The following is a 265,197-nucleotide window of genomic DNA, read 5'->3' as shown; positions in this document are numbered from 1 at the left end:
AAGGTGGGAAGGGATCTTTGCAGGTCAGAAGAATAGGGGAGGCACCGTGGGGTATTTCTTCTGGGTGGGTCCTCCACCTTCCAAGGCCCCTCCGGGCCATTGGTCCTAGAAGTACAGGAGGGAAGTGGTGGGGGGAAAAGAAGAGAGGTGGAAGGGGGGGAGGGACCCCCTGGGATCAGAGGATGGGAGAGGAGCAAAAGACATTTCCGCTGCCCACTGCCCCAGGGAAGCCTGCTGGGCTCCCAGGCCTGGTCTCCAACTCTCCAGGGTTCCCTCCCAGACATGTTGGTCCTGGGGACGTTGGAGCGTGGCAGGGGAAGAGGAAGACAGGCAGACCAGTGGTGGGACATTCCAGGAGCAGAGGACCCAGGGAGGTGCAGAGGACCTTTCCCCTGCCCACTTGGGCCCGGCAGGCCTGCTGGGCTCCCGAGTCTGGTCCCTCGGTCTCTCCGGAGGAGTGGGTCATACAGGAGTGGGAGGGAGGGAGGAGAGGAGAAGAGGAAGAGAGGCAGACTGGTGGGGGGACCTTGTAGGACCGGAGGATAAGGGGGGATGCTGCAGGAAATCTCCCTACCCACTTGGCACCGGGAGGCCTGTTGCGCCCCCAGGCCTGGTCTCCGGTCCTCCAGGGGCCCCTCTGGGTCTCACTGGTCCTGGGGTGTAGAAGAAAAGCAGGGGAGAATAGGAGAGGCAGGCAGGGGAAGGGGCCTTCTGGGATTGGAAGATCAAGGGAGGTGGGGAAGTTATTTCCCTTGCCCACTAACACTGGGAAGCCTGCTAGGCTCACGGACCTGATCTTTCACACTCCAGGGCCCCCTCCAGCTGCTTGGGACCTAGGAGAGTGGGGGGGTTGAGGGAGAGGAGGAGAGGCAAACAGGGACCCTACGAGACTGGGAGATCTGGGGAAGTGCCACAGGCATTACCCTAGCCCAGTTGGCCCTGGGAAGCCTGTTGGGCGTCAGAGTCTGGTCTCCTGTCTTCCAGTGCCCCCTCCAGCTGTGAGGGTCCCAGGGCAATAAGAGGGACGGAGTGAGGAAGAAGAGAACCCAAGAGGGAGTGACCCTCTGAGACTGGAGGACTAGGGGAGGTACTTAGCATTTCTCCCACCAACTTGGGCCAGGGGAGCCTGCTGGGTACTTCAACCTGGTCCTTTGCGCCCAGGACCAGAGGCATCCCTGGGCCTCTCTGCCTCATTAGGCCTAAGTCCCAGTCCCCACCACACCCAGGGCCTTTTCTAAGTGTAGGCCCTGCCCATTGTCTAACCCCAGCTCCCTTATCTAAGTCCCACCCCCACAGCCAATGCCTTTTCTAGCTTTTTTTCTTTTTCTTTTCTTTTTTTCCTCCCACCTCCTCACTTCGGATATTGCAGTTGTTTTACCTTCCAGTTGTTGCTCCATCTTTTTTTGTTTTTAATTTTTTCATTTTCCTGCTCCACACGGCTTCTGGGATCTTGATTCACGAGTCCAGAGTCAGGCCCAAGCTCCTGAGGTGGGAGCTCTGAGTCCAAAACATTGGACTAACAGGGAAACCCAGATCCCAGGGAATATTCATCAGAGTGAGGTCTCCCAGAGGTTCTCACCTCAACACCAAGACTCTGCTATACTCAACAACTTACAAACTCCAGTGCTTGAAACCTCAGGCCAAACACCCAGTGGGACAGGAACACAATCCCACCCATCCAAAGTCAGGAGAAAATGAGATACCTAAAAATATGTCTCAGATGAAGGATCAAGGTAAAAATACACAAGACCAAATAAATGAAGAGGAAATACGAAAATTGACTGAAAAAGAATTCAGAGTGACCAGAATAAAGATGACGGAGTAGGAGGAAATGTGCTCACTCCCTCTTGCAAGAGCACCGGAATTACAACTAACTGCTGAACAACTATCGACAGAAAGACGCTGGAACTCACCAAAAAACACCACCCCACATCCAGAGACAAAGGAGAAGCCTCAATGAGATGGTAGGAGGGGGGCAATCGCGTTAAAATCGAATGCCATAAATGCTGGGTGGGTGACCCACAAGCTGGAGAACAGTTATACCGCAGAAGTCCTGAGGGTTCTGAGCCCCACGTCAGGCTTCCTAACCTGGGGGTCCAGCAACGGGAGGAGGAATCCCCAGAGAATCAGACTTTGAAAGCCAGTGGGATTTGATTGCAGGACCTCCACAGGACTGGGGGAAATGGAGACTCCACTTTTAGAGGACACACACAAAAGTGTGCTCACCAGGACCCAGGGGGAAGGAGCAGTGACCCCATAGGAGACTGAACCAGACCTACCTGCTGGTGTTGGAGGGTTGCCTGCAGAGGTGGGGGGCAGCTGTGGCTCACCAAGGAGATGGGCACTGGCAGCAGGGGTTCTGAGAAGTGCTCATTGGCATAAGCCCTCCCAGAGTCCACCATTAGCTCCACCAAAGAGCCTGTAAGCTCCAGTGCTGGGTCGCCTCAGGCCAAATGACCAGCAGGGTGGGAACACAGCCCCACCCATTGGCAGACAAGCAGATTAAAGTGTCACTGAGCTCCGCCCACCAAATCGGATTAAAGTTTTACTGAGCTCCACCCACCCAGCCCAACCCACCATCAGTCCCTTCCATCAGGAAGCACCCACCAGCCCCCTAGACAGCTTCCTCCACAAGAGGGCAGACAGCAGAATCAAGCAGTATCAGCAGTATTTCATCTTGTGGAACTGAAAACCACAGCCACGGAAAGACAGAGAAAATGAAAAGGCAAAAGACTTTGTACCAGATGAAGGGACAAGGGAAAACCCCAGAAAAACAACTAAATGAAGAGGAGATAGGCACTCTTCCGGAGAAAGAATTCAGAATAATGATGGTGAAGATGATCCAGGACTTTGAAAAAAGATTGGATACAAAGATCAAAAAGTTGCAAGAAAAGTTTACCAAAGACCTGGAAGAATTAAAGAGCAACACAATAAGTGAAATGAAAAATACACTGGAAGGAACCAAGAGCAGATTAACTGAGGCAGAAGGACGAATAAGTGACCTGGGAGACAGAATGGCGATAATCACTGATGCAGAAAAGAATAAAGAGAAAAGAATGAAAAGAACTTTAGACAGCCTAAGAGACCTCTGGACAACGTTAAATGCACCAACATTCACATTATAGGGGTCCCAGAAGGAGAAGAGAGAGAGAAAGGACCTGAGAAAATACTGGAGGAGATTATAGTTGAAAACTTCCCTAACATGAGAAAGGAAATAGCTACCCCAGTCCAGGAAGCGCAAAGAGTCCCAGGCAGGATAAACCCAAGGAGAAACACGCCAAGACATATAGTAGTCAAACTGACAAAAATTAAAGACAGAGAAAAGTTATTAAAAGCAACAAGGGAGAAATGACATATAACATACAAGGGAACCCCCATCAGGTTAACAGCTGATTTCTCAGCAGAAACTCTGCAAGCCAGAAGGGAGTGGCACGATAAATTTTAAGTGATGACAGGGAAGAAGCTACAACCAAGAATACTCTACCCAGCAAGGATCTCATTCAGATTTGATGGAGAAATCAAAAGCTTTCCAGACAAGCAACAGCTAAGAGAATTCAGCACCACCAAACCAACCCTACAACAAATGCTAAAGGACCTTCTCTAAGCGGGAAACATAAGAGAAGAAAGGGACCTACAGAAACAAAAACAAAACAATTCAGAAAATGGTACTAGGAACATACATATGGATAATTACCTTGAATGTAAATGGACTAAATGCTCCAACCAAAAGACACAGACTGGCTGAATGGATACAAAAACAAGACCCATATGTATGCTGTCTACAAGAGACCCACTTCAGACCTAGGGACACATACAGACGGAAAGTGAGGGGATGGAAAGAGATATTCCATGCAAATGGAAATCGAAAGAAAGCTGGAGTAGTGATACTCATATCAGATAAAATGGACTTTAAAATAAAAAATGTTACCAGAGACAAGAAAGGACACTACATAAAGATCAAGGGATCAATCCAAGAAGAAGAGATAACAATGATAAATATATATGCACCCAATATAGGAGCACCTCAATACCTAAGGCAAATGCTAACAGCTATGAAAGAGGAAATCGACAGTAACACAGTCATAGTGGGGGACTTTAACACCCCACTTACACCAATGGACAGATCATCCAGACAGAAAATTAATAAGGAAACACAAGCTTTAAATGACACATTAGACCATCTCGACTTAGTTGATATTTATAGGACATTCCATCCAAATTACAGAATACACTTTCTTCTCAAGTGCACATGGAACATTCTCCAGGATAGATCAAATCCTGGGTCACAAATCTAGCCTCAGTAAATTCAAGAAAATTGAAATCATATCAAGCATCTTCTCAGACCACAATGCCATGAGACTAAATATCAATTACAGGGAAAAAACTGTAAAAAATACAAACACATGGAGACTAAACAATACACTATTAAACAACCAAGAAATCACTGAAGAAATCAAAGAGGAAATCAAAAAATATCTAGAAACAAATGACAATGAAAACACAACGACCCAAAACCTATGGTATACAGCAAAAGCAGTTCTAAGAGGGAAGTTTATAGCAATACAGTCCTACCTCAAGAAACAAGAAAAATATCAAACAACCTAAGCTTACACCTAAAACAATTAGAGAAAGAAGAAGAAAGAAACACCAAAATGAGCAGAAGAAAAGAGATCATAAAGATCAGATCAGAAATAAATGAAAAAGAAATGAAGGAAACAATAGCAAAGATCAATGAAACTAAAAGCTGGTTTTTTGAGAAGATAAACAAAATTGATAAACCATTAGCCAGACTCATCAGGAAAAAAAAGGGAGAAGATGCAAAACAACAGAATTAGAAATGAGAAAGGAGAAGTAACAACGGACACCTCAGAAATACAAAAGATCATGAGAGACTACTACAAGCAAACTATATGCCAATAAATTGGATAACCTGGAAAAAATGGATAAATTCTTAGAAAAATACAAACTTCCAAGACAGAACCAGGAAGAAATAGAAACTATGAACAGACCAATCACAAGTACGGAAATTCAGACTGTGATTAAAAATATCCCAATAAACAAAAGCCCAGGGCCAGATGCCTTCACAGGCAAATTCTATCAAACATTTCGAGAAGAGCTAACACCTATCCTTCTCAAACTCTTCCAAAATATAGCAGAAGGAGTAACACTCCCAAACTCATTCTACAAGGCCACCATCACCCTGATACCAAAACCAGGCAAAGATGTCACAAAAAAAGAAAATTACAGGCCAATATCACTGATGACTATAGATGCAAAAATCCTCAACAAGATACTAGCCAACAGAATCCAACAGCACATTAAAAAAATCATACACCATGATCAAGTGGGGTTTATCCCTGGGATGCAAGGATTCTTCAATATATGCAAATCAATAAATGTGATACATCATATCCACAAATTGAAGGATAAAAACCATATGATCATCTCAATAGATGCAGAAAAAGCTTTTGACAAAATTCAACATCCATTTATGATAAAAACTCTCCAGAAAATGGGCATAGAAGGAAATTACCTCAACATAATAAAAGCCATATATGAAAAACCAAAAGCCAACATTGTTCTCAATGGGGAAAAACTGAAAGAATTCCCTCTAAGAACAGGAATAAGACAAGGGTGCCCACTCTCACCATTATTTTTCAACATAGTTTTGGGAGTTTTAGCCACAGCAATCAGAGAAGAAAATGAAATAAAAGAAATCCAGATTGGAAAAGAAGAGGTAAAACGGTCACTGTTTGCAGATGACATGATATTATACATAGAAAACCCTAAAGACTCTACCAGAAAACTGCTAGCACTAATTGATGCACTTAGTAAAGTATCAGGATATAAAATTAATGTGCAGAAATCTCTTGCATTCCCATACACTAACAACGAAAGAGCAGAAAGAGAAATTAAGGAAACTCTCCCATTTACCATTGCAACAAAAAGAATCAAATACCTAGGAATAAACCTGCCTAAGGAGGCAAAAGACCTGTACTCAGAAAACTATAAGACACTGATGAAAGAAGTCAGAGACAATAAAAACAGATGAAGGGACATACCATGTTCTTGGATTGGAAGAAGCAATAGTGTGAAAATGACTATCTTACCCAAAGCAATTTACAGATTCAATGCAATCCCGATCAAATTACCAATGGCATTTTTCAAAGAACTAGAACAAGAAATTTTACGGTTTGTATGGAAATGCAAAAGACCCTGAATAGCCAAAGCAATCTAGAGAAGGAAAGACAGAGTTGGTGGAATTAGGCTTCCTGACTTCAAACTATACTACAAGGCTACGGTGATCAAGACAGTATGGTACTGGCACAAAAATAGAAAGGAAGATCAATGGAACAGAATAGAGAACTCAGAGGTAAACCCACACACATATGGGCACCTTATCTTTGACAAAGGAGGCAAGAATATGCAATGGAAAAAAGACAGCCTCTTCAATAAGTGGTGCTGGGAAAATTGGACAGCAACATGTAAAAGAATGAAATTAGAACTCTTCTTAACACCATACACAAAAATAAACTCAAAATGGATAAAAGACCTAACTGTAAGGCCAGACAGTATAAAATTCCTAGAGGAAAACATAGGCAGAACACTCTATGACATATATCAAAGCAAGATCCTTTTTTGACCCACCTCCTAGAATAATGCAAATAAAATCAAGAATAAACAAATGGAACCTAATGACACTTAAAAGCTTTTGCACAGTGAAAGAAACCATAAACAAGACAAGAAGACAACCCTCAGAATGGGAGAAAATACTTGCCAACGAAGCAATGGACAAAGGATTGATCTCCAAAATATACAAGCAGCTCATGCAGCTTAATACCAAAAAAAGCAAATAACCCAATCCACAAATGGGTGGAAGACCTAAATAGACATTTCTCCAAGAAGACATGCAGATGGCTAACAAACACATGAAAAGATGCTCAACATCACTAATCATCAGAGAAATGCAAGTCAAAGCCACAATGATGTATCACCTCACACAGGTCAGAATAGCCATCATCAAAAAATCTAGGAACAATAAATGTTGGAGAGGGTGTGGAGAAAAGGGAACCCTCCTGCACTGTTGGTGGGAATGTAAACTGGTACAGCCACTATGGAAAACAATTTGGATGTTCCTTAAAACACTAAAAATGGAACTACCACATGACCCAGCAGTCCCACTACTGGGCATATACCCAGAGAAAACCATAATCCAAAAAGAAACATGTACCATAATGTGCATTGCAGCACTGTTTACAATAGCCAGGATATGGAAGCATCCTAAATGCCCATCAATAGATGAATGGATGAAGAAGATGTGGCATGTATATACAATGGAATATTACTCAGCCATAAAAAGGAACAAAATTGAACTATATGTAATGAGGTGGAGAGACCTAGAGACTGTCATACAGAGTGAAGTAAGCCAGAAAGAGAAAAACAAATACTGTATGCCAACATACATATGGAATCTGAAGCAATGGCACTGATGAACCCAGTGAAAGGGCAAGAGTGGAGATGCAGATGTAGAGAATGGACTTGAGGACACAGGGCTGGGGTGGGGGGTGGGGGGCAAAGGGGAAGCTGGGAGGAAGTGAGAGAGTAGCATAGACATAGATACACTACCAAATGTAAAATAGCTAGTGGGAAATTGCTGTATAACAAGGGAAGATCAGCTCCTCGATGGGTGATGCTTTCGAGGGCCAGGACAGGGAGGGTGGGAGGGAGTTGCGGGAGGGAGGGGATATGGGTATATGTGTATAAATATAGCTGATTGACTTTGGTGTACCTCAAAAACTGGTACAAGAGTGTAAAGCAGTTATATCCCAATAAAGAGCTTAAAAAAAAAAAAAAAAACAGGGTGTCCTGGGAAGTTCAGACTGGGCTGCCCCTCTAGGCACCACCACATCCCAGTACCTCTCAAAAAATAATTTCTAATCCCAGTTGCAGGAACTTTTTATATTTGCAACTAAAATTTGATTCTAGCTGTTTTAAGAAAGTAACTAATTGAGATAATTGTTTAGGTGAGTGAAGGTTAAACGAAGGAGAGAAAGCGAAGTTAGTAAACTTATTCCAATTTTCTTAAATTATTTTAGAAAATTGTTTTTTCAACTTCCTATAGGCATCATCAAAAGTTTCCTCTAAAATAATTGGTAAATTGGGAGGGGGTGTTCCTATTTTTTAGTTTTATTTTGTCTCATAATTCTTAAACATTACTTTTCTAATTACAAACATGTAATTATGCATGCCCTTAAATTCAAACAATTGAGGAGTGTGTGAGATAAAAAATATGTCCTTCTCTACTCTAATGTTACCCACAAACCCCTGTTAAGTTTTTCCATGCTTCTGTCAATGTGTCTATCTGTATGTGTATAGTTTTTTTAAAAACAAAGGGAATCAGGACTTCCTAGGTGGTGCAGTGGTTAAGAATCTGCCTGCCAATGCAGGGGACACAGGTTCGAGCCCTGCTCTGGGAAGATTCCACATACCATGGAGCAACTAAGCCCATGCACCACAATAATTGAGCCTGTGTTCTAGAGCCCATGAGCCACAACTATTGAGCCCGTGTGCCGCAACTATTGAAGCACTATTGAAGCCCTCGCGCCTAGAGCCTGTGCTCTACAACAAGAGTATCCACTACAATGAGGAGCCTGCGGATCACAATGAAGGGTAGCCCCCACTCGCAGCAACTCGGGAAAGCCCATGTGCAGCAAAGACCCAACGCAGCCAATAAATAAATAAATAAAATCAATTAATTAATTAATTTTAAAAAACAAAGGGAATCGTTCTGCACAATCTGTTCTTTTATTTCTTATTTAACAAGTCTTTTTAAATTTAATTTTTAGTTTAGCAAAGCTATGCATATACAGTTTTTTTTTTACAGTCTTTTTTTTTTTTTTTTTTTTTTATTTTTTATTTTTTTGGGGGGTACACCAAGTTCAATCATATGTTTTTATACACATATCCCCGTATAGTTTTTTATAAGTAGTATAAAAGTCAAATTCAACTAGTAAAAATTGTTTCTAATCATTATGTAAGACATTCACATGGTTTAAAATTCAAAAAGTACAATGCTATATACACTGAAAAATCTCCATTCCAACCTCTGTCCCTGAGACACCCAAATCTTCTCATGGGCAACAAATGACATTAATTTTTATGCATCCCTCATGCATATACAAATAAACACACACAAATGCACACAGACACACCTTGAAGATCTTTTTATATATAAATTGCTTCCTCAGTTTTTTTATATAGCTATATGGTATTACATTGTACAGACATGGCTTCATTTAATCAGTCACCTGATTTGTTTCGTCAGACCCTTAGACTTTCTAATTCTTGCTCTAAAAATAATCTGCTATGAATAACCTTGAATATACATCATTTTGCTGATATGTGGGTAATCTATGGAATAAATTCCTGAAAGCGGAGCTGTGGGTCAAATTTTTCACAGGTTAGGTTTCCTGGGAAGCAGATTCAGGACAGAAATTTAGAGTTCAGGGTGTTTGTTTATTAGGGAGTGCCCTTGGATTCAACATCTGCCGAAGGGAGAAGGAGAAAGTGGAACCGAGGAGAAGGAGAAGTTGAACTATAAAGGTGCCCTATGCAGCCTCAGCCAAACCCACAGGGAAGCGGTGGAGCTGAAATGACCTTTCACAAGTGGCCCACATTGGGTGGAAAAGGCCTTTATACCCCCTCCTCCATTGATCATTGGATGTGGGCTGCCCCAAGAAGGCATTAACTTTGGATGGGGCAACTCTTTGCGGCTGAGGCAAAACTTGTAGGGGCTAACAGTTGAAGACTGTCTGCTGACAGATCTTCCAGCAGCTGGGACAAAAAAACCTTCCTTGAAAGGGAATATCTGGGAGGTCCATCTCCATGTCCAACCCAAAAGGGTATGTGACTTTGGCAATTTGCTAAATTGCCATACCAATTTATATTCCCATCAGCAACATATGAGAATGCCTGTTTACACATATCCTCCCCAAGAGAGAATTTTATCAAACTTCTGGAAGTTTGCCAATCTGATTAGGTGAAATGTGATACCTTGTAGTTTTAGTTTTCTTTGCTTTTATTTTGAGGGAAGTTGGACTTCTTTTTGCCCCCCCCCCTTTTTTTTTTTCTTTAACTGTCTTGTTTATCTCCTTTGCACATTTTCCTACTGGGCTAATTTTTTTGAAGTAATTTGTAGGAACTCATAGTGTTAAAGAAATTGGTGGTACTCTCACCACATACCCTCCAAATATAACTATATATTGATAATATTTGGTTAAATTATTTTGTGTTTCCATCATTATGACCCTTCCTTTCTTATAGCATTTCTTTTTTTCCTATAGTTAATATTTGACTCATTTCTTAACTTTGCTTAGTTTTCTATGTGTTTATCACTAATTCCTCTTTCAACCATTTAACAGGTGTACCACTGTTTTCTGTGCTACCAACATCTCTTGCCTGAGTTACTGGGATAATTGCTTCTTTATTAGGCAATTACTAGGCAACCCAATTGCCTCCTTATGATAGTAAGTCCCCTACATACAAGCCTTCAAGGTATGAACTTTCAAAGATGTAAATGTGCGAACGTCACTGGATCGTTTTTTCAAGAGGTTGAATAGAATTGAATCCAGCAAGGAACCAGAACCTATACCATCGACGTACGTTGTGAGTGGAATTGCAGCTTGCCCTCTGTCTCCTATGGCTGAGGAGCCTTCAGCTCTACCATCTCCCACCTCCTCTCCCTCCTCCAGTCAATAACTCTTCTTGCCTGTTCACTCAATGCCAGCCCCTTTATGCCAGCTGGTGTACTGTTCTACTGTACTCTTCAAAGTACTGTACTGTAAGATTAAAAATGTTTATTTTTTGTTTTTTTATGTATTATTTGTGTGAAAAGTATCATAAATCTATTACAGTACAGTACTATATAGCTGACTGTGTTAGTTGGGTATCTAGGTGAACTTTGTTGGACTTATGAACAAATTGGACTTGTGATTGAGCTCTTGGAACGGAACTCATTCGTATGTAGGGTACTTATTGTATCTCCCTGTTTCCACCCTTAGCTGCCTATAGTCTATTCTCCCATAGCAGCCAGAGTGATCCTTTTAAAATGTAAGCCAAGCATTTCACTTCTGCAATGGCTCTCCATTTCCCTCAGAGAAAAGCCACTTATTACAGTGATCTGCAAGGCCATGCATGACACATCCCCTACCATGTACCTCTCTGACCTCATTTCCTACTGCTGCTCTGGCATCTCTCCCTCTCATGCTTCTCCACCCCCACTGGCAGTTCCCTCTACCTGGAAAGTTCTTCTGCCAGATAGCCACATGACTAATTCCCTAATTCCAATCCTTTCCAGTCCAATTCCCAGGTCTTACCTGAAGTGTCACTTTACAGTGAGGTTTATCCTCACCATCCTCTTTTAAATTGTCCTATACATCCTACCCTGTCCCCACCTAGAACAATTTTAATCTTCCTTACCCTGCTTTACTTTTCATTTTTAATAACATTTACTGCCTTCTAATATAGAATTTATTTCTTTATTATGTTTATTATCTTACTACCTGTGCTAGAATGAAAACTCCATGAGGATAGTGTTTGTGGGTCAAGGTGAATATTCAATAAATCTTTATTGTGAATTAATATCTTTTTTCTTTATATGTTCCAAGTCATCAGAACAGCTAGTTTTCTACCTCTTGGAATCCCCATCTCTACCTTTTGTTTTGTTGGCCTCCTGTACACCTGTTATTCATGAACTTGCCTTCATTATCAATTTGAGAATCCCCTTCACCTCTCTCCTATAGTAGATCTACTAGTACCAAGACCCTTGTCTTCTTTCTTGCTTTTCTCTCTCTTTTTCATGAGCATTTCCTTTTTCTTAGTTTATTCTTTCTTTTTGGTGTAGCTTTCTAAGAAAGAATGCAAAGTTTCTGAGATTTTATATGTCAGGAATTGTCTTTATCTGGCTGTATGCTGAATTGATAGTATGACTAGGTATAGAACTTTAGATTAGAAACAATTGTCCTTGAAGATTTTTAAGACATTATACCACTCTCTTCTAGCTTCCAGTGTTGGTCTCAAGAAATGAGATGAAATTTTAGTTCTTGATCTTTTATGTGTTTTTTTTTTCTCTCTGAAAGTTCTCAGGTCTTCTCTTTTTTTACCCCAGTGCATGATGTGCCATGTTGTGTTTTCTTATTTAATCTGCTGGCTTCTCAGTAGATCCTTTATCAGGCAACTTGTGTTCAAATAAAACTTGATTTGTTTCTTTGATAATTTCCTCCTGTCTGTTTTCTCTGTTCTTGCTAAAATTTCTTCAGACGTGGTATCTCTTTTCAAAAAACACTCAGCGGATTGGTGTCTAGATTGCCATTAATTAGACATAATTTGCACAATCGTACAGAAAGAAAACTGAAAGAAACAACATAATCCAGGATTTAATTACACATGAAATCCTCATGAAGAGACAAAATCGGTAGGCTATCACTTTTTAAGAACAGCTAAGCTAAAGATGTCTCTTGGGCCAAACAGGGAGACATCTCCACTTTTAAGGCTCTCCAGATATCCTAAAACCTCAAACAGTAGCTACCACATTGTGGGAAAATGGTAAATATTAATTGAATGAATAGATGTCCTTCACAAGTATTTGCACAAGTACGTTCATTAGATAATAGAAAATAAACACTGCACACACACCCCAAGCAGCATTATCTGTGGAGAGTCCCTAATTTTTATCTCTTGTAACATTTAAAATAATGGAGATATAATATTTACGTGTTTTGTCACATTTACTTCTCTATCAACCTGGAGTCACAATTCACATTCACTCTGGAGTAAAGAGAGTTATTTTGCTACGGTACAAAAGTATCATTTTTGATGTTTCAAAATTTCAATATCATTTTGATGTTTGACATTGATTGTCAACAATTTAGTATAAAGTTTTTTTTATTAAGTGCTGGATATTTTCCAAGGTGAGGAGCTTTAAAGTAAGCCAAGAAAGTATGATACTGTTCCTTTTCTCCCAAATCAAACTCCCTTTTTCTTAAGATATCTTTATTCTTTGCAGTATGTTCTGTTCTTTTGTTGTTCTACTTGAAAACTGAGATCAGATAAAGAAATACATGTAATAGGTGAAAGGGTAAATGAGAGTTCAGCCATTTTCATAAATTCTTTTTAAAAATTTGGTTTTTTATTTTACAAAAAACACTAGCACAGAAAATGAGACAGTTAAGACAGATTTCATGAGCAAACAATCACTTATTCAGCAGATACCCTAAGAGCATCTAGATATGCTGTGTTGTTGTTTTTTTTTAATTCTGAGGACTTTTCATGGATAGTCTACTTGACATTCTCAAGAATGCTGAAAACAGAGAATGATTTTCTTTTAATATATTGTTGATGGTTTCCTCTCTTAGATTTTTTCCCCTAGTTTCTTATAAACTGGTACAAATCTAAGAGTTTTTATTTGTAATAAAAATTTTAAACATCTGTGAGATAATAGAAAACATATATTGGTCTTTGCCCTCAGTTCCTAACACAGAGCCCCTGAAACCTTTATAATTTCCTGGGTGATGAATGTCTTTATGCTAGGGAGGTGACTCTGGGTGGACTCCTGGATGAGGGCTGGTCACCAGAAAGACAAAGCCATGATTAGAAGCTTGGAGTTTTCAGCCTGCCTCCCATTCTCTTGAGCAGGGAGAAGGGCTGAAAGGGAATTAGTGATCGATCATGCCTACATGATGAAGCCTCCATAAAATCCCCAAACTATGGGGTTCAGAGAGCTTCCAGGTTGGTGAGCACAGGGAGTTGCTGGGAGAGTGGCATGGAAGCCACTGGAAAGGGCATGGGAGCGCCACACCCTTTTCCACATACGTTGTCCTACACATCTCTTCCATCTGACTGTTCCTGAATTACATCCTTTTACAATAAACTTGATCTAGTAAGTAAAATGGTTCTCTGAGCCAGAGTGGTTCTGTGAGCCACTCTAGCAAATTAAGCAAACTTAAGGAGGGAGTCATTGGAACGCCCAGTCTGTAGCTGGTTGGTCAGAAGAGCAAGGGGTAACCTGTGTGCTTGCGACTGGCATCTCAAGTAGGGCAGGTGGCAGTCTCGTGAGACTGAGCCCTTAACATATGTTATCTGATGCTTGCTCCAGGTAGACAGGGTCAGAATTGAGTTGAATTCCTGCCAGTGTCTGGCAAATGCTTGGTGCTGTGGGGGAAACCTCCACACATTCCTTTCATTTTTCTTGATGGCTATCGTGATTTTGTCCAAAGCCAAGTGACTATAACTTTATTTTTTCTTTTAGGAAATCAAGACAAATACACTCAAGGTATTCACAGTTTTCCCAGCGTGGTATAGAATGGTATTTGAGATACACGGTAGGTGAATTAGATCCAGTATCAATTGGCTTTGAGGATGCCTGGGGTTTGCTGTTTCCATTTTTGCTTGCTTTGCACTATAAAAAAGCACACCAAAGCTATAGTATTACTGCTGGTAGGAGGAAAAAGATATGAATAAACCATGAACTATGATGGACCTCTTCCTTCTTTTACTTTCTCCTTTTACTTCTGCTGAGATGCCTTACTTAACTACTCATAGAAACACAGGTCCTTAGTATCTCATAGCCACCTTTAAGAGCTAAGAACAAGTGAGAGAGTAGAATTTGAATTCTGAGTTGAGGATAATTCTGCTGTATGTAATTACATCATCCCAAAACTAGAGAATAGTGCTTAAGTAGTGGATAGATACACCTTCTAAGATCCAAGCCAGGAGATATTCTGATTGCTAATTAAGACCTTAAAACCATTAAAGAATTTACATGTAAATTTGCATTAACATTATTTTTAAGTTAAAGTATGTATTCTAATCTTAAGCCATCTATTGATCTATATAGTTTTCCAAGAAATTGTTTATATTTGCTATAAACCATTGTAAGTTTAGCCCAGGGGGCTAAACTCTTATGTAAGTGTGTCAGTTTGAATCCTCAGAGAAGCAGACACCAAAATGAGATCTGCTGTATAAGAAATTCATTGGAGAGAATGCTTATGAAAGACAAAGGGGAAAGGAGAAGGGGCATACAGGGAGAGTGAGGCAGGTTTAACACCTGTGACAGGAGAGAGGGAAGGAAGTATTGTGTGGGAAGAGCCTCAGTCCATAGAACAATTCTGAGAAAATCTCACCCAGGTCAATGGGAAGTCCCTGAGCTGAAGCTGACAGTTTAAGGAATCCTGCTTTGTGTAGGAATGGACTGGTTCTTACATCCTGCTGGGCTCATTGGCTGGGAGTAGCCTAGGGGAAGCATGGCCTGACCCAAAAGCATTAGAGCCAAAAGTGTATCAACTGTCAATCAGCTATGCCCACTGCAGCAGAATCTCTTAAAGGGAGATTGAGTGGGGCACCTCCATGTCTACCACAGTCCACCTCTTTTTCTGCACAAATACATTTCTTCATGTATGTTTGGGAATTAGATTTGTCATGGTTCCTGTGGGCTTCTTTTCCTAAGGGGAAACTTAGAAGAGGAAGATTAGTGGGACAAGCTACAGTATCCCATAACTGCAGTTAATCTCAGGCCACAACTAGTATTCATCATTTCCCTCCTTCACTATTCATTCTGAGTTTCTCTTGCCCTCAGCTATTACATCCACAGGTCATTAGCATGAGTCAGGTAAGTGTAGTGCATTCAACTGAGTATATGCCCCAACTTTAGGAACGTATATTCTGGTAATATGTTCATGAGATGGACAATGTGAAAAGTTCCTTTAAGAACTAGCCAAGGAGGCGGCGGCACCGCGCGGGCCAGGAGCCGCGCGCCTCGGCCTAGCATGTCGGAAGCGGGTGAGGAGCAGCCCATGGAGACGACGGGCGCCACCGAGAACGGACACGAGGCCGCCCCCGAAGGCGAGCCGCCGGCCGGGACGGGGGCTGGCACCGGGAGTCGCGGCAGGCGCCGGAGGCGGGAGCGCGGCGCCCCAGACCGGCAGCCAGAACGGCGCCGAGGGCGACCAGATCAACGCCAGCAAGAACGAGGAGGACGCGGGAAAAATGTTCGTTGGTGGCCTGAGCTGGGATACCAGCAAAAAGGACCTAAAGGATTATTTTACCAAATTTGGAGAGGTCGTTGACTGTACAATAAAAATGGATCCCAATACTGGCCGGTCAAGAGGGTTTGGGTTTATCCTCTTCAAAGATGCAGCCAGTGTGGAGAAGGTTCTAGACCAGAAGGAGCACAGGCCGGATGGCCGTGTCATTGACCCCAAAAAAGCCATGGCCATGAAGAAAGACCCAGTAAAGAAAATTTTTGTCGGGGGTCTGAATCCTGAAGCCACTGAGGAGAAGATCAGGGAGTACTTCAGCGACTTTGAGGAGATTGAAGCCATTGAGCTGCCAGTGGATCCAAAGTCAAACAAAAGACGCGGCTTTGTTTTCATCACCTTTAAAGAAGAAGAACCTGTGAAGAAAGTTCTGGAGAAAAAGTTCCACACCATCAGTGGAAGTAAGTGTGAAATCAAGGTGGCTCAGCCCAAAGAGGTTTATCAACAGCAGCAGTATGGCTCTGGGAGCCGTGGGAATCGCAACCGAGGGAACCGAGGCAGCGGTGGTGGTGGCGGAAGTGGAGGAGGTCAGGGTAGTACAAATTACGGGAAGAGCCAGCGACGTGGTGGCCATCAGAATAGCTACAAGCCATACTGAGGCTTCGGCAGGAGTGCCCGACTGACCGTACACGCTTTGTTTGGATACTGAGTGAACACAATTATGTACCAAATTTAACTTGGCAAACTTTCTATGGCCTGTCCCATGTGCATCTTATTTAAAAATTTCCCCCTGGAAATCACTCTCCTGTTTAATATTTCCAGAGCTCTAGTTGTTTTAGGCAGTGTGTGGTGTCTCAAGAGGCCAGAGCGGCATTATGGGCTCATTTTTATTACCGGGTTACCCAGAACCAGGTTGGAGGGTCTGCTTCCTGCTGCCACTCTGCAGCCTGGACCTGTGGACCCTGGTTGTAAAGAGTAAATTGTATCTTAGGAAACCAGTGTCACCTTTTTTTCACCTTTTAATTTTATATTATTTGTGTCATACATTTCCTATAATGGAAGTGTTAATTTTACTGTACTTTTTGGTACCTTTCGGGAATCTAATGTATTGTAAGGTATTTTACACGTGTCCTGATTTTGCCACGACCTGGATATTGAAGCTATCCAAGCTTTTGAAATAAAAATTTAAAACCCCCCCCCAAAAAAAAAAAAAAAAAAAAAAGAACTAGCCAAGGGACTTCCTAGGTGGCGTAGTGGTTAAGAATCTGCCTGCCAATGCAGGAGACCCGAGTTTGAGCCCTGCTCCGGGAAGATTCCACATGCTTTGGAGCAACTAAGGCCATGCACCACAACTATTGGCCTGTGCTTTAGAGCCTGTGAGCCACAACTATTGAGCCCATGTGCTGCAACTACTGAAGCCCACGTGCCTAGAGCCCGTGCTCCACAGCAAGAGAAGCCACCGCAATGAGGAGCCCATGCACCACAATGAAGAGTAGCCCCCTCTTGCCACAACTAGAGAAAGCCCGTGTGCAGCAACCAAGACACAACACAGCCAATAAACAAATAAAATAAATTAATTAATTAATTTAAAAAAAACTAGCCAAGGATCCCATCTTACATGTATGTTTAAAAATTTGAATACTGCCCTCTTAATTTCCGAACAATTGTGGTACTGATCATCGTGAGCAAAACAGATGGGAAATCATGGGGAATGTGAAGAGGCCACTGCGGGTTTTTTTCTTGTTGTTGTTTTTTATTTTTTATTTTTTGTTTTTTTACTTAACACATGCCTATATATATATACTTTTCATTTTATTAATTTTTATTGGAGTGTGATTGCTTTACAATGCTGTGTTAGCCTCCACTGCACAACAAAATGAATCAGCCATACACGTACAGATATCCCCTCCCTTTTGGACTTCCCTCCCATTTAGGTTACCACAGTGCATTAGCTAGAGTTCCCTGTGCTACACTGTATGTTCCCATCACTTGTCTATTTTATACCGAGGTCACCGTGTTTTATTGGAAACACTTTTTGACTGACTACTAGGCATTTATTCTTTTTCAGTGATTCTAATATTATGTAATATATTTTACTATTAGAAGATTAAGTTTGCTCTATACAGGTAGATCGTATATATTTGGTAGAAGGGAAACAAATGACATGCCATACCTTTGTAGAAGGGTTATATTCTTTTGTATTTTTATTACTAACTCTGTTTAATAGGGCTGTGTATTTAAATTACTGAATTCCCTTACGCCACTTTCTTTAATTCTCTGGGTCTCAGTTCCTCACCCATAATCTATTATGGTATTTGTCACTACATCGTGCAAATTAATTAGGAATAGTATTTATTATAACTAAGTTTTAAAACATCTGTGAGGTCTAATTATTAATACCACTTAAGTGCCTGGAATTTGGGGGGCTCAAAACAAATATACTATAATCGTTTTCTTTTTAAGCAACTTAGCATTAGCCTTGCAACATGTTTTTGGGCAGCCTTCATAAATGGCAGAAGTTACTTAGAGGAAGATGAAAGCCACAGATTTTGACTAGCAAAATGCTAGTATAAAACATTTTCTTTGTACTATTGTGCAAATAATTTAAAAGTTAACAGTAATTGGAATTTGAGACTTCCCTGCTGGTCCAGTCGGGGAGACTCTGCGCTCCCAGTGCAGGGAGTCAGCCTGGGTTCGATTCCTGCTCGGAGAACTAGATCCCACGTGCATGCTGCAACTGAGAAGCCCACAAGCCACAACTAAACACGCCACAGCGAAGATCCTGCATGCCTCAACTAAGACCCGGTGCAGCCTAAACAAATAAGTAAATAAATATTTTTTAAAAAGTAATTGGAATTTCTCACACATATCACATGGGTATATTAGAATCATTAACACTTGCAACTGTTAAAAGCTATGCAAGATAAATTGTTCAGTATTTCAAAAGTAACCAAATACCTGAGAAGGGAATGTTCTTCTTTAGAGGAGAATTCTAGCTAATACTTGTAGAAGAAATCATAGAATTTTAAATTATGCAGCTCCTAATGAAATAATGGACCTAGGCAATGATTACCAATTGATGCTAAAACCATTAAAAGGAAGGTTGAGTGGAGAACTTTATGATGGATCCATCTACCTGAAAACACTTGAATCTACTGGTCAAAATTAACATCATTAAAAGTAAAACAGCCTTGGTAACCTGGTTGGCATCCTGGAACAGAAAAAGGGCATTCAGTAAAAAACTTAGGAAATCTCCATATTACTGAACCGAACTTGGATCTGCTGGCCCACCATGCAGCAAAGCCAATCTACTGACATCAGGTTGTGGTGAAGGAAAGTACAGTGTTATTTGCAGGGTGCCAAGCAAGGAGAAGGGGCACTTGATGTTCAAAAGACCCAAACCCTCCAATGACTTTCAGAGAAGAGTTTTTAAAGGCAACAATTGAGATGAGGATTGCAGCTCATGGACTTTCTTCTGATTGGTTGGTGGTGAGGTAAAAGGGTGATGTTTTGAGAATCTTAATCATCATCTTTCAGTTTCCAACCAGTCTGGGGTCTATGTGCTTGTACTCAGCATGTGGTCACCACTTTCCAGCTGAGTGGAGGTCTTAGTTTCTGCAGAACAACTGAAAGATAAGCATACATTGTCATGTACATCTCTTGAGGAAGAACTAGGACTCTATTTTATTGCTGAACTATTGCTCAAGCCATCTTGCTTAACTGCTTTTCCTTTATCACTTGCCTAATTAGTAACTGCTTAAGTGTGCTCTTTGAAATAACAGGAAGGCCTAGGAGACTAAAACCTTTTTCTACAAACAAGAAACAGGGACGTGGAGAGGCTTTTGTACCCTGGAAGTACTATAAACTTTAGTTAATAATAAGGTATTGGGACTCCCCTGGTAGTCCGGTGGTTAAGACTCTGTGCTCCCAATGGGGGGGGTCTGGGTTCAACCCTTGGTCGGGGAACTAGAACCCACATGCATGCAGCAACTAACAGTTCGCATGCCGCAACTAACAGTTCGCATGCTGCAACGAAGATCCTGCAGGTTGCAACGAAGATCCCATGTACTACAACTAAGACCTTGCACAGCCGAATAAATAAATATATAAATAAATTTAAAAAAATAAAGTATCAATATTAGTTCATTAATTGTAACAAATGTACCATACTAATGCAAGATGTTAATAATAGGTAAACTGTGGGAATGGAGGTGAGGTAAATACAGCAACTTTACTACCTGCTCAGTTTTTCTGTAGTTCTAAAGTTGTTCTTAAAAATAAAGTATAGTAACTTAAGCAATTAGAAACAACCAGATATTATGTTCCTCCTGTTGTAATGATATAGCAAGTACATAGAACCACCTACGAAGTATTCCTGACAAAAGGATTGGACCTGGAATCTAATCAGGCATCTAGATCAGATTACTAGCTTATAGGCAATGTGGTGGATAGATGACTACATTAAACAATACCACAAGGGTGCAATCAATCAAATTCCCGCTCACAACTACAGGAAGCCCATTTGCAGCAATGAAGACCCAATGCAGCTAAAAAAATACATAAATTTAAAAAAAAATACTATAAAAATACTTTATAAAAAAATTATTTTTAATTTTTTAGGTGTGATAATGACATGGTGGTTTTTTAAAAGTTTTTATCTGAGAGATACATATCTGAAGTATTTCAATTTAATGTGAAAAAATGGAAAATTGCATATTTTTTCCATACGGAAAAGGATAAAGTTAGATCCCTACCTCACAGTACAGTATACACAAAATAAATCCCAATTAGATTAAAGACCTAAAGGTAAAAACTTGCATCTTGCAAAAGTTATTGTAAACCACATGAAAAGACAAGCCATTTCTATGCACATACCCTATAAAAAACTGAGCACATATGTATTGCAGCATTTTTTATAATAGCAAAAATTGGAAACAACTATTCACTAATAGAAGAATGCAATCAGTGTGATTTATTCATTCTATAGAAATCTATACAGCATAAATATAACAACATAGATAAATTTCTAAAATATGATGTCAAAAAAGTAAATTGCAAAAGCTAATATAAAATATTATGCCAGTTATTTAGAGTTTAAAAACACACAAAATACTATGTGTTAATGGATACACATAAGGCAGAAGTATAAAAACAAACACGGATACTGTATGCTAACTCATACATATGGAATCTTAAAAAAAAATGGTACTGATGAACCCAGTGACAGGGCAAGAATAAAGAGGCAGATGTAGAGAACAGACTTGAGGACACAGGGTGGTGGGTGGAGGGGCAAAGGGGAAGCTGGGACGAAGTGAGAGAGTAGCATAGACATATATACACCACCAAATGTAAAATAGTTAGCTCGTGGGAAGTTGCTGCATAACGCAGGGAGATCAACTCGATGATGGGTGATGACTTAGAGAGCCAGGATAGGGAGGGTGGGAGGGAGTTGCAGGAGGGAGGGGATATGGAGATATATGTATAAATACAGCTGATTCACTTTGGTATACCTCAAAAACTGGCACAACAGTGTAAAGCAACTATATTCCAATAAAGAGCTTTAAACAAACAAACAAACAAACAAACATGGAAAGAACACTTAGCACCTTGAAGATAGTCATTATCATGAGAAGAAAGAAAAAGAGAAAGATGAAAAGGCAAGGTTTTAACTTATCAAGAGCTTTTCTTTTCTTTTCTTTCTTTCTTTCTTTCTTTCTTTCTTTCTTTCTTTCTTTTTCTTTCTTTTGGATTAAAAACATTTATTTGGTCATAATTCTGCAACTTGAGCAAGGCTGAGCAGTGATAGCTCCTCTTAGTTCCATGTAATTTTGACAATGGCAGCTTAACTGGGGCCTAATCACATGATTCCAACTGGGGTGGTTAGAAGGGCTTGGGTTGACCATCCATCTCTTTCTCTGTTTGGAATCTCTCTTCTTCTATTGCCTTTTTCTGTCCATGTGGCTTCTTTCTCTCATAGTGTATTTGACTTTTTTACGTCGTAGCTGATATCCAAGAAGGTAAAAATGGATACTGCAAAACTTCTTAAGACCTATGTCCATGAGTCACATAAAATAATTTCTGCCACATTTGGCTGATCAAAGCAAGTCAAAGAGCCAGCCTAACTGAAGGGGAGGAAAAAGAGACTCCCCTTTTACTGGGATGGGAGTAATCACTGATAGCCAACTTTGGAAACAATCGACCATAGAGCTTTTCGATTATTAAAAAAAAACCCAAAACTGAAGCAAATAAAGTAAAATCTTCACGGTAAATATATAGGTGTTAATTATACTATTTTTTGTATGTCTGATATATTCATAATGTAAAAAAATAAGAAGAAATGGCTAAAGTAAAAATGAAAGAACACATAGTCAACTATTTGCCATAAATCTGATTGACATCCTTAGCCAGATGACCCTGAAAAGTGATCCAGAATCATACAGTGTCTAGAATTCTTATGGAATGGGGTTCCCCACCTATCTTTTTTTCCAGCATGGCTTCTCAATTCAAATGATTCATGGGGATGGGCCTGGTATTACTATCATTATATATTATTATGCATTCCTCTCGATTCAGTAAAAAATTACTAAATGCTCACTAGATCCAAAATACTGTGCTAAGTTTCTAGCCTCTTCAAAACCTAATTTTTTTCTAAACTAGATAATAGTAACCAGTATCGACTGTAGGTGGTGAGCTAAATGGGTGTGAATCTCATGCAACAAACTGGGATGAACAAGATAAGATATAACACATTAGTTTTTGTTTTTTGTTTTTTAAATTTATTTATTTATTTTATTGGCTGTGTTGGGTCTTTTTTGCTGTGCATGGGCTTTCTTTTTAGTTGCGGTGAGTGGAGGCTAGCCTTCGTTGTGGTGCACGGGCTCCTCATTGCTGTGGCTTCTCTTGTTGCAGAGCACGGGCTCTGAGCACGTGGGCTTCAGTAGTTGCAGCACATGGGCTCAATAGTTGTGGCTCATGGGCTCAATAGTTGTGGCTCATGGGCTCTGAAGCGCAGGCTCAATAGTTGTGGCACATGGGCTTAGTTGCTCCGGAGCATGTGGGATCTTCCTGGAGCAGGGATCGAACCCATGTCCCCTGCATTGGCAGGCGGATTCTCAACCACTGCGCCACCGAGGAAGCCCCCTAGTTTTTAAAAATTAAAGATATAGCCCCAATTGAAAGCTGGTAGGAAATTTAGTCTTATTTTCTTTTTGGTGCCTCTTTTGTATTACCTTAGTAGCTAGCTTAGTAATTCACCCCTTACTGACTGCCTTCCTTTTCCTGTCTTACTTCCCCATTCCTTTACCCTTTTAAATAAACTACTTGCATTCGAATCTTCTTGTGTGTGCTCATAAGGGAACCCAAACAAAGGCAATTAAGCATTTGGGACATCCTCACCTCAACTCAATCTCTTTGTTTGTAAGAGTTATTTAATAATAATGGACTCAACTAACATATTTTTTAGCGTAGTAAACTTAACTTCCTTCCATAGAGTTGTTTACTCTAAGATGAGAATGATTTAACTTCCTTTACCAGCAATTAATTTAATTGTACTGAAATTTTAATGACACGTTTTCAACAATGCACATAGTATAAATATATATCATAACGTACACCAACAAGATGTTACAGTACTGACTCATGGGAACAATGATACATTTTATGGGTGTATCATACTTCACTAGGCTTGAGCTTCTATCTAAATGCTGGGGAAATCTATTTACTGGACAGCCGGAATGCTGGTCAGAATATATCAGAAGGAAGTTTCATAAAAATAAAAGAAATAACAAACATTAGGAACTCTGGGCACCTTACATGTTAGAAGGTTCTCTTCCCAATCCACCAAGTGGAGTGGTTCCCTTCCACCAGCTTTTTTTTTTTTTTTCCAGGTTGGCGTCTCAATTCAAATGACTTTGGATTCATGGGGATGTGCCCAGTATTAGTATATTATATTTCATTATACATTCCTCTCTTAATTCAATAGAAAATTACTAATGCTTACTATGTGCAAACTACTGTGTTAGGATTCCAGCCTCTTCAAAACGTAATTTCTGGGACTTCCCTGGTGGCACAGCAGTTAAGAATCCGATTGCCAATGCAGGGGACATGGGTTTAAGCCCTGGTCCAGGAAGATTCCACATGCCGCAGAGCAACTAAGCCCGTGAGCCACAACTACTGAGCCAGCATGCTGCAACTACTGAAGCCTGTGCTCCCTAGAGCCCATGCCCACAACAAGAGAAGCCACTACAATGACAAGTCCACACACCGCAACAAAGAGTAGCCCTGGCTCGCCACAACTAGAGAAAGCCCATGTGCAGCAATGAAGACCCAACACAGCCAATAAATAAAGTAAATTAATTAATTAATTATTTAAAAAAAGGACTGATTAAAATTTTTTTTTCACAGAAGGAAAAAATCAGTTTATTGAAATGTGACAATTCAGGGTTTCATCAATGGAGAAAGAACACAAGGTAACTGAGAATGTGAGCTTATTAGTCACAAAATTAGAAAAGTAACAGCAAGAAATGCATTATCTCTAATGAAATTTAAGGGATACAGTGGGTTATATAAAATCACAGAAATGTAAACATACATTGGCCAGATTGGTCAGAGTACTTCAGGATCGTGTATTTACACTTTTATGAAACTTGTGTACTAGTTCATGGTAAATAAAACTGCATTGCAAATATATTATTAAGATAATGTAAACATTATCCTTATCAAGGTCAGTAAGGGCTGCAGTTTTGGAGTATATATGATGTTAATATGTTGTGGGTTATAATTAATAGGAATTTCTTTGGAGGTTTTGCTCAGTTTGTGTATAAATTTTGCTTTCAGTCTTAAGGACTGAATTCAAGAAGAAAATGGACTCCTGTGAAAATATATGTGGACATATTTAGGAAAGTGCAAATGTTACATAAATGAACAAATTCCTGAAATAATTCACAACTTTTACCCTTTTGTAAGTATCCCAATAAGCCTCATTTTCTCAAATAAGTCTAGAATTCTCTTAAGATGACTGTTAGTAAGGAGCTTTATAATCGCCAATAAGACTGTTACAGACTTTGCAAAGACTCCAAATATGGCTCCATCAATGACTAAAGTAAAGTGCCTTTGTCTGCACAGCCAACACTATAATTTACACATGTAGCTGGATGAATACATTCAGGTACTTTAATGAGTAGTATCCAAGGTACAAGAATTTCTGAAGGTGCTGTTGGCTCTGTATATTTGCCCACAAATTTCTTTTTTTTACACTTTTGAAAGGATGGAATCAGGTACAAATAGCAGTTAGAAGAAGCAACAACTTAATTTCTTTCTAAGCTAAAGCATTTAGTCAGCAATAGTAGCTATATACAGGTTGTGAACCCAACCCTTGCTTATCCTATGTCTCCACAAGCACATTAAATATTTCTCTGCCAAGGAACTACTTCTTGACCAGGGGCTAGCAAATCGCCTCCTTTCCCCCCGCGGCTTACCATCACTGTGCCCCGCATAGGAAGAATCCAGGTTAGTTTCTCAGTGAGGAGTAGTGAACACATCTCCACAGCCTAGATACGGCTTTATTCTGAGGAGCAATTAAAGTACAGCCACATCCCTTGGGAAGCTGCCTTCCTGTCTCCTGAATTAGTTTAGGGATGGGAAATTGGAACTCAAAATTTTGCTCTAGCTAAGTCACATTAAAAAACTACTATTTTGCTGTGTTTTAATTTTTTAATTGTAAAAGTATATATAATCACGTAATGTATGCATGTGACTAAAAATTTTTAAACAGTACTGTAAGGTACAAAATAAAAATACAGATATTTCCACTTCTTGATTTATCAACTTTCAACAATATATATTGATTGTTAATTATGAGAGATACAAAATTTGGCACTCAAATTACGTCTCACTTTTCCTTATTTTCTCTTCCTTCAGTTTTAGTTGTTTTTTTCTAGTAGTTGCTGTCATAACATTAAATTAGGTCTTTCTTAATCTCTCAGTTTTAGTTTGAAAATTTTTTAATTTCACTAGGCTAATGCATTGTGGGATTGCTATCAACATCTAGAACAAGAGAGGTGCATTATCTAGTGTGTTTAAAATACAGCCAATAATTCTATGGAGTTGAAAACTATTAGCATTCTTTAACTAATGGAGCATTTAGTATCAAACTAATAAAGAATTAGCAATAGATTTATAGAATTTCTAGATTTTGAGAAAAAAATGTTTTACAACTTGTTATAAACTCAGACTCTATGAAATGTGAAATCTCATTTATATGAAAATGAATTTTAAAAATTTACCCAAGTCTTTATCACCATTTATAAGTCTCCTCAAGAACTCACTTTTATTAGAGAAGGAGCTAGAATTATTGTAATTCAGCTAGATTAAGTCCCTCTTTATAAACACATAGTTCTAATTAAATTTTCAAAATAAGAACTTACAGTAATAATATCAACAGCTTTAATTATGAATAGTACACAGTACTGCTTATCCCATATCAGGGTGCATTTGCTAAGCTCTTTGTCATGTGATAACCATAAAAAGTACCAATTTAGATCCTATGAGATAACATCTAAATTAAGATGAAGCAACAGAAATACAAGTGATTATTTAAGAAGGATCCTCAACTGCTTCTTGTTTTATCTACAGAGGAAAAAAAATTCTCTTGCAAGAGAGAGTTAGGGGAAGATTAGCCCAAAAGAAAATGAAAACCCTGAACTTTCTACACAGATAAAGGTGCAAAATAGATGTACTATATGCTATCAATTATTACACCTTTGCAATATGTCAAAAGACTATTCTAAGTAGGATTAGATAAAAAGAGAAAAAAAAAGTGGGAAATGATCCTCAGACAATGTTTATATATTGGTTAAATCAGAAACAATATTCTAGGAAGAAATTTCTTTTAACTGGCATGGAGTACTTTATAGTATAAATTCTTATTTTGTCAGAATTGTGTTTAGGATGAAGGAGAATAATAGTTATATCTATCTTGAATTTTGCAAATTGTTACTGTCCTAATACCATATCCTGAAAATTTCAGATCTCCTTTGTTTCCCTGTAAAAGCATATTTTTCAGTGCAAGCATCAAAATGCCACCGTTAGTTTTCTAAAAATAAAGTTCAGTCTTTTATCCTCCAAGGATTTTATATATTAGTATTAACTGGAGATTAAAGTAGCCACCTGAATTCTGTCAAGAATGTTGGTAGGCAGTATGCCAAGGGGAAAGGCACTCTGAGTTGGCGTTTCAAGCATAGCTAGGTTATTATTTCAGCTAGTTTTTTTTTTAAATTTTTTATTTTTTAACAATAAACTGCATATATTTAGAGTGTACAATTTGGTATCCCAATCTCCCAATTCATCCCCCCCAACCCCCTCCACTTTCCCCACTTGGTGTCCATATGTTTGTTCTCTACATCTGTGTCTCTATTTCTGCCTTGCAAACCGGTTGATTTGTACCATTTTTCTATACTCCACATATATGTGTTAATATACGATATTTGTTTTTCTGACTCACTTCACTCTGTATGACAGTCTCTAGGTCCATCCATGTCTCTACAAATGTCCCAGTTTCATTGCTTTTTACAGCTGAGTAATATTCCACTGTATGTATGCACCACATCTTCTTTATCCATTCATCTGTTGATGAACATTTAGGTTGCTTCCATATCCTGGCTATTGTAAATAGTGCTGCAATGAACATTGGAGTTCATGTGTCTTTTTGAATTATGGTGTTCTCTAGGTATATGCCCAGCAGTGGGATTGCTGGGTCATATGGTAGTTCTATTTTTAGTTTTGCAAGGAACCTCCATACTGTTCTCCATAGTGGCTGTATCAATTTACATTTCCACCAACAGTGCAGGAGAGTTCCCCTTTCTCCACACCCTCTCCAGCATTTACTGTTTGTAGATTTTCTGATGATGCCCATTCTAACCGGTGTGAGGTGATACCTCATTGTCATTTTGATTTGCATTTCTCTAATAATTAGTGATGTTGAGCAGCTTTTCATGTGCCTCTTGGCCATCCGTATGTTTTCTTTGGAGAAGTGCCTATTTAGGTCTTCTGCCCATTTTTTGATTGGGTTGTTTGTTTTTTTGATATTGAGCTGGATGAACTGTTTATATATTTTGGAGATTAATCCTTTGTTGATTCGTTGGCAAGTGTTTTCTCCCATTCTGAGGGTTGTCTATTCGTCTTGCTTATAGTTTCCTTTGCTGTGCAGAAGCTTTGAAGTTTCATTAGGTCCCACTTATTTATTTTTGTTTTTATTTCCATTATTCTAGGGGATGGATATCAGCTAGTTTTTAACCTCTCTGAGCCTTAGTTTCCTCCTCTGATAGTGAGGATATAATATTATTTGCCATCCTACTTCCCTGGGGAATTTTGAGGATCGGAATGAGATAATGTATCTGAAAATGCATTATCATCTATAAAACACTGTATAAGTACTTATTATTACCTCAATAGATATTCATGGAGAACCTAATAGAAGAATAACATATTAAGTAATACGAAAGCAGAGGAAAAGAAATGGATCTTGTCCTCCAGAAGAGACACCCTGCAACAATAACAAACAGCTAGGAGGAGGGAGAAGGGAAGAGGAGGAGAAAGGGAGGGGGAAGAGGAGGTGGAGGACAAAGGAGAAAGAGACATTGACCAACATATTTTATTGTTTTGCTCAGAGCCAGATTTGATAATGTCTTTTAGTCTTCAATACAGGCGTCCTAGAAAAGTAAAAAGGCATTGTGCCCTAACTTCTCAATGTTTTTCCCTCTGCTTTCATGGTGATTAAAGTTAATATTTCAAAGAAAGGTTAAATGTATAAATTATTTTATTTAACCTCACAAAACCCCACAAGGCAGATATTATTAATCTTCTTTTACAAATGAGGGACTCAAAATTCAAAAAGTTTAAAGTTATTGCTCCAAAGACTCACACCCAATAAATAACTGGCCCAGATCTTATAACTCCAAGTCCAATGCTTTGAATTTCCATTTACTGAAGCAATTTCTTCTAACATCTCTGGGTCTTCCAGAAAAATATTACTCCTAATCCTGCCTGAAAATTGACAGCTGTGTAATAGCCAAAACTGGAAACAAGCCAGTTGTTCACCACTGCACGAATGGACAAGCACAAAAGATGCTGAAAAGCCAAAGCCATATTGAGAGAGAAAAACAAAGCTGGAGGCATCACACTTTCTAACTTCAAACAATATTACAAAGCTATAGTAATCAAAACAGCATGATATTGGCATTAAAAACAGATACAAAGATCAATGGAACAGAGAGCCCAGAAATAGACTAGAAATAAACACATATATGGTCAATTAATTTTTGACAGAGGAGCCAAGAATATACAATGGGGAAAGGACTGTCTCTTCAATAAATGGTGCTGGGAATTAATTAAGATATTTCATATTATATTTTATACTTAGTGATGTTGTATAATTACTAGGCTAAAAATAATCTTTAGATTCACTAAAAATTAGTCAATCATTGCCGAGACCAGCTCGGGGACTCGAGGTGAGTGACGGGTGCCGCAAGCTTGAAGAAAACACAGACACAGACTGAAGAGAAAAGTGGGACCGGGGGGCTGAAGACCTCTCGGATCAAGAGCTCTGCTGACTCATCCCATGTTGCTTTTATTGAGTTCTTCGGCTAACATTCTCAGGTTACACCCATAAACAATCAAAGGCCTCACATGACTGCGGCAATTATCTTTGTTTGCCTCCTGGGTCCGAGTTGAGCATGTGTGGATTTGAGCTGGGCGTGGAGAGCAAAACAGCCCTGGGGGCAGGAGACCTCTCTCAGATATTAGGGGTCTGTGCCCCACCCCTGTTGGCCCCTCTGTGACTGTGCCTGTCTTTGGTTGTTCCTCCTCTGAGGAATCTTACCCGTCTCTGGCTAACCAGTCATCCTCCAGGGCCAAACAGGGTGATATAAGGAAGGCTCTATGCACCACCCCTGTTGGCCCCTCTGCGGCTGTGCCTGTCTTAGGTTGTTCCTCCTCTGAGGAATCTTACCCGTCTTTGGCTAACCAGCCATCCTTCAGGGCCAAACAGGGTGATATTAGTCTCCACGCCCCACACCCTCAGCTCCTCCACTGCTCAAGCAGGACATTCTGAATCCCATTGCTCGGCCCACATACTTTAACATTTTCAAGGTTTCAGAAAGGCTCCTAAATGTGTTCCCACAAATCATATACACACTGTGTTTATCAAGTGACTTTTTCTTTTTAGAATTAATTTTTCTAAAATAATGTAAGTACTGTAAAAAATAAAAATAAAAAATAAAAAAAAATAAATGGTGCTGGGAATACTGGACAGCCACACACAAAGAATAAAACTGGACCACTAGCTTATATCACAAAAATTAATTCAAAATGGATTAGAGACTTGAATGTAAGACCTGAAACCATAAAAATCCTAGAAGAAAACAGGCAATAGCACCTTGATATTAGTCTAGGTGATGGTTTTTATGGATTTGACATGAAAAGCAAAGGTAACAAAAGTAAAATAAGTGAGACTACATCAAACTGAAAAATTCCTGCACAGCAAAGGAAACCATCAACAAAATGAAAAGGCAACCTACTGAACGGGAGAAAATATTTGCAAATCATTTATCTAAGGGGTTAATATCCAAAATATATAAAGAACTCATGCAACTCAATAGCAAAAAAAAAAAAAAATCTAATTTAAAAAATGGGTAGAAGATCTGAACAGACTTTTTTCCAAAGAAGACATACAAATGGCCAATAGACACATGAAAAGATGCTCAACATCACTAATCATTATGGAAATTCAAATCAAAACCACAGTGAGCTATCACCTCATACCTGTTAGAACGGTGTTCTTAAAAAGATGAATAACAATAGCAGGGATATGGAGAAAAGAGGAGCCTGATTACAACTGTTAGTGGTAATGTAAATTGGTGAAACCACTGTGAAAAACAGTATGGAGTTTCCTGAAAAAATTAAAAATAGAACTACCATACAATCCAGCAATTCCACTTCTGGGTATTCATTAAGAAAGCAAAAGCACTAATTTGAAAAGGTATTTGCAAACCCATGTTCATTGCAGCATTATTTACAGTAGCTAAGATATGGAAACAACAGTGTTCATCGATGGATAAATGTATAAAGAAAATGTGGCAAATATGTTATTCAGCCATAGAAAAGTGAAATCTTGCCATTTGCAACAACATGGATAGACCTTGAGGGCATTATGCTAAATGAAATAAGTCAGAGAAAGACAAATACCATATGATCTCACGGATACAGAGAACAGTTGGAGGATGACAGAGACAGCAGGTGGGGGGATGAAATGGGTGGAAGGAGTCAAAAGGTACAAACCTCCAGTTATAAAATAAGTCATGGGGATGCAATGTACAGCATTGTGACTATAGTTAATAATACTATATTATATATTTAAAAGTTGCTGAGAGAGTAAATCCTAATAGCCCTCATCACAAGAAAAAAAGTTCTGTAACTATGTATGGTGATGCATGTTAACTAAACTTATTGTGGTGACAATTTCACAACATGTACAAATATCAAATTATTATGTTGTACACCTAAAACCAATATAATGTTGTATGTCAATTATACCTCAATTTAAAAAAATACACAAATGGACAAATTGAGATATAGCCATACAAGGAAAACTGTGTAGCAATAAAAAAGAAAGAACCATTGATATGCACAACATAGTTGTATCTCAGAATAATTATGCAGAGTGAAAAAAGCAGGCAAAAAAGAATATGTATGGTTTGATCCATTTACATAAAATTCTAGAAAATGCAAACTAATCTATAGTGATAGAAAGTAGATTCATGATTGCTTGGGGATGTGAGTAGAGGGAGGGCAGGATTACAAAGAGGTACAAAGAAATTTTGGGAGTGGACAGAAATGTTATTTTAACTGTGGTGATGAATACATGTATCTAAACTAATCAAATTGTACACTTTAAATATTAGCAGTTTAGTATATCAATAAATCAATAAAGCTGGGGATGGGGAGACAAGTAAAGAAAAATTTATTGTTTTAATTTCCTATAGAATGATCTGTGATTCTTTCAAAGAGCAGCCTATGTTTTCCATAATTTAAGAGTTCATTTAATTAGGTCAGTTTAATAATTTCTCAATTTTGACTGGTAAGTGGTTGTTACAACACTAACACCTTTATTTTAAAATCTTGACAATTTACAAAAAGCTGAGGAGAGTGTTATGATTCTTTCTCAGTAGGTGGCCTACCTGTCTCCAATATTTTTGTTTGCAGAATTTCTAAGAGGAATAAACTTTTCTCATTGTACCCAGCATTTATTAAGCTTTGGAGTTGCAAGAAATGGAGAATTACTCATAGACTATTTTAAAGAAAGAAAGTCTATTGTAAAGCTACACTTAGACTAAAATTGGAACTGGATTGCAAACTGGAACGTCATCAGGATCTGAGGCAACTCTAGGAATTAGCTGTCCTTTCGGTCTTTCTTGTGGGCAGCATGATCTTTTTTTTTTTTCTTTCTCTTTTATAGCACCTTTTTCTCTCTGCATGTCTACTCTATTCTCTTGCCTCTACCCAGTGTTTTATTCTGTCTTTTTATCTTGCTGTACCTAAAATATCTTCCATTTGCCCCTCCCGATCCACTCTTCAGCCTTATCCACAGTTCTCTCTTTCCCAGAAGCCTGGCCCGTACAGATTATATCAACAGAATGAGGTCAGTGCATTTATTCTCCTGGCTCCCTCTCTGCAAGGTCACTTTAGGCAGACTCTATCCCTCAACCACAGATCACCGCTCCTCTCACGATGACTCCGTCTACACAACTCTCCCCTTCCAACAGCTGCTTTCCTTTGCCCCTTCAGGTCTAGAGCCGGTAATAGCTCCCTTGCTACTTAGATTGGGTTCCTCCACTATCACTGTGGTTCCCCTACACCCTGACCACACATTTGTCATTAGTTCTTTTGTAGATAAAATCTTCTCAATTTATCCTCATTTGCACATGTCAACAGTATTTTGTTAGGACCCTGAGTTACATACTTGTTTCTCTGTTTTTTCCTTTTTTATCTCACGGCTTCTGCTTCAGTTCACCATGTTCTACCATGGCTCTAGTTCTGCCATTACCTCACATTCTCTGTATTTGCCAATTCTGATATTTGAGTGAGAAAACCTGAGACAATTGACTCAATTTGGACTTAGGGAGGTTGTTTTGTTTTGTTTTGTTTTGTTTTCATGCCAGGCTGTGTGGGAGGACAGCAGGCTAGTGTAAGGACTGGCAGCTCTTAGGGCAGATGCTTTTCTCTGGGCCACACACCTGGGGAGGGGAGGTAGGAAAGAGAAAAGTAACAAAGTTACAGATTGCTCTGTCATCAGGAACTATGGGTGAGATGATTTCTCATAGAAAGTACTTTGAGTATGGCAAGTACAATAGTTGACATGAAAAAAATTAAAGGTGAATAAAATATTCTTGTTATTCTTAACCGTGCTAATATTTGGTAATGTACTAATATCCATTTTCCTATGGCCTTATCACATTATGCTTGCTTGTTCTCATCATTTATGATGACCTTGGGGAATACAAGACGTGAGGTTGATTAAAATCACAGTCTCAACAAGATAGCATAGGTAGCTCAGAAGTATTAGAAATAATACAGGCTTTAAATCCAAATAAGCTTGGATCAAACCCCTAGAGCTGCTACTTATTTGCTTTATTACTCTAAACTCCCATTTCCTCATCTGTAAATTAAGTATACGTGTATCTACCTTACAGAGTTTTTATGCAGATTAATGAAAACATATCTAAAGCATAAAACATAGTACTAGATACTCAGTAAATGGTAGTTATTATGATCTTATATGCTTGTTTTAATTATTCACAGCAAAACTTTTGGCTTAATTTAGAAAAAAATTTTAAAGGGAGGGGAGAAGAAAAAAAGAAAGCAGTTTATTACTCCTTTCCCTATCTTGCCCTACTTAGCTGCAGGTACCTAAAATCTTCTAACTTCGTGAGTTCAGTCACACCGAATTTCAGTCAATCCACATCATGCCAAATAGCATATTGGAAATACCATTTCTGCCAGCAGATGAGTCTTAAACAAATCTTGCTTTGAAAACATATCCTATATACCTACTCTATGCTTTTTCCTCAATTCTCATTGTTTTGACAGTCTGTAGAATTTTTATTTTGATCGCTGATTTGAATTTTTCCCTTAGGATCAGTATCCTAACTTGAACCCTGGCCTGGCTGTCTGGGGATTAGAAAAAAAAATTAAAAAATCTGCTTAGTCTAGTGCTTGGCAGTCCCTTCTCCCTGGAGCTGACCCAACCTCTGTATCCCTAGCTGATGGCTAGGGACGTTCTACAAACTGGAAAGATCCTACTAACCCTACTTCTATCCTTATTTGACCAGAGCTAATGCGGCAAATAGGTTTCATACCAGGCAACAGAAATTTGCCGGTAGTCACTGCCTGGAGCACTGTGTTGAGCAGTAGAGGGCTCTTTCTGGTGGGAGAGAGAACCGTAACTGACAAAAAGAGTCTGCCTTGGGGGCTGTGTTGGGGAACACAGAAGAGTGAGGTTGGTGGTACCACACATCAGTCAGCCTTGGCTCAGAGATTCTTGCTGCTTGAGCCCCATACTAGGTTAGAGTCCTTATGCATTAATGCCCATCCATTAAGCCTCAGTTTTTCCACATGCTTTTGAACACTGTGATTTGGACTGAGGTTACCCTCATGGCTGTGGCCATTCCAGCTATTACGTGGCTGTGACTGACAATCATTGTTCTTCTCAAGGCAGAGTAGCCCACTCTATATAACCTCTCCTTTTAGACTTAGAGTGGCTGTAAGGCCTCTCACTGTTAGAAACCCTGGGTTACTTCACTATCATATGTGGTTCCCCTGCATTCCAGCTATCCCTTTACAAATGGTCTCTCCTCAAGTTATCCTATTTTGAGTGTGCCATCTGTTTCCTCTTGGTATCCTACTTAACACGAGTACTTACTATGTACTAGGCACTGAAAATACAACAGTAAACAAAGAGATTAAAATTCCCACTTTCTGGGAATTACATTCTAGCCAGTTTCAAGATGCCTTATAGTCAGGCCCGCATAAGTTCCAGCCTTGCCTGTCTGAAAGTTATATGCCTGTCTTGCCATTAGCCACGATTAAGGAAGTATACACCCATGCCTGCAAGTATATTTTTGTGTAAAACCCTATAATTAAGACCTCAGGAAACCCTAAGGCTAGGAACTCTCAGACTTCCTCAGATCTCTTGTGTGTTGCCTTCATTATTAAACAAATATTTATTAAGAGCTCAAGTGCTCAATACATGTAAGTTGCCTGTTACTGTGTTCTAGGCATGCTACAAGCTGAGAGGTGGGTGGTGGATAGGGAAAAGGAGGGTACAAAGATGAGTAGGATAGGTTGTGTGAGAAATAGACGCATAAACAATCACTGCACAATGTAAAAAGACTATAATAGAGGTTCGTGAGAAGTGCCGTGAGAGCATAGAGGAGAGAATGACAATTCATTTGGGAAATTGGGAAAGTCTTCTTGGAGGTACTGTTTGATTTGAGCTTGGATGGATAAGTAATACTCTGCCAGAAAGAGGAAAAGGGAAGGGTGTTTAGGGAGAGGAAAAGAGTTTTGAAAGGCATTGAAGGTGTGTCAGAAAATGACTAATAGTTTGCTTTGCAACACAGACTACCACATTGGGGATGGTGGCAAGGAATGACACTGGAATGAGACGTGAAAAGAGGATTAAGTGAGTTTCCCAAATCCTGAGATTGCCCCTTCCCATTCAACTTCTGGAATGTTAGTACCCAGTCAGAGAGACCCCATCAGAAACCTCTGACCAACCTCTCCACCTGTGGAAGTGCCCACTAGGCAACACGCCTCACTCATACACAGTAAACTTACCGTCAGATCTTTCAGTCCCTCACTCTTAAATATGGATGGACACTCAAGAATCACCAGAAAAGTGAAGAAACTCTATTAACAAGAAAGCCAGAGATAGACGCAGAGAAAATTGTCCTGGAGTACACAGAGAAAGCATAGAGAGCTGAAGAAAATATTTTTAAAAATTAGTTTCCTGAGATAAGATATTTCATTCATGAAAGCATTTAAAGAACAATAAATAACTGGTAAATTATGATATAATTAAAGATTTGAAGGAATTTCCTGGAAGAAATACAAGAAGTCAGAGATGAAGAATGGGAGAGAAGAGATAAGAAAATGGGAAAATCAATCCAGAGACTGTGAGAGAACAGAGAAAGTGGAGTGGAAGAAAGGATCAAATAAATAACAAAGTCACCAAAGCTATCCATCAAGTGTAACAATAATGACATTTCAGACTACAAGGACTTGAAAAAATTTATCTCCTTTATACTCTTTCTCAGGAGGCTACTGGAAGATACCCAAATGCAAAACTAACCCTCCCCCCCACCAAAAAAAAAAAAAAGAAGAAAAGAGATCTAGGAAACATTAATTCAATATAGAATGAAAGTGTAAAGAATCCAAAGGAAAACTGTGAAGGTGAATCTCAGGATGTCAGTTAGTAGGCCTAGAGATAACACCACACCCAAATTAGAGCAGGGCAGAGGGTTCTAGAAGAAATTACTCCAGGAGGGGAAAACAACAACAGATACAACAACAATGACCAGATATAGCGAGCATATTGAAAGGATGAAAATGTCAGCTTACCATTTTGGTCTTTCTCCCAGAAACATAAAACCCCGGCCTAACCATGAGAAGACTATCAGACAAATCCCAATTCGAAGACATTCTACAAGATCCTGGACCAGCACTCCTCAAAACTGTCAAGGTCATCAAAAACAGGGAAGTCTGAAAAACTGTCAGATGTAGGTCCAAAAGGAACCTAAGGAAACATGACTGCAAAGCAGAATGGCATCCTGGAACAGAAAAAGGAGAGTAGGTAAAAACTAAGGAAATCTGAATAAGTTATGAACTTTAGTTAACCTATCAACATTGGTTCATAAATTGTAACAATAATTAATTAATTGTAACAATAGTGTACCATACTAATGTAAGATGTTAATAATAAGAGAAACTGGATATAGTTTACGAGACCCCCTGTACTATCTTTGCACTTTTTTAATAAATCTAATACTGTTCTAAGCTTGTTTTTTTAAAGAGCTAATTGGGAGAAGTGAGAGGCTATCATTAACTTCAGGAAAGCCAAAAAATTGTATAAGGAAATGCTCTCATAGCATATCTCATGGCTCAGCAATTAATAATATTTATTTAATCCTGACAATGTAAACACTAGTTATTGACTTCATGAAATATAATTAAATTGAGTTTAGAAAGAGGAGAAGCAAATGTGTGGGTGTAGGTATGAGATTTCCAAATCATCTTCCATAGAAAGAAGTTAGTAAGTAATGTCTAAACTAGAAAACTCAAGAAATAATAGCATAAATATATTATTTAGGAACACGGATGAAGGCAAGTGCCAGTAGAAACAGTTTTTAAAAGTTGAAAATGGCTGCCTCTGGGTAGCCAGTTGCAGGGAAAATATTGCAAGAGGAGGGGCAGTGTCCTATCATTTTTTGCTACAATCATTTGAGCGTTACTGACCTTTAAATCTATGTTATGTATGATAATAATTTCATAAAAATAAAATTTTTTTAAAGAATGGAAAATATTTAGACTAAAATGGGGAGAGAATGATATTTCCTTGATGCTAATAGTCTAATAGTTAAACCTACGGTAGTTAATAAAAGGGAGCAAATGAGATGTCTTTCAAAAAAAAAAATGGATATTAACTTACCCTCTGAGAGACCACAGAAATAATACGTAGATAGATAGATATCTAAAAGATACAGAACACTTGATGTACTGACTAAGTGTACTAATATGGTTAAAAAAATTCAGTTAGAGTGTGGATAAGTCAGCTGCAGGAGTCTAGAAAATAGATGCTCTCAGAGACAGACAGTGGTGGTGCCCGTCTAAAGCCTGGCCAAATGAAAAGGTGCCCTGTAGCAAGTGCTCTATTTTGGAGATGATGTATAAACATTTGAAATATAACAAACTTCTTTTTCTGTGATTCCATGCTCACCCAGCAACCTTGTAATTATAATTTGGGTCCCTTATAAACTCCTAAATGAAGAGAAAGGATTACAAGGGTTAGTTTTCTTGACAATTATACTTTTCCTTGTGAGGTAAATAATCCAGTGTTCTTATTGTATATGCCAGTTTCTATGAACTAGGTTAATATCAGACAGCCCTCTGAGCGTCTTGACACTATTTTGTGGCTAACATATGAGGCCTCTGAGCCTTCAAAGCTGAAGGCCAGATCCTAGCCTGTGAATTCACTCAGGTGGTGCCCACATGTAGTGGTCAGTCAACCAGCTTTGTCTTGTCAATACCCTGACTTCTCTATGTACCACCATCTCCTTTGAACGTCCTCACTTATGTAAGAAGGGGTATTTTAATAATGTGACATAGGGCACACATATCATTGTTCTAGAACTAAATGATCCTAGTCTTTTATTTTTCCAATTCTGACATTAAGTCAGATGACGAAAGACAAAAATCTGTTGGATTCTCATGGGTGCACTAATTTGACGTGATATTTTGAGAACCAGTGCCTACATACACCCACACAGACTGAGAATTTGAACCCCTTTGCTACTGGCAGTGATATTAAGGACAACTCCCTGTCCACTGCATCTGGGTGGGATAATACCACGAGTCTCACTGCAATTTCTTCTAAAGCTCACTATCATAAAGAGAGGTAGGTTCATGACAGGGAGAGGCATCAAGTTTGCTGTTACCTTCTTGCACTCATTATAGCTCAGGCCTCACCCTTAGAAGGGTAACATATGAAGCAGCAGCCTTAGCAACACTTGGAAGCTTGTTAGAAATGCAGACTCTCAAGCCCATCCCAGTCTTACTGAATTAGAATTTTCCTTATAACAAGATCTCTAGGTGATTCAAATGTATTGTAAAGTTTGAGAAGCGCTGATCTGGGATGTGTTTTTCAAGCTGCAGTTGCAGCCCATTAGTGGGTCATGAAATCAAATTAGTGGTTCTGCCGCCAGCAATTTTTAAATAAGATAGAAAATAAGAGTAACTATTATTTTGTGAAAATCTTTTTTCAGTTTTTTAAAAATTTATTGAAATATAGTTGATTTACAATGTTGTGTTGGTTTATTTTGTGAGTCTTGTTTTAGTTATAAATATGAATCCTGATGTAATATGTGGGTCCCAGTCAAAAAAGTTTGAAAGCCTCTGGTTTAGGGCACTGTTTCTCAAAATGTTGTCTACGTGGGAATTCCCAAAAGTATTTTAAGATTTTAGGCCCACATTGAGGAAGGAACAGGAATTTGTATTTTAAACAAATATTCCAGGTAATTCTAATTGTGATGCACACTAAGTTTGAGAACCACTAGTCTGGCAGTGATTCTCAGTCTTTAGCATGCATTAGAATCACCTGGAGGGCTTATTAAAACACAGGTTGCTGGGCCTTATTTCCAGAACTTCTAATTGAGTAAATCTGCGGTGTGACCCAAGGATTTCAATTCTAACAAATTCCCATGCTGCTGCTGCTGCTGGTCTAACCACAGGTCCGGAAACATCAGACTACAACTGAGAAGGGCTTAGAATCAGGATATTTGCTTTAAGCTGAATTATTTCTCTAATTTATGGCTAAACCCATCAACGCAACAGATACTCCCATTAGTTTCTTTTTTTAAACATTAATTTATTTATTGGCTGTGTTGGTCTTCGTTGCTGCACATGGGCTTTTTCTAGTTGCGGCGAGCCGGGGCTACTCTTCGTTGTGTTACGCGGGCTCCTTATTGCAGTGGCTTCTCTTGTTGCGGAGCACTGCCTCTAGGCACGTGGGTTTCAGTAGTTGTGGTACATGGGCTCAATAGGTGTGGCTCACAGGCTCTAGAGCACAGGCTCAATAGTTGTGGCATACAAGCTTAGTTGCTCCATGGCATGTGGGACCTTCCTGGAGCAGGGATGGAACCCTTGACCCCTGCATTGGCAGGCAGATTCTTAACCTTGTGGCACATGAACTTAGTTGCTCCGCGGCATGTGGGACCTTCCTGGAGCAGGGATGGAACCCTTGACCCCTGCATTGGCAGGCAGATTCTTAACCACTGCACCACCTAGGAAGTCCCCCATTAGTTTCTTTGTACATCATCCCAGTATCATCATATAGCAAAAGGCCTTTACTTTATTGTTTCAAGAAGGACCCCTATTGAATACTTACAGCTTTTTACTATTCTAAGAATCATGGTTCTATCCAGCCAAGAAATATACAGCTTTTGCCAATTTCTCCTTTCTCTGGAGTGTACCTTCTACAGCCATCAGATATGCACTCAGACAGGAATGTGTTTCAAGTTCTGAATTTGTGAACTTTTTTATTCACAGATTCCTTTAAATCAGTAGTACTCAATGCTTGGTCCTTGAATAGGCATCTCCCCTCTCTCCTAAATACTCATCAGAAATGCAAATTTTTCCATACCACCCCATACCTACTGAATCAGAATCTCTGGGGCGGGGAGTAATAATCTGCTTTAAGAAGCTCTCCAGGCTGTTCTTATGCACCGTAAAGTGGGAGAAGCACTGCGCTAGGTCTCTCACAGTTGCTAGAGGCCACTATTAAACTGTAATATGTCTGTATCACCATACTTAGATACAGCTGCAGCACTGGGACACCCAGTAGCAATACCAACTCTGAGGGTGTTACCCTGGATTTTCTGACACCATAGCCAACACAGGGTATACAGCCTGTAACTATTAGTCAAAAGTTTCCTATATTTATTGGAAATGTTCATGTGTATAAACTTCAAAAGGTTACCAAATCAAGTTACACATTTATATCTCCTGAAGCTTATTATTAGAAATTCTTTTCCTCCTTTCCTGATACAGTGATTTTTTTTAACCTTCCAATATATACATGGAAGTTAGGTATCATGAAAATATGTTAAACTAAAAGGTTATGGGTGGTGGATTTTAAAATAGAAGAAAAGTTTTAAAATTCAGAGGTTGAATAGAAACCTACATTGGATGTATGTAGGCTGTTCAAGCATATGGAAATGTAAATCGTGGGCCAAAACCTGTCCTTAGCAACCCACGATCAACTCCTGATGAAGTCAGCTCATTCCATTTTGTGCAATATAATAGAGTTGGTGTTGCCAGAGAAGCTTCATTTTTAAAAAATTCCCTGAAAACTGATTACTTCCCTGTCACATTACTAATATAATTTCCCCAATAGAGGCTGAAGCTGCTACTTTAGCACAACATACTTAATATCCCCACTAAGCTAACAATGGCCAAGACAATCTGAAGATTGTGTGTGTGTGTGTGTGTGTGTGTGTGTGTGTGTGTGTGTGTGTGTATTTACTACTTTTCAATACAAAGTGAGAACAGATTTTTTAAAACTGTAATTTTTGGCTCCTTTTTTTTATTTTAAAGACGAGCAATTAGTCTTAGCAATATTCTTTCTAGTAATTAGTTACCAAAATATATATTGATGGGTTTTGCTTTCTGTTTCACATATGTACCCAATTTGTTGCAACCCCTAACTTTGTGCAGTGCACACTCAGCAGCTGCAAATTGCTTCCATTTGCAACTACCTGCCAGGGTACTGTATCACCATTACAGATTTGTCTATTACTGGTGACAGGTACATTGCAAAAGGCCCAGAGTATTTACGAAAAGTATAGAAGTCTTAAAAGTACTATAAGCCCCTCTGAGCCAGATGGCTTAGCTATGTAATCTCTAGTTGTAAATTAGGACAGTGAATCGTGTAATAGTTAAGAGCATGGGTTTTGGAGTCAGACAGGTCTAGGTTTCAATTCAAAGATTGTGAATTTACAAGCTGTGTTGCCTTAAGCAAGTTACATAAATTCTCAGAGCTTCATTGTTCTCATCTGGAAAATAGGAATAATAGTCAACAATGTTGTGAGGATTAAATAAGGTAATGCATGTCAAGCACTAACAGTGCCTGGCATAAAATAAGTGCTCAGTAATTGTTAGCTGTTATTACTATGATTAGTAACTGTTATTATTTCTTAGGCCACAATGATTGATTCATCATGAGTACCAAATGGTTATATACCTCAAAAATATAAATCTGTCTGCCTCTAGATACAGAATTACTTTATTCTCTTCATGTTGATTCTCCTTTTCTCCTTTGATTGTATTTTTCTTCTTGGGAGCAAACTCATGCTTCACAATAGCGATGTAATTATGTGGTAGTACCTATATCAAATATCAGGTTGCAGGGAACCTCATGTTATGATTGAGGCTTGAAATCTTGGAACCCATTAGCTTTGAATCTGTTCTTGGCAGGAAGAGTGTTCTCTCTTTATATCCTGTGCTGTTTTCCTACTGATGTTGATTTTAATTCAAAATATTTCTCTTTTGTCTTTGGGAGTTGGGTGGGTACACTATTGCATCAGACATGGTTGTGGTGCTTCTGTGGGTGAGGTGAGCCTGCATTTGTTCTTAGTTTTAAATATGTGTCAGCAACTACTTCAATAGTATGATAACATCCAACTTCCTAGGAGGGATCTGGCAGTCCTAGTCTGGAAGTTGGCCATGGCAGTGAGTTTTTGACCAGCTGCCTATGCTGCAACTTGGAGCTTAAAAATGGAGGAAATGGTATGAACAGTCCGGAGGGAAAGTGTCTGCTTACCTTTAAGTATTCAGGGGTCCACTTTCATCTACAAAGTAACTTGATTTTGGAATTGGTTAGGAGCCGAAGATCAAGCTATATGGTTGGATTCCAGGTGCAATTTGGTATATTAGCAGTAACAGAACTTCACAAAATATCCCCAAAACATATGAGTAGTCTTAAATTAGAATAATTCCTAATTAACGTTGATAGTATCTCTAAATCTTTTCTTACGGGAATTCTCTGGTGGTCTACTGGTTAGGACTCAATGTTTTCACTGTGGGGGCCTGGGTTTAATCCCTGGTCAAGGAACTAAGATCCCACAGTCCTCAGTGCTCAGCCAAATAAAATAAAATAAATCTTTTCTTCTGTAGAGCCTAATGAATTATAGGCATTTACATCCTTTCATTCAATATATGAAAGATTGAAAAATTACACTGTGACAGATGGAGAGCTTACTATGACTCATCAAAAGCCCAATAGGTCAGGAATATTTATATTTGCCTAATACAACAACTCAAGCTTCAACAAAAGCTTTTGCAAAGTAAATCAAGCAGGGGAAAGATTGGTGTATGTATTTTTTGCAACATTTTTAAAAAAATTGAACTTTAGTTGAGAATCTCAGGATGACTAATTTATATGTGCTACCTTATTAATGAAACTACTACTTGAACAAAAGCATGAATTTAATGTCTGTATCCTTAGTACCTAGCACAATACTTATCCTATTAAATGCTGGCTTGATGAATTGTTGATTGAATAAGTGAATGAGAAAGAGAAAAGGAGAAGAAGAATGAAAGGAAGATGGATGGATGAATGGATGTGGGATCATTTATCCCTCTCTTGTGAATAAGTGATGAATTAAAGTGTTTCACTGATGACAGTCAGACTGGCAATAAAATGAACATACCCAAGTGTTCCAGACTAAAAATATTCACCTTTCCCTTCCTCTAGTGAGTATGTCTTATTCTTTAGGTAGTCCTCAAGCCTAGCTATTATATTATATATTATATTAAAATCACCTAAGGTACTTTTTAAAAGACATCAGCGCCCAATCCCCACCCTCCACCCCCATCCCAGTATTTTTGTTTTTACTTATTTATTTTATTGCCTGCATTGGGTCTTTGTTGCTGCGCAAGGGCTTTTCTCTAGCTACGTCGAGCAGGGGCTTCTCTTCATTTTGGTGCACGGACTTCTCATTGCAGTGGCTTCTCTTGCTGTGGAGCACGGGCTCTAGGCGCGTGGGCTTCAATAGTTGTGGCACATGGGCTCATTAGTTGTGGCTCGTGGGCTCTAGAGCACAGGCTCAGTAGTTGTGGCCACCAGCTTAATCGCTTCGCGGCATGTGGGATCTTCCGGGAGCAGGGATCGAACCCTTGTCCCCTGCATTGGCAGGCAGATTCTTAACCACTGTGCCACCAAGGACGGTCCATCTGGTATTTTTAAAAGGTGATTCTCATACATAGTCAAAGCTGAAGATCATTGTATTAGGAAATTATAATTGTTATGTTCTTCAAGGTTTAAAAAAATAAAAAGGAGAAGTGAAAAGATATATTTGCCAAAACTTGTTTTTGTTTTCCTTCTGCTTTTAAAATTCAGTGTTGGGTGTTTACAATAACAAAAATAAAGCCTAAGTCTGTTTGGTCTACTATAACGGAATACCATATACTGGGTGGTTTAAACAACAATACTTTATTTCTCACAGTTTTGGTGGCTGGGAAGTCCAAGATCAAAGTTCCAGCAGAATAGGTGTCTGGTGAGAGCCACTTCCTGGTTCATCAGTAGCCATCTTTTTGCTGTGTCCTCACATGGCAGAAGGGGCAAGGGAGCTCTCTGGGGTCTCTTTTAATAAAGACACTAATCCCCTTCATGAGGGCTCCACCCTCAACACCTAATCACCTCCTAAAGGTCTCATATTAGGTCTTTGGGAAATACCTTTAAATACCATCGTATTGGTGCAGAAAAAGCTTTTGACAAAATTTAACATCCATTTATGATAAAAACTCTCCAGAAAATGGGCATAGAAGGAAATTACCTCAACATAATAAAAGCCATATATGAAAAACCAAAAGCCAACATTGTTCTAAATGGTGAAAAACTGAAAGAATTCCCTCTAAGAACAGGAATAAGACAAGGGTGTCCACTCTCACCATTATTTTTCAACATAGTTTTGGAAGTTTTAGCCACAGCGATCAGAGAAGAAAATGAAATAAAAGGAATCCAAACTGGAAAAGAAGAAGTAAAATTCTCACTCTTTGCAGATGACATGATATTATACATAGAAAACCCTAAAGACTCTACCAGAAAACTGCTAGCACTAATTGATGAATTTAGTAAAGTAGCAGGATATAAAATTAATGTGCAGAAATATCTTGCATTCCCATACACTAACAACGAAAGAGCAGAAAGAGAAATTAAGGAAACTCTCCCATTTACCATTGCAACAAAAAGAATCAAATACCTAGGAATAAACCTGCCTAAGGAGGCAAAAGACCTGTACTCAGAAAACTATAAGACACTGATGAAAGAAATCAAAGATGACACAAACAGATGGAGGGACATACCATGTTCCTGGATTGGAAGAATCAACATCGTGAAAATGACTGTATTACCCAAAGCAATTTACAGATTCAATGCAATCCCGATCAAATTACCAATGGCATTTTTCACAGAACTAGAGCAAGAAATCTTACGATTTGTATGGAAATGCAAAAGACCCGAATAGCCAAAGCAATCTTGAGAAGGAAAAATGGAGTTGGTGGAATCAGGCTTCCTGACTTCAAACTATACTACAAGCCCATAGTGATCAAGACAGTATGGTACTGGCACAAAAATAGAAAGGAAGATCAATGGAACAGAATAGAGAACTCAGAGGTAAATCCACACACATATGGGCACCTTATCTTTGACAAAGGAGGCACGAGTATACAATGGAAAAAAGACAGCCTCTTCAATAAGTGGTGCTGGGAAAATTGGACAGCAACATGTAAAAGAATGAAATTAGAACACTTCCTAACACCATACACAAAAAGAAACTCCAAATGGATGAAAGACCTACTTGTAAGGCCAGACACTATCAAACTCCTAGAGGAAAACATAGGCAGAACACTCTATGACATCCATCAAAGCAAGATCCTTTTGGACCCACCTCCTAGAATCATGGAAATAAAATCAAGAATAAACAAATGGGACCTAATGAAACTTAGAAGCTTTTGCACAGCGAAAGAAACCATAAACAAGACAAGAAGGCAACCTTCGGAATGGGAGAAAATACTTGCCAATGAAGCAACGGACAAAGGATTGATCTCCAAAATATACAAGCAGCTCATGCAGCTTAATACCGAAAAAGCAAATAACCCAATCCACAAATGGGCAGAAGACCTAAATAGACATTTCTGCAAAGAAGACATACAGAAGACCAACAAACACATGAAAAGATGCTCAACATCACTCATCATCAGAGAAATGCAAGTCAAAGCCACAATGAGGTATCACCTCACACCAATCAGAATGGCCATCATCAAAAAACCTAGAAACAACAGATGTTGGAGAGGGTGTGGAGAAAAGGGAACTCTCCTGCACTGTTGGTGGGAATGTAAGTTGGTACAGCCACTATGGAAAACAGTTTGGAGGTTCCTTAAAAAACTACAAATAGAACTACCATATGATCCAGTAATCCCACTACTGGGCATATACCCAGAGAAAACCATAATCCAAAAAGAAACATGTACCATAATGTTTATTGCAGCACTATTTGCAATAGCCAGGACATGGAAGCAACCGAAATGCCCATCCACAAATGAATGGATAAAGAAGATGTGGCACATATATACAATGGAATATTACTCAGCTATGAAAAGGAATGAAATGGAGCTATATGTAATGAGGTGGATAGACCTAGTCTGTCATACAGAGTGAAGTGAGTCAGAAAGAGAAAAACAAATATTGTATGGTAACTCATATATACGGAATTAAAAAAAAAAAAAAAGAAAAAAATGGTACTGATAAACCCAGTGACAAGAGAAAAATAAGGATGCAGATGCAGAGAATGGACTGGAGGACACGAGGTTGGCGGGGTGGGTGGAGAAGGGGAATCTGGGACGAAGTGAGAGAATAGCATAGACATATTTACACTATCAACTGTAAAATATATAGCTAGTGGGAAGTTGCGGTATAACAAAGGGAGATCAACTCAATGATGGGTGATGCCTTAGAGGGCCGGGACAGGGAGGGTCGAGGGGAGTCGCAAGAGGGAGAGAATATGGGGATATGTGTATAAATACAGCTGATTGACCTTGGTGTACCTCAAAAGCTGGTACAAGAGTGTAAAGCAATTATATTCCAATAAAGAGCTTAAAATAAATAAATAAATAAATGCCATCATATTGGGGATTAGGTTTCAACATATGAGTTTGAGGGGGAGGTAGGGACAGAAACATTGTCTGTAGCAGAGAAACACTAACAAGACACAAAACAGAACAAGATATTCTTGTTCTGACCATGCACCTTAACCTATTAACTTGCAAAAGGAAGTTTGCTCACTGCTAGTGTAGTCAACTGTAAAAAGATTTTTTGCTTGAAATTAAATATGCACTACAAGATTGGTTTGCCCAGTGTCATTGTAAGGGCAGGTTAGGTAACCCAGAAGTTAAAGCTCAAGGGTGCTACAGAACAACCTGGGGTGTGTCTAGATAATGCAATATTCTGTTAATACCAAGGCACAAAAGCCCATACTCTTTTAAGTTGCTTGTAAATCTCATGACTCTGCAATTATATTCCAATAAAGAGCTTAAAAAAAAAATCTCATGACTCATCTCAGCTTGGTTTCTTTTAAGAATAGGATCTTACTATGGTATTCACAGACAAGTAAAAGAAAATAATTATATGAAAGCCAAATTGCATTTTCTTTCATCTCAACTACTGCAATAACATTTCCAGCCAGAGGCCAATTTCAGACTCATGTTTTAGCATTGTTAATGATGTCTGAAAATATAAGATCCATGAGGGCAGGAATATTTTGTTTGTTTTTGTTTGCTGCTCATCCCAGTAAGATAGAGTACTATGCACATAATAGATACTTGATGAATATTTTGTTGAATGAATAGGTATTGTAGTTTAGGTGTTGAATGTTGATTTCTAATTCCCAAACACTGAAGAACTCTGGGAACTCCTTTAAGAAATTCGTTATTGTCAGTGTTTTTTTTATGAGAGTCTACAATGAATGTTATAATGGGTATCTGTTATTTTAGTCCTTTCAGCATCACTTCCTCCTCCCTTCTTCAGATGGTAAAACTCCTTTTTCCCATTGGGAACCAACTCAGTGTAGACTCTCTCTCGTCACAGGCCATAGGCGGTGTACAGTGACCAAGACCTGTCCCATCAGAAAATGATTACATCTCTTACTTGCTCGCACTCACTCCCCTCCACATTTTGGTTCCTAATCCAAGTTAGGACACTCAGCCTTCCCTGACTTTCTGCTGGAGATAACAGGGAAGAATGTCTCTATCTGCTGGAGGTGACTGTAGATACTGTTTTGGAGTCTGGAGCCAGCTACAGCCATCTTTCCCACTTTGGGACTAGAACCTGTATATCGTAGTGAACCTGTATGTAGTAGTAAGCCAATTAGAGGCAAGCAGAGTTGAAAGATGGAGAGAGTGAGAGAACTTGTTTTTTCATTACCAAAACCTCATAATACTATTTTTAAAGTAGAAATATCCTTCTTGTTTTTTCTGATTATGAAGGTAATAAATGCTTGTTGCAAACAAATCAGAAAATACAGAAAATATGAAGAAAATTAAAGTTATATCGAGTTCAACATACACAAACTATCTTTTGTATATTCTTCCCATGTATACATACAAGTACTATTTTTTCCTTATTTTAAACAAAAGTGAGATCCTGTTTTTTATAAGGTCCTTTCATCAATTTACATATCATAAATATCTCTCCATGTCATCTCCATGTCAATAAAGATATATTTAATCATTGTTATTAAAAACTATATAATATTCCATTGTGTGAATTAATTATAATTTACTTAACCACCCCTGTTGTTGCAGATAGCTCTTAAAAGCTTTTGGTCATTTTTTGTGAAAAAGCACTAAATCTTACATTGACTGATTCATCATCGCTCTCCTCTTATTCTAAATTTTCCTCGTGTAATTCAGACAGTTGCAGGTTATGGTTGGGGTAGGTGGGGTGGAAGGAGATCTTTTGAGCTGTAGAAAGCATAGAAAGTAGTACTTTTGTAACCATAAGATCCTTCTTACCAAATTTTAATCTTACTAATTTCATAGAAATGAAGAGTAAGCACAATACAGCAGAATCCTGTGGTGCCTTCTAGGGACAGGCCCCTTCCCCAGAACACCTTCAGCTTTAGCTCCTCTGTTTTACCTCTGCTCTGAAGTGGCTCCTCCCTGCTTTAGCTCCTCTCTGAGGTGCTTAGATAATAGTAGCTGATGCATGTTTCCTGAGTTGTTTTACAGATGCTAAAACCCCCACCAAATGGAAGAAATTAACGACTTGATGAGCATGTGGCCTAGGGATTGATAATGTTAACTCCTGTGACAAGGCCCTGTTACCTCACTATCAAACATTCAGAGAATTGTGGATGAGCTGATCACATATCCTGGGATGCCCCTCCCTCACTTTGCCTTTAAAAAGGCTTTCCTGAAACCTATCTGGGAGTTGGGATATTTTGAGCACTAGCTGACCTGGATTCCTTGCTTGGCACCCTGCTATAAACATCATACTTACCTTCACCTGTGTCTGTAGGTTGGCTTTACTGCATTTGGGCATGAGGACCCAAGTTTGGTTTGGTAACATAAGCATCATGTCCCTAGTGTTTAGTGCATCTCTTGGCTAGTTTCCAGATTCATTAAAAAAATATTGTTTATATAATGCTTGTGGTGTAATATTTTGGTGTTGACTATACCACTCTCTGATGACTACCAAATCACTAATTATAAGGGTGTGGTTATTCAACAGCATGAGTAAACCCAATTCCACAGCAGACACCATTTATGCCTTATTAAGATAACAAAGCAAAGCTTAGCAACCGGAAATCAAGTAATTACATAGATCTAGAAAAATGTAACATGTTCAGTGTAAAGAAACTTGATAAATCAAAAGCAAAAGATATATGTTTCATAAGCAAGAGCTTATGAAAATAAGATGAGAAAATGAAATCATATCCCAAAGACTTAAAATGACAAAAGGGAACATATAAATCAGTAAGTCTTGGACACTCTTGACATTCTTTTCCAATGTGGCCAGCTTCTTTTGAAATGGGAGCCAATTATAACAGAAACCAATAACGTAATGAAATATCTTTGGTAGAATCATTTTGAAAAAGAGATGTAGGGCACATGAAGCTGCTTTTTGTAAGTGCCCACTCATGCCTTATGCTTTCCTTTTACAAAAAACAGCTACGTTTTTTGGGCAGGTCCAGTTTCCTGGTTATTTTTGGAGAACTAATGCATTTGTCACATAATTAAGAAACTTAGACATTGTTAGGAACAACTGTGGACAAGACTAAAGCATTACCATAGACTCCTAGGAAAATACTTCAAACTGAATTTTTCTATTACCTTTTATCTGAGTTATATATTAAAGAAAAGAGGACATAGAGCTCTGTAGAGACCCATCCAAAGGCATGAAAGCTTAGTAAGTAGTTCATATCAGGACAATGGAATTTAATTTTCACTTCCCCCACCTAGCTTTACAGACATATAACTGACAATTTAAAAATTGCGCATATTGGGGACTTCCCTGGTGGTGCAGTGGTTAGGAATCTACCTGCCAATGCAGGGGACACAAGTACAATCCCTGCTCCAGGAAGCTTCCCACATGCTGCAGAACAACTAAGCCAGTGGTATCTTCTTTATCCATTCATCATCAATGGGTGCTTACATTGTTTCCATATCTTGACTATTGTGAGTATTACTGAAATGAACGTGGGAGTACAATTTTCACTTTTTTAAGTACCAAGAAATATGTACCATAATTAGAGTCTCATAGAAGTTCTTAACATCTCTCAATTTCTATATGGTACCTAAGAATTTTATTATTTTAGAAAAAAAATAAAACTGAGAAAGAAAATCTTTCTTTTATTAACTTCTAGGGGGCTCTAAGTGATTCATAGGCAAATTAACTTATGTGGAAATAACTTGAATTAGGACAATGAGTACAAGTAGCTCTATTGTTACATTTTCACAAATGCTTAGGCTTAAGTTTCAGGAGTATTGTGAGAGGTTTATGGCAAGATATATAATATACTCAAAGACATGTAAATTTAAACTTTCAATCACTTTGGGTTTCATATTTTTTTATTTATTTGCTTCAAAGAGAAATATTTCTTCTTGCCTATCATAAAATAGCTTCCCAGGGAGAACTTTGCATAGATGTTTTTGTCACTTTTAAGTCCTAAAAAACTTCTTTCCATCAAACTTCTGGGATGTAAAGTGTTTAAGACAATACTGTAGAATTCAATAGCATGACTTAACTTTGTATAATTCTTTCCTTGGGATTAACCTAATTAGTAATTGTTAATATAATTAGTAATATTGGAGAAATAATATTGTTCTACCAAAGAAAAAAAGACTGTTGTTACTATCAAAGTCTTTGCAATAGGTACAATGATTCTAAAACTTGATCTGGGAGAAGAAGAATGCAAATAATAGAAGAGAAAAAAAATTTTAATTATGAAAAGAACTAAGCCAATTGCATATACTAATATACCCTAACTGCTATATTAAAACAGGGACGTACAGGTTAAAAAAATAGCCTAGTGCAAAAATAGTCCCATTATGTATAGGAACTTACTGCGTGATTCAGAAGATTTCATACATCAGTAGAGAAGGGAAGGATCGTTTTGGAATGGTTATCAATATAGAAAAAAATAGTTTAGATCATCCTCTAATACTATACATCCAAATAAATTCCAGATGAATTAAAGAGTAGGTATAAAATGTTAAACAATGGAAAACCAGAAGAAAATAGAATGGAATATGTAACAGCCTCTGGAAGGTGATTACTTTTTATACTTAGCAATTTTTTAAAAATCAAAGGAAAATATGAACAGATTTTCAGATTTTCTTTAACCAAAATGAATATGCAACAAAAAATGGGAAAATATCTGCAAAAACTACAAATCTAAAGGGCTATTACCTTTCTTACATAAATAGCCCATATAAATTGATAAAAGTACACTAGGCCTCAAAGAAATGGATAGCAAAAGATATAATATTAGTGATCAAACATGTAGAAAAAAGTATTCATTTTCACTAGTAATCAAAGAAATGCAAATTAAAACAATAATAAGGTATCTATTTTCACTTAGGAACTTAATAAATATTTTAAACAATCATAGCAAATAAGCAAAGGTACAATGAACAGGTCCTTTCAGCTTCTATTTTTTTTTTAATATTTATTTATTTTTTAATTTATTTAGCTGCGCCGGGTCTTAATTGCTGCACGCAGGATCTTCATTGCCACATGTGGGATCTTCGTTGCGGCATGTGGGATCCTTAGTTTTGCCATGCAGGGTCTAGTTCCCTGACCAGGGATCAAACCTGGGCCCCCTGCATTGGGAGCGCGGAATCTCAGCCACTGGACCACCAGGGAAGTCCCTGGAAATGTATTTTCATATATCACTAAAGTTTGATAACCCATAAGCCATAAAAATGTTCCTATCCTTTGACCCAGTAATTCCACATCCCCTTATCCATAAATGTCTGGAGAAACAAGACTAATGCTCAAATCAAGTGACTCTGCTTAAATATGATGTTTTATCTAGCTATGGAAAACAACTTATGAAAACATTTTCAGTGAAAAGATTAAAGCTTTGAACAAAAAGCCAGTAGGGGAGAATGGGAAATGGAGAATGAATATATTTAAGGAAAGGGAAAAAAGAACATTTCTGGAAACATTTAGAATTGGTGAAGTGGAAAGACGTGGGGAAAATTGGGGATCAAAGATGTATCTTTTCATAGTCTCCTTTGTTATTTTCAAGTTTTTGTTGTTTTAATTGTCATGTTTGTAATTTATATAGATATTTTTATTCCTGCTTCTCTTGAAAAATGAATCATTAAATGCTGTGCTTTTTCATTGTTGTCCATATATAATCTGTGCATATATATACACACACACACATATATATATAGTAAAGCTAAACTGTATTCTTTTGTAGCTGCCTCACAGGAATAATCAGACAGTGTCTTTAGTATCCTTGATGATTCTTTTTTATAAAGCCTGACAACATAAGATTCTTGATATGGAAAAGTCTCACAATTATGCAGTCACTACACATGGCATTGACTCCTCCCCATTTTCTATTCATCCCTTACAATATCAGATATACAAATAAGCAGTCCAAAGCTGTTAATCTCTCCTGTTAACGGTTTGTAATTTGTTCTGGGTTTACTTCTATTAAGGCATTGACTGAATATAGAATCAGTCTATATCTCTTTTAGCAACTCTTCATTTAATCAATAATTAAGGCTTTTCTTTCCCTATGTGGAATTCCTTGTGTGTCTGTCTCCTACCACAATTTCCTCAGTCCTCAACCCTCTCTCACCCCAACAGGGAAAATGTTCTGTAAAACCATACTATAATACTCCATGTGCAGTATGGAGTATATATTGAGTATATTTACAAAATATATGTTTGTTCATTCCCTATCATTGCCTTCAGAGCGGGCATCGCTAAATTCTCTTAAGCAGCTCTGGGGGCGGGAAAGGAGTGGGGACCCCTCATTTGTAGCGTTTGCCAATTTCTATATTGTAAATACACAATGGCCATTTTAAAGCTATTGACATAACATTACTGAACACAGACTTGGGAAGAGATGTACAGTAGCACACCATCATACAGTATTTCTATCATATAGACACAGCAAATGTAAATAACTTCAAGAGCACAGATAATAGTAAAATGTAGTAAAATAATCAGGAAGTAATGAGTTTCAGTATTTTTACCTTACTTTTTAATATAATTTTCTAACTATAAGTGTATATATCTTAAGTTTAAAATATGTCTGTGTTTAATACCTGGCTTGCAATAATATCGTAAAAATAGCAGTTGGCTCTTGCTAGCTAGTACAACATAGCTCTAACATATCAATGGTTTTAACCTTGCCCCAGATTCTGGAACCAAGCCCTAGTTTAGTAACTCAATGAGTCAGTCTTCTATCTAGAGCAACTCATCTCAAATACGCGGAAACTAGATTCAGCTTAGATTACTGGTGTGCACTGAACATTCGCATGTGTTTCCCATTGTGCTAGACTGTGAGGATGCAAAGCAGGTTAAGACCCCTCCCACAGTCTTCCCTGTGCCAATAAACAGTGACTCCATTTTTTCAAGTTTTTGACACCAAAGGTTTTAGTGTCATCTTTGACTCCTCTCTTTCTCTTCCATCTTATTTCAAGTCCATTAGCACATCCTGATGGCTCTACCTTCAGAATATAACCATATTCCAATCACTTCTCACCTCTCTACTACACCAGCCTCTCTGAGCTACCACTTTTTTTTACCTGGATTATTGGAATAACATCCTAGATGGTCTTGCTTCCATCTTGCCCCCTTATGATCTAGTCTCAAAACAATAGTCAGACTGATCCTTTTAAACTGGTAAGTCATGTTGTGCCTTTCCTCTGCTCAGTAATCCCCTATAGTCCCTCATCTCACACAAAGTAAAAGCCAGAGTCCTCACAATGATCTTCAGGGCCCAAAATAATTGATGTGTCTCTCTCTTTACTTCTCTAATATCATTTCCTATTCTTCCCCTTTCCTTGCTCTATTCCAACTGTAATGGCCTTCTTACTTTTCCTCAGATGTGCTGGGCAGGATCCTGCTTCAAGGTCTTTGCATTTGCTGTATTCTCTGCCTAGAACACTCTTCCTTTGCTTCATGACTCTTTCCTTCCCTCTTGTCTTGTCCAAGTCTTTGCTTACAGGCCATCTTCTCAGTGAGGTCTTATATACTATCTTATTTAAATATTCATTTATTTATTTGGTTGCACCAGGTCTAAGTTGTGGCACTTGGGCTCCTTAGTTGTGGCATTGGAACTCAGTTGCAGCATGCATGTGGAATCTAGTTCCCTGACCAGGGATCGAACCCAGGTCCCCTGCATTGGGAGTGTGGAGTCTTAACCACTGCACCACCAAGGAAGTCCCTCTACCACCCTATTTAAAATTGCGACCCCACTTCCCACTCCCAGAATTTTCCACTTAAATTTTCTCCATAGACTCATTTCTCTTTACATACCATATATTTTACTTGTTTGTTTATTTTCTGCTCCTCCCCTCCCCCCCCCCCCCGGTAACTAAAATATAAGCTGCACAAGGTCGGTGAACTTTGTTTTGTTCAGTGCTGATTCCCCAGTGTCTAAAATAGTGTCTGGCGTATACTGGTACTTAATACATATTCATTGAATGAATGAATGAAGACCTGTGTTGGAGGAATTTTACAGGTTTTCTATGTGTATTTTTTGTAACCAAAATGACTGGATTTCCTACTTTTGGACTCCAGTTTCCTAGTGATTAATCCTTAGTACTTGTTATCAGGAATCTACAGTTCTGACCTGCCTGCAAGGATCTCTGTCAGTTACCAGGCCAATTCTAAATCTTGGGTTTTCCTTGGCTGATTTTTTTTTTTTTTGGTACTTATTTTCCTCTATTCCTTTTACTGATAAATTTATCCTTTGGTTTCAGACCTGTCTTTGAATTAGTATGATTTTCTGACTCAGTCTGAGAATTTTTTCCTTCACTGTCTGAGTTTTGGATCCAATAGTACTCTAATATGACAAAGAGACTGTATAACAAAATACATTATCATCACAATCTTTAAAAATTAAGATGGGTATTGTAAGGAAAATACTTCTTTTAGCAATTAGGTAGGATATTAACTGTTATCTATCAACCCTCCTATTATCTACATGAGATAGGTGAATATCCCTATAAAATTCTTAGGTTTGACACACACAAAACTAAATAGAGTAGAAGCTGTCAACGATGGTTAGATTTTTAAGATCCCTCACTACCTACACACTTTTTTCAGGCACTTTACAAAAATCTTGGAATAACTAGGATCAACTGAGTAGTATCCTCATTTGTTAGCTGGTATTTACTAGCTAGACAAGATGGCTATAGACAACTCTGAATTAGTAAGCAGTCTCTGTCAAGTTAAGATGATAGGGCTGATAATGTGAATCAGAATTTTTAACTGCCAACAATCACAAATTTTGTGGAATAATTTTGTTTTCTTAAAGCATATTCTCCATAGCCTATTTTATTTCTGCAAAGGTTCTGCAAAGAATGGCAGTATAAATAGTAATCTTTTCTAAGTAGAATTGATATGGCTCAAACTCAGGGAGCACTAAGTACCTAAAAATACCTGTAGAAATAATAAAAAGGACGTTTCTTTTTATGTAGCAACAGTCTAGAGAGACCAAAAATCTTTTATAACATTGATACCATTTCCATCACTGTTTTTCTGTGAGGAAACTGGGGGAAAAGAGGAGCAAATAATTTATCATGCTCTTACAGATAAAGAAACTGAGGTACCAAGTTAGACAATTTCTTGCCTGAGACCACAATGGTACATCAGTTGTAGGAATAGGACTGCTGTATCCTCGTAGCTGTTAGCTTACGGGGTGGTTTTTCCAGATCACTCTGCACTGCTGATATGATTGAGATTTTGAGTAATAATAGAAGATGGTCAGGGCAAAGTAATGGTAATGAGCCAGAGCTAGAAATGAAAATAGAGTCCAAGTCTCCTAACTCCCTGCCCACTGATCCTGCTGTTAAGCTGCAGGACTAAATTACTGGACTTCATCAAAAAGTGGCAGCCTAACGCTGTTAGAGAATAACCAGTGTCAGTTCAGTTAACTTTTCTTTATAGGTGGACAGAATAATTCATATTTTGACAATCTCTAAGGGAAAACTATCTCAAATTGGAATTCTTTTTGGACATTGTCATTTTTCTTCTGTTATTTCAGTGTTTACTTGTGTGATATAAAAAGGATTTTGTTTGATTGAAGCTCACCAGGTATCAGAAAAAAAGACATTATAAGTTAAAAATAATTATCTCTTTACTTAAAGAAGGTGTGACTCAGCAAGATAGAGAGCTCAGGTTTTCAGTGGGTTGACTAGTCCATTGTGTCAGTCTGAGGCGTAATGTGATCCATTCCAACCTCTGAGAATAAGCCAGAGGAGGAGAAGAAAATATAGAACAAAGGAGGGGGGGGGGTCCATCTTTTGTCCTATATTTAAGAAATCTATTGCTTAATTTGGTAGATTCAGATGACTGACACAAGCCATAATTCTGAAATCAGGAAACTTTCCACCAGACCCCCAAAAACCAAAGCAATCTTGAGAAAGAAGAACAGAGCTGGAGGTATCACACTCCCTAATTTCAGACTGTACTATAATGCTACAGTAATCAAAACAGTATGGTACTGGCATAAAAACAGACACATAAATCAAAGGAACAGAATAGAGAGCCCAGAATAAACCCAGGCACTTATGGTCAATTAATCTCTGACAAAGAAGGCAAGAATATATAATGGGGAAAGAAACAGTCTCTTCACTAAGTGGTGCTGGGAAAACTGTACAGCTACATGAAAGAATGAAATTAGAACATTTTCTCATACCATACACAAAAATAAGCTCAAAATAGATTAAAGACCTAAATGTAAAACCAGAAACCATAAGACTCCTAGAGGAAAACATAGGTAGAATACTCTTTGACATAAATCATAGCAATATTTTTTGGATCTGTCTCTTAAGGCAAAAGCAAAAATAAACAAATGGGACCTAATTAAACTTAAAAGCTTTTGCACAGCAAAGGCAACCACTGAAAAAACCTACAGAATGTGAGAAAATATTTGCAAATGATGTGATTGAAAAGGGATTAATATTCAAAATATGTAAACAGCTCATAAAACTCTATACCAAAAAAACAAACAACCTATTTTAAAAAATGGACAGAAGACTTGAAAAGACATTTTTCCAAAGAAGACATACAGATGGCCAACAGACACATGAAAAGATGCTCAACATTGCTAATTATTAGAGAAATGCAAATCAAAACCACAAAAAGGTATCATCTCATACCTGTCAAAATGGCTGTCATGAAAAAGACCACAAATAACAAAGGTTGGTGAGGATGTGGAGAAAGGGGAACCTTTGTATACTGTTAGTGAGAATGTAAATTGGTGGAAAATAGGATGGTGATTCCTCAAAAAACTAAAACAGAACTACCATATGATTCAGCAATTCCACTCCTGGTTATATATCCAAAGAAAACAAAAACACTAATTCGAAAAGATACATGCACCCCAATGTTCATAGCAGCATTATTTACAATAGCCAAGACATGGTGGTGACTTAAGTGTCCAACAACAGAAGACTGGATAAAGAAGACGTGAAATATACATACGATGGAATACTACTCAGCCATAAAAATAAGGAAATTTTGCCATTTGCAACATGGATGGACCTAGAGGTTATTACGTTCAGTGAAATAAGTCAGAGAAAGACAAATACTGTATGTTATTGCTTATATATGAAATCTAAAAAATAAAACAAATGAATGAATAAAAAAAACAGAAACAGACACAGATACAGAGAACAAACTAACAGTTGCCAGTAAGGAGAGGGAAGGGGAAGGGGAAAGATAGGGGTAGGGGATTATGAAGTACAAACTACCATGGATAAAATAAATAAGCTACAAGGATATATTGTATAGAACAGGGAATATAGCCAATATTTTATAGTAACTTTAAATGGAGTAGAATGTCATATACATGAAACATATTGTAAATCAACTACACCTCAAAAACGAAACAAAACAACACACTTCACCAAATGAAAAAGGTTCTAAGAAATGCACTATAGTGAGATGAGCTCTCATTATATAAGCACACATGTGGTACTCTTCTGATGGATTTTCAAGGGCATGGGCATTTTGCCCTGCTGGAAGAGATATAAACCTCACGTAGACTTCCTCAGTGGTGAAAATCCTCATACAAATCAGAAATACAGAAAGGTAGGGGTCAAATGGACAAAGATTTTGCTATCTTCATAATTCTTTTCCTAGTTTTTTACAACAAATTAGTAGACACACAAACACCTCTGGGCTTACTTAGTTTCGCTGGGTATCTCTCATATATACAGGACATATACATGTTATTAAATTTGTGTCGGTTTTCCTCCTGTATTAAAAAAAAGAAGAAAAAAAGGAAACATCTTTAACATAATATTTCTGGTTTTGATTAAACTGAGATTTTTCAAGGTGCCACATAGCTTTATGTACATTATTATTATTTTTAACCTTTACAACAATCCAGAGAGGAGAATGTTGTTTTACAGATGAGGAAGCAGATGTTCAGTATTTTGCTCAGGTCGCACAGATGGCATAGTAGTTAGACCTGGGTTTAGAATCTAGATCTCCATAAATCACTAATACCCTTTCTACTATGTTACAGAAGGCTATGAAAATACTTTAATTTTTACCTTTAAGGCAATTTCTAGATAAACTTTAGGCTACCTGATGACTTTTTGAGAAATAGATTCAAGAATATTTGTTTTACATCCCTATTTTTCTTGTTGTATATTTCTTCAGCAAAGTATAGACATTAGATACCAGATTGTCGGTCTTTTTGTTGCAATAAGGTAGAAATACATTTCCTCAAAAGTGCTGGGCACTACATCCTGTTTGCTTTTGGGTTCACCAACGGTACTGTAAGTCAAACTTGATGGTTGCAGGCAGAGTCCTGAAGTGAGAACTGTGAGTTGACTTGCTATAAATAAAGGATTTTCTATACTTGCTAGAACAAGCAAGAGGACCCTGGTGGATAAACTGAGCTACAAACTTTTGATATTACTGCAGCCCCACATGTGATATTAGAGAGCCTTTAAATTTTAGAGGAAAAAGCAAACAAGTATTATTTTCAACTTACTTTACTCCCTAGAAAGATTATAATTATTGAGCATTTGCTGACTACCACCAGTTGACAAGTTGTTACACTAAACAGAGATTCTAACTCAACCCCTACCCAGTGAAATATGTCTCAGTGATTTGGTGGTAAAATCATCAAAATCATTAATGGGATTACTATGGGATTACATCTAGAGAACTTGAGGTAATGCCTCTGCCTTTTCTAACCAATCATTAAACCAAATAAATATTTGAACGTTCTCCATTATACACGAAGCTCAGTGTTAGGCACTGTAGTGCCTTCTCCATAGTAAAAGCTCAATATGATTCAATAACGATTAAATGAGTGAAGGAAACAGAAAAAATCAAAGACATGGCATTTGCCCCGAAGGTGCTATCTAGTACACTAAAACATACCAAAGAAATTAATGTAGTAAGGAAATTAGTTTAAAAACATCAAATCTCTTTTTTATTTCTATTTTTATCATGATGCTACTCTCTGTGGACTCAGAGTGATTACTTTTGAGCTAATAGTCTAAGTTTCTATAGGATTTACTCTGAGACCATGTCCTGAACTATTCCATACCAGGAGAGGTAGTATAGAGGAATAAGTTAAGTCTGTGGACTCTGGTGTCAGATATCCTAGATTCATATCTTGGCCCTGCTCCTTACCAGTCAGAGGACCTTTAGCAAGTTACTTCTTAATGTCACAATTTTCTCGTCTGAAAAATGGGGACTAGTACAGTTTTTTCCTCATAGGGATATTGTGAGGTTTAAATAAGAAGTTGTAAGGTTTATGTAGAGCACAGCCTAACACCTTGCTAATAGCTAGTACTCAGTATTACCACTAACAATATTTCTTTCTTTCAGATTAAAAGATACTTTAAAATCTAGACTTAATTAACCTTCTTATGACCTTGCCAAAGGGTCTGCTTCCATATGCTGCCTGCCAGATGATCCACTTACAAATGAGAAACCTATGTGCTCACCTATGATAAATAAGATCACTGAAGTTCAGTGCTTTGTGGTAAAGAATAGGGTTGGCATAACTGAAAATGTCCAATTACACAAATTCTAGGAAAGCAGTATTTGTGTAGGGGTATGGTCTAGCGAGACAAAGGTAAACATGAGTCAGACCTCAATTTGATTCAGCTCTGCACTTAGCCTCTTTGAATGATTTCTTAGTTATGTGCCTTTGGGAAATTAAACTCTTTGGGCTATTATTTTTCTCATCTGTAATGTTGGGAAAATAATATCTAATTCGCTGAGCTTTTCGTGAAGACAGTGACCACACAAAGTAGGGGCTCAGTAAATTGATTGAGGGCTGTGGCCAGCACTGTGAAAGTTAGTTCTCATCTCTTTTTCTGCAGCTGTCTTGGGAAAAGAGTAGCAACAGCAGGGGTGGCAGGCAGGGCAGCCCCTCAGCAACATGACGGTGGATGTGATTCATACAAGTCTGTCATAAACGGTCAGTCAGTATACAAGGGGCCCAGTGAGGCTAGAAATCTAGTCTGGACTCCATTCTCCAGGATGTGCAAGGGGCTTCTTTTTCTAATTTGTACAGAGGTGCTCTATCCTCCACCCCTTTTCTAAACCACTTCCTGACTTTCATTTCCTTCCCACCTTCCCCAGGGGCTCAGTGGCCTCATAGGGTCATGATCCGTCACTGCTGTTCCCACTATAACACACCTCACACCTCTCAGGTCATCCTATACTATTGGATCCTGCCATAAAAATCCTAGTCTTTCCAGAGTCCCACTCCTCCAGTACTCTTCTGAGAGACGAGTACTAATTATGTAAATGAATTCCAGGTAAGGAAGACTTTCCTTTAGTTATACTCCCATTGGTATTTTAATAAAGTATTTTTCCAGTGTTTCTACCCAAAGGAGCAAACGATGTGAGGGTTTGAGATATCAACGTAAAGCGAATGTAGAGAAGCAGTTTGAAAACAGAGGGGACTTTTCAGCACAGTACATAGTAGCTATCCATCTGGACATGGACCAGGAAGTAGCAACTGTGTATTTAATGAACAACCCTGAATGTCCCATATCAGCCAGTCCATTTAAAGAGTCCAAAAGAACTCTGGACTCTATACCAATACCAACCTATGAAAGAAGAGAATGTATGGGGGGGGGGGAAGACTTTGTGGTATAGTGAAAAGAGAACTGCCTTGAAAGTTAGGAAACTTGGCTCACAGTTCTGCCTTCACCACCAAACAGCTTTTGACTTTGGGAAAGTCAGTTGCATGCTTAGACTTTGATGGCTTCACTGTGGGCTAAGAGACTGAATTAGAGAACCATTTTTCAGGTCCAACCTTCTATGTTGCTTTTTTTCCCATTACAAACTGATTAGCCTGGTGGTGGGTGGGTGGGGGAAGCAATGCTGAATTGTAGCTTAAAGAGTATTATATTGAACTTCAAATCAATATAATATAATGCTGGCTTCCAGAGAGGCAGATTACATTAATGGTTAAGAGTGTAGGGGCTGGAGTCCTTCATTCCTGGGTTTGGGTACTGAACTTGGACAAATTACTTAACCTCAATTTCTTCATCTGTAAAAGAGAAATACTAATACCTATGTCATAATGTTAGTGAGAGATTTAAATAAGCTAACATATATAAAAGCACTCAGCACATTGACTGATACTTAGTAAGTCCTCAGTACTTGGTACGGCATGTTTCATCCTACCTCTGCTACTAAATTAATTCTTGATTGGCTAAGTCTTGCACTTCTCTGAGTCTCCTTAAATTTTTTTTCCTTTTTTTTTTTTTTTTTGGTCCAATTGGAGTATAGGACTGATTTATTTCTAAGGTGTTTTCTATTTCCATCTTTCAATCTCTATCTTTTTATGTTTGTAATAGAAAATTTTGTGTTAGAAATTTGGCCAGTTTTGAATTTATTAGCTCAATTATCCATCCCATGTGCACAGAATAGTTTCCCAGAAATATCACTAAGTCTGAACTACTCCCATTGTGTGTGAGAGGATCATCGCTGGCTACCAGGATATGAGTTGTACAGTTTTAATCCTAAAACCATTGCTGCTGTATCTCCACTCCCAATAACATGAGAACCTACATCTTTAGATGTCTGGGTCACAGGCCACATGACAGTCCTAGGAGTCATCATTATTGCCACATTGCTAAAGTGCAGCAGCCACTTGGGGCCCCCAAGACATTTGTCTCAGTAGGCAAATAATCACATTCACTCATAGGTGATAACTTAATTGTGTGAATGTATTGCATGTCACTGATAACTAGCATCATGGTTTTTTTTTTGGCAAGGAGCTCAGCACTGCAGTCAAGCCCAATGACTTGATCTGAACAATCCTTAAATCTCACATTTGAGGGTCTATTTCCTGGGTCACTCCTGGTACCAATTCTGTATCAATCAGGAGAAAAAAACCATACCAGTTACATGAACAGAGATAATTTAGTGTAAATAATTAACTAGATATAAAGATGTTAACAAGGGTAAAAAGAAAACTTGAATAAATCACTAGGTAGAGACTGCAGGAAGCAGCTATAATCCCTAGGGCTGCGAAAACAAAGGAAAATGGTTAGAATTATTAAAACTTAGAGAAGAGGCTCTTATTAACAATGCTTTATATTAAATTGTCTCTTTTCAAGTAATTGGGTGGCTTCTGTCTCCTGAAAGTGTGTACTATGATACAGTGGTTATACCAATTTATAACTCTCACCAGCAACATGTGGAGGTTGAGGTTGTGCCATAGTCTTACCAGAACTTGGTATTTTTCATCTTTTTCATTTTAACTATTCTGGTGGGCTTCAAGTACTATTGTGTTGTGGTTTTTAATTTGCATTTCCTTCACGGGGAATGAAATTGAGCATCTTTTCCCTTGTTTCCTGACTATTTTGATCTCTTCTTCTGTGAACTATCTGTTCAACCCTTTTGCCCATTTTTCTGTTGAGTTGCTGCCCTTTTCTTATTGATTTGTGAGAGCTCTTTATATATTTTGGACATGAGTTCTTTGTTGGACATATCACCCCAGCTCTCTCTCAATATGTCCAGGTAGGCTTACTAGTTCAGATGTGCTTCTTTTGATTAAATAATCCTAGGGACTGAATTACTATGTCCTTCTTATTGTACTACTTCAACAAACTTAAGAGTAGTGGAGTGGAAGTACTATAACTTTCTCTACTGTGAGAAGATAGGAATATGTATTTTCTTCATGTGTTTATTCATTCATTCCACAAATCTCTTTGAATACATGTTTATTGAGCATGAATTATGTTCAGGGAACTATTCCAAGTAGGTAAGTTTGCTTCTTTCTGAAGTATTAGAACTCAGCTCAGGAGCTTTACACATATTGTCATTGTAATAAAATAAGAATCTTACATTAGATTTTAAAAATTCTTCAGGAGCCCGGAACATTTTTGAAAAGCAAACAACTCAGCTACCATCTGAGGCCAGTGAATATCAGTTACCTGAAAAAGTCCTGGGCAAATATTAAAAATGTTCTCTAGATTTTATTGACAAATTTTTATTCATTCACTCATTTATTCAAATCAAATATTTATTAAGCACATTAGGTGGAAGCACATTAAAGGGAGACTAATTTCTTAGGTCTTCTTTTCTTCTGCATATTCATCCTGGGTAGTGTCATCTGGCTTCAATTACCAACTATCTATATGCTGATGACCCCCACATCTATTTCTATAGCATAGGTGTCCTTCGCGAGTCTTAGACTCAAAAGACCAAATGTCTGATGAATACTGTTGCTGGGATGTTTCAAGGCACCTGACATACAACATTTTCAAAACAGAACTCATCGTCTTCCCCCAACAAATCTTTTCTTTGTGTTTCCTCTTTCAGTGTGTGGCATCAGCATCTACCCAGCTGCCCAAGTGAGACACCTAGAAGTCTCCCTTGACACCTGACTCTCCTTCCTTCCCACCCACTAATATCCTACTAATTACCAACACCTTTTGCTTCAACTTCTTACACATAGTCTCTCTCAAAGTAATCTGCTTTACTCTATGGTCAATACTATAAACCATTCCATTGGCATTTCTTGTTTAGATCTCCTAATTTGTCCCCTTGCCTTTATTCTTTCTAGTCTCCAGCTATTCTCTAATGTCTCCCATTTCTAAAATCCTTCAAGACTTATCTGTGCTCTTTGGGTAAAATCAAAATTGCTTAATAGGGTTTATAATAGCCTATGTAACCTGCCCCTGTTACCTCTCTGGCATTTACTCCTACTAATCTTTCAGGTCTCACCAAACATTACTCCCCCTGAAATGCCTTCCTAGATCCTCAAAAATGGGTTAGAGTCCCTCCTACAATTCTTTCTTGCTTCCCTTATCTCTTATCATTAAACAATAAGCTTTGTGAGACTAGAGCCTTTGTTTTGTTAACTGTGGGAACTCAACCAACAAATCACTTTTTATTTCTTCATTTTTAAATATTTTAGAAAACACTCAACTCATCTTTTAAAAAAAAAAAATTATTTATTTATTTATTGGCTGTGTTGGGTCCTCCTTGCTGCATGAGGGCTTTCTCTAGTTGCAGAGAGCAGGGGGGTGCTACTCTTCATTGCAGTGCACAGTTTGCTCGTTGCATTGGCTTCTCTTGTTGTGGAGCATGGGCTCTAGGCGTGTGGGCTTCAGTAGTTATGGCACATGGGCTCAATAGTTATGGCTCGCAGGCTCTAGAGTGCAGGCTCAGTAGTTGTGGCACATAGCCTTAGTTGCTCCACAGCATGGGGGATCTTCCGGACCAGGGCTCGAACCTGTGTCCCCTGCATTGGCAGGCGGATTCTTACCCACTGTGCCACCTAGGAAGTCCTAAACTCTTCTTATATTTAAGAAATATTTCAGATCCTTTAACACAAGGAGACATCTGGGCACAGTGTAGTTACAACTAACATACTTGGAATCTGTATAAGCCAAAGTTTGTCTTATTTATTCATGTGCTTTTAGTGAGCTATTATTTGTGATGTGCATGTGTGAAAAATTTATCTGCCAATATGGAAAAAAGATTGAGAATTACCATCCTAAAACATGCATTCCAGAAATGACTAACTAGGGTTCTACTTTTCAAAATTGGCCTATATATAAAATTTAATTTAATAAAGTTCATTCATTTCCCAGGATTATTTCTGAGAGAAGGCCCCATATTGGCAAACAGGAAGTTATTTGTCTATGTTTATATTTTTTCACTTTCTAAAATACAAAATTGATAAGAAAGCAGAAAAGTCCATTTAAAAATAATCATCAAATCTTTACAATCTTTCTCAAATCCTCTTAAGTGGGTTCTACATCATGGGAATTAATAAGAATGGCATTTCCCAATTAACTTTGGATTCTGAGTTAGGATTCTTTCACATGCTCTCCTGGGTTTATAATCTAGAGGTATTTGTGAAAATTTTCCCTTCTTGATAATAATTATGTTTTTGATTGAATAGGTAATAGGTCTAATTGCTTCAGGGCCTTAAACTAGTAGCATCTATAGATGCTATAAACTTTGCTTAAATTTTAACAAGTCTATTAAATGAGTTATTCCCTCTGATGCTGGATAAGCCAAAGGACCCTGTTTCAACCTAATATATATGTATTAGCAAAGCAAGGCATGAAGATAGGAATGCAATGTCTTCTTATAATGCTCTGAGACTAAATTTTGTTTATACTCTAGGCAATAAAACAGAAACTATTTAAGTAGAATTGAACCCTACTACACATTGATAGCAAAAATTTTCTTCATATGTCTTCCTAGTGATGTTGTTGGGTGGGGTAGTTATTGCATTAATAGTATGTTTCAAATTCATGTTATATTGATGCTCCGAGATAACTCAAGGGATCTTTCAGGAATTCTGAGTGATATATAAATGTTATGGGAAGAATTGATCCCATTTCAAGGTTAGGATGGATAAATGAGCATTTTAGAAAAAGGAATACATGATGCATAAAATGTGAATTTTGGAAAATTTCTTCTAGTGTATATTGCCTGGCATATAATAAGCATTCAATATATTTTTCTTGATTGATTGAATAAATGAATAAATAGATTATAACTCATTCAGATCTTGTCCCTTACTCTTATCCCAACTCTCAATTAACAGTAATTATTTTCTGAGTCTCCACCCAAATTTTAGATAATTTGGCTCCCAAGTTTTGGGAGCTGGAATGACTTTTTTTTCTTTTTTTTAATAAATTTATTTATTTATTTTATTTATTGGCTGCGTTGGGTCTTCGTTGCTGCACACGGGCTTTCTCTAGTTGCTGCGAGCGGGGGCCACTCTTCATTGTGGTGCGCAGGCTCCTCATTGTAGTGGCCTCTCCCATTGTGGAGCACAGGCCCTAGGCACGTGGGCTTCAATAGTTGAGGCACATGGGCTCAGTAGTTGTGGCTCACGGGCTCTAGAGCACAGGCTCAATAGTTGTGGCAAACGGGCCTAGTTGCTCCGTGGCATGTGGAATCCTCCCAGGGCAGGGCTCGAACCCGTGTCCCCCACATTGGCAGGCGGATTCCTTACCACTGCACCACCTAGGAAGTCCTGGAATGACTTTTAAAGTGCCTAATTAAGAACAATTTGTTAATGATTATCTCTTCCCCTTTTCACTCTAAGCTGTCTTTACACTTTCCAAGTCCCATGCTGCTTTTTATTTCTTAGGCTAGGTTTTTTTTTTTTTAATAAATTTTATTTACTTATTTATTTATTGGCTGCATTGGGTCTTCGTTGCTGCACACGGGCTTTCTCTAGTTGCTGAGAGCTGGGGCTACTCTTCATTGTGGTGCATGGGCTCCTCATTGTAGTGGCTTCTCTTGTTGTGGAGCACAGGCTCTAGGCGTGTGGGCTTCAATAGTTGTGGTACGTGGGTTTCAACAATTGTGGTGTGTGGGCTTCAATAGTTGCGGCACATGGGCTCAATAGTTGTGGCTTACAGGCTCTAGAGCACAGGCTCAATTGTTGTGGTGCATAGGCTTAGTTGCTCCATGGCATGTGGAATCTTCCCAGAGCAGGGCTCGAACCCGTGTTTCCTGCATTGGCAGGCGGATTTTTAACCACTGTGCCACCTAGGAAGTCCCTCTTAGGCTACTTTTTATTAAATAAAAGAGAACAAGACTGTTTCTCTCTGTCTCTTAATAAACGTAACCCTTTCTGTCATCCTTTCCTTGAACCTTTCCAAATCAGCAGTGGTTGCCGTAAGTGATGGCTGAGAGACAAGATGCCAAGTGCAATGGCTAAATTTAAAGAGTAGCATTCGCACCTGTTGTTAACTGGCAATGACCAGTCTCATGCCCACAGTTTCCTCCACCCTTTGCCTCCCACCAAGTGCAACCCACAGCCCAGACTTTATGTGTTCACGTATAAAAGTACTGAAGAAGATTACATACATTATATAGAAATGGAGAATGAATACAGCATTTGACACTAAATTAGTTCAGTTTCAGAGGAGCTGAAATTTGAACAGTACCCAGCATAACATAAAGACCTTGAAATAGGCAGACGGAAGTGACTAGGTATTTTATGAATTTTTGAAGACTATTAATGGACTATCTTACCTGAAAATAATTTTCTTAGACCTGCCATACTTTGTGAAATTATTTTGCCTGTTAGCATTGGAGGGTGCTCTAAATGTAAATGTTGTATAAAAGAGGCGATCCAAGAAGCAGGTGTTATCCTCTAAAGAGTCAGCTGAAATTAATTTGCCAGATTGGCAACTCTAACCTGGAAGAGCTGTGTAGGACAAATATAGTAACATAAATAATTCTGATACAAAATACACATAAAAAGTGAGAGAAGAGGGGGGCTGTGGCCCAGCCAGGCAGATTAGTCTAGTCAAACAGGTTAGATATTTGAGGGTGTGGGAGACCTCATTGTCAGACCAGCTCACATCAAGTACCAAAGTACTATGATAGAAAGCCGAACAACAGATTCTAAGAGTTTAATTTTACCTGGGTATTTCTGCTCGGAGGAAGCAAAGCTGGTTTTCAAAAGAGTAGAACAGGTGACTTATGGGTATAGTAGGTACAGAGAGTTGGAGGTTGGAAGATCAGGGCATGTTCAGGGTATGGGTAGTAAATACCTGGAGAGTGCTGAGAGACGCGAGCCCTTCACCAATTTGGAATTTTGTTATAATTCAGCCTTGTCAGAAAATGTTTTTAGGATTTGGGGTGGGGGTGGGTGGGGTGGGGCACTTTTGAATAGTCTGGAATGGATAGTGTTGGCTTCCATAAAAATGTGTGCTGAATTCCTATGTAGTTAGGAAGTGTGGTTTATTTGAGTGCAGAATTAGTGTCTTGCCCCTTTGAACCACTTAAGATAGAGCCAAAAGATTTCCTGACTCCAAAGGTCTACTAAATAGCAAAGGCTATAGGAGGCCACAGGCCAGTCCAACACAAAAACGATAGCATGAAAGTTAGCTGCCAACCTCTCAGATCCTGAGAAACATGAACAAAGACAGTCCTATTTGAACAAGCCCTGCCCTTCTTCCTCCTGGTGTTGTGTGCTTGACAGAAACAAACAAACAAACAAAAAACCCTTGCAGACTGGATATTTCTGACCGAAAAGAATGTTAGATTAAGGTCACTAAGTTATAAAATGAATATGGAGTCAGTCCTTTGGACTACGTGCCACACAAAAATTTTAAGAGGAGGTATATAAATATATTTATGTAAATTATGTATATAAAGCATGTAAATGATCCAGTGTGAAGTTCCAGTCTCTATTGGAGTAAGGCCGAAGAAAAGGAGAAAAACAAATACAGGGAAGGAAAAAAAATGTGCGTATATTTGATGAAGTAAGACCAGATATAGATATAGACAGGAAAAGCTATGTGGTGGAGTTTGAGTATTTGAGCCCTTATGCAGATGGGTAGGTGTAAAAAATAGGAATAATGACATCTGGAAAGATAGTTAAGCCAAATTGCCAGAAAACAGATCTAAATTGTGGTTTATGATATGTATTTAAAGGCTAAAAACCCTTTCCTCTCCCTCTCCTTCATATACTTTCTTCTGATCTTTAAGAATTGCTAATCTCACTTGAATAATAACTCACATTATCAGTAAACCATAAAACAGAGCCCCCAGATCTTTAAGCAGATCCCTTTAATGTTTTCTTACGTCAATAAACTGTGTATGTACATCACCTACCCTGGCTATGCTGGAATGCTTAGGCAAATACTCCATTGAGTTGAGTCATATTTTGGAGCTGACTTTAGTGTACATTTTAGTAGGGAACCTAGTTAGAGTTTCACACTCCAGGAAATCTGTTCCGATTAGTTTTAGCTAAAAGAAAAGATCAACCTGTTTTAAGAATTGGCACAGAAACAATTCCGTAGCCATGTAGGTTTCAGTGACCATATTTTTGTAATTATAAAAATAACATGCAGATGGGAAAAAGTTAAGCCATTCAAAAGGATAGCTACCCCTTAAAATTTCCCATAGGTAGCTTTTTTTTTTTTTTTTTTGGTTTATTCTTCCAGAAATCACTCTCTGTCTAGAGGATGACTTTCTAATGAGCTATCTATACTTTCTTATTTGGCCTAGCCAACCAGCTGGTGTGAGATATGTCTTTTGCAGCTGTGGAAATGTTTTCTCTGTGAAGAGATAATTGACATTTGTTTAATTAATTTCTAGCCCTGGATTATTAGAACTCAGTTTAGTCAGTGGACCCTCAAAATATGCAGCCTAACTGTGGTTCATCAATGGTATCATCCTGGTAGATAAAAGATGACACATTTTGATAAATAGATAAAGAGAAAGCTTTTGATAATCCCTCCAGTTTCAGGTTTATGCACCTGAAAAACACACACAGAAACAAAACTATTTATCGTTGTTCTTTTGCAAATCCACAGAACTAAATCTCAGTAATGCAAGATGCATGTCTCATTTTCATAGTTTGAAAAATAGGGGAAAGGCAATTTCAGTAGAACTTTTCAAATATAAGATGGAGTGGAGGGCACAATACTGATTCATAGCCAGATTTGCGAAGACACAGAAAATAAAAACAAAACTAAAATCTGTGATAATCCTGGTAAGAAGGTGTGAAGGGACAAGAGAGAAGGGGAAATGGCAGAGCATGGGTAAATACATAAAATGCAGATGGGATAAATATAGATGGGTGGAAAATGATTGTAAGTGAAGTTGCTCCAGGAATGTCACAGATTTCCAACTAGGGGGATTAGTGTATGCAGCTGTTGAATGGGGGGGCTTATCTCATTCCTGAGCGCTCATGTTCCACTGTTGAGCAATAAATGCCTTTTGTGTGAGTGGATGTGTGTCTCACCTGGAGAAGCCAATCATCTTACAGTGCTGGGGTGGGTGGGAGGATTAAACAGACTAAAAGCTCCACTTCATTATTTAGCTATTCTTGGCCAAAAAAGTACCATTTCAGTCAAACTTTAAAGAATATTATTAGAATAAGTGGCACAATAAAATTGTGCATGTGTTGTTTTGTTTTAAATTTATCACTTTTGGCTACACTACAAAGATACTTTCTAAAATTTAGGATAATACTTTTATTTGCTTACCAAACTGTTTTCCTGCTCCAGATTTTAAAAGGAGGTGTGAGAATTAACCAGCTCATAACAGCAAGGAAATCCTCTTCTGAGAAAATTCAGGAACCTCAAATCTCCTTTCTTTCACAGGCTTAAATGAACTATCATTATGAGCTTGTTTCTGTGGAAAGAAGTATTTTTCAAGAGAAAGAGTTATTCCAAAGTGTATTCTAGTGGCTAGTTTAGCTAAATTATGAAAATTCATTAAGGTAAACTTTATGTGATTTTTATTACATTATCATCATGTTCTGTTTCTATAGTTTAATAAGTGCACATAAGGTCAAAAGTGGTAAGAAAATGGAGAGTGTTGCTTATGGAGAGTGTAAGAATATTAGTATAAAGGTGCTGTAAAAGTGAATTGAGTATTTGAAATGTACACAGGTCTGTTAATTCACTGATAACATGTAGTCATTCGAGGACTTTGGTATCATAATCATTCTACCCCTCCTGTACTATGCTACATATGACAGTCATTAGATCACTCCATAATGTGGGGATAATTTCAGCATATCCAAATACCATCAGTTATGAATGATAACTCTGGGCGTGTCGTTGGGAGTTCCGGCATACCTAGCTAATGATTACCAATCTGGTGTTTATTTTGCCAACTTAAAACACGAAGTACAGAGCTTTGCACAAATATCCATTTCCCCAGTTACCCTTATCATAGCTGTATCCTTGGTGAAGATTAGCCGAATCGAATATGCCATCTCTATTGCTGCTGTTCTGAGGGATTCGAGTGCCAATTACCGGTTCCCTAGAATTTGCCCGTAATTGACTATGTCCCACAATAGGTAACTCTGGAAGTGACAGGCAGTCTCTAGTGTGGTTCTCCCGCCTGTCGATTGGGCCGTGCAAGAAGCCCCGCCTCATCAACTCAGTCAAGGGCGGCAGTTGGGCCGGCGCCGGTGAGTGGCGGGTCTTAGCTCCGCCCCGGCCGTCCGCTGCGCGGCCTCGGTCGGCGCTGTTTCCAGTTGAGAGATGGCGGCCGCCGCAGGTAGATCGCTCCTGCTGCTCCTCTCCTCCCGGGGCGGCGGCGGCGGGGGCGCCGGCAGCTGCGGAGCGCTGACTGCGGGCTGCTTCCCCGCGCTGAGCGCCAGCTGCCACCGGCAGCAGCAGCACCATCGGACGGTGAGCGAGCGCGCCCGGCGGCTCCGGGGAGGGCGGGGCGGCGCTGGCGTGTGGGAGACGCTGGCGGGCAGGCCGCCGGGGCAGCGGGCGAGTTACCTCAACTCGCGGCCGCTCCCGAGGTTGCCAGGCACCGAGGAGCCGCCGTGCCCTTCAGGCGCCTGCGGCGGCAACCAGGAAAAAAAGGGAGGGCGGAGGAAGCCGAGAGAAGGAGGAGGAGGGGCGACGGCAGGGATGTTCCCGCAGGACCGGGAACACCAGGGCGGGGAAGGGACGGGACTTGAACCTCTCCCTGACCCGCCCCCGATCGCGGTCCCTCCCTCCTTTTTACTTAACATCTCTGCCCTATTTCTCCAGAACTGAGCCACGTTCAAGTAGTCCCTTTACCCTCCTCCTCTGGGCGGGTTGGGGTGTCCTGAGTTGCCGCGGCTGCCTTGTGTATGTGTCAGGAGAGTGGCAGTGCCATGCTGCTGGGGACTGTCCCCCGGAGGGCAACCCAGGACCCCAGGGGGCCGCTCCCTCCTCCTTTTCCCCGCCCTCTGGGAACGGGCAAGACGGAAAATCAAACTTTATTCCCCCTCCGTGACTTCCTGCGTGTGGGCACGGGGGAAAGCACCCTTGGGATGGATGCTGCATTGCTTCAGGAGGCAAGCTCCATCCTCTCAGGTCCTTCGGTGTCCTCGGTGGTCCTTTTGGAGGGCTGGTTTATAAGCTTATTCACGCGTGCCTGAAGAAGGAAGGATGGGCACTAGGCAGAGGGGAAGCGAATATGACAAGTTGTTCACAGCGGCAGGGATTTGGTGGTTGTATTAACCAGTTGTTGCTGGCTTTCATTGGCTGGCAACGCCACGGGAGTTTCTATTTGAACAGCCGTGTGTGTATGTGTGTGTGTGTGTGTGTGTGTGTGTGTGTGTATTTCTTTTTCAGTTGCAAGGGATCAACTTGGCATGGAGTTCTTGACCTAACAAGTCAGCAGGTTCTCTTCCCTTGGACTTTCTAGACCCATACTGTTGGTCTCTGGCCAACTCCAAGAGGGAGAGTGTAGGTTTTATTTCCTAGGGCTAAGTTGTATAGTGTGGTTATAAGAGAATCATTGCAGACAGCCTGAGAGCAGAAACTAGTACCTTCAGCTCTCAACAAATACACCCACCTGTCTTGTTCTGATCACATAGCTCTTGAGAGGAAACTGAACTGGAGCTTTTCAGAGGGTACCCCAAGACTGATGACAGCATAAAATTAGGTGTCTAAAAGAGTGGTGAAAAGAACGAATACTCTTTAAATGCAAGATGGTATTGTTATTATTAGTCATAGGTATGGACCCTATCCTCGTTCTTGTGACAAAATTGTACTTCTTCATTTTGGCATGCTGACATATTGCTTTGCTGAAGCTTTTGGGTGAGAGCCGAGCTTTCCACAGTTCAATTTAGATTTGCATGTTTCATAGCCTCCAGTTATGTGTTTTGTTCTCTTAAAAACATAAGGCCATCCAAAAACCTGATTGCATTCCCCTCCCCCTCAAACTATTTCAAGACTTCCCAAGTTGTCTTTGTTTCTGTATTTTGATAATACATCTTCTGACTTTGCAGTTTGTTTTTAAGACTGTTTGGGTGTGGTATTCATTTAGCATTTTGTGCCTTGTATATTTTCCACTATGTGAATCTGTCAGGCTGTGAGTGCCTCCCTTGTGCGGGTACTTCATGAAAGTGTTTTTCTGTGCTATTCTGGGGTGGATAAAAGTGATGTGCTGAATTTGAGCTGAAAGCACAACTAAAATGAAGTGTTATTTTTGAAGGGCAGAAGTGTTATAAGAATGGTGACTTGCAAATGAACTTAGAATTGTAAAATTTTGAAAAAAGTTGTGTCTGATTATTTAAAATATGTAAACAGTTTTTTTCATTTTCTACAATTGCTCCGAAGCTATCACATATACAGCTGTCTCCATCTGTTATTCTGTGATTCCTCACAAGACTCAATTTGAAAGGTATCTCTTAGAGACTTGTTTAACCCTTGACATTTTATGCCTGAAATTATGACCCAGAAAGGGGAGAGCCTTCGCCAGGATTACACTACGAATATACAACAGTTTTAGGACCCCCACCCACTCCAGATGTTCTGACGCCCTTATAAAGTGCTTTTGCTCCTTCACATCTTTCTCCTCCCTTATAAAACTATTGTTCGTTATGAAAGTACTGGTATTTCAAAACCCCATAAATGAGAATTCTCCTTTGTTGGTTTGAGGCACATGTATTAGGCAGTATAGGAACAAACAGACACTAAGGTTGAATCTTGCATAGGTGACATCCTGTGTATGTGCAGCAGATGGCACTCTGCGTTGGACTAGATCACAAGTCCTGCTTGTGCCACTTTTGTTCTGCTGTAGTAGGTATAGTAAACTAGAGCCAGGGGGACATAACCAATTATGGTACTGGTTAATTTTTTGCTTGAGAGGCATGTTTTTTGAAATCCATCTTTTCCAAGTTTGAAGAATGAGTCCAGAGCAATGCAGTTCAGCTAATATAGGTAAATGTGATTGTGAAGTTATAAAACATAGCTTGCACCCCCCTGCCCCTCCCCCCATTAAAACATTGTTCAACTGAGTAAATAGGAGAAAAGGTGCAGGGGCTTATTCAGTATTTGTAGCACCATCTAGTGTAATTTTTCCTTTCCTGTGTGAAGAGCCTATTATTGCTTCCCAGCTTGTGACTGTAACTAAGACTGATGTAAAATATTTGTTGCATGCCTTTCTGTGTGCTTAGTGAAGGTGGTTATTTTCAAGGATGATTCTTTGAAGGGAACTGCCTTTCATTGTGAGCTGTGTCATTTCTTTGCTAAATCAAACTGTCTCATCTCTGGTTATGACAGACTGTTCGCATTTCCTAGTGGTCAACGGCTATGCTGAATTACTAAATCTCTTACTTAAATCTGACATACTGTTATAGATTGTGGCTGTCCCTTTTTACTTTACACATTGTTCTTTGGCACTGATATCATTTCAGTTTAACCTGAAAAGTTTTGTTTGTTTGTTTGTTTTCTTTTAACCTGAAAGTTTAAACAGAGGTTACATTGCCTGACACAGAGGCAAGTCCCAGTTCTTTAGTTGGGCTCCTCATGATCTGGCTAAGTCTTACTTTGCCAGATCCACCCAGCACAAATACTCCACTGTACTTAAGCCAGTGTCCCATATATCCATATTAAATGTTTACGCAGTTTTTGTAGCAGAATTTCAGTCTTAATCACTCCTCTAACCTCTAAGGTCCATTTTATGACCTAACTTCTTCACTTTACAGATGAGAAAACAGACCTAATGGGAACTGAGGGAAGTGACTTTTCTGTTATGTTTGTGGTTAATGACATCTGGGATAAAAATTCTTTTAAATGGAGGTGGATTCAAGGAGAAATCCTAGACTGAATCTTAACTTATTTGTTTCCAACTCTTAATCCCTTTCCGTTGTTCTATTCTGTCTTCTCTGAATGCTGATAGGATTTATTAATTTCAGGACACAGACTGACACTGGCTTGTTCTGTAAAGGTTTCATTTGTGGGTGTCTTATCTTGGGGCAAAGATTGTGTCTCTTGTTACCTTTTTGTGTCTCATAGACTCCAGAGCAGTGCTAGGTATACAGATAACACTCAGACAAGCATTAATTGAATACGCACCCTTTTATCTACTTGCCAGTAAACAGGTGTGCTCTGTCCCCACACCCCCACCCTTGCAGCCACCGTTTGACTTGTTTAATGACCTGTTGCTTAGCAGTGGGGGTAATTACTTTAAGTTTGGTATTGCCATTGCTGTCTTTGGTTGTATATTACACTTCTTTATGATGGACAAATGCAGAGTGTTGGTAACATTGGATTAGCTCTACAGCGGTACAAACTTTCTACCCAAAGCAGCAAAAGTATGATAATTGTCCAGGTTATTAGGAATCTATGTTTAAATCAGAGTCGAGATTTATTGTTGTTTTAGTTGACTATAATATTAAGGTTTTGAGGGTTCTGGATAAATATGCTTAGAACAGACTTAATAAGGAAACTTCATCTTAAAATCTTGCTAATTTTGAACCCCATAAAATAGTTGAATAAGTAAATTTGGATTCTGTTAACAAATTCTGATTATTTGAACTTTTCTAAGTCTCAAGGAGCTCTATTTTATGCTTTATGGAACTCTACTCCAAGAGGGAATCTAAATAGAAATGCAGCATCAAGAATGGTGTGTCTCAAAGACAACAGATTGAATGCGAATCCTTTTTGGTTTTGGGGTGCCTACTGTTTGAAAGCAAAATCAAGGAGTGGTCATGGTCTTCTGTAATAGCACTTCATTGATACCATTGTCTGAATAACTACTGAGATGTTGCTTTTATTTCTTTTTATATTCTAGCTTTGTGCCCTGTGGGTTTTCTTAAAAAATTACAGTTCATTTTCCTGTGATTAAAGACAAGATTACCTTTTAAGATCTCAAGATAACCACTCAGTATATGGGAATCCTCTATTCTTTGACTGATTAATACAATACTGGAACAACATGTTATTAGGAAAACTAAGGTATTCCCATGGAAGACATGTACTTAAAAGAGTCCTAGAAGTTAGAGCTCAGCAGGACTGTAGGTTAAGGAAATAAAAGTTCAGGGACAGTAAAGTGGCTTTTTCCTTGGTAGCCCAGCAAGTTACTACAGAGCTGAAAGTGGCTCACACATCTGCTGGTTTTCCCATTCAGTTCTTTTCCTACGAAATTACAAAATTAAGAATGATTAAGCTGAGACTGGTTTTTAAAAGTGAATTGGGGTCAGATTCTTCCAGTAAGACCATAAAGTCAAACTGAGTCTTGAATAATTATTACTCCCTGATTTAGACCAAGCTTGATGACATCTGATAAAAAACTTGTCCTCTGCAGCTGAATACAAAAGGGAAACAATCCATTTATTTCACTGCACTTTGTTAAATGCTTGCAGTGAGATAGCCTGTGTAAAACTGAAAGTTGACTTCAAGCAAAGAAATTTTAATAAGTTTATAGTGAATTTTTGACACAAACTGTGTACAGGCTTGAATTTTTTTTATTGGTAAAAGTATAACTTGGTAAATTACATCACCAACTGGGTCTAATAGCATAGTAAAACTGAAGTTTTTCTAATGCAGTTGTGGAATGATTGGATAATATGACATTGCATTTCGACATCTCTCTTAAAAATAAGAGCCTTTTCCAAAAGTTCTTTAATGACATTAATAATATTTATTAATCTAAAAGAGTGAGGTATTTACCTTTTATGCTTCATTACTAAATTTTCAATTTTTACTTTTTTTTTTTTTTTTACTATTTATTGTCCACTTTATTTTGGGGAGAGCACTTGTAATAATCACTAGAAAATTGCTGAGCGGAGCCCATTGGGTGTATGATGCTATCCAGAGGACAGTCTCAAATGTACAGTCCTGAGCTGTTCTACCTTATGCATTGCAAGATTTTTTAAATTCTTTTTTTTTCCTTTTAAGATAGGCCCATTTACCTGTAGTAAATGGTGTTACAGGATGTTTTAAAGTATTAATGTCTGCTTTAAATTTTAGAGAAAGTTAATGCAACTGATAGTTTATAAAATAACAGGACAAATAGGTCAGCTAACCTATTTACCTGACCTCTAAAGATAGAAGAGTGGATACAGAAGAAAGCATGTAAGAACTGAGGATGTTGTATTTCCATGTTTAATTCTCACCATAACCCTATGAGAGGTATTATTGTGCTAGTTTTATAGATGAGGAAATTGAGGACAGGGTAGGTTCATTTCTTCTTACGTGTCATAAACTGTTTTAATTATGTCCAAAGATGGACAGATGTTTTGGAGCTGGGATTTAAGCCTACGTCTAGCTAGAATTAAAGCTGTACCATGCTGGTTGTCACTGTGGGTCTTCTTCCTTTTCAGTGTCTGCTCCTTCAGTTTTGTTCATTTCTCAAGCATCTACTGCAGTTTCTTCCAAGAGATCTCACTATCCCTCACACTGACTACATTTCTTAAATCTCTTTCTCCACCCTCCCCCCCAGGTATTAGCTGATAAGGGTCTAAGATATTGCCCCACTGTGGGGGTGCTTCGTCCCTGAAATTTAGTCTGATTCTAAAAAGTCCCACCGAGTAAACCTGGTAATTACTGAGCATTGTGTGGTGTACTCCACAACAGCCCTTCAGGCAAAACACTATCCCCATTGTACAGATGAGAAAATAAAGACCTACAAAGGTTAATAACCTAGAGTCATTCAGAAAATATCTGTGGAACTCCTACTCTGTGAGACACTCCTGCTAAAGAGATGTTTCTGTGTGGTTCTAAGAGTTCACAGTTCGGCCAGGAGACATTCATAAACAAGACTGTAACTGCCTGTGCTTTTTTTTCCCCCTGTGGAGGCTCAGTGTTAGTACTTAGACCTACCTGAGGATGTTGGGGAAGGCTTCACTGGTATGGCCTTGCTTGAGCTGAAATATGAGGAAATATAATGTGTGGGGGACTGAAAATGTTGGTTCATATTCCAGGCAGCACTAGTATCTAACATGACAGTATGAGGGAGTACAGTGTATTTGAGAAACAGTCTGTAATTTGTTACTTCTGGAGTATGGGCAAGAATAGCTGGAGATTAGGCTGGACAGTAGTAGTGATACCAATAATAATATTTATCAAGTGTACCATGTACCAAGCACTGTACATAGTCTCAATTCTTGTGACAGCGTATGAGTAGGTACTGTTATTTATCCTCGTTTTACAGACAGTGAAACTGAGTTGCATCAGATTGGTTAAGTGATTTGCCCAGAATCAATCAGTGACACACAGCTAGTAAATGACTTGCCTAGGATAACGGCATACCCTGCGTATAAACCCAAATAGTCTGGCTCCAGAGCCTGTGTCTTAACTACTTGCTGTGGTGAGGAATCAGATTGTGAAAGGACTTGTGAAGGAGCTGAAATTTTATTAAGTAGGTCAGTGGTTTTTTAAGAAACTCAACCCACAGTAGAAATACCTTTTATATTATGGTTGAACACATGCATGTGTATGTAAAACTAGGAAAAGTCTCTTGAAACAATATTTTTGCTATGTTTGAGGCATGCATAGTTTCTTTTCTCTTAAGGAAATTCTGGTTGGGACCCATTTAAATTGATTCTACAACTTAAGCCACAGTTTGGAAAAATACTACTTGTCAATAGGTGAGCATTGGAAGAATGTCAAGTAGGGGAATCACGTGGCTAGGTTTGTGCTTTTAGGTAGGGCACACTGGCAGCAGTGTGAAGACTTCATTGGAGAGGATGGGACTGGAAAGATAGACACTAGTAAGGAACATCTTAATGGACCAGGCAAAAGATGCCTGAACTAGGACAGTAGCATTGAGGATAGAGAAAAGAGAAAAGAGAGGGGGAATTTTAGGAAAGTAGAGTTGGTAGAACTTGATGATTGGTTGTGGGCTATCACTCGGCTGCTAAGTACTAGGTAGAAAGGCAGTTAAATTCAAGGCCTGTCTGACTGTATAACTCAGGCACTGAAATTTTATTTCTTGACCTTTTTTGTGTGTGTTTTTTAAAATTAATTAATTAATTAGTTAGTTAGGCTGAGTTGGGTCTTAGTTGCGTCAGGCGGGATCTTTGTTGCCGCGCTTGGACTCCAGAACGTGCGGGCTCAGTAGTTGCTTTGCACGGGTCTAATTGCCCCGCGGTATCTTAGTTCCCCGATCAGGGATCAAACCGGCATTCCCTGCATTCGAAGAAGGATTCTTAACCACTAGACCACCAGGGAATTCCTGTGTGTTCCTTTTTATCATCGTGTTAAATATGCTTCTTTGTTGTCTTTTCTACAGCTCTGATTTTGTATTAAAAAAAACAAAAACAAAAACAAAACTGGTTTATTTTTAAATGATTTTAAAATTTGCATGTAAAATCAGACACCCACCTTATCCCCTTATTTCTGCCTCCCCACACCTACCACATACTATCAGAATCTGGAAGATTTGCATAGCAGTATGAAAAGTTCACCTAGCATGGTAAGCACTCAGCAAATCTTTGTTGAAAGAATGTGTTCTGTGTGTGATACTCTCCCAAGGCAGAAACTCTTAACACTATATTCAATAACCAGAGGAATACTTTTAAGTAGTTTTCTTGGACTTTGTTCTCCTTAACTTTCCATTTTTGTAATATTTGATTTCCTTTAGGGAATATTAAGCATTGTATGTATGATGATCCTATCTTTTAAAAAACAAACTAGCCATTCCTAAGCATGAAATCTTAGTAAAATTTTAGCAGTCTTCCTTCACATATTTTAAATGTAGATATAGAAGATTCTTACTGCTTCTGCTACTCCAGTTTCTCAAGAGCAGTATTATGTAAAATTGAGTACAAGTTATTTAGAGTGATTCTCTAATATTTTGATTGACTGGACCTTACTGGATTGCTTTATTTAGAGAGCATGTATTCTTTGGTCTTCTAGGTATTATAATAGGAAGGTAAGTATTTACTTGATAATTATGACAAGTTTTAGAGACATTATGGTATCTGCTCTACCAGAAAGAGATTGTATTTGCAGTGTAGTCAATGAACCTTTTGAAATTTTATGGGAGCAAAGAATAGCTGTACCATCACAAAATATTAGTTTTCTGAGACAGTTAAATAAATGAAAAGATGCAAGTGATAAGAGAGAGACAGTGTGTATGTGTGTTTCCCAGTCACCAAAATAAAAAGTAATTGGAAAAAAAAAAGTAAGTAATTGAAGAGAATTAGGTGCCATGTGGTATAATAGAGTTAGGAGTCTGGGTTCTCCTTTCTCTTCCATTAGCTTGTTATTTGACCTTGAGCAAGTGACGTAACCTTTTTGATCCTATTATTTTTGTTGATTAAATAAGGATGCTTGATTAGGTGAGCTTAAAGGGCTTTTTAAATTATGTGTCATGTTTATATAACGCTTGACAGGTAATTTTTGTTATTTCATTGATTAGCTTGTATAAAATCATAAACCAATAGACATATATTTATTCTCACAAGGTCCAAGGGCTTGAAATGAAGAAAAAGAGCCTAGCAATTCCTTTTCAGGACAGTTTGCATAATTACTTCTGACATCTTGATGAACAGTTTACCCTGCATTCCTCTTAATTCGTTAAGCCTTCATTCCCATCTTTCTCTTTTTTCTTCTTTTTATTTCTTTCCTTTTTTTAAGGAGATGGTGCCCTTTGAGAGAACATTATCTTTTTTTTTTTTTAAGATTGATTTATTTATTGGCTGCATTGGGTCTTCATTGCTGCGCATGGGCTTTCTCTAGTTGTGGAGAGTGGAGGCTACTCTTCGTTGCAGTGTTGCGGGCTTCTCACTGTGGTGGCTTCTCTTGTTGTGGAGCATGGGTGCTAGGCGCTTGGGCTTTTGTAGTTGTGGCTCACAGGCTATAGAGCACAGGCTCAGTAGTTGTGGCACACGGGCTTAGTTGCTCCGTGGCATGTGGGATCTTCCCGGAGCAAGGATCAAACCCACGTCCCTTGCATTGGCAGGTGGATTCTTAACCACTGCGCCACCAGGGAAGTCCCTTTTTTCTTCTTTTTCCAACTCAAGCTGCTGAGGGAGTTGGGGAAGAGGTGAAGATGTGGTATGGAATTCAGAGTTGGAGAGAGGGGAGGAGGAAAAAAGCAGTTAATGCTGGAGTGTTGAGAGGAGAGGGGACTGTTCTAATAATTTGTTAATTCTGAGTTGTAGCCTGCCAGCCTGAAGCAGAAAATGTTTCTTTGTATTTACAGTACAGGAATCCCCAGTGCGAAAGTTTTAACAAGTGATTAGTTGCCGGTAGCAGTCTTTTCTCCCAAACTCTGTGAACTCAGTCTAATACAGTGTCATTTATGTAGACATTCAGCCAGCGTTGTACAAATGAGAATCAGTGAGTTAAAAAGTCCTAGGGACCATTTTCAAAATCCTTCAACCTGGTGAATAATGCAGCCGTATATCATATTGTTCTCTGTGCCTAGATTCTACAGTGATGGGAATCCTAGAACTATCAAGAAGGAATTACTTTTTTTTGATTCAGGCAAGCAGCTTAAAAGAGTTCACAGATTGTGCCGAAACAAGCATGGCTATATAAAACACTAAGTAAAAATAGTAATGGAAAAAGATTGTAGTGCTGTTACACTGTAGGTAATTTAAGAAATTGACACAATGACATCTACCTGGCAGGTATTTTGAGTAAGTGAGAGAGAAGAGAGAAGAGTGAAGGGCTGGGCACTGCAGAATAGAGAAAGGAACTATTTGAACAAGGTGCTGCCAACCCTAGATTCCCTACCGATATATATTTCCAAAGATGACAGATTTTTGGAGGTGTTTATTTTGGAACTAATCATCTGTTTTTCCATTCTACCCCCACTATATCCTGTATCTTGTACTGCCAGAATTCTGCTAGCTGCCATGAAGCAGGGCTATGGCAAGTGGCCAAGTGTGATAAAAACCTATTTTTCATTTTAAAACAGAGTATAGATGTAAGAATACTTTAAAGAAGTATTTGAAGATAGATTCAGTGGAGTGGAAGAAGTAGTAAAAATCTGAAGAGAAAATTGAAAGTTTTTGATTTGGTTTTGATGGAATTACATTTCTTTTTTTAAACAGAATACCAGCTTATATCTATCTGTCAGTTTCTCTTTCTTACCTCTCTTTCCTTCATCTTTGAGTGCTGAGGATAGAAGCTGCTGAATAGACAGGAAAAATGAATTTTCTGATCACAAAGAGGTAGTAGTGATTTTATTTGTTTCTGAGGGGATCCCAAGGGTATACTTGGTGTGTATGTCTCATCTATATGCATGTTAATAATCGAGTTTTGTTTCCTTATTTTGTTCTTGCTTTAACCCCAAAGAAAATGAATTTTATTTTTTCCATTTCTAGCTCTGACTTTAGCTTCAAAACAAAATGTTGTTCATGCACAGTTGAGATGGTAGAAAAGAATTGTAGTATACCATATTACAGAATTTTGGAATATTCATTTATTAAATGGAGAATTGAACTCCAATCAGCACTTTAATTTTAATATATCATCCTGCATTAGTAGTTGATTGAGAATGACATAGAGTTCATAGCTTGGCCAAGTGCCACAAAGTCAGGTGAGCTTTAGATACATCATGGCTCTGTTTTTAATGATTGCTAGAACTTTTAGCAGTAAAAGGGAGCTATGTGTAATAGATTTCTTGTCTAAAATGAGTGTTCTTGGTAAGATTAAAAGTAGAGACAAGCTGAGGCTCTGAGTTATGAATCTGAGGGTCGTATCACAGCCAGCATCAGAAAGTAGTAGCACTAGTAGAAGAAAAGACAGAAGGTAACTACTGAGGAGCAGGCTCTCAAAGAAGCTCACTTGGAAAGACCATACCAGTGCCAGAGGGTTGTTGGTTTTTGGGGGTCGGGGTGGGAGGTGGATGTCCTTCGTAAGGAATTTATGTTGTATTCAGTCAAACACATAAGGGGAAAAGTCTTTTCTTTTTAAATTATGAAGTATGCTATGTGTATAAAAACAGGTAGAATAATGTTTTTCCTTTAGCTTGGCAACTTAAACAATACAACTATAATTGCTACCCCAGGTTTCCTTCCTCAATCCTGTTTCCTCTCCTCTTTCCCAAAAGTAACATTCTCTCCAGTTTGGTGTTCCCTGTGTGTGTGTTTGTGCCCTATATATCTCACACAATATTGTAAGCATGTTTTAAACCTTATTTAGAAGATATTACACTGTATATATCCTTATGCAATTTATTCTTTTTTGCTTAATACTTAAAAAAAATGTAGTTGATACCTGTGGTTCTGACTCATTCATTTTTAACTACGTGGTGTTTCCTTCTCTACTGCACATATTTAACTATTCTGTTGACTGAAAGCCTTTTTAGCTGAATATTTTAGGGGGACAGGAAAGAGAAATATGTTATGTCATTTTAAAAGTTAGATTAGGAATGTTGTTTTGACTTTCAAAAAAGCCAGTTTCCTCTTTTGGTATGGAATGTCCTCATTCATCATTTTCCTGGGAAAACCCTTTATACTTCCCGAGAGAAGGTGGAGAAGAGTAATATTTCATTACATAGATGAACATGTCTTGTACAAAATGCAGAACAGCATCTGCTGTATTACAGCGAGCTCATGAGGGACTGAACTGCAGCAAAAGCTTGGTTAAGTCTATTAAAATCCTCAGATTTTTCAAGTGCAGACAAGCTGTGGATGAAAACTTATTGATATTTATTCATTAGTTCTTTTCTGTTTGTTTGGAATAATTTGCAATTTGGAACTACCTGCTTTATTTTGTAAAATGATATGTCCCTTATGTGGTAAAAACAAAACAAAACTGTTCTTGTGTTGTGTCATGGTTTTGATGGAGTAAAGGAAAAACAAGATGTGGGACTGAGGGGAGGTACTTCTTTTTGAGGAAGGTAGTTGGTGTGAAATAAGTCTTTGTTTTAGCAATAAATCATATATATATGTATATATCAGTGTATATTCTTTCTTTGTAGTCACTGATTTAAAAAGCCAATCTCCGATAAATATTTTTTCTTTCCAATTTCATGCTTTCTTTCATTTGCAATATCTTTGATATGGTTTGAAAAATTTTGCAGAATACACGGTACAGAACTTCATTGAGGTTGTCCCTCCAAATGATTTGCTATAATGCATTAACCAGAAATGCTGACGCAGTGAGGGAAACACTAATAAATGGGATGCTTTCCAGGGACTGTAGCTAAGGCGAAGCAAACACAAGCCAAAATTAAGAAGAAAACATTAGTTAGGACCCCAAGATGTAGTCTGGCCAAATATGCTATTAACAGTGAATATCCCATTCTAATTAAATTAATTGAGGCCTGGGCAATTTGAATCACCAGACTATCTATTAAAAAAGTGACCTAACTTTGAGTATATTAGAATTAAGGGCTAGTGCAAGAATTGTCTTTTGGCTACAATTTATTTAGGATGAAAACTTAAAATTATTTGCTCTTTCTTATTGGATGGATTCTGATGCCTCAAGAATGATTAAACTCAACTGCCTGTTTGTTTTTTCCATTGTGGTTCTGGTGGAAAGGGTGCTGAATGGACCTGCAAGTAAAAGAAGAGTGTTTTTTGTTTGTTTTGTTTTGGTAGGAATGATTAGATGGAAAGAGGAGAGAGGGTATTGCTAATTAAGAATGATTTTGTTTTTTCACTATTAGTATTTTTCTTGCAAATCATACTATTTTTTTTCCACAAAGTATTTCACCCATAAATAGTGTAGATAAGGAGAGAGGAGATAGGCATGTAAACAAACTTTTAAAAATTGCTATTCTTGTTTTTGAATGATCTCTGATTAATTGGCCAAGAGCCAAGCATTTTAAAACAGAACTCCTAAACCAGAGAGTTGTACGGCTAGGCAAATGAATTGGATTTTTTTTTTTTTTAACTGTACCAAGATTTCTAAGTTTTGTAAACTGGTTTCTGAAACTAGTGAAAGTTGCTGAACAAACCTGGATAGCCTGAGACTTCTATTGCCAGGGACCCCTTAAGTTTTTAAAAATATTTCTTATTTCTTCATAGTTTATCAGGGTTCTATCTGTTATTCAAATACTAGAAGGGTAGAAGTGGGGTTAAAAAAAAATTTCCCCTTAATACTATTTCTAAAATATTGATTTTATGAGTTGTTTCAGATTTTGTTTTTATTTCTCTATGCACCTACTATGTGATTATCTAAGATTTAATACTTTCTGAAAATAAAAAAAAGTATATTTCAGAGTTTCTCATAACCAGTCTGGATTTATTCTAGGTTATAACTCATATTCTTTTAAAAGTGCCCTCTTGTCCTAAGGGTCACTTGTAAGAATGACTTAAACAAGAGCTTTTCAGACTTTCTTTTCTTTTTTGACATTATGTGCCGAGGTCCCCATGTCAGCAGGCTCAGGAAGGCCTTTACCTTTGACATTGACTTTACTTTTTTCTATTCTTTTAGGTCTTTCACTACCATTCCTACAGTGGTTGGCAAGATATCGTTTCTACCTCACTCTCCATGTACCATGCCAGTGACATCTTAGCTGCTAGAGTGTGGAGCTGGCCTGTGGGAGTCAAGTAAGTGCCTTTTTTACTATTTGGCATGGTTTTTGCTTACTTTGCAAAGCCATGGAGAGGAATTCCTTAAGATTAGTTTTTAAAAAGGCACTTGCTTGATCCTTGTGGGCCAGCCCTTTGCTCCAGCCTGCTGTTGAATACCTGGTAGCTAACATGAGGTTGCATTTAGCAAGATGACTATCACAGAATGGAACATTTTTACTAAGGTAGACCCTAAGGGATGATAGATCTGATCTTGGCTTAATTAGGCCATTTATATTGATGAGCAACCCCTGTCCCATCCCAGGATGAATCAGAACTTCTGAGTTAGCTCAAACAGTTAGTTACTCTGGCCTCCTGGAAATTTAACAGGTATGGATGACCAAGGGTCTGTTGGTCTAAACCACCTGAGTTACATGGAAACAGAACAGCTCTCCCAGGAAAGGCAATGACCTTGGCAGTTTTCTGAATTTATTTAGCTTACTATAAGGAAGAAGTGATTGTTGATGTTAATGAGGTTTGGATTTCTATATTTATTGCTAAAGTTGCTAAAACCTGGTATTTTACTTTTGCAGGTCACCTTGTAAAATTTGCCTATGTAAATTAACACACCCCCCCTGTTATGTCATAACAACCATGTAAGGGAGAGTGTTTTCCTGCTCTGTCTTAGGTATTGGTGATGTGACCTGTTCATGCAGGGGAAACTTGAACATCCTCAGGTATGTGAAGATCCTGATTCATAAGCATTTTCTCCCTGCAAACAAAACACAGTTTACTTCAGTGTGAACTCATGTAGTTTTACAGAATCAATCTTGCCAGTTGATTTCCTGCCCCTGATATTATATAATAGAGATTGGCAAACTACAGCTGAGACCACTGCTTGTTTTTGTAAATAAAGTTTTATTGGATCATAGTTACATTTGCCACTTACATGTTGCCTATGACTGCCTTTGCACTACAACAGCAGAGTTGAGTTGTGATAGAGCTCATGTGACCCACAAAGCCTAAAATACCTGGCTCTTAAAAAAAAGGTTTGCTGATTTCTGCTTTAAAAGAACCAAGCTTCAAATTGTATTTAGAAATAAACTTGGTAGAATCATAGTTGAATTCATTAGGTAGCAGATTAGCGATAGAACTGAATCTAGAAACTAGGTCTCCTGCGTCCTTGCCCAGGGTTCCTTCTCCTAAACCTTATACCATGTTAGGGCTACTTGTTTTCCCTAATAGCTGTAAGGCACAGTCTTTCTCCTTTATTTTCCAGGAAGTAAAAGCAAAGACTCAATGGTTTAAACCACAAAGATAGGCTATACTGGAGGATTGACCTTACTTGGAGTTTGGATACTTTTGTCGTTTGAAGATAACTGGGGAATTGTTTCTTAATGAATCACTAAGTGCTCATAGTGTATACTCAAGAAAGTTTAGGTTAGTTGGAATAAAAAGAAATCTGAGCCTTGATAATAATTTTATAGCTAGGAGAAAAACCAAAATTGGCACAGGTAGAATGCTTCCTTCATGTATCTATGTGTCTAAATTCATAGACAGCAGGATTGTGTTATGTATGTGTGTATGTATGTATGTATGTGTGTATGGGTGTCTTACAGCTCTCAAAGTGCACTTGGATTGCATTCTGAGAAGAGTTTAGCAGGTGTATTACAATCTGCAGATTATGTTACAGAGTTTTAAATGGAGTTTTAAAAATACATTTTATTTTAAAACAGTTTTGGATTTACAGGAAAATGGCTAAGATTGTACACAGAATTCCCATATATACCCCTTCCTCATTTCCCCTATTATTAACATCTTACATTAGTATGGTACATTTGTTATAATTAATGAACATATATATGTATATACTTGTAATGAACCAATATTGATACATTATTATTAACTAAAGTCCATGCTTTATTCAGATTCCCTTAGTCTTTGCATAACATTCTTTTTCTGTTCTGGGATTAAATGAAATTTTATTAGCATGTTCATTGATGTAGAAGGCATTTATATGACCACCTGAGGGTTAAACTAGTTCTGAAGTCTCCAGGAGTGTGATTAAATGAGTACAGGCTTAACTACTGCAGAATTCTGACTTGTAACATTTATATTCTGTAACTTGTCAAGAAAGTGGTTACTTTTCCTTACTGATAATAATGGTTCTTCAGTTGTTGATCCTAAATTTTTAGCTTCAGAAAGTACAAAACAGACCTGGTTATTTCTGTTATTGTCATATGCAGAATTGCTGGTGAAAATATTCTAAAGTAAATTGCTTTCTTTGGAAGCAGTGTGGGTCAGCTGTCCTACTTCAATATGTTTACCCTCCTGAAAGTAGTTTTTGAAGTCAGCACCTTCTGATGAATCCTTAATCATTCAAATTTCCTTGTAAAGACAAACTATTTTCTTCCTCAAGTTTATTATTTACCAAAGTTAAACACATGGATGCTTTGTGACTCAGCAGTTTCACTCCTAGATTTATACACAACAGAATTGTGTGCATATAGTCACCAGCAGACATGGACAAAAATGTTCATAGTGGGAGTAATTGCAGTAGTCCAAACTGGAGTTTTCCTAATGCCTGTCAGCAGTAGAATGGGCAGATAAGTTTCTGGCATAATCACACAATGAATGGTAAACATTGATCACAGTGAGCGAACAACAGCTATATGTAACAGTGTGTGGATCCCACAAATATTGGGGAAAAGAAGCCAGACACTAAAGAGTGTCCATTTACATAAATTTCAAAAGCAGGTAAAACTACCTGTGGTGTCAGGAGATTGATTACCCTGTGGGGGATGGGGAAAGTGTTTGGACTGGGGGTGTGAAGGGGCTTCCTGAGGTGCTAGTAATGTACTGTTTCGTGTTTCGAGTACTGGTTACATGGGTGTGTTCACTTTGAAAATGCACCAAGCTTATGTGTTTTTCTGTATTTATGTTATTTTTCAAAGAAGAAAGTGTACAAAAGTATTAGCAACTCTGTGGGGGGGGGAGTCGAGGGAGGGAGTACGGGGGTATGTGTATAAAAACAGATGATTGAACTTGGTGTACCCCCCAAAAAGTAATAAATAAACAAACAAACAAAAAGTATTAGCAACTCTGAAAAGCACACAAAGAAAATTCACTACTAACATTTGAGGGTTATATGGAGAACAAACTGAACAAATTAACGTTATATCTTAGAATATGTGATGTCTGAATTATAGAATTGTCAAAGTGCCATTGTGTTGCTGGAGCTGTTATAATCCTCTTTGTATAATGATATGAATAAAGTAGGTATTAATGGCTGCTCTTTATTGTAACCAGGTTTAGGGAATGCCTCAGAAAACACATCTTTTCTTTTTAGTCTGTATTAGAGAAACCAAGTCACAGTGTCCATCCTTTCTATATTATGGAAAAGACTTAAAAGCCAAGTAGTTGTGACTTGGGTGTATTGGTGTGTTTATACATGCTGGAATTTCTCCTTCCCTCTGACTGTCGTTAGATCAGTGAGTGAGCTTTCAAACCTAACCAGAATGTAGAGAGCTTTTCCCAAATGGCACTAAAAGTTAGGGCTAGGGTAAGGTGACTTTACTGTTTTTTTTTCTTATAGGTACCTTTGGTTCTTCCAGGTACTTGAATTAAAGTTATTTTTTGGCTCTTCGCTTTTCCTTTGCAACCCTTTCTTACTCTTAAAAAAATTGTGATGGAAATACACATAACATAAAATTTACCTTCTTAACTCTTTCTTAAGTGTGCAGTTCGGTACAGACACATCTTGTTTTATTGTAGTTTGCTTTATTGTGCTTCACAGATATTGCATTTTTTACAAATTGAAAGTATGTGGCAACCCTGCATTGAGCAAGTCTACGAGCATCATTTTCCTGAGAGCATTTGCTCACTTCATGTCTCTGTGTGATATTTGGGTAATTCTTGCAATATTTCAAGCTTTCTTATTATTATATGTTATGGTGATCTGTGATCAGTGATCTTTGATGTTACTACTATGACTAGCTGAAGGCTCAGATGATACCATTTTTTAACAATAAAGTATTTTTAAAGTAAGGTGTGTACATTTTTTTTTGGCATAAAATTATTACACACTTAACACTACAGTAAAAAGAACTTTCAGATGCACGGGGAAACCAGAAAATTCACGTGACACACTTTATTGCAATATTTGCTTTATTATGGCGATCCGGAACTAAACCTGTAATATCTACAAAGTATACCTGTATCCTACCCTTTTATTTAGTAACTAAATCCTAGTTGGACTCTACCTTTCTCATGTCACTTAACTTGTACTTTGTGTTCCCATTATCACCATCCTAACTTGTTTTTAAACAAGTATGTTTGGACTTTTGTCTAAATAGCATCTCAACTTTCAGTGTTTCCTCTGCAATCAATTCATTCTGTATCTTCCTGCCAGATTTATCTTTTAAAAATCTCACTTACCAAAGCATTTCCTCCCACAAAACTTTTGGTTCTCACCACCTTTATGATTTTTAATTAATTAATTAATTGGCTGCTTTGGGTCTTTGTTGCTGTGCACGGGCTTTTCTCTAGTTGGGGTGAGCGGGGGCTACTCTTCATTGCAATGCACGGGCTTCTCATTGCTGTGGCTTCTCATGTTGCGGAGCATGGGCTCTAGGCGCGTGGACTTCAGTAGTTGCGGCATGCAGGCTCAGTAGTTGTGGCACATGGGCTTAGTTGCTCCACAGCATGTGGGATCTTCCTGGACCAGGGATCGAATCCATGTCCTCTGCATTGGCAGGCGAATTCTTAACCACTGCGCCACTAGGGATGTCTCCACCTTTATGATTTAATACAAATTGCTTAGCCTGATATTCAGGGCCTTATAAAATTGAGTTCCAGCCTATCTTTCCACCTATGTTGTTTTGATAACCAGTGATTGCTTATTAACTTCTATGTATGGTGTGTGAAGCACCATACATGCATGGTTTTGTTTAATTTATTCCTATAAAGTAGGTACTGTAATTACCACTGTTGAGGAAATAGAGGCTGGAGGGTTCTAAATAACATGCTCAGTACAAGTTATAGCTGTAACTTCTGTCTCCTGAATGCCTTGAGTAGACTATAACCATCAAGTGCATTTCCATCTTTATCCTAACTTTTTCACTTTGCAGATCCACAGCCTGGAGAGCCCTTGGTTGTTACTTTCTTCCCTCTCTCAGTCTCATTCTGTTCATCCTTCAAGGCCTAGCTCAAGTTCCATCTTTTCAGTGATTTTCCCCCCTCCCTCCCTCCTGGTAGTTTACAGAATACTCACTAGCCTGACCACATATTTTTTTACTTTTATTGCCTTGAATCTGTATTTTTTAATATATGGATGATTTGGTTTAGTCTTTAGGTTTTTAACCTCCTTGAGGTTGAGGGCTTGGATTATAGGGGTTTTTATATCCCATGCAGTGCCTTATAAATAAAACAATAAGTGTGTGTGTTGATAGCAGTTCTGTGTTGTATATGTGTTGATAGTGTATGTGTTAATAGCTGAAGATATATAATGTACACCTAAGACTCTTTCTTAGTTCTTTGTGCTTCTTAACTCAGAACCAGGAATGACATATTTAGCTTAGAGCTAGATATCATTGATTTACAAGCAGGAAGCTTGATAACTATTGCCACATACTGATTCACATCAGAACAGCTCTTCCTATCACGAGTTTGACTTTTTTTTTTAATTGAAGTATAGTTGACTTATAATGTTACATTAATTTCAGGTGTACAACATAGTGATTCAATATTTTTATGTATTATACTACATATGAAGTAATTATAAAACATGGGCTATATTCCCTGTCCTGTACCTTACATCCTTATATCTTATTTATTTTATACCTTATTTATTTTATACTTAGTAATTTGTACCTCTTAACCCCCACCTCTATCTTGCCCCTCCCCACAACCCTCTCCCCACTGGTAACCACAGGTTTGTTCTCTGTATCTGTTAGTCTGTTTCTGTTTTGTTATAATTGTTCATTTGTTTTATTTTTTAGATTCCACATATAAGTGAAAACATATGGTATTTGTCTTTCTCTGTCTGTCTTATTTCACTAAGCATAATAGCCTCTAGGTCTATCCATGTTGTTGCAAATGGCAAAATTTCATTTTTTTTTTATGGCTGAGTAATATTCCATTGTATGTATATGCCATATCTTCTTCATTCATTTGTTGATGAACACTTAGGTTGATTTCTTCTCATTGTCTCACCACTGGCACTTTGTTTTAGACCACCAACATATCTCACCTAGATTATAACAACAGCCTCCAAATTAGCCTCCCTGCTTTTGCCTTTTGTTTTCTGTGGTTAGAACTCAGGCAGTGGAAGTGATGATGTCAGGCAGTGGAAGTGATGATGTCAGGCAGAAGACAACCATTCCAACAGCTTCAGATCTCACTCAGTGAAAGACAAAGTATGTTAAGTGGCCTCCAGGCAGCAATGTGCTGATAAAATGGTTCTCTGGGGAAGGAAAAGCTTCTCATTTGTCACATATGCCTATTTCTGTTCATTGTTCCTGCTGTGGGATTCAAAGTTTTAGAATGTATAACAGTCTGCTCTTCAGCTGGTTCCAGCAAGCTCCATCTTACCACTGCTGGACATTTGGCTCCCTGTCTGACCCCCAGCTGCTGCTACTTTCCCCCTTGCCCACTCCATTTTTGTGATACTGCCCACCTTGCTGTTCCTCAAACATACCAGACATGCACCCACATCACAGGATCTTTTCATTTGTAGTTTTCTGTAGTTAGAATGCGCTTCTTCTAAATAGATACAGGTTTGGTTATTTCTTATCTCTCTCAAGTGTGCTCAAATATCTTCTGTGATCTCCCTATTATAAATTTGTAGTCTTTCCACTACATTTACTCACCGCTCTCTTTCTCCATTACTTTGCTTTTTTTTTCTTAGCACTACCAACATATAATATGTTTATGTATTACTTGCTTTCTCTTCCTATACCTTTCATTAGAGCAGGCACATTTTTTTCACTAGAGAATCCTTAGCACCCAAAAGAATATCTAACACATAGACACTCAAAAAGTTGTTGAATGAATTAATGTGTACTTCTTTTAAAGATAGAAATTGAGTGTGTATATTTTCCCATTTGGGAACATCCTTTGTATGGAAGGAACTTTAAATTTTTATTTTACTGGTTGTCCTGAGATGATTTCCAAAATACATTGCAGTGTTTCTATACCTCTCTGATGCCATACTGTGGTGATGCATTACTGCTATTTCTAGGTGATGTTTTCTGTAGGTGGGGATAATGGTTATATTTGCTGTTGAGACTGAAAAAAAAAATATGTGAAATACATATAAACAAATTAGTTTGGGCCTGTCACTGGTAATTGCAACTTGAAATTACTGTTTACTTAAGCTCCTTATGAGGAACTCAACAATATTTATGGTAAAGTATATATTTGGTAGTGTGTTAATCTCCTAATAACATCATTGTGAGTTTGAATATCTGTGATAAGTAATGAGAAAATGGATTTTGTACACTTTATTTGAAGATTAAAATGGGTCTATGGGGATATTTTTGTGTATAAATATTGATTTATAGACCAGTTTAGCATACTGGTTTATTATAATTTAAAAGGTGTATGACTTCTCATGAAATGGATGCTGCCTTTTCCTCTTCATCTCAGTTGCTGCCTCTTTTTTCCCCTGAAGGGGAATTCAACCCTCCACTTGACTTAGTCTAGGCATAGACAAACATTACACTGAGGTGACAAGACTGAACTGTAGTTACTAACCAGAGCTTTCTTTCTTTCTTTTACACTTAAGTATTTTTACGAGTAAAATTCCAGCGCAGTAAGAATTGAGAACATAATAGAGTTACTTTTTTCGAATTAATCTTTTGCATGTAAGCATATTAACCCATTTTTATTTTGGGGTTTGATTCACAGAGGTCAGAGAAGAGAATAACGAACTAAAAGCTGTAGCTTCTTCTTGGCAGACAATTAAGAAATGGAGAAAAAGTCTGGTTTTCTTTATGAGTGTAGTGTTACTTTCTTGGGTGACACTAACTAAAATTTGCAGTATTTTTTCCTACAGACTTTTGAACATTGGAGAAAAAACCCCCTTTCTTTTATGAAAGCTCAACTTACTTTGTTCTGTCGCTTTTGTCTTCAGAAAATATTTATCTTCTGGAGTTTCTTTTTTTTTTTTTTAATAGTATGTTTTTTAGAGCAGTTTAAGATTCATAGCACAGTTGAGAGGAAGGTACAGAGATACAGGTTTTTTTATAATGACATTTTTAATAACTACCAAATTTGTCAGAGAGAAAAGAGATAAACTTAGTTTTCTGTTCATGTGTCTGATACTGTGATTCTTATTTTTTCTAACACAGTCAGAATTATTATCCACTTTAAAAGCTTGTGTCTATTATAAAGGTACTAAATATTTATCATAGAAAAATTGAGATATACGGAAAAATGGGAGGAAGAAGAAAATACTACTGAGAGATAACCACTTAACATTTTTATGTATTTCCTTCCAGACATTTTTTTATGGAGTTCATCTTGCCTCTGATAAAAGAATCACTGATCTTTATATACAGCATAAAAGTATGTACCTATATTTTGCTTCCTTTGCTTAGCGTTTTACCAGATATTTAACAAACCTGTCATGAACATTTAATAACAGCATAATACTCCAAAGATGGCTGTATTATTGCTTGTGGTTATAATGCATTTTTCAAAATAGATTTTGTTGGTTGCGCATTTGAGAATTTTTAAGAATAAACATTCTTTCCCCTTGGAACAAGTTTCAGGAAAATTGCAAGCAACAACAAAAAAACCCAGGTGATGATCCTTCTGTCGTATGTTACTATAAGAACAGGATTGGTTACTGCCCTGACCACCTTCTTATACACTCAAAAGTAACAGCCACAAATTACAATAAAGTTATTTAAAGCATCTTTAAAAGTCCATCTGTTTGAGATGCTGTCTTATAGAAACCTTTTGCTATTTTAATGAAGACTGTCAGGTGCCTCTATGGCTGTGGGAAAGCTCATCCTTCTGTCTGTAGATCTGGTAATCAAGAATGTTAAAAAATAAAGTGGCTATAAAAAGAATATATCTCAACATAATAAAGGCCATTTATGACAAACCCACAGCAAGCGTCATACTCAATGGTGAACAACTGAAAGCCTTCCCGCTAAATTCAGAAACAAGACAAGGATGCCCACTCTCACCAAATCTATTTAACATAGTATTGGAAGCCCTAGCCACAACAGTCAGACAAAAAAAAAGACATAAAAGGTATCCAAATTGAGAGGAAGAGGTAAAACTGTCACTATTTGCAGATGACATGAAACTCAATATAGAGAACCATAAAATCTCCACACAAAAACTATTAGAACTAATTGCACTTCCCTGGTGGCACAGTGGTTAAGAATCTGCCTGCCAATTCAGGGGACATGGGTTCAATTCCTGTTCTGAGAAGATCCCACATGCCTCGGAGCAACTAAGCCCGTGTGCCACAACTACTGAGCCTGTGCTCTAGAGCCTGCAGGCCACAACTACTGAAGCCTATGAGCCTAGAGCCCGTGCTCTGCAACAAGAGAAGCCACGGCAATGAGGAGCCCTCACACCACAACGAAGAGTAGCACCTGCTCACTGCAACTAGAGAAAGCCCGTGCGCAGCAACAAAGACCCAACACAGCCAACAAATAAATAAATAAATTTATATAAAAAAAATACTTAGGAATAAACTTAACCAAGGAGGTGAAAGACCTATATGCTGAAAACTATCAAACATTGATAAAGGAAATTGAAGATGATTCAAAGAAATGGAAAGATATCCAGTGCTCTTGCATTGGAAGAATCAACATTGTTAAAATGTCCATACTATCCAAAGCAATCTACAGATTTAATGCAGCCTCTATCACATTTCCCATGACATTTTTCACAGAACTAGAACAGATAATCCTAAAATTTATATGGAACCACAAAAGACCCAGAATTGCTAAAGCATTTCTGAGAAAAAAGAACAAACCTGGAGGTATAACCCTTTCAGACTTCAGAGTATACTACAGTGCTACAGTAATCAAAACAATGTGGTATTGACACAAAAACAGGCACAAAGATCAATGGAACAGAATAGAGATCCCAGAAATACCCATGGTCAATTAATCCATGACAAAGGGGGCAAGAGTATATGGTGGAGAAGAGACCGTCTCTTCAACAGTTGGTGTTGGGGAAGCTGGAGAGCTACATGTTAAACATTGAAATTAGAGCATTCCCTCACAACAAATATAAAAATACACTCAAAGTGGTTTAAAGACCTAAATGTAAGACACGATACCATAAAACTGCTAGAAGTGAAGATAGGCAAAACATTTTTTGATGTAAATCATAGCAATATTTTTTTAGATCAGGCTCCAAGGCAAAAGAAATAAAAGCAAAAATAAACAAATGGGACCTAATTAAACTTAAAAGTTTTTGCACAGCAAAGAAGACAATCAATAAAAGGAAAAAACCTATGGAATGGGAGAAAATGTTTGTGAATGATGTGACTAACAAGGGGTTAATGTCCAAAACATACAAAAAGCTCATACAACTCAATATCAAGAGACAGACAACCCAATAAAAAATGGACAGAAGGGACTTCCCTGTTGGTCCAGTAGCTAAGACTCCATGCTCCCAATGCAGGGGGCCCAGGTTTGATCCCTGGTCAGGGAGCTAGAATCTCACATGTCGCAACTAAGAGATTGTATGTTGCAACTAAAAGATCCCACATACTGCCACTAAAGACCCTGCATGCCACAACTAAAGATCCCACACGCAGCAACAAAGATTACACATGCCACAACTAAGACCCAGTGCAGCCAAATAAATAAATACCAAAAAAAAAATGTGGATAGAAGACCTGAACAGACATTTTCCAAATACATAAAGATGGCCAACAGCACATGAAAAGATGCTCAACATTGCTAATTAGAGAAATGCAAATCAAAATCACACACACACCAGTCAGTATGGCTATCATCAAAAAGTCTACAAATAATAAATGCTGGAGAAAATGTGGAGAAAAGGAACCCTTGTACACTGTTGGTGGGATGTAAATTGGTGCAGCCACTGTGGAAAACAGTGTGGAGGCTCTTTAAAAAACAATGGAACTACCATATAATCCAGCAATCCCACTCCTGGGCATATAAATGGAAAAAATGAAAACTCTTCAAAAAGATATATGCACCTCAGTATTCATAGCAGCACTGTTTACAGTAGCCAAGACATGGAAGCAACCTAAGCATCCACTGACAGATGACTGGATAAAGATGGTGTGATACACACACACATACATACATACACACATACACATATCAATGGAATATTACTCTGCTGTAAAAAAGAATGAAATAATGCCATTTGCAGCAACATGGATGGACCTAGGGATGAACATACTAAGAAAATAAGGCAAAGACAAATATCATATGATAACACTTAGATGAAGAATCTAAAAATATGATACAAAGAAAGCTATTTACAAAACAGAAATAGACTCACAGACATAGAAAACAAATTTATGGTTACCAAACGGGAGGGACAGAAAGGGACAAATCAGGAATATGGGATTAGCAGATATAAACTACTGTACATAAAATAGATAAGCAATAAGGATTTACTGAATAGCACAGGGAATTATACTCAATATCTTTTAATAAGCTATAATGGAATATAATCTACAAAAAAAATCACTGCTGTATACCTGAAACTGACACAATATTGTAAATTGACTATATTTCAGGAAAAAAAGAATAATAAGAAATAATTGTCATATAAATTCTTCTTTTAGAATTGCTAGCTTGGGATTCTTTCATGTAGGTGTGTACTTGTACTAAAAAAAAATTAGTTCCCTCTGTTATGCATTTGTTTCCATTTTTTTTGCTGTTATTTGCATTGCTATAATAAATAACTTTGTGCATTCATCATTGCTTCTGTATGAACTTATAGAATGTGTTCCTAAAAGCAGAGGTATGAGAATTTACTGTCTGCTTACATCTTTGCCACTAAAAAGTGCTATCAACTTTTGATAACAACACCAAAGTGTCTGGTGAAAAAATGGTACCTCAATGTATATTTAATTTTCATTAAGTGATTGAAGTTGAGCATCTGTTTAAAGAAATGTTTTTTTTGTTTTTGTTTTCTGTGCACTAAATCTCCTATTTTTTTTTAACTCTTGCACTGATATGGGTCTTTTCCTTTGTGATTTAATGGGAGCTCTTTGTATATATTAGGAAGGCTAACCCTTTGTGATCCGAGTTGCACTTTTTCTCCAGTTTGTTATTTTTTTAACATTTAAATCCCTTAAGTCTGAGTCTGTACATTCAACTTTTAGGCACATTTTAAGGGCTATATTATGTATGAAAGTAGGGAGCTACCTGTAGTTGCTGAGTGAATAAAATATTAGTCCTGAAAATATCTGGAGACAGCTATGTGCATAGAGGTTAGAGTAGATGTACTCCTCCTCCTTATGGAGAAGCAAATTTCAGCTAAACACATGGGAGATTTTCTTTGACTGTATCAGCTTTAACATGGAATGAGTATCCTTGGGACTAGATGGATTCTTTGTTACTAGATATGTTATTGGAAAGGAGATACCAACTCTTGTCGCTGTTCATTGCGCAAAATAGGCACTTTGTGTTGAATAAATGAATTTTGGGATGATCAGGAAGGTTAGATTAGCTGGTTTCTAAAAACCCTTCTTTTAAATTTCCATATATTTTTAAAATTAATTAATTAATTAATTTTTATTTATTGGCTGCATTGGGTCTTTTCGTAGTTGTGGTAAGCTGGAACTACTCTTCATTGTGGTGCACGGGCTTCTCATTGTGGTGGCTTCTTTTGTTGCTGAGCTCAGGCTCTAGATGTGAGGGCTTTAGTAGTTGTGGCATGTGGGCTCCATAGTTGTGGCTCATGGGCTCTAGAGTTCAGGCACAGTAGTTATTGTGTACGGGCTTAGTTGCTTTGCTGCATGGGTGATCTTCCCGCAGCAGGGATTGAACCCATGTCCCCTGCATTGGCAGGCGGATTCTTAACCACTGTGCTACCAGGGAAGCCCTCCATATTGTTTTTATTTTAAAAATACTAATTTCAATGTCTATGTATATATTTATGTAACTATGAACTTATTTCTTTCCTCCTTTTTTTGCCTAATTTTCTTTGTCTCTTTTTGTCCCATTTTGCTCCAAGGTAACCATGAGTATTTATCCTTCCTTATTTTTCTCCACTCTTGAATCATCATCCTGTCTCCTTCCTGTCTGCTTGCCTATCAATACACACACACTCTCCTACATGCATATATGTAGTGTTTTTCATTTTACTTTGTTTTATAAAATTGGATCATATTATGTCTTCTTTTTTGTATCTTGTTTTTCTTACTCAGTAATAATTAGTAGAATTTCCTCTAAGTCAATTAGTATAGCTCTAAGTCATTCATTTAATGGGTGTATGAAATATGACATTATACATGAGATTATTTCCTGGCGCAGCTGGTACCATTGTTTATTTAGCTAATTCCTTGTCAATGAACATTTACTTTGTTTCCCATTTTTATTGCTGTAAACATTGTAGTAATCATCTTTTGTGGCACATTTATTCTGTGAGGTAAAGAATCAGGAATGGAATTGATGGTTCAAAGGATGTATATGTATGATATATGTATATTTAGTAATATTTAATGATTACTGTCAGATTTTTTTCCAAAACCAACAACATGAGTGTATTTCTGAGGTCCCCACTGATTCATGGAAGACCATAAAACATAATTAGGTACCCTTTTTATAATTGTTAGTTACAGAATTTGCTGGATTCTTGAAAGACTTTATGTGAAGAGTTATCTTTATAAAACTGAATATTTTTCTGTGTTCTAGGTGGCTGTGTCACTTTAATACAAAATAAAATTCTCTTCTCAGAGCTCTAGTTCATGTACCTAGTACCAGTGTAATAGTCTAGTAGACTAGATAGTAAATGGAATTGAGACAAATCTTAAAATCTGACTTTGGGGATGAGGTGGGGAAATAAAGGCCATTTTGGTAATAGGTTTTTATCTTTAAATTGAGTATTTGCTTGGTTACAGGAGGATTAATTAAAGAATCTCTTTTTCTGGTAGGCTCTCAGCTTGAACAGATAAATATAGAGCACCATGTTCAGAGAGGGAATGCTGTAGAAAATGTGTGGGTAGCTGTTGTAATTTTGTACAGCTGATAACATCTAGAATAAAGAATAGATGAAAATGCTTATTGAAGATTAGTGTTCTTGAAATATCATCATATACACCATTCCCCAAGCCTAGCATTCAGAGCCATTCATAATATTGCCCATCTTGCATATCTAAGATATTTCCTATCCAGCTCAACACACTTTTCCTTAATTCCATATTTCCTGTTTGCCACGCTCATTCCCAGTGCTGTTCATTTGTTCTCATCCTTTAGAAGTTATATATATCCCCTTCTACACCCCTGTAGAAAGATGGATTATAGTACTCAGGTACCATCTCCTTCATGAAGCCTCTGATTTCTCCAATCCACACTGATCCATTTTAGCTCTTAACTCCTATAGCACTGATATTTTGAATTTCTTCAGCTGGTTCCCAAGTAATGTGCATTTATGGAGCAATAAAGATGTTTCTTGGGGGGTGTTTTTTGGTTTTTAGTTCTGTTTAATTTTTATTGAATGCCTCTTGTATGTACAGCACTGTTCTAAATACTAGATATACAAGAATGAACAAGCTAGATGATGTCCCTGTTCTCATGGAGTTTATATTCTTGTGGGGAGAGACGCCAATAAATAAAAGTTAACAAGAAAATATCAGGCAATAAGAATCTGATTGATGAAAACATTTATGAAGAATAAATCCATTACCTTAGTTGCAAATGGCAGAACCCACTCTCGTTAGTTAAAGCAGAAAAAAAATTTTTTCCCATTAAAAAAAAGTTGAAGTATAGTTGATTTACAGTGTTTCAGGTGTACAGCAGAGTGATTCAGCTGTGTATATATTCTTTTTCAGATTCTTTTCTATTATCGGTTATTACAAGATATTGAATATAGCTCCCTGTGCTATATAGCAAGTCCTTGTTGTTTGTTTTTTATATATAGTAGTTTGTATCTGTTAATTCCAAATCCATAAATTTATTCCCCCCCTTCCCCTTGGGTAACCATTAAGTTTGTTTTCTATGTCTGTGAGTCTATTTCTATTTTGTAAATAAGTTCCTTTGTATCATATTTTTAGATTCCACATCTAAGCAATATCATACAATATTTGTCTTTCTCTGTCTGACTTACTTCTCTTAGTGTGACAATCTCTAGGTTCACCCATGTTGCTGCAAATGGCATTATTTCATTCTTTTTTATGGCACAATATTCCATTGTGTGTGTGTGTGTGTGTGTGTATTTACTACAACTTCTTTATTCATTCATCTGTCGATGGACACTACTTAGCTAGGAACATTGCCCAAAGTATACCACTGGGCTATGTCATTGGTGACTGTACTGCTTTTGCCACTGGGAATAGGTAGTTGAATTTGCACTGTCTATGCTGGGTATGAGATGCAACTGCCAGGACCTCTGCCATTTCTTTGAAAGAAAGCTGATATTTCTCTGAAATGGTCTTCAGAATGGATTCCAAAACGTGGTGTCTCCATTATATCACTTGCTTCCTGATTTGAGTATCACGTGGATGCGTTTGATGGGCAGAACCTAGGTTACATACCTGCTTCCTGTTTGCAAGAGAGGCTGGGAAAGTGAATATCTGACTTCTGACTTGGAGAGGCAGGGCTTATGAGATGAGAAATTCTCCTGTCATGGAAGGCTGTTTAAAGTTGCTAGGTAGGGGACTTCCTAGGTGGCACAGTGGTTAACAATCCACCTGCTAGTGCAAGGGACATGAGTTTGATCCCTGCTCCAGAAAGATCCCACATGCAGTGAAGCAGCTAAGCCCACAACTATTGAGCCTGCACTCTAGAGCCCATGAGCCACAACTATTGAGCCTGAGCTCTAGAGCCCGTGAGCCACAACTGTTGAGCGCATGTGCTGCAACCACTGAAGCCCCTGCGCCTGGAGCCCGTGCTTCACAACAAGAGAAGACACTGCAATGAGGAGCCTGTGCACCGAAATGAAGAGTAGCCCCCACTCACCACAACTGGAGAAAGCCTGTGTGCAGCAACGAAGACACAACACAGCCAATAAATAAATAAATAAATACACTTATGAAAAAAAGTTTCTAAATAGTTAAAAACCATGGAAAATCTGATACGGTAGAAAGTGGTTGCATGGTTAATTTGTATTTGAGTAGTCATTGAAGGCCTTCTGAGGTCAAGGTACTTAAGCTGAGACCTAAATGACAAGAAGAAATCCATGTAATGATAAGGGTTAAGAATATTTCAGTAGAGGGAACAATGAAAAGGCTCTGGTTTGGGATCAGGATGAGGGGTTGGGTCACGAGATGGTGAATGAGGTTGGCCTATTAGAGAAACAGAAGGATGGCAGATATTGCTGGAGTGTGTCGAGTGAGAAGGAGTATAGTGTAAGATTACAAAGGAGAGATGGTTTTGTTTGGTTTTGTTTTAATGGAAGTTTGGAGACATTCATCTTACTTCCTTTTTCTTCCCCTGAGATATCCTGTTGAGAGTAGGGATGTAATTATAGATGTGGAGAAAAGAAAGATATTTTTGTGTTATTAAACCCCATGAGCTGTTGGATATCATGGAGTGCCTAAAATTACTTATATACTGTTTAGGAGGAGAACAGCATGAGATTTCTAGCAAAGATAAATACTAGAAAGACTGTGTGCCAGTGAGTATTAGGGTTAAGCCTTCTGTTTTCATTCCAGTGCCCCAACCTGGTGGGCCTTGAAAGAAATTACTTCTTTATCACTCTTACCTTGATGTACAGAAACAGTGTTTTGTGGTTACAGTTACTTGTAATGCACTAGGTCTAGTGACTGCTTCAGAATAGCAAAAGTCTACAACCCCAAATAGCATTGATAGATCTTTCCTGTTAAAGATTCTGCATTATATAATGAAATGATAGAAAACTACTTTTTAGACTCCTTTTTAAAAAGAAATTAACTGTAAGCCACAATAAGAAATATATTTTATGGGACTTCTCTGGTGGTCCAGTGGCAAAGAATCTGCCTTCCAATGCAGGGGATGTGGGTTCAATCCCTGGTCAGGGAACTAAGATCCCATGTGCTGTGGGGCAGCTAAGCTCATGTGCCACAACTACTGAGCTCACGTGCCTCAACTGGAGAGCCTCTTTGTGCAAACTACAGAGCCCAAGCACTCTGGAATCCTTGCTCCACAACTACAGAACCCATGTGCCCTGGAGCCAGCATACCACATCTAGAGAAGAGAAAATCCACAGGCCACATCTAGAGAGAAGCCCGTGCTCCGCAAGGAAGAGCCCGTTCACCACAATGAAAGATCCCACATGCCTCAATGAAGATCCTGTGCGCAGCACCTAAGACCCCATGCAGCCAAAAAATAAATAAAGAAATAAAGCAATAAAACTTTAAAAAATATATATTTTACATCAAAATTCAGTAACACACATATACACATACACACGTACACAGACAAGTTAACAATCATTCTATGAAGTGATACTTATCTTTACTATGCACATTGCACTCTGATTTTTCTTGTATTACACTTATTTTTTTAATTTTAATAATCAAAATATTTATCTATTCAGGCATTAAATTATTTGATAAATATTTATTGAGCCCATCATTATATTCTAGGTACTTGGCTGGGGACTGGGGATAAAGTGATGAACTATTTTTTAAAGTCACAAATATATACAGTATATATTATATAATTTAAATATAACAAATTTTTCTATTATATTAAAATTATATATATTTTTGCTACTTTTAAATTATTTATTTTGAATAATTATAGTCAATAATGCTATCATCTTTTGAAGATGTTAGAAGTTGATAAGCATTGACAAGGAGAATAGGTAGAAATAGAGAAAAAAAATTTTTTTTAAGGCTCTTTATTGGAATATAATTGCTTTATACTGTTGTGCCAATTTTTGCTGTACAACGAGGTGAATCAGCTGTATTTATACGTATATCCCCATATCCCCTCCCTCCCGTGACTCCCTCCCACCCTCCCTGTCCCAGCCCTCTAAGTCATCACCCATCATCGAGTTGATCTCCCTGTGTTATGCAGCAGCTTCCCACTAGCTATCTGTTTTACATTTGGTAGTGTATATATGTCAGTGCTACTCTCTCATTTCATCCTGGCTTCCCCTTCGCACTACCCCCCCCCCCCCGCCCCGTGTCCTCAAGTCCATTCTCTACCTCTGCATGTTTATTCTTGCCCTGTCACTGGGTTCATCAGTACCATTTTTTTAGATTCCATATATATGAGTTAGCATACATGTTTTACACTTATTTGTTTTTGTAATTGGTTGTCCCTCTACTAAACTGACTTTATGACAATTCAATAAGTCACGTCTCGCAGTTTCAAAACTACTAGCTTAGGCTAATCACAACTCACATTTGAGACAAGGGTCAAATTCAGAAACCGCACTGCTACTTCACAATGGGGAAAAGGTGAAATAGTTATCGAGACATCAGCCGTTACATCAATTAACATTTGCCCGCAGTGTGCTTTCACATGCATTATCTTGTATGATCTTACAGAAGTAATATTGGAAAAATCCAAGGGATATGCACACAAGGAAAAGAGATTTTATCTTCTCATTTTGAAACTGTGTTAAAACTTTTTGCATATTTAGGATAAGGAGGTCATATTCAGAAACTGTGTGCAAGGATGGATTCTCTGGAAAACACCTACAGAGTATGGCCAGCAGATATTATTAGAAATGAGAATTAGAAGAATACATTTTTGAAAATGCGGAAAAGATACAGTTAGAGCAGTAGTTCTTAACCAGGGGTGATATTTGGCAATGTCTAAAGATTTTTCTGAGCTCAGAAAACAGCTGTGATTTTCTTTTACTGGTATGTGTGGCTGTACTTATTTCTCTTCAGAGTATTTAAAAGTAAAAAAAAAAATTGTCTCATCCTTTTTAAATAGCTAAAAATGTTAATAATTAAAGATGTGCAGAGAACAAGTCTGTGAGAAAATAAAAATTACTACCTCATTCAGACTTAGAGTCTTTTATTCTAGGTGTTCTTGTCAGTGAGCAGTCGTGGAATGGGTGTTTGGAGGCTATGGCTGTCCTTAACTTCAGTGTCAAATGATAGGAATCTCTCCCTCTTTTTTTTTAAATGACAGCTTTATTGGGATTTAATTTACATACCGTAGCATTCACCCTTTGTATACAGTTCATTGGTTTTCAGTATGTTCACAGAGTTCTGCATTATCCAATTCCAGAACATTTTCATCACCACAGAAAGAAATCTGGTACTCATTTGCAATCACTCACCATTCCCTCCTATATCCATCCCCTGGTAATCACTAATTTACTTTCTTATGTCTGTGGATTTTCCTAATCTGAACATTTCACTTAAATGAAATCACACAATGCTTGGGCTTTTGCAACTTATTTCTTTCATTTAACATAATGTTTTTAAAGTTCATCCATGTTATAGCATGCTTCAATACTTCATCCTTTTTATTGCATAATATAATCTAATATTTCATCATGTGCATATACATATTTTATTTATCATTCATCAGTTGAATGATGTTTGGGTTGTTCCTTTTTTTAATTTTTAAATTTTTTTTATTTATTTGGTTGCGCCGGGTCTTTGTTTCGGCAGGTGGGCTCCTTGGTTGTGGCATGAGAACTCTTAGTTGTGGCATGCATGTGGGATCTTGTTCCCTGATCAGGGATTGAACCTGGGCCCCTGCATTGGGAGCACTGAGCCTTAACCACTGTGCCACCAGGGAAGTCCGTGGGTTGTTCCTATTTTTGACTGGTATGAATAATGCTGCTATGACCATTCTTGTACAGGTTTTTTGTGGATGTATTTTTTCACTTCTCTTTGGTATATACCTGGAAGTAGAATTGCAGGGTCACAGGATAATTTTATGTTTGACTTTTTAAGGAACTGCCAAACTATTTTCTGGAGAGACTGCACCGTTTTACAATCATATCAACAGTTTATGAAGGTTCCAATTTTTCTTCCATTTTTCTTCACCTGTTATTATCTTCTTTATGTTAGCCGTGCTGGTGGGTGTGAAGTGCCCTCTCTTTGTGGTTGTGATCAGCATTTCCCTAATAACTAATGATGTTGAGCATACTTTCATCTGTTTATTAGCCATTTGTATATCTTCTTTGGAGGAATGCCTATTCAGTCCTTAGCACAATTTTACATTTGGCTGTTTGTCTTTCTCTTGTTGATTTTTTAAAATAAATTTATTTATTTACATATGGCTGCGTTGGGTCTTCATTGCTGTGCGGGCTGTCATTGTGGTGGCTTCTCTTGTTGCAGAGTGTGGGCTCTAGGCACATGGGCTTCAGTAGTGGTGGTGTGCAGGCTCAGTAGTTATGGCTTGCATTCTCAGTAGTTGTGGCACACGGGCTTAGTTGCTCTGCAGCATGTGGAATCTTCCCAGACCAGGGCTTGAATCCATGTCCCCTGCATTGGAAGGTGGATTCTGAACCACTGCACCACGAGGGAATTCCCCCTTTTTGAGTTTTTTTAAAGCTTTTCTTTACTTCATTATGAATCTGTCATCCATTCATTTTTCAAACTGATAACTCAGGGAATCTTTTTCAAAGAAGGCAGTCATGTCCTTTTCAGTGTCTCTCAGTTTTTTAAAGTGTTGGTCACAAAGAGAGTAAGTCATGTTTTTAAAAAAGTGAAGTGGAGATTGTTAATGTGCAGACAGATAAATGAAGAAATTATAAAGCACTATTAATTTTGATCAGATGTGATAGGATCTGGTAAACTGCATTAAATCCCATTAATTCCTATGGGAATCTGATAGAGCAAGGAAGCCAGGACTGCTAAATGTGTCAAACAAATGCTGTTGGTTTCTGGCACACTCCTTCAGCACATTCCCTCACCAGGAATATAAGAAACATCTGTACCTAGTATTGCAAGGTTTTGTGTGTAACATTTAGATTATATGTTTGTTTTACTCTCCCTCAAAATGAATTTGGGCATTCAATGAATTCATAACTGGTTTAACTGGACCGTGAGAATGATTTACATAGCTATCATATGTACCATCTTTTGTAGTAGCAAATGGAGGCTATTAAATATATTCTTAGCTTGATTAAATTACAGGAGAGAGCATCCATGAGACCAGAAATGCCCTTTTGATTTTTTTTCCTCTACATATACTGGGTTTAATGAGTGTAATCTTTCAGTAAGAGCTCTTATGCCTGATTAGTATTAAATGGGAAAAAATAAACAGAATATCTGCAAGAAGTGCCGAAAGAAGGGTAGAGAGAGCATACACAGGCTTTGGTGTCAGACTGGGTTTCAAAATCTACCATTTTCTCCTTCGTTAACCTTGGACAAGCTACCTTAATCTCTCTAAACATTGATCTTCTCATCTGTAAGATGGGATGGATAAAATCTACCTGGTAAGGTTGTTGTAAAGATAAAAGTAAGACAACGTATAAGAAGCATATAAACTAGTGCTCAGTTGATGGTACCTGCTGCATGTTTCGATTTTGATAGTCTTCATCTTATTTAGCTCAATCTTGACAAGACTTTTTGTTAATTTAATTTCGCAGAAGGTAGACAAAGCAAATCTGGATTTCTTTTTTTGAAGAATTAACTTTTTTTTATAATGGTAAAATATGCTTGTGAAGAAAACTTGGGAAATTATTTTGAAAGTTACCTTTAAAAAACTCAAAAATAGAAATCTGTGAACAGAGGCTTGAAATGAGAATGTGGTACAAGGAAAGGAAAATCCCTCAAAAATAAGTAATAGTAATGTTAATTGGAAATTATGAGTAAGAACTGGAGGAGGACTCTTTAAAGACTGATGCATACTACAAAAGAAATTTCTTGCTCTACTCAGATCTAAAAGAGACATTTACAAGAGGCCAGTGGGGAGGATATGATCAAGAGTGACTTTAGAGTATTATCAGAATGAGTCCAAAATGAGATGACGCTTCTAAAGAAAGGAAAACAACAAAAACATTTTTTAAACTGTGAAATAATAGGAAAAAGTAAGTATGGGATTGCTATTTATGTGTAATGATGCTAAAACAGTTGACAATGAAAGCATTATTTCTTACCTTTTATTCACATTTCAGATAAAGAACCTCTTTTGACTTGAAGGATGAAAATGACACTAATAAAAGATAGTCCAAGTTTGGGAATAGTGAAGAGCTCGTAGAAGAGCATAGAGTTATCCCAGAAAAAAATAAACTACATGGTGGTCAGAACTTACGTATGAAATTATCTGTGGTCTTTGAGAAATCTTAGAAAACGAGAGAAATACTGAAAATTGGAGTTGAGTCTTCTGAAAAAGAGAAGAAAGTAGATTTGCAGACCAAAGAGAGATTAGTGACATAGGCAGGATTCTAGAATAGCTGATTAAAAATGGATTTTAAAAATTGTAAACATTTTAGGGACTTCCCTGGCAGTCCAGTGGTTAGGAGTCCATGTGTCCACTGCAGGGGGCACAGGTTCAATTCCTGGTCAGGGAACTGAGATCCCACATGCCACACACGATGTGGCAAAAAAAAAAAAAAAAAAAAAAAAAAAAATTAAATATTTTAAAGAAGGAAGTAATAGTTGCAGAGTGCCCCAATATTCTTTCTAAATAGAGTTGTGAAACTAGTAGTTGAGTGAAATGCTTGGTCTGTGCTGTTCAATATGGTAGTAACTAGACACAGGTTACTTGAAATATGCCTAGTTCAAATTGAGATGTGCTGTAAAGTATAAAATACACATCAGATTATTTAAATGTTGAAATAATATTTTGGATGTAGTGTTAAAATATCTTATTAAAATTAATTTTACCTATTTTCTTTTATTAATGTAGCTTCTAGACTATTTAAAATTGTATATGTGGCTCACATATTTCTCTTGGAAATATATGGGATGGCACTATGCTTTAGACATAGTAATAGTTACTAAGTTAGTTTTGAAGAATTTAAAGTTAAGGTATTGAATATTGAACCAAGGTTATCATAATTTCCTTGTAAACAAAATGGGAAAAAAATGAGGACTTTACATTCTTATAATTAAGTGGACTTATAACTAGTTAAACCCAAAGAATTCTAATGAAAAGAATACATATGTCTAATGGTGGGATGTTCTAGTTGTACTAACCATAATAACAGCAAACAGTAGGAACATGGTATCAATTGGCAGACACTATGCTTTGTCATCTTCTATTCAGCATTTAAAATTTACTTATTTTTTCAAATTAAACTTTTAATTTTGAGATAATTATAGGTTCACATGCAATTGTAAGAAATACTGCAGAGAGATCCAGCATGCCCTTTACCCACTTCCCCCCAGTGGTAACATTTTGCAAAACTTGGTTGGGATACCATATCCCAACGAAGATAGTAACATCAGTACAATCCCGAGATTTTATTAGATTTTCTGTTTTACTTCTACTCATTTGTGTGTGTGTGTGTGCCTCAGTTCTATGGAATTTTATTACACGTGCAGGCTTCTGTATCTGCCACCACAGTCAAGATACAGAACAGTTCCATCACCACAAGGATCCTTCCTCTTGTCCTACCCATCTTTTTGCTCCCCATTCTCTAAACCCTGGCAATGACTAATCTGTTATCCATTTCTATTGGTTTGTCTTTTCAGGAATGTTGTATAAATGGACTCATGCAGTATGTAACCTTTTGAAACGGGCTTTTTTCCCACTCAGCATGTATCAATAGTTCTTTCCTTTTTTTCTTTATTGTGGTAAAATATACGTAACATAGTCTTTTTTTTTTTTTTTTAAGAACTTTTATTGAGATACAGTTAATAGACAATAAACAGCATATATTTAGAGTGTACAATTTGGTATCCCAATCTCCCAATTCATTCCCCCCAATCCTCCCCACTTTCCCCACTTGGTGTCCATATGTTTTTTTCTCTACATCTGTGTCTCTGTTTCTGCCTTGCATTTCCTCTTTCATAGTTGTTAGCATTTGCCTTATGTATTGAGGTGCTCCTATATTGGGTGCATAGATATTTATAATTGTTATCTCCTCTTCTTGGATTGATCCCCTGATCTTTATGTAGTGTCCTTTTTTGTCTCGTAACATTTTTTATTTTTAAAGTCTATTTTATCTGATATGAGTATTGCTACTCCAGCTTTTCCTATCATTTTCAATCCCCTCACTTTCTGTCTGTATGTGTCCCTAGGTCTGAAATGGATCTCTTGTAGACAGCATATATATGGGTCTTGTTTTGGTATCCATTCAGCCAGTCTGTGTCTTCTGGTTGGTGCATTTAGTCCATTTACATTCAAGGTAATTATTGATATGTATGTTCCTATTACCATTTTCTTAATTGTTTTGTTTTTGTTTCTGTAGGTCCTTTTCTTCTCTTATGTTTCTTGCTTAGAGAAGTTCCTTTAGCATTTGTTGTAGGGCTGGTTTGGTGGTGCTGAATTCTCTTAGCTGTTGCTTGTCTATAAAGCTTTTGATTTCTCCATCAAATATGAATGAGATCCTTGCTGGGTAGAGTATTCTTGGTTGTAGGTTCTTCCCTTTCATCACTTGAAATATATCGTGTCAGTCCCTTCTGGCTTGCAGAGTTTCTGCTGAGAAATCAGCTGTTAACCTGATGGGAGTTCCCTTGTATGTTATTTGTTGTTTTTCCCTTATTGCTTTTAATAACTTTTCTCTGTCTTTGATTTTTGTCAGTTTGACTACTATATGTCTTGGCATGTTTCTCCTTGGGTTTGCCCTGCCTGGGACTCTCTGCACTTCCTGGACTTAGGTAGCTATTTCCTTTCCCACGTTAGGGAAGTTTTCAACTATAATGTCTTCCAATATTTTCTCGGGTCCTTTCTCTCTCTCTTCTCCTTCTGGGACCCCTATAATGCAAGTGTTGGTGCGTTTAACATTGTCCCAGAGGTCTCTTAGGCTGTCTTCAGTTCTTTTCATTCTTTTTTCCTTATTCTTTTCCACATCAGTGATTTTCACCATCCTGTCTTCCAGGTCACTTACTTGCCCTTCTGCCTCAGTTAATCTGCTATTGGTTCCTTCTAGTGTATTCTTCATTTCAGTTATTGTGTTGCAGATCTTTGTTTGCTCTTTAATTCTTCTAGGTCTTTGGTAAACTTTTCGATCTTTGCATCCAGTCTTTTCAAAGTGCTGGATCATCTTCACCATCATTATTCTGAATTATTTTTCTGGAAGGGTGCCTATCTCCTCTTCATTTAGTTGTTTTTCTGGGTTTTTATCCTGTTCCTTCATCTGGTACAAAGTTCTCTGCTTTTGCATTTTCTCTATGTTTCTGTGGCTGTGGTTTTCAGTTCCACAGAATGAAATACTGCTGATACTCACATAGTCTTTATTTTAACCATTTGTAAGTGTACAGTTCAAAAACGTTAAATACGTCATCACTATACCTAAAACTTTTTCATCATCCCTCCAAATACTCTACCAGTTAAGCAATAACTTTCCCTTCCCCCATCCCCCTCCACTCTTCTTTCGGTCCCTATGAATTTGCCTGTTCTCCGTACCTCATGTAAGTGTAATCATGCAATATTTTTACCTTCTGTGTCTGGCTTATTTCGTCAAGCATAATGTTCTCAAGGTCTGTTTGTGTTGTAGCATGTATCAGGATTTCAGTGCTTTTTTATAGCCGAATAGTATTTTAGCATTCAGCATTTTTACTGGTAACGTGGATGAACTATTGATGAGTTGCTTTGCAAATCCATATAGCTGGCAATAAGTTGTACAGTTAATGTGCTATTTTTTTCAAAATAGAGATTGAAAATAATTATTAGACTAAAAGGATGGGCTGAATAATCAAGATGTGTTGAACATCAATAAGTGTAAAAATCCACATATGATTCAGAAAATAAATGTTATTGTAGCTAGATGTGATGTGGTTTAACAGCAAATAACATGAAAAATACCCGGGGGGCTTCATTTGGCGGAATGTTCAGTGCGAGTCCACAGTGTGATTTGAGCTCTGTTAATAGAAGTAAAGTGTCCAGAATAAGGACTGTGATTGTTGCAGAGCATTGTGTTCATTTCTGAGTACGTTGTTTTATGGGTGCACATTTAACAATGAGAGGCACTGAAGAGAGAAAGCAGAATGATCTGACAGGACGGTGATAGCCATTCAGTGTTAGAGTAAAAGCTGTCGTGAAATGCCTTGGGAGGTAGTCAGGTCCTTGTCACAAGGTTTGTTCAAGCAGAGACTGGCTAAACACTGGCAAGGGACGCTGTAGAGTATTTTAGTATCTCTAGTTGGGAGTGGAGAGGGTGCTCCATTATACATACTACCTTTGTGGATCCTCAACCTTGAGATTTTGTAATTATAGAACATTATAACATCCTGGGGCTTAAACTTTTAATAATCGTTGTCTCTGGGGGATGAGTTGCAGGGGACTGTCACTTTCCATGTTATGTATTTCTGTATTTAATTTTACTTTCTACAATTAGTATGTATTACTCCATTTTTAAAAAAGCAAGGAAAGTCATAAATGTTCTTGTTTCACAAATCAACACAATTTAAAACAAATTTTTAAAATTTCAAATATAACAGTAAATTAATATAAGCATTTTTAGTGTTTAAAACCCTTTGTGTGTGTACACATGGAGGTTGGGTACATGATCTTTTTTTTTTTTTTTTTGGGAGAGTGCTTTGCTTAATGCTTGCCTTTGTTCCTTTTAGGAATTTTCTGCATGGTGACAGTGAAAGTTGGTTGGGCTTTGGCAGATCGTTCTGCATGCTCAGATTTACCTCCAACCTCAGGTCTGATTATTAGATAACTAAATAGTAAGATTCTGACTCATTTCTGTGATTCATTTTCTCCCCCATTGACTCTGCTGCCTAGTACCCCTGTGCTTGTAAAGGCTGTTAGTTCTAAAATGAAGTGAGAGGAATTCTCTTAGCATTCTCTTAGGAAAATATTTCCTTCTAACCCAGACATCTTTTGTTTTCCCTCAGATGATTCTGTTTCATCCCCTGGAGACCAAGGGTTGGCCCTTTATTCTGGTTGGGAAAGAAGGATTATGACCAACATTTACCTCCTGGAGATGTTTAGGAGCAATGTTGCTAAGCTGCCTTAGTAAACAGGTTGTAAATGAAACTTCTGAGCCACACCTCCTCCCCTCATTATTATCTTAGTAAATTTTAGCTTTGGATTTTAATGGTTTAAATGCTGCAGTTCTCTCATGTATTTTAAAATCTGTCACATTTGTCAGGGAAGAGATTTATTACCACACTCCTTTGCCTTATCTTAACAGTACCCTCTTGATGATTGTTAAGTCAAGAATTTAGCAGTGAAGTGGTGGATGACCTTGGACATTGTTGCTTGATGTCAGCATGAAGTTGTTTGGTGTTAGAAACCGTAGTACAAGGAGAAATGGTTCTGCTAGCATTTGATCAAAGTGCTTTCAGAAAGTTTCTGTAAGAACCTATTTAAAATTCACTACAAGGTTATGTAAAGCTTCTTAATCTTGTTAGTGAAGCATACAGGGCATATGACTTGTGGCTTAAACTCTAAATGGCTACAAACATTTTTCTTGAAAATAACTTGCTTTTTCCAAACTTCAGGAATTCTTCATTTGGTATCATAATAGTGAAAAGTGCAAATGAAAAGTCTGGCTTTCCAGTCATGATTTGAGTCTCAGACATGTTAAGGAGTAACTGTGTCTTGGAAATAAGAAAGCAAAAGCGTGATCACTAATGTAATAGTAGGAACTTTCTGTTAGAGCAGGATAGGAACAAAAGTGGTAAAACAGATGAGCAGATACCTCAGTTCAAGAAATACTTATTCAAGAAAAATACTTAATCAAGAAAAAGCTAACTTATTCTGTATCTTCCATGTAAAAGACCCACATTGCTAGGCCATGGCTCCAGACCTCAAATAGCATGTAACCTAATTGTAAGAGGTTTTATCATTTAAAGCTTAAAAGAAGGGGATAAGGGAAGCAACCCTATGTGAATTCCACAGTAGGAAAGTTGGCAGTGTTTCCCCCTTTTCTGCTTCTTAACTTTTTATCTGATTTTCAAGAGTGGGCAGTCCCTGGATATAGGCTCCAGGTGCAACAAGCTGTTGATTACATCCCTAAAATTTCCTTATCATTCTCCTACTTGTAAGTTGGCATGGGGGTAGGGATAAGTGGTGGTATAGATGGGGGTTATCTGTAGGTACAGTTGCTGCTTTAGTAGTCGTGAGGACTTGCAGGCTTCTGGGAGTCAGTACAGCTAAAGAAATCCTGTAATAATTTAAAAGCATGAGAAAACTTAGACTAGAAATGGGGACAAAGTTATAGTCTGTTATAAATAAAAGCACTGGAGAGCTTTCTAGCTCTGTTAATGGAATAAATCTTACAATTATAGTAATCAAAAGTTTTTCTTTTTTTTTTTAATTTTAATTTTATTTATTTAAGTTTTTCTGGGGAAGATAAACGGGAGGAAAGGAGTAAAGTTTTATGAGTAAGTGTCCTGGGGGCACTGAGGAATTCCTCCCACTCATCCTTCCCTTAGTTATTTATATGTTCAACAAATCAAAAATAGCCTCATGGAGGGGGGAATAGCACCAGTCATATATATAGTAATAAAATAGTGTGTACCCTGCGTACCAGATTTAGCTTTCAGACTGAGCAAACATTAGAAAAGCCTCTGCTTTTTCCTTAGGTTTGTGCTGTTTTAGGTAAATGGAACAATAAGACAAAGCCTTTCTAGAAAGTTTATCCTAAGCAAGGAAATGTGGATTTTTAGTTGTCTTGAAAAAGGAAATGTTGAGTACTGATAGCCACAGTGTTGACATCCTAGCTTCATATTTCAGTAGTTCAGGGTTATAAATAACGGAACATAAGGAAGTGTTATGTGAAACTGGTAATTTCTTATCTGTGGAAATTCTGTATTTGGTACAGTTTTTAATAGTCACCCTTCTGCTGAAACTCTTCTGCCTGTTGCCTGGAGAATAAAGCTTAAAATTTGTGAGCTTTGGTTTTGAAAGTCCTTCATGGTTTGAACCTGATCTAACCTTCCAGGTTCTTCTTTTTTCTTCTCTCCCTTTAGCAACCTAGGTTTTTGCTGTGCTAGATTCCTGAGACATGCCTTGTGGTTCTGTCTTTGTTCATGTCCTCTTTTATGTCAGATGTCCCCCGACCCTATCTCCTGGTCAAAATGCTGTTCATTCTTCAAGGCCCCAGCTCTTTATTCAAGGCCCCAGTAATTTATCCTGTTATTAGAACACCCCCTCATTATTATATTCAGCTAGAGACAAAAGTATGGTTGGATATGTACTAGAAGGCCAGTAATATGTGCATTTAGTATAAATACTTAGGCTTAAATGTTGTGCCACAGTGATATGCTGCTCATAGTAGAGGCACAGGAAATTGTTTAAATTACTGAAGTTGGAACTATAAATTGAAATGTCTAGGAATAACTTTCCTTAAATTTTTTTTGACTGCTAGTGGCTAGTTGCCAAAAAAGAAAAGGCTGGAATGATGACTATATATTGAAGTCCATATTCAGATTTGAGATAGACCATTCCCTTTTATACACTTTAAAAATAACATTTGAGATTATGCTTAGCATAATTTGAATCTTGTTAAATTATATTGTGTCAAATAGGGTTTTTAAAAATCTGAAGTGTTGGGAATTGGAAAGGTGGTAAGTCAGACTGTGTGTGTGTGTGTGCGCGCGCGCGCGCGTGTTCTCTTTGAATTCTAGCTAAAAAGTGTTACTTTCAGTTCTAAACAAATTTAGCATTTTAATAGCCTTCTTTGCAGGATTCCTTCAGGCTGCTTTATTTATGAAATAGAGGAAAATTTTCCATTTTAAAGAAAGCCAACTTCTTATGCTCCTGTAGTCTGTAGACTTTTTGTGGGAGTAGGGGTTAGGGCAGGGGCGGGTGTGCTTATTCAGCCTCTTTCCTCTTAAAGTAGGCTTGGTATATGAAGTTAACCAGTGAAGAAAATTAAGATTTTTATTGTTGCTCTGCTTTGAACCTGTCAGGCAGTATTTTTTTCACCTTGCTGTATTTTCATTAATAATAGCTCTCTTGCTTACTGTTCTCTAGCCAGCTGGAAAAGTGTGCTGTCTCTCATCATGATTTTTTCCCTTCTAGTGTGAAGCTTTCTCTATGTTACCTCAAACTAGGAAGCTCCATAGTTCATGGCTAATCATAACAGTGCAATGTCAAAATTTCTTATTAGGAATGATTTTCCTAAAACAAAACTTCTTATTTATCTGTATTCTTGGAGTTTCTTGAACAACCAAACTTCAGAAGTGTGATTTTTTAGTTCTGCGTTTCTTTCTGACTTCTGACACCTTTCTGTATTCATATCCTACGTGTTATTTGTTTTCTTGATTTCTGGCATCGATTCCAGCAAGGTCATAAAAGCTGGTGTAATACAAGGGTGAGTTCAAACCAGCAGGTACTGTGAGTCATTTGCTCCTTTGCCCAGACAGCTAGTGTGCAGCTAAGTGTGGTCGTATCTCTTAATGAACTGTCAGGACAGATACTTTAATCTGGTTGTGGCGGTGGGGAGATGATGAGAGCATGGTTCTGAGAGAGAAGGGTTTCTAAATCTAATAGGCAAAGACTTACTGGATGTGTAAAAAGTTTCTAGCTATATTTGGCAAAATATGAGCTGATCTAGCATATTTCAATAGTTGTTAATAAAATATTAATGCATGTATTCATATATTTAATTATAAACACAATTAACTATCTTTTTCCCCCTCAGATACAACAGTTAATGAATTCAATAATCGAACTCGGGAGAGCAGCATTTAACTGGTCTGTTTGATTAACCTTCTTGTTTCCACTTGTTTCTGTTATTTCTGTGTACTGTGTCCATCTTTGTCATCATAAGGGTTTCTTCAGACTTGCAGTTCTATTTAATTTATATTCTGTTGCATTACCATTGTTCCTTAGAGGTTTTCTGAATTTTTGTATTCATTTCAGCCACTTTTTAGACTTCTAGGCCTTTGATTAAGTAAATAGTGCTCAGAAATGAACACAGCTCTTATAGTCACAACCTACTGGTCACCACTGGTCAGTGTTTTTATTTATAAATTAATAACCATCAATTTTATGTGTACATTGAGTGCTTGCCTATTCACTGACTAAAGTCGCTGTGTGAAAACTGTAGCTAGTAGGGTTCATGTAGGATACAGTGGAAGACAAAGCAGACATATGTCTTGCCCAATAACTTCCACATATATGGGTATGACTAATAATGGAGAGCCGTTAATTATAAAAGGAATGTGTTGGCCATGGGCAGGACTATGAATAATTTTCAGGGAATGATTTTACCTGTTGAAGGAGATAGAAAGCACCAGATAATCTGCGTTAGGAAAGGTCTTTCTCCTGAGGATGGACTTATGGCAGCTTGCTTTTTGGACAACTGAGCTGATTTTTAGGGGGTGCAAAGCTATAAATACTACTGGGAATATTATTCAAGGCAGGAAGTCAGGAAAAGGGGGGAAACAAGTGGCTTTGGTATCAAATGTATACATGTGTGAGTGGCGGCGGGGAGGGGGTGTGGAGGTGGGGATGGTAGGAGAGAAGTGTGAGTGTGAGAATGAGCTACTTGGTCACCACATTATGTTTTACAGCCTTGCCTGCAGATTAGCTGTCTACAGAAAGATTTCCCGATCCCCTTTAATATAAACATCTTTATGAGGGGGAGATGGTAAACTTATCCATAATTCATTCCTTTATTCATTCAGCAAATATTTACACTTAGTACCTTCTGTATATTAGGCACTGCTCTTTCATTGGAAGCTTTTCTTTTTTTGTACTTGTTCATTTAAGGTGCTATATAAGTCATACTTCAACTTAGAAGCGTGCAGTATAAGCTTTATGACATAAATTAGTTTATTATGAACTTACAGGCAAATGAAAGAAACTTTAACAAAAAAGATTGATTTTGCATTATCACCTAGAAGGGTAGATTCTCTTATTGGAAGACTAGCTGTGAAGAAACCATAAAGGATTAGTATATGCGTGATAGAGTTTGAGACAGCTAATTATACTTGAAAATAACCTTTGTTCTGTATAGTAGCCATACTTCTACTTGAAGTTCTCTTGGTCTGTGATGGCAGCTGATTCTGAGATGCTGAGCAAGATACTGTTCTATGGTATAATTAAACTCTGGGGATCTTTGCAGTAATCCAGCCATTTGTTTTTTGTAGGTTATGCTGTAACTCATCTTTTTCACATCCTCCCTTTGACAGTTTTATATATATTATTTTTTTGTTATTTGAAAATTACTTTAACCCAATTCCTTTTAAACCTACCCTTAATATAGGAAATATTTTCTATATATTTTATAAATTTTGTTTTTGTATTATGTAATAACTATCTTTTGGTTTCCTTCTTCCTATCCTAGATCTAAATAAAGCAGGGTGTTTGTTTTAGATGGTTAACATTAGCAGTAATATGATGGTCTTACTTCGTGACAGGCTGAGTGCAGACTTGATCAATGGACTGATTTAATTTTGCCAACTAGCTCTTTAAATCCAGAAGAGTTTGGTGAGGAGGAGAAAATACTAGAATTTTTGGCTGACTGGTCACAACTTTGAGACAGAATGTAAAACTGCAAGGTGGTTGTTCAAAGTCACAGGCCCCCTCTCCCTTCTTAAAAACATCTGGTTCATACTAGATTTCTTTGAGCTACAGGACAGATTTCTTTCTGCCAGACTTGTTCCTGAGTTTTATTGGAGAGTATTGCAAGAATGTTCAGATAGACCTCAGGGTCTGCAGGTGTCCCCAAATCACTAGTTGAGATTTCATATTTTCTTTTAGGCATTGGGCATTTGGTTTAAGAGATTTCTCTCCTTAAAGTGACCTGCCCTCTTCTTTTGAATTTGCGTAATAAGATCTGCAAATAAGTATTTCATACTAATATTATAAAATTGCTTATGTGGTTAGTCTACATGAGTTAAATATATATATATATTTGAAAAGCTTATGGACAAGTTAAAACAGTTTAATTCTATTTTTTAAGCAAGCAGGTTTGTATCTAAAGGCTCAAATTCTGTTTACCTAAAGGTATACCTAGTTTTTCTTCCAATGGAGCAAATACTATTTTATACATAAACAGCTACCATAGTATGTTACTTTTTATAACAAGGACTTGGCAAACACAGATATTTTGTAAAACAGAGTATCCTCACACTACAACTTTTTCAGTGAGAGCCTTTTTGCTTATTTTAAAGTTGTTTTTTTGTTTGTTTCTTTTTGTTTTTTACTGTACCATGTACCATAATATTTTACATAGCCAGAATTTCTCACCATAGTCTCAGTATCTCAGTGAATAGTTATTAAATTTTTAAAAAATTGTTACAACATACATATTAAAAAAATTACCATTTTAACTATATTTAATTGTACAGTTCAGTGACATTAAATACATTGACATTGTTGTGAATCATCTCCACTATCTATCTGCAGTACTTTTTCATCATGCCATGAGTAGCTATTTTTAATGTTTCTAGTGGAAGGGCATCCCACCTGGTTCTGCCTATATTTTGTTTCCTTGCATCAGGTTTTTCTTTGCATATTTCCATCTTCTTGTTTATTCATTCAGCAAATATTTATTGAGCACCTTCTGTGTATGTAGTAGGGCATGGAACCTAGTGGTGTAACCGTTAGCTATAATAGTCAAATACAGGACTGAAGCCAGTCACACTAGCGTTTCTGAAGTTTTTCAAACATCAAAAAGAAGCCTCCATAAAATAGTTGAATATGGCCAGACTTTAAAGGAAAAAAAATGCTTAAAAGGAAAAAATACTTGAGCAGAAGCTCCAAGTCATATCACATACCTGGAGAACCCAAAAGATTTCTTGTGATTGTAAGAAAACAAAACAAAACTTTTGTACAGTAGATTTTTAGTTAACTTTAAGTGTCAAAGAGGCATAAATGTCACATGTTATCTATATAAATATTACCTACCTTTTAAAATTGGATAAATTTTATTTATCGAAGCTCTGTCTGTCCTAAGCAGTAATTATAAAGTCCATTATTTTTAGGTCTCCTGTTTGTTCTAGGATATGTAAGAAGATTCAGTGTTTGAAGTATCTGAAATTGCCTCCAAACAGAGATTATACTAGCTGCTTTGTGTTTGGAGGTTTTATGCTGTTTTTATGATTGTAATATCAGGAGCCATCTGAAACTAATGCAAATTTGTTATAATTGCTACCATGTAAGGTAAGCCAGGATACAGGAGAAAGAATTTATTTGGTTCTTCTAATACCAATTTTGAGATATCAAGACTTGTCAGTATGTAGGGGATTGGGCAGGGCCTGATTTATTATCTCTTACTTAGACGTTTAGTAAATACTTCATGGTAGGTTGCGAAGCATGAAGTTACTCTATTTGAAGTTTGGAAATAAAAAGGGAATTCTGAACCCAACATTGATTTAGACCTTCTCAGCCTAAATCTGGAGATGTGACCAAAAGCAGCTAAAAATATAAACTTAAAAAAAAAAAAGGAAAAGTTTAGGAGGAGATGCAGGACAAAGTGTTATGGAGTAATGGTTTGAGCTTATTTTTGTTTGAACTCAGGTTGCCTCCTATTCACTGCATTTAGTCTATGTACAGGGCCCAGGTTTTGCTTCTTCATCTTGTACTGCACTTCTCTGTAGACGTGGGTTTCCTAAGCTGCTATTATGGTCTTAAATCTATGGTTGGTTGCTTTGAGATATTTCAGAGATTGCACAGTGCCTAGACAAATAGTTAAGAATACTTCTTGAACCAACAATTAAAAAAAAAAAAAAAAGAACCAAAAAAGTGAGGAGCATTACATTTAAAAAATATTCCAAGTTTTGCTTTGGTTTTCATTTTCTTCTTTTTAAAATCTGTTAAGGAGAGTATAGTGCTTGTTGCTATAGAGTAACAAGGACTGTTCTTGTTAGAGATAATTTTGTTGCTTTGGAACTTTTAGTGCAATTGCAAAGACTTTATTATGCCCGCTCTTGTTATTATGAAAACTATTATGGAAATACATCAAAACATAGTCTATTATAGGACTGCTCAATAGAAATATAATGCAGCCATCTATGTAATTTAAAACTTTGTAGTAGCCACATTAGAAAAGGTAAAAAGAAACAGGTGAAAAAAATTGAGTTATTTTACATTTTTTTGGTACTAAATCCTCAAAATCTTACCATACATCTCAATTATCATGTGACTAATGGCTGTTGTAACACCCAGTGTAGATCTATTCTCTTTATCTCATCAGACCTATTACGAAGGAATGATAGCAAGTATTAACTTTTTCCTGTCCAGTGACTTTTCCAAAGGGTGGATGACAAGAAGGAGGTATAAGGAGTCTGGGTAGTTCATTCCCTGAGAAAGTAAGTTCATTGTTTTAGATAGACTTTAAAAGAAAGACATCCTGGTCCATGTTTGTTATAGTCTCAAGAAATAATTGTAATTTGAAACCTATCCTTTGATAATGATAGCATAGAAACAGAGGTAAACTTTCCATCTGGAGATATGGCATATTAGAGTCATATCTAATTTAGCTTCCTTAGAATTTGGCAGATAGCATCCTAAATTGGAATAAAAAGCACTGATCTTGGATAAAGAAGGTGTGGTATATAAACACAATGGAATATTACTCAACCATAAAGAAGAATGAAATTTTACCATTTGGAACAATATGGATGGACCTGGAGGGAATTATGTTTAGAAAAATAAGTCACACAGGGAAGAACAAATACTGTATGTTTTCACTTCTATATGGTATCTAAAAATTAAAACAAAGGAACAAAACAAAAACAGATTCAGAGAACAAGGTAGTGGTTAACAGAGGGAAGAGGGATGGGGGAAGGATAAAATAGGTAAAGGGGAGTAAGAGGTAAAAACTACTAGGTATAAAATAAATTGCAAGGATGTAACGTACAGAACTGAGAATATAGTCAATATTTTATAATAACTTTGTTGTATGGAGTAGAATCTATAAAAATATCAAATTACTGTGTTGTACACCTGAAACTCATATAAAAGTGTGAGTCAACTATACTTCAATTAAAAAAAAAAGCACCAGCCTCTCTACACTATTAAATGGCTTTAAAATTAGAATGGAGACATGGATAGACATTTTAAATGCGTGATTTGTTTTTCTTCAGTATGGCTGATTGGAGAGTTTCTCCTAAGGTATTAATCCTAAAGGTTTGGATTAAGTAGAGTTTCAGATTATTTATAGAATCCCAAGAAGAGACTTTTATTAGCTTTAATTGACAAAATAAGTAAGCACAACACATTAGATTAATTAAATTCATTTTTCCTGCCTTTAAAAAAAAAACCTAGTACAAAGGCTTCACTTTGTAGGACTGCTTTCTATGTCTTGGTGATAGGTAAGGATTGTGAGTTAGGCTTCTGCAGGGAAATAGGTTAAGGGTAGAATGGCCATATAATTCATTGTCTAAACCTCAGCACCTTTAGGGTGAAAGAAGGTGCTGTTAATACTTACGTCAGGATAGCAGGTGTTAAACCAGGGCTGTCCCAGGCAGAGTGGGACACATGGTCACCTGAGTTAAAGGGCACTGTTGTAGCTTTGCTGCCTTCTCTTTAGGCAATCCTAGTAGGCTGTGGAAAGTGAATTCATGGAAGTTTTCACCATTAATGTCCTGATCTGTTGGTGGGGTCTCCTTCATCTCAGGATTTAGATAACTTTTTATTCGGGGAACACTGAAATTGAGAAGTTGAATGAGAAGGAAAAGATAAAGAATTTTAATGTAACAGACTGGCAATGTCTCCCATCCCTGCAAGAAAGTTTTACAGGCATGAAATCATTGTGACAGAAAAATGTTTCCCTTTAATTGTGCAAAGTTATTGTCTTTAAATTCTAAATTAACCTCACAAAACAAGTACAAAAAGATGAGCACTTTCTTCATAAGAAAATTTTGTTGTGAGACGTTAATTATATGATTTTTATTGTTCAGTGTCCTTATTTAGGCTTTTTGTTAACCATCTTTGAGGGAGATGTCATAGTATTTTTATGTGATTGGCCATCTAACTGCATGATCTGGTGGCCTTTTAAATTATGTATAAAAGGTATATGATACATGGTGTCATAAATCTCAGATATACATCTCTCTGGAGGAGATCTTGATTTTTTTCAGACTTTTAAAGTTTATATATGATAAAATTGGCTTTTTTTGGGTGTACGTTTATGTGAAGTTTATATGCATGGAGATTTGTGTAACCACCTCATCAGTCAGAATACAAAACAGTTTCATCACCTCTAAAATTCTCTTGTGCTCTCTATTATACTCAAACCCTCCTCTCATCCCTAACCCCTGGCAACCTTTGATCTGTTTTCTTTTCCTATACTTTTGCCTTTTGCAGATTTTCATATAAATGCAATAAAATAGTTTGTAACATTTGGAGATTGGCTTCTTTTACTCAGCATAATGCCTTTGAGATTCATCCATGTTGTTCCAGTGGTTCCAACAACATGTTCCATATTGTTACAACGATTTGTTCCTTTTTATTGCTGAATAGTATTTCATTGTATGGATGTACCACAGTTTGTCTTCCATTTTTGTGTACCATATCTTTTTCTCCTCTGATGACATGGATGTTATACTTTTTGGCGTTGTCCCACAGATTCCTGAGGCTCTTACGTCCTGTGAGGACACTGTTATTCACCCCTCAGTGTCATTCATCCAGCAGGCAATTTTGAACATGGTTGTCTGTTCTCCTATCAGTAGTCATGTGGCTGTTTCCAGGTTTTTTTCCTAATAAGAATGTGGCTGTGGATATTATTGTGCACGTCTCCTTGGGTACATATGCCAGGCTTTCTCTGTGGTTTGCCTGTGATTTAGATTGCTGGGATATAGGGTTTACATATTTTTCTTTACAGATGCTGCCCAAAGTGATCATACCAATTTACTTTTTTCACCAGCAGTGTTTAAGAGCTTACATTGTTCCTTTTCAACACTTGTTGTCAGGCTTTTTATTTTTTGGCCTATATGATGGATATGAAATGGAATCTTAAAGTCTTTTAAATCATTTTCCTGATTATGGGTGAGGTTGAGTATTTTAAAAATATTGTTAGCTATTCATGTTTTTCCTACTGTGAGTTGCCCATTTACACCTTTAATCCATTTTTTATTTAAAATCATCTCTCAGGTCAATTTAAAATGTTTTCTATGTAATTACACTGTTTTAAATATCATTACATCAGAAAAAACCCTTTTAATGGCCTCTGATATGAAATCAGTGGTCCTTAGTTTGTCTTTTCAGATCTTCTGCTTCAGAAATCATTACTTGGAGCTTCCAGGTTGGTGAACATGTAGAGATGCAGGGGAAATGGTCCGCCTGGAGAGGCCCTCCTTCCCACATACTTTGCCCTATGCATCTCTTCCATCTGGCTGTTCCTGAGTTTCTGACTCTCCAGGTAGATAGTGTCAGAATTAAGTTGAATTCTCAGACACCCTGCTGCTGTTCAAGAATTGCTTCGTGGTGGTGTGGGGAAACCCTCCATGCACATATGCTGGAATTGAGTCCAGGAACCCAAAATAGTCGTTATGTGTCAGGAAAGGGAGAATGGCACAGGAGAACAATCCCAGATGAGATTTGGAGCAGTGCTCATCTGTGAAGCATCAGAGTCAGCCAGCCAGCTCCTCAGAAACCCAAACACAGTTTTCATGAAAGCAAGAAAAATTAAAGTGAATAGACTACACCTTGAAGAGTTTTAAAATTTAAATTTGACTTTAAAAGGCTTTTAAATACATTTCATATTAATTATGGCCACAGGAGCGCTGATCTTCTATCAGGTGCAAATCTTCAATAACAACCTCTGTGTTAAAACCTCTGTGTTTAACTTTAAACATATGTCTAGTTTAAAAAAACAAAACAAAAACATTGCTCATTTTTTGCCTTCTGAAAATCTGTACAGTTTTGCTATATTTTATGAACTATATTCTCTGTATAAATTCAAATTGGTGATACATTTCAGCAGCTGAAACATTTCAGCAGCTGAAACATATTTAATGTTTTAAAACCAAATCAGCAATTACTTCAGTTGTAGACCTCAGGTGTAGATGAGCAGCCATTTTAAACTTGTGGTATACCATATCAATGTTGCCGTACATTATTAGCAAAATATTATACCAGTGACATGTTTATACACTATTTAGCACATGAGTATTTAATTTTGGAATATGATTTTACAACTACTCTTGTGTTTCTGGCTTCTACCTAAGTCATCTTTTTTTAAAAAATTTATTTATGTATGTATTGGCTGTGTTGGGTATTGTTGCTGCTTGCAGGCTTTCTCTAGCTGTGGAGAGTGGGGGCTACTCTTCATTGCAGTGTGCGGGCTTCTCATTGCGGAGGCTTCTCTTGTTGTGGAGCATGGGCTCTAGGCACTTGGGCTTCAGTAATTGTGGCACAAGGGCTCAGTAGTTGTGGCTCATGTGCTCCAGAGCACAGGCTCAGTAGTTGTGGTACACAGGCTTATTTGTTCCACATCATGTGGGATCTTCCTGGACCAGGGCTTGAACCCATGTCCCCTGCATTGTCAAGTGGATTCTTAACCACTAGCGCCACCAGGGAAGTCCCCTAAGTCGTCTTTTAAAGTCATTTGAGGTGGTCGTTTTTTCTTAGTGGCATGTTTTATGTGTGAGATTAGAGATGTTGTGCTTTAGTAATAATTAATGAACATTAAGAAAATAATTCCTCTCTAAATGTGATTAAGTGCACATTAGCAATAGCACTTTAGTATTATATTTGATGTTTGGCAGCCACATTCCTCTGCCTGTTCATGATACAGGGAGACTTGTCCTTTGACAGATTATTTTGCCAGATGTCCAGTGTTTCCTTCCCAAATGGAGGCAGAAGCTTGAGTCGCATGAATCTGGCCTTGATCTTAATGGAGTTCAGTTTATATATAGTTTGTAGAGCTGCCAAATAGAAACCAAAGATTTCATGACGTTAACCCCTTGAAGTACCTTATGGGACAAACTTTTTTGCATCTGTGCTATGTTGTGCATGATTCTCAGGTAGTGAAGAAGCCTGGGAAAAAGAACAGGGAGGTTTTTTGTTGTTTTAAAATAGCAGTGAATTTAGCCTATTTATTTTTCCACTTCTGGCTTTATCTTTTATTTCATATGTTTAGGTGATTGCCCAGACTTTCCTCATTTATTAAATGGAGGTATCACATGCGCTGAGTAACCACAAGAGATGTGAGGACAGGCAGATTTGAAGCTCTACTTTTACTGCCCTTGTGGGATAGCATGTGCTACATGAAATGCTACTAAACCAGCCAAAAGAATGCAGCAAGTACTGGCAAACAGACTGTATTGCTGATGAAGCTGATTATCCCAACTGTCAATACTTATGCTTCCAGAAGTTTCCCAATTATGATTACCTTTTGATTGAGCCATTTATGTGTAGTACCTCTAGCAGGTGCTGTGATAAGATTCCGAAGACTTAAAAGGTGACGTAATTCATAAGGCTTGCATTTGTAAAATGTTTCTATTCTTGAAAAGCACTTTCACAACTTTTCCTTTATCATGCATTGAAATAACTAAAAGAAGGATTTTTTTCCCCTCTCTGAATGTCAATTTTATTTCTACTTTCTTTTTTTTTAACTTTTTATTTTATATTGGAGTATAGCTGATTAACAATGTTGTGATAGTTTTGGGTGCACAGTAAAGTGACTCAGCCATACATATACATAACCTAGGGATTTTTATACCTACTTGTATGACATAGTGTTGGCAGAAATAATTATTTCCATATGCATATCACTTTATGACAGAAAAAAATCATTTTTTAAGCTTTTGAATGTAACTTCTAACATTTATTTAATTTTATTTCATTAAATTTTATTTCTTTATTTGGCTGCGTTGGGTTTTCGTTGCTGTGCGTGGACTTTCTCTAGTTGTGGCGAGCAGGGGTCTACTCTTTGCTGCGGTGTGTGGCTTCTCATTGCAGTGGCTTCTCTTGTTGTGGAGCACTGGCTCCAGGTGCATGGGCTTCAGTAATTGCAGCATGTGGGCTCAGTAGTTGTGACATGTGAGCTCTAGGGCGCAGGGCTTCAGTAGTTGTGGCACACAGACTCAGTAGTTGTGGCTCGCAGGCTCTAGAACGCGGGCTCAGTAGTTGTGGCGCACAGGCTTAGTTGCTTCATGGCATGAGGGATCTTCCCGCACTACGGCTTGAACCCGTGACCCCTGCATTGGCAGGCAGATTCTTAACCACTGTGCCACCAGGGAAGTCTGATAGAAAAAATATTTTTCATACATTATCTCAGGGGAAACTCACAGAGGTTAAATGATTTACTGAGGACATAGCACTATTTAGTGACAGATTCAGATTTGAATACAGAGCTTCTTACTGTCTATCCTAATCAAATGTGTCTTGATGGAGAGAATAATCCACAATAAGTATAGAATGTGCTTTTTGTTAGAGTGTCAAGAAGATACAGACACAAAGTTGAGAAATCATTTTTTTCTTCCTTTAGTACTGTATCAGTAAATGTGTAGCTAGCATTCTGGTGGTGTTAATAACCTTGAATAGCAACAAAATGACAACAAAACTGGTAAGCACGTTTGGAAGATAGAGAGACACAGAGTAAGGATGAGATCGGATAGCAGTCTTAGGTTTTCGTTTTATTTTGGGTTTTTGCTGCTGTATGGGTCAAGTAAGCATCATTCAGTTGCAGAATTGGAGGCCTGTTACATACACCCTCTAGTTTGTAGGCCTGTGGTGTATGTTCCTTGTAGCTGAATTATGGCTGCTGTGAGACTATAGGCTTGGAATTTATGGTAATAGAAGCTTTAAATATCCCAAACATTGCAATATGGGTGAAAGGAGCTCTTTTTTTAAGGGAGCAGAATCAAATATCTGTTTTGAAGTTGGAATGAATCAACAGGCAGTTTCTAAGGAATGCTGTTTCCAAGTTAAGAGAAGCTGCAGCTTTGCCACTATGTATAAATCTGGTGATTTTTGTGTGTCATGTGGATATAAAACACAGTCTTTCCTATTGAGAGGTTCTAATCTTAAGCAAGAAGGTTTAGTGTTCTCTGAGATGATTTTTCCTTTTTTTTTTTTTAAGTTAGCTCAAACCTGATAGATTGTAGATTTTTGGTGTGTGTATGTGGTTGTTTGGTTTTTTGTTTTTGTTTTTGATTGGCTACCACTTAGTCTTAGACCCCTTCAATTTGTATTGTTTACAGAGCTCTCTAAAGAGAGAATTTTCCTCTCACAATTTAAAATGATCCGTGAGCATGATTATTCTCCCTAAAGTAAGGTAATACCCAAAACATGAATGTATGGTGTAGAAATGTTAAATAAATTATCAATTCTAACAGCAACAATACTGTTTAACATTCATCATGCATTTACTAAGCGCTAGCTACCAAGAACTTTTTATATTTGCTAATGCTTTAGATAAAAATTATAAATAAACATGAGTTTATAAAATGCTTTCTTTTTTTTTTAATTTATTTATTTATTTATTTATTATTTTTTGGGGGGTACACCAAGTTCAATCATCTGTTTTTATACCCATATCCCCGTATTCCCTCCCTCCCTCGACTCCCCCCCCACCCTCCCTCGAGTCCCCCCCACCCTCCCAGTCCCAGTCCTCTAAGGCATCTTCCATCCTCGATAAAATGCTTTCTTAATGTCACAATTCAACATTCATGGAAATGGCTTATGAAATAGATGGTATTCATTTTAACAGACGAGGAATCTGAGGCTCAGAGAGGTGTGATACTACACATGGTTGTTGTAACTTATTGGTTACAATTTATTCAGTACCTGGTACTGTACTAAATGCTTTACTTGCATCATTTAATGTAACCCTCAAAACTGCACTGTGAGGGAAGTACTGTTTTCAAATACTTTTTCCACACAAGGAAACTGAAGTTTAGAGTGGTTAAGTAACTTACCCAAGATTACATAACTAGTAGTAAGTACTGGAGTAGGAAGTCACCACTCGCTTATGAAAACCTTTAAAATAGAAAAAGGCGCTCCCTGTGGTAAACCAATTAAATAACTGTAACTTCCAGGCTGCCACACTGCTCTACTCAGTAGCTTGGGGCCTAGGTTAGGTGCCACTTCTAGAAAATGGAGCTCCATGTTCCAGGGTGGATGGCTTGGTGAGCCGAACATGGGCAGAGTTTCATCCCCATTTTGTTTTCCTGACCAGGTGCCTTTGTTCTATGCATAAACTTTATTATCCTACACAGTGGACTCAAAGCCAGGATTTCAATCTTTTTGACTCCAGAGCCTGTAGTCTATTTAATAGCATACTGCCAATTAATTACAAAGTTACTTTCAGCCCAATTTTTCTGACCATAAACACTTTACTCTTTCTGTTGTATATCATGCAGGTTGGCTGACTTACAAATGACACTGGAGTTCCCATACTACGCTATGTCCATTGCCCAGTTTCACAGGCATTGTATGTTGGTGTGATGATAAAGATTTCCAAGGGGTTAGCAGGGAAGAGCTAGAGTTATAACCTACATGTCTTATGACTGTGTTTTTGGTTAAATGTAGCTCAAGACTTATACTGAATTCCTGGCTTCACCACCTACTTAGCTGTATGACCTTGATCATGTTAGGGAAAAAATATAGTATAATGGTTAAGAGCATGGGCTCTGGACTCTAACTACCTGGGATCAGATTCTAGCTGTTACTTACTGTGTGAACTTGGGAAGTTCACTTTATGTCTTTAAGCCTTGTCTATAATTTTAGCGGTGGAGTGGGGAACAATAGTTCCCATCCCAGTGAGTTGTGAGAATTATTATATGAGTTAAATATATAAAGTACTTAGAACAGTGCCTGGCACAAAAATATAGTAAGTACTATATAAATGCTAGCTTATATTTTGTTGTTGTTATTATTATTATTACATCATTATGAGTTTGTGCCTATAAGTCAAAGCAGTTTGATTTGCTGCAACATCAATAATCATCTAAATATGGTCTCTTCGGGGAATTCCCTGATGGTCCAGTGGTTACAACTCCATGCTTCCACTGGAGGGGTACAGGTTTGATCCCTGCTCAGGGAACTAAGATCCCACATCCTGCACGTTGCAAATGCGGCCAAAACAAAAACAGAACAAAACAAAAATAAATAGTCTCTTGGGACTTTTCCCTGCCAGATAGGAGTTTTCAAAGATTATGTCAAACTTTAGGGATACTCGGCCAGTTCCTAAAAGAGGTTTGCATAGCCATGTAGTATTCTCCATTTTTTTCTGAAAAATTAATGCTTGTACTGTGTTGTGATAGCAATCTGTGTTGGGATTGTTACCATTTAAGAATTGCATTTTTAGTAGATTGCTCTAGGTTATAGCCACTAACAATTACTCATACATAAAAAAAAATTGCTTTTGCATCATTAGCCACTTTGGGGACCCTCTCTGAAGAAACTTCATAATTGAGTGGAGTTTCTTAGAGGTTATAATAGCATTATCATTGGTTGCTGTTTTTGTCATCAGTATAATTCCCTATTTTTTTTGTTTTTTGTCGCACTGTGCGGCATGTGAGATCCTAGTTCCCCTACCAGGGATTGAACCTGTGCCCCCTGTATTAAAAGCCCAGCATCTTACCCATTGGACTGCCAGGAGAGTCCCACTTATCTGTTTTTAATGGTACTTTTACTGTCTTCAAAGAATAGCTCAATCATATAGACACCCTGGTTGACATTACTTTGGCACACCCAGCATATTACCTGAGCAGCTTTTGCCAACCATTTTGTTCACTGACCTTCCCTGTCTGCCTTTTCTTTCTCCAGTCTCCATCCTTATTTCAGCATGTGTCCTGAGAAGTTTTGATCAAAAATTTGATCTCAGAATCCATAAATTCAAGCTTAAGATTTTTTTACTTGAGGAATTATATTCAGTATTAAAGCACAGAGTATATAAAAAAGCTAAATAACATTTCAAAAAGCAATAAATTATTTTTTTAAAATGCTAGTAAGTTGTTTCATCAGTCAAAATCTCACTAGTAAGACAGAAACCATCTCAGGTATTCTCAGGTAATTACAACAGAAGGAATGTTGTGCAGGAAAATTGTAACACAGGTAGTGGAGGAGCTAAGAACCAAATAAGAGATGGTGAAATATCTAGAGATTAGCAACAGAAAGTCACTACCACCACTGCCACCCCTTCCAGCTGAAGACACACAGGGAGGTACAGCATTATTGTACAGAGTACAAACATTGTTTCAGGAAAAAAAAAAAGAATATTTACTTTGGGTAGGTAAAAAGACAAGTACAATGTGATTCAACTCTCTCTTACTCTTTCCCTCACCTTCCAAAAGCACAGAAAGCCCCGTAAAAATTGCTATTTTTGAAGAGATAGCTTCTCACTTTTTCTAGGAGGTGCCAGTCTGCACGTCAATGCTAAAGGATAAAATTATTTTTTAAAAGCCATAAAAATTGGAATAACATCAGCTAGTTTGATGGGTTTTTTTACTCTCTAAAAAGAGGAAAAGAACTTAATGCACAGCCAAAGTGGTCTGAGGAGTAATACCGATCAAATATAAGCCAATGTTTTTCCCCACTAAAGAATTCTGTCTCCCCACCCCATGAGAATGTTCTTTGAAGTAACCTTTATGGTATATCATGCCCAAAGATATCATCTAGTGTGTGATTCTCAAAGAGATGGTTTATAAAAATCTCTGCCACTCGGAGAAAGTAAAATATAGTTATTAAAGTGATACATTCCTCTTTTCTGCAACCATGAATAGGCAACTTTCAGCTTCTGGAAGTAGTTACCTAAGTCCAACTTGCCCATGGGTGGATTAGCCTCATTGATAAGCGTTGGTCAAGAAACAAGCCAATGACTTTGCTGAATGTGCCAGTTTTTTGGCTTTCTCTAAAAGAAGAAATCACAAAACCATAAAGTTAAACTCTGATTTTCATGGCTCTGTTTAATTTATTTCCTTGGCTTTGAGAACTTCAGTCATTAAAAAAAAAAAACTCTTCTCTTTCTTTAATATTATTTAAAATTTCTGTTGAAATAATTTTAAGACAGATTTAAGAAGTAATGTGAGAGTGGACAATGATAATACATTTAGGAATAAAGTTCGATAAATGCAATATTATTTAACAGGGTGAGCTTCAGAGTTAAAAGGCTCAGATTCTATTTGTAACTCTGGCTTTATTCAGTTGTGTCATTAAGGTTATGTTCATTAACCTTTCCATGTCTGTTCCTTGAGTCTCCATGTAGGGTAATAGTATTTCTATTCATTGCAGAAACTTGGCATGGGGTTTGAATGAGGTGTATAAAATTTGCTTTAAAATAAAAGCCTCGGGACTTCCAAGGTGGCGCAGTAGTTAAGAATCCACCTGCTGGTGCAGGGGACACGGGTTCAGTCCCTACTCCAGGAAGATCCTTGGAGTAACTAAGCCTGTGTGCCACAACTATTGAGCCTGTGCTCTAGAGCCCATGAGCCACAACTGTTGAGCCTGTGTGCTGCAGCTACTGAAGCCTGTGCGCCTAGAGTCTGTGCTTCGCAACAAGAGAAGCCATCACAAAGAGGAGCCCGCACACCACAATGAAGAGTAGCCCCCACTCACTGCAGCTAAAGAAAGCCCATGTGCAGCAATGAAGACCCAATGCAGCCAATAAATAAATAAATAAAAATTTATTAAGAAAAAAAATTTCCTTATTAAAAAATAAAATAAAAGCCTCTCAGTACAAAAATATAGTAATAGTCTTTGTTATGGACTGAATGTTTGTGTCCTCCCAAAATTCGTATGTTGAAGCTCTAACCTCTAATGTGACTGTATTTGGAGTTAGGGCCTGTGGGGAGGCGATAAAGATTAAATGAAGTCATAAGGGTCAGGCTTCAATCCAACAGGGCTGGCACACTTTTAAGAAGTGGAAGAAACACTAGAACTCACAGCACAAGGATGACTGTCTACAGGAAGAACGTTCCCACCAGGAACCAACCCCATCAGACCTTCATCTGGGACTTCTAGCCTCCAGAACTGTGAAAAATAAGTGTTTTGTTTAAGGCACCCAGACTACGGTATTTTTGTTATGGCAGCCCACGTAGATTGATACCCTTGACACTACATTATCTTTAAATCCTGCAAAATTTTAAAATCTTGATTCAAGAAATGACTCTCTGAAAAACCTGGTTTTAATACTTAAAAGTCACACTTTAAGAGAAAGGAATACTATTAATACAACATTGTAAATCAACTATACTTCAATAAAATATATTTTAAAAAAGAGAAAGAAAGGAATATTTAGTGAGTATTTACTTAGCACCACACGTTTTAGGTGCATTTTAAAAAAGCATTTAATAATTTAATCCTCAGAAGAACTGTAGGTGGTAGATATTTTTGTCCTTATTTTACAGATAAGGCAACTAAGACTTACCCAAGGTTGTATAGTTAGTTAAGTGATAGGAATAAGATACAAACATAGTCCTTCTGAAGCTTTTAAATTACGCTCTAATTCCTTCTGTGTTTTTACTACTACACTGAGCTCCGTAGAATGCCAGGCAGAGTGCAAGACCAGAAAGTTAGTGAAGTGACTTAAGATTAGAGAAGCAGTTCTAAAAAGTTTACTTCTTTTTACTCTTTAATCAACTTTGTATTTGAATTCCCAACTCCACTACTTTTGAACTGTATAATTAATCTTGGGCAAGATACTTAATATCTCTGAGCTCCCCATCCCCACCCATTTGGGGGTAATAGAATCACTTTCAAAGGGTCATTGTAAAGATTAAGAATGCTTGTGAAATAGTTACCACAGAGATGGGCATATATTATGGCCTCAAAAATGTTAGCTGATATCATTGTGAACTCTGATATTGAACATGCCTTCGAAGATGGAAAAATAACATCAATTTTAGAGGGTTATAAAATGGTGCTTTGTACCTTCTGGATATTTCTAAAACCTTGATTCAGGAGATGAACTTCCAGTACTAATTTATTTTGTCAGAGGCTCAGGAGACCTAAATTAAAAACATTGTGGATAAATAAAATACAGTTGTGCCTTGAACAAGTCAGGGTTAGGGACGCTGATCCTCTATGCAGTGGAAAATCCCCGTATACCTAGTAGTCAGCCCACCATATATGCAGTTCCCCCGTGTCTGTGCTTCTGCATCCTCGGATTCAACCAACCTCAAATAGTGTAGGACTGTAGTATTTACTATTGAAAAAAACCCATATATAAGTGGACCTGTGTAATTCAAACTCATATTGTTTAAGGGTCAACTGTAGTTCTTAATGGATATTGGGATAGATAGAACTAAAAATATGTTCCTAATGACAATATGTATGATTTAAAAAATATTGATTTATGTGATATGACACAGGAACATGGATAAAAAAGCTACATATGTGAAGTTCCATGAAATGACTGCATCATAGTAAGTGAGTACTTATCCTGTTAATAAAAGGAGACAAGTCAGAAGAAGTAAACAAGTATTAACAGATTTCTGTGCTTGAAATGATGGATGAGGAATGAAAACAGTTCATGTTGTCAATTTGGAATTGAAGAAAAATGTTTTAATTATAGTAGTAGGACCTTTGGAATTAAATAATGAACATGTATCAGTTCTAAAATACTATTGAGCATCTCTATAGACAAGAACTGTTCTAGATTACTGGGAATACAATTTTAAGTAAGATAAAATTCCCTCCCTTGAGCAGACACAGACAGTAATAGAATAAGTCCCTATGTATATTAGTTTTTTATTGCTGCAGTAACAAATTATCATAAACTCAGTGGCTTAAAAGAACATAAATTTATTAGCTTCAGTTCTGTAGGTCAGAAATCTGACGTAGATCTCACTGGGTTTAAATCAGGGTGTCAGGTAGGGCTGTGTTCCTTTCTGGACACTTTACAGAAGAATTTGTTTCCTTGCCTTTTCTAGTTTCTAGAAGTCACCCATATTTCTTGGCTCATAATTCTTTCCTCCATCTTCAAAGCCAGCAGCAGTGGGGGTCCACTTCTTTTCACACTGCTGTCTCCCTGGGTCTCTGTAGCTGGGAATGGTTTTCTGATTTTAAGGACTCATGTGACTAGATTGGACCCACCTGGATAATCCTGGATGATTATTTTAAATCCTCATCTCAGAAGTCCTTAACCACATCTGTACAATCCCTTTTACTATGTAAGGTAACATATTTATGGATTTTTCAGGATTAAAGTGTGTACATATTTTGGGAGCATTATTTTGCCTACCACACCAAGGAACTGTGTATGGAAAAATAAAAGTTGAGCACCTAACTGATTTTGTGGGTGCAGGAAAAACTTCCAGCGGGGAGATCAGCTGAGTCTTGAATTTGGTGAAGGAGGCATATAGAGAGGTGGCTGCTTGGTCAGTCTCAATGCGGGAGGAACATTTGAGTTAAGGGAAGCTATATGAGTATACTGTATATAGAAGTGTGAAGTAGCATGTGAAATAAATAGGGAGAGAGATAAAATTTATTTATTTATTTGTTTATTTTCAAGGAACTACAACTTCAAGATGTATGTGATGGTGGAATGGGAGAGATAGGGATGGGGAGAGAGATTTGATTACGGTGGGACTTGTGCGTATTATGCTTCAGAGCTTAGGTTTCTTATAGGCAGTGGCATGACATTAAAGAATTTGAAACTGGGGGGGGTGACATGATCAGATTTCACTTTAGATGAATCATTCTCAGCTGTCTTGAGGAAGAATAAGACTGGAGGTAAAGAGAGTGAAAAGGCTGTTACTTTTGTTCAGGTATCTTTATATATAATTACGTTGATTTAAGTTTTTGTCTTAGATGATTGGGTCATAACGTCTGAGATAGACGAATACAGAAAGAAAAGCTTGAGAGATGTAAGGTAATAATAATACTTTCCCCATCAAACACAAATACAAAGTAAAAGAAGAACTGTGTAGAGAGTTAACCTAAATTCTTAATTTCCTTCTCTAAAATTAGCCATTTACCATCAGTAAGTAAGCAAAACAGTTGAGGTTGAACTGTTAGATTTTTTTTTATCCTTAAGAGCAATCTTGTTTCCCTTTGGTATCTACCTCACATATACAAAATGTTGACTGGCCACATATTTTGCCTTTCCCTAACCTGTGGCTTTCACTTCCACTAAATGATTTAAGGAGTCAGGGCATTGTAGAAGTCTATTCCAGTTTACTTTCTCTTTCCTTTTTTATATTGTAGTGATTGAGCCAGTTTCTGGCTTGCCAAGTAGTCCATTATTCAATTTAATGGCCAGTATAATCATGACCACGGAAGGAACTTGTTACTTCAGGATATCAAAAAACTTCAGGGGAGATGGTTGCTGATTGAGTGGAATTTACATGTAGACATAGTATTTTTTCCTTGTTGTAATACAGCAGTTTAATGTATTACATAGCTAGGAATTCTAGTTATTTTGGAAGTTGAGTCTGTGCTTGGTCTGGTAGTTGAAATGTAATTTAACATGCTATAGCACGTGTCCAAATATTTTCTGTTCATCAACTGGACTAATAGGTCTTACATACCCCGCTTAAACTATAATACGTTTAAGCAGTAAATTATACCTTTTCATGAGGAAAAGTATACAGTAGGGAATAATTGTAATTTGAATTTAAATGATTTGCATTCCCTTAAATAGATTTGGGGTTATATTTCTACTATTTCTAATTGAAAAATGGGGTGCAGTCTACTCAGGGTAACTTAAGAAATGTAATTGCCATGAAGTTCAAAGTTGATTAATGTTACTTTTTGGCTACATGAAGAGAATGGGGTTTATCAGAATGGTCTGAATTTCTATATAGCAGGAGTTCACTGTAAATACTTTGACTAGTAGCCACAATATAGATTCATTAATGACTGCAAAGTTGTAGAATGGGATAAAAATGAGACTTAAATTGATGTGATTTTTGCCTTTAGGAACAATTAGATATTAGGGCACAGAGAACAAAAGTCTTAATGAAAATACTGTGCTTTGCCCAAATGAAATGTCTATAAAAATTTCGGTTGTTGATGGCATAGGATAGTTAATTTGACCATCTCATAGTTTAGAAATGTATTAATTAAAAGTTTTGTCTATAAAATGTTGCAAAATCTACAAATAGTTTCATTAGAGCCACTTATAAAAGATGAGAGATAATGGGAGAGGGTAACGAGTAAGAGGGAGGGAAAAGTTTATTAGCCTTTTGTTCTGCTTTATGTCAGCTCCTCCTGGAAAGTTATTGTTTCCTGAGACGTGTCTTATGTTTCAAGGATTATTATTTTAATAACCTTAGGGCTTTCTGTTGCAGATATCAGAGGCAAATATCTTCATCAAGAATAAGTAATCTTTTTTTCTCACCAGTGAGTTATAGAAGCTCTAAAACTTTCCAGCATAAAAACAATCCAGACTAATGTTTTTCATTTCATCAGTTGGAATAAAATTAAAATTAAAAGTACCTTTTTTGTAGCTCTTTTCCCTTTAAAAAATTTTGTATTTAATAGGAAAAGTCCAACAAGACTAGATTTTCTTGGATGTCAGATTGATTAAATGCAGTCTCAGCCATTAATTAGCATTATTAATTTATGGTAAAATCAAGGCTTGCCACAGTCTCTAAAGTTCAAATATAAGCTTTTTTGGGTTTTTTTTTTGGATGACCTCTCTATATTAGTAGGTCCAAAATATGCAAGATGCAGAAGATCTGCATTAATCATTATGTTTAGATAACTGAAGTCATGAACTAGCAGTCTGTAGTTTAGGGCTACTTGGACTCCTAAAACCCTTGAGTACTTTTCAATCTTACCCTTAAATAATTTAAAAAATAATTTTCTTTTTTCAAATGTGCTTTTAGAAGATTGCAGAATCTTATAGCTAGGATATTAAAACTGAACATTCAGGATTATAGCCATTTCCCAATACTTCTGATTCTCTCTGTAATATTGGTAAGACACTACTTCATGGCCTCCTCATCCTGTGCTTCTGATACTTAGTAGTCAATTATCATTGAAAATCAAGTTGTTTAACATTTTGTGGTTCTTCAAATGAACTTCTATGAATTAACAATTCTTTATTTCTTATTATTTAAATATGCTCATCAAACACTTTTCCAAAAATCAGTAGATGTGAAAGTGAGACTCAAGAGATTGTTCCTTTGGGGGGAATTCTTCTAAAGCTCCTGCCCTTGATTCTATGTCTTCTGTTCCTTTTTAAATCAGTTTTGTTGCGGTATAATGTACCACGCAATGAACTAAGCCTAAGTGTACAATTACTGAGTTTTGACAAGCATATAAATCTATGTAACCACCACCACAATCACATAGAATATTTTCATCGCTCCAAAAGTTCCCTTGTGCCTCTTTGCAGTTAATCTCTTTTCTACTTCTGGCCACAGGCTACCATTAACCTGCTTCTGACATTACAGATTAGTTTTAGATTCTGTATTAAAAAGTATTATTTTTTCAAAATTCAGGTTATTTTATGTTTTTAAAAACTATTTTAATGGATTACTTTGGTTTAGGGCTTCAGGGGTTTCTGAATTAAAACAGTTTTCCTTCTGCTATTTATAGTGATCCTCTCAGTGCTGAGGTTTCCTAAGAAAGATATTACCTGCAATTTACAGATAAGAAGACCGAGACACAGATATAGAGACCCAGAGACATTACAGCACAGTGTGAATTCTTGCATGTTGAAAAAGGAGCTCAGTTGGAAGTTTTATGAAGGGAATGAAAATATCTATTTTAATTTGACTGTGCGTTTTTGTATCAAATCGGTTCTTTTTAGTTCTTTTGTCTCTAGCACATTAGGTTCTGGTGAATTTATGAAGAATGAAAATAAGGGTTTAGGATTTGTTTGTGTTGAGTCTCTCCCCCTCCCACACTTCTTAAGTAACTTTTATCAGATCACAAGGTTTCTGAAGTATATTTCTTATCTGAAAAATGAAAATTAAAATTCTTAGTTGTCCAGTTTGCAAGGCAGAAATACAGACACAGATGTAGAGAACAAACACATGAACACCAAGTGGGGAAAGTGGGGGGATTGCGGGGGGGAAATGAATTGGGAAATTGGGATTGCCATATATACCTTACTAAAAAGAAAAAAAAAATCAAATTGTGCACTTTAAATACATGCAGTTTATTGTACTTCAATTGTATCTCAATAAAAGTTTTTAAAGAAAAAAAATTCTTGTCATAGGAATTAAAAGAGAATGTATGAATGGACAGAAGTCTAATTTTGGGAGATATTGTACTGGTTGTTTTGTATTCATCTTGTTACGTTCTTAACTTTTAATTTAGGCATGTGCTAGATGATCCGATCAACTTAAAAAATAACCTGTAAGGGAACATAGAGGATGCTAAGACTCTTAAAACGACGTACTATCTTTTAGAGTGAAAATTTTCTAAGGGGAAATAGAAGATAGGAAATAAAGAGTAGTCAATTTTTGATCTTGAGAAGAAAACAAGAGAAAAATAACATAATTTGTTTTTTAAAATTGCATTTACTTCTGCACAAAATACAGTTACTGTAGGATCTTTCATACATTCTATCTCTGGAATCCTAGAATCCTTGAAACTACTTGACTATGAAGTCATTTTGGAATTATAAAAATTCACTCCTCTTGCCAGGTTGCAAGATAGACATGTCCTCTTTAAAAATCTGCTTTATAGTCAGTAATGATAGGTTCTGAAGAATTTCTGTACTAGCGATTATGGTAATTCATTTCTTGATTTAAAAACTTTTCAGTAAATCTAGGATATAATATTCATTTTAGATTCCCAGTAAATTAGAATAAGGCAAATCAACCTTGAACTCTGTGCATAATAGGAACTAATTTAGCAAGATGATAATTTCAGCCTCTTAAATGATGAGTTTAGTCCACTCACATTGATTGTTGTTACTAATATACCATATTTCATTGCCTCTAAGATGCCATGAGTTGTAAAATACGCCATTATTTTATGTAGCACTTTAAAAAATGTTGAACTATGATATAATGCTTTGTCATGCAAAATTTCATTTTATGCTCATTGAAAAATTTCTTTAGATAAATAAAAATTACATATCACACATAAAAAGGAATACATAAGTGAAATAAACTGCTTAAGGTAACTTTAAAACTTCTTAATATTCAGAGCCCAAGTTTTGTGAATCACTTTTTTTTCTACCCAGAGTTGTGGATATCCATGTTTTTCTATGTAATATCATCCTGTGTTTTTAGAAAATGCTGCACTATTGTCTCTGGAGTTTTCTTCCAAGCTCCTGACACATGTTTTGTACCTTTTGATGCTGATAGTTTCTCTTTTTTTTTTTTTGGCTTCATTGGGTCTTGTTGGGTCTTCGTTGTGGTGTGTGGGGCTTCTCAGTATGATGGCTTCTCTTGTTGCAGAGCATGGGCTCTAGGCATGTGGGCTTAAGTAGTTGCAGCACACAGGCTCAGTAGTTGTGGTGGGTGGGCTCAGTAGTTTTGGCGCATGGGCTTAGTTGCTCCACGGCATGTGGGATCTTCCTGGACCAGGGCTTGAACCTGTGTCCCCTGCATTGGCAGGCAGATTCTTAACCACTGTGCCACCAGGGAAGTCCCAGGCACTTTCTTTTTTTTAATTGAAGTATAATTGATTTACAATATTATATTAGTTTCAAGTGTACAGCAAAGTGATTCAGTTATACATAATCTTTTTTTCAGTTCTTTTCCATTATAGCTTATTACAGGATACTGAATATAGGTCCCTGTGCTATACAGTAAATTCTTCTTTATCTATTTAATGTATGGTAGTGTGTCTGTTAATGCCATACTCCTAATTTATCCCTCCCTGCTTCCCCTTTGGTAAAGTTTGTTTTCTATGTCTGTCTCTTTCTGTTTTGTAAATAAGTTCATTTGTACTATTTTTTAGATTCCATATATCAGTGATATATAGTATTTGTCTTTCTCTGTCTGACTTACTTCACTTAATATGATAATCTCTAGGTTGGCACTCTTGATTTTAGTGTCAGTGGAATGTCCATACAACAAAAGGACCCATATTTCTTCCTAAAATGAACATTAAGTGATTTGTTGAAGGAAATAACAAGGTTGAAGTTGCAGGTACTCCATGAAGAGAAAACTAAGTTCTTGCTTGCCCAGGCAATGACAACTGTATCACAATTGTTCCTTTGTTGTGAGAGATTCCATTGAAGGTAGATGCATTTTTATTTCATAGATGTTAACATGTGAAAAAAAGAGTCTTAGGATTGATGAAATATACTGTCTGTATTTGTTTATTTATTTGAGTGTGTTTATTTTAACAGCCTATTGAGTTTTAATTAAAAACCATACAATTCACTCATTTAAAGTATTTAATTATTTTTTAGTATATTCATAGAGTTGTACAGCCATGACCACAGTCAGTCTTCAAATATTTTCATCACCCCCAAAAGATACCCCATACCCATTTCCCCCTCAATCCTCCCAGTTCTAGGTAACCAATAGTAAACTTCCTGTATGGAAACCTGCTCTGGACATTTCTCTGATAGAGTCATACACTGCGTGGTCTTAAGGTAGAAGGTTAGGTTATTGATTTGAGAGTTTCCATCTGAGCACCACTTTAGCTACATTCCATAAGTTTGTTATGTTGTGTCTTCATTTTCATTCATCTCAGAGTATCTTCTCATTTCCCTTGTGATTTCTTCTTTGTTCCATTGGTTATTCAGAAGTTTAATTTCCACAAATTTGTGAATTTCCCAAATTTCCTTCTGTTATTGATTTCTAATTTTATTTTTTATGGTCAGAGAACATGCTTTTTATGGTTTCAATCCTTTTAAATTTATTGATGCTAGTTTTATGGCCTAGCATGTGATGTCTTATATTCCTGTTCTTCTGTTTATTCTTTAGTGCTTTCTTTGGCATTACGTGAATATTTTCTAGTGTAACATTTTAATTGCTCTGATGATTATTTTCACTAATTTTTTGGAATCATTTTCTTACCTGATGCTCTAGGGCTTACCATAGATAACTTGCCATAATGTACTTAAGATTTATACTGAATTCCAGTGAAACATCAAGATATACTCCAATTTAGCTCAACCCCTTCTGTGCTGTTGTTATTATATATATTATAGGTATGTATAGTAAAAACCTAATAGTGTTATAATAATTACTTTATATAATTTTATGCTTTTTAAAGAAACAGACGAATAGAAGCAAGTATATTTTTATAGAGTTTCTTATATTAAATCTTATTTACCATTTGTTGTCTTCCTTTCGGTGATTTCAAGTAACTTTGGTGTCATTTCCTTAATGCAGTACAATTTTGCTCCTACTTACCTATTTTATGCTGTTTTTATCAAATATGTTACATTCCTAGATGTTGTAGGCTCAGTAATACGACTATATACATATTGTTTTGTATGTTCAATAATTGCTTTTTAAATAGTTGAAAGGTGAAGAAATACGCATTTATACTATTTTTTAGAACTACATAATTACCTTTACTGAGGCTCATTGATTTTTTGATGTGGATTTGAATTAATTTTGGAGTCATATGCTTTCAATCTGAATAGTTTCCTTTACTGTTTCTTGTAAGGCATGTCTGCTAGCAATGAATTCTTTCAATTTTTATTTATCTGTCTTCATTTTGAAAGATGGTTTTGCTGAGTATAAGATTCTTTTTTTCTTTTTTTTCTTCTTTTTCTGGCCACACTGCATGGCACGTGGGGCCTTAGTCCCCCAACCAGGAATAGAACCCATGCCCCTTGCAGTGGAAGCACAGTGTCTCAACCACTGGACCACCGGAGAAGTCCCTTGAATATAAGATTCTTGGTTGACATTATTTTTTGGTTTCAGCACTGTGAATATGTCATCCCACTGCTTTTTAGCCTTCATTATTTCTGATGAAAAATCTGTTGTTAATCTTTTTGGGATTTCCTTGTGAATGAGAAGTTTTTCTCTTGCTGCTTTCAAGATGCTTACTATGATATGTCTTGTGTATGTATGATATCTCTGTGCTTTCCTACAGGAAATTGTTGAGCTCCTTGGAAATGTAGATTGTTTTAATCAGATTTGGGAAGTTTTTAGCCATTATTTCTTTGCGTTTTTTCTCTTCCTTTCTCTACTTCTGTGAAAAGTTTCCTTCTCTCTTCTCACTATGTACATGTTGCTGTGCTTTATGGTTTTCCACTTTTCTTTGAGACTGTTCATATGTGTTTATTCTTTTTTCTCTGTGTTCTTCAGATTGTACAAGCTCTATCCATCTATATACAGGTTTGTTGATTTTTCTGCTAATTCATATTTACTGTTCAGTCCTTGGAATAAATTTTTCTTCTCAGTTATTGTACTTCTCAATTCCTGAATTTCCATTATTTAAAATAATCTCTATATCTTAATGATATTGTCTATTTGACAAGAAATTATCATAGCTTCCTTTATTTTTTAAAGCATTTTTCCCTTTAATTCTTTAGACATGTTTATAATAGTTGTTTTAAAGCCTTTGCCTGCTAAGTCCAACATCTGAACTCTTTCAAAGGCAGTTTCTGTTGCTTGCTCGTTTTTCCTGTGTAGGGGTCATACTTTTCTGTTTCTTTGCATGTCTCATAATTTTTTTGCCAAAAACTGGGCATTTTATTTAATTTATTTTTTAATTAATTTTTATTGGAGTATAGCTGATTTACAATGTTGTGTTAGTTTCAGGTGTACAGCAAAGTGAATCAGTTATCTATGTACATATATCCACTCTTTTTAAGATTCTTTTCCCATATAGGTCATTACAAAATATTGAGTAGAGTTCCCTGTGCTATACAGTGGGTCCTTATTAGTTATCTATTTTATATATAGTAAAAACTGAACTTTTTAGGTAACATATTGTGGCAACTGAGGATATGATTCCACCCCCAATTCCCACACATTCACCGAATTGGATGTTGTTGTTTGTTTATTTATTTGTTTAGTGGCTTGGCTGGACCATTTTAGTGAAGTCTGTTTTCCCTGTAGTATGTAGCTACTGATATTGTTTCTCAGAAGTCACAGTCTTTGGCATGCACAGAATCATCCTAGGATGATGGTGGTTTTAGCAGGGCTCTCTTTGGCTGTCCCTTTCTCTGTTCTCTCTGTTACGCCGTCTGCCTCTATAGGTGTCACACCCATCTGTTAGCTTCTGATAATTGCTCTATTGTTATCAGTAATGCCTATAGCATAAATTCTTCCACAGGCTGATACAATTAAATTTGGGCATCATTGCAGGAGTAATTTTGCAGCCAGCCTTTAAGGTTTTTCCTGAACCCAAGAGAACTCTTCTTAGCTGCTTCTTTCCCTGGTTCTTCCTGCTAAAATTATAGCTGTTCTATCAGTAAGCTTGTTACTCTCAAAGACTTACCTAGTCTCTTAATTGCTTACCACCAAAATCTCTATTATCTTCTGAAGTGTCCTCACTGTTAACTTTCCCACACTATGTTCCAAATAAAGTCATTTCCCTTGGGGAGCAATTTGGAGCTTTCTTTCTTCTTATGTCCTGCCTTTACCCTGGGCTAAACCTCTGCCACTGCCCTGGAGCAGGGAGTGAAGATAATGGCCCCTTCTCTTGGAATGACACTACTGCCAGGTCTTCTGGGCTTCTTCTGTTGTGGAAAGTTTTACCCTATGAGCAAGCTGCGGCAAGGGCGGTTGGGATCCCAGTGTGTGGTGGAACTTCTGTCCTATGAGTGGGAGCTGGCTGGAAGAAGTGAAGAGTAAATCTCTCAGCTGGTCTTGCCTCTTACAGAGCTTCAGCAACACAGAGGTAGAAGTAGGAGAAATGCAGGTGGACTTCCTCTCCTAGCAGATATCATAATTCTCAGTTGGGATTTGGGGGTAGAGGAAGCCCTGCATTCTTGGTTGCTCTCATCTGGAACAGACTTTCTGTCATACTGAACATTACTGCAGCTGTGGCTTGATAGTATCTAAAGTTTCTTACAACTTAATTACAAATTTAGAAAACAATACCTATTTATAAGTTGTATGATGTTGCTTTAATAATTTCTTTAACACATACAAAAGTGTAGTAATATTAGGATAGTATAAAATGGAATAAGTTGCAATAATTTTTTTTAAGTAGGGTTTTTATATGATATATATGTTACAAGCTAGTGAAGAACATGCAGCAGACACTGAGAAGATATATTGTTCACTGTTTTCCATTATGCCTATACAGCTGAAAATACTGAAAATATGTAACCATTTGTCCTTGGGCCTTATTAGGTGTGGAATGCAGTGAAGTATTTTTTGGATCCAGGGTATCTGTGATTAGCTCATAACAGCATTAAGCCATGAGGTTGCCTTTTATTTCTGTTACTTGTTATCAAATAGAAAAAGCCTTTAGGCATGAACTAGCAGGAGGTGAAATACTTAGTTTCATTAGTTTCAGAGACTTGATAGCAATATAGTTACACACCTCACTGCTGAGTCACAAATCCTTGCTACTCTTAAACTCTTTGGGAGGGATTGTTGTGGATTATATAGATGGGTCTGCTATAATCACAAGGGTTCTTATAATAGGGAAACAGGAGATGAAAGTTGGTGGTAGATGTGATGTGAGGAAGGGGTCACGAGCCAAGGAATGGAGGAGGCCTCTAGAAGCAGAAAAGCGTAAGGAAATGGATTCTTGTCTCAGAGCTGCTGGAAGAAACTAGCCCTACTGAAACCTTGACTTTAGCCCAGTGAGACTCATTTTGAATTTCTGACCTCCAGAACTGTAAAAGAATAAATATGTGTTGGTTTAAAACACTAATTTTGTGGTAATTTATTACACAGACAATAGGAAACTAATAAAACAAGGAAGACCTGACTTGTAACTGTGTGGTGCAGGCAGTCTGCTGCTAATAAAATATTTGTATTTTCTGAGTACTTTGATTTTTGTTTCAGGAAAAACTTGGATGACTTTTTAAGTTTTAGGCATCTTCATAGTTTTATATCCTGGCAGTTAGACTATACTAAGATTATCTAATGTCACATTTCTTCTGTTTCTAAAAGTGAAATGAGAAGTAGATCAGAGCAGAAAGGTTTAATTAAATTCACACAAATAATCCCATAGCTTATTATTATACATTACCAAATCAGTGCTTTCCTTTTTATTCTGTATTACTAATATGATTGCTTACGTTGTTGCCTCAAAACCAAGACTTAAAATTAACTATTAAAGGCTAATAATTTCTATCATCACAGGCTTATCTAAGACTCTTCTGTTTTGAGCAAATACAGGCTTCTTTCAGAAGTAAATGGATTATAAAAGCACAGTGAAAGGAATGTTCCCTTTAAATGATTAGCTAATAAGTTTCACAAATACAGTATTATTTTTTGAAACTGGTTAGCGTTTAATGCAGTTGTAAAATTTCCTGCTTAATTCTCAAATTGTGTCATTGGGAAACTTTATGAAAACTGCCATGTACTAAGTAATTATCACATGAAAGATGTTCAACATTGATATGAGAAAAAAATTTATAAAATGACTTATACTTTTTTTTTTCTTGCTTATTTATAGGTAAACCCTCACTGAGACTGCCTAGTATAAGAAACAGGAAAAGGAAGATTTTTTTATTTTTAAGCTATTCGATGCCTAAGTCATAATTTGTAACTAGAGCATGGGGGTCTTGTTGCCAAGACTGCTCTGAATGACTAGATTGCCCAGCCTAAGTCTGTTGGATTGTTTGATTTTTATCATTAAAAGAGTTGGAGGGGGAACGAATTGGGAGACTGGAATACCAAATTGTACACTCTAAATATATGCAGTTTATTGTAAAAAATAAAAAAATAAAAAGTTAAAAAAAAAACTCTGTTATTGTTTAACAAGTGATATTTATTCACTACAAATAAATTAGAAAATACAATTATGTGAAAATAAGACCTAGTGATATATTCACTGTTAGCAGTTTGGTATAGAACCTTCCTGACTTTTCCTATATATGTTATTTCTAATCTGTTTTTATCACATAGCATTACATTGAGTATCTTTTCATATGACACATGAGAATTTTAATACGTGGCAGTTTTTTATAAAGCTTAAGTTCAGAATCTGGAATCAGACTTTGCTTTGATTCTGGACTTTTCAGCTTAACACTTATATGAGTTGGCAAATAAACCTCATTTGTAAAAGGGAGATAAATTATAGGATTGTTGTGAAGATTAAATGAAGTCATATGAAGCATTTAACATAAAATCTGATTTACAGTATCATTTAATAAATGGTTACTATCCTTATTCAACTGTTCTGTTACATGAACATGCTATAGGTACTGTAACAATTCCTTATTTTTTAGTAACTTTTTTTTTTAATTAATAAATTTATGTATTTTTGGCTGAGTTGGGTCTTTGTTGCTGCGCTCAGGCTTTCTCTGGTTGCAGTGAGCGGGGGCTACTCTTCCTTGCTGTGGGAGGGTTTCTCATTGCGGTGGTTTCTCTTCTTAAGGAGCACAGGCTCTAAGCACGCGGTCTTCAGTAGTTGTAGCACGCGGGCTCAGTAGTTGTGGCTCGTGGGCTCTAGAGCACAGGCTCAGTAGTTGTGGCGCACGGGCTTAGTTGCTCCGAGGCATGTGGGATCTTCCTGGACCAAGGCTCGAACCCATGTCCTCTGCATTGGCAGGTGGATTCTTAACCTCTCTGCCACCAGGGAAGCCCCAACAATTCCTTATTGTTAGAAAACTTTTTCTAATGTTTCACGGTTATTAAAACAAAAACAAAAACACACAACATTTAAGCAACTTCTAAAATGCCAAGAAGCCTTATGAGGTGTGGGACTGGAGGATTGAATCTTGCTCATGATCAAGAGTAACATCCATATACTCTTTTTTATATAGATAGAATGATTAGCTTAGTCTTACTTTGTAGGCAAATACATGTAAAATAATGTACTGCTGTAGTCTGTTTATACTGCATCTCTAATACTGAATTATTTCACTGTTTATATTCAATTTAGAATGTGGTATGCAAAAAGAAAAAAACTTGTGGTTAAGTATGTTGTTTATACAGGACACTGAGGTATGCAATAACAGTTGGTATGTGAGATGACCTATAGGTGTAGTGCTCTCTTTGCCAGTGGTTAGGTGTGTGATTTTTGGACAAGTTATTAATACCACTGGACTGTAGTTTCTTTTGAGTGAAATGAAGGCATTGAACTAGATGAGCAATTTTCAAATTTGAGTATTGTGCAGATCCTTTCAAAGGGATATTCTAACTCTTCACTTAAACTATATTGTTTTTAATTACATGCTCAGCTTTAGTGTAGACAAACATGAAGCTAAATAGAAGTTTCCTCTGCTACATCCATGTAGAGCTACAAAACCAAAACAAGTGTAGTACAAGCAAAAGTACAAAACCAGTGTATTAATGACATCAGCATGATGAATGATAATAGTTTGCTAAAACTAAAATGCTGCTTCCGATGTGAATATGTTATTCCTTGCTACCCTATAGGTTCTTTTGCATTGGGCTACTTAGACTACAGTGCATGAGATGATAATTTGATTCTCTTGATATGTTGTTTCTATTAAAACTTATAAATCTTTGATTTAGTGTATCATGATATCATTTGCCCTTCACTGGCTCAGCTGTATTGCCTGCCTCTCTACTTTTCTCATTAGCCTAGGGAATCTGAGGGAAACTGATGATTTCCTGTGTTGGTAGATACAAATATGGACATATAAATATCCTGGCAACACTTAATTATAAAGTATTCATTCAGATGACCCAAATTTTCAAAGATTGTCAGTGGTAAAGGCAGAAAAATTTAAACTTTTCATAGAAAACTCCTAAATTTTTGAATATACAGCCATAGATCTGGGCTGTGGTCCATATTGAGAACATCAAACTAGATCATTAAGATGCTCCTATGATTCTGCGACTAGGAAGCGCTTCCTGTAAGTAATGATAGCAATATATACACACATTCCAGGATGTCTCACTGTCTTAGATTAGGAAAATGTATTTATGAAGTGAGGGTATTTTTAAATAAGCAACTAAAAAAATTATATTGTCTAATTGCTATAGGGCAGTGGCTTTCAATAGGAGGTAATTTTGTCTGCCCCTCCCCACCCCGAGATATTTGGCAATGTTTGGAGACATTTTTGGTTGTCAAAAACTGGGGGCAGCTGTGATACTGGCATCAGTGGCTACAGGCCAAGGGTGCGTCTAAACATACTCGACAGCCCCCTGCAGCAAAGAATTATCCAGCCCAAAATGTCAGTAGTGCTGAAGTTAAGAAACCCTGCCTAGGGCTTTATAGCCAATGCCAAGGGTAGTTTTAGAGATAAAGAAAAGAGCATGATCATATTCACAAAAACTTCATTATTGGTAGTACAAAATGCCCTATAGCCTATCCTATAATAACAACCAGGACTACTTAAAATCAAGTATTTGTGAAATAGATACTAACTATAAGAATTTTTTTTTTCTATAATGGGTCTAGGAATGAAAGAATGGAAGTATGGTACTACTCAGGTTTTCTTAAAGCAAATGTAGTTTCTTTATCTCAGTTGCAGAAGCTGTTACCTAAGAAAATAAACTTTGTTTTCTTGTACACTTTCTCTTTAACTTGGTATAAATCTTTATGTTACACAATTGAATTTGAAAGATAACCTTTCTAGTTGTGGTTCAAAATCATTTCAAAGCGATGCCTGAAATATGAAAATCTACCTATGTATCCTGTATGAAACCTTGTTGAATGAAAAAAGCATTGTGTTTTAGCACTAGGGTCACTCTTTCTTATAATTTGTTTTGTTTTGTTTTACTTCTTAGCATAGAAAAAATTTAAAACTACACAAGGTGAGAAGAATAATATAATTAATCTATGAACCTCAATGTATTTAGCTTCAGCATATGAACATTTTGCCAATCTTGTTCTATCTTTCCCCTCCCCCATTAGCTCCCTTCCCAAAATTATTTTAAATCAAATCACAGACATCGTATTATTCCATCCATAAATACTTCGTAACACTGTTTTTAAATGAAGTCTTGTTATCTTGTTGGTAGGCTATGGGGAAAGTAGAATTGTAGCAAGTCTTTGGAATGGTGGCTTATTGCAAACAAGTGGATAATCCAAAGTCTTCCATAAAGTAGAAGCTCTATTAAATATTTACTGAGTTGAAAAATCTAAGTTACTGTGTGAAGTAATATTACAATTTTAATGTGCCACAAAGGCAATTTACTCATTTTTAAAAATAGTTTTTATGCCACCTTTAATTTTAGCATTGGTTTTAATCACAGCCTGGCCCCCACTACTGCTCCTCTTTTTCCTCCTGGCATTTTATTAATCCATATCTTTTCTTTTGGCCGTTTCCCGAGTATATACTCATGACAGCGAACTCTTGGAAATCTGTTACTGCTTTTGTTTCTTCTCTTAAATATTTGGACTTTAAAAAAATTCTTAAAGCTAGTGAAATGGGTTTTAATCAAGAGAGTGACATGAGAAGATTAGCATTTTAGAAAGATAATTTTGGTTATGTTGTGGAGGATAGATAGGAGACAGGGAGACCTGGATTGGTGCAATTCAGACTTAGAAAGATAGAAACAGATGGATTTAACAGCTATTTAAGAGCTAGAACCCACAGTTTTTGGTGACTGAAGGAAGGAAGGTGGGAGGAAGGAGTTAAGAATGATGGCCAAGTTTATAATTTCAACTGAATGATAGTACCATCTTCTGAGAGGAGTACAAGGGAGAGAGAGCAGATTTGTGGGGAAAATATTCTTCTATATGATTTCCTAATTTGGTGAGTGGCGCGGGGGAAGAATCTTCTCTTGACTCTCAGTATGGTGTTCTAGAGAAACAAGAGTTGTTTTACTTGAGCAGTACTGTGATTTCATTCATGCTTTTAAAGTACTTTATGAGAAGAAAATCTGTTGGGCTGCTTATATTCCATTTCTTCATGGCATGCAAGTTTTGTGTAGTCATTATCTAGACCAGTATTTGCTACCTGACGGTCACATGCCAGAGGTAGTAGACAAGAGAAATAACAATCAAAGTTGGATACGTGTTATAAGGGAATCCTCCAATCCCCCATGCATTCTTTACTTAGTTGTGTTTTATAACTTAGAGGCCACTAGATGTTTGATTTACATTGGTGACAGAACCCCAAGTCCTGAGGGAAAGTGACCCCAGATTTTCTTTGTTCCATGCACCCCTAAGCATATTTTCTTAGAAAGAATACTGTTTCACTGTAGAATTTTCTGTGCATGGTAAAGGGTCAGTGTAATATAGGTATTGAGAAACTTTCAAAAATGTCATTTATTCTCTAGTTAAAATAGATTTCTTTCTTTCTCTCTCTTTCTTTCTTGCAGTTTATTTTTTAACTTCTTTATAAATTAACAACTCTTGTTTTAGTAGATCTTTGACACCTAAGAAATTTAGTGTGTAAATCTTCACTAATTTCTGTATTATCTTCACAAAAGAACATTTTACTCCTCTTTCTTTTCTGCTTCAGATTATATATATGAGCTTTCTCCAAAATAGTTGTTACTAAGTCATCAGTAGTTTCATCATTCTCATAATTTGAATCAGGTGGGTACCAAGATAGGGCTAATACTAGTACGTTAATTGAAGCTGAGTGCATTTTGTTTCATGTGAGTTTCTATGACCCTAAGGTAGACACTGAGAACCTCTTGGGGTAAAAGCTGGAGCCAGTGTCATCTGTGGGGCTGGGTCTCCCTTGTGGATAATTCCTGGCTATTCTAGGGTCCCAAAGCTCCGAGACTAGATGTTTCCCTCAAATTGTAGATTTCTGTACCAACTGTAATAAAATACATGTAACTGATAATTCAGAGGTGACAGTTTTCCCAGGTAAGGTCCAGAGGTTTTAGAGGGTTTCGTAGTGATGTCAACACTTTTAAATTCTTGATATTTGTTTCATTGTTGATTGTGTCACTCTTAGGGGAATCAAATTTTCCCCCCAAGTGAGTAGTTCATTGATGAAGTTCTGGAAGAAGATCAAGTCCAAAAGTCCGAAGTAGCTTTACTTGGTCTTTGCATTTTTTTTAATTCATTCATTCATTCATTCATCTATTTATTTATTTAATTGGCTGTGTTGGGTCTTTTTTGCTGTGTGAGGGCTTTCTTTTAGTTGCGATGAGTGGCGGCTACTCTTCGTTGTGGTGCCCGGACTCCTCGTTGCCGTGGCTTCTCTTGTTGCGGAGCACCGGCTCTAGGCGCGTGGGCTTCAGTAGTTGCAGCACATGGGCTCAATAGTTATGGCTCACGGGCTTAGTTGCTCCGTGGCATGTGGGATCTTCCTGGAGCAGGGATCCAACCCGTGTCCCCTGCATTGGCAGGCGGATTCTTAACCACTAGGCTATCTAGGAAGTCCCAGTCTTCGCATTTTTTTTTTTTTTATTTTTTTATTTTTTTTATTTTTTTTATTTTTTTGGGGGTACACCAGGTTCAATCAACTGTTTTTATACACATATCCCCGTATTCCCTCCCTTCCTTGACGCCCCCCCCTCGAGTCCCCCCCACCCTCCCTGCCCCAGTCCTCTAAGGCATCTTCCATCCTCGAGTTGGACTCCCTTTGTTATACAACAACTTCCCACTGACTATTTTACAGTTGGTTGTATATATATGTCTGTGCTACTCTCTCGCTTCTTCTCAGTTTCCCCTTCACCCCCGCCCCCTCCCATACCTCGAGTTCTCCAGTCCGTTCTCTGTATCTGCTTCCTTGTTCTTGTCACTGAGTTCATCAGTACCTATCATCAGAGAGAAAATAAATAGAATAGAAAGTGACAGAATGATAGAAGTCCTTTTTTGAAACTTTGATGATGGCATACTTTAAACTCCAAAATCATAAATGCTTAACTGCTTATTTCTGGGAAGAACCAATTCATACCGTCCTTCAAACTCTGTACTGCACAACTCCGGGGACTGAAATTCCTATATATGGAGTGGAGCAGCCCAGGGTCTTGGAATCTGGCCGTCAGCAGGCACTCTGCCAGCAGAGCCAGTGAGGCTGGGAGTAAAGCAAAAGCCAGCAGCCTGAGCACAGCAGAGACCCAACCAGCCCCGCCACACAAAAGGAGCCTGAGGGGTGGGACAAAATAGATTTTCTTTATAAAGACAGTAAGGAAATGGTACCCGGTGGAAAACATTTAGAAAAATAACTGTTGAAAAGAAATGATTTGCTTCTTTTCTCAAGTCCATCCCTACGTGTCCCCACTTTCATTACTCTCTCTTTTTTTTTTTGATAGGCAAAATGTGGATTTATTTAGAGAGATGCACATTCCCATCACAGAATGTGGTCCATCTCAAAAGGCAAGAGCAGTCCCAAAATATGGGGTGGTTAGTTTTTATGAGACATTTCATAGGCCAACAAGTGGGAGGATTATTCCAAGTATTTTGCAGAAGAGGCGGGGATTTTCAGGATTTGGGCCACCACCCACTTTTTGGCTTTTTCTGGTTAGCCTTGGGACTGTCCTGGTGCCTGTGGGTGTGTCATTTAGCACATGCTAATGCATTACAATGAGTGCCCCCTCCATTACTCTTACCATTCTTTAAAACAGTAACAATCATCACAAGACCTTGAAGTTAAACTTCCAGTTACCATTGGCCATCAACACGTAATGGTTATTATTAGAATATTATACTTTTTTCTTTCTCAGCTTTGTGGCACATTTTAAAGGCTGAAGGGAAGGTAGTAGATAGTGTACCTTAACTTTATTTTTTCTGTTATCACCAAGATAGCATTTTGGAATTCTGTGGCTTGATCTGCCCCTAGATCTTAGTATTGAATTTCAGATATGATTTAAATAAATGTGGGTGGTTCCAGTTAAAGATGGTAGAATTTTTTTCGTTTTATTGAGAAATAATTGACATACATCACTATATAAATTCAAGTTGTACAGCGTGATGTACAATTTGATTTACATATATTGTGAAATGATTATCACAGTTGGTTCGGTTAACATCCATCATTTCATATAGATACAATAAAAAGAAAAGAAGAAAAAAAATTTCTCTTTGTGGTGAGAACTCTTAGAATCTATTTTCTTTTTTCTTTTTTTTTTTTTTTTACTACTTTTACTATTTTTTTAAATTAATTAATTTATTTTATTGGCTGTGTTGGGTCTTTTTTTGCTCTGTGCAGTCTTTCTTTTTTTAGTTGCGGTGAGTGGGGGCTACTCTTGTTGTGGTGTATAGGCTCCTCATTGCCGTGGCTTCTCGTTGTAGAGCACGGGCTCTAGGTGCATGGGCTCAATAGTTGTGGCTCACAGGCTCTAAAGCGCAGGCTCAATAGTTGTGGCTCACGGGCTTAGTTGCTCCACGGCATATGGGATCTTCCTGGAGCAGGGATCCAACCCGTGTCCCCTGCATTGGCAAGCGGATTCTCAACCACTGCGCCACCTAGAAAGCCCAAGGATCTATTTTCTTAACAACTTTCTTATAAGTATACCCTTGTTCACAATTATGCTTTCTGCAGTTTCAGTTACCCATGGTCAGTCATGGTCAGAAAATATTAAATGAAAAATTCCAGAAATAAACAATTCATAAGTTTTAAATTGTGAGCTGTTCAGAGTAGTGTGCTTGTCATCCTGCTCTGTCCTGTTCTGGATGTGAATCATCCCTTTGTCCAGCATATCTTGCCCATTAGTCATTTAATAGTCATCTAGGTTATCAGATGGACTGTCTTGGTATAATAGCTTGTGTTCAAGTAATCCTTATTTTACTTAATAATGTCCCAAAGCACAAGAGTAGTCATACTGGAAATTTGAATATTCTCTTACTGTGCCTGATTTATAAATTAAACCATATCATAGGTGTGTAAGTATAGGAAAGAGCAGAGTATATACAGGGTTTGGTCCTATCCACAATTTCAGGCATTCACTGGGGGTCTTGGAACATATACCCTGCAGATAAGGGGGGACTACTGTATATCATACAGCAGTGTTAACTGTAGTCAGATGGTACATTGAACACAGATTCACCTTCACTCTTTCGCAGTAACTCCACTAAAATGAGAAAGGGTTTTGGTTTTTTAGGCATAAATCCACAATGCGAACAAGAGACAGAGGAAAAGGGAGGGAAATGGAAGGGACTGGAAATTTTAGATTTAGGAATCTGAAGAGAAGAATGCGCATTTCTTTACGAAAGCTGAATCCTGAATTAGTAATGGTGTAAATTGAAAAGGAACCTGGCTTACCCTGAAACATCCTCCAATACCTTTGTGAAATGGGAATGAGTTAACAACAGGAGAAATTAGTTGAAGCATTCATTGAAAATCTCTTTACATGGTTCTTAGTCCCCCAGGTTCTCTTCCCCCATCCTAGAAGAAAACTGAAAATTTAATCCCTAAAAAAAAATGAAACAGATTTTCTGGAATGAGAGACCCTGGACACCATGAGGGCAAGCGTATTATACTGAAAGAGGAGGAATAAATGGAAGTTGACATATTGAATATTGATATTTCTAGCCTTCTTCCCTCATTTGGCTCTGAGAATATTGGCAGATAAGCTTTTACCCTAAAGTAAGAGATTGGTATTATTCTCAGGAGAACCTGACATAATCTGAAATAAAAGACATAAAGATATTAATCATTTGGGTTCCCCAGGGAAATAGCACAAACAGATGGCTTTAGCAGTGAAGACCACTCTTTGCATAAAGTTTGCAATCCGCTTTTTAGCCGTCACTCCCTACTCCTAAAGATGAGTAATCAGTGAAAGATCACTAGACATTTGAGGAACAGTTTTAATATGAGCAGAGCCAAAGCAAATCGGAAACAGCAACTTAAAGGGAACAGAGCTTATGCAGGAAGAAGGAAAAAACAATTTAAATATATCACTAATAATCCTCAGAAAAAAAGTAATGCATCTAGTATATGGTGCTCTAAAAAAGGAACTTTCAGAAAACCAAACAGATTTTAGAAATTAAAAAAAATAACAAAGTATTCCATAAAAGTTTCTAAGTGACCAAGAAACAACCACTAAAAGAAAGAGATATAATTTAGGAAAGAAGAATAAGAAAATTAGAGGACCAGTCCAAGAGATTCACTAATCAGAAGATCTTCAAGTAATAGGAGTTCCCAAAAGAGAATAGTAAAAATGGAGAAGAAATCATCAAAGAAACATTTCCAAGAAAGTTTTTCATAACTGAAATACAAGATTCTATATTGAAATAATCCAGTAATTGCCAAGCATAGTGAGATCCACATCAAAGGACCTCTTTTTAAAATTTCATAGTAATGATTTTTAAAAAATTTTACAGAATCAAGAGGAAAACAAGTTTTATTACAAAAGATCAGAAATCAGAGCTCAAGCATCTCAACAGTGAAATCTAAGTAATGGAGAAATGACCTCTCAATTTTGAAGGAAAACAATTTTTAATTTAGGATTCTGTCCCTAGTCAAACTTTGAAATATGGGTAAGGGAGACTAATGACATTTTCAGACATGTAAGTTCTCCAGTTTTTCCTTACAAGCACAGTTTCTTGGGAGGCTACTGGAATATGTGCTGTACCAAAATGAAGTACCCCCTAGAAGGAGGTGGTGTCCAGGAAGTGGAATCTTAGAGATGAAGGAAATCTTCAAAATATGGCAGTTGGACATCTTGAGATGACAGCTCTTCAGCACGGCTAGAAAGCAGCCAGTCCAGGAGTGGTTCAGAAAGGTCTGAGAGATTTCTTCAAAAAGAAGAATGGGTAGAATACTTAACATATTTTAATGTATCTAGAAGAGATTTGTGTAAGTGGCAAAAAATTGGGGATAGAATTGTTGATTTAAATACATAGAGGACTAAACCAAAAGAAGTCATAAACTAGGAAAACTAAGGCTGTGCAGGAAAGAAAAAGTAATCATAGGATACTATGTGGCTGAGCTGTAGCAGCATTTATATAGTCAACATGAAAACAAAATTATGGTATAACTATCTAGAGAGGACAAATTGAGTGAGGTCAGTAGGGATGTATACATGTGAAAGAAAGCTGAAATTTATTTTCCATAGTAGAAAGTCAGTAGATGATGCATGAAGCTACAAATTCAAGAAGTGTAGAATAAGTATATTATTTAGGGATATCTGAGAAAATACCAAAAGGATCAGTTCAAGGTGGTTACCTGAGGGGATTGGGAAGAAGTGAGGTATGAGAGTGTTGGGGGTGGAGAAGTGGAGATTAGGGGTATGGTAGTGGTCATGGATTGCCTTTTTTTTTTTTTTTATAACAAGTTATAGATTACTTAAAGCCTTAAATTATATGGATGTATAATGAATAAAAAATAAAAATTAAAGAGAAAGAATAAAATATGTGAACATCCATAGCAAAATACAGTGAGGACCATGAAATATCTAGTCATAAATGAACGTCAGTTCAAATGTACCTCTGTGATCAAAATAACTAGAATTAATGAAAGAGGTGCAAGACTTATGCAGTGAAAACTTATTGAGAGAAAACCTAAACAAATGGCAAAATATCCCATGTTCTTGGATCAGAAGGTTTAATATTAAGATGGCAGTACTGTCAAGTTAATCTACAGATTCATCACAATCCCTATCAAAATTTCTGCTTTTCTTTTTCTACGTAAATTGACAAGCTGACCCTGAAGTTATTCTGGGAGTTCAAGTAACTCAGAATAGCTGAAAGAATCTTGAAAGAGGAAACAAAACTGCAAAGCTGAAGGACTCATACTTCCCGATTTCAAAACTTACTGCAAAGCAACAGTGTGGAACTGGCCTGAGGATAGCCAATTGAATAGAATTAAGAATCCAGAAATGAATCTTTACATTTGCGGTGAATTGATTTTTGATAAGGATGTGAAGACAATCTAGTGGTGGAAAGACTAGTCTGTTCAACAAATGATGTTAGGATAACTGGATATAATGCAAAAGAATGCAGTTGGATCCTGTCCTCATATCATAGAGAAAAATTAACTCAAAATGGATCAAAGACCTAAATTTAAGAGCTAAAACTATAAAACTTAGAAGAAAACATAGATGTAAATATTCATGGTCTTAGATTAGACAAATTATCATTTATTTATTTATTTATTGGCTGCTTTGGGTCTTTGTTGCTGTATTTGGGCTTCCTCTAGTTGTGGCGGGTGGGGCTACTCTTGTTGCGGTGTGCAGGCTTCTCATTGTGGTGGCTTCTCGTTGTGGAGCACAGGCTCTAGGCACACATGGGCTTCAGTAGTTGTGGCACTCAGGCTCAGTAGTTGTGGCGCACGGGCATAGTTGTTTCTCAGCATGTGGGATCTTCCCTGCCCAGGGATCAAAGCCGTGTCCCCTGCATTGGCAGGAGGATTCTTAACCACTGCACCACCAGGGAAGTCCCCAAATTATCTTTTAGATATGACACCAAAAGCACAAATGACAAAAGAAAAAATAGATAATTGGCCTTCATCAAAATTTACGACTTTTATGCTGGAAATTATATCATGAAGAAAGAGAAAAAACAACCCACAGAATGGAAGAAAATATTTATGAGTTATATTTTTGATAAAGAACTTGCCTCCAGAATATATTAAAGATAAACTCTTACAACTCAATAATTAAAAAACATGCAACCTCATTTAAAAATGGGCGAAGATTTTGAACAAATGTTTCTGCAAAGGGGATGTATGAATGACCGATAAACTCATGAAGAGATCCTCAACTTCATTAGTTATTAGGGAAATGCAAATTAAAACCACAGTGAGATACCACCTCCCACCCACTACTGTGGCTATAATAATAAAAATAAAAGACAGAAGATTACAAGTGTTGGTGAGAATGTTGGAGAAATTGGGACCTTCATATATTGTTGGTGGGAATGTAGAATGGTGCAGCTACTTTGGAAAATAGTTTGGCAGTTCCTAAAAGTGCTTAACATATGTTGATGAAAATTCAATTAACAGTCAAGTTAAGAAGGAAAAAAAGAGAATTTTATTCAAGCCAAACAGAGGATTATAACCTGGGAGATGGACTCTCAGAAGCTCTGAGAATTGTTCCACCTGTTAGAAATCAAAGGCACAGTTACATACATTTTTGAAACAAAAGATCATACATCAAAATGACATACTGACATTTTATATAAAGTTCACCGAAGATACATGGTCCAGGTAAGCATGTGAAAGCAAATAACAGGTCACCATGACTCCCCTACAGAATTGGGAAAGAATGCTAATTTTTTAAGAAGTTACATTCTAGCACCAGAAGATGGTTGATCAGGCATTCCCATTTTGAGGAGTTCTGGGTAATGTATAATACAGTTGCACACTGCACACTAAAGGGGGAGGGAGGAGGCCCAAACTATGCTTAAATTTTCTTGTCCTGCTTTAAAATATAAATTTTATTTCATCACACAGATTTCTCATATGACCCAGCAATTCCACTTCTAGGTATATACTCAAGAGAAATGAAAGTATATGTCCCCACAAAAACTTGTACAATGTTCGTAGTAGTAGTATTCATAATAGCCAAAAAAGTGGAAATAACCCAAATCTCTATCAACTGATGAATGGATTAAACAGAATGTGGTATATCCGTACAATGGAATATTATTTGTCAACAGAAAGGAATGAGGTACTGCTACATGCTGTAATGTGGATGAACCTTGCAAATATTATTCTAAGTGAAAGAAACCAATCACAAAAGACCTCATGTTGTCTGATTCCATTTGTATGAAATGTCCAGAATAGACAGTCCACAGAGACAGAAAGTAGATTAGTGGTTGTTAGGGGTTGGGTGAAGGGCAGTGAGAAGAGACCACCAATGGGCATGAAGTTTCTTTTTGGAGTGATGAAAATGTTCAAGAATTAGTGATGATGGTTGCATAACTTTGTGAATATGCTGAACGCCACTGAATTGTACACTTTAAAAGTGTGAATTTTTATGGTATGGTATATCTCAAAAGTATTTTTATAAAAATAACTGTGGAGAGAGCATTGTAAAGCAATTATACTCATCCCCCCTGGCCCCCCCCCACAAAAACAACAAAAACTGTAGAAGAAGGAAATGGAAAATGAAGGCTGCCAGTTCTTTTAAATTAATGTCTAAGATATTGCTTGACTAATTGTGTGTGTGTGTGTGTGTGTGTGTGTGTTTTGGATGAATTGCGAAGAGAGGAGGACAGGCATTTTGTCATCACTTTTAAAAACAATTTACCAGAATCTCTTATGATAGGAGGAGCGTGAAGCCTACTTGATTTAGGTGGAAAGTCACAAAGAGTTTTACTCCTGCTTCTTCTTCCAACCCTCCCATCATCTAGAGAAGTCTGACCACCACAACAAAAAGACCTGGAGTAGTGATACCTGAGTTTTACCATGTCAACTACATCTCTTGTTTTTTTTTCTTATTAATACCTTCTTCACACTCACAGGCTCATTGTGAGTACCCATTTAATTGGTCTGACTGGCATGTAGAGGTAGTAATTCAATGAGTAGTTTATTCATTTATTTCTGGATATTTTTGCCATCTTTAATTTTAAGAACTGGAACACTGGAGTGGGGTGAAGGGGGATAATACTGTGGAGGGAGTGTTAGATAGGAAGCTTTTTGGTGTAGAATTTGGTATCTTGTTATTGGTAATCAGGAAAGATTTGATGGTTTGAATTTGTCAGACAAGGAGTTTGGGGATAAGAAGTTGTTGTGGCTGAGGCTACTTGGAGCCAGTAGGGACCTCTTTGTTTAGATGTATGAACTGATCATATCCTTAGCCTGCACTGCAAACTCTTAGAATTTCTCCCCATGTACTACTTTGCTGCTGACACTTTGCTTTTTGATACAGCCTCTTCAGTTTCTTAGATTTAATAACTTTAAATGAATCATGGGGTTAAATTCATCTTAAGGCCAGCGAGGCTTTAGGTTGTTAGTATTCTCAAAAGCAAAATATACACAAAGTATGCTATGTGTGAAACATCATCCATTCATTCCATTTTTGATTAAAACATGGCTTTGGGAGCTGGGATATTTATGTCTGTTTTCAGAAACAGATGGTTGTGTGGTTGTACTAGAAGCAGATGTTTTGTTTTTCTGGGAATTGGTTGAGACTTAAGTGTGCAAGTTTAACCTGTGCTAATTCTTATGGAAGAATGAGAAAGACAAGTTGCTTAGTTCCCAAACATACTTTGGAAAAATAGATATCTACTTTTCATGTCAGTTCCTTTCTTTGTTTTTCTTCCTGTGGTTACTCTGATATAGTTAAGGTCTCTGTGGCTTGACCAAAGGGCCAATGATCCTGGAACTCATTTTAGTGAGAGGATCTATAGATGATCCAAATGGCCATCTCTGATGAGATGAGGACACTGTGATTTGTGGTCATGCATAGTCCGCAAAAAGGTACTATGCATGACTCTTTTCACTCTCATTAGATTTTGGAGGGTCACTTCCATGCGGAAAACCAGTGGATGTTGCCAGGACTGTAGGCTTCTCTCTGCCCTTGGATCATGATTCTCCATATTCTGTCCTGGAACCTTCCTTCACCATTGCTGATTCAGTGGGAGGAACTCAGGAATTGGCAGTGCAAAAGAATGTATATCCCTTCTCAGTCCACCCGAAAATCTCCATTGTGAAGTGGTTGTAGAGGTGTATTTGAGATAGTCCATTTCTAATTATAGTGTGCCTGGTACATTATCACCTTCATACCATATGTATTCCTTCACCCATGCACTCCCAAATGTTCTTTATTCTTTTTCTAAATCCTACTTATTTTTAAAAGTCTAACTGAATTTCTACCTCTTCTGAGGAACCCAGTTTTAACTTTTGTTTTCTTGTTTAACATTGCAAGGATGTGTGTCTAGTTTCCCTTACTAGTTTGTAGGTCCCTAATATGTAGGACTCATGCTTTATTTGTATCTTGGCTGGTAATTAGCAAGGCCAAGAACAACAGAGGTTATTGTGATTCTAGTGTAGCTGTCTAACCATGAGCCAACATCCTACAGTAACATAGAAGGGACTAGCCCATTTATCAAAAAATAAATGATCAAGAATCCAGAGAATTTAGAAATGTTTGTGACTGGTATTGTCTCTCACTGGTCTCTTCTTCCACTGAGGCAAACCTGAGTAATTTGTAGCCTGTAGTTCTACAGGAAAGTGTGAATGGAATTCCCAGACATAAAAAAAGAAACAGTAGCTCAATTGGTTTGAATTTTTTGTTGAATGCACTTTAAGCATAATCAATATCCACCCTAAGTACTTCATTGAGTAGTTTAAATGAAACCACTGCATTGTACGTGCTCCACCTTGGCTAGAGAATGTCAATGTGTAGATTGTTTTCAAGTTGAATTTTATTACCTGACAAAGGTATACCATCTGGGTGCATGCTATGTGAAACTTCTAGATATTTTGAAGGATTAGATTATGGTTTTTAATTCCTTCCCATTCCTTGATGCCTACCTTCATGTCCAAAACAAGTGTGATGCTGTTCATTTTAGAATATTATTTAGGACAAAAGGTATGATAGAAACAAGCTAGTGGCTCCTTGAGGGAGTATGTTTTGGACTGATAAGGAATTGCCACGTGCCGTTCGTTACTTTGGGTCCGTCTTTGGCATCTGAGAGGCTTTTGCATGTACTGTGTGAACACTCTCTTCCTAGGAGAGCTTGGCTAGTGGAACAGTGTTGGGATTTCTAGTCCATTTTCTGCTGAGGGAAGAATAGGTCAAGTTAAACACTGCAGGATGAATAGAGGCTTTTGGGGTGGGCGCATGGGGAGAGCTATGGTATCCAAAGTGTTACTTTATTTTCTCAAAGGAAGAGAGAGAGCAGAGATCATACCAAGAAAAGCACAAGGTTGGAGTGAAGTGGAGAACAAAATGTAAGTCCCTAAAATCAGATACATGTGGGAAGGATCTTCTTCATGATTAACTACAAATGTTAAAAAAAAAAAAAAAAAAAGAGTAATATTCCTTTTTTCTTTCTTCTTTCCTTTTTTAGAAAATTCTTTATTGCTTCTCGGCCTTTTGGCTAAGATCAAGTGTAGAAAATTCTTTTACTTTGACTTTTTGGTTTCAAAAGCAGGTTAATTGGAAGCTTATTATGAAGTCTAGAACCATAGGCATTATTGAAATTTACCAGCCCCCAAAAGTCAATATCTAATTACTGTGCCTTTTTGGCTGTTCCACATAATTAACCCTGCTGTTTGATCCAAGGGAAGCCAGGGAAGACCAGGCACTGCTGAATGATGTAGCTCCTTGCTTAACTCTTCATGATGTGCTGCAAGGTTGAATAGTCCATTTACTTGAATCTGTGAGGGGTTGCATTTTGTAAGATATTTCCTTCTACTCCCTCTTGAGAACCAGTGAAAAGAGAATGCCTAATTCAGAGAAAGAGAGAGAGAGAGAGAGATTGATTGCTTTGAATTTGACTAAAAGGAAAGTACATAGGCTTTTGTTTTCTTTACTTTTGTTTTTTCAGATCTTGTCAAATTAATATTGTCAAATTTGGGAAAATGTGGCTCTGTTTTCTTAATAGATCTCTTAGAAGCATGTGTCTTATGCAGATAGTAATTGTGGTTTTTAAAAGCTAATGTGTGTAATTTATTTACTTAAAATCAAGCCATCTTGTAGCCATGCATAATTTTCCTCAGCATTTTGTTGAAGATAGGTGTACTTTTTAACTGGCTATATATAGTTTTAGGAGAGGTTAAAGAATAGATTTAAGTAAGCTGGCTGCCTGCTGCCATGTCAAGAAGGGCAGAAAGTCCTGCAAAGCAGTTGTCCGCAGGGATTAGATCTCTCTGATGTCCTTGTCTGTCAGGAAGAGCCCTCTGTGCACTCAGCAGCTCCCATCAATGTTAATGTGGCACTGTGCCAGGAGCCAGTGCTGGGGAAAGCCTGTTCTTGGGTAGGCGTGGGTGTGTGTTTGAGAGGGCTGCTGGGTGATGTGTCTCTGGCTGAAGTAGATTGCAGAGCGGCCTTGCCTTTTCAGGGCACCAGTGTGGGGAATTCCTGCTACCCAGCGACTTTGGGGAAATTCCTAAATGCTGATGTATTTTCAGCTCTAAAGTGATAATGCCTTTGTTGGAGTGAGGAGCAAAAAGCACAAGGGAATTATTTTAAAACATGAATCAACCAATTCCTAGTGTATGTCTTTTACTTGCTTGATAGAGCTGTTCAAGCAGAGTCTTACTGTTGTCAAGGGAGTTGGAATTCCACATAGTTCAGGGATTACCCTTCTTTTCCTTTCCCCAGGGCTCCTCCTGCCTTTAGGTGTTTAGCATGCAGATGCAGTTTCATGATCCAGCAGGAGAATCTCCGCAATTTCCGCATATATCACACAGTCAGCAAAGCAAATGTTAATAGTGGCTGCTCCACACAAACCTGGCAGTGCTACTGCCAGCAGGTTTCTAATAACCTTGGTGTCTCTGCAGCAAGGTTAGTGGCTGTGTATTTACTGAAACTACAACTTTCTTTTTCTCTTCTCTCTCTGCTTCCATCTATTTCCCCACCTCCCCTCCTGCCACCCCCTACCACTTAGGTTTATAAACTTGTAAATGGTATGCAGGGACTAGACTTGCATTTAAAAAATACATTTTAGAGTTTTTTAAATAGTGCGTTACAGAAATGTATCCCAGTGTCCTAAAACATTCTCTGATTGTCACAGTTAGTGGCAGATTAAGGAAACAGAATATAAAATATATTCTAGGAAGTCACACTTGTTGAGTAGGCATTTATCTGACAGATTGAAATGAGCTTCTTTTGTGTATTGGCATATATTCCAGAATTGCAGTCGTATTCACTTTTTAGTGTTTATATAATGTTTTGTTGGTTCATTTCATGGAAATACGGGCTCACTTTAGCTCTGACCCTTGTCTTATTACAAGTAAGATCCTTCAAGGGCAGCAATTTTCACCTTAGTTTAATTTGTAAAAAAAAAAAAAAATGTGTGTGTGTGGGTGTGTAGCCATTTATTTTAATTTAGTGTTAGTTATCTAATAGTAGAAGTGGTTGAAGGGATCCTTTTGGAAAGGACTTTTTTTTTAATAGAAATTAAAAGGGTGCTGTCAGCAACTCTTAATAGTTGTTTATCGAATATATACTATGGGAATGTATTGAGCACTTTACAAATTCTAAAGAAGAATAATATGTCCTTGTCTACAAGGTGTTTCTTACTAATTTGAGGAGATGAAAGTTGCCCATGGAACAGTAAGTGAACAAGACTGTTTTAAATAAGATATTAAGCTATGCAGTAGAAGTTCAGGAATAGAATAATACATAATGGACTGATATGCCATAGAAATAATTTCATTAGACTTGAGATTAGTGTTCAGAGATGTCACCCAGCTTAGTTACTGTAGTTCAGGATAGCCGTTGGTGGGATTGGCTAGGTTTATATACACACACACACACCTGTTTTATGTTGTATTTGAACACAACAGCATTGAATGAGCAGCGATTCTTTTTGCTACCTAAAAGCAAGTCACATATAGTAGAAAGAGATGAGTTTTTAGAATTAGATATATCTGATTTCAAATCCTAGCTGTGCCTATTCTTAGCTGTATAACTTTCCTGCAACTCAGTTTTCTCATTGAAAGGATTAGGATAATAGTTACTAATTCACAGATTTGGTGGGATTAAATTATTTTGAAACACATAAACATTGTTTCTCCAGTTTTCTAACTAAATTCAGTCCTCCTGGAAACATGCCAACATGGGTAGAAAATGTGAGTTTGAAGCTTTAGGTTTTTCCTACAGCACTTGTTCTTATACAAGCAATCAATTTAGTGCTCTCCTACCCTCTCATAAATCTGTACATTCTGAACTTCAAATAGCAAAATAGTCAAGAAAATTTATATCGAGAGAGGGAAGGATTTTCCAAGGACCATATTTTAATCCCAAACTTAAAAGGATAAACTTTCCATCAGCTTAATAATATAAATTAAAATGATTTTAATATTAAGCCAAACAAAACGTAATTTGAAAGACAAACCTGCTGCCCCCTGTACCTTATAAAATAATATATCTTGCTGGACACTGCTGAGGTCCCACCTCCAAGAAACCTTCTCTGGTCACCCCTGCCCACAATAATCTTCACTCACTGAAATTCACTTTCTCTTGGTTATTTAAATTTCATTGAGTTTCCTCTGATCTGGCACATGAGCATTGTTATAAACCAATGTTCGTGTGTTTTATGATTGTATCAGCCTTGCTAAGTAGATTGTAACCTCTTAGCCATCGCAGACCTTGTCTTATTCTTCTTTATTTTCTTCACAGCACCCCAGTGTTACTCTGTACATAATAGGTATTGAATTGATGCGTTTTACTTGAGGAAGGTGATAATAGTTGTCAGGAAACAAGAACAGAATCTATTCTGTATTCTAGTCTGTGGAGAGAATTCTGGCCTATTCATTTAATAGGTATCCAGGCCATTTCCTAAACAAGTAGTTGTTGATTTTGAGTATATGACTCCAGCTGGTTAAACAACTCATGACTGCTTTCCAACATAGCACTGAAACGATGGGATTGTAGTGAAACTACGTAGGTAGTAGGCTGTGTAAATAGTTGCACATACAAGCTAGTGGTGAGTAAATTTCATCTAGGGCATTCTATTTAGAAACGTTACACTACACCATGTTGCTAAGGGATAGGTAAAGAAGATGTGTCCAAAAATCATTTTATATTTTGCATTGTCATCTAGTAGCACATCATGAGTAGTTGACTCAACAGAGTGCTTGCTTGGCTAGTCTATAACATCCCCAATTTTCGAAAAACTGCTACAGCAGACCAGGTGGTTTGTTGGAGTAAACCTCACATTTGCTAAGTAGGGACTCAAGAGCTTAAATATTGGCTATGTCTGAATTTCTTCCTCTGACAGCAGTCTAGAATGGGGCATGATGTCTTCGAGCCAGCTTTGCTTTTCCTGAATCTTTTATGTCTTGTTATCTCTTTCCTTAAGTGGAAAAATAAGACTGTGCTTAGAGTTCTTGAGTCCTGTAACTGGTTCATTTGCACCTGGCTAGAATGATTACTGTGCCTACTCCTTGAAGCTTGTAAGGGGTGAGTTTGGGGTATTAGATGAGCAAAAATTAGAGGGCAGGTTTGTAACTTCTCAATTCTTTTTTTTTGGGTCCTCCCATTGATTATCTCTGAGTTCACCAATGCTCAGGTACACTCTAGGAACCTTAAAACCTATCACCATCAAGTGAGCAGAATTGACACACTGGATAACTTGACCAGTTCCAAAAATGAGATTGAATGGCTGGAAATTTTGGAAACGGGGTACTTAAGACTATAATCTTAGCACAATAGGTAGTAAGATATTTTAGATTTAAATAATAATATGTAATTCACATTCTGTTGTTGGTAGTATGAGTACCAGTTAATATGTAACAGAGTCAGATGGCTGGAATTTGAGTGATTGCCGATGCATATTCATTATATTATGGCATTCCTCAAATGTCTGTAGCTTCTGTGATGTATTTAGAACTACATTAGCTTTAGCTTGATGTCAAGTAAGTGTTGGAGCTATAAGAATTTATAATGGGGGACTTGTTCCATTTTCATACTACCTCCAGATAAAATAAGGTTAAATCATATTTGACATTCAGGATTAGCTCTTCCTCTCATCCCTTCATTCAGATATAAGATTGGTGGGACTTCCCTGCTGGGCCAGTGGTTAAGAATCTGCCTTCCAATGTGCGGGACATGGGTTCGATCTCTGGTTGGGGAACTAAGATACTGCATGCCGTGGGGCAACTAAGCCTGCATGCCGCAACTACTGAGCCCCATGCTCTCTGGAGCCTGAGTGCCACAACTAGAGAGAAGCCCGCATGCCGCAACGAAAGATCCCATGTGCCACAACTAAGACCTGACACAGCCTAATTAATTAATTAAATAAGATTGGTTTCTAGCTTTCCCTTTCTATTCCCATTGACCCCTGTTGAGTCCTGTTCCCTTGGAATTCTCCATCAAATTTGCATCCAAGAAAAAGATAGACTATCAATACATTAATCTTTGTGACCCTCCTGGGCTTCTGAAATTAGATTCATATTTCTAATCATGGTACTAAAGCAGTTATCTTCTTTTAAAGGCATTTCAGACTTCATCAAACCACCCAAGTCACACAATAAAATATGGAGTACTAGAAAACAAATTTGAAGACCAGCTAGCATGATCAGAGATCCTCAAAAGGATGTCAGTTCCTCTTCTCACTATATGACCCACGAGCCACTTATATATTTATTGGCTTTGGTCCTGGTTTGAACAGTGGCTCGATTCAGGAGACTTTGTGGGAACCTGTTCTGTGCCATGCATTGTCATAGACCACTGAAACTGTAGACATATACATCAGAATTCTGAATTCTTTAGATCTTTGTTACCCCTACAGCATTGTAGTCCAGTATTTTGGTCTGATTCTAGTGTATGTCTTTCATGTTGAGAAATTTAGCAAAGGAGAGGGAGGAAAAGGGTCCTCTGAATCTGTATCAAGTGAATGTTAGCTTTTTCAATAGAATCAGAGGGGCAATAATTTTTAGGCTAATTCCAGACTTTTCTATTTTCATTACTTTCTACCAATTCTTCTGTCCCCTTTTGGGGTGGGGTGGGGGGTAGGATACACAGGAAGTTGTATATGTTATATACTTTCCAGCATCCTAAGCAAACATGTGAAGATTGTTAACTGAATGAGATCTAAGGTGAATCATATATACTCCTCTTAGAAATTGTGGTATTAAAAAGAAAACTCTGCAGGAGAATTCTGATGTTTTTCTTTTATTTTTTTCTTTTATTTTTTCTATAAATTTATTTATTTTATTTATTTATTGGCTGCATGGGGTCTTCATTGCTGCACACGGGCTTTCTCTAGTTACTGCGAGTGGGGGCTACTCTTCACTGTGGTGTGCAGGCTCCTCATTGTAGTGGCTCCTCTTGTTGTGGAGCACGGGCCCTAGGCGTGTGGGCTTCAATAGTTGCGGCACATGGGCTTAGTAGTTGTGGCTCACGGGCTCTAGAGCACAGGCTCAATAGTTGTGGCGCATGGGCTTAGTTGCTCCGTGGCATGTGGAATCTTCCCAGAGCAGGGCTCGAACCCGTGTCCCCTGCATTGGCATGCGGATTCTTTACCACTGCGCCACCTAGGAAGTCCCTGATGTTTTTATTCTCAAATACTATTATTTTATAAGTAAATATAGATGAAAGTATAGTAAGTGTAGAGTTGAAATATACATCTACTGTTTTGGGTTTTTTAATTTGTTTTGTTTTGTTTTGGCCACACCGCTCAGCGTATAGGATCTTAGTTCCCCAACCAGGGATCAAACCTGTGTTTCCTGCAGTGGAAGTGCAGAGTTGCAACCACTGGACCGCCAGGGAAGTCCCCATCTCCTGTTAAATTGAATCTCTTTTTGCTTGATAAAATAAAAACCCTGGGTATTCCTGGGATTCCCTGGTCCTTATTATTTATAAGTTTGTATCTAGGGAAGGCTGTGGCTACACAATAAGAGCTACTAGGCATGCTATATGCCACTATGCTCAGAAAGCTTTGATTACAGAAGTACTTTTGTGAATAATAGCAGTTCCATTGAAATGTAATCTCCTAGGATCTCATATATCCAGTATGTAATTTAAATCATGATAGCACTTTTCATTTTGATTATAGAGAAATAAGAAACAAAGAAATATATTGTCGTCTGACAAAGATAGATCAGATATTTTGGAGGCATTTCAAAATTGTGAAAGCCTTGCTTCATTGGTGTATACTTAGTGGATATTCTTCAGAGTGATTGATTCTCCCCAGAAGTACTAGTGTTCATATGAAATACTCTTAATAGTCTTTGTAGATGGGGGAGGGGTTGAAAGAGGTGTTTTGTTTTTTTTTACTATTTTTCTTTTTTTAAAAAATTATTTATTTATCTGGCTGCACCAGGTCTTAGTTGCAGCATATGGCATCTTTTAGTTGCAGCACACAGGGGTCTTTAGTTGTGGCATTTGAACCCTTAGTTGTGGTATGTGGGATCTAGTTCCCCGTATGTTGGGAGCTCGGAGTCTTAGCCACTGGACCACCCGGCAAGTCCCTGAAACAGTATTTTAAGAGAAATGATCTCATTGTTGAGGGGTAAGAAGTGGTAGGTGCACTTTTTGTCTTTGTTGCTTTTTTCAAAATATTTATTTATTTGGCTGTGCTGGGTCTTAGTTGTGGCATGCGGGATCTAGTTCCCTGACCGGGCCTCATGCATTGGGAGCATGGAGTCTTACCCACTGGACCACCAGGGAAGTCCCTCAAAGTTTTTTATGCTAGTCCTTAGTTGGATTCTCTTTAGAGAATGTTTTTCTCTTTAAAACAATGCTGAAAAAGCTATACCCTTTCTCTTTCTCTTTCTTTGAAGTTTCTGCTTAATTGTATTGCCTATTTGTATATAGGATAAATTGCTTTTGTTTTTATCAGGAAACCTTTCAGCCAATTTGCTCTCCTGTAGTTATTGAAATGCCATGAATCACTAAGTACAACTAATCTGAATAATTACTGTTTGAGTACAGATATATTACTTGTAAGATGATCTCTGCACATTTATGTAAAAACATGAAATTATATTAATTTAAAAAATTCCCCTTCTGAACACATTTTCTTCTGTGTGTGGAAATTCTTTCTAAATGCTGAAAAGCAGCAAACAATTTTTTTTTATTTTTTTTTATTTTATTTTTTTGGGGGTACACCAAGTTCAATCATCTGTTTTTTTTTTTTTTGACATTTTTTTTTTCTTTTTATTTTTTGGGGGTACACCAGGTTCAATCAACTGTTTTCATACACACATCCCCATATTCCCTCCCTTCCTTGACGCCCCCCCCTCGAGTCCCCCCCACCCTCCCTGCCCCAGTCCTCTAAGGCATCTTCCATCCTTGAGTTGGACTCCCTTTGTTATACAACAACTTCCCACTGACTATTTTACAGTTGGTAGTATATATATGTCTGTGCTACTCTCTCGCTTCTTCTCAGTTTCCCCTTCACCCCCCGCCCCCTCCCATACCTCGAGTTCTCCAGTCCATTCTCTGTATCTGCTTCCTTGTTCTTGTCACTGAGTTCATCAGTACCATTTTTAGATTCCGTATATGTGAGTTAGCATACAATATTTGTCCTTCTCTTTCTGACTTACTTCACTCTGTATGACAGATTGTAGTTCTATCCACCTCATGACATATAGCTCCATCTCATCCCTTTTTATAGCTGAGTAATATTCCATTGTATATATATGCCACATCTTCTGTATCCATTCATTTGTTGATGGGCATTTCGGTTGCTTCCATGTCCTGGCTATTGTAAAGAGTGCTGCAATAAACATTATGGTACAAGTTTCTTTTGGGATTATGGTTTTCTTTGGGTATATGCCCAGGAATGGGATTACTGGATCATCAATGGAATAGAATAGAGAACTCAGAAGTAAGCCCAAACACATATGGGCACCTTATCTTTGACAAAGGAGGCACGAATATACAATGGAAAAAAGACAGCCTCTTCAATAAGTGGTGCTGGGAAAATTGGACAGCAACATGTAAAAGAATGAAATTAGAACACTTCCTAACACCATACACAAAAATAAACTCCAAATGGATTAAAGACCTACATGTAAGGCCAGACACGATAAAACTCCTAGAGGAAAACATAGGCAGAACACTCTTTGACATCCATCAAAGCAACATCCTTTTTGACCCACCTCCTAGAATCATGGAAATAAAATCAAGAATAAACGAATGGGACCTCATGAAACTTAAAAGCTTTTGCACAGCAAAAGAAACCATAAACAAGACTAAAAGGCAGCCCTCAGAATGGGAAAAAATAATTGCCTATGAAACAACAATCATCTGTTTTTATACACATATCCCTGTATTCCCTCCCTTCCTTGACTCCCCCCGCCTCGAGTCCCCCCCACCCTCCCCGCCCCAGTCCTCTAAGGCATCTTCCATCCTCGAGTTGGACTCCCTTTGTTATACAACAACTTCCCACTGACAAGTAGCAAACAATTTTAAAAGACTATCCAGAAGAGATTGCTACCTCAGTTCCCTTTATCAATAGGAACCATATGTGTAGTAAAGAGTGGTCCCTTTGAAGTGAAGTTTGAATCCTGGCTCTGCCACTTCCTAGCTGTGTGACCTTGGATAAACTCATTCAGTATCTCCATGTGAATATGGGAATAATGGTAGTATCACCTCAGGAGTTTCTTTTGAAGGTTAAATGACATCAATGCATGTAAGGTATGGTGTGTTACATGGTTAGTGCCCAGTTGATGCTGGTGGCAGTGATGATTATTCTGCTTATCAAGGCTTACTGCAGTAATATGAGTAGGAGCAACAGCTGTTGAAACCACTCAAAGAGAATAACCAGCAAAAGGAACAACTATCAGAAAATTTTTATGGAAGTCCTATATCCCTTTGTGGCCATGGGGTTTTATTTACTAAAGAGGGATAGACTGAGAGTTCATGTTATATATTACTTTGTAACAAATCACCTTAAAATTTAGTGACCTAAAACAACTACAGTTATTATATTATTACCTCTCATGGTTTTGTGGATTGATTGGGCGCAGTGAGATAGTTCGTGCTTGGGGTGTCTCATGTACAGTCAGGTGGTGACAGCGTCTTCCTCACACATGTCTGGCTGAGGCTGGCTGTTAGCTTGTACCTCAGCTGGGGCTGTAGTATGGAATATCTATAAGTGGCCTCTCTATGTGACCTAGAATTCCTAAGCACATGGTGACTGGCTTCCAAGAGTGAATATCTCAAAAGAGCCAGATGGAAGCTTTTTTGCCTTTTATGACTTAGTTTCAGAAGTCATATATCATTACTTCTTCCATAGTCACTGGTGTACCCAGATTCAAAGAATCATAGATCCTCTTCTTGATGGAAAGAATTATTGGCTTCATCGTATTATGAGAAAAACCTGTGGGATAGGGTATATTGTGGTGGCCATCTTTAGTAAACACATTTTCCAGTCTGCCCTCTGTCCATAAGCATTCATATTGCACATGCAAAATACATTCAACTCCTCTACCAAGATCCTTAATTCACATTCCATTACAGCAGCAACTCCAAGTCTAGGATCTTATCTATATCAAATCCAGGTGTGAATGAGGCACTTCAGGTACAGTTCCCTGCATACAGCTCCTTGAGAACCATTCCTTCCTGATTTGAAGACCTATGACTAAAGAGGTAAGTTATCTGCCCCACATACATTGCAGCATACAACGGCAGGACAGGTACTATGCGATAACCATGATAGATCCTCCCGTTGAAAAAGAGGGGAAAACAAGCGATACATAGCAGTTACTTCTTGGTAGCAGTTCTGGAATCCATTCAAACACATTTTGCCAGTTCCTTGATTAGGATCAGTCTTTCTGTCTATGGGGTTGTTTGCTGAAATTCTTGGCTCTGCCCTCTGGGCTCTTGATTCTGCTGAGCCATGGTTGTTTTTGCATTTAAAAATTAGTCTTTTCCTTTCCTTTCCTTTCCTTTCCTTTCCTTTCCTTTCCTTTCCTTTCCTTTCCTTTCCTTTCCTTTCCTTTCCTTTCCTTTCCTTTCCTTTCCTCCCCTCCCCTCCCCTCCCCTCCCCTCCCCTCCCCTCCCCTCCCCTCCCCTCCCCTCCCCTCCCCTCCCCTCCCCTCCCCTCCCCCTCCCTCCCCTCCCCCTCCCCCTCCCCTCCCCTCTCTTCCCTTCCCTTCCCTTCCCTTCTCTTCTCTTTCCTTCTTTCTTTCTTTTTTTCTTATAGAACTTTGGAAGGTATAAGTACAGCTGATTCACTTTGTTGTACAGCAAAAACTGGCACAACAGTATAAAGCAATTATATTCCGATAAAGTTTAAAAAAAAAAAGAACTTTGGAAGGACCAAAGCCTCCCTTCATTTTTTTTTTATTTCTGACCTTTTCTGTCCAAGTTGATACAGTTTCTCCAACCCAACTTTTGTGGCCTTCTTTTTAAATCAATTTATAAATTCAGGCCATTAGGCAAATCTGCACCAAAAATTTCTTCAAGGTAAGCCCTTCTCAACCTTGAACTCCCAGTGAGACTGCAGTGGCACAAGACCCTTAAGATTCTTAGAAACCCTATTGTTTAATGGAGAGTATCTGTGAGGCATGCCCTTATTGATAGCCTTTTTGTTTCTATTTGAAAGGATCTATAAGGCATCACCTTAAGTCTTGCCAAGGTCTTAATGAAGGATCTTAAAGGTTCATTTTCAATTTGATGTTTGCCTAGAACCTGTTTCTTAATTTGAGAATAGTTTGCCTTCTGTAGAGATAAGTTTTGAAATAAGAAAAAGTTGTTTTCAAATCCAGCAAATTCCAGGTTATTTATATTTCCTCTAAAATTTTTTTGGAAAGAAAAATACAGTTTTTTTAAAATAGCTTCTCTCTTCCACTTGTATTTTAGTATAGATAGCTACAAGAAGGTAGGTAGCACCTTTAAACCTCTGCCCCAAAATCTCCTTAGCTAGAACATTGAGTTCATTAGGTATATTTCCTTTTTTCCATGTTACCACAGGTGACAATATTGCCAAAATTTCCACCACTACATAAATTTCCTCTAGCTTCTAATAAAATTTTCCTCATTTCCTATAAGCTGTCATCAGCAGTCTCCTTGAAGCCTATCATGCCTCCACCTGCCACCCCATTTCAGAGTCAGTGCCACATGTTCTAGGTTTTTGATACAGCAGCACCCCACTTCCAGGAATATTGACTTTGGATTGTCAAAAGAAAGTTGTTTCATAATCTGTAAGTAAAATGAGTAAATTTAAGAAACATTTCCATTAAAACTGCTTAAAAATTGAAAATGTGTGGACATGCTAATTGTGATTATGTTTTAAAATAATTTTATCTTTTAGAGATATTGAAATATTAGTGTGTAAAACAATATAGTTTCTGAGAACTTGATTCAAAAATAATATGTAAGTGGAGGAAGTGGAGCATGGGGCAGTTGAAATAAGATCAACCATAAGTTAGCAATTGTTGAATCTGGGTGACAGGTACATGTGGATTCATTGTACAATATATTTGCATATATTAAAATTTTTCCACAATAAAAAATTAAAGTAAAAATACTTTGGGAGTTCTTCAGAGGAAAGTTAAAACTTAAAAAGATTTTATACTGAAAAGGGTAGGCTTTAGTAAAGTCATGGAAAACTGACTGACGTGGAATTTTCTGATAGTGCCACGAAAATGAGGCATTATTATATGGTGCTTTTGGTCACCTAGAGTCGTGCACTGAAACTTTTGTTCTCAATATTTTTCTTTCTTTTCTTTTTCTTTCTTTCTTTCTTTCTTTCTTTCTTTCTTTCTTTCTTTCTTTCTTTCTTTCTTTCTTTCTTTTTCTTTCTTCTTTCTTTCTTTCTTTCTTTCTTTTTTTTTTTTTGTTTAAATTTTATGATTACTTGGTTTATCTACAAAAGCTACCTCATGGTTTGCTTTACTGGGTCTCCCCTGGCATTGTAACCAAAAATGTTACTATACTAGGTGATTTTCAAGCTATTCGCCTAAAATACCCTTAACTACAGAGACTGAGAACTATACCCCCTCAGGATCCTAGGGGTATCTTTGGCAAGTATGAAGTTTCTTTGCAATCCCATTTTCAAATTTCCATTTGAAGCTTGCATATGTTTTTTAATTCGACTGTGTACTAAGTATGTATATCTTTATATATATGCAGTATAGGGTTTCTCTGGTATCTAAAAGTAGAGCATTCCTGTGAAACTTTGTAAGCAGAAATGGTATAAAACGAAGAAGCAATTACCTTAGGGCAGCTCTTGCTAATGGATGCACAAAATAAATCATGATAAACCACAGATTCTCACATACGCAGTTCAAAGCTCTGGTGGCTTGATGCTGAGATGCTGAGTGTGGTTCCCAGGGAAGGAGCTTGGCAGTGGCAGTCTCATCACTCCGGTTGTACACTGCCTCTACCAGGGCTCATTGCAAAACAAACACTGAACGCTGTTTTCATAAAAACGAAAATCATCTTCAGATTTCTTTTGGTCAGTGAAACCAGGTACTAATGTAGGTCTTCCATAAAAGTGAAGTGGGTAAAGCAAACTTCCAAAAAGTGGGGGAGTATCAAAATACTTTCTATCGTAACTCCAAGATAGATAAACTCCAGGGAGTTGTGCCAGATTTTCCTCCAACACCAAGCAACACCTGGGCACACTATTACTTATTCGTCCCTCAATTTGATTACAGATCCTGATGACTGGATATGCTGACTTCTGATAAGGTGCCTATGATGTGGTATCTGTTTCTTGGCACAGATGAGAAGTTTAGTTTAAAATAATGCCACTTTGTAACTGTTAGAGCTCATTGATTCACCAGGGGTTTCTCACAAAATGCCAGAAGCCAGGTCAGTGACCTGATTACCTTTGCCCTAAACTACATGCAGTACTTTAACATTTCTCGAATAGAAACATTTAAAACAATTATAGAGATGTCACAACCTTTATAAGGCAAGGCCAAAGCCTTAAGAGGGAAACTTAAACAATCCTTATTTCCTCTTTGACCAAGAATTGTTTAACAAAACATTTTTTAATTTCCAGGCAGAAGGACTTTTTTATTTTCTGGTTTTGTTACAAATTTCTAGTTTTATTGCACTATTATTACAGAATGTTTTCTTTACTTTTGCCACTTTTTGGAATTTATTAATATTTTCATTGTGACTTAATGTGGTCAATTTTCATAAATGTTCCATGGGCATTTGATAGTTATAGAATATACCCACATACCTATATACATACATATTCTAGCTTATTAACTAGATTAAGTAGCCTTTTCCCTATTATTTTTGTCTACCCGATCTATGATGGTCTGAGAAGTGAAAGTCTCCTGTTACTAGTATATTTCTGTGTGTTTCATCTTGTATCTCCTCTCTCTACTTTTTGATAAGTAGCTACTTGGTACACAGATGTTCATATTTGTTATATCTTTGTTGTGAATCCTAACCCTTAGGGAACTGCCTTAGATATCCCTTTTTAGTTATGTTACCTTGTACATGTTATCTAACCTCTGTGAGCTTCAGTTTGATGGTAAAACGGTATTAACATAGTTAAATATATTGAGGTTTTGGCAATTTTTATCATTGTTTTCCCTAATTACAAAATAATTCATATTCTTTGATACATACAATTTGTTTTTGTTCTGTTTTGTTTTGTTTCGTTTGTCTGCGCCACACAGCTTGCAGGATCTCAGTTCCCCAACCAGGGATCAAACCCAGGCCATAACAGTGAAAGCCCGAAATCCTAACCACTAGGCTGCTAGGGAACTCCCAATTTGATTTTTATAGAAATGAATAAAGGAGTAAGAAAACTACTCAGTGTGGGATTATTTCTTATTGAACTAAATGCATTAAAATAGTATAAAAATAACTACCCATTATCCTAGCATCCACAGGTAACCACTGTATTTTTATTGCATCCTCCCAGAACTTTTTTCTATGCTCATTAAAAGAGATTTTTTTAATTTTTAGAAATCTTTTCTTATTAGAGTAATATATATTTGTAAGTCAGTCAGAAAATACAGAAGTGTTACAGAGTAAAAAGCAAGTCATCTCTCCTTAGAGATAAAACCATTAACGGTTTGGTGGAGATTCTTCCAGACTTCTCTATGCATATACGAATGTGTGGAGAGAGAGATATTTTTTTTTCTTTTTTTTTAAGATTTATTTATTTATTTATGGCTGCGTTGGGTCTTTGTTGCTGCACACGGGCTTTCTCTGGCTATGGCCAGTGGGGGCTACTCTTTGTTGCAGTGCATGGGCTTCTCATTACAGTGGCTTCTCTTGTTGTGGAGCATGGGCTTTAGGCATGTGGGCTTCAGTAGTTGTGGTGCACAGGCTTAGTTGCTCAGTGGCATGTGGGATCTTCCCGGACCAGGGGTTGAACCCGTATCCCCTGCATTGGCAGGCAGATTCTTAACCACTGTGCCACCAGGGAAGTCCCTGTGTGGATATATTTTAAGTTCAAATACAGGATCGTATTATATATTTTAACACAAATATAAAGTCATATTGTATTTAATTTTACAACTTAATTTTTGTACATAAGAGCTCCATGATACATTCTTTTCAAAGATTTGTATGTGGGTCAACCTCATTCTCTTTTAACAGTTATATAGTATTTTATTGTATTGCTATATCATAATATATTTAGATTGTTTCCAAATATTCACTATAATAAACAGTGCTATAGTGAACATTCATTCATTCATTCAGTAAATATTTAATGAGCACCTCTGTGTACTAAACACTATTTTTGGTTTTGAAAACATGGTGGTAAACAAAACTAAATTTGGACCCTTTGTGAAGCTGTTCTCCAGTGAACACTCATATCTTTGTATACTTGTGACAAGTTCAGTATAAAAAATGTGAAAACAGGGTTGTTGGGCCAAAGAGCACATTAAATACTGCTAAATCTCTTTATTCTGAAGAAAAGCCCAACTCATTTCATACTTTTTAATGATTGTCCTTATTAAGAGTGAACTTTTTTTCTGGTTATTTGGCCATTTTCTGGTCATTTGGCCTTTATGAAGTGCTTATTCATATCTTAATGATTGTAAATAATATGTGATGTGTATGTATATTTTGAAATATATTGGACATCTAACACTTGGTTGGATCCTTATAGTTTCTATATTAATTATTATTTTTATATTAAATCTGACAACATAAAAAGATAGAAAAGCTTCTTTTTCATGTATCAGCAAGTCAAAATTTATTTACTGAGTGACTTAATGAATCCATATATCTACCTGTCTAGAAATTATGTTCTCTGAGTTAGTCACTTCATTTGAAAGCCTGAAAATCACTGATAATAAAGGCAAACATCCTCTAACAGAATACTGAAAAAAGAAAAAGTTGTACTTTCCTAAAGAAAATCTTTGAATTGAATTATGTTTGGATGATTTTTTTTAACCTTGCCAGCATACATTAAAACATTTTTTAATAAAATATAATTTACATCCAATTAAGTTCACAAATTTTAGGTGTTGGATTATTTTAAAAACTGTTTCAGTGAAGGGAGAAACCAAAAAGTTTAGCATATTATCATTAACTTGGGGAGAAGGGGGTACGTAGAGACCATATCCCTAGTACTTTGAAGACTGTTCTCTAGAAAATTTATAGTACTTTTAGTATTGTAATACAATATCATCTGTTAAACTAGGTAACTATTACTGTGTGATAGAAATTTAAAATGCTTTAAAAATAGAGGTGATGAGGGGTTCAAATTGATTAAATAATTTTCTACATAATTAGTATTAACACATAACACTTCTAGTTTTTTGCTGAAAGTATTTTCAAAAGATCTATTCTGTTGATTTTATATGTATATAGTGTGTTCATATGACTCTTGAATTATTATAATGCCAGGTATAATAACGTCAGGGACATAATTTTGAATATAAATTTATTTTTCATCTTCTAGGAATATATTATAGAAGCTGTAGGATCAGAATTTGATAGAATTTTATAGTCAGAACCTTAAAAAACATCTAATCCAGTCCTCATGTCACAGATGGAGAAACCAAAGTTCAAAGAGAGGTGAGGGACTTGAGAGAGGTCATGGTCTTAGCCAGTACTAGAGCTAGCATTAGATCCCTGGCCTTCTGACTCGAGTCACATGTTCTTCCCACAAGCCCAACTTCCTTTTAAGAGGCTTGGACTGACACTGACCCACAGATTTCTTAGAAGATTATCTTTGGTAATTCCTTGACAGTTTGTTTTCTTGAAAATTGCTACTTTATTCTAAAAGAAAATAGGAAACATCTTGTTTCTTCAGGGTTCTAGGTAATTAATTCAAGGTAACCCTTAATTAAGCGTGTTTTCCACATTCATGTAAGATTTCCCTTAGGAAAACATATGGGGTCTTTGAGGAACTGTGATACCAAGTATTCAACTCAAAAATGGAAACTTCCACAGTTGAGAGGTCAGCCTATACTATCGTGAAGGCCATAAGGCATTTCCTGATACAAATGATTCTAGAGGCAGACTCTCAGTGTATTCTGAGGCTTTTCCTTGCCTCCTTGTAGATAATCATCTATCCTTGCTTCAGTAACTTCAGCATTTTCAGTATTTAATTGAAATACAAATCAAGCCTATGTGAGTTTTCTTTTAAAAAAAATAAATGTTTATGAATGACTCAAAGCTAATAGCTCTGGTCAGGGCTTCTGAATGATGTCTTAAAAGTCTTTTAGTGAAACTGGCAGGGACCTATAAATGAGGCTTACAGATCTGAAATTTAATCAGAAACTGAGTGAAAAAGGAAAATTATAATAAAGGCAAATGCTTAACTGCTCTAAGCTGTTGGGATAGCCACTGCTCTCAGAGACTGCCCTGTGCCATTGTATTCAGTATGTATATATCTTCAAAATATTCAGTCTTTGTTTTTAAAAGGAAACAGAACATTGATTTCTTTGCATAATCTTTAAAGATTAACTTTCTGTTTTCTGTTTTATGCCTTTATTTGAACATTAAAATAATATTTTATATATTTATTTCCCCTTATTCTAAAAATGCCTATAAAAAGTGAGCTGATAAATCTGTACAATCCTTTACAAAAACATCACCACTCAAACTTATTTTGAAATATTTATAATTCCCATGTAATTGTGTTGAGTAGCTTTTCACTACAGCTTAATCAACGTGGTTTCATTCCCTGTACAACCTTCAGGTCATGTACCAAAAGAATTGTATCTTATTTCATTTGTATTATTCATGACTCATTGTTTCTCTATTTTTCTTACGATAGAATAATACCCTCCCCCCACCCCCATTCTTCTTTAGAATAGACTTAGAATACTTTTCAAGAGCAAAATTAGGTGAGTTTTTCAATCTGGATAATCTGTTTTGTTTTATGTTATTGCAGAAGAGAATATAGCTCACAGAGTAGATGGTTGTTATATTTTTCCCGCTTATTTGTTTGTTTTAGAAAGCATTTCTTCACAAAATCAGCAGGAGTTCTTTCTGATTTTTCCTGTATTTTTTCATCCATTTGGCTCTCATTTTCCCCTTGCCTGTTGTAATAAAGACTCAGTGAGCCTAAGGACACTGCAGAACTTTCATTTAATAATGCAGTAGTGGACAGAATGAACAGATACTATCAGTTATCAACCATATGGCCAATATTTCATCTTTACCCTCACATATTTCCTTGCATACACACACACGGATATTGGATTGTTTTATGCAAATCATTTATCATATTTTTTCAAAAATACTTCAGTATATTTCTCTGACATATAGATAGCCACAATACCATTGTCACATCTAAAAATATCAATATATTTCCTTAATATCATCAAATACCTAGTAATTGTTCAAATTTTCCTAATTGTCCCATACATGTTTTATTGCAGTTGATTCAGTTAAAACAGAATCTAAACAAGGACCATACATTATATTATCTTTTAATCTGTAGGTTCCTATTGCCTCACTTTTTTTTTTAGCATTGTAAGTGAATATTTATTTAGAATGAGAAAAGAGCTCTGTAACAATTTATACATCTTAAGAGCCAACAAATATATATTTCAGAATAATAACAAAATTTTTAATTAATTAACTGCCTGAAACAGCTCTGTGGTACTTTTTGATTCCTACATATTTTTGTCTTCATACTCTTTGATCACTTCTTCATGTGACAACAGTTTTTAAACTAATTCAGCCCTTTGTCTAGCATGGTTGATTTTCTTTCTTTCTTTTTTTTTTTTACTTATTTCTTGGCTGCGTTGGGTCTTGGTTGTTGCGTGCAGACTTTCTCTAGTTGTGGCAGGCAGGGGCTACTTTTTGTTGTGGTACACAGGCTTCTCATTGTGGTGGCTTCTCTTGTTGTGGAGCACAGGCTCTAGGCATGCGGGCTTCAGTAGTTGCAGCACCTGGGCTCAGTAGTTGTGGCTCGCAGGCTCTAGAGCGCAGGCTTAGTAGTTGTGGTGCACGGGCTTAGTTGCTCTGCAGCATGTAGGATCTTCCCAGACCAGGGAAGGAACCTTTGTCCCCTGCATTGGCAGGTGGATTCTTAACTACTGCGCCACCAGGGAAGTCCCTGGCATGGTTGATTGAAATTTGTTTTTTATTGTTGAAAGTTTGGGTGCAAAAAAAAAAGAGCAATTTGACACACAGATGCACTCATTGTTTATAGTACTATGACAAATAGGAGTATCAGTCAATTCTATTTTGTGCTATTTCCAACAAAAATGAAAAAAGGTATGGTGTATTATAATTGTATGCATGTGTTATCACATATATTTCTGACAAAAGAGAACTTCATTTGGCTAGGTGTGAATGAGAACTGAATCTTTCACATAAGTTTTTTCCCCATGTCATTTATTTGTTGAGACAAGCCAGATCATTTGTGCTGTAGAAATTCCCTATAATATTTGCTAATCCTTGTGATATCTTTTAACATATTTTCCTCTCACCTGTATTCCTACATATTGTTAATTAAATGTAGAGGTGTAATCAGATTCTAGTTCAGTTTTTTGGCAAGAGTACATCACAGGTGATTCTGTATACTTCCTGTTGCATCACATCAGAGGGCACAATGCTCATATATCTCTCCTTTTGTTAAGATATATTAGCACTGCCCCCAACTTTCTGTTTAATTTTCTTTAAGCAGTCTAAAAATCTGATGTTGAAACTTTGCTTTAATATATCAGTTTAGAACTTTTACCATCCCAAAACAAATTTATGTTTTTCTTTTTTAGTGTTAGACATGTAATGTTTTCCTTAAAAAAAAAAAAAAAAGACTCAGATCAGTTCTAATTCCCAGAATAGACCTTCTTAAATGAAAACTATAAAGTGAAAAAGCTACTTAGTTAAATTAAGGAAGATTCTCTTAAGTTTTGTTTTCCTTCTTCATTCCACAGATATTTATACATATAATAAATACTTATTGAGAGCCTGTTATGTGCCAGGCACTGTAAAAGTAACATGGCTCCTGCTTTCATGGAGCTTACAGTCTAGTAAAGGAACAGATATTAATCAAATAATCTAACAATTAAATATAAAATTATAATTTTTAAGTGCTTAGAATAGAGATATGAAGAACTCTAAGAGCATTTATTAAGGGGATTTGACCTAGTCTGGTTTTCAAGGAAGTAGTGATTAAATGAGACCTGTAAAAATGAATAGTCATTAATCAGATGAAGGAATAAACTGGGGTCTTTCTTTAAATGGACTGAATGAGGGAAGACCCTGTGCCCAAAGAGGAGAATGTAGAATTTAAGTAAGTGCAAAAGCAGTGCATATTGACTTACAGAGAGTGAGAAGTCTGGTATGAGATGAAGCCAGAGACATAGGTCAGCAATAGGTCATGAAGGGCTTTACAGGCAGCTATGTAGAGGTCTTTAATTCAATAATTCATTCAAATATGGAGATATTATTTGAATGAATGTGTCCATTGTGTGTTAGGTACATTGCTCTTGTTGCCAGTAACAAGAGCTAGTTGAACTAGTCATGGAACTTGTGCAGAAGGGAAGGGGACGTAAACAGATAAATCAATAAGAAAAAAATCACATAGTGAGAGGCACCAAGAATAAAATAAAGCAGACTCTTGTGTTCACAGTGACTGTTGAGCTACTTTTGACTGACTAGAAAGAGAGGACCCATCTGAGTAGGGGATGTTTAGTGAAATCTGAATGACAAGAAGGAACCAATCCATGAAGAACATTCTAGACAGAGAAAAGAAAGGCCATGTAAGGCCATGAGACCAGAACAGGATTGGTGAGTTTGAGGAACTGTAAGAAAGCACTGGGCTGGGATCTGTGGAATAAGGATGACACAGGTACAAAACAAGGTCAAAGAGGCATATAGCTTCTATACAGCTGTAAAACCATATTACAAAACTAGTAGAATTCAAGTGGCCTTAATTTTATGTAATAATGTTTTGCTAATATTAAATTAAATGGCCATGAAATATTGTTTATGGTACTGATTACCACTGCTCAGATTCTTTTGAGTTCATCATACATACATTGCTGGGTGTGGTATGATATCTCAATTTTCCTACCTTTTGTCTTCTTTTTGAAATTATACAGGAGCTCTGTATAATCTGTCATTATCTCGCTTGGCTGCATAGAACTTCTTTTCACTAATGCAGTGTAAAACACAAATGTGGAAGTGAATTTCATAGCATTACTCCAGTTTATCTAGGTTTCACTTTTTTACAGTCTGTATAGTACAGCTCTAGAGAGTGACATTTGCTTTAGTAATTAATATGATTTCTTAAGGCCTTGAGAAACAATAATTATTGTATTGCTTTTCATACACAGGAGCAACATTTTCATTTGTTATTTGGATACCTAGGTAAGTTTAAAAACCTGATTTAGCCGTAAATAAATACCATTACAAGGTGATTCATCTTTAGGGACGGGGGAAAAGACTCTGACAGTAATTTAATAATTCCTCATTGAGAACACTATCAGCTGAAGTAAAACCTAAAAGAGAATTTGAGGGAATATTATCTAATGTTACTATCTTAATGACTTATCATTAGGTCAGATGTGCTTCTTCTGAAAATTTTTTAATATACACTAAGGTGCTTCTTCTTGGAGCCAGTAACTTTTAATGTGGTCTAAACGAAGAAAGCTAGTGAAATTTGCTCAAGTTAAATGAGTTCTTTTTTTTGTCATTTTTATTAGAAAAGGAGACTAGTCATCATGAAATAATCAAAGCCCAAATTTTAACTAAATTTTAAATTGTTTATTGGAACACTGAATCTAATGTTTTGATTTTTATGCTTCCTTTTCCTTCTCTCTCCATATTTATACCCTCTTTCTCCTCCCTGCCTCTGCTCCCCCCACACCCCCCCAAGCTTTGCTTAGAAAACTGACCTGATATTGGACTTTTAGCTTAAGTATTGACTGGCTCTCCTAAGGGGTGGCCAACAGAAGATAAGGCACTGAGAATCTTTTCCCTTTTCTTACCCAGGAACATGTATTATTCGTAAAATAACATATTCTGTTAACGCGTGTTTATAAATTATTAGCAAGGTAAACTAATGAAATAGAAAAAAAAAACTTGAAAAGCAGCCATTGATTTCTGTCCAGATTCTGTTTACTTATTTAAACATCTAATTACTTTTCCAAATAGAAACAGTCACTTAAATACAATCTAGTCAATAAGCAACATGAAATAGGAACCTTTATAATAATTTTTAGACACACTTGTTTTATTTTACTTGATTATAAATGATTTCTGTAAGAAATATTTAGGAAAAGAATAACATGAATTTAAGGAATAGATATATTTTACAACGACATATTATCATCACTAATGGATGTTAGGTTTCTTTTGTCATTATAGTTAGCATCTGGCTTACCTTTTCTTCCACCTGCTATCTCTGAAACTCAGCCAGATTCTCTTGTCTTTGGCTCTGATGCAGAGCTCATTACCAGCCAAATAAAAAAGGATTCAAGTAAATGTTTGCCCTGAAATTAGGTAAGTCTACTGTAGAAATCTTTTGTGAGATAGGAAGTCATGGACATGTGAAATACTTCAAAAGGCTTATAAATCCCAAGAAAATATTTTACAATTTGACACAACAACAAAGATTCCTGCCCAAAATTGTTAAATTTTCTGGTGAATTCTTCATATTCGTGGGATAGACCGCTGTTACATAAAGGAAATAAAAAGACTCTAATAAAACACATTTTTAAGGTCATGTTTTAGAAGGAAGTATCCTAGTACTTTGAGGAAGAGTTGGGATTGGTTTGTTTTGTGGAAAACATTGAAAATTATAAGAAGTTTTGGTTTTATCCTTTAAGGCTTTATCCTTTAAGCAAATGGAAGTGTTTTGAAAAGGGGATGGTATCATCCAGTCTTTCTTTAGGGAGGTAATTAGTACACTGTGATGAGTATATTAGAAGGATGCGGGCTATTGCAGGAGTAGTTAACAATAACAAAAAATTTTTTTAATGTTTTTGAGTGTCAGTGCTTTTTTCCACTAGCCCTTCGACACCTCACCTCTGGACTTAGAGATGTAGAAACTAAGGTTTGAGGTAGTTAAAAACAAAAACAAAACTTGCTCAAAATCACAAAGCTAGTAAGTGGGGGAGCTGAGATTTGAACCCATTTCTGACGTCAGGGCCTGTGCTCTTAACCTCTGAATTATACCAATGTTGGTTTAAAAAATTTTTTTTTAAGGAGTAAAAAAGGAATTAGAAGGGTGATGGTGAACTTGATAAGATATGGAATTGGCTGAGAGTAGGAAGTAAAGAGTCTAAGAGATGACTGTGAGGCTTAAAGCCTGAGGGAATAACCAGAAGATGAGAGTTAATTAATCAAAATGGGAAACACAGGAGTGGAACAGGTTTGGGAACATATAGTTCAAGAAACTGTAGGTATATTTGATAGAGGTATCTAGAAATTGGAAATTTGGATCTGAAAATTAATACAGAAAGGACTCAAGTTATTATTTTCATTGTGACAATAACTTGAAGTTCTAAAAGGTTGAGCTCTCCAGGCATAATGAAGTGTGACAAGACAAAGGCAAAGAACAGACCTTAATAAGGAGTATTTTGGGGATGACTGAAAGAGCAACAGTCAATCAAAAAGATAGAAATAATCAAAGACACAGTAGGGCAAGAAGTAAATTCAGGAATTCTTATAGTGTCATTAAAATTCAAAAAAAAAAGAATTCCAGGAGTGAGGAGGCAGTCAGCAGTGTCAAATATTTCCAAAACGTATTAATATATGAGAAATGAGAAAAAGGTGATGGAAAATTTGGCAGTGAAAAAACTAGTTTGGGTAGAAAGTAGTATTGGTGAAGGTAGAGTTTGTGGGGTGGGCGAATGGATGTAATACAGAAGTAGACATGTTTAAGGTTTGGAAAAGAGCCAAAACTGAAGTAATAAAGACATTAACTTTAAAAAGGAATACAGATGCTTCATCTCCTGATATAGAATAAAAGAAGAGAGAAACTAATATAACATTGTAATTCAGCTATACAGTAGATAGATAGATAGATAGATAGATAGATAGATAGATAGATAGATAGATAGATAGGAAGAAAGAAAGAAAATTGAGAAGCTTTTCAATGGAAAGGAGAGAAACCTTGGGAGTGAATTTCAGAAGACCTTCAGAAGTAGGTGAGGTCATTTACTGAGAGCTATAGGAAGTAATTCTGTAAAGCTCTTTAGGGAAAAAGTCTGAGTGTACACTAGAAATGTGTGAAAGCATTTACTGAGCAAACCTCATCATTTAGGTAAGGTTGGATGATATGAATTTGTAGCAATATCAGTTAAGACAATTATATTGCCTTTTTAAATAGCCCTTGCCTCATCCTATGACAGGAGTTGATGAAGTAGATTTATCAGAAGTAAGGGTTGGCAAAGTGGGTCTAGGAGGTCAAGGAAACTGAGACACTAGGGAACATAATTAAAATAAGGCATATCCTAAGAAGGGAAAAGCAAGGAGGATAGGCCTGAATATGCTGAGAGAGAAAAAAGACTCAGTAACTTCTTTTGGTTATACTCAGTGAGATCTCAGAGCTGTGCAGCACATGCTTTTAGTAACAGCGATTCAGTGTTCAGTTTATTGGTTTACTTTGTGGGGTCACACTTTGAACCATGATAGTTTAAACTCAGATCTTTAACTGCCAGTTTCTTTAAACAAAAATGCATAATTTATAATGTAAGAAAAACAGGCTATAAAATAATAGATGATCAGATTTAAGTACACACTGCCTTTCAGTTTTGTTGTAGTGGTGGTTGTTTTGAGAAAAAGGTTATTGATGTTAAAGGAAACTTGCATTGATGAGCCAAAATAACATTTGTTGATATCTTGTTGATGTGTTCATATATGTTTTTTGTTGAATTGAATTGGCATTTTTATGAGATAAACATTTTCTTGTGCTTTTTTGTAGTTATTTGGGTAATAACCAATAGACTTGATCTTCCATAAATCCGTTTAATAAGATTTGTACTGTAAGATAAGTGGGACTCATTCAGATGATTTTTACAATTGGATTTCCTTTTCCTGACTAGGCAGCCACCCAATCCTTGTTTTCTTTTCTTTCAACCAGTGCATTTGAATTTCAGAGCAGGAGGAAAGGAATCTTTCAAACTCAGTTTAGTTTGATAGAAAAGGCACACTGTTAATAAAAATGCATGTTTGTCTTTGAGCTTATCACTTAGTGATTTCCTTTTATCTCTATATTCAGAGACTGAGTAATGAAATTTTGTAAGTAGTTGAAAAATAAACTTCATTTTAACCAACTTATCTTTGAAAATAAATGATAATTTCTCAAGATAGTATGAATATTTTTTTTTTTTGGTGCCGAAACCCGGGAATATGAATATTTTTTTAAAAGAATTTTACCAAAAGATCCTACTTGCTTTTTAAGTCTAATTTTGGTACCTATAGAATTCTAAATGATGTCTTTTCCTTCATTGCAGCTATAATCTAAAACATTCCCCTGTGTCTTCCGTACATTTCAGGAGAAAAACAAATTTCACTCAGCCAGGCCTGTGTTCCTTGTCATTTATGTGCTAGATACACTTGAAGGCAGTTTCCTATATTTTATATATCGAGTTGGCCAAAGTTCCATTCGGGTTTTTCTGAAATATCGTATGGAAAACCCCGAATGAACTTTTTGGCCAACCTGATATTTTATATATATTAGATATATTTTTATATATTTGAGGAAATGATACTATATTCATTTTGGATGTGTATAGTGCTTTTTTAAATATGGAAAGTATAATACTTTTAATTTGTAATTTCAGGGTTTCTTATACTTCATTATCGATGTGAGGTGGCAGTGGGCAGAGCAAGAGACAAAAGGAAGAAAAGGAACCTCTGATCCAGTGACCAGAGAGAACAGAATTCTATAAAGAGATTCAAAGTTTGCATAGGGGATGTGAAGGGCCAAAGGCACTTCAGGGATGGTCTCTAGTGAATAATCTTTAGTTTTCATTATTGAAGTTATGCTCTAAAATAGCGTTTGAAGTAAGGGGCTATTTTCTGACAGTACCTAACATAAACATATTATTGTCGCAATATGAAGTAAATTTTTACAAAGCAATATAAAGAGGAAGTAAGCTTTCTTCCCATTACTGCTTTAAATAATATTTTATCAAATACTTAGGTTTTATGTTGTCTGTTTATTAGTGTCCTGCGGGAGATTGATGGAGTGGGACATCCAGCCCCTGAGTAAACAGAAGATCTACAGCTTGACAGTTTAGTCATCTCTGTGGCTTGGAGATTGAAAATGTGCTTTAACTGTCACATTTTATTCCTGGATCACTTTCATCAGTGTCATTTCTAAGCTGTACTAAACATTAAATAGCAAGAGGACACATTGCTGCCAGCACTTGGAACACAGTCTAGTTGTTAGTCCGGTAGTCCAGCCCAATGTTCTGGAATTTCATATATTGAGGATGACTCATGTCATCCAAACAGATTCCCAAAAGGAAGCTGAAATGAGACAAGCTTTTAGCAAGATGAATAGAACCCATTGGAACACAAATTCAAATGATATAGCCAGCCATAGGCTGCTAGTGAGAGCTGCTGACCAGCCAACTTGGAAATTAACAGAGACAGAGGATCTTTAATGAGCAAAGGCATCAACCGGCAGTGTGATGTAAGACTCAGAGCTATAAACAACTCTGAAGACTACAGAAACCCAAACCTTTAATTATAGAAGGTGACTTAAAAAAATCAGGCAAAATTTGGGAAAGAATGTAAGAGGGTTTATTAATGTGAATACCATATCTTTTGATATCTGCACTATGGATAGCATATTTTTGTGATTTTTTTTTTGATTTTGAAATAATACATGATTACTGTAAATACTTTGGAAACTCTACAGACATAATCACCTGAAATCTGTTTGGCACATGTCCTTCTATTCAATACATAGATATTTTTGAAACATAATTCAGCTTCATACTACACAGTGTATAACTAACAGCATGATATTTTAATACCTGGACCCAAAGAATTTTAAGCATTAAAAATCACTTAATCTAACCTCCTGAAATTAGAGAAGATATTTGAACCAGAGTGGCAGATGATGGAAAAGTAAAAGTCATTATATACATTTATGTCAACAAATGAGGGCCAAATCAAACAGAAGAGTACAAGGGGCTTCAGTGATGGTCAGGTGAAACTGCTAATACCTAATCCTAAACCTAATTGTAAGCATGCTTTGGAAGTCTTTTATAGTACACCGTTCTGCAGCTACTTTTAATCCAAGTGATACAACTGATTTGGCACAGCTGCTCGAACAGATCTCCAAACAAATGTTGTTCCTGGCACAGGCTTCTTCTAAGCAGTTCTTTCACACTGCTGATGTTGGATTTTTACCTTACATTCCCCTATGCATTAAAACCTATCAAGCCTATAATTTACTGCTTTAAAAGAGTAGCTCATCTTAAAGTATAATGTGTGAGGAGGAGACTTCAGTTAAAGGTAGCACAGTGAAGAAAGTTTTACTCTTCCCTTCTCCTTTGAACCTCACTAAAAATAAAAAGGAAAATAGAAAAGTCCATCATTAGAGAAATGAGGCATAAGGGTACGCCTCAAAATACAAATAATGAAAAACAATCTGCTGGGGCTTCCCTGTGGTCCTCTGATTAAGACTCTGCACTACCAATGCAGGGAGCTCGGGTTCGATCCCTGGTCAGGGAACTAGAGCCCGCATGCCGCAACTAAAAAAGATCTTGCAGGCCGTGACAAAGATCCCACATTCGGGAAGATCCTGCATGTGGCAACTAAGACTCAGTGTGGCCAAATAAATAAATAAATAAATAAACATAATTTGCTAAATATTGTAAAATCTAGACCACATGCAGGAGGATACTGAACCCCTTCTGGGAATCCCAAGCAATATACTGATTTCTCTAAAAGTAGATGTTATAATACTTTAAAGGTCTAACCAGTAAGCCTTTATTGAAGCTGTGACATGTCATTGTTCACAGACTCAAAGAAATTATAGGCATGATCTGTTACAGAAAATACAGTAACAGTTTTTTAAAACCTCACCAACACAGGTGTTGAGATAATAGGACAACAGAAGGAGATGAAATATCAGTGGGTAAACCTCGGGAGAGAAGTGTAAGAGAAAAGGAGAAGCATTAGAATAATGAAAATCATATTAGAAATTTTAAGAGAGTACATAGCTAAAAGGCTTAAAGAAATTTACTAACATTAAATAAGAAAATGACATAAAAATTGTAGAGATGATGATAAGGGAAAATAAAGGAGAGCTAACATCTGTATGGATCAGCAGACTTTTTCTGTAAAGGGACACATAGTGAATATTTTAAGCCTCTGTGGTCAATACAGTTTCTGTAGCAGCCATTCAGCCCTGCCTCTTATAGTGCAGAAGAAGCCATAGGTTCTACTTATGGCTTTGTTCCAGTAAAAAGTTATATACAAAAACAGATGGTGTGCTGGATCTTGCCTGCTCTGTTTGCCAACTTCTGTTTTTAATGAAAACAATAAATGGAACTGAAAAAATATTTAGAGCTATAATAGAAGAAAACTTTTCCTGAAATAATTAAAACCTTGAATCAAAATGACTAACCTTTGGCCTGGGAATAATTAATGTAGATGAACTGATATTGAGGCATGTTTTGGCCAAATTACTGAACGTGAAGAATAAAGAAAGAATTCTGTGGACATCTAGGTAGCGGGGTGGGGGACAGAACTTGGCCTTGCTTTAGCTTTTTCCTCAACAGGAAACAATGTTAGAAAACAACGGGGGAATGTCTACCATGTCCTGAGGTTTATCTAGTATTTTTTAACCAGCCAAATACTTTAAGCATAAATACAACATATAATTGTACTGTAGCATGGAAAAGCTCAACAAACATAAAACCATAAGACCTTTAAAAAACAAATTATATTGTAATAAAATATACGTAATCAAAAGATGAATCAAAATAAAGAATTCAGAAATAAACCATGAAAAAAATACTGTAATAATGAGAAATTAAATTCATTTTATTACAGAACTTATATACCTCAGTGGAAATTATACTTTTAGAATAGGTTATAAATTTATAAACTGTGACATTATAAAAATAATATAATTAACAAATCAGGTGGGGAAGGAGGGGATAAAAGGAAGTATAAATGTGCTCCTTTCTTCATCTTTCATAGCATGGAATCAATAAATACTCCTTAGAGTTGAACATAGCTAAAAAATTGCTCTGGACTCTTAATATTTTTCATAATTTTTTTCTTAACTCTGGGGGGATCCTTTTAGGAATGTCATATGATGCAGTACTCATTAGCAATTCTTCAATTTTACATAAGATCCTTTTTCTTCAGATAATTCAATGAAGACTTTTAAGTACTCTAAGAATAACATGTAAGAATATGTTGGAAGGAAAAAATAATTCATTTAGTTGTATAGTAGAGTTTTTAGTAGTCATTTAAATAAATGGAAATTTCTTCTCGCTTCCTGCACTTTGGTAACTGAAAAGTATTCCAGTGGTGTCTGCTTTCATGTAGCTAATACAGGATGTAATTATCCTAAACTAAGGCATAACCTGGTGAAGTTACTGAGCTTTATATAAAAAGTCTTCTAAGAAACCAGGCAAATGAGCAAGTCCATGTAAGCAGGATGAGGAGTTGGTAGCATAATGTCATAAGTTAAATAGCTGAATTTAACAGTTTTATTAACAAAAAAGTTATGCAGCAAACTTATTGCCAATCTTTTTTTTTCTTTCTATTTCTTTTCATTGCTGTGAATTTATAGTTACTTATTGGAGTTGGTTTCCTTCATACTCCTCTGGCTGCCATACACTCTAAAATCCATTTAATCCCCAAGGATTCAGAAAATAGTGTTTTGTTGGCTCTTTCCTTACAACCTCTGTTATTCTGTTGCCTTGTATAGATACATTTCAAATAACATAATTATGTAAGTAAGCTTTTACTTTGGAGGGTAGACTCTCCTCAGGTATGTTTGTTTCTTACCCTTCTACCTGGCACCATTTACACAATACAGTAATAGAACCCTTTAGTCCCAGATAGTTCCATGTCATCACATACCTTTTCCCTGCGGAATGCCAAGATTATTTGGTTTTATTGACCTTACTACCTTCCTGATAGCAGCCTGAGGTATGCTGGCTTGCTAATACTTTAAAAGGAAACCTCATATTATTTTGGATAAGCATTTGAATCTGTTCTTTAGATGTTGCTTGCAGTGGCCACTGGCCTTGTTATTAGAATTATTGTCTTTAACATGACAGTTACTGAGTGCTACTATAAATTAGTATAAAGAGAAGTGCATGACACTGTTTCTGTTTTCAAAGCGCTTGCAGTTTATTTGGGAAAAGTATTATAAATGTCAGTAAAAGCTGGAAGTATCTTATTTTGTATAGTAAAGTGATAGAGGGAGAGTAGTAGAGACTTCAGTGGACTTGAGTGACCCAGAGGGCTCTGAAATTTTATCCCACAGGAAATGAACATTTATTGCATGCCTTGCATGTACTAAGTACTTTAAAAATTCAATCAAGTAGTAACTCTAGTCTCTAACTGTAGATAATATTTTGACTTGTTTTATTCTTTTAGAATTTTTTTAAATGAAAAATAACTGTTTGAAAATAGGCAAAACCAACGGTGTTCAACTTCCCTTTCAGAAAGGAATTAGATAGGGCAATAATAGAGTAGAAAACCTAAAAGACTTAAACAGCTTATAATTGAACAAGTCTGGCTGTATTATAGGATTGAAAAAATGTGATTTTGAATGTAAATTTTCACTTGATAATCTAGGTCTTTGTCCTCTTTTGTGACTTTTCAGATTTCATTTGCTTCAAATGTAGAATGATTAATGGTAGGGGTGGACTAAGTGCGCAAATCATGATTGGCCTGTTGTGGTAATAATGATGTTCAGTGTTTTTGCTAACTCATTCTATGAAATTAAAACAGAAAGTACTCTTCAGAGAAGTCACTTAAGTTTTCCTTCTGTGATTATTTCTACTTTAGAACCTTGAACTCCTTTAGCACAACCTCATTATAGAATTGACTAGCTTCTATTTATTGCAGTTGTTACTGAAGATCAACTATTGAATTATTTAGTAGTGTTGAATCAAAAAAGGGAGAATTTAATATTGCGACCATCCTCAAAGAGCTTGTATTGTCAAGGTATGTAAAGGCAGCATTGACTCAGCATTGAATAGCTTTAATGATGCTATTCAATGACATTAAACATATTGGCACTGAATGTTCTTATACACTGGAAATAAAAGTAACTTTTAACTCTTAATGCTCTTACTCCTCCTTTTATAAGAACATTAATTCAGTATATAAACAAATGCCAGTTTTGACTATTGTATCTCTACAATACTTTCTTCTGCTGAGTAAGATAGGAAAAGATTTGAGATATTTTATTGAGTGACATTTGAAAAGTTGGTCGGAGAACCTCGTAGAGATTTGTTTCTGGATCCTAACTAGCATCTCTAAAAATCAATAGCTGAGGGGGATGTAGGTCAATTTTTATTTTGACAAATTGGGGTGAGCCAGGATAAGCCTTATAACTTGCATAGTTCACCTGAAAAGCTGCTTTGAGGAAATAGCTTTCAGTGCAGGTCTGACATTTTGGTGAGAAGGGAGAGTGGTAATAGGGAAAGAAGGGGAGAAAACATGTTTGCATGTTTATTTAACAAAACATGGGCTTTGGGGATTGACATTGCATTTCATACAGAGGCATCAATTATTGCGACTCCTGTTTCCCAGTTTTGCTTCCCCCCAACTTGCTAAATACTCATCAGGAAGTTTAGATATCAGTACACTAAGTTTAAAATATCAAGATAGATATAAGAAGCAGTCAGAGAAGAAATTTTTTTCATTCAAGGAGCTTAGAATATTCTAAGTATTTAGTACTTGCAGTTTCCTAGTCTATAATAGCCTATCAGCCTTAGCAAGTTTGGATTTTTAGTAAATGTGTTCCTTTTTAACTTTTTATGTAGAAAAATTTCAAATCTACAGAAAAGTTGAAGGAATAGTATAGTGGACATCCAAATTCCTTTTATACAGATTCACACATTGTTAACATTTTGCCAAAGTATGCTTCCCCCCCCACCCATGAGCCTTTTGAGACATCATTGACACTTCATCCATTAAAAGTGCAGCATTTGTCTTCCAAGAATAAGAACACTTTTCTGTATAACCATAATATAATTATTACTCAAGAAATTTAGCATTGTTACAATACTGCAACCAATACACAGTGCATTGAAACATATCATAGTTAGATGGTATTGTTGACTCAAGGAAAAATGTGTTTTTCTTCTACCCACCTCAAAGATACATTTTCCCCCTTGAAAATAAGTTTGAAGGGAAAGTGTTTGCCATTTATTCTATGAATTTGAGTGGTATATATCCGTTGCAGTGCAGGAAGTAATAATTGTGCTTGAAGTAGGCAGCTTTCATCTATGAAAATCTGTTGAAAGACATGATCCATTTACCTTATGTTTGTGCTTCAAAGAATATTTCATCTGTGCTGTGCATGTGTGTAACATATATTTACATACCTGTGTTTTTATTGCTATTGCTGGCTAACATTTGTAGAGAATTTTGTCAGTAAGAAATAAGATATTACGTGCCATGTATCATGAGAACTGTTAGATTTGATTCTTAATGATTTTTCTCAATTACGCGCCATGTATCATAAGAACTGTTAGATTTGATTCTTAATAATTTTTCTCATTCTCCTCTTAGACAAGCTATACTCATGAACTGCCCAGCTTTATTGTTGGAAGGAAATAAATATTTTTGGTATCTCAGTGTTAGTTTTGACTCAATACTTATATTAGCTGGAAGGCAAATGTTTAGGTAATTGTCACAGTTACTTATGCTTTGCTTTGACAGAGAGGCATAACAAGGAATTATTTGATATTTTACTAGCAAATGATCAAGTAGATATCTCCTTTTGGAATTCTTATTCATCCATTTTACTAGGATTTTTTTAATGGGATAATAATATGAAGTTTCACAGTGTCCTATCACATCCCGTTCATGTTCTGTTTGGTTTTTTTTCCCCAAATGGTGACATGATACTAGATCCCACACAGTCGTCTGCCTTCAACTCAGTATTGACACCAGCACTTGAACTTTGTACATCAAATTCTATTCCTCAATTCAGTGCCCATTCTGCCAACTGAAATTGATTTTTACTTTATCTCTAAAGCGTTGTCCCATTTTTAACTTTCTAACTCCTTGTGATCATTACCCCTGTCTAGCAGAAGTGATAGGTTTCTATATTGCAGGAAACAGACTAGAAAGAGAACAATAATCCGTGATGAAAGTCACAGAGCAAAGGTTTATAATGGCTTAAAAAATTCTTTTTAATCAAAACATTTGGTCCCCAAAGACTGCATGAAATACAAGATAGATATTTTCCTAATGAAATGCTCCCTTCATGTAAGATATAGTGAAGTAATCAGCTAATTTTAAACTTCATCTGGTGTTTCAGTATTATCAGTTATATGTGATAAGTTTTTTGAAGAATGTATATTCTTTCTAGAAAACCAGTTTAAAAACAAATTAGTCATGTAGCTCCAGGGAGTAAAATAACCAGTCCAACCTTTGCTTCCAGTCATAATAAGATTAATATACATGCCTGGGTTCTTAACATGAAATCTATCTACTCATCAGAAGGAAACAAACATGCTTTTCTGCTTGACTTTAACTCCACAGTGTTTAGGGAAGCAGTTTATTCTGTTTGCAAAGTTCCTCACAACAGTTTCTTCAAACAACATGTTTCTTTGCAGAAGAATTGCTTTACAGTCCAGCAAGAAACAAAGTTACGCCCTTAAATTTTCACCAAAAATTGCCAGCTTTAACTCAGTGGTATTAAAAGCCTCTAGCAATACCACATCCAGCAACTGTAGATACTTGGCTATTTTCAAATGCACACTGAACATTTTCCAAAATTGACCATAAGCTAGGTCATAAAACAAGTCTTGGAAGACTCAACATTGTTTAATTGTCACTCCTCCCCAAATTGATCCTATATATCCAATATAAACCCCAGGAAAAAGTCTTGTGGAAATTAATAAACTGATTTTAAAATGCATAAGGAATTGCAAAAGGCTAAGAATAGTCAAGACTATCATTAAGAAAAATAAAATTGAAGGATTTACAATATCAGATATTGACTTAATAAAGCTATAGTAATTAGGATAGTGTAGAACTGGTACAAGGATAGATGAATAAACAAATGAAACAAAGTAGAAAATACAGAGGTATACCCACACACCTGATTTATGGCAAATCCTCCATCTCAATTCAGTGGAGTGAGGATGGTCTTTTCAATACATGATGTTGCGTCAGTTTGATACCATATAGAAAAAATAAATTTAATCTTGGCTTCACCTCATAGCAGATTTAAAAAAACTTCTTGGTAAAATATAGATATAAATATGAAAAGTAAAATAATAAAGCTTGTTAAAGAAAACATAGAACATCTTTATAACCTTCGAGTAGGAAAAGACTTCTTAAATAGGATACAAAAAGTATTGATCATGAAGGAAAAGATTGCTAATTGGATTAACATTTAAAAATTTTTGTTCATCAATAGCATAGTTTATTCTTTTTTTTTTTTTTTTTTGGCGCACGGGCTTAGTTGCTCCATGGCATGTGGGATCTTCCTGGAGCAGGGATTGAACCCGTGTCCTCTGCATTGGCAGGCGGATTCTCAACCACTGCGCTACCTAGGAAGCCCGCTGTTCATCAAGATACTGTTAAGAGAGAAGCAGCAAGCTACAGATTGAGAAAAGATATTTACAATTCATGTATTTGACAAAGGGCTCATATCCCAACTATATTAAGAAATTTAATAATAAGAAAAAAAGGCTGTCTGACAAAAAACTGAGTGAGAGACTTGAATGGATACTCACAAGAGGGGATGTCTAAATAAATGTTCAGTGAATATAGGAAAAAGATCTCAATCTCATTAATCATTAAGAAATAAAACTACTAAGAGATAATAACATATACACCTACCAGAATGGCCACAGTTTAACAAAACTAACAATACCAGGTATTCACAAGAATGTGGAGCATCTGGAACTCTTTAACAGTAGTAGGTGTTTAAATTGTTACCTGCTACTTTGCAAAACTGGCTTTATCTGTTAAAACTGAACATATGCATATCCTATGACTGAGCAATTCTATACCCAGACAGAGGATGTGCATACATAAGTGCACCAAAAGACATAAAGAATGTTCATCACAGCATTATTAGCCAAATCTGGAAATAGCCCAGGTGTCCCTTTTGGAATATTTATGCAATGAATTCCCATAATGGATACGTAGATATTCAGCGATGAAGAAGAACTGACTACTGCTAATCTCAACAACATGGATGAATCTAATAGATATAATGTTGAGCAGCAAAAGCCAAATTCAAATTAATAAATTCTGTATGGTTGTTCCATTAATATAAAGTCCAGGCCTTTATCAGAAAATAAAGTCTAACTTTCCAGCCCCCATGAAAAGCCTAACTGGAGAAACGGTGTTTGTCAAAGACTGTTTAAAGGATAAACCATCCTTTTTTTTTCTTTCTTTTTAATAATTTGGAAATTTTATAAAACAGAACATATGGAGAATTATACAAAAAATACTACCCTTAATTTAAATATTTGTACTTTGATATATTTGTATCAGATCTTTTTTACTAAGAAAATAAACAGTAAATATATAGGACAATACAATAAATTAATGCTACCTTTGTTCCTGTCCCCAGTTCTAAAACCCTTTCTCCCCAGGGATTATTACCATAAAAATGATATCTTTCCCATTTATTTTAATATTTAAATATATTATTGTATATACTATATATAAATACATGTGAAAAGGAAAACAATAACATGTATGTATATGTTTGTTTCTTTTTGGTTTTTTTGGCTGCATTGGGTCTTCATTGCAGTGCATGGGCTTCTCATTGCGGTGGCTTCTCTTGTTGTGGAGCTTGGGCTCTAGGTGCGTGGGCTTCAGTAGTTGCAGCACATGGGCTCAATAGTTATAGCACATGGGCCTTACGGCATGTGGACTTCAGTAGTTCCGGCATGTAGGCTCAGTAGTTGTGGCTCAGGGGCTCTAGAGCACAAGCTCAGTAGTTCTGGCACACAGGCTTAGTTGCTCTGTGGCATGTGGGATCTTCCCCGACCAGGGCTCGAACCTGTGTCCCCTGCATTAGCAGGTGGATTCTTAACCAGTGTGCCACCAGGGAAATCCCTATATTTGTTTCTTTTAAACTAACATATAGAGTAATTTGCTTATCCTTTTATAATTTTTAAATCTTGAGATTTATCAACTTATATATCTATTAATAGCTCTTAATTCTAAATGAACTTTATTATATGAATTATTGCACTTAATTGTCCATAATATTTTATGCTGGTCTGAATTATAATCTTTTGAAATCAAGCTGGCTCTGCCAAAAAGGAAAAGAAAAGATAAAAAACTTGATTTGTATTATTTTACTCCCTCAAAGATCGACTTTACTCAATTGTATTTTAAAATGATAAAGATAGCCTCATTTTTTATCAAAGAGTGATATAAGAAAGAATCTTGTGAAGTTTCTTATTTAATCTAATGTCCAGAATTTGGGGGGAATCCCTATATCCACTGTTTATTACTCAGAGCTTCCTATATAAACCACTGCATCAGAAATTTCTTTTAGAACTTTGTGCTAGAAAATATGTGCCTTTCCTGACAATTGCTTTCTCCCTTCTGTTAATGAGAATTATCACTGATTGTGTTGTCTTTTTGTGTTGTCTTTTTGTCTTGGGGGCTAGGAGACCATGATAGTTTTTGTATTGTTTCTCTAACAAGTTACAACAAACTTTGTGGCTTAAAATAACATAAATGTATTATCTTATATGGTTTAGTAGGTTGGAAGTCCAATATAAGTCTCACTGGGCTAAAACCAAGGTGTTAGCAACTCTGTGTTCCTTTATGGAGGCTCTAAGGGAGAACCTGTTTCCTTGCCTTTTCCAGCTTCCAGAGGCTACACCCTTGCCATGGCCCCCTTCCTCTGGGGACATTGGGGAGAGTCTTTCTTGGTCCTGTCACACTGGCATCTCTCTAGTTCTCTATAGCCACACCTTCCTCTAACTGTTTGAAGGTCCATATGATAACATTGGTCCTATCCAGATAATCCAGGATAATCTCCCTGTTTTTAACTCAGTTTTCTGGCAACCTTAATCTCATCTGCAACCTTAATTGCCCTTTGCCAAGTAACATGTCCACAAAACGCAGTGATTGGGACATGGACATCTTGGGCTGGGGCGGGGAGGGGCGGGTGTTATTCTGGCTACCGCAGAGGCTTAGAGCCAGGCATGGAACTTAATTTCACCTTGTTGAAGGTTTTGATGGGCCACATCAAAACTTCTTTTATCCCAATTTTTATTTTCTAATATTTTTGTTTCTTTGTCCAGTTTTTTATTTTCAATTTCAGAATTTTAAAAAAATTTACCACCATTTTACAGTGTGTTTGTGTTCTAGTTGCCTCAAATTCTTTGTAGAACAGACGAAGGATAAATAAAATAATTTGAAAATTTAGACCTTGTGCATGCTTAGAAGATGAAGAAGATAGTAGAGATAGTGGTAATGACCTCTTTCTGTATGTAGATAAGGATCTGCTAGTCTCTCAATCTCAGTCTCAACTGTGTAAAGTTGTGACCAGAATTCTTAGCTAAGACAGAAGTATTTACAACAGCCAAGACATGAAAGCCACCTAAATGTCCATCAACAGATGAATGGATAAAAGATGTGGCATATATATATACTTATATATATACAATGGAATATTACTCAGCCATTAAAAAGAGTGAAATAGTGCCATTTGCAGCAACATGGATGGACCTAAAGATTATCATACAAGAGAAGTAAGTCAGAAAGAGAAAGACAAAGACCATATGATATCACTTATATGTGGAATATAACATATATGCATATAGCATATAGCACAAATGCACATATTTTGAGAAACAGAAACAGACTCACAGACATAGAGAACAGACTTGTGGTTGCCAAGGGGGAGGGGGGTGGGGAGGGAAGGATTGGGAGTTTGGGATTAGGAGATGCAAACTATTATATATAGGATGGATAAACAACAAGGTCCTACTGTATAGCACAGGGAATTATATACGGTATCCTGTGATAAACCATAATGGAAAAGAATATGAAAAAGAATATATGTGTGTGTATATATATATAACTGGGTTACTTTGCTGTACAACAGAAACGAAACACATTATAAACCAATTATACTTCAAAAAAAATTTTTTTAAGAATTATTAGCTAAGAGATTGGCCCCCATGTGATCCCTAAACAGGTGGAGAGATCAGCTGGAGTCAGAGTGGGCTGAGGACCATTTTAGGTGGAGTGTTTTCAGCTTTGAATTATATGTGAAAATCATCTTAACTATCATATTTGGTCTTACCCTTTGTACTGCACTAAGACCTTTAATGACTAATATTCTTTTTATTAATTTTAAGTAATACTTATTATCTGAAGTTACATCTTGGAACAGCTTTGTTAAGAATATTTTTAAAAAGCAAGCAAATTAAAGTAAATCCCCTTCACTGAAGATGATAAGGAGGAAAGTTTACCAAAGACACATAAGATTTATGAATATTTTAAAATTTCCAATTAGTTGAAGCTGGATTTGTTGTTCTTATGGTATTCCTGTTGGATAAATCCTGGAGGGAATGAAGGAAAAATCCCAATCAGCTAGTATATGATTCTTTTGCTTATATTCCAAATTGAGATTTACAATTACGCAAGGACAATTACATTATAAATGCAGGCAGCATGTTTATTTTGTTTTTAATTAGGTACAATAACTTGTAATAAATAAAAAAGGAATTCTGACAAAATAGCTACTTTCCTCTTACTTTCTCATTTTATGTTTTTGTCTTCTTATGGTCTAAGTCAGTTACACTTACACAATACGTAGGAGTGTAGAGAGTGATTTTTATAGCAGCTGTTGTGTCTCTCTCACTTCAGAGGAGTAAAAAGGGCCTGTAGTTATTTACATTTATGAGTGAACCACGTTCTTTTTCATTATTAGCTGAAGCTAGAATGAAAATGAAAATCACAGAAGGCCTACTTTTGGTTTGAAATCATTTACTTCATTAATATAAGGAATATGTGACACAACTTCTCACTACCACTTCTTTCTCCCCTTTTATTTTATCCTAAGCTAAGAAAAAATTAAGCAAGTCTGTAACTAAAAGGCAAAATATAGAAGCAATATGGGAGTATAAGTTACTGAAATTTTATATATAATGATTTTTTCCCCCTTCTGTCCTAGTTTTTCTCATGCATTTTAAAGGTTTCAGAAAAATAAATGAATCCGCGATACTTTACATTAAAAAAGAGAGAATACAAGAAGATATTTGGGGGTCAGTAAATTTTATATTTATGTTAATTGTTTTTCTTTCTCAGTGTTTATTTGGAAAAAATTTCAAACCTACAGAAAAACTGCAGAGAGATTACAATATACAGTCTTACACCCTTTACCTAGATTCATCAATTATTCATATTTTGCTGCATTTTCTTTCTTTCTCTTTACACACACACGTATATATGTATACATGCATACTATTATTAATTATTTTCTGATTAATTTGACAGTCAGACATCCTAATCCTTCACCTCTAAATCCTTCACAAAATTATTCTCCTGCTCTTGTTCAAAATGCAGAATCTGATTTTACTTTTTCATGAATCCTGTCTATTACCTGTGTTTTATCAGCATTCAAGAAAAAAGGAAGCCGTGAGGGGAATTATTAATAGCAGCCACCCACTTCCTGAGTTATTCACCACTATGCATCTTTTAGAAACCCAGCGTGAAAATGAAAGATAGAGGTTGATTTTCAAACCTAAATAAATACAAAGTAATTGACGGGCAAGGCCCCTAGAGCATTAAAAGTAAGCCCAGTCTCTTAAGATATCACATACAGTTGAATCATTTCCCCAAATACTTATTTATTTTCATATATTCATAGACTTTCAGAGTTGAAAGGGCCTTACAATATATGTTGTATAACTCATTCATTTTACAGATGAGAAGAACTAAAGTTCAAGGTCACACACTAGAAATGAGATTAGAACCTGGCTTTTCAAACTCTTAATGCAGTATTCTTTCTTTTATGTCATGTTGCTTTCCCATGAGCCTTTGTTGCTTATGCTGGGGTCTTGATAAATGCAAAAGGTAAAATGTCTGAGACTACTAACTAACGAATGTATCCCTTGAATCTCATCTGGATGAACTACAGCAGTGCTTCTGAAACTTTAATGTGCATGTTAATTTCCTCGTCATGTTGTTAAAATGCAAATTATGATTCAGTAAGTCTGAGACAGAGCTGAGAATCTGCATTTCTAACATGTCCATCTGATACTGATGCTGCAGATCCGTGAACTACTTGCTGAGTAGCTGTTACCTAGACCCAGCACAGAAATCTCATAGCCCTCAGGGAATCAGCAAAGTAGAAAAAAGTACAAAATACTTCAGGTATATAAAGTATAGAGAATAATATAACTAACACCTATTTACTCATCATCAAGCCAAAATAAAATACTTTTAAAAGGTCTTGTTTTCCTAACTTTTGTGCCACTTTAGAGAAGGGAGTTTTATGCTAATACATTAATTTATAGATGCAATTACCTATTTCCCCAATATTGTTATATACTGAGATTCCACAGACTTTAATGGCACTATAGAAGGAAATATTAATTCAAGTGATGAAAAGAACCATAGCCAAATTGAACTGTCAGTCAAAAAGCACAACCAATGAAGTTCTGTTCTCACTCTCAATGAAAAGATCTTTTAAACCAGCTACATTTATTCATTTAACAAATACTGAGTTCACACTCCCATGTAGTTTACATTCTGATTTCTTTCCTTTATATCTAAGTCTGTATACTGCTTTGAATTGTCTAAATGATTACTAAAAGGTGCAAATGCTAGGTTTTAAGGATTTTGCATTTGGGTTTTCTGTTGTTTTTAAAAAGAATAACTAGCAGTATACTTAATGGCTATCTCAGTACAACATACCATACATTTGGACCTAAAGCAACTAAAAATAAAAGACATTTCATATATATGAGGAACTTTGCACTCTGAATATCTCCCAAAATGCTTATAGAAGTAATAATTACTTCCTTATTATTCAGAGTAGTTTAGCAGTAAAATAATAAGGCAGAGTCATAAAACATGTCAAGGATAATGAGGTATAAGGAAGACGACAACTCAATTAGATAAACATGTATTAAGCTTCTACTTTCTCCTAGTGTAGGAGGGCAGAGTACCAATATATAAAGAAATGAAGGCAGTCTTCAGGGTGATCATTACTCTGAAGAGTAGGCAGGCATCCAAACAGATAATTAAAATACAGTGTCATAAATGAAGATAGGTGTGGACAAAATGTAGGAGCAGTGCAGGAAGTTGTAGAGGAAATGGAGTTAGAGAATGTAATATATTTTTTTAAATTTTATTTATTTATTATTTTTTGGATGGTACACCAAGTTCAATCATCTGTTTTTATACACATATCCCCGTATTCCCTCCCTTCCTTGACTCCCCCCACCTTGAGTCCCCCCCACCCTCCCCGCCCCAGTCCTCTAAGGCATCTTCCATCCTCGAGTTGGATTCCCTTTGTTATACAACAACTTCCCACTGACTATCTATTTTACAGTTGGTAGTATATACATGTCTGTGCTACTCTCTCGCTTCGTTTCAGCTTCCCCTTCACCCCCTGCCCCCTCCCAATGTAATATATTTTTAAATGATTAAAGAAACTACGAGGATTCAGAATTTCTGCAAAAGAGGCTGGATAGATAACATGATAATGTAGAATCTAGGTGAAAGGTATAAAAGGGTGTTCATTGTAAAATTCAACTTTGCTGTTTGAAGTTTCATAATAAAATGTTGGATAAAATAATAGTTATTAGAAAAAAAAGATAGTATGATATAGAGGGACCACAACTTTTACTTTTCTTGTGAGTGCAGGTTCTTAATAAATAGAAGGAAAGGAACAAAATAGAAAAGTACTTCCTAGTTCACTGTGGGGAAGGCAGGTTGTCACTTAAGAAAAGCAGTACAGTGCTTTGTACTGGTATCGTTAACGTGTCTGTCATGACACCCAAGAGAGTGAAAGTGCATCCTTTAAGGAAAATGTAGCAACCATCAGGGTGTAAGCACGTTCCAAATGTAGCTGTAGAACTGCCTCAGATACTAGGGGTTTTGACTACACAATGAAATTTTAGTAGATATTGGACTCTGGTTCTTATCCAGTGTAAACCATAGGTTGTAATTTTGGGATGATACCAAAATCTTAAATAGAAACGTCATTCATCAATGAATTTAACTTATACTAAATTATCTTAGTAAGTAGTGATATACTAGAAATATCAGTAATATTTTCAATCTTAGAACCTAGGTATTGATTTCAAAACCTCATTTAAGAGAATTTGCTTTAATGAGCATTTCTTGATGACATTAAATGGGTAGATATTTGTATTTACTTGGATTTAAAAATGACTTTTATGTCAATTCATATTATGTTGAATGATGTGATATACAACTAGTTACGGTTAAGGTTTTGAATGCTCTGATTATTTTAGTTTGTTAGATCAGCAGTGAAGATTTTGTGGCTCAGGTCTTGCTTTGTATGCTGTTATATACATATATCTTTATATACATTCGATCCTTTATATACAAAGCAATGTGATAATTTGTTGATAATTTGGGAGCTAGATTTGATTTCCTAATTAGAAAACTGATGTTGAAAGATGCAACGAAAAGTCTTTCATATTGCCTTGTTTTATAGATGTGAAATTCAAAGGTATATAAATTGAATCATGACTTCCATTATGAAGTAACAATATATTCTAATGGGGAAATATTGCCAATGTTATAATAAAACGTAGGAACCATTTAAAATAACATATTCAAGGAGAAAATAATTTTCCAATATTAAATTGTATTTTTTAATATTAAACTGTATAATTTAACTCACAAAATATACCAGTTTCGCTTAAATTTGTATCAGAAACTTTGCTTTCTTGGTGAGTATTGAAAGAAGACTAAAACATGCCTTGCAGTTAGTCTAACCCTTTAAGTGTTCTTTTTTTGGGGCGGGGGGGCGGAGAATACCCAGTTGTATTTTAGAATTTTTTTGTTTTTAATTTATTATTTATTTATTTGGCTGCGTTGGGTCTTTGTTGCTGTGCATGGGCTTTCTCTAATTGCGGCAATTGGGGGCTACTCTGCGTTGCGATGTGCAGGCTTCTCATTGCAGTGGCTTCTCTTGTTGCAGAGCACGGGCTCTAGGTGCACGGGCTTCAATAGTTGGGGCACTTGAGCTCAGTAGTTGTGGCTCATGAGAGCAGGCTCAGTAGTTGTGGGTCGCAGCTTAGTTGCTCCGCAGCATGTGGGATCTTCTGGGACCAGGGATCCAACCTGTGTCTCCTGCGTTGGCAGGCAGATTCTTAACCACTGCGTCACCAGGGAAGTCCCACCCTTTAAGTATTTTTTATAGTGCTTTCTGAAGAGATTCTCTTTTAAACCTTCAGGTTTCTAGCTTTAACATCACAAGGTATTTATATTGTATAATATTTCTTTGTTTAGAGATGTGGCTTTTGAAATGTGTTAAATTTATTAAATTCTCTTTAATAAGAGATTGATTTGTTTTGAATTTGGGGGGTTTTTTTTTGGCTGCACCGCACACATGCGGAATCTTAGTTCCCAGACCAGGGATAGAACCTGTGCCCCCTGCAATGGAAGCAGGGAGCCTTAACCACTGGATTGCCAAGGAAGTCCCTGTTTTGAGTTTTTATTTCCGAATATCTTAAATTTAGTAGAATGTTAGTCATTCACATGTTGTCACATTTATATTGTCACCCTTAAATGAAATCAGCCTTGTGAAATAGTCAGTTTTGTTGTCATTGCTGTTTTTAATTTAACAACTGGGGAAACTGAGACTTTAGGATTGAAATTCAGGATTTCAACTGGCCCCAACTCTTCTAGCTACAGATTTCCTATATCAGATCTTGTGGATTTGAAGTCACAGTGCGTATTTTAGTATGTTGGTAGAGTTGAAGTAGTGAGAAATAATTGCTGATGTAATGCTTCAACAGTTTTATTATATCAAGGATATGGATAAAACTGATGACAGATTGTAGAAGCTGCTATAGGTATGTCTTGCTTTAGCACAACTGAAATAGTTTTACACTGTTAATCCTAGTATGCTTTTAAGCACTGGATTCTTGAGATCGATTTGGCAAAGTTGTTGAAACCTGGGTACTCTGGTCTTAAAGAAGGTAAACATTTGGAACATGTATTGAAAGGATCCATTCTCATGAGCATTCCTGGTTATACTAGGGGAAATGTAACAGAGGAATATCATTTGACATATCTAAACTCATGATATAGTGAGGCTATTTATAACAAGGTTTTAGCCGTGGACAAGTATATATAGTTATTCCATCTGGAGCTTTTTGACATAATTAATATAGTATTTTTTATACAGTTTGACATAGGTAACAGATATTTGTTTCCTAATGAAATTAGGTACCAAGATTTTCATAAATAAAGGGAACTGGGTTAATAAGGAAATACCTTTTTCCTCTTTCTTTTTTTTCTCTCTTTCTCTCTTTCTTTCTGCTATTTTCCTGCCTCTGGTTTAATGTCCAACTGGCTGTGAATATTTGCAGGGTATTTAGACTTGACAGTCCTCCCAAGTTGCTGGCAGTGATATATTGCTGAGCTTGCTCTTCTGAACAATGAATGGTGCATGTAGGGGAAACTGCATAATTTATGATAGAACTAAAGGATTTTAAAGTTAGTTTTGACTTGAATTTAATAATTTGCTCTAGGCTCATGGAATGTCTTTTTATAATACTAAATTTTGATTTTTAAAATTATCTTGAATCTTATGACTTGGGAAAATAAAGTCAGTGTTTTGTAGTCAGACTCCAGCTTGATAATGCTAGCATTTTTCTTCTCTTGGGCTTAAGATTTAAGGGTAATGGTTATAATACCAGGGCTGTTGTTACACTTTCCCTTACTTTCACTAGAAGCCCCTGTTTTTCCTAGAGGTTCTCAAGTTACTTATCAAAGATGTGGACTATCTCATACCAAAAGTATAAACTTGTATTTTCTTTTAAAGGGAACCATGTCAGCACCAAATCAACTTGTTCATCTGGCATTGATTGCCTAGAGGTTTACTCTTTCTCTGATGATTTCTGCTCATTCTGAATATTTACTTTCTTAACCTTAATCTTGTTCTCTGCCTATGGAGTTTACATATGTGAATAATACATGCCATTGCCTGAATGTTTTTCTTTTTTTAACTTCTTGACATTTTAAAAAATATATTTATTTATCTATTTGTTTGTTTATTTATTTATTTATTTGGCTGCATTGGGTCTTAGTTGTGACATGCAGGATCTTTGTTGTGGCATGCAGAATCTTTTCATTGTGGCTCATGGGCTTCTCTAGTTGCTGCGCATGGGCTTAGTTGCCCCGAGGCATGTGGGATCTTAGTTCCCCTGACCAGGGATTGAACCCACATCATCTGCATTGGAAGGCGAATTCTTAACCACTGGACCACGAGGGAGTCCTTTCTTGACATGTTTTTAGAACATTCAGCATCAGTCAAGTATTTATTAAACTCTTCCTATTTTCTTGTGATGTACTAAGAATATACAACTTAAATAACAAAATATATTCAGTCTAGGAGAGTCATGGAATACAGTTTAGAATACCAGTGCTTCTTTGGTCTTGAACACTTACATTCCTTTCCTTATATTTTCTTGTCTTTGTTTTGCTTTTGTTTGTTGTTATTGTTGCCATATTTCAAAGAAAAAAGGCAAGAGCAAAATCATTTTTGTTCCCATTGGTCTTTTTAGACTATAGGCTGTTAGAAGGTTTAAAGAAAGAAAAGAACCTATATGTGTGTTTATGTACACTTACTAAGTAATATTTTGTAATTGCCAATATCATCGAAGACGTGACTGGAAAGATTCTGGGGAAGTGAATTATCTCAAAATGACAGAGATGGGGTTCTGCAGCAAAGGTCAGCAAACATTTTCTTAAAGGGCCATATGGCAAATATTTCAGGCTCTGTGGGCCATATGGTCTCTGTTGCAACTACTCAACTCTTCCAAACTACACAACTACTCAATTCTGCTGTTGTGTAGTGAATGAGCTCTAGATAGCAAGTAAATAAATGAGCTTGGTTATTTTCTAATAAAACTTCATTTACAAAAACAGGTGACTGGCCTGCCAACCCATGTTCTAACAAATAACATTCATTCTAACAAATATTAGTCAGAATTCTAACAAATATTATTCTAGAACAAATATTATTCTATTTTATTTATTCTAGAACAAATATTTATATTTATTCTAGAACAGATATCATTCTAACAAATAATATTCATAAACATCCATGTATTTATTTAGTTCTCTGCCCAACAAAAACATCTTCTATTAATGTTGAGGATAATCTGTAAAATCACAGAAGACAGGATTTCCTGTTTTAAAATGGCCTAGTAGATATATACTGAAATATTTTCAGATAAAACAATATGATGTTTGGAATTTCCTTTAAGATATTCTGTGGAAAAAACTGGGTGGATATAGTTGAACTGGGTTTGACAAAATGTTGGTAGATATAGAATCAGGTGATGGGTGATGGGAAGAAATTCATCACACTGTGTTCTCTACTTCTGTGTAAGTTTGGAAAAGTCCATATTAAAAAGTTACCACTTAAATAAATGATGGCCTAGTAAAGGCAGCAGTTTCCCCCTTCTCTTGGAATCACTTTGAAGTCGGAAGAAGAATAAGAAACAGAAATACAAGCTCCATCTGCAGTACAACCAGAGAGATCTCTGCAATCCCAAAGCATAATACATGAAGAGCGGCTTCCAGATCTAGTGAAGGGAGTGTGTGAGAAGACCCCAAGAGAGGATGCCTGTGATATGCTTGCAGATCCCCAACAAAGCTGAGAGAGCTTGGTTCTCCAAAATAAGTGGCTGGCCTCAGACTTCTCCAAAGCAGCAGCCAACACTAATGCTTTACCCACGAAATCCTCAAGTAAAGATTGATTTAGGAATCTTGTGCTAATCCAAATCATTCAGTATACAGGCAAAGACAAACTTTTTTTAACATGACAAGCTTAGGGAATTTCGCTCTTATGAGTCCTACCTTTGTAAGATGAAGTTCAGCCAACCAAGAAACGAAAGGAAAAATGACAAAGTATTGGTAGTGAGCATAGAGTCCATTGATCTATAAAATTAAGACTAAAACAAATGTGAAGATTAGGTTTTGCAGAGCAGAGTATGAATGTTTAAAATGCTGACAATATAGTAATGATAGATAACTAACAAAAGTTGGAAGGGTGCAGGACAGAAATGATGTAAAGTGGTAGAAACCCCAGTTTTTTTAACAAGCTGTCAAAATATGTCACTTAAAATCAATAAACTCAATAAAAGAAGTACATGTGGTTGGGGGGAGGTATATAGATAGGTAGATGATAGATGGATAGATAAACACTAAGAAAAGTTACATAATAAATATAATAAACTAAACTGTGTAGTAGAAAGGAGGGGGGGAAGACACGTAACTATAAGTTCATCATTGCTCATAATAAGAGATAGAAAATACATTCAAATATATATATCAGAAATAGCAATTGATGGACTTGCCATTTTTAAATGGGTTAACTAGAGTAGACCTCACTCAGAAAGTGAAACGTGAACAAAGATTTGAAGGATGTAAGGGAGCTTGATAGTTATCTGGAGAAACAGTATTCTAAGTAGAAGTAATAGCTATTGCAAAGGTCCTGGAACAAGAGTATAGCTGGTCATACAAAACCCAGGAAAGAGCCTAGGGGCTAAAGCAGAATGATTAAGAGGCAGAGTGGTAGGAGGTGAAGTCAGAGAGATAATAGCGTTTCAGATAATATTGGGCCTTAAAGGCAGATTTAAACCTGAAAAACTAAACCAGAAGCCATGGAAGAATTTTATAGTATTCTAGGGAAATATAGTATAGTAGGGAAAGCTGCTAAGATATATGACACAGGCCCCTTAAACCACACAGAAAAAATCGAAAACTTTGACTCTTAAAACATGAAAATTGTGTGCGTACAGAAACACCATTAACAAAGTATAAATAAAAAAGGAAATTTTTATAACATATTTTGTTGACCAAGGGGTAATTTTCTTAATATTTAAAGAACTTCTGCAAAATAATATTCAAAGACCAAGACCCAGATTTTAAAAATGGCAAAAGATGTAAATACTCAGTGCGTAGAAAAGCAAATACAACTAACTCTTAGATTAAAATATGTATAATCACTCTTAATACAAAAAATGCAAGTTACAATTATGGTGAAAAACTATTCACCTACAACACTGGCAACATAAAAAAAGTTTGGTAATAGTATATTGTTTAGGAGGGCATGGGGATCACATACTCGTTTAGTGACTAAGAGTATATTCAGTAGGTATGTGACTTCATACAACCTCCATGAAAAACAATTTGGCAATACTTTCTAAAATTGAAGTGCACATACCTTTAACCTGGCACTTTCTTTTGAAGTATTTTGTTCTCAGATGTCTGTGCCCACATGTAAGGATATTCACATGAATATCATGTATTATAAGAATAATAAAAGATTCTCTGTCAATAGGCGGCTGTAAAGATATACTATAAAATTTGTTTAACCAATGTAATTCCATTCAGTCACTAAAAACAATGAGTTTTAAAAAAACAAAACAGCCAGATGACTAATGGGACTGTAGTGTGCTACCATTTGCATTTAAAAAAATCTCTACGAACACATACACATATATGCATGTGCTTATATATGTATAACACTGTCTTTGATAGAATATCCAGATTTAATTAGTTACCTCTGGGGAGAAGAACTGAGTAGCTGGGCCACAAGAATGGGAGGAAGACCAATATTTTGTGTAAAAGACTTAATTTTTTTACTTAGTTTTTGTTCTTTTGAATTTTATGTCATGGACTTTATCTCTTCTAAAGAAATAAAATAACTTAAACATTTTAAATAAAATCATTTTGTTAAAAGATAGCTAAGCATCCTAATGCTGTTGTTGAGCCAGTTGAGACCTGCAGAGGACAAGATCCAGGCCCTGTGTGTTTTGTATAGAAGATAATTAGCAGTATTGAGGCCTGTATTCTAATCCTGATTCTGATATGTGACTCTTAGTAAGTCACTTTCCCTCTCTGAGTCTCAGTTTTCTCATTTGTAGAGTAAGAGGTAGGACTCATCTTCCTTTGTCTTCCATTATTAGTTTTCGAACTACTTTATGGAGCCTAAGGATTCTTTGGCTCCTCTTAAAGGTGTTCAAGCAAAGGATTGGGATTGTAGGGTTTCTCAGCACACCTGTATTTAACCAGAGCATCCCTGGATCTTTGAGTAAAATTGAGTTTAACTAAATGTTTTGAAACTAAAAAAAAAAATCTGAAAGTGGCAGTCTACACTAAAGTTGTCATGTATATTAACTTAAAGATTCTCAATGACAGCATCAAAATATTAATGTGCCATTATCAGCTGTGAAGTCTCAAGTAATTTTAAGTGATTATTTGCATTTTTTAGTAAGCAGTCTCACGTTCTGCATGCTCTCTTAAGTTGGTAAGAGGTAGAAATTAATGATACTAACATGAAGGATGTAAAGTCTGTTATGTGCCAAAGTCTTGTTAAGGTATGCTTTGTCATAGAGTCCTAAGTGACTTTTCTTTGGGCTGATGGAGAGGAATATAATATCTGGCTCTGAGGCTAATATGTTGGTTTTTAGTCAGTTAATGTGTTCTTTTCTTCCTCCTTTAATACTTTGGGGCTAGGAAAGTAAAAGGTACATACAGAGGAATAAATTAAGCATTTGGCAAGTCAGAAACATATCCAGTAATCTTTCTGAAACTTGGTTTAATTGTGAGAGCCTAAATTCCAAGTATAAATCCACAATGACACTACTGTTTGAGGAAGTAGTGAAGGTGAATATTAGTGTGAGTTTCTTCTGTTATTAGTGTGAGAAGATGGTAGTGATTAAGGACTCAAAGAGTGAAGTTGCCTGACCAAATTAAAACAAAAAAAGGTGAGTAAACAGAAAGACTAGATGTCTACCCAATAACAGTAAATCTGTGATATAACTATTTAATAACTGTCTTATATGTAGTAAAAGACGTGAAGGAAATGCAGGTCTAAAAGCTAGCAAGAGGAACAAGAAACAGGAAAGTTCAGTTTAGACTTAATAGCACTTAAAACCAGTATTAAGTGTTTAAAAAGCTAGATGAAAAAACAATTTGTGTGGTGTGTGTGTGTTTGTAAATGTGTTTGTATGAAGTCTTGAAATAAACCAAAATGTTCATCACTGTCATCTTAGGATGAGAGGAGTTTGAGAGACTTTTCTATTATCCGTGTTTTTAAACTTTTCTACGAAGAATACATATTATTTAAATAATTAAAAAGCTATTATTTATTATACACATACACATATGCATATAACATTTGTTGTTGTATCCTGATAATGGATGTCTTTTTGTGTTTTCTAGGTGCACCAGAGGCTCTCTTCTTGGCCTAACTTGGGAGTTGTTTATTGCAGTACTGTTGTGCCCTCTGATGGTGAGTTTTGGCAAATCCATTTTTACGTCTAATGTTTTTTTTTTTTCTTTAACTCAGTGTTTCCCATTCTCAAACTGACATATAGATTTATAGACCATACTCTTTTCACTTAAGATGAAGAAGAAGGTGGGGGGGGGAGACTAAAGAAGAGACAGTTTGAATGAGGATCTAGTAATTCACTGAAGGATAAGTCAGGAAGAAAAACTAATAGACATTAAGTTTTCATAGATCATGGAATAATACTATCTACTAGTTGCATTTGTGTTTTAAAACTGGAAACATAATTAATGTGAAGATCTCAAAAGGACCACCTTTGGAATTTCCTAACCATTGAGTCTTCATATTATGGATAATGGTCAAACACCCCAGCTCCTTCATGGCATCAGAGCCTCGACAGAAGCAATTCAGAGTCTGAAACTCCTGTTCTTTCTTGTCTTTTCTTTCCCTTATGCTCAGGGCTGTAATACTCTTCTTTGTTGTGAAAAAAAAATGAAAAAAGATGCTTGAGGACCATATACAGCCCTTTGGAAAAGTCCATGATGATGCAAATTGGCAAGAGGATCTAAGCTTCGATTTTATTTACAGTAGTAGAGGAGATATGTTTACAACTCTTCTTGTGATTTCTTTTACCAGCATTACACATTTATAGTTTAAACTATTTGCTTAGGGTTGACTGTTAAATATATTTTCGTTTTGTAAAGTTCAGTTTGATAGGACTCTAACTTCAATCTTATAAACATTAATTCATAGGTATAGCAACAATTGAAAGAGCATCCTGCAGATTTACAAGGACACCTGAAATTGAAGAAACCTCAGATGAACCATTTGAAAGTCCTAGGATCCCTTGTATTTAATCAGTATAGGTATTTGCAGTGTTAACAGAACCGGTCCCAATGCTGTTTAGTTATTGGAATATATAGACAGGGTACTCATATTTGCTGAAACTCCTGAACTTGGAGGAAATAGCCGTTTGTGATTACTCATTTGTAGTATGGAAAGATTAAAAGGAAAAACAGGCCAGGATCAAAACAATGAAAAATAGTAGCTGGCTTTCTTTTTTCTCTCTCTTAGAGACATAGACAGTTGATAAAGTAATATCAGTATATAAATTAAAAAGCAGTAGATGGGTGTCACTCTTACCCCTAGAATTGTCTTGGCCCATTAAACAGCCAAATGGGGGCTGTCTACTTCTATGGCAGTACCACTCCCAGGTCCTGTTACTGTCCTCCATTGCCATTGCAGGATGACATCATTGGATAGTTTCAATAAAAAGAAAATTTCTCCAATATAAAAATGTTGTTCATAGTGCTGAATCCTCTCAGCTTTTACTGAACTAGCAGCATTTCATTTAAAGATTTCTTGTTTTTATAATATTGTCTAAAATTGTTAAATATTCAGTGTCAGTATCTATAAACATATTTAAGTTATATGTATTCAGTGGCAACTAAGTCACAGTACAATAGAAGGCTCCTGCCAGTAGTTGGTATGATATTCAGTGGCAAATAATTTGAACTAATGAATTCATATTGAAATTTTTATTATTAAGTTTACCATGTAGTATAATTACTATTCTCCTATGTACCAAACTGTATGGGGGTCTTTCAGTAATATAACAATGGTACAGTTGTACTGGGGTATCTGGTTGAATGTTATCCCAGGACATAAATGCTAGTGTGTTGCCTCTGTGTTGTGTGTGGGGTTGAAGACAATACTTTTACAAAGGTAAAAGGATACATACTTTAAAAAAAAAAGAGTGGCTCCCAAAATCCCTACCAAGACTATTGTCCTTCTTAAGAAAATCAACTTGCATTAATTATCAAGAAATAGAAGTAGAAAATTATTTGATTTAATGCAACTCCATGTCCTTATTACCCCCAAATTATATACTTTTCTTATTTTGTACTTCTAAATTAGTCTTACCTTAGGCTGGCATAGAATATATGAAAACTCTGCTTAATACACGGCCACTTGAACAGAATTTAGCCTGGATTGGGGAACTGGATATATGTCCCAGTTTTTTCTTTGGTTTTTGTCCCATTACTTTTTTAAAAAGCTTTATTGTTAAATGTTTTATATACCATAAAATTCACCTATCATCATGCAAGCATAATAACAATCCAGCTTTAGACTATTTCCTTCAACCCTAAAAGTTCTCTTGCTCCTGTTTTGCAACCAATCCCTGCTCCTACCCTAAAGCTTAGGTAAACACTAATCTGCTTTCTCTCTCTGTAGTTAAACCTTTTCTAAAAATGTCATGTAAATAGACTCATTCAATATGCAGTCTGTGCATCTAGTTTCTTTTACATCCTGTGTGGATATATGTTTCCATATCTCTTGGGTGGATACTTAGGAGTGGAATGACTGGGTCATATGGTAAGTATGTGCATCATATTTTTTTTTATTGAAGTATAGTTGATTTATAGTGTTTCAGGTATACAGCAGAGTGATTCAGTTATACATACATATATGTATTCTTTTTCAGATTTTTTCCATTATATGTTATTACAAGTTATTGAATATAGTTCCCTGTGCTGTACAGTAGGTCCTTGCTTTTTATCTATTTTATGTATAGTAGTGTGTATCTCTTAACCCAAATTCTCGATTTATCCCTCCCTCCCTTTTCCCTTGGGTAATGATAAGTTTATTTTCTGTGTCTGAGTCTATTTCTGTTTTGTAAATATGTTCATTTGTATTTTTTTTTGATTCCACATATAAATGATATCATATAATATTTGTCTTTCTGTCTGACTTACTTCACTTAGTATCTTAATCTCTACGTCCATCCATGTTGCTGCAAATGGCTTATTTCATTCTTTTTTATGGCTAACATTCCATTGTATATATACACCACATCTTCTTTATCCGTTCATCTGTCAATGAACATATAGGTTGGTTCCATGTCTTGGCTATTGTAAATAGTGCTGCTATGAACATGGGGATGCATGTATCTTTTCAAATTAGAGTTTTCATCTTTTACACACACATGCCCAGGAATGGGATTGCTGGATCATATGGTAACTCTATTTTTAGTTTTTTAAGGAACCGCCATACTTTTCTCCATAGTAGTTATGTCAGTTTACATTCCCACCAACAGTGTAGGAGGGTTCCCTTTTCTCCACACCCTTTCCAGCATTTACTATTTGTAGACTTTTTCATGTTGGCCATTCTGACCAGTGTTAGGTGGTACCTCACTGTAGTTTTGATTTACATTTCTCTAGTAACTAGTAATGTTGAGCATCTTTCCATGTGCCTCTTGGCCATCTGTATGTCTTCTTTGGAGAAATGTCTGTTTAGGTCTTCTGTCCATTTTTTTGATTGCGTTGGGTTTTTTTTTTTTCTCTTTTTTTTTTTGCCTTTGTTTTTTTGTTTGTTTTGTGTTTTTTTTTGTTTTGTTTTTGTTTTTGTTTTTGATATTGAGCTTTACAAGCTGTTTGTATATTTTGGAAATTAAATCCTTATTGGTCGATTTGTTTGCAAATATTTTCCTTTGCTGTGCAAAAGCTTTTAAGTTTAATTAGATCCCATTCATTTATTTTTGCCTTTGTTTCTATTACACTAGGAGATGGATCTAAAAAAATACTGCTGTGATTTATGTCAAAGAGTGTCCTGCCTATGTTTTCCTCTAGGAGTTTTATACTATCCAGTCTTACATTTAGATCTTTAACCCATTTTGAGTTTCTTTTTGTATATGATGTTGAAGAATGTTCTAATTTCATTCTTTTACATGTAGCTGCCTAGTTTTCCCAGCACCACTTATTGAAGAGACTGTCTTTTCTCCATTGTATTCTTGCCTCCTTTGTCATAGATTAATTGACCATCAGCGCATGGGTTTATTCTGTTCCATTGATCTGTGTGTCTGTTTTTGTGCTAGTACCATACTGTTTTGATGACTGTAGCTTTGTAGCAGTCTGAAGTCAGGGAACGTGATTCCTCCAGCTCTGTTCTTCTTTATCAAGATTTTTTGGCTATTCAGGGTGTTTTGTGTTTCCATACAAATTAAAACATTTTTTGTTCCAGTTCTGTGAAAAATGCCATTGGTAATTTGACAGGGATTGCGTTGAATGTGTACATTGCCTTGAGTATGATCATTTTAACAATATTGATTCTTCCAGTCCAAGAACATGGTGTGCTTTCCAGCTGTTTGTGTGGTCTTTCATTTCTTTCATCATGTGCTTAACTTTTTAAGAAACTGCAAAATTGTTTTCCAAAGTGGGTGTCCCACTTTGCATTCCTACCAACAGTGCTTAAGTGTTCCAGTTTCCCCATATCCTCCCCAACACTTGGTATGGCCAGTCTTCTGGATTATAGACATTCTAGTCGATTTATAGTATTATTTCATTGTGATTATAATTTGCATTTCACTGATGACCAAGATGTTGGGCATCTTTTAATGTACTCATTAACCATTTAAATATTTTCTTTGATGAAGTGCCCCAACTTCTTGCCCATTAAAAAAAATTGACTATCTTCTTAATATTGATTTGTAAAAGTTCTTTATATATTCTAGAATTTTTCCTGTTACTTTTAAAATAATTTTGTGGGAAAGGGTGGATTTTTTTAATCATGTTTTATTATTAATGGCCACTCATATACAGTTGGAGATTCTATGTTTATTGTCATCATTATATGGAGGGCCTAAACGTACCCCACTGTCCTTCATTGCAACTTTTAAAAACTTGACAACAAAAAAGAAATGAAAGATATGATAGAACAAAGCCTCAGTGTTTCAATGTGGGCAGAGTTCTCACCAACCTAAATGTGAAGTTGGGAAAGCTGAAACACCTTTTTATTTTTCCATTTTAAAAATATATCCTACATTTTGAATTTTTTTTTTGTAAGTAGAAGTTTCAGTTTGAAAATAGACCAAAATATTGTTGAACTTATTCCATCACAAAAGTCTTTTTTTGAAGGCTTATATAAAATTGACTTTCACATTGCTAAGAAAAACTGCTGCATGAACTTGGAAAGACATCTAAGCTTTATGTGCTGACAGTATTTAAACTGGCTTAGTGTGGAACAGAAGTAAATTTATGTCAAATTTCAGATGATGTCATCCATTCTGGGATTGCTGTCATTTATTTCAAAATTTTGTAGTAAGTTTTGAAGGAATTGGAAACTATCCCATTTCCCTCCAGAATGCATGCGACTTGATGAAACTACTGATATTGCTCTAAGGAGTTAATTTCTAGTTTGTCTGTTAATATGCATGTTGATACAAAGAAAAATCCCAAATATGTGATCTCTTATAGGAATTAGAAAAGCTGTTAACATTAATGGCTATCATCATCTTTGAAATAGTGTTAAATTTCTTTTCCAAAATAAGTACCAGGAAATTTTTTCTTTTTTTTACTCTAGGAAAGATCTCAGTACTCTACGAACAGATGGCACATCTTCTAAACTTAGCAATATGCATGCTTATATGGCCTCAGAGAAGAGAGGAGCTCTACCCATTACAATAATGCATTGGTTTTTTTCATTGGCACATACTGGCATTGAAGACTTTGAACAGCCCTAAAAAGAAGCCTTGCCTGCTACCGCAGAAGTAATCATTATTATGAGAACAAGATTTTATGAGAAAAAGAATCAAAATAGAAATATTTCCTTTGCTAGATTAAACTTTGCACAGGAGTTTTGCTTTTTAAGAGACAGTTTATCACAAGCAAGTGTTTAGTTATGGCTTGATTTACTTGCAGATATTTGGGCCTTTATGAATGAGCATAATCTTCCAATTCAGGATCTTACAGTCATTATTATGGATTTGGTAGAAAAATCATGAACTCTTTTAACCAAGCAGTAGCTCTGAAGTAGGTAGAAATAGACAACCTTGTGAATTCTCCAGCTGCCAGAGGAAGTTTCTCTGGAGGCTAGTCATGAATGGAAAGGTTTGTCAGTTTCTCTACAATAATTGGAAAAACCTTAGAGCTCTTGAAGATTACCTCCACTCAGAAACCTTAAAATTAGAACTTGGATTTGCAGTCATTTCACTATTGATACTGCATCAAAACCGTGAGTGCTATGAATTCAATTCTAAGAGCCTTAGAGAAATCTTAGTTTCCTTGCACACGCCTAGCCACGCATCATCTGGCATAGTGAACTATAAGAGCTGTGATTATGTTTGTTACCACCTACCTTTCCCAGAGTCTCAGAGTTTTTACAACTTCTTTTCATCAAAACAGAAAGACACAACCTTTTTAGATATTAAAGATAATATTCAAGTTATTGTGTTCCAAAATCAGGCCATTATGTAACTTCTTTATTCAAGCCAAATAATAGCAGCCTTGTAATTGAAATGTTCTTTTATATAGAATTAAAGTTTATTTTCTGTTTTAATTTTTAAATTTTTGTTTTATTTCTTAAAAATAAAAAACAGAAAACAGCTGTTAATTTTGGATCAACATGAGGAAAAATTGTTAACATTTATTTTTTTAAATATGGCAGTGTAGCCCCTTTTCCTGTGGAACCTGAGGGAGCACTCGCAGATTTTGATTTCCCACTCTAGAACTGGTATCTAGGTCACCATGGCAACTGGACAGAAGTTGATGAGAGCTATTAGAGTTTTTGAATTTGGTGGACCAGAAGTGCTGAAACTCTAGTCAAATGTTGCCGTACCGATTCCGAAAGACCATCAGGTTCTAATCAAAGTCCAAGCGTGTGGTATAAACCCAGTGAACACATATATTCGCTCTGGTACTTACAGTAGAAAACCACTTCTACCTTATACTCCTGGCTCAGATGTGGCTGGGATAATCGAAGCTGTTGGAGAGAGTGTATCTGCTTTCAAGAAGAGTGACAGAATTTTCACTACCAGCACGATCTCTGGGGCCTACGCAGAGTATGCTCTGGCAGCTGATCGCACTGTTTACATGCTCCCAGAAAAGCTGGACTTTGAACAAGGGGCTGCCATCAGGATCCCGTATTTTACTGCTTATTGAGCTCTGCTCCACAGTGCCCATGTGAAAGCTGGAGAAAGTGTTCTGGTTCATGGGGCTAGTGGAGGAGTTGGAGTAGCAGCATGCCATTGCTAGAGCTTATGGCTTAAAGGTTTGGGGCACAGCTGGTATTGAGGAAGGACAAAAGATTGTTTTGCAAAATGGAGCCCACGAAGTGTTTAATCACAAAGAAGCTAATTATATTGATAAAATTAAGAAATCTGTTGGTGAAAAAGGACTTGATGTGATTATTGAAATGTTAGCTAATGTAAACCCTAGCAAAGATTTGAATCTCCTGTCACATGGAGGGCAAGTAATGGTTGTTGGCAGCAGAGGTCCTATTGAAGTAAACCCATGGGACACCATGGCAGAGGAATCTAGCATGATAGGAGTTGCTCTCTCTTCATCCACCAAGGAGGAATTTCAGCAGTTTGCAGCAGCCCTTCAAGCTGGAATGGAAGTTGGTTGGTTGAGACTAGTAGTAGGTCCCCAGTATCCACTGGAGAAGGTGGCCCAGGTTCATGAAGCTATCATTCATAGCAGTGGGGCTACTGGAAAAATGATTCTTCTCTTAAACGGATTAACCCATCCATAGATTTCCTACATAATTAGAGGTTTCTTACCTCAGTTTTACATACACTACATTTGCTTTAATTAGCATTCATTTGATTCAGTGAGTTTCTTATATTTAAAAAAAAAAAGATTTATCTTTAGTGATCATAGACATTGGAGTGCAGTTTATTTTATAGCTGGCAGTATTCTTTATGCCTTCTGCCCCTCATCAAGGAATCATCGTAGTAGGAAATAGAATATTAGTGGTCATTTGGCATTGGGGGACATTACAGAAATCCCTGTTACTTGATTATTGATTCCATACCTTTGACTAAAACACTCTAATTCAGAATAAGACTGCTTGATTCCCAAGCCTACTTCGTTATAAGAACCTTATAGGGACTTCCCTGGTGGTCCAATGGGGGGAGACTTGGCCTTCTAATGCAGGGGGTACAGGTTAGTTCCCTGGTCAGGGAGCTAGGATCCCACATACCTCAGGGCCAATAAACCAAAACATAAAACAGAACCAATGTTGTCACAAATTCAATAAGGACTTTAAAAATGGTCCACAAACTATATTGGACTCTGAAGATTTTCTGGACTAAGTGAGACTTCTTTTCCAAACTAATCTCGTCTAGATCTACAAGTCTGTCAGAAGGGCAACATAGTGATGTCCAGAGAAATTTGTTAGTTTTCCAATATTCCCCATATATTATGACATTACTAGGTTAATGATTGGTTACCAATGATCCTTATATTGTGTGAGGACAGCAGCCTTATTTTTGGTATAATATGGTACTAGGTGCATAGTTTCCAAATAGAAACTTATTGATGATTCAGCTTTAAAGTGGATATAGAATTATCTGTTTGTATGGTGTTGATCGTATATTTTTATTTAAATCAATAAATGAATTTATGCATTAAGGAAAAAAAAGGCAATGTAGTAGTCTTCTCATAATAAAATACTGTAGATTGGGTGGCTTAAATAACAAAAATTTATTTTCTCACAGTTTTGGAGACTAGAAGTCCAAGATCAGGGTGCCAGCATGGTTAGCTTTGGTAAGAACTCTGTTCCTCGCTTACAGATGGCCACCATCTCACTGTGTCCTCACTTGGTAGGGATGGGGAAAGCGCTTTCTCTTCATATAAAGCCATTGTCCTGTCAGTTTACGGCCCCACCCTTATCTTCTCCTTTAACCATAATTACCTCTTTAACACCCTGTCTCCAGATAGTCACATTGGGAATTAGAGCTTCAAAATATAGATTTTAGGAGGTCAAAATTCAGTCCAAAACAGGTAATATAAAGGAAATCATTTTCCAATGCAACAAAATTATTGTGTCTAAAATATTTATGTATAAATTTAGGTCTAAAGGGGGACTGCATACCTTCTTCAGGTTCTCAAGGAGGTCTGTTATTCAGAAATACCTAGGCACATGGAATTGGTTTGTATAACTTAAGCTTTTTTCCCCCTTGTTGCCTTCAGTTTAACAAGCCATTTTTGTTCTCTTGGGATTTAAAGGCATGATTAGAAATTTTCTCATGGAAATTTATATGATGTTGGACTTTGGTTTTTAAGACTGTAGATTTTAGAAAAAGCAAGAAAAGCTATTAAGGCAAACATTTTTATATATTCTCATTGAATCTTTTTGGCAGTCTTGTGAGATATTAGAATCTCTGCGTTACAGGTAAGGAAACAATGTAAAGGTATATTCAGTAATGAGCCCATGCATTCAAGGTGTCTCCTGTGGTAGAACTTGAGTACTACCAAATCTGAGATTCCAAAATACATCATTCTTCTGCTGCACTTTACTCCCCATACTTTATGATTATATTCCACTTTTTACCACCCAGAAATTAAAGAGGACCAAGGGTCAAAGTTTAATGAAGTTACTTTCAAAGCATCACCATGAAAAGCATTATTCTTAAAAAGAGAAAAATGTTAGAGCAGTATATTAGGACAGGATTTAATTTTTACAAAAGCAAAATAAAATACTTAATTCTCAGAATAAGTAGATGAACGGAAGGAAGGAAGGAACAGGATGACCTTTTTCTTCGCACAAATGCTTTTGACATTTATGAGAGATTAATTATCTTCATAAACAGATTTTAAAAGAAGCAGATTTCACGAAAGGTACATAGATTGTACTGCTAGTTAACATAAGATCAATAATACCATGTATTAAAAAGAGATTTGTAAGTGTTTTCACAACTTTTATCATTTAAGCCTCATAATAACTTCACACAAATGTTTTTACATGGTTCTACAGAGAGAGGTTCAGTTATACAAATACTAATTCACCTTAGGTTCACAATGAACTATATAGTTGATTTCACTAAGTTAATTTATACTACCAGTTGGAAGGACCCAAACAACTGGATTTACCAAACTACTAAAGTTATGATTCTATAATTGGGCTTTCTTATATTGACATGAAAAGATATTTTCTACATAAATATTTACCTGTTTTTCAAAATGAGTATTCTTCAAATGATAATATGTGACAGATTTAGCATTTTTAATACACTGTGAATAATTTAAAGAAATTTTAAATGATCTATTTTACATATTTAAGTAAATTAGAGGATATTTGTGCCATAATGTGTAAGGAAGGACCTTACTATCACCAAAATAATATTTAACTTATTCTATTAAAATGATAATCTTATATTTTATCTAATATATCATAATTTAATGAAAAACAATATGGACTTTGGAATTGTATTTATGAACAGAGAAGTGCATATTAACAATAAATTATTTGAAAGTATCTATGAATGAATGAAAGTAATAAAAAAATCTGTAAGGCATTTATTGAGAAGAATAAATATTATTGAAGGACCTAAAAGAAGATAGGAATAAATACAGAGTTACAATATGTTAGTGAATATGAAGACAACATTGTAACAGTTGTCAATTTCCCTCACACAAATTTATAAACGCAGTACAGTGCTAATATAAACCTCAATAGGAACTGATGAACTTATTCAAAAATTCAAATGAAAGAATAAAAACTATACAGATACTTAAGATGAATTTGGAGTAGAAAGGGGGGGAAAGGTTTACCTAAACCACATATTAAGATGTATTTTTAAAACTGTAATAATCAAAAAACAGTGAAGTATTGTTGCAGGAAAGATTGTAGGATCAGATTAGAGAAACCTTGCATATATGGAAATTTGACATGTGATAGAATTAGCTTTGTAAATCAGGAGAAGGGGCAGAGTCAATAGGGCTGTTACAATTGATTTCTTATTTCACAGAAGTAAATTTCAGATGGCATAAGGAGAAAAATGTGAAACAGCTCAAAAAGGAAAAAAAAAAAAAAGTTGGCCAAATTTATATCAGAAACTAAAAAACATGCCTCCAAAAAGCTATTAGAATAAATGAATTCTGTAAAATTTCAGGGTACAAAATTAATATATAGAAATCTGTTGCAGGAATTCCCTGGCAGTCCAGTGATTAGGACTCTGTGCTTCCACTGCAGGGCGCACAAGTTTGATCCCTGGTTAGGGAACTAAGATCCCAGAAGCCACATGGGGCAGCCAAAAAAAAAAAAAAAAAATCTGTTGTGTTTCTATAAACTAACAATGAACTATCAGGAAGAGAAATTAAGAAAACAATCTCATTAACAATTGCATCAAAAACAATAAAATACCTGGGAATAAATCTAACCAAGGAGGTAAATATTTGTACTCAGAAACTGTAAGACATTGATGAAAGAAATTCAGGATGAGATGAACAAATGGAAAGATATACCATGCTGATGGATTGGAAGCATTAATCTTGTTAAAATGATCATACTCCCCAAGGCAGTCTACAGATTCAGTGCAATCCCTATCAAAATACCAATGGCATTTTTCACACAACTAAAACAAATAACTCTAAACTTTGCATGGAAACACAAAACACCCTGAATAGCTAAAAGAATCTTGAGAAAGAAGAACAAAGCTGGTGGTATCACATTCCCTGGTTTCAGACTATACTACAAAGCTACCATAATTAAAATAGTGTGGTATTGGCACAAAAACAGACATGGACCAGACTAGAGAGCACAGAAATAAACCCACACTTACATGGTCACTTAATCTACAACAAAAGAGGCAAGGCTATACAATGGGGAAAAGACAGCCTCTTCAATGAATGATGTTGGAAAAACTGGACAGCTACATGCCAAAGAATCAAAATGGATTGCTTTCTTACACCAAATACAAAAGTAAACTCAAAATGGGTTAAAGACTTAAATGTCAGACCTGAAACCATAAAACTCCTAGGAGAAAACATAGGCCGTACACTCTTTGACATGTCTTAGCGATATTTTTTGGATATGTCTCAGGCAAGATAAACAAAAGCAAAAATAAAGGGGACCACATCAAACTAAAAGGCTTTTGCACAGCAAAGGAAACTATCAACAAAACAAAAAGTCACCGTATTGAGTAGGAGAAGATATTTGCAAATGATGCATCTGATAAGAGGTTAATATCCAAATTATATAAAGAGCTCATACAACTCAACATCAAAGAAGCAAACCTGATTAAAAAATGGGCAAAGGACCTGAAGAGACATTTTTCCAAAGAAAACATACAAACGGACAACAGACACATGAAAAGATGCTCAGTATCACTAATCATCAGGAAAATGCAAATCAGAACTACAGTGAGATATCACTCACACCTGTCAGAATGGCTATTATCAAAAAGACTAGAAATAACAAGTGTTGGGGAGGATGTGAAGAAAAGGGAACCCTCATGCACTCACTGTTGGTAGGAATGTATTGATAAACTGGTGTAGCCACTATGGAAAACAGTATGGAGGTTTCTCAAATAATTAAAAATGTAACTACTATATGATTAAGCAATTCTACTTCCAGGTATTTTTCTGAAGAAAACAAAAACACTAATTTGAGAAGATACACACACCCCTTTGTTCATTGTTGCATTATTTACAATAGCCAAGATATTGAAGCAACCCAAGTGTCCATAGGTAGATGAATGGATAAAGAAGAGGTGGTATATATGTACAATAGCATATTACTCAGCCATAAAAAAGAATGACATCTTGCTATTTGGGACAACATGGATGGACCTTAGGAATATCATCTAACCTTGCTGGACTTTATTGTTCTTAGCTGTAGAAGAGGGCATTAGTCTATATTATTTCTCTGACCCTTCCAACACTAAAATTCTATTATTGTATGTCACATTCTTGATGCAGAATAGTACAGAAAAGGGAAAGAAAAGAAATAAGTGATGGCAAGATCATAAGCCACTGGAATCATCCATCATATAAAGTTCAGTTCTAAGTATCTCTGCAGAAAACACCCTAAATGTGCTTCCTTATTGTACCAGTTCCCTTTCATAATAAGTCCTTAAAAGATATACAGTCATGTTGAAACCAAGCAGGATCCTGTGGGGCTCCTGAGTACAAATCCTTTTTGTGTCCCCATTTCTTGTTTGTAGAAAATGGGCCTCATTCAGCCTCAGCCTTCCCTGAGTTCCAAAGAGCTGATTCATATAGTTGCTAATCAGGGAGGGGAGGGAATGCAGAAACAAGGGAGGAACAATCAAGAAACAATAGTGCAGCCTTGGGGCAGGGTCCTGGTTCCTCCTCAGGGAGTATACATGACAATATCTTTGAGTTCCTCTGCAGGAACTAAGGCCCCCACCCAGGTGGAAGATGGTAACTTGAGGCTGAGCACATGATTCCTAGGGCACTGCCCTGTTACGTCACCACCAATCAATCAGAAGAAAGTCACAAACCCTGCAGCCCTCACGCCAGACTTTGCCTATAAAAACTTCTCCCCAAAACCATCAGGGAGTTTAGGATTTTTGAGCATAAGCCACCCATTCTCCTTGGTTGGCCCTGCAAAAAGCCTTTCTCTGCTCCATACTCTAACATTTCAGTTTGGCCTCACTGTGCATCAGGCACATGAACTTGTATTCAGTAACAGTGTTCATAAAATGATACATTTTAGAGGAGATTTTACTAATTATTTTGAACACCAGCTAATTTTCCTGTTATTAATTTTTAACAATTGTCTAAATAACAAGCATTTGTATTATGTGAATTTTTCTACATCTAATGCTCCAAAGCCTTTTTTTTTTTTCCATCAAATTTATTACTTCTTCAACCCCCCATGTCTCTTGTCCTTGCAGTTCTCTCATTCTGGAAAATTCCTTGCCTTTTTATTTTTATTTTTATTCCTAAATCAGTTGTCATATTCTGCTTCTCAGTATTTGTATTGGATGCACCATAATTTCTAGGTTTCTTTGAAGCACACTGCTATAGAATATACTTAGATTATTTCTTTTTTATTGAAATGGAAATCAAAGCAAAAGATTTTTTTAACCAACCAAAAAGTTACTTGATGTGATTTACACTTAAAAAGAATATTTATCTCTAGAGAATGGTAGCTGACAGCTGTCATTAGCTTGTAAATTCCCATTGTGACTTCACTACAACCAACTGCTATTTTGTATATTGTTAAACCGAGGAACTTTAGTAATTCTTATTCTTTGGTTGCAAAACAAGAAATCTAACATTTGCATTACAATCTAGTGTGTGGGAAAGGAGACCTGGGGATTAATTTCAAAAGCAGTATTATAATAAACGTTTGTCGGTTCTGAAACGTGCTATCCATGCAGTTTCTCAAAGCTTTCATGTTTAATTCCTTTTAAAGGCTTCATAGTCTTTAAAGGAAAAAGTTAAAGTGAGTGAGACAGACCTTAGTTTTGTCTGTTGACTTTGTCTCAATTATTTTAAAACAGTTACCCCTAAGCACTTACCTGTGCAACTGATATGCAGTCGTCCATACTTTTATGTGTTTGAGTCACAGATTCCTATCTTTTATTTAAATTCAACTCTGTCTACTTCTTGAAATCTGTGGTTGAATATTTTCACATATATCAATAGAAAGAAGACTGGATGGGGGGGCGGGAAATAACCAGGTAGACAATTTAGTCACCTAATTTTATGACCCCATTATCATTACTACTTATAGAACAAATAGGGATATTTATGTTACTGGCTCTGACTTTAAGGAAACAATGGATTGCTAAGGATTCTTTTAAAAATGAGGAAGAAAATGACAAAAATTTCAAGTTACTGTAAATATTGAAAACTTTAGATGGTACATGCTATTTATTAAGTTTATATTACTATTTTTGGCCTCTTTTTCTTTAGGAAATTCAGACTATCCTTTTGGAAGGAATAAATAGAAATTTTTGACTTTGTTTCTTTTTAGTTTTTATGTAAAAATTCAAATCATGTATCCACAAAGGATTAACTGCTTTCCTGCTGTCAACAGCTAGAACACCAGACAAAATACATGAAAATACTGTTCTTAAATATTGGAAAGTAGGCAAGATAGAGCTTTGATCTCTGAGAAAAGAGAAGCAAACGAAATTAACCTTACATTGCTTCAGCTTGCAGCTTGAGGCTTTGGTTAAATTCTAAACCACAGGCCAGGCTATATCAACTTTCAAGCAAACAGCAATTACAGAAGCTGTAAAATGAATAACTCTTAGTGCTCACTCAGGGTCAGAAATCATTTGACCTCCTGCCAGCTAGAGGGGGAGACATCACCGAATACACGAATGTTCAGTAGAGACTCCCAGGAGAGCCTTAATTTGGAAGTGGGGCCAAATTGGCCCTAGAATACAGGATTCTCTAGATCTGTCTTAAAAGACATGAGAGGATTAAGCTAGTATGCAAGTAACTTAACTATACAACAAGATCCAGCATTCAACAATGTAAAAGTCACAATGTCTAATCTCCCATCAGAAATTACTAGGCATATGAAGTATGCCCCATGGAGTGGGAGGCTCAGGAGTCGGGGGCAGGAATCAGTCAGTAGAACCAGACCTAGAAATGACAGAAGTGATGGAATTAACAGATAAGGATTTAAAAATAGTTATAAGTGTGATCTTTATATTCAGGGAGAGAACAGAAAACATAAGCATAATATGAAGAAAAATAGAAAGTAGAACAATAAACAAATGGAACTTCTAGAGATAAAAATATATATCTGAAATGAAAACTAATATAGATAGAATAACAGATTAAACACTAAAAAGGAAAGGATCAGTGACATTGCAGTACATAACAATTAAAACTATCCAAAATGAATCTGAGAGGGGAAAACTCCTGAAATATATGAAAAGAGTTTCAGTGCCCTGTATGACAGTATGACATGTTCTAATATAAGTTTAGTTGGAATCTCAGGAGAAGGGTGGGAGACAAAAAATATTTGAATAATGGCCAAAATTTTTCCAAATTTGATGAAAAGAGTGAGCGCACAGAGCTAAGAAATTTAACAGTTCCCAAACAGAATAATCATAAAACCATGGAAAGGAATATGATAATCAGATTGCTGAAAACCAGTGATAAAGAGAAAATATTAAAAGCAGCCAGAAGGAATAAGACATATTACATACAAAGGAACAAAGATAAGAATGTACACAAATTTATCATATACTGTGCAAACAAGAAAACATGTTTTTTAGAGTACAGTTCAACAAACCCAATAGGCCAAGTCCAGTGAACTCCTGATTTTTGTAAATAAAGTTTATTGAAACACAACCATACATATTTGTTTACATACTGCCTAGACCTGTTTTTGCACCACAGTGCAGAGTCTGAAGTTGCAACAGAGATCTTATGGCCCACAAAGCCTAAAGTATTTAATATCTACGCCTTTACAGAAAAAGTTTGCCAATACCTGCTATAGAGTAACCCCCAAACATGAAAAGGTACAGTTAATAAGCCAATAATATAGTAGAAATTAACTTAATCCAAAAAATACTCAGTTAATCTAAAAGAGGGCATGAACAGAAAAAAAAGTAGAAGAGCTGAGTCAAGCAAAGTAGCAAGATAGCAGACTTATACACAACCATATTTATAATGTATTAAATGCAAATGATATGTAAACTTTAATTAAAACACAGAGGGGCTTGTCAGATTGCATAAAATAGCAAGACTTGACCATATGCTGTCTGCAGGAAACCCACTTGAAATGTAAAGACATGGGTAGTTTGAAAGTGAAAGGGTGAGAAAAGGTATACCACAAAAAACATATGTCCACACAAAGACTTCTAAGTAAATAATCATAAAAGATTTATTCATAGTAGTCCAAAACTGGATACAATCCACATGTCAATCAACAGGTGAATAGTTGAACAAATTGTGGTGTATACATTTATAGTTAAATGCTACTCAACAATAAAAACAAATTAACTACTAATGCTTGCAGCAACACAGATGAATCTCAAAATCATGTTGAAAGGAAAAAGCCAGATACAAAAGAGTACATGCTATATGCTTCCAGTAGTATACAAGTCTAGAAAACCTCAATATAATCTGTGGTGACAAAAATCCAACTGGATTCAAGATCAAGAGAATTTGGGGGGCTAACAGAAGTGTTCTTTATCTTGATTATGTCAAAATTCATCAAATGTTCATTTAAAATGAGTGTATTTTGTTATTTATAAACTATGCTTCAATAAGGGTTACTTTTAAATTTTAAGTCATGAAACAATGTAGTGTGAACCTTTTCTATTCATTGTAGGCATTATAATTTACTAGACCAGGCAAGGAAATGATATGTAAATGACTACAACTATGAAAAGTTTGATGCATTTGGAATCTCAAGAACAATATTCTATCTATATTTCCTCTCAGCTCTTCAATTTTGAGGGGTATGAATCCTTGCAAACATTATAGAATGTATCTTTTGATTCTTTTTTTAACTTCTTTTTTTATTTTTTATTTTTTAAGAACATTTATTGAGATGTAATTGACATACAATAATTTGTACAATTTAAAGTGTACAATTTGATATTTTTTTCCTTATTAGTAATGTGTATATGGCAATCCCAATCTCCCAGTTCATCCCACCCCCCACCCCCCCATACACACACACTTTCTCCCCTTGGTGTCCATATGTTTGTTCTCTACATCTGTGTTTCTCTTTCTGCGTTGCAAACTGGTTGATCTGTACCATTTTTCTACATTCTCCTTATATGTGTTAATATACAGTATTTGTTTTTCTCTTTCTGATGTACTTCACTCTGTATGACAGTCTCTAGGCCCATGCATGTCTCTACAGATGTCCCAGTTTTGTTCCTTTTTACAGCTGAGTAATATTCCATTGTATATATGTACCACATCTTTTTTATCCATTCCTCTGTTGATGGACATTTAGGTTGCTTCCATGTCCTGGCTATTGTAAATAGTGCTGCAATGAACATTGGGTTGCATGTGTCTTTTTGAATCACAGTTTTCTCTGGGTATATGCCCAGTAGTGGGATTGCTGGGTCATATGGTAATTCCATTTTTAGTTTTTTAAGGAAGCTCCATACTGTTCTCCATAGTGGCTGTATCAATTTACATTACCACCAACATTCTCTTTTCTCCACACCTTCTCCAGCATTTATTGTTTATAGATTTTCTGATGATGCCCATTGTACCTGGTGTGAGGTGATACCTCATAGTTTTTTGTTTTGTTTTGTTTGTTTGTTTTTTCTCATTGTAGTTTTGATTTGCATTTCTCCAATAATTAGTGATGGTGAGCAGCTTTTCGTGTGTTTGTTGGCCATCTGTATGTTTTCTTTGGAGAAATTACTATTTAAGTCTTCTGCCCATTTTTGGATTGGGTTTTTGGTTTGTTTTTGGTTTGTTTGTTTTGATATTGAGCTGCATGAACTGTTTATATATTTTGGAGATTAATGCTTTGTCTGTTGATTCATTTGCAAATATTTTCTCCCATTCTGAGGGTTATCTTTTTGTCTTCTTTATAGTTTCCCTTGCTGTGCAAAAGCTTTTAAATTTCATTAGGTCCTACTTGTTTATTTTTGGTTTTATTTTCATTACTTTAAGAGGTGGGTCAAAAAAGATCTTGCTGTGATTTATGTCAAAGAGTGTTCTTCCTATGTTTTCTCCTAAAAGTTTTATAGTGTCTGGTCTTACATTTAGGTCTTTTATCCATTTGAGTTTATTTTTGTGTATGGTGTTAGGAAGTGTTCTAATTTCATTCTTTTACATGTAACTGGTTTTCCCAGCACCACTTATTGAAGAGGCTGTCTTCTCCATTGTATATCCTTGCCTCCTTTGTCATAGATTAGTTGACCATAGTTTATCTCTGGGCTTTCTATCCTGTTCCATTGATCTATATTTCTATTTTTGTGCCAGTACCATATTGTCTTGATTCCTGTAGCTTTGTGGTATAGTCTGAAGTCAGGGAGTCTGATTCCTCCAGCTCCGTTTTTTTCCTTCAAGATTGCTTTGGCTATTTGGGGTCTTTTGTGTCTCCATACAAATTTTAGGATTTTTTGTTCTAGTTCTGTAAAAAAAAAAAAAAAGTGCCATTGGTAATTTGATAGAGATTGCATTGAATCTGTAGACTGCTTTGGGTAGGATAGTCATTTTCACAATGCTGATTCTTCCAGTCCAAGAATATGGTATATCTCCCTGTGTCATCTTTGATTTCTTTCACCAGTGTCTTATAGTTTTCTGAGTATAGATCTTTTACCTTCTTAGTTAGGTTTATTCCTAGGTATTTTATTCTTTTTGTTGCAATGGTGAATGGGATTGTTTCCTTAATTTCTCTTTCTGATCTTTCGTTGTTAGTGTATAGGAGTGCAAGAGATTTCTGTGTGTTAATTTTGTATCCTGCAACTTTACCAAATTCATTATTTAGCTCTAGTAGTTTTCTGGTGGCATCTTTAGGATTTTCTATGTGTAGTATCATGTCATCTGCAAACAGTGACAGTTTTACTTCTTCTTTTCCAATTTGGATTCCTTTTATTTCTTTTTCTTCTCTGATTGCTGTGGCAAGGACTTCCAAAACTATGTTGAATAGTAGTGGCAAGAGTGGACATCCTTGTTTTGTTCCTGATCTTAGAGGGAATGCTTCCAGTTTTTCACCAATGAGAATGATGTTTGCTGTGGGTTTGTCATATATAGCCCTTATTATGTTGAGGTAGGTTCCCTCTATGCCCACTTTCTGGAGAGTTTTTATCATAAATGGGTGTTGAATTTTGTCAAAAGCTTTTTCTACGTCTGTTGAGATGACCATGTGGTTTTATTCTTCAATTCGTTAATATGGTGTATCACCTTGATTGATTTGCATATATAGAAGAATCCTTGCATCCCTGGGATAAATCCCACTTGATCATGATGTATGATCCTTTGAATGTGCTGTTGGATTTGGTTTGCTAGTATTTTGTTGAGGATTTTTGCATCTAAATTCATCAGTGATATCGGTCTGCAATTTTCTTTTTTTGTTGTATCTTTGTCTGGTTTTGGTACCAGAGTGATGATGGCCTCACAGAATGAGCTTGGGAGTGTTCCTTCCTCTTCAATTTTTTGGAAGAGTTTGAGAAGGATGGGTGTTAGCTCTTCTCTAAATGTTTGATAGAATTCACCTGTAAAGCCATCTGGTTCTGGACTTTTGTTTGTTGGGAGATTTTTAATCCCAGTTTCAGTTTCATTACTTGTGATTGGTCTGTTCATATTTTCTATGTCTTCCTGATTCAGTCTTGGAAACTTATACCTTCCTTAGAGTTTGTCCATTTCTTCCAGGTTGTCCATTTTATTGGCATATAGTTTCTTGTAGCAGTCTCTTATGATGCTTTTTATTTCTGTGGTGTCCGTTGTAACTTCTCCTGTTTCATTTCTAATTTTATTGATTTGAGTCCTCTCAAATGTTAGGGAAGTTTTTGACTATAATCTCTTCAAATATTTTCTCAATCCTTTCTCTCTTTCTTCTCCTCTGGGACCCCTATAATACAAATGGTGGTGCATTTAATGTTGTCCCAGAGGTCTCTTAGGCTGTCTTCGTTTCTCTTCATTCTTTTTTCTTTATTCTGTTCTGCAGCAGTGATTTCCACCATTCCGTCTTCCAGGTCACTTATCCGTTCTTCTGCCTCAGTTATTCTGCTATTGATTCCTTCTAGTGTATTTTTCATTTCAGTTATTGTATTGTTTATCTCTGTTTGTTCTTTAATTCTTCTAGCTCTTTGTTAAACGTTTCTTGCATCTTCTTCATCCTTTTCCCAGAGTCCTGAATTATCTTTACTATCATTATTCTGAATTCTTTTTCTGGAAGGTTGCCCATCGCCACTTCATTTAGTTGTTTTTCTGGGGTTTTATCTTGTTCCTTCATTTGGTACAAAGTCCTCTGCCTTTTCATTTTGTCTGTCATTCTGTGGCTGTGGTTTTCATTCTGCAGGCTGCAGGATTATAGTTCTTCTTGCTACTGCTGTCTGCTCTCTGGTGGATGAGACTCTCTAAGAGGCTTGTGAATGCTTCCTGATAGGAGGGGCTGGTGTGGGTAGAGCTGGGTGTTGCTCTGGTGGGCAGAGCTCAGTAAAACTTTAATCCACTTGTCTGCTGATGGGTGGGGCTGAGTTCCCACCCTGTTGGTTGTTTGGCCTGAGGCGACCCAGCACTGGAACTTACAGGCTCTTTGGTGGGGCTAATGGTGGATTCTGGGAGGGCTCACGCCAATGAGCACTTCCCAGAACCCCTGCTGCCAGCATCCCCATCTCTGTGGTGAGCCACAGCCCCCCCACCCCCATCCTCCCCACCTCTGTAGGCCACCCTCCAACACCAGCATTAGGTCTGGTTCAGTCTCCTATGGAGTCACTGCTCCTTCCCCATGGGTCATGGTGTGCACACTACTTTTTGTGTACCCTCCAAGAGTAGTCTCTGTTTCCCTGAGTCCTGTGGAGGTCCTGTAGTCAAATCCCACTGGCCTTCAAAGTTTGGTTCTCTGGGGATTCCTCCTCCCATTGCCAAACCCCCAGTTTGGGAAGCCTCATGTGGAACTCAAAACCCTCACTCCAGTGGGTGGATTTCTGTGGTATAACTGTTCTCCAGTTTGTGAGTCGCCTACCCAGAGGTTATGGGGTTTGATTTTATCGTGATTGTGCCCCTCCTACTGTCTTGTTGTAGCTTCTCCTTTGTCTCTGGACATGGGGTATCTTTTTTGGTGAGTTCCCGTGTCTTCCTGTCGGTGATTGTTCAGCAGTTAGTTGTGATTCCAGTGTTCTCTCGGGAGAGAGTCTATCTTTTGATTCTTAAAAAAAGCTAATAAAGGAACATTATCATCTTAATTCAGTACAAGAGTTTTAAATGGCTTATTTTATTTATTCCTCACAACTCTATCAGTTAAGGATTAAATCCATTCAATATATGAAAAAGTGAGGCTCATAGAAGTTATATAATATGCCCAAAGTTAGAGTCAGGATTCCATACCAGATTATACTCCAAACCTTGTTTTCCTTTCACAGGCTAGTGCTAACATCATCTATAAATGCCTGGTTGCTTGTGTAAAATATTCTGGTTCAAAACTTATTTATTAAAAGACTCATTTGAATATCATTTTGAAAGAGTTATTCTGACATTTATTTTAGGGACTAAGGTTCTATAAATCAAGACTGTTAAGGAAAAAGATAAGGAAATAAGGAATTCTGTGTCTGCTGTAGAAAATCCGTTCAATTGTGGAGCTTATGATAACGTTTCCCTTAATAACTTTTTGTTTGTAAATCCCAAAAGTTGAGCTTTGGGCTTCTTGGTAACCTCAGGAAAATGTTCAAGAGAACTTAAAAGGAATTGTTAATCATAATATGTCCAAATTATGTAAGAGAATGCTTATTTATCAAGCACCTTGGATATAATATTGTATGTACACTACACAAATATGAGTTGATTGTCCTTGAGTAAGTCTCACTTATTAGTGTACTTTCACAAGTCATTCCCCACGAATTCTTGAAAAAGCTCTGGCTCCCAAGAGCCACCTCCTATTTGGCCCAGAAGTCTCTGGGTACTTACTAAAATTTTACTAAATGGAATCAGGATTTGTATTCACCAATACCGAGAACTTTACCTCAAATTCCTGGGAAAGCCTTTCCTTGACCCACTTTAAAGATAATCCTTTGTATATTTTCTTTTTTCTGAAAAGTGAATTATATGATAGATATGATCTTCCATAAGCCATTTCCTGGAATAACCTTCAATTAAAACTAAAAGGCATATTCTTGAACCTTAGAAAACATTTTAAACCACACTAATAATAATAAGCCCCCATTTAAGAAGATTAGTCATGTCACTTTAACTTATAATGAAATCTAATTGTCATATGATTTTGGGTCTTTTTCATTCAGATGTGACAGTGGTGTATCAAAATGGGTTACCTGTGATATCTGTGAGGCTACCATCCCGGCGTGAACGCTGCCAGTTCACACTCAAACCCATCTCAGACTCCGTTGGTGTGTTTTTACGACAACTACAAGAAGAAGATCGGGGAATTGACAGAGTTGCAATCTATTCACCAGGTATAGTCACTTTCATTATTAATTCCCAACCACCCCTCATTTCCCCCCAAACTGTTTTTATACACACACACACACACACACACACACAAACACACACACACACACTACTGCAAAAGAATACCATGCTCTTAACTTTAGGACACAATTTTTTTGCTTAGTGAATGTCAAGAGAGACAGTGATTTCTCTCCCAGTTTTCAGAATATAATTGTTCAGTTTTAGCAAGGGTATATACACAGGTATCTCATTCAAAAGCACCTCACATATAATGCCATGGGCAAAGATGCCATCAATTACATTTTATACTTTTGAGACCTTTTGTCATTTCCTTAGGCATAGAATAAACTGTTCTAGTAGTTGAGCCATCATCTCTAAAGATATGAAATATTAGGCCTCTTTTTAGATCTTCTTATCTCTTTCACATAAATACAAAATAAAGATATGTGATTTGAAAATGATATAAAATAAGGCACTAAAAATTCTTGTTTGACGTGACATCCATTTATTTATTTTTTAAGTGCCCTGCATTTTTTCCCACTTTCACTTTGAAAAATTTTAAACCTACAGAAAACATAAAAGCCTAGTGCAGTAAGTACCTATTTACCCTTGTATTTATCAGCTGTTATTAATTTGCCACATTTCTGTAGTTTAAATATTTTAAATATGCTTAATTCTCAACTCATCTTTCAATATAATAGACCAGCTTGGTGTACTTTGCTAACCCTAGCATCTGTCCCTATTGGATTATTGGCAACTAATCAGTAACTATACTACAAAGTACCATGTATTAGAAAACATTGATTTTTTGACTCAGTCAACTTCCATCATAGACAAATAGACATCTATGCAGCCCTCCCAGTGACCCTAGATTTCCAGCTGATACCTATACATCTGTGTACTTATTTCACTTATTCATCAAGTTCTGCCAGAAAAGCACATTGTTAAATCTTCACAGACTTGAGGCCATGAAAACAAAAAGCCTCAGATAATGTAAGCTTTGTTTAGCATATAACTTACGGATCAGGCAAAAAGTTAACTGAAATTTAAAAGAGAAGACATAATTTTAAAATCTATTCTGAGGATTGCTTTTTTCCTGCCGACTCTTGAAAAATTATGGACATATGACAAATTAAAATTTTCACATTTAAATTTTTCACAGATGGCGTTCGAGTTGCTGCCTCAACAGGGATAGACCTCCTTCTCCTTGATGACTTTAAGCTGGTCATTAATGACTTAACATATCATGTACGACCACCAAAAAGAGGTAAAAAGTAACCTTAATAAGGTCAGAGAAATGTGAAAAGGACTTTTGGAAAGAACTTTGTTTTTCCCTGGGTAAACTTGAGAAACAGACAATATTCAAAGAACACTCAAAGTTTTACATACAGGTAGCACTTAGCTAATATACTGACTAAAACATAGACACCAGAATGCTTTATTATTAGCTCTTGTCACTGTTTCACGTAAAGGAATGTTCTACATAACTTAAATTCCTTCCTTCCATACAAGCTAGAAGTCATATTATTTTAATTTCATTTTGGGGGGAACCTTTTAAAAAAATTATGGAATTCCCTGTCCTCCTAAACATTTGTAACAGGAATTAAACACCCCCCCCCCCTCTTTTTTTGATGGCTCAAGGTTAGCAGTTTGAAAGTCAGTTATTGCACAGTAATAGTCCTTGGGAAATTCTGACGTGCATATGCTTTATGTGAAAAAGTGGGATATTTGCTTCAGGTGGCAAAAAAACTCAGTAATCAAATATTTTCATGATCTACTTTTAAAAACCAAAGTTAATGCAGAAAAATCAATGATAAAAAAATATCAAAAATTTAAAGACAGAATCAGTTTTACTGATTTTTCTTTCCGCTCTGCACTCCGATAGGGCTTTGCATGGTACTGATGCCGTTAAATAGCACTCTAAAATAACATTTTGAAGTGTCTTTTTTGGTCATTTTTCTCTCTTTGCCTTGATATTCATTGTCACTTGCTGCTGTTGTTAGTTCCCCTTCCACCACTACCCTCTCCTGATCAGCTTCTTAGGACATTTGTTCTTTTCCATTCTGCTTTTGAGAATTGTGTCTAATGTAGGAGAAGTTCTAAGTAAAAGCCTAAGTATTGAATGCCTCCAAAATCTGGTCCACAAATACCTTTAAAATTTTTCTCTCTTCCTCTTAAATGATGTCTACTTTTCCTCCACCCTCTATTCCTTTATGCTTTTCTGAACTATGCCCCGTTCTGTGCCGTCTCACTGTTTTCTCACCTTTCCTCTAAGATGCCTTTTCCCATACTTTCCAACCTCGTATTTCCTCATGTCAAAATTGTCAACATCAGCTCTTGCATGAAATCTTTCACGATGCTCTTCTTTCTTTCTCTGACTCTCAGCCAACCAGAAGGGATTACTCTCGTTTCTGGAGTCTTCTTATTCCTTTTCTTTTCAAATGCTCAGAGGAAAGGCACGGTGATTTTTGTATACCCCATTGACTTAGGTAGTTGTTCTATATTCAGTGAGTTAAATGAGTTAAAGTATGCTTTAAATAGTAAGACATTACTGAACCAGATTTTATTAAGTTGGAATAATTGAACATGTAGACCGGGGATTGTTAACTATATGTTAGCTATGCTAATATGTTTTTCTTCTTTATTCCTTGATTCTTGGACTACAAGTTCTCTTTAAAATAACAGAAGTACAGGCCTTATTTTACTCAGTTTTTTTTTGTTGTTGTTCTTTAAATTTGCTATTTATTTTTCTCCAGCTTTATTGACATATAATTGACATATGACATTGTGTAAATTTAAAGTGTACAGTGTAATGATTTGAAAACATATATTGAAAAATGATTACCACAAAAGGATTAGTTACTACCTCCGTCATCTTACCTAAATACCATTTCTTTTTGATGAGAACGCTTGAGATCTACTTTCTTAGCCACTTTCAAGTATACATTACAGTTTTGTTAACCACAGTCACCATGCTGTACATTAGGTCCCCAGAATTTCTTCATCTTATAATTGGAATATTGGTACCATTTGACCAACATAGTGCTACTACATGATCTAGCAATCGCACTTTGGGATGTGTATCCAAAGGAAATGAATTCAGAATCTCAAAGAGATATCTACACTCCCATGTTCATTGCAGCATTATTCACAATAGCCAAGCTATGGAAACAACCTAAGAGTCCATCTACAGATAAAGAAGTTGTAGTGTCTGTATATATAAATATATGGAATATTATCCAGCCATGAGAAAGAAGGAAACCCTGCCATTTGCAACAACATGGATAGACCTTAAGGACATTATATTCAGTGTGTGTGTGTGTGTGTGTGTGTGTGTGTGTGTGTGTGTGAATTGCCTAGAGCATTCATTCTATTTTGAGTTTCTGTTGCATTAGTAAAATATTGAAAGTTGACTGATATATTCTTATACAAATTATAACTATCAGGAAAGTAAAGATTTATGTTGTCGAAAACCAGAGGTATTTTAATCAATGAATAATTCCAACCATTTTGTCTAATACTGTGTTTTTAAAACAAAAATGAATGTTTTAGTTTTTTAAATAGGGCTATTCTCCTGTTGAATAAGGAAAATTAAGGTAGAAACTGAAAAGGGGAGAAATTATATTTGACTCTCTGGTAATCAGTTTGGCAGCCTTACAACTCTTTGCTTTATCTATATCTCAGAACTATGGGATATCTATCCACCTTCCCTAGAAGTCACTTAGAATGTGAAATTTGCAAAAGTCTATAATTCATGGGATAATTATAAATTGAAGTGTGAAATTTGGTAAGCTCAATAGCAGCATTATAAAACTTTAAAAGACCATGTTAATATTTAAGTTTAGACATCAGATCTCTCAGCTCTATTATTATTAGCCAATGAGAAATTGTCATTCTATACTGTTTTTCACAGAAGCTTAAATAATACTTTTAAGTTCATGAAATGCTTTCCCCTCAACTTTTAAAACATAGTAAAAATAAATCTTTTTTCTTTTGAAAAAAATGTAAGATAGGTTTTCATTTTGTTTCCATCATATTATCTTCCTCTCCCTGTCTGAGGAAGCTATTGCTGGCATCCAGGTCACCACTCGTTTTCAGCTGCAGTGAGTGAGAGAACGGTTGAATTTCGGTATTTGAGAGGTGTGCCGATCATCCAGATGAGTGAGCATATTCCTCTTCCCCACATTGTAACTGTTTCTAGTGAAAAAGCTAAAAGGAGAAAAGAAATTGAAAGCACTAGGTTTTGGATATTAGATAAGGAGAAAACCACTAGGATTTTATATATACATGGAGCAGATGGAACCAAGTCTACTTTATCGAATAAAAGTTAGAATAGTTAAAGAAGGAAAACTTTTCCAGAATAGTTTTTTAAGTTTTGACACAATTTTTTTCTACTCATTCCTTATCCTCCTTTAATTTTCACTTTTCTTTCATATTTTTCTTTTCCCTGTGTGTGGATAGCACTTTAGAGCTAAAAATGCTCTCTGAATGTCATGCACCAGTAAACCATAACTTCACACACTTCACCAGGCATTGAGGATAGAGGGCTTATTCATATAGGATCTAATAGAGCCATGTTTGATGTTTATATGGGATTGGCAGCCATAGGTTCCTAAGTACTGACAACTCTTGTACCTAATGCCAAAACTAGAGGGAAGAGGCAGGGAAAAAAATAAAATGGAACAAGGGGGCAGATCATAGCAGCAAGGCTAGTTGCAAGTTCCACTGCATTTTTTTGGTTACCAGAGCTGTATATCGCTGGATTCCCCTCTGACCACTGCAGGATGAGAGAAGTAACTATTTTAGCAATTAGATGATTTTAAACTTAATCTAAATCTGGAGTGGAAGAAAGAATATGGAAAGGGAGCACAAAAAGCCTTTTTCCAGTCCACATTGAAGTAGTAATTAACTACCTTCCTCTTCGTCTTGGAGAGGAAGAGAATATACCCTATATCACTGGTTGTTGAAAGTTTTTGTGCTAAGGAGACTCATTTGGATCAGCACCACTAAGCCCTTTTCCTCATTTATCCATCCAGAGGATATTGGAGACCTTGTTTCTCTCCTAACAATGTAAATAATTGAGAGAAAATGTTTAATAGGCAAACCAAATACCAACAATAATGAATACCTTGTCAGAGACTCAAATAGCCAAAGTCTTTCCCAAATCATTATAGTAGCTGAAAAGACTTTTTAATCCCCATTACTTTTGCACATATCCCTATCTTTATGTACCTTAATTATCCTGGCATTGATGGCATGTGCAGAAACATTAATAAACATCTTAATTGCATTTTTAGTGAAGTATACACGAATCATCCAGAAGTGTTTTTGTTAAGCCATTAGCAGATTTATCTTCTCTCTTCCTATAATTTCATCTCCAAATATGTGGGCAGATTTTTCAGGGTCAAGAGTTTGAGGTTGTTGTTTTCCTCCACCATGACAATACCTTGGAAGCATATTCTCCCTTGTCAAGAACAAACAAAGCTAACAAAGCTAAATCCCTTGAGTTTGCCAGGGCTTTACTGATGCCTGATCAGAAAGATAACAACTCTGTGTTCAGCCAGGTCTAGAATTGGACATCTGTGAGCTTGATCTCCTATGAATTATCATTTTATAGTCTTTTCATTGCTGTTTGAAGGTATGTTGTAACACATTAAATTTTATTTGTTTTGAATAGATAATACATTCACAGTGTTCAACTCCTGAAGTCAAAGAATATATGGGAAAAAATCTTCTCATCCCTGTTTCACAGCTACCCTTTTTTCCTCTTACCAGCAAGCATTGTTCTAAGTTTCTTATGTTTCCTGTCAGAGATAGTCAGTGCATTCATAAGCAAATGTGAGTGCATAATCTTTTTCCCTTTTTGTGCAAATAATAGCACATCATACATACTGTTTGTATTAGTCAGGATTCAATTGGGAAAGCAGAACCATTTGAATAACGTGGAATAAAAGATTTATTATAGGAATGAGACTTTGTACAGTTGTAGATGAAAGTAAAGAAGTAACAGTCTGTAAAGAGGAGCTTGGAAGATCAGAGAAAAGTTACTAATTTTGAAGTGATGGCACATGTGGACAAATCAAAGCTTGCCAGGGAACCTGGAAATTCAAGTGCATCCAACTATTAGGATAAGAACAATTAGCAAAGGAGGGCTGGTAGAGAAATCCCTAGGACAGTGTTATCAAATAAAAGTTTTTGTGATGATGAAAATGTTCCATTTCTACCTTGTCCAAAATGGTAGCCATCAGTCATATGTGCCTGTTGAGCACTTAAATGTGGCTAGCATGACTGAGAAACTGAATTTTAAATTTTATTTTATTTTAATTAATTTAAATTTAAATAGCCACGCATGGCAAACAGTTACTGTTTTGGATAGCACAGCTCTAGAAGGCTGCATCTGGCTCTGGGTGTAGATTTGCTGTTAATCATCAGAGGTGGCATTTGAAAAAACAGAGCTGGGTGCAGCTGGGGAGAGCAGGCACACACTGGCATCTCTAGGCACCTCTGAATCTGTCACTGCTGACAACCTTCAGAGCATGATGCCTTCTGCTTCACCTCTACCTTACAGAATCTCACTTGAATCTCTCTTTTGGCTGACTCTAATTCAGAACCATACAGGGAATTTGGGATATTTTGGGAAACATAATTCCAGCTTAACTAGATGTCAAGGTATAAAACCACTAAGTGCTTTTCTTACCTAACATTGTATTCTGAAGATCTTAAAATACCAGAACATAAAGAATTCCTTATTCTTTTCCACAGCTGCTATGTATTACATTGTATGAATATATATCACCGTTCACTTAACTGCTTATTTTATAATTTATCATAATGAAAAAAATCAAAAGAAATATTTTTACAAACTTGGAGAAATATATTTCTAAATATAACACAAAACACAGAAGAAGCCATGAAAGAAAAGATTGATATAAAAAAATTTTCTACATAGCAGAACCCGTAATATGAATATTAATTTTAAAATGTCTTCAATGAATGACATTCTAATAGAAACTTACTTTTTATGAAACAGATACCAGGCCTGATTTCAGATTTTAGAGATTTTCAGATTATAATTGTCCATACATATTTGATCATTAACATGGTGTGTGCTTCATTAGGAAAAGGAAGAGGAGAGGGTCTATTTAGTTTGCTTGCTTGCTTCCTTCCTTCTTTCCTCCCTTCCTCCCTCCCTTTCTGCCTCCTTGGATTTCTAAGCAAATATAGTGTAATTATGGTATTGAAAGTGGAAATGGAAAAAGAAAGGGCATGGAATAGGAAAGTCATTGGACTACCAGTCAGAAGATCTTTCCTACTGCCTGCCAGCTCTGCAACTTTTTGAATATCATTGTTAGACCTCATTAAAGAGAGGAACCACCTCATATTTGTTTTTTTTCCCCTCTATAGTGAAAAGATCAGTACCTAATACAAAAATGTTTGTTAATCTTATCTCTCTAGGATTCAAATTCCTCATTTATAAATGGTGGGCACCAAGCTTACTCATGCTGACATGAGGATAAATGTGGGATAATAAATGTGAGAAGATTTTGTTAACCATAGATAATTTATATCTACCTAAAGAATTATCTTTTCGAAAGAAGACTGAGCTTACAGGGGAAATATGTTTTTTTGGGGTTTTTTTGTTTTTGTTAAAAAAAATACCTTTTATTATTATTTTTTTTTAATTATTTTTTTGGGGGTACACCAAGTTCAATCAACTGTTTTTATACACATATCCCTGTATTCCCTCCCTTCCTTGACTCCCCCCCCCTCGAGTCCCCCCCACCCTCCCCACCCCAGTCCTCTAAGGCATCTTCCATCCTCGAGTTGGACTCCCTTTGTTATACAACAACTTCCCACTGACTATCTATTTTACAGTTGGTAGTATATATATGTCTATGCTACTCTCTCGCTTCGTCTCAGCTTCCCCTTGCAGGGGAAATATTAATATTGATATAGTAGAAGCCTCAAAGCTCAGTTCCAGGCCTGGGGGTCAGGAGGCATGGGCTCTACCACTTCACTGTGACATTCTAGAGTGTGGTTTTCTCTTTTTGTGACTTTGGAAAGTGTAGAACCGTATGTGAATGCGAGCTTCAACTTTAGTGCAAAGCAGACCCTGTTGACATAGACAACTTCTAGAACTCAAAGTGTTCTTGCTTTTATCTGTTCTCATTAATGCAGCACACATTCATTGAAGCCTGCAAGATACTATGCTAGGTGCTATATCCCATTTTACTATATCAGCTCTTCTCTAATCCAATTTGCTACCCTTATTTGAATTTTTTTATTGATTGAATTTCTGTGATAACTGTACTAAAGGACATCCTTGAAGAATATTTGAAATACATGCATGACTAATTCTGATCGTGGCTCATTTTGATTTAGAATAAGGCTGACCTGCTATAGCTAAAAAAAAAATGTCACATTTAAGGCTAATAAGATTCTAAAGCAAAAGCTTTACTTCTAGTCCTTTTTAAAAAATTCTTTGACAGCTGAGATCAACTGACTTTTTATTAGATTCTCAAAACATAATTTTTAGGTTTCTGGAAACATATGCTATTCACAGGAGAGGATACTGAATCAAAGAATTGCTTAATCTTTTACCTTTTCAGTCATTCTCATAACTTCATGCCCTTTCAGGCTTGATATTGAGACCCATACAGCTATTCTGTTTCTTTGCCCAACGGAAATAAATAAAAATTGGTATGCTAGAGGGAAGGTATATAGGGGCTAAGATTATTAAGATAATGATATTTTTATTTGTACCCTTGCATTTGCAAATTTGAAATACTGTATATTTTTTCCTCAAGTGTTAGTTACTAAAGGGAAAAAAATAACCAGTTAAAATGGCAAGACCACAGGTAAATTATAGATCAGAATTTTAGTAAGCATGATAATCAGATTAATTCTAAACCTCTCTACTAGTTTTTAACATATTACTTTAAATTTTTTGTCTTTATCTAGTGAAGATTATTATTACTTGTAGCCTCCTTTGTAGCACTTACACTTCGAAGAATATAATGGTGGATGCTGACTTCAGAATTTTCAAGTTGGGCTTCCTATAGGTGGCACGGTGGTTAAGAATCTGCCTGCCAATGCAGGGAACATGGGTTCGATCCCTGCTCCAGGAAGATCCCACATGCCGCAGAGCAACTAAGCCCGTGTGCCACAACTACTGAGCCTGTGCTCTAGAGCCCGTGAGCCACAACAGTTGAGCCCATGTGCTGCAACTACTGAAGCCCACACACCTAGAGCCCGTGCTCTGCAACAAGAGAAGCCACCACAATGAGAAGCCCGCACACCACAACGAAGAGTAGCCCCCACTCCCCAAAACTAGAGAAAGCCCGTGTGCAGCAACGAAGACCCAACACAGCCAATAAATAAATTAATTAATTAAAAAAAATTTTTTTTCAAGTTGCCCAAATATGAACTTACTTTCTAGGATTTACAGACTCTTCCTTTTTAAAAAGGAACTATCCCTTTCCTTCAGTTTAACACTGAAGGTGGGGCCCCTACAGTGGATGAATCTGCCTTGTTCTTATCACTAATAGCCCTAGGAATAGCAACTCTTCATTTAAGGCATACATTTTTAAAAAATGTAATCTTTTTCTTTCAGACCTCTTAAGCCATGAAAATGCAGCAACGCTGAACGATGTAAAGACACTGGTCCAGCAGCTATACACTACACTGTGCATCGAGCAGCACCAGTTAAACAAGGAAAGGGAGCTTATTGAAAGATTAGAAGATCTCAAAGAACAACTGGCACCCCTGGAAAAGGTACACATTCAAATTTCACACTTTTCTCTTCACCAGTATTTTTTCCAGAGCATATATGTTTGCTTTTTTTCGCTCCAAGTTTTATATGATTGAATTGTGTCAGTCAAACTAATCCACTAGTTTTGGAAACTGAATCATAAAAAACTTCTGATTAAAGCTAAGAAAGGACTTAAAAAGGAATAGTTTGGAGCCTTGATAATGGACCTAGAGCTTTGAGGTCTAAATATACTGCCCTTAACCAGACATACTACCTTTACAACAAAGATTGGAATAATTGCTGATCAGGAAGGGTTCTGAGGTGGATAATCATTTTAGCCAACTTAAGAATTAATATTATATGGAATATTACGCAACTATTAAAAACAATCGTGTAGATCTAATATGCTATAGAAAACTCTTCATGATATTTTATGAGAAGTAAATTATAAAACAATGTGCATATTAGTGCATACTATGATCCAATTTTGAAATGTGTTATGTATGCATATAGCCATACACACATACACACATGCACCACACACACACATACACGCCCACACACACAAAGAAAAAAATTAGAAGGAACATACTCCCAAATGCTAATAGAATAGTAGGATTATGAATGATTTTTCTTCTGTACACTTTCCTGAATGTTTTACAGTGAACATGTTGTGGTTTTTTTAAATAAAAATACAAATATTTCCATTTTAAGAAACTAGACTATATTAGAGATTAAGGAAGGGAACAAATACTCAATATTGTGCTTTTTCTGATTTCCTTAAAAGTAAGGAACATATCTCAAGGTTGTTCTCATTAAATTTAAGACCATGAGAAATGTGATAAATTAAATTTGAGCAACTGTTGTGAAGGAGAATGAAATTTAAATTTTGTATTTTCAAAATGTAAAGCATTTTTTAATGTACTAACTATAGCAAAATAATTATCAAACTTTATTGAATATTTACTATGTGCTAGGAATTGTCCTAAGTATTTTACTTGTATTCGCTTATTTAATCCTCAGAACAACTCATTAATGAAGTTATGGTAATATGCATATCTGAGCCTGAACTCAGCCGTTCTGAATCCAGAGTCCATGCTTTGACTCACTATGCTGTTTGGCCCCTAGTAGACCTTTTGAGTAAAAAATCTGATGATAGATTAAATCTTGTATGCTACAGTGAGAGAACATTGGCATGTTTTTATTTCTTTCTTTCAAAGAAAGTAATCTTGTGGTTGGATAAAGACCTGTTGAAACCAGCTTATTCACTCCCATAATTTCACCATATTTTCAGCTACTTCTAGGAAGAAACATAAAACACAAGTGTATCAAAAATGTTATTCATATAAAATATTATTCAGTAAAAACTATAGATACTATTTAGGAAGACAAACTATATTTCCTAGAATTGAGACTAACATATCTTGATTACTAGCCCTGTTTCCTATTGAACGTAGAACAGTTCAAATAAAAGTTTAAAATTGGTTCTATGTCAAAATGCCTTACAGCTGACCAATCATGTGTGCCCTGTAGGTACGAATTGAGATTAGCAGAAAAGCTGAGAAGAGGACCACTTTGGTACTATGGGGTGGACTTGCCTACATGGCCACACAGTTTGGCATTTTGGCCCGGCTTACGTGGTGGGAATATTCCTGGGACATCATGGAGCCAGTTACCTACTTCATCACCTATGGAAGTGCCATGGCAATGTATGCATATTTTGTAATGACACGCCAGGTAAGGATTCCCCTTCAGACAACTTTTCATGAGAAAGTGAAATGGTGGTTGTTAGAGTGTTCTCTTTTCTCTCGCATTCTAAGGCCAATTCTCTTTAAGTAATCATTTAGCCATTATACACACTCACTCACACACACACATATATCTGCACATGCACATGCATGCCAGTTATGTATCAGGCACTAGTCTAGGTGCTAGAGATAGAGAGAGAGATGTAAGACATAGCTTTGGCCCCCGTGGGGCAAACAGACTGAGAGAGCCCTATAAACCACTAAATTTATAAAAATGTTATAGTAAGATATGGAATAAGAAAGCAAAGGAGAAGAGTGGTCAGCTCAGTTGGCTTGGCTTTTTATGCACTGTGTAGTTAGTTTAGCAGTCAGATGGTGTAGTCCCAAGCTTTGTGTTTTTATTGAATGTTTGGTATGGAGAGTTGGCGATAGCTAATCAAATAGTTAAACTCTGGGCCACTTCTAAATATATCAGGAGTATAGGTGTTTGTTGTTTTTATTTTTATTTCATGGAAGAGAGGTGAAAATTAGGTATCTAATCACTATTCTATTCTTTATCAACCAGGGCTCATATTTAAACATCAGTATCTAGAACTAATTTTTATTGTTAGTGCTATTTTTTTTAGTAGCTTGGAAATCCATATTGTCACTTTAGGAAGTAGGAGGGATTTATTAATCACTTATTTACTATCGCTATATGTGATAGAGCCACAGATCCAGGTTCCCTTGAATAAAAACCATTTGAAATAGCTGAGACATATGAGAAACCTTTTCTATTTTCTTAGGTATCAGAAGAAAGCTGAGTTGCTTCTCTTATATGTTTATATGGCCGCTGTTTAACGTAGGCATTTTGTTTCTGTTGTCTTTAGACCAAGGGTCATAGGCCTATTTTTGTGTGGGAAAATGAAAGCCCAAGGGCGTTAACTTAACCTTTCTGGGCCTCCCAAATATGTCTTGTGGAGAAGAGAGACAGTAAATTGTTTGTGTCCTGCTATTGTTTGCCCAGTGTCTCTAGCACCTAATCCCATGTCTGGCTCATATTCATCACTCTGCGTGAACCAAGCTGACAGCCAGATCAATCTTATCTAATCACACCTCTGGACATGGCTTGCATATGTCTGTTTGTCTGTCTGTGTTTCTTTCCCTCTTCCTCTGCCCTGTCCCTCTCCCTCATATACCCCTTTAATGGGTTCTTTTTATTGATTGAAATCCAGACTCCTTAGCCCGATATTCATAACTGGTTGCTGTCTTTTCCAAATGTCTTTCAACTCCTCTATGTATGTACTAGGTATTGTAAACACAAGAAATTACAGTTGGCCCTGGAACATTGGGGGTTGGGGCGTCTACCCTCTGCAAAGTAAAAAAATTCATGTGTAACTTACAGTCGGCCCTCTGTGTCTGTGGTTCCTATGTGTCCATGTTTTTTCCATATTCAGGGTTCCACACCTGGGGATTCAGCCAGCTGCGGATCGTGTAGTGCTGTAGTATTTACTGTTGAAAAAAATCCGCATATAAGTGGACCTGTGCAGTTCAAACCTGTGTTGTTCAAGGGTCAACTGTATAGTCTTTATTTCCGCAAAATGCCCTTAGTTTTCCACTTCTTCCTTCATATCATTCTATTAACAGGAAAGGTTTTCTCTGTTGATCACTACCTGTCATATTTCAAGGTTTACTTAAATGCTTATTTTTCATGAACCTTTGACTACTTCCCTGCAGCCAACTTTGATCGCTCCCTTTTCTGAATTGCTATAGCACATTGTGCCTCTCATTTCATTCATCCTGTGCCATCTTGTATTATAATTATTCATGTTCAATGTCTTTTCCCCTCCACTAGACTATGATATCTTTTGAGGCAAGGCATTCAGGGTTTTTTTTTTCCAATTTTTATTTCCTTACCATGCCTAATACAGTGCCTATCTGACCTACTATTTAAATGCTGTACTACTTCTGTGATTCCTAAACATTTTTGCTGCCCCCAAGTGACAAGTTGCAAAATAGCAATAGTAAACAGTTTAGTCTTGTGAGTAGGAAAACATTGACCAAATAAAATGTAAATAGTTTCTCATGTTAAATATTCTTCCCCATATCAGTACCCATAATTAACACCTATGAAGCAAAATGCCTGTTCAACAGCATTTAAACGGTTGAATGAGTCTTTATTAGCAACCTAAATATATTCCAAAAGTATATTAAGTTCCAAAGAATTTTTATAAGATGACAAGTTCCTTGACATCATAAAATCAAGTGGATTGAATTTTACTGACTGATATTTCAGTGAGACCTGAGTACCACTTTCTATCATGTGAAAAGGAGCCTGACAATAAGAATTGCCATTCAGAAAAGTTACTTCAGCAAGCATGTAAACCACCATTCAACACCCTAACCCAGGCATTTTCAACAAAGGGAATGTTACCCTCAAGGGGGAGAAATTAGTTCCTGGAAGTAAAACATCTTAGATATTTCAATAAACAGATTCACAGTATATGTGTGGTATTAAAACTTCTTTAGGGAGGAGGGGCAATTAAGGAAAAAATATCTCAAAAGGCAACTTAAGGGAACAACGATGAAAAAATGCTTAAGAAACACTGGCCTAGCCTTTAATACCCTTTGTCATCTCAATTCCAATACCCAGCATTTATATTCTACTCCAGCAAACTACATCAATGGCCATTCAGGACCTACTTGTAATAAAAATTAGTATGCCTAATAATTTAGTATGCCTAAATCTTTAGGCGCCTGACATCTCTCTTAACTTTTTTCTGTCACCTTCCTCATGTGTTGCTTCCTTTTCTGTCCAAATTAGATAATATTGTCATCCTGTTCAATCTCTGCTCCATTGTCTTTCCACCATATGTACTCTATAAACTACTCTTGGATAAATTTAGCCATTTATCCTATACTGATAAATGAACGTTGCTAGAGAAAAATCATGTAAAACTGTGGATTGGGCCACTGCTTGTGTTTCTAATTAGATTTTCTTCCCCATAACCCCCTCATTAGTTATTCTGAGACTTCACATCAAGCTCCTCATCCCACCTTTAACTTTGCCTCCTACCTCTCCTAGAAAATTGAGCTTAACAGATACAATCTTGCTAATTCCTAAACTCTGTGAGTTTAATACTATCCGTAACCACTTTCACACTATTTCCTTAAATTCACATAAGAGGTGACATTTTCCTGTTCAGGGCTAGCTCTTCCAGCTGTTCTTAATCCCATTACCCCCTTCCAGAGTCTTAGTGCAGTATATTTTTTGTGTTCCCTATGTTATCAAACTCTCCCTCTCTGACTCTCTTTCCTTCATAACCAAGCTCTGTGTGTATCTCTTCTCGCTTACTATCAAATCACCAAGTTTCTAGAATAGAGTCTAACTTGTAGTTGCTTAGTAAATGTTTGTTGTTCAAAAGAGGAAGCATAGAATAGAGCTGAATAAATTGAATCAGTGTGTACATTTACATCCTCAGCAAAGATAGTCAAGTGGCCTAGTAATAGCAACTTAGATGAAAGTAGAAGGCTTTCCCTCAAGTTTTTAATCCAACAGTTGTCCCTTAGGTCGATATTACTTGATTCAGACCACGATTCTATCCACTTTTAAAAAGCTTCCACAGCCCTTTCAACTACTGTTTGTTCGTTATCTGTCATCATCAATAATTAAATACTTACTTCTGTTTCTAGTTATGGCATACTAGGTAATCAGAACAGTGCTCCCATTAGGAAATGTTAAAATAGTTAGACAAAACATAAAACACATCTGCCTGTAGACTCTAGAGAGCTAACAAGATAGCAAAAATTACCAGCCACGAACCAGAAGAAGAGAAGTTCCAGGAAGGTGAATCTGGTGTTCAGATGTGCTTTTTCCTCTCAGGTTTTGTAATGATTAAATAGGGTAAGGCTGAGAGGCCAAGAAGCTGAGTCATACTTGATAACCTAGAAGGACCAAAGTCATAGAGATTCATGTCCAGGGATTGCTAAAGTGGGATGAAACATTGGTTTGGAATTTAAAGGCCACTAGTGTAGAACAGAAGAACCTATTGTAGGCCCTCTCAGAGACTGTAGCTCATCTTTCAGTCATCCCAGTCTTATAAATTGGATTGAGGTAGTCCTAGAACACTGGTAATCCCAGAGTACTAATCTCACAGTTTCCAGGCAGAAGAAAACATTAATCATCCCTGGGAGGAGATAACATTATCCTAAGCCTTACATTATTTCTACAAATAATTTTGCAAGTACAAAGTTAAGCATATAATAAAAAATAAGCAGATACATAAGAAAATACCTATAGAAATGATAGACATTTGAAACAGATACAGATAGGAGATCTAGTTACTGGATTTAGCAGACATAACCTTTAAAATAATTATACTTATTGTATTCAGGGAGATAAAAGGTAAGACTGAGAATATTGGCAGATAATTTGATTTTTTTAAAAACAGATGAAAATTATATAAATAAAATTTAATGGATGGATTTAACTGCAGATTAGACATAAGAGAGAGATAGTGACCTGGAAATAAATCAGAAGAAACCATTCAAAATAAAGTATGGAAAGACAAAAAGAAGTAAAATACAGGAGAGGGTAAGAGATACAGAGGATAGAGTGAAAAAGCCTAATACATTTTAAATTTTATTAGCATCACAGGAGAGGAGAGAAAGAGGAGAGAGAGAAGGGAAGAAACAATATTTAAGAGCTGGTGGCTGAGAATTTTCCAAAATGATGAAAGACGTTAATTTATAGATTTAAGAATTCTATTAAATACCAACCAATATAAAGTAAAAGAAATCCACATATAGACATATCAATAGTAAAATTGCAAAAGCCAAAGACGAAGAAGAAATCTTAAAAGCAGCCAAAGGAAAAAAAGAAAGACAGGCCTTCAAAGGAGTCACTGTTAGATAGCTGACTTCTCAGCAGTGGAAATGAAAGCCAGATGGTAATGGAATGGTATCTTCAACGTGTTGAAAGAAAATAATCATCAACTTAGAATTCTATACTCAGCAAAAATATCCTTCCAAAATAAAGGTGAAGTAAAGATGTTTCCAGGCAAATGAACAGGGAACTCATCACCAGCAGATCTGTACAAAAGGAAATACTAGAGGAATGTTCTCTGTGTAGAAGGAAGGTTATCAAAGATGTAAAATAAAAAGAAAAGGAATGAAGAGCAATGATAGTGGTAAATCTGTGAGTGAATCTAAATGAATATCAAATTTATAAAATAATTGTAATAAGCTCTTATGGAATTTAAAATACAGAAAAATCTAAAACATACAACAATAGCGTGTACATCTGGAGTGGGGAAGTGAACTCAAAGTGTTCTAATGTCCCTTCATTGTCTGGGAAGAGGGTAAAAGTACCACTTCCATTCAACTTTGAACAAGAGGTCCTAGCCAGGGCAGAAAGCAAGAAAAAATACAGAGGATGAAAATATCAGAAAGAAAAAACAACTGGCATGATTCATAGATTTTGTACATAGAAAAAATTTTAAAGCATATATAGATAATTGGTTAGAATTCATAAGTGAGTTTCATAAGGTTACTGGATACAAGGTCAATATACATAAATGAATTGCATATCAATATGCCAGGCACAAATGGTTACAAAATTAAACTTTTTAAGAGATGCAACTTAAAATGACTTTTAAAAATAAATCATGCAGGACTTCCCTGGTGGCGCAGTGGTTAAGAATCCGTGGCGCAGTGGTTAAGAATCCTCCTGCCAATGCAGGGGACACGGGTTCAATCCCTGGGCCAGGAAGATCCCACATGCTGAGGAACAAAAAAGCCCGTGTGCAACAGCTACTGAGCCTGTGCTCTAGAGCCCATGAGCCACAGCTGTTGAGCCCGCATACCACAACTGCTGAAGCCCATGCGCCTAGAGCCCGTGCTCTGCAATAAGAGAAGCCACTGCAATGAGAAGTGCTCGCACTACAACGAAGAGTAGCCCCCGCTCGCCGCAGCTAGAGAAAGCCCACATGCAGCAACGAAGACCCAGTGTAGCCAATAAATAAATAAATAAATAAATTTGTTTTAAAAAATAAAAGTAAATACTGCAAAAATGTCAGTTCTTTCCACACTGATCTATTAAATTCAGTGCAGTCCCAATCAGAATCCCAACAGATTTGGGGGCTCTGAATCACAGGTGGTTATGGACCCTCAGGGTAAATCTCTGGACCACAGAGATCTTAACTTATTCACTTCAGCTGGTCCCAAATCAGCCTAGTTTTCCAGGAGTCATTTGCAGTCACACCTTGAACCAGTTATTCTGTGGCCATTACGAATCCTGGATTGTCAATCTCTGGATCCTGGAGGCCTACCCCCGGGCCCATCCTAGGAAGAAGGAAGTCAGAGAGGAAATGACACAGCCCCTCTCCTTGCTGTTCCTTTGTTACTGACTCATAGAACCAAAGCTCCTGAGAATCTAATGTCTTACGGCACTTGGCGGTTGTGACTCACATCTTGCCAAGTTATTACCCCGACATCGTTCTCAGAGGATACGTGCTGGGAGTTACCAGCTAACCAGGCCAGCCAGAAGTGGAAAATGGGAAGGGCTGAGAGATCTTGGGGTTGCTAGAAATTGGCTTCACCATAGGGAATATAGCCCAAAGCTGTCTCTACTTAGTACCATTTCGATCATCAGAAAAATCTAAGTGCCCGCTGGCAGCAACTCAGAAAGTGCTGCTGACCTGCCTGAAACAAATCACTTGTCCACAAAAGCTCTCAGATTCCATGTCATGCTCCTACCCAAATCCCTCCGGAGACCACCCAGAGCCTGGGACAGCAATCCCAAAGTCCCTCGTTGGCCTTCGAGTCTCTTGAAATCTCAGGTCACAAACCCAAGGTCGACTGGATTGAGGCAACAGAGTGGGAACTAGGGCACCTGGGGGCCTCGGGCCATCTCCCGCCCACAGGGAGCAGCCGCCACGCCACTGCACAGGCTGGCCTGATCTGACTCTTTACCAGAGTCCCAACTCCAGAGGTTTTCTAGATTGCTCCCAGTTTTTGGTCCCAATGACAACTTGTCTGAAGGCTGAACACATTCTCCGGGCCACCCTTTTACGACCCCTCCACTACCTTTGATCCTAACCGACCTTTCCAGCATGATTGCTCCCTCCTGTCTCTCTCCATTCTTCACTCTTCTGCACACGGTGTACACCCCTGACTCCGCACAAGAATTTGTACACAAGTGTTCATAGCAAGATTATTCATAATAGCCCAAAAGTGGAAAAACCCCAAATGTCTGTCAGTTGACAGATAAATAAAATGTAGCACATCCATTCAATGGAATATTATTTGGCAATAAAGAGAAATAATGTACTGATACATGCTGCAAATAGAAGAGCTTGAAAGAAACCAGACGCAAAAGGCTATATGTTGTGTGATTCAACTTATGAAATATCCAGAATAGGTAAATCTATTGAGACAGAAAGTAGGCTAATAGTCAACCTAGAACTGGACGTGTGGAGGGAGATCGGAAGTGATGTTAAAGGACCTGGGGTTTCTATGGAGGATGATAAAAATGTTCTAAAAATCTATTGTAGTGATGACTGTATGATTCTGTGGCTGTACTAAAAAGCATTGACTATTATACTTTAAATGGGTAAATTGTATGGTATCTCAAATAAAGGTATTTTTAAAATATGAGGTAGTAATATAAATAATATAAATTAGGGGTTTGGGATTAACATATACACACTGCTATATATAAAATAGGTAACCAACAAGGACCTATTGTATAGCACAGGGAACTACACTCAATATTTTGTAAAAACCTATAAGGGAAAAGAATCTGAAAAAGTGTGTGTGTATATATGTGTGTGTGTGTGTATCTCATATATATCTCTGAATCACTGTGCTATACACCTGAAACTAATGTAATGTAAATCAAGTATACTTCAATTAAAAAAAAAGCATAATAAATATAATAGCTTCCCAAAAAGAGAAAATAATCATAAAATAAGTTTACTAGATATACCCCCCCAAAAATGTGAGGTAGTATTTCTACCTAACTTTTTTTTAACTGGCAATACCAAGTATTGGTAAGAATATGAAGTAATGGCAACTCTCATATCCTGCTTATGGGAGCATAACTGGTACGACCATTTTGATACCACTCCTTAAATCTGAACACAAGCATACCCTATGATCTAGATTTTCCACTCATAGGTTTATACCCAGCAGAAGATCTTCTTGAAATGATCTTGACAGCATTATTTACAACAGCTAAAACCTGGATACAACCCGAAAGTCTATCAGTGGTACAACAGATAAATAAATTGTGATGTAGCCACAGAATAGAATATAACACAGCAATGGAAATGAACAGACTACAGCTGCATGTGAAAGACTAGTATCACAAACATGATATTGAGTGAAAGTAGCCATACACAAATGCATACTATCTGACTCCATTTTTATAAAATTCAAAGAACAGGTAAAACTGAGCTGTAGAGCTCAAGGGGAATGTGTGTTTAAGTGGGAAAGCTGTAAAGGGAGCAGAGAAGCAGTTACCATAAAAGTCAAGATAGTGATTATTTGGTGGGGGAGGGGTTAGTAGTTGGGGGGGCAGGAAGGGGGCTTCTGAGTTGCTGGCAGTATTCAGTTTTCTTTATCTGGTGATGATTAGCATTTATTATGTGATGATGATTCTTTATGATGTACATATTTGTTTCGTGTACTCTTCTGTGTGTGTTTTGCAATAAAAAATGTTTAAGAAACAGATATTTAACATAGCACGTCAGTAGTATATCATTATATGTGTTCATGTGTGTTGAATGTAATCAATAGTAAATGCTTATTTTGTGAAGATAGTGTGCCAAGGACTATAATTTAATTTCTTTATTTTTGTAGGAATATGTTTATCCCGAAGCCAGAGACAGACAATACTTATTATTTTTCCATAAAGGAGCCAAAAAGTCACGTTTTGACCTAGAGAAATACAATCAACTCAAAGATGCAATTGCTCAGGTAAGTTTTCCAAAAATGAAAATAAATCCAAGCCCGGTCTTGTATGGCATTATCCTCCTCCTCCTCCTCATCATCACCTGCAGTCACGGTACTTGAATGGGTAAACGCGGAACAAATGAGCCAGTGCTCTTCTTCATATGTAAATTATTCCTCAATTGATAAAAATGACTATTTTAGCATGGAAACCTCTCCAGAAAGTTTGATAACATAAGCAGGTGAAAAGATGATGGGTCCTATCTATCCTATTGACACTAGCATATTGAAATTTTTAAACCTATTTTTTTACATTTTGTTTCTTTAGAGTTGTCTGTTTTCACTTTTCTTTTTTCAATCTTTCTACAATTGACCCAAAGATCTCCCACCTAAATGTGTGGTAGCAGTGGGGGAAAATTAAAGTCCAGGTAAGACAGAGACTAGTAGAAATCTTTGCCAGGTGCAGGTCAGAGGTTATTGAGGTAGAAGATGCTTTTTAAAAAGATTGATATTTTACTTTTCATAACAGCTACCTCTTTCACTTTTCTGATTGTGCCTCCCACTCTCTCTGATATCTTTGATTTTGGTGAAGAAATCCTCATTCCTTTTCTCTACAGTATTTCATGACTTTAGAGATTTTTTAAAACCTCCGGAAGCCCTTCCATTCTCTTTAATGTTTAATTACTCTCCTCTGGACCTTCTCCACCTTCTCTGTCCCTTTTTGGTGATAGGGCTGTGCTTTGAATAGGCTATTCATCTTTCTGAATTAAGTGAATTGGCCTAAGTGAATTCTTGTCTTCTGTCACTCTGTGTGGTGGTTGTCACCTGGAGGGAATGCAACAGAATTGTCTCTGGAGCTATTAAAAATATAGGTGCTTCAGCCCCCCCCCCCCAAAACTATTAATCCAATTCCTCAGGGGTAAGGCCCAAGCACGTGTGACTTTTGAAAGTGCTACAGTTGAGTGCACATCCCTGTTTTAAAAATTACTGATTAGTGGAAAACTTAAACAACTACTAGACAAGTAACTAAAGTGTTGAGGAGCATAAATTTAAATTCTGGCTCCAGGCCAAGGTTTGTGAAGAGGCTTCTCTCCGGAGAAACGCCATCAAGGTGCATCAGATGCTCCCACATTCTTGAGCCCCTGAGTCCTGCCCTCTGTTGACTGCACCACCTTTTCTGGGGGGTCTGTTGATAGCTGAAACTGCCAGGACAGACTTCTGTTTCTGTCCCCCTTTGTTGTCCTGTGCCTTTAATGCTCTTTGCCTCTGAGGCACTCTTACTTTGAGAGTGATTGAGATGATTTCTCTGACTGGTAGTGATGGAGGAAAGACAATTTCCTTTTCTCAGGAGATAGTAATATCATTGAAAGCGTGACTAGCCAGTTTTTCTCACCTTTTGTTTCTATTTTAGGCAGAAATGGACCTTAAGAGACTGAGAGACCCATTACAAGTACACCTGCCCCTCCGACAAATTGGTGAAAAAGATTGATCTACAGAGAGCCTCTGAACCCCGGCAGAAAGAACAGCTGTTTATAACTATGGCCTTTTTAATTAAAGCATTGCAGGTGGGAGCCATGCGTTGAAGCTGGGAGCCGTGTCGGGGTAGAGGATTTTTACCTTTAATTAAAAAACAAAAACAAAAAGATCTTAGGGAAGAAAGGAATGTTAAAATCTGACGGTCAGGCTTTGTGGAATATAAGCTGAAAGGGCTTAGTGAATATTGTCTTAATCAAGCATCTCAGTTTCTGGATGAAAATGATGCATTATTATTACAGTTGAGAGATTCACAAAAAGAAAACGTTGCTGGGGGTGTTTGTTTCTTGCATCTTCTTTGCAGAGTCAGCAAAACAGTAACACACCAGCACCCCACTCAGCTCTAATTTTTTTTTAATTTAACTTTTCTTATTTTTGACATAGTAGTAAATAAATATACCAGAAAAGTAAATCCTTGAGATATGTGGGTGGCAAACAGAGTCTGAGCCCATGTCATTAGCATTTATTTTAGATTGGACTCCGTCTCTGCAAAGTTGCTAGGAATCTCTCCTGTTTGTGCCCCATTTCTGACCACCCACACCTGTTGGTACACTAATTTTATCCATATGATAATTGGAACCAACTTATGACTGTTTGATAATTGATACTTTGGATTATCCCTTAATACCTTCTTAAATGTCTATATATTTAAGTGCTCTGGATCACTATCTAGAAATCATTGGCAACACTGCATGAGGTTTTTTTGTTTTGTTTTGTTTTTACTAATTAATCTTTAAAAGGAGGACAAATTTCCCTCCTTTATTTAACTATCCCATTGATACTCACCTCTTCCTCCAGACTCAAGCCAGAGGGGGAGTGTTTAGCTGTTTTACCAAATCAGAAAGATATAAGGTTTACAAATTGGCTAAAAATCATAGCCATTTCAGAACCAGAATAGTTTCATTGCTGTTAATCTGTTTGTGTGACAGCATTCCAGGCCACCCAGATGGCACTGCCTTGTCTGGAGGCTTTGTTAATCTCGAAGGACACACATTTCCACACTGTTTGTGAGCCCTCCCACATCCACCACTTCAGTAATTGTAAATCAAGTGTGTGGATCTCAAAGGGTGCAATTTATCTTTATACAGGAATACATTTCTATGGCTTCTTTCAACCTACCTTCTTCACCCTATTTTTTCTTATCTTAAATTGAGAGAAAGAGGAATTAATCTTATACTGTATCAAAATATTTTCTACCATATTTCCAGATGACATCTGCACTTGAAAAGTAAAGGAATCTGTGTCTAATATCCTGTTTTTAAATACTGTGGGGGCAGGATGGAAAGGATGATGGAGCTTGCCACGCAGCTGATTGATTGGCTTTTTTCTTTCACATGATTCATCCCTCCTCATTGTGGCAAGGGGTTTCTTTCTCTTTTTCTTCCTCCTTTGGGATCATTGTGTATGAAGAGAAACACTTTAAATGACAAACCCAGACTCCAGGTGCCTTGCAGAGGTTGAAGGCCAGCCAGGATTGCTGCTGCTGCCACCACCCCTTCCACTGGCATGATGGAATGAAAGAATGCATGTCTCCATTTCCCATCCCTCCTCTGACTTCCTTCCCCACCCATCCCCCAGTCGTTCAACCCCCTTCCCTCATTTATTTCTGTGTGAATTATTTTTAAACCATTTATCCTGTTTGTACGCAGGGTTTTTAAGAAGAAACAGCACAGTGCAATGAGCAAATCCTTTCAGGGTGTGTGGGAGGCAAGAGAGGGGAGGGCGTGGAGAAATGTCCTTTAAACAAATAGCAAAATATTGAACATGTGTAAAATCCTGTATCATTTATGAAATATGTATAAAAAGCAATGTACCTTCTGGAACAATAAATACTTATTCAATTTTTGAACTATGGCATCTCATTCTTTAAAGCAAAACAACCAAAATCAGAAACAAAAACAAGCTAATTTTCATCTGATTCAAGGTGGGAAGGTTTTTACCTCTAAAATTAACTTTTATAAAAATACCGTTTTGAAATTGTTTTGTTCCTGGAGCCTGTATTTTTTAAAAGGCATTTCATGAATTCTTCCTAAACTTCAAATGGTCAGTATTTTCCTACTTTTTCAGAGCCACCAGAGGTTCACTGACCTCTACAACCATGATAGAGCCGAGGACAGCACTGAGATCAAATACTCATTATTTTAAGAGTTTGTATCAAATATATGATGATTACCAAATGGGAAAATATCACATGCTGCCTAGTCTATCGAAAGCATATCAAAAAGCTTGTATTAAATGTCTACATTAAGTGCACTGTGAGATATAAAAGCCCACAGCTACGGTCCTGCCTCCTGGCAGCTCACAGCAACTGAACATACATCCGTAAGATATGTAAAGTTTAAGAAGATAAGATTGAAAGTGTTAAGCTGTTGTTTGCATTCAGCAAATAATAACTACATCCACGCACCTATGGTCAACTAATCTGTGACAAAGGAGGCAAGAATATACAATGGAGAAAAGAATCTCTTCAATAAGTGGTGCTGGGAAAACTGGACAGCTACATGTAAAAGAACGAAAGTAGAACATTTCTTAACACCATACAAAAATAAACTCAAAATGGATTAAAGACCTAAATGTGAGGCCGGATACTATAAAACTCTTAGAGGAAAACAGGCAGAACACTCTCTGACATAAATCACAGCAATATCTTTTTTGATCTACCTCCTAGGGTAATGAAAAAAAAAAAAAAAAACAAATGAGATCTAATTAAACATTAAAGCTTTTGCACAGCAAAGGAAACCATAAACAAAAAAGAAAATACAACCCACAGAATGGGAGAAAATATTTGCAAACAAAGCAACCAACAAGGGATTAATCTCCAAAATATACAACAGCTCATGCAGCTCAATGTCAAAAAAACAAACAACCCTATCAAAAAATGGGCAGAAGATTTAAATAGACATTTCTCCAAAGAAGACATACAGATGGCCAAAAGGCACATGAAAAGATGCTCAACATCACTAATTATTAGAGAAATGCATATCAAAACTACAATGAGGTATCACCTCACACTGGTCAGAATGGCAATCATCAAAAAACCTACACACAATAAAATGCTGAAGAGGATGTGGAGAAAAGGGAACCCTCCTACACTGTTGGTGGGAATGTAAATTAATACAGCCACTATGGAGAACAGTATGGAAAACTAAATATAGAACTACCATATGATTCAGCAGTCCTACTCCTGGGCATATATCTGGAGAAAACCATAATTTGAAAAGATACATGCGCCCCAAAGTTCATTGCAGCACTATTTACAATAGCCAAGACACGGAAGCAACCTAAATGTCCATCAACAGAGGAATAGGTAAGGAAAATGTGGTACATATATATACAGTGGAATATTACTCAACCATAAAAAAGAATGAAATAGTACTATTTGTAGCAACATGGATGGACCTAGAGATTATCATACTAAGGGAAGTAAGTCAGACAGAAAAAGACAAATATCATACAATATCACATATATGGAATCTAATAAAAAAGTGATACAAATGAACTTATTTACAGAAAAGAAACAGACTCACAAATCTGTAAATCAAACTTACGGTTGCCAAAGGGGAAACGTTGGGGGAAGTGATAAATTACGAGCTTGGGATTAATGTGTACACACTACTATATTTAAAATAGATAACTAATAAGGACCTACTGTATAGCACAGGGAACTCTACTCAATATTCTGTAATAACATATATGGGAAAAGAATCTGAAAAAGAATGGATATATGTATATGTATAACTGAATCACTTTGCTGTACACCTGAAACTATCAAAACATTGTAAGTCAACTATACTCCAACTAAAAAAAAATTTTTAAGGCAAATAATAACTACATATTCCACAACATCCTGTTAGGCTCTGGTGAATAATGAAGAGTGTTAAATCCATTAGTGAGTGTAGGTAATGCAGTTTTGCTAAGAGATCACAGATTTTTAGAGCTGGAAAAAGTAGAAGGGTTTTCAGAGTATGGTTCCCGTAGCAGCAACTTAGATCTCCAGAAATGCAAGTTCTCCACTCCCTACTCAATCAAACTAGGAGTGGGACCAACAATCTGTGTTTAACAAGCGCTCCTGGTGATTCTGATTCGAACCGTTGACCTCATCAAATCATTGCTTTAAAGAGAAGGAAACTGAGGCATAGGGAGGGCATCTGTGTCACAGCTCATCAGTGAATCCTATGATAGAAAAACCACACTGAGTGAGGATTGGTGAGTACGATGACTATGGTAAATGGAAAGGATAGAGATCATGTTACTTGTATGTACTGTTGTATCTTGCTTATGAGGGTGTAGTGCTAAGCACATAGTAGATGCTTACAAAAACAAATAGGTTGAATTTTAAAAATCTGTCTGGAAAGATTTCACAGAAAAGTAGAACTTCTTAGATTTTGGAACTCAGTTTCACCAAAAATGTTAAGGGTTGTAATTCATTTTTATCACTTCCAGCAACCTTTAGTTCGTTGCTCTCCCAAATAAGTCCAAAACCCTTGTCTTCCAAAATGCACTCTGTGGTTATTTCCTTAGGATAAATGTATAGGTTAATTTTAACAAACCCTACTGAATATAAAATGACCCACTTTATAGATTTTCATTTATGTATGTTTTATAGACGTGTCATCCACTGAGCAATCCCTCCACTTTGAACCTGCCCTCAGCTCCTGTGACTACTTCTCTGCAAATCTCTGACTACTTCTCAGTCTATTTTGCAGCATCCTTTTCCTCTGCTCACATCTTTATATGAGGCTTCTGCAAGGTTCCATCTTGGATCCCATTTTCCATGAATAATCTCATCCATTCCCCTCCCCCAATTTCATTTACTATTTATATGCTGGTAGTTCTCAAATTGTTATTCTAGCACAGATTTCTCCTGAAGAGCAGATTGGTTAATCCACCTCCTAACTGATCTACTTTCAGCACTCCCGCCTGTGCATTAAGTTCATCCACTGTCACCAGAGTATTTTTGTTTTAATTTCTGATAGCACGTACTTTAGAAAAATAAGAAAATACGAACAAGAGTTAACATTAAATGTGGGAGAAGGGAAGCTAAAAGACACCACACGAAGTGGCCAGCCAAACCCGGGATGTGAGACATTCTATGGGACAAAGGACTGGGTTTCTTCAACAAATAGCATGGTGTGGGGTGGGGGGGGGGTGGAGGGACTGTTATAGATTAAAAGAATTTAAGAGACCCAACCACAAGCAATGTGTGGCTCTTGTTTGAATCCTGACTCAAATTAGCAATACAAAGAAATTTTTGAAACGACGAAGAGGGAAATTTAAATATGGAATGAGTATTAGATGATATTAAAGAATTATTGCAAGTTTCCATAGTCGTGATAATAGGATTATGCAAAAAAGAAAGGCCGTTTGTTAGAAATGCATGCTGCTGTATAAATGAAATAGGATCGACAAACTGTTAACTATTATTGCAGCTGGGTACTCATTATTGTTTTTTCTACTTTGTATATATTTGAAATTTTTCATCACAAGAAATTAGAATGAAAGGGCAGGTCAACTAAAAAGGAAAAAATAGGAATAAAAAAAAAATCCTACCATCCTGGGAAGGCTTGTTTACAGAAGCAAAGGGCTATCTGGTAAAAGTCCTTGACTCTGGCCATCAGTCCTGGCAGCAAATCTGGTTTTATCTCATGCACACGTCCTCTGTTTCTCTGCAACACACATGAAGCAGTCAGATGGCTTCTCAGAGACAGGAAATTGCAGGGTTTTGTTTTCTCTGTGAAGACCATTGCCACTTCACAGCACTACCCTTCAGTGAAACTGTTCCTCAGTCCCAGAGGCATCCATTGCTGCTATCAGATTGCAGTTTAATAAGCTAATAGTCACGTTGCCTGTGTCCTGCTAGCATTAGTGATAATGTAGGTAACTACAAGTTAAATCAATGGAAATCCCTCGCTAGACTGTAAACTCTACTTGTAGGGACCACTTTTACCTTAATCACTGTCAAATACCCGTGACCAGCATGTTACCTGGCCGCTACTAAGCGCTAATGTTTAATTGAACTGAAACCCTAGAGTAAATTTGAATGCTACTTAGTGTAGTAAGAAAATGTGCTAAAAGATTATGAAGGCAAGTTTAGGGACTACTTTCTAAAGACAATAATATTCCTTTCCCAGTTACTAGAAATTCAGTTATCAGGAAAAGGAGCATAGATGAGGAAAGTTTAGGAACAACAGAAGCCCAAAGCATCAGGTCAAGGTAAGATAAGGAGAGAAAAATTTTGGTTTCACTTGGATCCTTGTTTAATATAGTACTTAAAAACAAAACAAATGACAAAATCCTTTTCTCTACCCTTCTTTTTATCCTTCCCATCACATTATCTGCAGTAATAGTGCTTGCCGATTCTATGCACTGTAGGATGTCAGGAAGCCTGCAAACTCCAAACCTCTAATTACTAAGGTTATATCTAGTAACATGGAATATACAGGACCCTACATTTTCCCTCTTTTGTCTAAAAATGAAACTCTAGTAAACTTTGTCACTTACTTTTCAGTGTTGTCAATGTAATGAGTAATTCCTAATTTGAAGCCCCTACCCCTTAGTGTGAGAATTAGTGAGATAAATAATACTAAACCATTTTAAATTTGGAGAAAAAAGGCACTATGAAAACATGAGATACTGCTGCTCCAACACAACTTAAACCTTGTTTCTTTAGAAAGTTTTGATACCAAAGACCATAATAAAGCAGGCTTGGAAGCTTGCTTCAGGGATATTGTCCTCATTCCACACCTGTCCTTACTACTCTTGTGTG

General features: G+C 36.7%; 1 protein-coding gene and 3 pseudogenes across 8 annotated transcripts; all 4 read left to right on the top strand.

Moving 5' to 3' along the window:
- Nucleotides 1-15,783: 15,783 nt before the first annotated feature.
- LOC130854606 (heterogeneous nuclear ribonucleoprotein A/B-like) lies at nt 15,784-17,222 on the top strand (annotated as a pseudogene).
- A 54,820-nt stretch (nt 17,223-72,042) lies between these two features.
- On the top strand, nt 72,043-260,280 carry MCU (mitochondrial calcium uniporter). 8 transcript variants are annotated; one of them, XM_057734640.1, is made up of 11 exons: nt 72,108-72,245; nt 94,744-94,810; nt 117,038-117,090; nt 213,588-213,657; nt 222,149-222,197; nt 236,303-236,473; nt 237,631-237,735; nt 246,082-246,242; nt 247,753-247,956; nt 256,809-256,925; nt 258,310-260,280. In XM_057734640.1, exons 2-11 carry the CDS (start codon nt 94,754-94,756, stop codon nt 258,385-258,387), a joined length of 1,065 nt encoding a protein of 354 aa, XP_057590623.1. In that variant the 5' UTR covers nt 72,108-72,245; nt 94,744-94,753; the 3' UTR covers nt 258,388-260,280. The 8 variants fall into 8 exon arrangements, with proteins under 8 accessions (XP_057590622.1, XP_057590621.1, XP_057590624.1 ...); XM_057734639.1 differs by lacking the exons at nt 94,744-94,810; nt 117,038-117,090 and adding an exon at nt 86,166-86,281 and having other exon boundaries at nt 72,043-72,245; XM_057734638.1 differs by lacking the exons at nt 117,038-117,090; nt 222,149-222,197 and adding an exon at nt 86,166-86,281 and having other exon boundaries at nt 72,044-72,245.
- Nucleotides 163,037-163,127, top strand: LOC130854750 (U2 spliceosomal RNA; annotated as a pseudogene).
- On the top strand, nt 220,073-222,137 carry LOC130853198 (quinone oxidoreductase-like; annotated as a pseudogene).
- Nucleotides 260,281-265,197: the final 4,917 nt, after the last annotated feature.

This window comes from Hippopotamus amphibius, chromosome 5 (genome assembly GCF_030028045.1).
Source record: "Hippopotamus amphibius kiboko isolate mHipAmp2 chromosome 5, mHipAmp2.hap2, whole genome shotgun sequence".
Classification (NCBI taxonomy): Eukaryota; Metazoa; Chordata; class Mammalia; order Artiodactyla; family Hippopotamidae; genus Hippopotamus; species Hippopotamus amphibius.
Note: the sequence above shows the minus strand (reverse complement) of the source record. Positions and strands in the feature narration are given on the sequence as shown.

Excerpts from the sequence above, each read along its gene's own strand:
- MCU (XM_057734638.1), top strand. The coding sequence starts at position 72,096 with ATGGCGGCCGCCGCAGGTAGATCGCTCCTGCTGCTCCTCTCCTCCCGG. Across the intron at positions 86,282-94,743 it reads AGCTGGCCTGTGGGAGTCAA|ACATTTTTTTATGGAGTTCA; the intron begins GTAAGTGCCTTT and ends ATTTCCTTCCAG. Across the intron at positions 246,243-247,752 it reads AACTGGCACCCCTGGAAAAG|GTACGAATTGAGATTAGCAG; the intron begins GTACACATTCAA and ends TGTGCCCTGTAG.